General features: G+C 41.3%; 1 protein-coding gene across 1 annotated transcript; it reads right to left on the bottom strand.

Moving 5' to 3' along the window:
- Positions 1–54,101: 54,101 nt before the first annotated feature.
- On the bottom strand, positions 54,102–207,004 carry LOC136144256 (ATP-binding cassette sub-family C member 4-like). The gene is given in 33 exon segments (XM_065902002.1): positions 54,102–57,278; positions 57,280–57,336; positions 62,157–62,291; positions 80,271–80,376; positions 80,793–80,965; positions 84,342–84,431; positions 100,373–100,528; positions 103,468–103,656; positions 104,742–104,842; positions 109,529–109,639; positions 110,790–110,909; positions 115,126–115,276; positions 128,935–129,014; positions 133,503–133,649; positions 141,564–141,658; positions 142,353–142,390; positions 143,128–143,268; positions 144,602–144,799; positions 148,078–148,174; positions 159,782–159,868; positions 160,084–160,178; positions 166,367–166,558; positions 168,121–168,210; positions 170,321–170,422; positions 175,818–176,067; positions 177,631–177,756; positions 178,044–178,207; positions 179,261–179,287; positions 179,289–179,351; positions 183,213–183,437; positions 200,585–200,705; positions 201,251–201,361; positions 206,827–207,004. Coding segments are annotated over 33 exon segments (3,969 nt in total). The 5' UTR covers positions 206,901–207,004; the 3' UTR covers positions 54,102–57,221.
- Between the last annotated feature and the right edge of the window lie 37,498 nt (positions 207,005–244,502).

Genomic DNA, 244,502 nt, shown 5'->3' with positions numbered 1-244,502 from the left:
CTATTTATTAAACACCTACTATTCCAGGAGCTAGGGATACATAAGTGAACAGGAAGAGTGGTATAAAGCAGAGTCTCAGTGACATCAAGTCCCTAGGGCTCCTGAGGCTAACAGGATCCCTCCTTGGACAGTGTGACCTGCTGGAGCAGAAGCTGTCACTTTCCAGCTCATGTCCACGGACTCTTGTCCAGGACTAAGGAGCTCACTGCTTATCTGCAGCTCTCCACTTAGGTCCTCTTTCTAGCTATGGAAATACACTGGAGCCATATGCAACGCAAGCAAAAAACCTTGGATTTAACCCTTAATCAGTGATGGATGAGGAGTGCGTAGATAACCAATGCCCTTACCTGTGGGTTGGAATAATTCTGTCTACCAGGGTGACCCCAGAAGGAGCCCAGTTACAAAAGCAGTAACTTTCTTGCTGACACACATTTTATTGATTTCCTTCCCTTGTTTATCTCACTTCTCCACTCCCCACATGTGTTTTCCTAGGATTACTTCTAAAATAAACCACTTTCACTCAAATGTTTGCCTCAAAGTCTGTGACTGGGGAATTGAAACTATGAAACCTATGAGGAACATTATTCCAAGTATTGAAAACTATATCCACTCCCTCCTCGAACCCTTTTTAATATTATGAAAACCCTTTTTAATATTATAAACCTTGGGTTTATAATATTAATGCAGTAGCACTATTCACATGACAATTTTGAGGTCTTGAAATGCCTCTGGTCCAAACTGAGGTATGCTTTAACTGTACAATACATATTAATGCAGTAGCACTATTCACATGACAATTTTCAGGTCTTGAAATGCATCTGGTCCAAACTGAGGTATGCTTTAACTGTACAATACAACACGGATTTCAAAGACGGCGTAGAACTCTTTTGTCTCAATGATTTTTTACATTTATTACATGTTGATATAGTATTTTTGACACATTGGTTTAAAAATATCTTACTAATATTATTTGTCCCTTTTAACTTCTTCACATGGCTACTACCAATTTAAATTTACAGATGTGGTTTACTATATATTTCTGTGGATAGCACGGCTGTAACCAGTGGAAAGGCTTTAGCACCAAAAATTTCTCTCCCACTCAAGAAAGCAAATAAGTAAGGGTCATGTTAGTATACAAATTTCAAATATGATTTAATTCATGGAAAGAAGTCACACTCACATTTCAGAACTTTGTTGTTAGTGATGAGTTCTCATGTCACTTCCCACTGGCCCTTAGTCATATCTGCATCATTTCACTATCATATAGAGCTGGGAGGTAAAAAAATTAAGCAAAACTTCTCAATTCAGGTCAATGGTTTCCCTGGGGGCTCAGTGGTAAAGAATCTGTTTGCCAATCAGGAGACCCAGGTTCAATCCCTGGGTCAGGAAGATCCCCTGGAGAAGGAAATGGCAACCCACTCCAGTATTCTTGCCTGGGAAATCCCATGGACAGAGGGGTCTGGCAGGCAGGTCCATGCGATCACAAAAAGGATGACTGAGTGACTAAACAACAACATTGAGATATTATAATAATACTGAGAGCTGCAATTATTTTGTTTTCAGTCTTTTGGAAAACTAGTTCATTACTGAGATAAGTTGTCCAGAAACTGCAAGAGTTGATAAGGGTATCCTTAGAAAATAATATACTTAAAAAGATGAAAACTCTGCTTTCATTAGGCTCACAATCTAGAAAAGGAATAGGTAGAAAGGAAATTGCAGCAAAATAATACAAATAATATAAACATATATTCATTCTCACCTATTAAATTAGCAACACTCTTTAAAAATCAGAACACCCCAGGCTAATGAAAAGTGTGACAGGCAGTGTAATCTACTATTGGTAAACTATAAATTAGAAAAGCCTTTTCAGAACATAATTGGACTATCTATTAAGAGCCTTAAAAATGTTCATCTTCTTTGACTCAATAGGATTTTTACTTACAAGATGATAAAGGAAAAAAGTCATTTATAGAAAACTATTTATGCACAATTTCATTTATATACAAATGTTTCTCAGAGCAGTGGTTATTATTAAATTGTAATAGGATTTAGAAATATCTTAACTTCTAAGTTTAGCAATAGCAACATGATTGAACAAATTATGAATTATTTTTAAACAAGTGCTTTTGAACATCTACCATACATCTACCCTTCAAAGCACTGGGAATCAACAGCCTACAAGATATGTAAGGTTTATCTGCTCACAGTGTTTACAGAAGTAGTGGTAGATAGATGGTAAAAAAGTAAATGGATGAACAAGATAATATCAGGTTTGATGAGGAATATGAAGAACAGGAAGTGAGAGTGACTGGAGATGGCTGACAAGCCCTGATTTAAATTGGATCATGAAGAAAGCTGCTCAGAGGAGAAACTTAGCCAAAACCAGGGAGTCAGTCTTCTGCAAACCTGGGAGCCAAAAAAAAAAAGGTAAAAAAAAAAAAAAGATTTAAAAAAATCCATGGTATTGGATAAGATAACTTAGGTGAGTGTAGATTTAAAAAAAGAAAAAAGGAAAGGGAGACCTGCTCTTGCATCTGTCAGAGGAGGCAAACTGCCACCCCCGAGACTGGGGAGGCCCACGGTGAAGAGAGGAAGCTGAGGCTTCCTCAGGGTGAAACCACCATGAGAACCTGCTCTTAGGGAGGAAACCAGAGCCATAACTGACAAACTGCGGGAGGCTCATTGTGAACAATCTGAGAGTAAAAACTCCAGGGGACCCAGTCATAGGCGGACTCACAATATTGTGAGATTTACCTCCAGGAGCTTCACCAGGATCCTACAGGAAATGCCAGGGAAAATCACCTCAGCCTTCCTGCTGGGAGTGGGGTGATACAGGGTAGCCAATTTGAAATAGACCAGAACACTCAGTCCTCTTAAAAAGCCTTGCCTAGAGGAAAACTGGTTAACCAGAGTCTAACCCTCTAGGGTATTCTTTTTTCTTCTTTTTTCTGCCCACCTAAATCCTATCAGTCCCTTCAAGGACTGAAGAGAAGTGAAGTGAAATGGCTCAGTCGTGTCCGACTCTTTTCGACCCGTGGACCCACCAGGCTTCTCCCTCCATGGGATTCTCCAGGCAAGAATACTGGAGTGGGTTGCCATTTCCTTCTGCAGGGGATCTTCCTGACCCAGGGATCGAACCCAGGTCTCCTGCATTGCAGGCAGACGCTTTAACCTCTGAGCCACCAGGGAAGCCCCTCCAGGGTATTAACTGAGCCCAACTGATCTGGGGGAAGGGAAACACCCAGCCCCAGCTGGCTCAAGCCATTCTGTCCCACAAAAGGCAGGGGGTGGGGGAGAGAAAAATTAGAAACACTTGTGAGGTTCATGGTCCAGAGGCACAGGCTCACTGAAGGGCTAGACCTAATCATGGGATCCGCCCACCCTCACACCTCACCTCCTCACTACTAAAGCCCGATTAAAGCAGCACCTTTAATCCAGTACATCATATCTACATTTCAAGAAAAACTTACAAGGCATGCAAAAAAGCAAAAGGAAAATATTTGTGAAGAAATAAAGTATCATCAGAACCAGACATGGCAGGGACGTTGGAGAAATCAGATGAGGAATTCAAAAGCAACTATGGCTTTCCTGGTGGCTCAGTGGTAAAGGTTCTGTCTGCCAACGCAGGAGACCTGGGTTTGATCCCTGGGTCAGGAAGATCCCCTGGAGAAGGAAATGGCAACCCACTCCAGTATTCTTGCTTGGGAAATTTTATGGACTGAGGAGCCTGGCGGGCTACAGTCCATGGGGCCACAAAAGAGTCGAACACTATGGAGAGACTAAACAACAGTGATAATAATATGATTAATATGCTAAGGGCTCTAATGAATAAAGTATACAGCATATAAAAACAGATGGGCAATAGAATCAGAAAGATGGAGATTCTAAGAAAGAACCAAGAGGAAACGCTAGAGATAAAAAGCAGTGTAACAGAAAGGAGGGAAAAAAAAAACAAACCTACAACTAGGCTTAATATTATCAAATTAAAGAAAAACATTTTGGCTATAGAGGAATAAAGATAAGAATTATATCCAATTCTCCTCAGAAACCAAGCAAATATGGAGAGAGTAGAGTGAAAAAATTTTAAGTGTTGTGAGAAAAAATCACCAACTTAAGAATTCTGTAATTTGTGAAATGATTGTTCAAAAGTGAAGGAAAAATGAATACTTCCTCAGACAAACAAAAATTGGGAAAGGAGTACAAAAAGGCTGTATATTGTCTTCCTGTTTATTTAACTTATATGCAGACTACATCATGCAAAATCCCAGACTGTATAAAACACAAACTGGAATCAAGATTGCCAGGAGAAATATCAATAACCTCAGATACACATGATGCCTGGTATGCTACAGTCCACACGGTCGCAGAGTCGGATGATTGAGTGACTGAACTGAACTAAACTAAACTGGTGCAGATGATACCACTCTAGTGGCACAAAGCAAAGAGGAACTAGAGTTTCTTGATAAGAGTGAAAGACAAGAGTGAAAAAGCTGGCTTGAAACTCAACATTCAAAGAGCTAAGATCATGGTATCTGGTCCCATGACTTCATGGTAAATAGATGGGGAAAAAGTGGAAGCAGTGACAGATTTTATTTTCTTGGGCTCCAAAATCACTGTGGATGGTGACTGCAGCTATAGTATTAAGAGACACCTGCTGTTTGCAAGGAAAGCTATGACAAACCTAATAAAATCTAAGGGGAAGGTGTAGAAATTCTGGAGATGGATACACAACAACGTGACTATAATTAATGCCACAGAGCAGTGCACTTAAAAAATGGTTAAAAAGGTCTGTTTTACATTATGTATACTTTACTGTGTAGAGGAGAGGAAAATTCCTCTTTCTTTTACACTTTTAGGCTCTCTGGATAGAGCCTTGGAAATTCAAATGATGTAAGACAGATGAACAAGATAAATACAGTTTATTAACCTGTGCAGCATGCACACTTATGGAAAGATCTTCTATCATTTACAGATTGCTACTGTTGTACTTGGACAGTTTTGCAAAAGTGCTTCATGTTCAAGAAGATTCATAGAAAGGGCTTTTGATAAAGATATGTTTCTGATAAATTTCAGACTGTGCTGGTCAACTTTGTAAGAAATTTTATAAATCTAGCAGAAAGCCTGATGGCTTCATAAAATTGTTAACAAAAAGGATTAGTTGCTCAGTGAACTGGTGAATATGGTTATAATTTTTATGGTTTTTGTCTAAAATATTTGTTTGCATTTTCCAGATATAATGAGACCCTTCCCTTCAAGATAATTATGACTCACAACAATTTGGAAAATTAGACCTTTGTAAGTAGAACTAAAACATGCCTTTTCTTTCTAGCTGATCCCTCCAAAAATTGCAAACTCTTAGGTTCCCAGCAGATATATCAGATAAAGAAGAAAGGCCACCTCCTAAGAGTGACAACTCTTCCACCTCCAGTTGATAACTGTATTCCCTCAACGAAGTTTCTTATCTGTAAAGTGGGTACTAAAAAGTAGTATCAGTTTCATGGAGTTATTATTGATGTGAAAGTGCCTACTGCAGCTCCTAGCACAGAAGAGATATTCAATAAGTGGAAACTATTATGGAAAGATATTTTATCAGAATATTAAATTGACTGTCCCTTGCTATGGTGTGAATGTTTGTGTAAAAGGAATGAAAATGGAATTCTTGAGATTACAGCTTAAAAGGTACTGGTGCTGGTATAAAGAGCACAGTTGGCAAAAAAAAAAAACAGCCAACCAAGATTTCCTCCACAGAAGAGAGATCAAACCCCAAGTCAGAGGAGAGCAAACGTCTGGAAATGAGAGGCAGAGAGCTGGAGAGGCCTGACCCTGGTGATCACCATCCCCAAAGTAGGGGGTATACAGGATATGATAGAAACCCCTTCAAGTATGGCTTGTCCCTTACCTCCTGCTAGAAGCCAGCAGAGTTAGCAGCTTTGTAGAGACTCCCTGGAGAAGGCAATGGCACCCCACTCAAGTACTCTTGCCTAGAAAATCCCATGGATGGAGGAGCCTGGTAGGCTGCAGTCCATGGGGTCGCTATGATTCGGACACGAATGAGCGACTTCTCTTTCCCTTTTCACTTTCATGCATTGGAGAAGGAAATGGCAACCCACTCCAATGTTCTTGCCTGGAGAATCCCAGGGATGGGGGAGCCTGGTGGGCTTCCATCTATGGAGCCACACAGAGTCGGACACGACTGGAGTGACTTAGCAGCAGCAGCAGCAGCAGCAGAGGAGACTCCCGTGCCATAAATCTGTGTTACGAGTGAAGTAGAAAATCCTGATTTCCCACTTGGGGTCTGGAAGATTCAGAAAGTGGGAGGCAGCAGGATTATGGAGTCTGGAGCCAGGATGAAAGAATGCCATAGAGGGTTATGAAGCGTGTGCTGTCTAGCTAGGGAGCAGATGAGAAGCAGTTACATCCTTCTTTAAAATCCCATGAAGTGAAGTGAAGTGAAGTGAAAGTCATTCAGTCATGTCCAACTCTCTGTGACCCAATGGACTACACAGTCCATGGAATTCTCCAGGCCAGAATATTGGAGTGGGTAGTCTTTCGATTTTCTAGGGGATCTTTACAACCCAGGGATCGAACCAAGGTCTCCTGCATTGAGGGGGGATTCTTTACCAGCTGAGCTATCAGGGAAGCCCTAAAATCCCTTAGCAAAGTAGATTTTAAAAACAAAGCAAATTAAAAAAGCAAAATCTACTGGGAAAACAGAAACCAGACTTTGCCAGAGTTTAAGAGACACTAGGAAAATAAATAAGAATTCTTCATAAATACAGGTCAAACTTTACAATCAGGTTAGATCTCTAATCTCTACCCTTCATTCTCCAGGTTACCAGTGTGGTGCAGGAAAAGGAATTCTCATGTCCTGTGAGCCCTGAGACTAGCTGTCCAGTGAGGATCCTTGGCTTATGCAGGCAAGAATACAAGAGCGAGCTGAAGTAAAGTGAAAATGAATTGATTCAGGGAGATACACACTCCACAGACAGAATGTCAACTTTCTCAGAAGGCAAGAGTGCCCCCAAAGTAAGGGGTTGTGAGTTTTTATGGGTTGGGGAATTTCACAGGATAGCGAGTGGGAGGAATATTCTTGTTATTCTGAGGAAGGCACTGGGAGTGTCAGGAACTGGGTCACTGCACATTTTTTGGCCTTTTATGGTCAGCCTTGGAACCATCACAGCGCCTGTCATGGTGTGAGGGGAATGAGTTTTAGTGTTTTAATGAAGATGTAATGAGTTAGAGGTCAGTGACCAGATCATACTCAACACCATCTTCATTGTAGCTGGTTTGAGCCAGTTTTTGTGGGATCCTGTTTTTCTTAATATCTGTGCTCCTGTCCTCATTCTGTTAACAATTGTGTCCCCTCCTTCCTGTCTCACAAGCATAGACGCAGTTTCCATAGTGATGAGGCCATCTTAGCCCCTTACCCAGGAACCCAGACCTGGTTCTCTTGCACACTGATACCTAGGCCCTTCCCTTTCCTATGTAAACAATACCCAGTTGTCTTCCTCAAATGAAGGGCACCAAGGACTTCCTCTAACTTCAGGAGCGAGATTAAACCCTGACCAAGAAAGAGTTACTTTGTGGGTAAAAAAAGCAACAAAACAAACAAAATTGATTATTTCTTCTGGCTTAGGGAAGAAATTGGTCTCTTTCTCTTCCTTGGATCATCACCACAAGTAACAAAGGAAACAGTCATTAAAGGTAAGTTGTTGCCCTTAACATTCCAGGAGGCCAGGTGCTGATGAAACAGTCACTAGCAAAGCCTGCAATTCCCTGGAGTAAAAGTAGAAGCTGGGGCTTCCCAGGTGACTCCTAAAGCACCCACCTACCAATACGGAGGCACAGGAGATGCGGGTTTGATGCCTGGTTGGGAAGATGCCCTGGAGAAAGAAATGACAACCCACTCCAGTACTCTTGCCCAGGAAATCCCATGGGCGGAGGAGCATGGTGGGCTACAGTCTATGCGGTCACGAAAGAGTTGGACACGACTGAGCAACTAAACAACAGAAAGTAGAATCTGGGTCATAAAATAAAAATCTAACCTTTTTTCTTTCCCTTTGTGCTGAGCTGACTTTCACTTGCTCACAGGTCACCTCCTGCAGAAGCCTTGCATTCTTGGCCCTTCAGAGAAGATCCCTGGGGAGACATGGCTCCAATGACACCTCACCGCAGAGGGCCGTGAGGGGAGACGCTGCTCCCGGGGCCGGCATTCAAGATGGCGGCCAGGGGGCCGCGGGCAGAGACGATGCACCTGGCACTGTGATCAGGGCGCGTAGCTACACAGCTGGGCCCGGACACCTGAGAACCCCGCCCCTCTCCACTCGCAAGAACCACAAGCAGCAGCCCCGGGAGGGCTTTTAGGGGAGAGCGTGTGCTCCAGAGCAAGTTCTATTGGAACAAGCCACACCTGGCCAAGGAGGCTTGTTGGGGTCTGACGTGTGAGGGTGGGTAACAGAAGAGGAAGAAATGCAACCCCCTTCTGCTCAATAAGAGTGTGTTTCTCCTGTTGCTTCAGTCGTGTCAGACTCTGTGCGGCCCCATAGTCGGCAGCCCACCAGGCTACCCCTTCCCTGGAATTCTCCAGGCAAGAACACTGGATAGATGGTGGCGATAACCCTATATGCAAAACAGAAAAAGAGACACAGAAGTACAGAACAGACTTTTGAACTCTGGGGGAGAACGTGAGGGTGGGATGTTTTGAAAGTACAGCATGTATATTATCTATGGTGAAACGGACCACCAGCCCAGGTGGGATACATGATTCAGGTGCTCGGGCCTGGTGCACTGGGAGGACCCTGAGGAGTCGGGTGGGGAGGGAGGTGGGAGGGGGGATCGGGATGGGGAATACGTGTAACTATATGGCTGATTCATGTCAATGTATGACAAAACCCACTGAAATGTTGTAAAGTGATTGGCCTCCAACTAATAAAATAATATTAAAAAAAAAAAAAAAAAAAGAACACTGGAGTGGGTTGCCATTGCCTTCTCCATGTGATTCTCCGAGAGACCTAGATAAGGGAGGAAAAGCAGACTACTTAAGAAAATCATTACTTAATACCGTTGTAGTTTGTATCATTCCCTTTAAAAGTTATGTTTTTTCTTAGAAACCTGTGCCTCTCCTCCTGATAGAAACCAGGTGAGGCTTACATACCTTCCTGTTGTATCAGGTCAAAGACTTAAAGAACCAGACTCTCAGGAGCCTCTCAGAGTGGGATTCTTGAGGGAAATCTGTTGTCTGGGTGACCCAGGCTCACACTAGACCCAGAAACCAAAAGCATCCTCTCCTTCAGATGCCCCCACCCTTCCTGACCTGAGCCCCAAGAAATGCCCCGTCATGCTAAACTGAGGATTTAAACTCAAGATTTGGTGACTGGCCAGGGAATGGACCTGATTCAAGTGATGAGACCTTCATGCTGATGGGGTTTTCCCATGAGGATGGGTCTCCTACAGGAGGCAGGTAGAGATTCATGTGAACAGAGTGAAAGGGGGCCCTCAGTGAAAAACCAGGTTCAAGAAGGATGGTGTTGCCCTGGGGAGTTCCCCCAAAAGAAAGAAAGAGTAGTCGCTTAGCTATTTCTGACTCTCTGTGACCCCATAAATTGTAGCCCGCCAGGCTCCTCTGTCTATGGAAATCTCTAGGCAGGAGTACTGGAGTGGATTGCTATTACCTTTTCCATGGGCTCTTCCCACTCAGGGATTGAACCTGGGTCTTCCACATCGCAGGCAGATTCTTTACTATCTGAGCCACAAGGGAAGCCCAGTCTCAATTCTTTAAGTGATTTCCCCTTTATAATATGGGAAAAGATAAGTTGTGGAAAACTTTAGCTATTTCCCGGCTTACTGAAATACATACTGACCCTTTTAAACATATTCCGGTTCTTGAGTTAACTAAGTGAGACCATCCCTGCCCAGAGCAGGGCTGCAGTTCCAGGGAGGCTGATGGACAGGATGGTGAGATGGGGAAGGGGAACAGTCTCCCCACCTCCACTCACTGACCTACTGGGGAGAGAGCGTCATCCTGTCAAGTGGACTGTGACTCAGAAACTCAGGTCCTGAGAGCAGTCCTGGGAAGGGGACAGAGCAGGAGGTGAGGGGGGAATCCCCCACAGTAGCAGGGAGCGCTCCTTCCTGCACGGTCAGGAACAGCAGGGAGAATGAATCTGCTGTCACTACATTAGCCACCTCAGACATCAGTGGCCTAAAGCAGTGGTCACTTTTCCATTACTCAGTACAGTTGTGAGGCTGATGAGGCAGGGTTGTTGCTGGCTTCCTGGGCTCACTCACAGACTTGCCCACACCTGGGAGCCCCACTGGCACTGGGTGTCCAGACGGGCCTCACTTCCACTGTGGGCTGGGCTGGGATGGCAGGAGGACCTGGGGTGGCCTGGTTTCTCTCCCCACGTGGCCTCTCATCTCAGGCTGCTGACCGCTCGGGGGTCAGGGAGGGAGTCTGTAATGGAGTCATCTTCTAGATGAGGTCTTCTAAAGGATTAGAAGGCAACAGTGAGCAGGGAAAAGGGGGAGAGGCTGGTGAGAGAGCAGAAATTGACTTAGAATAACATGTGCCAAGACCCTGTGTAGGGGGAAGAAGTATGACACTTTCTAGAAAAATAGGAATAAAGTTAGTTTGTTACTGCAAGTAATATAAGAAAAGAGGAGAGGTGAGTGTCAGGTCATGCAAGTTCAAGGAGCTAAGGAGTTTTTTTGTTTGTTTGTTTTTAATCTTAATACTTAGAGTGGGAAACCATTGAAAAGTTTTAAGCAATGGGGTGACATGATCTGATGTTCTCTTTAAAGAAAGAGCATGATTATGCATTTCAGGTTTTACAGGGGGACTAGAGCAGGCTTTCTCACCTTAGCACTGTTGACATTTGGACCAGACAGGTCTTTGTTGGTGAGGGGACCTGTACATTGCAGGATGTGTCGCAGCATCCCCAACCTCTATCCACTGGATGCAGCAGTCACCTTCACCCTCAGTCATGACAACCAAAAGTGTGTCCAGACATTGTTGGTGAGATATCCTCTGGGAAGCCAGTTCCTGGTTGAGAACCACTGAGCTGGAATGAATGCAGGTTTTCCTCTGATTTCCAGGAGAGAAATACTCCTCACCTGGCTTGCGTGGTGGAGGTGGAGCTGAGATGAGCAGATGGGCTAGCAGAGACCAGGAGATGAACTCAACAGTATTTGGGTGGGCAGACCTATCATGATTATCCAGTTCTCAATCCTCTGCTTCCCTCCTTCAACATTCCACCTTCTCTGAAGAAAGAATCTGGTCTTGTGTTGGGGATACTCATAGTTGGGTGGCCAAAGAGTAGTATGTGGAACTTAAAGTTCTCTTTCACCCTGTTGTAGTTTGTTGATGCAACACTCATATAGTGTCAAAGTCTGATCAAGGAATTGATTTCTCACATAGGGTCAAAGTTTGATCAAGGAACTGGTTAAAAATCAGCAAGGCAGGGCAAAAAAAAAAACAACAAAAAACAAAAGTTAAACAACAACAACAAAAGGGATTTCCCTGGCGGTCCAGTGGTTAATAAGACAATACGCTCCCGATGCAGGAGGTACAGGCTTAATCTTATTTTCCTTGGTCAGGGAACAAAGAGCCCCCTGCCACACAGTGTGACATAAAAAAGAAAAAAAAAAAAAAGGAAAGAAGGCAGGTTAGTCCCAGGATTGTTTGTACTTGTTTTACTTTTGACTGTGCTGGTCTTTCGGTCTTTGTTGCTTTCATGCAGCTTTCTCTAGTTGGGGAGAGCAGGGACTACACTTCATTGTGGTGTGTGGGCTTCTCTTTGCGGTGACTTCCCTTGTGTGGAGCACGGGCTCTAGGCATGCAGGCTTCAGTAGCTGCAGCACAGGCACTTGATAGTTGTGGCACACAGGCTTAGATGTTCCACAGCATGTGGAGTCTTCCGAGACCAGGGATCGAACCTGTGTCCCCTGCATTGGCAGGCAGATTCTTATTCACTATGCCACCAGAGAACTCGTCCCAGGCTTATTTTTGAGTGAGGGAAGTCTAGAGTTCTGGAGAACAAACCGAGATGTGAGGGCAATGGCGAGAGGGCTCTGGAATGAACCTGCATGAGGTACTGATAGCAAACCTTAGAAATCTGTCTGCGGAGGCAACCATGTTCTTTTTAAATATAATTGTGCCCTCATTCCCTTGGTTTTTCATCTTCTTATTCAGTCACTTAGTCGTGTCCAGCTCTTTGCGACCTTATGAACTGTAGCACACAGACTCCTCTGTCCTCCACTGTCTCCTGGAATTTGCTCAAATTCATGTCCATTTAGTAGGTGAAGCTATTTAACCATCTCATCCTCTACCACCCCCTTCTCCTTTTGCCTTCAGTCTGTCCCAGAATCAGAGTCTTTTCCAATGAGATGGCTCTTTGCATTAGGTGGCCATGTTATTGAAGTTTTAGCAACAGTCCTTCCAGTGAATATTCAGGGTTGATTTCCTATAGGATTGACTGGTTTGATATCCTTGCTATCCAAGGGACTCTCAAGATTCTTCAGACCACAATTCAAAAGCATCAGTTTCTTGGCCCTCAGCCTTCTTTATGCTCCAATTCTCACATGGATACACGACTATGGGAAAAACCAGAACTTTGACTATATGGACCTTTGTCGGCAATGTAATGTCTGCCATTTAATACACTATATAGCTTTGTGATACCTTTTCTACCAAGGAGCAAGTGTCTTTTAAATTCATAACTGCAATCACCATCTGCACTGGTTTTGGAGCCCAAGAAAATAAAATATGTTACTGCTTTCACTTTTTCCTTTCTTATTTGCTATGAAGTAATGGAATCATATACCATAATCTTAGTTTTTCTTCATGTTGAGTTGCAAGTCAGCTTTTTCACTCTCCTCTTTCACCCGCATCAAGAGGTTCTTTATTTTCTCTTCACTTTCTGCCATTAGAGTGGTATCATCCACATATCTGAGGGTGTTGATACTTCTGCTGGAAATCTTGATTCCAGCTTGTAATTCATCCAGCCAGACATTCCGCATGATGTACTCTGTGTTGAAAATAAATAAGCAGGGTGACAATATACAGCCTTGATGTACTCCTTTTCCAATTTTGAACCAATTAGTTGTTCCACATCTGGCTCTGTTGCTTCTTAACTCACATACAGATTTCTTTTTACATAATGAATAATAGTTCTCTCTCCTGTGCCTGTCTATTAAGGAAGTATCATGAGAAATGGTGAGTTCCCAACCCTAAAACACTGGGAATTCCTCTGATCAAAGACCCTGTCCTTAGTTCTTATTTGTTCATATCCTATCGTGGCAAGTAGGTGTTTAAACTTTTTATTATGAAAATTTTCAAACATATCCAAAGGTAGAATAGCACAATGAACTTCCACGAAACAAGCTTCAACAGTTATTCACATGTTATCCATCTCATTTCATTAAACTCTTCTCTTTTGCAGTAGTGCCACAAGTATTTAGTACAACTCCCAGATACATATTTCACCCACTGATGCTCCAGGACACATTTCTAAGAGCTAAATACACACCTGAGAAAGATGAACACATTACCATCATCCCTTTACTAATCATCAATATATATGTGTGTGTGTGGATATATATACTCACTCTCAGAACAGTATCTCAAGAGCAAATTAAGAAACTGACAGATGCCTGATAAAATGTTAATGCTAGGATTTCAGTACAGTTTTCTTCAGATCCGTCAGCCTTTATAAGCATACACATTTAATTCAACAATACAATCCTTTATGTGTTGAACCCAAGAGGTTGTTCCAATGATCACCGCTTCTTTTTATATTTTTTAAATTAAATTTATTTATTTTAATTGGATGCTAATTACTTTACAACATTGTATTGGTTTTGCCATACACTGACATGAATCCACCACCAGTGTACATGTGTTCCCCATCCTGGACCCCCTCCCACCTCCCTCCCCATCCCATCCCTCTGGGTCTTTCTAAAGCATCACAAGCCATTGCTTTAATACTGCACTTGGGCTTCTTTGCTGGCTCAGTAGGTGAAGGATCCACCTGCAATGCAGGAGACTGGGTGCAATCCCTGGGTTGGGAAGATCCCTGGAGAAGGGAAAGGCTACCCACTCCGGTACTCTAGCCTAGAGAATTCCATGGACTATACCCATGGAGTAGCAAAGAGTTGGACACAACTCAGTGACTTTCACTTTCTTTCACACTTTCTTTTGGAGAAGGAAATGGCAACCCACTCCAGTGTTCTTGTCTGGAGTAGCCCATGGACGGAGGAGACTGGTAGGTTACAGTCCACAGGGTCGCAAAGAGTTGGACACGACTGAGCGACTTCACTTTCACTTTCTTAGGAATTTTACATGGGGGCAGTTTATGGAATGATTTATTTCTTCACTTTGAAACAATAGATAAAGAGCTTCGGTCTTATCTTGATACCACTCCTTTTCTTTTGTCAATATTATGCAATAAGCTAATGAGATAATTTTCCACCCAACAACTGGAGCCAGATAATAAACATGAGTTTGAGGACTTCCCTGTGGTTGAGATGGTAAAGAATCTGCCTTCAATGTGGGAGACCTGGGCTTGATCCCTGGGATTAGGAAGATCCCTTGGAAAAGGGAATGACTACCCACTCCCATATTCTTTCCTGGAGAATCCATGGACAGAGAAACCTGGCAGGCTACAGTTCATGGGTTCACAAAGAGTAGGACATGACTGAGCCACTAATACTTTTACTTTCACTTTGAGGAGAGGTAGGAACATACGAAAGACCTGGAGTGTTGGCAAGGGCTACCGGTGACACGGAGGTCACGGGCCAACAAATGTAAATTTTCCCCCCTGTCACAGTTGTGGGGGACCTGGTTCTGGTGAAAATGCTGTGATGTGTGCCTTTGCTGTGTGTTAAGTGCCACACACCCTAGTTTAAAAGTGAGATAAGAAACTAAGCAACACCTCAGACCCTCCTGCCTTTTCCATCCTCCCGGTTCTTCCCTTGTTCTCCTGAGTGAAGTCACTCAACTATCAAGGGATAAGCTTTTAAACAAAGGAGAAGATGGCTTAAGAAAGATTTAAGCTCTGAGACAGAATTCTGGGAAGCCTTGCATGAATATGAGAGGAAATCCAAGGGCAAGTCCAAGGGCAGAGGGAATGGAAGGGAGGAGGTGCTGGGGGCAGGCAGGGGGAGCACTGGCTAAGGGACCAGAGGACACTCACTCATCTCACCTCCTCCCCACCTCAGTCACGGGCTCACTCAGCAGTCAGGGGGCTGGGGATGGAGACACGACAAGTCTTCTCCTACCCTCAGCTCTGCTCTTCTGGGGGAAGGGAGTGAAGAGTTCTCAGAGGTTGAAGGATAGGACTCAGTGATAACCAGTCCTTCTTTCCCTGGGAGTAGATGAGAGATTTGGACACTGCAAAATGTGTGATGTCCCTATTTAAGCGGCTTGTTTGGGGGTGCAGAGTAGCAACCATTTATACAAAGAGACACAACAACACATATTCCCCTCCAGTTGAGTTTCCATTCACAGCCTTGACCTCAGAGCCTCAGCATATCAGAGAACCAGCCAGAGTGAGCCCTCAGGGAATCTCTCCATGGCACGTTCATCCTGGGAGCCTCTTTCACACACACAGGACAGGTTTTGTGCAAATCACTGCAACTGGCTGTTGGCCATGCTCTTCCTGAACTTCCCAGTTCTTTTCTCCCTTCTCCCTCCAACAGTCTTCTATCTAAATCATGCAGGTGTCCTTACTCTGATAACCTCCCCCTGAACACCTGAAGTTTATTAGCCACTAAGTCCTAAGTCCAAGAGGAAAAGAGAAGCAAGTGGACTCATTCAAGACTTGGAAAGTTATTCACCTACTGCGTGGGTGCTTTCAAAGTCAGCCACCAAATACTGAGCCCTCCTGTGCCCAGGCTCCCAGACAGGTGCTGGGGTCCCTGGAGGAGACACAGCTGCCGCTCTTCCCGGCTGAAGGACAGGAGAAATGAGCCAACACAGGAGAGTCAGGAGAGGGGTACAGGGTAGGGGGAGCTTATCTCAGGGAGAAAGTCCTGATGGGCAAAGCGATGTTTCACTTGTGACCTGAGAGGAGAGTAAGAGTGAGTCAATAAAAGGTTGGGGTGGGGAAGATTGCTTGGCAGAAAAACATGGGTCCAAAAGTCCAGAGCAAAGGAGAGGTTAGTGGATTTGAGAAACTAAAACAGTTAAGACAGATTGGAGTTCAGGCTAGAGTGAGAGAAAGTCTGGAGACAAAGCAGGAGAAGAGGCAGGACTCAGGTGGTGAAGGCCTGTCCCTTGGGACAGACTAGAGTTACTCCCACTTCTTCCTGTGGACACAGTCTTCTGTCCTAAAGGAGTCCTTCCCCAACTTCTTACACACCCCGTTAGGGTTTTTCACTGAGTACTTAAAATCCAACCTTCCTCAGCACCTACTAGAGCAGGCCTGGGACTAGACCTGGAGGAAAACAGTGATAACACTCAATCCTCCTAATAAAAAGGCCATGTAATTATGTTCTATTTGAAACACCAAATATTAAACACAACAAATCTATCTAGGACATAGGAGGAAAAAATTAAAGACTAAAAAAAAACATTAAAAAACCCATATAATCAATTCCTTTCAGTTCAGTCAGTCAGTCGTGTCTGACTCTTTGCGACCCCATAGACTGCAGCATGCCAGGCCTCCCTGTCCATCACCAGCTCCCGGAGCTTACTCAAATTCATGCCCATTGAGTCGGTGATGCCATCCAACCATCTCATCCTCTGTCATCCCCTTCTCCTCCTGCCTTCAATCTTCCCCAGCATCAGGGTCTTTTCCAATGAGTCAGTTCTTTGCATCGGATGGCCAAAGTATTGGAGTTTCAGCTTCAGCATCAGTCCTTCCAAAGAATATTCAGGACTGACGTCCTTTAGGATGGACTGGTTAGATATCCTTGCAGTCCAAGGGACTCTCAAGAGTCTTCTCCAACACCACAGTTCAAAAGCATCAATTCTTCGGTTTCAGGTTTTTTTTAAACTCTCACATTCATACATGACTAGTGGAAAAACCATAACTTTGACTAGTTGGACCTTTGCTGGCAAAGTAATAGCTCTGCTTTTTAATATGCTAAGTTGGTCATAGCTTTTCTTCCAAGAAGCAAGCATCTTTCAATTTCATGGCTGCAGTCACCAGCTGCAGTGATTCTGAAACGGTAAAATAAAGTCTCTCACTGTTTACATTGTTTCCCTATTTGCCATGAAGTGATGGGACCAGATGCCATGATCTTAGTTACTAAATTTTAAATGAGTGTCACACATATCACTAGAGATAAAATCAAAACTCTAAAGAAGTAGGGTTCTAGTACCCTTGACAAAAATTTTTAAAAGGGAGGTATTATTGGCATATACCATTAGTTTCAGGATTAGTACAGAATGGTTTGACATTTGCATATACTGCAAAATGATCACCACAATAAACCTGGTTGATATTGGTGACTAGATAGTTACAAATTTGTGTGTGTGATAAGAACTCTGAAGATCTATTCTCTTAGGGGTAGATCTTAAAAGTTCTTATCTTCCACTGCAGGGGGCACAGGTTCAGTGCATGGTCAGGGAAATAAGCTCCCAAAGGCCAGACCACCAAAAAAAAAGAGAGAGAGAGAGAGATCTATTGTTTTAGCAACTTTCAAACATACAACACAGTGTGATTAACTAAACTCACTGTGCTGTACATTACATCCCCAGGTCTTACATAAATAACTTTTGACCATCTTCCTCAATTTTGCCCACTGTGCACCCCCACTTCTGGTAACCAACAATCTTTGTATCTATGAGTTTAGTTTTGGTGGCTTTGGTTTGTTTTTGATAAAATGTCATAATGTACAGAGTGCAGATGAGAAGCCTGGCATCATGATCATAGTGGAGCCTGACTGCACCGACCATGGTGCTGAGAACCCAGGACTCCCTGGGCATTGATGGAGTTAATCCTCCAGACACTCCTGAGAACTTCATGTATGTTAACAACACCCTAGAGATTCTCACCACAGTTGTTCACTTACTCGTCCAACTGTCATTGGTGAGCTTTCCCTGTGTGTGCTCGGGTCTGTGTACACACTGTGGACAGTATATGGGGAAGGAGCCAGTGGGAGAAGAGGCAGGACAGGAAAGAGCTGGAACCAGCTGCTCTCCCCGTGGGCAGGGAAGGCAGACAGCAGCCGGAACAGCCTGCAAAGGATCCCAAAGGCACCTGCGCAGACAGAGGCTGCTCTCCTCCAGACCCTGCATGTGGGGCCACACCAGCAGGGGGCAACATGTGGCAGCTTCCTACTGATGGGGACCCTTGGCCCCCTTGGTCCTCCTGAGTCTGAAACTGCATGTTGACAGTGTCCCCAGGGGACCAGCAGACACATTCAAATATGGAAAGTGCTGGTCCCAATTACAGACAGACACGTGAACAGATGGAGAAAAAGTGTGACAAGTTAGGAAGGCTTCCTGGAGGATGTCTCCAGCAATGAAGATCAGTCCAGTTCAGTCACTCAGCTGTGTCCAACTCTTTGCCACCCGATGGACTTCAGCAAAACAGGCTTCCCTGTCCATCACCAACTCCTGAAGCTTGCTCAAACTCATGTCCATCGAGTTGGTGTTGCCATCCAACCATCTCATCCTCTGCCATCCCCTTCTCCTCCTGCCTTCAATCTTTCCCAGCAACATGGTCTTTTCCAATGAGTCAGTTCTTCACATTAGATGGCCAAAGTTTGGAGCTTCAGCAGCAGTCCTTCCATGAATATTCAGGACTGATTTCCTTTAGGATTAACTGGGGTGATCTCTTTGCAGTCCAAGGGACTCTCAAGAGTCTTCTCCAACACCACAGTTCAAAAGCATCAATTCTTCAGCGCTCAGCTTTCTTTATGGTACAACTCTTACATCCATACACGACTACTGGAAAAAACATTGCTTTGACTAGATGGACTTTGTTGGCAAAGTAATGTGTCTGCTTTTTAATATGCTGTCTAAGTTGGTCATAACTTTTCTTACAAGAAGCAAGCATTTTTTAATTTCATAGCTGCAGGCACCATCTGCTGTGATATTGAAGCCCCCCAAAATAAAGTCTCTCACTGTTTCCATTGTTTCTCCATCTATTTGCCTTGAAGTGATGGGATCAGATGCCATGATCTTTGATTTTTGACTGTTGAGTTTTAAGACAGCTTTTTCAATCTCCTCGTTTACTTTCAAGAGGATTTAGTTCCTCTTTGCTTTCTGCTAAAAGAGTGATGTTATCTGCATATCTGAGGTTATTGATATTTCTCCTGGCAATCTTTATTCCAGCTTGTGCTCTTCCAGCCCAGCATTTAGTATGATGTATTCTATATATAAGTTAAATAAGCAGGGTGACAATATACAGCCTTGATGTACTCTTTTCCCAATTTCGTAGCAGTCCACTGTTCCATGTCCCGTTCTAACTGTTGCTTCTTGACCTGCACACAGATTTCTCAGGAGGCAGATTAGTGGTCTTGTATTCCCATCTCTTGAAGGATTTTCCAGTTTTTGTGATTCACACAGTCAAAGGCTTTAGCATAGTCAATAAAACAGAAGTAGACGTTTTTCTGGAAGTCTCTTGATCCAGTGGATGTTGGCATTTTGATCTCTGGTTCCTCTGCCTTTTCTAAATCCAGCTTGAACATCTGGAAGTTCTCAGTTCACATACTGATGAATCCTCACCTGGAGAATGTTGACCATTAATTTGCCAGCATGTGAGATGAGTGCAATTGTGCAGTAGTCTGAACATTATTTGACATTGCCCTTCTTTCGGTATTGGAATGAAAACTCACCTTTTCCAGGTCTGTGGACATTGCTGAGTTTTCCAAATTTGCTGGCATATTGAGTGCAGCATTTTCTCAGCATCATCTTTTAGGATTTGAAAGAGCTCAACTGGGATTACATTATCTCTACTAGCTTTGTTCATAGTGATGCTTCCTAAAGTCCACCTGACTTCACATTTCAGGATGTCTGGCTCTAGGTGAGTGATCACACCATCATGGTTATCTGGGTCATTAAGATCTTTTTTCCATAATTCTGTCCTTTCTTGCCACCTTTTATTAATATCTTCTGCTTCTGTTAAGTCCATTCTGTTTGTGTGCTTTATTGTGTCCATCTTTGCACGAAATATTCCCTTTAATTTTCTTGAAGAGATCCCTACTCTTGCCCATTCTATTGTTTTCTTCTATTTCTTTGCATTGACCGGTTATGCATGCTTTCTTATCTCTCCTTGCTGTTCTTTGGAATTCTACGTTCAGATGGGTATATCCTTCCTTTCCTCCTTTGCCTTTAGTTTCTCTTCTTTTATCAGCTAATTTTAAGGCCTCCTCAGACTACCATTTTGTCTTTTTTGCATTTCTTCTTCTTGGGGATGATTTTGATCACAGCCTTCTGTACAGTGTTACGGACCTCCATCCATAGTTCATCAGGCAGTCTGTCTATCAGATCTAGTCCCTTAAATCTATTTCTCACTTTCACTGTATAATTGTAAGGGATTTGATTTAGGTCATACCTGAATGGTCTAGTGGTTTTCCCTAGTTTCTTCCATTTAAGTCTGAATTTTGCAACAAGGAACTCATGATCTGAACCACGGTCAGCTCCTGGTCTTATTTTTGCTGACTATATAGAGCTTCTCCATGCTTGGCTGAAAAGAATATAATCAGTGGTTTCATGGTTGACCATCTGGTGATGTCCATATGTACAGTCGTCTTTTGTGTTTTTGGAAGTGGGTGTTTGCTATGACCAGTGCGTTCTCTTGGCAAAACTCTGTTAGCCCTTGCCCTGCTTCGTTTCGTACTCCAAGACAAAGTTTGCCTGTTACTCCCAGTATCTCTTGACTTCCTACTTTTGCATTCCATTCCTCTCTGATGAAAAGGACATCTTCTTTTGGTGTTAGTTCTAGAAGGTCTTGTAGGTCTTCATAGAACCATTCAACTTCAGCTTCTTCAGCATTACTGGTCAGGGCATAGACTTGGATTAGTCTGATATTGAGTGGTTTGTCTTGGAAACAAACAGAGATCATTCTGTCATTTTTTAAATTACTACACCCAAATTCTGCATTTTGAACTCTAGTTGACTATGAGGGCTACTCCATTTCTTCTAAGGAATTCTTGCCCACAGTAATAGAAGTAATGGTCATCTGAATTAAATTCAGTCATTCTGGTCTATTTTAGTCCACTGATTCCTAAAATGTCGATGTTCACCCTTGCCATCTCCTGTTTGACCACTTCCAGTTTACCTTGTTTCATGGACCTAACATTCCAGGTTCCTATGCAATATTGTTCTTTACAGAATCAGACTTTACTCTCATCACCAGTCACATCCATAACTGGGCATTGTTTTCTCTTTGGCTCTGTCTCTATATTTTTTCTGGAGTTATTTCTACACTCTTCTCCAGTAGCATATTGAGCAACTACCAATCTGGGGAGTTCATCTTTCAGTGTCATATTTTTTGTCTTTTCATACAGTTCATGGGGTTCCCAAGGCAAGTATACTGAAGTGGTTTGCCATTCCCTTCTCCAGTGGACCAGGTTTTGTCAGAAATGTGAATGAAAGCAGCAAAGCAGCTGCTATTTGGGAAGAAATGAGATCTTTTGTCTCAGTTGGCTGCAGGATGGAATCACCTGTGGGGTTTTATTAAGAAAAATGTTGACTCCTGCCTCCCCTCCCCGAGATTCTGATTTACTAACATGAGTACTCAGCATTGGGATTTTATAGAGTTCCCCTGGTGATTTGAATTTGCAGCCAAGTTTACAAACCACCGGCCTTTGTCATATTGAGAATATAAAGGACTGTGCCTGGAGGAGATAACTGAATATACAGGGATCAGGTGATTCCACAGGAGCAGGAGTGTGCATTTCTATGTGTGGAGGGTAGGGTGAATGAGGGTGAGGCAAAGCTAGAGGCCCCACCCCTCTTGCCTGCTGTGAGGCCTTCCTGGACCCTCATTCCATGGCCTTTCCAGCCTCCTCACCTGGGATTCCTGGATTCTGCTGCCCCCTGGTGGTGATTTTCAGTATGGTACAGCTGTCCCTGGAGATTTCATTCAAACCCAGCCTTAGCTCTTCGCAAACTTGTGAGCAGGATTCCTTTGCTGGGAAGGAAATCCTGGGAAGCATACACAAGAACCAGCTCGGCAGTAACCTTAGGAGTCGCTCGTGCACAGGGAAGCTCAGGGAGCTGTAGGTCACTGGCCAAGCGTGGGTCTGGCACATGCCTGTGACTGGGGCCTTCCTGTGCCTGCGGTTTAAGGAAATTGGTCTTATCAGCCAGTGATAAGTGCCTATGATATCAAGCATCAGCTGACAGATGCAGCTTCTGAGCCCAGGCAGGTAGGACCGCACAGTCTATCCCTGCTCCTCCTGTGACCTGACAGGACCTGGAGTTCTCCCCCGTCCAAAGACCTGCTCAGCGGCTTCAGCCTGACTTCCCAGGTGGGTCCGTGTGGTCCCTTCAGGAGTCCACAGCCCATTTGCTCCTATTGCCCTTGACTCTAGTCCTTCCTTCTGCAGGGTAGCCCCCGAGAGCCCCACGGTTGGCAGGAGGACACCCTTGCCTCATTCTGGCAGCTTCTTCCTGCAGCCGGCTCCCAGGGGTTGGGTCAGGCCAGGTTGTGAGGAGAATCATAAGAGAAGCAGGAAGGGATTGAGCTCCTGATAAGCACCTTCCTGTGACCTGGGACCTCCCTCTCTCTACCTGACAATTCTGGCCACTTGTGGCAGCTCCCCTCTATGTTCCTCTCCCTCCACACCCGCCCCATTACAAGTGCTCCTGTAGCTCTGCTGTGGATCAGAGTCACCAGGAGAGGGTTCAGAATGCAGAGTCCTAGGCTCCATTCCCAAAGATCTGATCCAGGAGGTCACACGGTGGGGCCTGGGAATTTGAATTTTTATCAAACATCCCAGTGGATTGGGGGATTGGGATGCAGGGGTTCCTGTGAACACTCTGAGAAACGTTTAATAGACCTACCACTCACATCTGTGGGCCCTGGGTCAAGAGTACAAATGAAGGCCATAGTGTATTTTTCAATATTTAGAAGTTATAAATCAGTCATACGAAACTGCCAAGTACACCTTCCTAGCTATTAATACCTGGCAGACAGGGGTTCTGAACACTGAGCTCCAAGCCAGAAGGCAGGACAGCAGAGGGAGTGGCCGCCCCAGCCCCCAGCCCTCCCCCCGCTCTCCCCACCTCTGGCTCTGACCCTCTTTGTGCTCTGAGGAATCTGCTGCTCAAGCAAGAGCACCCCCAGCCTTCAAGTCCAAGCTCAGGCCACCCTCTTCCCGCCCCATAAACAGCTGTATCTTGACCACCTGTCTGGCTGGGACATGGGCCCCAGGAGGGAGGTGGGCACTGGCGCTGGGAGCAGGGATGCTAGGGTCCAGGTGCTCAGAGCATGGCCTGGAGGGGGCGGGGCTCCAGGTGGCCACACCCCCTGGTCCTCTCTGGCTGCCTGCACCTGGGGGAGGTGCAACCTCAGGAGGACTGAGCAGGGCCTCTAAACCAGCGCTTCTGAAACTGTACTATGAGCAGGACTCACCTGGGACCTGGAGATTCTGAGTCAGTGGGTCTGGGGTGGAGACAAGATTCCGTGTCCTAACTGCCTCCCAGGCAAGCCGATGCTGCTGGTCCACAGGCCACACTTAGAACAGCAGAGCTCTGGGACAGGGTGGGCAGAGTTTTCCTGTAAAGGACCAGAAAGTACATTTCCAGACTTTGTAGGTCTTATGGTTTCTGCTCAGGAAAACATCTACTTCTGCTTCATTGACTATGCTAAAGCCTTTGACTCTAGATCACAACAAACTGGAAAACTTAAAGACCACCTTACCTGTCTCCTGAGAAACCTGTACGCAGGTTAAGAAGCAACAGTTAGAACTGGACATGGAACAACCACCTTGGTCAAAGTTGGGAAAGGAGTATGACCTGTATATTGTCACCTTGCTAATTTAACTGATATGAAAAAGAATTATGTATATGTATAACTGAATCAGTGCTGCACAGCAGAAATTAAGACACTATTGTAAATCAACGATACTTAAATTTTTAAAGAAACACGCTCAAAAAGTCAAGGCTGTCAGTAGGTTCACTATTAATACTATTTACTCTGGTTACTTGCTTAGCCAGGTACTTGCCAGATTTTTCCACTTTGAAAATGCAGTTCTTCCCTAAAGAATTAATCTGAGATGATACTTTGAGTCCATGAAAATTCTGTGTCTCCCCCAACCCATGAACATTCACCATATATTCAGACAATGATGAATTTTGTCTGAATTTATTTATGACAAGAATGTCTGCTATATGGTATTTTTCTGTCAATCTGTATACTTTTGTGAGTTGACCTTCGACTGCAGAAAAAAAGGGCTTTCTCTTCCTATCTATTTTAAGTCTTATAGGAATCACTATAAATTCATGGATTTTTAAAAATTTTTTAGTGTTGTAAAATGTAGGGTTTAAAAGCCCTCAGTCCTCTGTTTACCATTATTTACTTATGACATTTCTAATGTGATAAAAACTCCATCTCAGAGACTCATTTTTTGTCCAGATAATCTGAAAATTTTAATTTTAAAAATGTTTATCCTGTAATGTCCTCCAGAATTAAATATGATAAGCTTTTGGATCAAACACTGGTGTGGAATACCCTATTGGGTATATATTGGGAATACACCTATTGGGATGGATACTTGTGAGCATGTTTGCTGAGTGAAAGAGTGAATTTAGTCAGGACTATCCAATGTAAGCTTCTTGTAGAACATTCCTAGTGTATCTAAGTCTTAACCTTAGTTCTTATTAAAAAAAATCACACAGTCCCAGTTTGACGCCTAAGGCAAGTCAGATGGGCCTGGAGCACAGATGGAGGTCTCACAGGGCTGGGGCATGCGATTCCTTCTAATAATGTTATTTTTTAGGTCTAAATTAAAATAAATATATATTTCTCCCAGTTTTCAACACATATTGCTGTTTTAGTTTTTGGAAAAAAGAAACACTTTCCTTAGACCATTAGGTTTAAAAAGCAAAAGTTAATCCACATTCTTTCTGTTTTTAAAGGAAAATTAACAGCTTACACTTAAAACCTTGTGTTTAAAAAAATTCTGAAGCTTTTAAAGTGGCCTGTTGTGCTTCCAGGGACCTTCTTCAACATTAGGACCATGCTGCTGATTCAATAATAGAATTGGTAAAATATATGCACAATTGTTTTTAGACTTGATTAAAAAAAAAAAAAAAAAACCTTTAAACTTGAACAGGAATTTAATTATTTCTAACTTTTTAATGCTATTAAAAACCTTGATAATGTATAGTAGGGCCTTTTGAAAAGTTGTGTGGTCTAATTTTAAGATAAATATGATGGTAACAATTAATAAAGAGGATGGTACTGGAAAGGGTAGTACTGATTGACAGCTAATCACATATCCAGCAGTGTTCAAACACATTGAACATACCAGCATTGTTTCTCACCTGTCTGGGATTAAATATCAGTTTTATTTTTCATTTTCACCCCATTGCAACCTAATCAATGATCCACTATGCACAGCTAGGGTGCAGCTCAGCCACGAACCCCTCCCCCACCCCGCAAGTGCAACACTCACACTGGTCCCCGGGATGTTCCAGATCCCACCCATCCTGAGGGCGGATGTCACAGCAATACAGATGGTTTTGAGTTTCTAGCTTTCTTGAATTTCCTGACTTATTTCTAACCGGATTACAAACAGGTCAGGGACTGACACTAGTGCACAGACCACACTGTGTCACTGTCCTAGTTAATCTTGGCAGCAGCCCTCTGAGAATCACACTATCCCCACCTCAACTTTCAGACAAAGACACTGAAGCACAGTGGGCTTCCCAACCTTAAGAGCCCACACTTAGCAGGTAGCAGAACTTGTGTCCAAACCCAGTCAGTGCCCAGAGGAGCCAGGATTTGTCCCTGACTCCAGAGCTTGTGCTTCTCCCCATGTACTTGTGTCGTTTTAACTACATGTGGAGGAGGAACAGTTTGGCACAGTTTCAAGTCTTTTTCTCACTTAGTTTAGTGAGAAAATCGACCGTGTGTGAACACGAACAGTCAGGGCAGGCCACATGCACAACAGAAAGAACAGGCCCCTTGTTTAAAAATAAAGTATCTCAAGATGGTGACAACAGACACGAACCAAGTATGGTTCAGTTTAGCACAAGAGGTGCTCAGGGTAACACACAAATCCGAGTTACCTAGGATGATGACTGATCTTCATGTAACTTCCTAGAAGAGGTGACAACTGGGTTGACCCTGGAGAATGAGGATATCTCCCATACGTGGACCTTCTCCTCTATTTTTTAGAACAGAGGGTATTCAGGAGAATCACTGAGTCATCATTTTGACTTAAACATTAGTCATCAAGATTCTCCCCCATAGTACACCCTCATCACCTACCTCTGGAGCTGTGATACATGCCTGGGGGGACATGGAGACGTGCTGTCCTGACCTCCCTTCAGGGACTTGTTGTCCAGCAGCTGTAAGTGCTGCCAGTGGGCAACCTTAAGCCACCAGCCCCTCCAGGAGCAGCCTGTGTGCAGTGATCCATCCGGGTGGAGGTTTAAAGGCCTGGTCATTGGATGTGTCAGGACATCGCTAAGGGCCATCGTCACTCCAAACTCCCATGGGGTCAGCTCAGGCCGTCTGGCCAGTGATCCAGCTTGATCCTTCCCTCTGCCTTACCCTGTTTCTTCCCTCCTGATTCCACAGTGTTGACCCCAAGGGCAACCCTGATACACATCCCAGCACTAAACTCCATCCGAGTCTGCATCCCAGAAAACCAGCTGCAACACGTATCAGAAAACATTCCAGTATTTGGGGAGGATTTTTATTGAAAATTACTGGTTACACATGTACTTCTAACATTTAAAAAAAAAACCCAATAAAATACAAAATGGTAGAAACAAGGACCTTTAGTGTGAATGTGGCTACCTTTGGTTTAAAATTCACAATCTAATGTTGTCTGACCAAATGAAATTAAGTTATATATTAATAACAATAGATAACTATATTATATGTTGAACCATATGAAAGTGCCATTTTATAGCTTATAAAAGAACTGAATGTTTGCAGTTCCACATGGTTCAATCTAAAAGAAAAAAATCCATTAACATTTGAAATTTAGAGAATATTATACTTATAATAACCCATGGGTAAAAGATGTAGTTAATGAATTAAATTAGGAATTAGAAAATACATAGTACTATGGCTATTGATGGTGGTGAGTCCCAAAACTTGCAGGTTGCAGCTCAAGTGAATCTTAGGGGAAAAGTTAGCTTTATATACTTATATTAGAAAAATGATGACATTACTAATCTCTTTTTAATTTATGAATTTAGAGCAAAACCCTCAAAGTTAAAGAAAAATTGAAGGAAAGAGAGAATGATATGATGAACTAGGGGAAAAAAAGAGCATCAATCAAGCAAAAAGCTGATTCTTTGATAACAGGAAAAAGTGATGCAAGTTTATTCATAAAAAAGAAGGCTAAAAGAAAGCCATTAAAAAGCCAAAAGAACACAGTTAGAGATGCTACAGAGATTAAACATATAAGATATTGTGAATAAATATATGTCAGTCAAACTTAAAACTCACAGGAAACAGATTCCTCCTAGAAAAATGGAACTTACCAAAATGACTCTGCAGAAATAACACACTGAATAGGAAAAACATAATTACCAAAAGTTACCCAATGTGGCTTCACAATACTGTGAATGTGATTAATGCCACTGGATTGTGTGACTAAAAATGGTTATATGGTAAATTTTATGTTATATATACTTTACCACAGTTTGTAATGTAAAAAAATAAAATAAAATAAAATCCTTTATCTAGAAAACAGTCTAGCACATATCTGTCCTTCATTAGCAAATCCCCTAGAAGGGCTTCTGTTTTGAGAAAGCATATTTTCTCTTCCTTCTCTTTTAGAACATATTATAATATTGTCCTTCTGTATTTAACCATATATCTATTTTTTTTTGTTTGTTTTTATTACTTAAACTATAGTATATTATTTGTTTTTCCTGTCAGTTTTCTCTGTAGTATTTTAGCCAGAGGTCTTTTGGTGGAAAAATGGATCCTAGTCATGTTAAAGGAAGTGGTGACACAAAACAATAAACTCACACAGTCTTCAAGTAAACAGAATCCCTGATGTAATTGCAAAGTTATATTTCATTCTGGAAACAGTAAAAAAAAAATCTGTGACAACTTTGTCTCAAATCTTAGAAAATGAGTTCAGCTCTGGAATCTCTCAAGACACAAAACCTGGGAGACAGCTTTTATTGGTGGCCTGCACCTCTGATTTGGATAAGAAAGCAAGAAATACAACACTTAAATAAACATAATATATCATTTTTCAAGAACTTGAAGTCATTGAGTGAGGTTAGACAACAATCTTATAATGTGTAAATATTTGTTGCTGGTGTGAAAAAAGTAGAATATAGTTTATGCAGTGCAAAACCTATTGGAAAAAAGCCTTTGGAATAGACATGAACTCATGGTAGAATGACAGTGTTGACTTAAAAATTGTTAAGGCTGAGTGAGGGCTGTTCACTGGAAACATTCATAACCACACAGTCACTGTGAGTAATATCTGTCTGTGTCCTTTTGAAGTACACCTGAGGGAGAAAAAGACAAAAACAACATGTTTAAAGTTTTAGTCCTCCTCCTAAGGCAACACATTTCTAGGTTTCCTTCTTCATGTGAAGCAATCATATCACTATTGGAGGCACAGTTTTAAAAAAACCAGGGCTATATTTATTCTATGGAGGAAGTAGCCCCATTAAAACCCTCAGTGGGCCTGGGTTTAATACCAAATAACCTGTAGATCTCTGAGATTGCTGGTCATGCTGATTCACAGATATGCTTTATCACTACAGTAAACTGATAAGCAAAATCATTTTATTCCCTGAAATAAATTTAAAACAGGGTAACAGAGAGGATAGGAAAACTTGCATCTGAACAGGGTTTGCCATTTTCACACATAAAAGGAGCACAACAGATTTGTATGTTAGTATAAGGTTGTTATCTTTCTATTTTATAAACTCTATTTTATAAACTCTGGCATAAAACTCCATTTTATGCCAGGCACTGAAACACTGGCATATGTGTATGAAATATCCTGGTGTTCAATTTATGCGGCAAAGAAGTTATAGGGCCTAAAGAAATGTGACCTGTGGCTAGTGGGTCCCAAGAATGAAAAGAGAATCAAACGCTTTAACAATGACTCAACCAAGAGACTTCTCTAAAATCTAAGCTGATACCCAATAATAGGACAGATCTCTGCCAGATCTTTGAGCTCTTGAATTCTACCAAATTCTAGCTGAACTGGAAGAGATATAGGTTTTCTCAGTGTATAATCAGAACACAAAGGAAATGAAGTGCTGTGAAGTTCCACAATCATCAGGTTTCAGTAGCTGTATTGTATCTCGGTTTCTTACAGATGCACATAACAAAATAAAATAATGTCAGGGCTTGTGAAACCTTATCTCTGGACATGTTTGGGCAAAAAATGACTTCAAGTGTAACTCTTTTCCTCAAAGAAGAATGTGAAAAGTTTCATTTGAGTCTTTAAAACAGAAAATGTATCCTCTATCAGAGGCTGACTCATGTCAAACTGGGATGCTTAGACATTTGATTCCAGATCTCTTTTATAAAACTTGCCTACAAATGCATTTGTGGGTGCTGTAAGCAAAGTTATCATGAGAAAGAATGAAATTCACACAACCAGAAAAGCACTAGGACACCTACCTTCATAGTAAGTGCACTTTCTTATTCTCTTGTTGCTAACATAACTTGCTCTGCATATGAAATGCTATACATTTAAATGTCACTTAAGGTGAAAAATAAACCCTCCAAGAATGCTTGGGCCCACTGGCTGAAATCTGAGGCTATTTCCACTGTAACGGAAGCACTTAAAAAAAAAGCCTTTGGTGGATAGGGGGGAGGTTAATTGCATATCATCACCCTCCTCCATTTTATTAAGCTAGACATATTTTGTAATTATATATTTAAGTACTCTTTTGGTGAAACTAAAAACAATTAAAGGAACAAAAGAAAATTCATTTCATTTTCTACTGTTCAATATTCTTTCCAAAATCATCTGGTTCTTTTCTCTATAGCCCTTCTCAATACAATTTTTTATAAAGAAAATATTATTTTTTAGCAAATTTTAACTGAAAAAGACTTTGTTTCATGGTCTGAAATACCTGAACTGAATACTGAAAAGGATATTCAGCAGTTGGGGACTCCTGATTTAGAGTCTCTAAAGTGACCTAGGAGAACTATGGGTATATTTGTTTTATTATTGGGAGGCAAGGTTTCTACCTACAGCCTTTTACAAAACGATCCCATTTTTATACCGTAAAACACTCTATATTCTCAAAGCCCTTAAGCATGTGCTCCCTCATCTGATCCCTGTGATAAGCGTGAAGAAGACAGCAGGGCTGTAGTCCTGCTCTACACACAGGTGAGGACCTGAGGGTCAAAGGCCCTGGGGGACACAAGGCCACGTGGATGCTAAGTACCTGCTCCATCTATCCAACTGGACCAGGCTCCTAGAGCTAGGATATGAGAATTTTATGACTGCTGGGCTGTATTAGCTGATTTCATGGATAGACAAAATGACACCTCTGTTATACACTGGGAACAAAGAAACTTCAAATAACCTCAACCTGATCTGCTTCATCACAGAACAGAATGGATGGCAGGCATTTATTCTTGGAGCTGAACCATGTCCCCTCTGAAAGGCTGTTGCTGAACCACAAAAGACTTCATGATTCTTGGCCTCCAGAGGAGAAGAATTCAATTTGGGGCCAGTGATGAGGCTTGATCTTCAGAGCTTTTGTGTAATAAAGTTTTATTAAAGTATAAAAGAGATAGAGAAAGCTTCTGACATAGACATCAGAAGGGGGCAGAAACAGTGCCCCCAGCTAGTCTTTAGGTGGATGTCATATAGCTACTAGTAGTAGTAGTGTTAGTCGCTCAGTCGTGTCCAACTCCTTGTGACCCCATGGACTGTGGCCTGCCAGGCTTCTCTGTCCATGGGATTCTCCAGGCAAGAATACTGGAGTGGATTGCCATTCCTTTCTCCAGAGGATCTTTCCAACCCATGGATCTAGCCCAGGCCTCCTGCATAGCAGGCAGATTCCTTACCATCTGAGTTACAGGGAAGATCCATATAGCTACTAGCAGCATGCTAATTAGAGACAGGAAATATCTCAAAACTCAGAGATTGGCACCAGGCCCATCACATACAACTTGTATTTTGAGATAACATTGGCACAAGGTGAGTTGTCCCTGGCCATAAAATGATTGACATGAATCTGGAAGAAAGGCAGTTTTCTAAGTAAATACAGTCTCATTGACATAGCTTAAGAGAACGTTTGCATGAGTAAAACAATTTGGTCAAGTCAATTCTGAGTTTTAGGAGGAACCCACTTGAAGACTAGAGTCTGGGGTAAATACATAGTTCATTAACATAGATTAAGACAAACATTTCCATAAGAAAAATGTATTGGTCAGCTCAAGGTTTGAGAAAAGTTTAGTTCAGGTGAGACCAGGTATCCTCATGGCAACACAGAATTTTAAAAGAAAATTCTTTTAAAATGTGTATCAGTTCAGTCGCTCAGTCCTGTCCTATTCTTTGCATGCTATGGACTGTAGCATGCCAGGCGTCCCTGCCATCACCAACTCCCAGAGCTTACTCAAACCCATGTCCTTTGAGTCGCTGAAGCCATCCACCATCTCATCCTCTGCCATCCCCTTCTCCTTCTGCCTTCAATCATTCCCAGCATCAGGGCTTTTTTAAATGGGTCAGACCTTCGCATCAGGAGGCCAAAATATTGGAGTTTCACCTTCAGCATCAGTCCTTCCAATGAATATTCAGGACTGATTTCCTTTAGGATTGACTGGTTGGATCTCCTTGCTGTCCAAGTGACTCTCAAGAGCCTTCTCCAACACCACAGTTCAAAAGCATCAATTCTTCAGTGCTCAGCTTTCTTTATGGTCCAACTCTCACATCCATACACGACTACTGGAAAAACCATAGCTTTGACTAGACGGACCTTTGCTGGCAAAGAAATGCCTCTGCTTTTTAATATGCTGTATAGGTTGGTCATAATTTTTCTTTCAAGGAGCAAGCGTCTTTTAATTTTATGGCTGCAGTCACCATCTGCAATGATTTTGGAGCCCCCCAAAATAAAGCCTGTCATTGTTTCCATTGTTTCCCCATCTATTTGCCATAAAATGATGGAACCAGATGCCATGATCTTAGTTTTCTGAATGTTGAGCTTTAAGCCAACTTTTTAGCTTTCCTCTTTCAGTTTCATCAAGAGGCTCTTTAGTTCTTCACTCTCTGCCATAAGGGTGCTGTCATCTGCATATCTGAAGTTATTGATATTTCTCCCAGCAATCTTGATTCCAGCTTGTACTTCATCCAGTTGTGTTTCTCATGATGTACTCTGCATATAAGTTAAATAAGCAGGGTGACAATATACAGCCTTGACGTACTCCTTTACTGATTTGGAACCAGCCTGTTGTTCCATGTCCAGTTTTTACTGTTGCTTCCTGACCTGCATATGGATGTCTCAGGAGGCAGGTCAGGTGGTCTGGTATTCCCATTACCTGAAGGATTTTCCACAGTTTGTTGTGATCCACAGAGTCAAAGGCTTTGGCATAGTCAGTAAAGTAGAAGTAAATGTTTTCCTGGAACTCTCTTGCTTTATCAATTATCCAACAGATGTTGGCAATTTGATCTCTGGTTTCTCTGGCTTTTCTAAATCGAACTGCTTAAGCATTTGTGAGTTCACAGTTCACATACTGTTGAAGTCTGGCTTGGAGAATTTTGAGCATTTCTTTGCTTGCGTGTGAGAAGAGTGCAACTGTGCTATAGTTTGAACATTCTTTGCTATTGCCTTTCTTTGGGGTTGGAATGAAAACTGACCTTTTCCAGTCCTGTGGCCACTGCTGAGTTTTCCAAATTTGCTGGCATATTGAGTACAACACTTTCACAGCATCATCTTTTAGGATTTGAAATAGCTCAACTGGCATTCCATCACCTCTCCTAGCTTTGTTTGTAGTGATACTCCCTAAGACCCACTTGACTTTGCATTCCAGGATATCTGGCTCTAGGTGAGTGATCACACCACTGTGATTACCTGGGTCATGAATTTCTTTTTGTGTAGTTCTTCTGTGTATTCTTGCCATCTCTTCTTAATATCTTCTACTTCTGTTAGGTCCATACAATTTCTATCCTTTATAGTACCCGTCTTTGCATGAAATGTTCCCTTGGTATGTTAATTTTCTTGAAGAGATCTCTAGTCTTTCCCATTCTATTGTTTTCCTCTATTTCTTTGCATTGACCATTGAAGAAGGCTTTCTTATCTCTCCTTGCTGTCTTTTGGAACTCTGCATGCAAATGGGTATATCTTTCCTTTTCTTCTTTGCCTTTAGCTTCTCTTCTTTTCTCAGCTGTTTGGAAGGCCTCCTCAGACAATCATTATATCTTTTTGCATTTCTTTTTCTCCAGATATAAATTTGTATAGAGAAGGGGAAAAAATATAACACTAATAGTTTGTTTCCTCATGCAGCTTAAGAGAGACATAAAAAATGTCTGACACTTGCAGTCTACTCCCTCCATTTGGAAACCTCTGTTCTTCCTGCCTGTTACCCTTTCACCTTCAATTTTACATGTTGAGGTCCTAATCCCCAAGTACGACAGAATGTGACTATATTTGGAGACAGCATCTTTAAAGAGGCAATAAAGTTAAAATGAAATCATACAGGTGGGTCCTAATCTAACAAACTGGAGTTCTCACAAGAAGAGACCAGGACACAGGCTCACACAGAGGGAAGAGCATGTGAGACTCAGAGAGAAGATGGTGTCTACAAGACAAGGAGTGAGACCTCAGAGGAAACCAACCCTGCTGACACTTGACCTCAGACTTCCAACCTCCAGGCCTGTGAGGATATAAGTTTCTGCTGTTTAAGTCACCTACTCTTTGGTTTTTGTATGGCAGTCCTAGCAAACTACTGCTCCCTTTACCTTTATGTATCTAAAAGGGACTTTCTCTATTTCATGGATCATCCAAAAAGGGTCAGTCTGACAGTGATCAGCTCACCTGAGCTAGGAGTTCAAGAAAATGTGATGTGGAAGCACCTTCTCCCAGATGTTGGGTTTTCTTTTCAGATGAATGAATTCTCTTCTATTGGAATGAAAACCTTGTGAGTTAGGCTAATGCTCTCAGTGTTATAGCTCTGAACAATACATTGATATCTGATGCTTGTACATTCAAAAAACTGATTATCTGACAGTTAATCCTCCTAAAAGGATGCAAAGTATGCAGAAATAATGTCAAGATGGGATGAGAATTAAGAAATGTATTTCTTTCTGTAGAGGTGACCTGAACCAGTGGCAGGACTGAAATCCAAGAGTGAGGTTCTGCCACCCTGTGAACTTCAGTGACTGGCCCTACCTTGGCTACCACGTGACAGGAGCAATGTTCTCAGGCTCGAAACAGAACGCAGTAACTAGGACAGCACCCAGCCTCCCTCAGCAACTTCCCCTCTGTGCTTCCTGGACCAGCTCTGTGACCTTGGGTGAGCCCTGGACCCACTCTCCTCATCCATGACATGGGATAAAAATGGACTATCAGGAGAGTAAGTGAAATCATACATGTGAGAACTGTATTAAATAAATTATAAAGGACTACACAAATGTAACTTATTATTAATGCTGTTAGAGTAGGTGCAGGATTACTAGACCAGGAATCACAAGATTTCTAATTCTATGACCTATGTCTGCTTCAATATGTATGTTACACTTGATTTAAAATATTTACTGAATGAACAAATTTATAACTCTGTGAGTACTGCAAACTAGCGTAACACCAGTTATATACATAGGGCCACCATCCTTTAAAGCATCTTAGTTTCCTCACTTGTACAAAGAGAGGGTTGAATCCTATTATCTTATTATCTAGACCAATCTAAAATTCTGTGTTCTATTTCTCATTACCCAATGTCATGATAATATAGTTTTAAAATGAAGAATTTGACATACAGGTGGGAACACCTCTTTTTGATGTGAAATGATTAAGGTCAAAAAAGCAAAAGGGTTTGGGAGATTCCTAGCTCTTGAGGTCTCAGGAGGGATGGTCTGACTGGGAGACACTCTAGTGGATAAAAGCACTCTGTGAATTTCAGGCATAAAAAACATACAAACAAAAAAACAGAGTTCTTTGTTTAGCTTCTCAACATTTGCACACAATGTAAGTACTTATGAAAAGTTTAGAACACAGACTTCCTTTTCCTTAAACCTAAGCACAAACCCAAACTTTGCCAACTCTTCAGCCAGCTCTGGCACCCAAGAAGTCTACCCAATGAGCAGCGGAAGGTCCTGCTCTGCACTTCCTCATTTCTATAGAGGACTGAGGGGAGACAGTGAGGAACTCAGGCCACATTTTAGATAAACCTTTCATATAGAAGTATTTAAGACACAGGGACATATTTTCTTTAAGACATTTAAAATATTACACAAATAATCTTATTCTATTTACAAATGAAAATTTGGGAGAGGCAGAAAAGAAGGAAGAATGGAAAATACATCCATAATTTAACATCCAGAGATACATTTTCGATGGGGAAGCCACATCCCACCCTGAGCCATGCATGTTAAGGGGCAAGAACACCAGACCTTCCTTCCCTCCATCTATCTTTCCATCAACCCCAATCCCACTCCCACCTGGTTCCAGAAAGACTTACAGATGGCTGCATGACAGTGGCTACGTCTCCTAAACCAGCCCTTGGTCACCACTGCACCTCTGTTAGGAAGACACCACGTGACCCGGATGTTCCTCACTGAGCACCTTCCTTACACCACACACAGTGCTTAGTGCCTCCCACACCTCATCTCTGAGAAAGTGCTCTGTGACCTTCAGCACCACTCAGACTACAGTGTGAAGGTATTGTGAGCTCTTGATTTGTCCTGATGACAATTTCATCTTCTAGAAGGTAGAGGAAGCATGGGGGACAAATGGACCTAATTCTAAACAACAAAGAATTAGGGAGAAAGTGATAATGTCAGGTAAGAGTTTTCTTTATAGATTACAAAACAGAAGAGACCTACACCTTTCTCTGGAAGATCTTCCTAGAATCAAAATATTCCAAGATTTTTCCCCTTAAACTCTCAAATTTCCTGGATATTTCTCAACAGAACTTGTATCACAAATATACTGAGCACCAATCAGAATGAATGTAGAGGGTCTGGAAAATGAAAGTGTTCAGTGCTCCATGAGAATCTCAACTCAGAGTCCAAACATGCGGAAAGTCGAATCCAAAATCTCTGTCCCAGGCACAAGTGTGTGCACTCAGAAGGGTGCACACATCCCGACCCCACCCCCAGCACTGCTGCAGATTCTTAGCAGACCAGCCTTCAACCTGCCACATTTTGTTAAGACCCAGTCATGAAGCTTCCTCTCTGGTGGCTTCTAATTGAAAAGAGCACAGAGTGCTTGTTCCCAGACCCTTGGTGGAGATGAAGAATGAACCCTGGAGGCGAATTTTAATTACAGCTTCTGGCAGCAGGCTCACCTATTCTGCCCTTTTGGTGAGGACAGCAGCCTCTTCCTCACCCAATTGTTGCACCATCTTGTAAAATAGGCTGTTTCTATCTTGCAGCAAAATATACGGCAAACTACATTCTTTCCGTGTCCCTGAATCCAAAACCTGTTAACAACAGAAAGAAACCCATTAGCACACAATATCTCCTAGTAACATAACTCAGACAATATTTCAAAAAGAGACAAGTCATGGAGAATTTGGGTAGTAGAACTGGTGGTATTTAAATGGTTTGATTACTGTTTTACTAGGTAGACAAAAGCCTAGCTCGACCTTTCATTATTATATGGTTATACAAAAGGAAGAAAATGAAAATTTTAGAATATGATTACTGGAACTGAACAGTCTGTAGCATCTTATATTCTTCCCAGGGCATCTGGGGTTGTTATCATTAGTTAGAGCTCAGACTCTGAGCTCTGAAGGTTATTTATACAGATACACAGAGTTGGCAAATATCTTGATTCAAGGAAATCAAAGTCAATTTATCTAAAAAGTAGGTTAACATCAGACAAACCAGAAGGCTGTGACCTGACAGCAAATTTTCAAGTTGGTTTGATAGAATCTGAGAAATATTTGGGGAAAAAAAGAAGATGCTTCTGGAATTTCTTTAGGGTTCTGGATTACCATCAGCTGCTAAGAGGGGCTGAATCCTTTATCTGAGAGGTTAAGATGCTTCTTGATGTTGGTTGTGGTTGTAGCTTATTACTCTGAGAGTGAAAGGCTGGCAAAAGGAGCTGCTACATAGCAACATTAGTAGAATGACTCTGCACACACAAAAAATCTGTAGAAATCCAATTTTCTCCTTGGATAAGATCAAAGAAGCAATTCAGAAATTGAGCTTGTAATTCTAGTGATCATGGGCCATACAGCACATGGAGGCAGCCGAATCTGAATTGCCTAGGACCTGAATCTCTCTTCACAAATTACATTTCTATGCTTCTTTTTCTTTCTTAAGCTGCCTTCCTTTCAGCCCTTTTACTGCTCATTAATAGATCTGCTGGGCTACACACGTAGCTCAGCTGGTAAATAATCCATCTGAAATGCAGGAGATCCTGGTTCATTCCTGGGTGGGGCAGTTCCCCTGGAGGAGGGATAGGATTCCTTGCTGGGACTCAGCCCTTGGCTGCAGAAAGGTGCCCGCGACTCTAGGCAAGGGCCTGGCAGGGGAATGTCAGGGCTCAGGCGGAGCGCTTACCAGAAGAACAGGTGCCAAGTTCACCTCCTGCAGTGGGTTGGGTTTCGCCTCCGAGGACACTGGCTCCATTTTGCCGGCCAGGATGAGCTCCTGGAAGCTCCAGTGAGGCGGCTGGAGATCCGGCTGCCACGTAGGTCGGCTCTGTAGAAGCCAGAGAGCCACTTGCGTCCACGAGTAGGGCTCTGGGCAGGGTGGGGGGCACCCTCAGTCTCCGCCTTCTCTGGCCACACAGCCTCCCCAGGCCACCTGGGGGCGCCAGCTAAGGGCCATGGCCTGAGACCTGGGAGACAGAGTTGGGCTCCAGGTGCTGGGCTACTTGATTACGAAAGTAAAACGTCAGTGGCTCTGTCCTCTGACTCTTAGCTACCCTATGCACTGTAGCCCACCAGGCTCCTCTGTCCATGGAATTCTTCAGGCAAGGATACTAGAGTGGGTTGCCATGCATGATTAAGAAGGGGCAAGCAAAGCTATCAGGAGCCATAGGCAGGTGTAAGGCAAGGCCTCCAGCGCAGTTAATGGAGGCAAGTAGGCAGAATGTCCAGCACACTGGGTCCAGAGCCCAATTGCACACATACTGGCACCTGGCTGCAAATTCTGCCAAGTGCTTCATCTGATCCCAGGCACCCATCCAGAAGATGGAGAAGGAACTGAGACATTAACTGCCACTGCTACTCAGAAATGCCCTCTGGGTTGAAAGGAAGACTAGGAAAAAGCTGGTGGAAGGCAACCCACCCTCTGTTCGCCCTACCCTCATCAGTATCAAACAGGGGCACTATGAGAGGTTCCTCAGCTGTGACCGGAAGGACCCTACGGAGGCTTCAGAGGACAGATTCTGCAGCATACTCCCCTCCACTCCCCCCAACCTCCCCCCTCCCACATACAGTCTCTCTAATGTCTGCTGTCGTTTGTATTGATGAGAAAGCTTTAGTCTCCCAGGGCACAAAGGCTAGCTTAGGAATTAATGATCAAATAATGTGAATACACGGTAACAAAAAATTACAGAAAACAATGTCTAATCCACATTTCTGAGGTTTTTTTTGGCAGGTACTGAACACCCCACTAGATGAAATAAGTTAACTGCATGTTGACCATGAACACATAGCCCCTGACCGGCTAGAACCTGAGGACTGATTACCTTAACTCCTGCAACACAGCTATGTTACCTCATCGAAAACCACTCAGAGAATTGTTCAGGAGCTAATCATGTACGCTAAACCTCTCTCCCTCATCTTGCCTTTAAACACCTTCCCTTGAATTTTATCAAGGAGTTCAAGTTCTTTGAGCATGAGCTGCCGGTACTCCTTGTTTGGCCCTTGCAATAAATCATCCTCTGCTTCAATCTCTGGTTTCAGCTTTTTTGGACTCACTGTGCATTGGTCAGGCTCAAAAACTTGGGTTGGACAACAAAATCTGTGGCAAGCTTCTGAACTTGGACAATAGCAGGGTTCAACACAGATTATGTTTGTAGTGTTTAAGACATCATGTGTGCTAAGTTGCTTTAGTTGTGTCTGACCTTTAACAACCCTATGGACTGTAGCCTGCCAGGCTCCTCTGTCCATGGGGTTCTCCAGGCAAGAATACTGGAGTGGGTTGCCATTTCATTCTCCAGGGCATCTTCCCAATCCTGGGATGAAACCTGTGTCTGTTATGTCTCCTGCATTGGCAGGCAGGTTCTTTACCACTGGAGCCACCTGGGAAGCCCATTTAAGACATAAAGAAAGGTGATAAAAAAAATTAGAACACAAATGATTTTGGAAGATGAATAAACACTGTCACTGGGAGCAGGTTTTTGGCATCTCATATGCTGCATTATGCGGGGAACTTCTGTGAGTCTTTTACTGCTCTCTTTATACTGGGAAAGGGGAATATGAGGAAAGAGAGACTGCCTTATGATTTCTTTCGCCATATGCTCAGAGCCTAGACAAATAACAGTAACATATGTTGCAGAACACAGGTTGCACATATTTCTGTGGAATGTTCCTTTCTTTTAACAAAGCCCTAGTCAAGAAGGCAATATCATCCCTATTTTATGGATGAGAAAAATGAGGCTCAAGGACAACACTTCTTCAAGATCTTTGAATCAGTAAATGATGAATCCTGATTTGGACTCAAGTCCAATTCCAGCATGATCTGTCTTACTGGTGGGTGGACACTGTGTCTGAAAACTACCTTGAGTACACTGTTTGAATGAATGAATGACTATAGGACTGAATGAACAAAATCTTGAACTCCCTCTTGTCTTTAGTTATTTATGTGGCCGTCTTACCCACTGAGTAACTTCTCTTTCATTCCTCACAAGTTGAAGAAAGATCAATAGCTGTGGTGCTTGTAACAGGAACACTTTATTACTCTGATAATTTCCCATGTAGCTTGGCTAAAATGGTATTAATAATGGCTTTAACTTCAGTTATTCAAGATGAACAACTGTTGAACTGGTGTACAGCAGTGTGGCTGCAACTGACAATATTGTACTATGTACTTTTAATTTGCTAGAAAAATAATTCTTGGGTGTTCTCAATATAAAAAAGAGGAAAGAAAAAATGGCTAAGGTGGAAAATGATGGCTGTGTTTATTTGCTTGGCTGTGGTGAATAATTCACAATGTCTATCAAGTAATCCGGTTGTACATCTTAAATCATAAGTTTTTGATTGCCAGTTATACCACAGTAAGGTTGGAGAAGAAATGGATTTTAAAGAAAGCCATAATATATTCAAACCTTTTTTATAAATCATTTTATAAAAATGGCAAAATTTAATAATTTTTAATTGATGGGCATAATGGGGGGTTTATTGTGCCATCTTATTGATATTCCACACGTGTTTAAAGTTTCTGTTGTGAAAAGAAAGAATTAGAGCTGAAATTTTCTTTCTTTCTTTTTTTTTTTTTTGTTATCTGCCTTTCTGGTATTAGTTCTTTCTCAGATAAAGAATTCTACAACCTACATAGTCAGTCCTCACCTGATTTACTCTTTAATATTCTGTACATTTTCCAGGACTGTAAATTCTCAGCTACTAGCTCTACTTCAAAGGTGAAGAAATTTCTTGCTGAAGTTGGAAGTCTGGTGATTTTCCTTGTCAGGCTACCCCAGACTGTACTCTCCAGTCCCCACAACTATCTCAAGACTATAATTAGCCATCTCTAAACTGCCAAATATGCTCCTTTCCTTCAACATCAGCTGTCTTTTTTTTTCTAACTAAGATGTTTTTAAACTTAGCATTCTTTTATGCACATTAACTAATAGGATATTTCAAAGAGATATTGAGAACCAGTATTGAATTGTACAGACACGACTAAATATGAAGCTGGGGAACCAGAGACCTAGATGCTTTTCACATTAGCTAACTGATCTCAGATCAACAATGGGAAATCCTTACTCTTTCTACTTCCTGCAGGATTACTGTGAGCCACAAAACTTGTGAATGTACTTTGTGAAAACTAAAACCTAAGGTAACATATTAATACAAATAAAAAACTTTTTTTTTTTTTCATTCATTGAACACATGTTTAGTGAATTCCTTCTAAGAGCATGACCACTAGACCACACACAGAGCTTACAAACATGAGGGAAATGTCATAAGAGCTTTATCTGCACATGTTTACTGATCTAAAATGGTTGAGTACTATAACTAAAAAGACAATAGCAAGTGTTGGAGAAGATGTAGAGAGATTGGAATCCTCATACTAGCTGGCAGGACTGGTATGTGGTACAGTTCCAAAGTTACCAAATAACCCAGCTATTCTACTCCTAGATAGATGAATGAAACACATGTCCACATGAAAACTTACATACAAATGTCATAGTAGCACTATTTACAAAAGCCAAAAAGTGTGTTGGAGAGGGGGGAACCAAGTTACATCAAATGATGAATGAATAAATAAAAAGTGGTTTTATGTGCAATAGAATATTACTTTTCAAATATACTGATTCCTGCTACAACATAGATGAACACTGAATACATTATGCTGAAATAATGAAGCCAGTCATGGACTCTAGTGAGGATGATGAGATAACATCTAAGGAGAGATCCAGTCTTTTTGGAACTGATGATTCATTCCCAGGCAAATCTCAGGGACACATGATGCAAATTTGTAACAGTGCAAACTGTTAGGTTTGTCAAAATTTTTGTTCATTTCCCCCCCCCCCCATGTGATGGTTCTAATAGTGCTTAGTTGTCTTTAACTCCATTCAAAACAATTTTCTTAAATTGAATTATGACAGCTGTAATATCAGCATGCATTTAAAAATCCTTATCAAAATTGCTGAATTTCTGTGCAGCCAGTTTAATATTGAAGGTGGATGAGAAAAAGCAACATTTCCAGCATATTATGCTTTACTATTTCAGGGAAGATAAAACCACAACTGAAATTTAAAAAAAAATTGTTCAGTATATAGAGAAGGTCTTGTGACTGATTCAACATTTCAAAAGTGATTTAAGAAGCTTCATGCAAAGATTTCTCACTGGACTATGCTCCACAGTGAGTAGACCAGTTCAAATTGATAGCGATCAAATCAAGACATTAATTAAGAACAATCAACATTATACCACACAGGAGATAGCCAATATACTTAAAATATCCAAATCAAGAATTGAAAATCATTTGCACCAGCTTTGTTATATTCATCTCTTTGATGTTTGGATTCCACATAATAGAAAAAGACTTCTTGACTATGTTTCCGCATGCAATTCTCTACTTAAACATAATGAAAATGTTCCATTTTTAAAAAAAAAAAAAATTGTGACAAATGATGAAAAGTGGATACTGTATAAAAATATGGGATGGAAGAGGTCATGGGGCAAGTGAAATGAATCAACACCTACAACAGTCTTCATCCAAAGAAGGTGTATAGGGTCAGATTGGAAGGGAGTCCTCTAGTATGAGCTCCTTCTGAAAAACTAAATGATTATTTCCAACAAGCACTGCTCCAAGTTAGACTACTTGAAAGCAGCACTCGAAAATAAATGTCTAGAACTAGGCAAAGAAAATGCAAAATCTTCCATCAGGGTACCACAAGACTACATGTTTCTTTGATGAACAGGCAAAAGCTGTTAGAGTGTGGCTGGGAAGTTCTGATTCATCAATGCCTATTTACCAGGCATTGCATCTTTCGACTTCCATTTATTTTGGTTAAAAAAATGTTAATTCCCTGGAAGACTGCAAAAGGCACCTGGAACAGATCTTTGCTCAAAGAGATAAGTCGTTTTGGGAGGATGGACTTATGAAGTTGCCTCAAAAATTGCAGAAGGTAATGAGTATCATGCACTGTCATCCATCTCTGCCTCTCATTCAACTGAACTGCCTATGGTTTCATTTCCATAAAAAAGTAACATCTTTTAATTGTAATGGTGCTTGTTTGTTTTCCACTTTCCTGCACTCTTTAAAATAAATAGAAGGAAAATTAATATGTTAATATTAAAAAAGCAATTAATGCAAAGATATAGTGAGCATGAAACAGACCAAAGGAGATAACTCCTTAGTACATATATTCCAAACAGATTATATAAAGTGTTGACATTTTCCCATAGTCATGTCAGAATTTTCATTAGAGAAATAAAATATATAGAAAAAACCAAAAGGAGAGAAGGAGAGAGAAGCCAAAAACTGAGCCCTGAGACCCTCCAACATTTGCAGGTAGAGACCCACTTGAACAGACTGAAATGGGAGAGAAGGGCTTCCCAGGTGGCTCAATAGTAAAGAGTCTACTTTTCAATGCTGGAGACATGGATTCAGTCCCTGGGTTGGGAAGATCCCATGGAAAAACGAATGGCTACCCATTCCAGTATTCTTGCCTGGAGAATTCCCATGGACAGAGGAGCCTGGCAGGCTGCAGTCCACGGGGTCACAAAGAGTCAGACACGACTGAGTGACTGAGCCTGCATGCACATGCAGTCATAGAAGTGCAGAAAAAGCTAGAGCCTAGGCTTCCGAGATGCTGTTAAGTTAAGACAGAAAAGTAAAAATTGGATTTGGCAAATGGAGGGTTTTGGTAACTTATTAAAAGCAGTATTTTGAAGAGAGAGACAGAAACCCTGTAAAATGTGTTGAGCAGAGAACCATGTACAAAGGCTTGGAGACATTGATTGAACAAAACTCTTGTGAGAAATTTTGCTGTGAGGAGGACCAGATACTAGAGTAAGAAATAACTGCGGAAGTGTAACCCTTGGAGAGGCACACATGCACAGTTCTATAGCCAGCTTTAATAACATGGCTGAGTTGCCGTTGTCAGTGTCTCCCCATAAGCCCTGCTCCTTTCTATTTCACACTAGCCTGACATCCTGCAACTCTGCCTGAGTGTTCTCTCTGCCCCAGAGTCAATTTTACTGAAGTACAAGGCAGCACACGAGTTCCAGGAAATTTAACGGCTACTTCTGCCCTCCTCCCTCAACAGCCTTCAGTCAACAGACAGGAGCTGATGTATGCCAACTCACTCATCCAGGGAAGGTACTCTTGAGGTTTGTGCTCCACTGTCTCCTAAAGTACCCCTGCAGAATTACGCTCCAGTAGCCCATCCTGGCAACATGCTTGATGATACATCCATTATGCCTTCATTAGCTTTCTTGTCTCACTTCCCAATTCCATTTTGACTGTTTCCTGAGACCATCTCCCAAATAATCTATTATATTCAAATCATTAAAGTTTAGTTTTAGGAGACCCAAATGAAGACAACAAAAAAATATTCATATAATGACATGAAACCATTATTCCATTTTGCACAAGAATGCATGGAAAAAGAAACATTTGAAGAATGTATTCCAAAATGATAACAATGATTATCTATTTCTGCATTGTGAGATTATGGGTGGTTAAAAATCAAAACAAATTTTACTTTTCCCCAGGAAAAGAAGGAATTTGGGTTTGTTTTCTTGTTTTGGTACTATAAGTACTATATAAGTACAACATACAGATTAATAAAGGTTTTCTGAATTTCAAAAGGTAGCCTTACAAGAACGAAAACTGTTATTAAATACTAAATAAAATCATGGCTGCTGCTAGTTTTCTAGCAACACAAATGAAGTGCTGATGTTCATATGAAAAACACACCAAAACCCCAACTTTCAAAGGAATTTAGAATCAGTCTAGAAGTATACCTCAGGCTGAAGGTTATGTTTTATAAGGCAATTATTTTACAAAATATGATATTTTTCATTCAATAACAATAGCTACCATTTACTGAATGTGTAACTATACCCTTTTATCATCTCACTAAATCCTTGCAACACTGTTATACAGTATATATTACTATTACCTTTTTACAGATAATAAAGTTTGGAGAAAATAAAGTGAACTCTCCAACATTTGGAAAAAACCCACAAGGTTTGAACCCAGATATTGGTCCCAAAGCCCATGAATTTTCTGTTGCTTTAGGCTGTCAACTTCAGTTATTACTTTAGAGTCACCAACAGAAAGTAAAGAAGTGATCATTGCATCAACATGTCTGACATACTTGGTGCAATACGTACTTGGAGGATACATGTGTGTAAGGCCACTTTGCTGGGGCAAATGGTTGCATCAGAGCAAGTTGAAGTGGGGTCATCAGAGTCATGCTGGGTAGAATGATTGGAACTCTGTGCTCTCCAAACCATGGAACCATGGCCAGTATGATCACAACAGCATAAAAGTCAGCATTTACAGCAGAGACACGCATTTTTAAAAAATTGTCCAGGCCAAGAAAACACAATTGTAAAGTATATCCAAGCTTAAAGGGCTAAAAATGGCACTGATTACATAATAACATACTGTAGAATAAATTTTTGATCAGAGTTAGATTCTTCAGTCACAGTTTACATGAGAACAGCTCTTACTTACCCATCTACCAGTAGTATTTGCTGAGTATCTCTTGGATGCCAGTCACTCACTATTTTATTAACCAGTAAAATGTAAACTAATCTTTAGGAGAAAAGGAAGAAAGAATCCTGTTAGTTCAATGAAAATGCTTTCAAAAAAATGAGCTATGAGTTATAATTGTCTGATCTGCACTGGACCACAGGCTTTTAAAGCAGGTGGAGAAGGACTATTTCCTTGGACTCAAGTGTCCACTCAACACCCTGCCCACAGGAATCTTTGAGAGCACACGCCTGGTGAATGATGAGGGTATCACATTGCACCAGAAATAAGAGGGTGCTATAACCTTTGAAAACATTTAACGTGGCTCAAAAAATTTCTCTTTCTGGACCAAAATAGAGACCACTTCTCCCATTGCCTGAGATACCTGGAGCTAGTGGTTCACACTGGTCAGTGGAGATGAGCATAAATGGCAGGGACAAAGCCAGCCAGGCAGTTTAGAGCAGGGTCCCCAAACTCTTGGCCTTGGACTGACTGGTAACTTCTGTCAGATTAGTGGTAGCATTAGATTAGAAATAAAGAGCACAATAAATGCAATGTGCTTGAATTATCCCAAAACCATCCTCCCGCCAACCCCCAGTCCATGGAAAAATTGTCTTCTATGAAATTGGTCCCTGGTGCCAAAAATGTTGAGGACTTCTGATTTAGATGACAACCCTAGACTCCCTAGTGTCTATTCTACTGCTAGGTTGGTCCTGGAGGAATCCTGTTGTGATAAGAGAGGGAAAGATCACAGCACATTCTTTTCCTTGCATGAAGGACAGTTGCTTAGGAGCTGATGCACAGAGAAAACTGCCCAAGTAAGAAGTAAAGTGTTCGTTCAGTTATTCCTCAAATAAATAAAAAAATAAATTTAAATGTGCTAATAAAGGAATATCAGTACAAGAGGGAAATAAGTAACTTCAGCTTCTTTTTTTTCCACATATGACACACAACTGAACATATATGAAGAAAATAAATACAAACAAAAATATTATTTTTGAAATGAATAAACAAAATGTGGTATAAGCATGTAATAGAGTATCTTTCCACCTTAAAAAGGAAGGAAATTCTGACACATGCTGCAGCATGGATTAACTATGAAGGCTGTGATATTGTGATTTATAAATACAAATATATCTAGTCTTTTGGGACTTCCCTGCTGGTCCAGTGGCTAAGACTCTGTGTTCCCAATACAGGGGACCCAGAGTCAATCCCTTGTCAGGGAACCAGAACCCACATGATGCAATTAAGAGTTTACATGCCACAACTAAACACCCTGCATCACACAAAAAGGATCTAAGGTCCCACACACCACAACTAAGACCCAATGCAGCCAAATAAATAAGTAAATATTAAAAGAAAAAAAAAAAAGAAATATATTTGGTCTTCATGATGTTCTGGTACAGAGATCCTAAAACCCTTAGGAGTCCTAAGAGTGATAAGGTGTCTTTTGTCAATTATAACAAGCCCCTTTCAACCATACCTGAGTTTTTGTGAATGACTCTGTTTGTCAAGGAAACCAAACACTTGATTAAAGGATGGAACTTTCAACCCCACTCTACTCCCCACATAGAGAGAGGAGAGGGACTGGAAGCTGAGTTCAATCACCAATGGTCAATGGGCTTTAATTATCCTTGTGTAGGTATGCTTCTATGAAGCCTAAATTAAAACAAAACAAACAAACAAAAAACAAACAAAAAAAACCCCACTAGGATGTGATTCAGAGAGATTCCAGGTTGCTGGACATTTGAAGGTGCTGGGAGGGTGACTCAACTGGAGATAGCTTGGAAGCCCCATACCCTTTTCCCCCATACTTTGCTCTCTCCATCTCTTCCATCTGGCTTTTCCTAAGTTGAATCCTTTTATAACAGAGAGAGAGTGAGAGTTTGTGTGTGTGTTTGTGTGTGTGCGTTTTCAGTCGTGTTCAACTCTTTTGACCCTATAGACTGTAGCCCGCTATGCTCCTCTGTCCATGACATTTTCCAGGCAAGAATGCTGGATTGGGTTGCCATTTCCTACTCCGGGGGATCTTCCCAACCCAGGAATCAAATCCACGTCTCTTGCATTTTGTGCATTGGCAGGCCGGTTTTTACCCCTGCACCACCTGAGAAGACCTTATAATAAACTAATAACCAACTAAGCAAACTGCTTTTCTGACTTGTAAGTGTCTGCAAGGTGAGAGACAGTTTCAATCCCTGGGTTGGGATGATCCCCTGGAGAAGCGAAAGGCCACACACTCCAGTACTCTGACCTGGAGAATTTCATGGACTGTATAGTCTATGGGGTCACAAAGAATCAGACAGAAATGGGTGACTTTCATTATTTTTACTGTGATCTAGAAAACTACCAAGCCCAAGGAGTGGCTTTTATGACCAGTTGGTAAGAAGCACAGGTAACCACCTGGACTCACATGCTTCTGAAGTCGGGAAGGAGGGGCAGTGTTATGGGACTGAATCCTTAACCTACAAGGTCTGACATTAACTCCAAGTACGTTGTGTCAGAATTGACTTAAATGGTAGGACACAGTTATATCTGGAGAGTCAGAGAACTGGTTATTATGGGGGAAAGCCCACACACTTGGTGTCCAGAGGTATTGAGTCACTGAAAGACAAATATTGTGGGAGCCCAAGGCAGGTGGGCACAGCCCCTCACTCACCCCCAGGGATGCAGGCCTTGAGTGGATTTCCTGACTGGCTCTGAGCTCCACGCCACTAAGGCCTCAGGTTGAGAGATCCTTGAATCTTCCTAGACCAAAAGCTGGTACAAAACAAAACACTTGGTGGATTGGCAAGATGGCAGATTTGAAGGACATGTACTTTGCTCATCTTCTGCGAGAGCACCAAAGTAGCAACTATCTATTTGAACAACCATCTACAGGAGGACATTGGAACCCACCAAAAAAAAAAAAAAAAAAAAAAAAAAAAATCCCACATGCAAGGACAAAGAGAAGCTGCAACAAGCTTGTAGGAGGGTAGCAATCACGATAAAATCAAATCTTATAACTCCTGGGTGGACAATTCACAAACTGGAGAAAAATGATGCCAAAAAGAAGTTCTTGCACCATTGTGAAGGTTCTAGGCCCCGCATTAGGCTTCCCAACCTGAGATTCTGGCAAAGGGACTCAGAATCCTAATCCTCAGGGAATCTGTCCATGAAGGCCAATGGGATTTGATTATAGAACTTCCACAGGATTGGGGGAAACAGAGTCTTGGAAGGCACAAACAAAACATTGTGTGCATCAGGATCCAGGGGAAAGGATCAGTGACCCCAAAGGCGATTGAGCCAGACCTACCTGTAAGCATTGATGGTCTCCTGAAGAGGCATGGGTCAGCAGTGGCCCACTGTGGAGATGGAGGCACTGTCGGCAGGAGTCCGGAAAAATGTGTCTTGGCCTAAGTCCTCTTGGATGTCACCATTAGCCCTACTGTAGAGCTTCACTGGTAGGTCAGACAGTAAAGAATCTGCCTATGACGTGGGAGACCTGGGTTCAATCCCTGGGTCAGAAAGAACCCTTGGAGAAGAGAACAGCTATCCACTCCAGTATTCTTGCCTGGAGAATTCCATGGACTGAGGAGCCTGGTAGGCTACAGCCCATGGGGTCACAAAGAGTTGGACACCACTGTGCAACTAACACTTTCACTACTTTTTTGGGGACTTCCCTGGTGGCTCAGACAATAAAGAATATGCCTGAAATGTAGGAGACCCAGGTTCAATCCCTGGGTTGAGCAGATCCCCTGGAGAAGGGAACAGCTAACCACATCAGTACTCTTGCCTAGAGAATCCCATGGACAGAAGACCCTGTTGGGCTACAGTTCATGGGGTCACAAAGAGTCAGACATGACTGAATGACTAACACTTTCACTTTTGGAGCCTGCAGACTCCAGGACTGGGTCACCTCAAGCCAAACAACTGACAGGGAGGGAGTGCAGTCCAATCTGTCAGCAGACAACTGGATTAAAGTTTTACTGAGCATGGCCCGAAACACCAGAGAAAGATCTAGTTTCCCCCCACAACCAGTCCTTCCCATAAGGAAGCTTGCATAAGCCTCTTATTCTCACCCACCAGAGGGCAGACAGAAGAAACAAGAGCCGTAATCCCACAGCCTTCAGAAGGAATACCACAATCACAGAAAGCTAACCAAAATGAAAAGAAATAGGATTATGTCCCAGATGAAGGAATAAGCTAAATCTCCAGGAAAAAAAAACAACAAAACAAAACAAAACAAAAACAAACAAGCAAAAAAAAAAAAAAAATCTAAGAAGTAGAAATAGGCAACCTTCCAGAAAATGAATTCAGAACAATGATAGTGAAGATGATCCAGGATCTCAGGAAAAGAATGGGGAAGAAGTAAGGAATATTTACCAAAGACATAGACGAACTAGAAGAACAGAGATGAACCATACACTAGAATGAATCAATAGCAATATAATTTAGGCAGAAGAACAGATAAGTGACCTGCAAGACAGAATGGTGGAAGACAAATACTGTGATTCCAGTTATATGAGGTGCCTAGAGTAGTCAAATTCATAGAGACACTGAGTAAAATGGTATTTGTCAGGGGGAAAGGGGAGGGTGGAGAGTTGTTTAACAGATGTGCATTCATGCTAAGTCACTTCAGTCATGTCCAACTCTATGCAACCCCCTAGACTGTAGCCCATCAGGCTACAGTGGATACAGTTTCAGGTGGAAGATGAAAAAGTTCTGGAGATGGATGGTGGTGATGGTTGCACAACAACGTGAATATCATTAATACCACAGAAGTCACTCAGTTGTGTCCAACGCTTTGCAACCCCATGGACTGTACCATGGAATTCTCCAAGCCAGAATACTGGAGTGGGTAGTCTTTCTCTTCTCCAGGGGATCTTCCCAACCCAGGGATTGAACACAGGTATCCCGCATTGTGGGCAAAGTCTTTATCAGCTGAGCCACAAGGGAAGCCCAATACCACAGAAGAGAACATTTAAAAATGGTTAAAATCATTCACTTCATATTATGCATATGCTACCATGTAGGAAAGGGAGAAATTTTCTTTATCTTTTACCCTTCTAGGCTCTCTGGATGGGACCTTGGAAATTCAATTGATATAAGACTGATAAACAACAGAAAATAGTATATTAACATGTGCAGCATGCACACATATGGGGAAAATCTTTTATCATCTTTTATAGTTATTGTTTTATAGTTTTTGCAAACGTGCTTTATCTTCAAGTAGACTCAAAGGAAGGGCTTTTGACAAATACAAGTTTCTGATAAATTTCAGATTATGCTGCTAAACTAGGTAAGAAATTAGAGTCCTAATGGAAAACCTAATGCCTTCATAAAAGTGTTGACAAAGAGGATTATTGCTGAGTGAACTGTGGGTGTGGTTGTAATTTTTATGTATTTATCTAAAATATCACTTGTTTTAGCTTATGTTATCCAGATAGACGCTTGTTCCTTGGAAGAAAAGCTATGACCAACCTAGACAGCATATTAAAAAGCAGATACATTACTTTGCCAATAAAAGCCTGTCAGGGCTATGGTTTTTCTAGTAGTCATGTACGGATGTGAGTGTTGGACTATAAAGAAAGCTGAGCACTGAAGCTTTTGATTGATGCTATTGGAGAAGACTCTTGTGAGTCCCTCGGACTGTAAGGAGATCTGACCAGTCAATCCTAAAGGAATCCAGTCTTGAATATTCACTGGAAGGACTGATGCTGAAGCTGAAGCTCCAATGCTTTGGCCACCTGATGGGAAGAACTGACTCATTGGAGAAGATACTGATGCTGGGAAAGATTGAAGGCAGGAGGAGAAGGGGATGACAGTGGATGAGATGGTTGGATGGCATCACCAACTTGATGGACATGAGTTTGAGCAAACTCTGCGAGTGGTGATGGATAGGGAATCCTGGCGTGCTGCAGTTGATGGGGTCACAAAGAGTTGGACATGACTGAGTGACTAAACTGAACTGAAACTTGAACAGGAATTGAACTCTTTCTAAATTTTAAATGCTATTTAAAACACTGATAATGTATAGTATTGCCTTTTTTTTTTTTTTTTTTTAGTATTGCCTTTTGAAAGCTGATATGGCCTCATTTTAAACATAATTATGATGTTAAGTGCTGGAGAGGGTAGTACTGATTGACAACTAATCACATATCCAGCATTGTTCAAAAGCAGTGTTTCTCAACTGTCTGGGATTAAATATCAGTTTTAATTTTACATTTTCAGCCCATTGCAACTTAGTAACTGACCCACTGCACAGCTAGTGTGCACCTCTCCCTTCAAGTGCAACACTCACATTGGTCTCTGGGCTGTTCAGGATCACATCCATCCTAAGTGTGGATGTCACAGCAATAGCTGATGGCTCTGAGTTTCTAGTTTTCTTGAGTTTCCTGTGCTTACTTCTAACCTGGTTAAAAACAGTTCATGGACTGGCACTAGTGCACAGACCACACAGTGAGTGTCACTGTCATAGTTAATCTTTGCAACAACCCTCTGTGAATCATACTATCCCATGTCAACTTTCAGACAAAGACACTGAAGCACAGTGAACTTCCCGACCTTAAGAGCCCATGGTAAACAGGATCAGAATTTGTATCCAAACCCAGTCAACAAGGCCCAGATCCAGTATTTGTCCCTGAAGGGTGACTTCAGAGCTTGTTCTCCTCCCTGGAAGCTTATGTCATTTTAACATGTGAAGGAAGAACAGTCTGGTTGAGGCCATCAGATGAGGACCTCCTCAAATACAACTTTACAGTCTACAAAGCTCCTTCATCCACACTCATCTTGCTCTCCTCTCCTGGTGGTTCGGAATCACCAAAGTCAGTGATTCCACCCTGTGTCTCTGGATGATCTTGGTCCATCCATCATCCCAATCAAAGAACTCCAAGCACAGGAATCATATCCATCTTCTGGATGAAGAAGATGTGATTCGGAGGTTAAGATACTTACCCAAGCATGTAACTAAGGCTACATGACTGTAGGGTGTCCATAGTGCATTTTGTCAAGGATGATGCCAGTTTATTTCCCTGGCACTCTGGCTGGTTACTGCTTTCCTTTCACTCTCAAGTATCCCATTCTGTAAATACATTTTGGACACCCACATTGCTAGTGAGAGCAGAGAAAGACCTGACAGGCAGATCAGTGTGACTGACTCTAAAACCAGGGCTTTCTGTTATCCCGGGCTACTTCTTAGACTTCCAAAATCACAAAGTTGACAAGGAAGTTTTGTTCTCAGTCATCATTTATTCAATCAGCAAACATTTACTGAGTGCCCCCTATGTGACAGACACTGTGCTGAAAGATGAAATTAAAAAGTGAATAGAGCACAGTTCCAAGTCTTTTTCTCACTTGGTTTAGTGAGAAAACAGACCATATGAATAAAGAAAGCTGAGCGAAGAAGAATTGATGCTTTTGAAATGTGGTGTTGGAGAAGGCTCTTGAGAATCCCTTGAACTGCAAGGAGATCCAACCGGTCCATCCTAAAGGAGATCAGTCCTGGGTGTTCATTGGAAGGACTGAGGTTGAAGCTGAAACTCCAATACTTTGGTCATTTGATGTGAAGAGCTGACTTACTGGAAAAGTCCCTGATTCTGGGAAAGATTGAGGGCAGGAGGAGAAGGGGATGACAGAGGATGAGATGGTTGGATGGCATCACCAACTCAATGGACATGGGTTTGGGTGGGCTCTGGGAGTTGGTAACGGACAGGGAGGCCTGATGTGCTGCAGTTCATGGGGTCGCAAAGAGTTGGACACAACTGAGCAACTGAACTGTACTGAGACCATATGAATATTCATAGTCAGGGCAGGCTGCATAGTTTACATAACTTGTGTGATCTTTCCTTCTGTCCTATCTTGTTTCTTCCCTCCTGATTCCACAGTGTTGATTCCAAGGGCACCCCTGATAAACATCCCAGCACTAAACTCAATCTGAGTCTGCATTCCAGAGATCAGCCTGCAATATGTATCAGAAAACATTCCAATACTCAGGTAGGACTTTTATTTGAAAATTACTGGTTACACATGTTAATTAAAACATTTTAAACCCCCCAAATAAAATACAAAATGGTGGAAATGGTGGAAACAAGGACTTTTTGTGTGAATATCATTCAGTTCAGTTCAGTCACTCAGTCGTGTCCAACTCTTTGCGACCCCATGAATCACAGCACACCTGGCCTCCTTGTCCATCACCAACTCCCAGAGTTTACTCAAACTCATGTCCATCGAGTCGATGATGCTATCCAGCCATCTCATCCTCTGTTGTCCCCTTCTCCTCCTGCCCCCAATCCCTCCCAGCATTAGGGTCTTTTCCAATGAGTCAACTCTTTGCATGAGGTGGCCAAAGTATTGGAGTTTCAGCTTCAGAACCAGTCCTTCCAATGAACACCCAGGACTGATCTCCTTTAGGATGGACCGGTTGGATCTCCTTGCGGTTCAAGGGATTCTCAAGAGTCTTCTCCAACACCACAGTTGAAAAGAATTTGGACTTTCTTCACAGTCCAAATCTCACATCCATACATGACCACTGGAAAAACCATAGCCTTGACTAGACAGACCCTTGTTGGCAAAGTAATGTCTCTGCTTTTTAATATGCTATCTGGGTTGGTCATAACTTTCCTGCCTAGGAGTAAGCATCTTTTAATTTCATGGTTGCAATCACTATCTGCAGTGATTTTGGAGACCCCCAAAAATAAAGTCTGACACTGATTCCACTGTTTCCCCATCTATTTGCCATAAAGTGATGGGACCAGATGCCATGATTTTAGTTTTCTGAATGTTGAGCTTTAAAGCCAACTTTTTCAGTCTCCTCTTTCACTTTCATCAAGAGGCTTTTTAGTTCCTCTTCACTCTCTGCCATAAGGGTGGTGTCATCTGCATATTTGAGGTTGTTGATATTTCTCCCGGAAATCTTGATTCGAGCTTGTGCTTCTTCCAGCCCAGCGTTTCTCATGATGTACTCTGCATATGGGTTAAATAACCACGTGACAACATACAGCCTTGATGTACTCCTTTTCCTATTTGGAACCAGTCTGTTGGTCCATGTCCAGTTCTACCTGTTGCTTCCTGACCTGCATATAGGTTTCTCAAGAGGTAGGTCTGGTGGTCTGGTATTCCCATCTCTTTCAGATATTTCCACAGTTTATTGTGGTCCACACAGTCAAAGGCTTTGGCATAGTCAATAAAGCAGAAATAGATGTTTTTCTAGAACTCTTTTGTTTTTTCAATGACCCAGCGGATATTGGCAATTTGATCTCTGGTTCCTCTGCCTTTTCTAAAACAAGTTTGAACATCTGGAAGTTCACAGTTCACATAACGCTGAAGACTGGATTGGAGAATTTTGAGCATTACTTTACTAGCGTGTGAGATGAGTGCAATTGTGCAGTAGTTTGAGCATTCTTTGGGATTGCCTTTCTTTGGGATTGGAATGAAAACTGTCCTTTTCTAGTCCTGTGGCCACTGCTGAGTTTTCCAAATTTGCTGGCATATTGAGTGCAGCACTTTCACAACATCATCTTTCAGGATTTGAAATAGCTCAACTGGAATTCCGTCACCTCCACTAGCTTTGTTTGTAGCGATGCTTTCTATGGATTCACATTCCAGGATGTCTGGCTCTAGGTGAGTGATCACACCATCATGATAATCTAGGTCATGAAGATCTTTTTTGTACAGTTCTTCTGTGTATTCGTGCCACGTCTTCTTAATATCTTCTGCTTCTGTTAGGTCCATAGCATTTCTGTCCTTTATCAAACCCATCCTTGCATGAAATGTTCCCTTGGTATCTCTAATTTTCTTGAAGAGATCTCTAGTCTTTCCCATTCTGTTGTTTTCCTCTAATTCTTTGCATTGATTGCTGAGGAAGCCTTTCTTATCTCTCCTTGCTATTCTTTGGATCTCTGCATTCAAATAGGAATATCTTTCCTTTTCTCCTTTTCTTTTTGCTTCTCTTCTTTTCACAGCTATTTGTAAGGCCACCTCAGACAACCATTTTGCCTTTTTGCATTTCTTTTCCATGAGGATGGTCTTAATCCACAACCTTATGTTGTCTGACCAAAATGAAATTAAGTTATATATTAATGAAAGAAAACTATTATGTTTAAATACATGAAAGTGCCATTTTATATAAAAGGCTGAATGTTTGCAGTTTCACATGTTCAATCTAATAGAAAAAAGCCATTAGCATTTGAAATTTAGAGAACTTTGTACTTATGAATAACTCATGGGTAAAAGATATAGTTAATGAATTAAATTAGGAATTAGAAAATACATAATACTTTGGCTAGTGGTTGGTGGTATCAAAATTTGTAGGTTGTAGCTAAAGTGGAACACAGAAAAATTGTCAGCTTTATATACTTATGTTAGAAAAATAATGACCTTGTTAATCTGTTTCCAATTTAAGAATTTACAGAAAAAAATATCAAAATAAAGGAAAAGTTGAAAGAAAGAATGATATGATGAACTAGAAAGAAAAACAGAGTATCAATCAAGCAATAATTTGATTCTTTGAAAATAGGAAATAGTTATACAGATTATTCATAAAAAAAGAGAAGCCACAAAGAAAATTAAAAGGCCAAAAGAATAGAGAGATGCTGCAGAGATTAAACATATAAGATATTGTGAATAAATGCCAATCAAGCTCAAAACTCACAGGAAACAGATCCACTTGTAGAAAAGTGAAACTTACCAAAATGACTCTGCAGAAATAACACACTGAATAGGAAGCACATAATTACCAAAAGTTACCCAGACAATGATGGCTGCACAACACTGTCAGTGTGGTTAACGCCGAATTGTATGATTAAAAATGGTTATATGGCAAATTTTGTTATATATATTTTACCACAATTTTTTTTAATGTAAAAAAATAAAATCCTCTATCTAGCAGACAGTCTAGAACATGTCTGTCTTTCATTAGCAAATCTCCTAGAGGGGTTCCTAGTTTGATAAAGCATATTTTCTCTTTCTTCTCTTTTAGAGGGCTTCCCCAATGGCTCGGCAGTAAAGAATCTGCCAGCAATGCAGAGGACACAGCAGATGAATGTATAATATTGCCCTTCTGTATTTTAACCACATGTTTTTTGGAGGGTGACATCTCTTTCTTCTATAATGTCACTTAAACTTCATGTACTGTATGTTTTTCCCATTATTTTTCTCTATAGTATTTTAACCAGAGGTCTTTCAGTGGAAAATAGATCGTAGTTCTGTTAAAGGAAGTGGTGACACAAAATGGCAACTTCACACAATCTTTAAGAATCTGTAATATAATTAGAAAGTACTATGTAATTCTGGGAACAGTTTAAAAAAAAACTGTGAGAACTTTGTCTTAAATCTTAGAAAATGAGTTTGGCTCCAGAGTCTCTCAAGACACAAAACCTGGGAGACAGCTTTTATTGGTGGCCTGCACCTCTGATTTGGATTAAAAAAAATACTATAACACATAAATAAACACAATAAATCCTTTTGCAAGAGCTTGAAATCACTGAGAAAAATTATAGATTAATATCTTGTAATAAGTCAATATCTGTTGTTGGTGTAAAAAAAGAACAGCATAATTTACGCAGTGCAGAAACCGATTGGAACAATGCCTTTGTAATAGACATGAGCTCATGGTAGAATCACAGAGTTGACTCAAAAGTTGTGAAGGCTGACGGTTGTGCATTGGACATTCATAATATCCATAATCACATGGTCACTGTGAGTGATATCTGGTTATTCGCTTTCAGAGTGCACCTGAGGAGGGGAAAGACAAAAACCACATGTTTATGAGTTTTAAAGTTCTTCTCCTAAGGCACCACATTCTTAGGTCCACCACTTGCTTCATGTGAAGCAAATCATATCACTACTAGAGGCACAATAGGAAAAACCAGGAGTGTATTTATTCTATGGAGGAAGAAGCCCCATTAAAACCTTCATTGGGGCTGGACATAATGCCAAACAACCTGTAGATACACTTGAGTTCTGATCATTCTGATTCACAAATATATTTTTAAGACTAGAGTAAATTGATACGTAAAATCATTTTACTAACTCAAAACCTGGAGAGAAATTAAAAACAAGCTAACAAAGAAGCTGGGAAATCTATTAAGAGTGCCTGACCAAGGGTTTCTCATCTTCACATATAAAATGAGCACAACAAAGTTGGATGTTAATATCAGGGTGTAATCCCTGTATTTTATAAACTCTGATTGACAACCATCGAAAATAAGAAGTAGGAAATGGAGAAAGCATGATACTATGTTCTTGCCTAAAGAATCCCATGGACAAAGGAGCCGGGTGGGCTACAGTCCATGGGGTCCCAAAGGGTCGGACACGACTGAGCGACTAACACACACACGTAGTCATTAAGAAGAATGAGATAACCATATGCGTTGATAAAATCTGAGATACAACATTAAGTGAAAAAAAAGAGAAAGAACAGTTATTTTCATTCGTGCTTAGAAACAGGAAGTTTCTTCCTGATACACAGAACATCTCAACAGAACAGTCAACAGTGGTGCTGGGGCTCCACCTTGTGGGGGAGCTGTGTGATGACAGGAGTAGAGAGTGATTTACTTCTTGTTCATAAATATTAAAAAAGCATTTAAAAAAGTTTTTAAACTTTGTAGCATTAGATAAGCCATGTGTTTTAAAATATATTATTATAAATACATTTTAATTGTTTAGAGCAGTGATCCCCAACCTTTTTGGCACCAGGGACCCAGTTTCTGGAAGACACTTTTTCCACAGACAGGGCAAGAGGAGGGTCAGGTGTAAAGTGAGCAATGGGGGCAGCAGCTGAAGCTTTGCTCCTTTGCACACCACTCACCTCCTGCCATGTGGCCCAGTCCCTAACAGCCCACGGCCCATACCAGTCTGGCCCGGGAGATGGGGGCCCCTGATTTAGAGTCTCTAAAGCTACATAGAACTATGGGTATATTTTTTATTATTCGAAGGCAAGTCTTCTGTCTACAGTCTTTTAAAAATGATCCCACTTTTATACTGTAAAACGCTCTATGTTCTCAAAGCCCTTAAGCATCTGCTCTCTCATCTGATCCCTGTAATAAGTGTGAAGAAGCCGGCAGGGCTGTAATCCCTGCTCTACACACAGGTGAGGACCTGAGGCTCAGAGACCTTGGGGGACATAAGGCCACCTGGATGCTAAGTGCCTCCTCCATCTATTCAAATGGGTCCAGGCTCCTAGAGAAAGGATATGAGGATTTTATAAATTCTGGGCTGTATTAGGTGATTTCATGACTAGACAAAATGACACCTGTTACACACTGGGAACAAAGAAACTTCATAAATCCTCAACCAGATCTGCTTCGTCACAGAACAGAATAGATGACAGGCATTCATTCATTGAGCTGAACTGTGTCCCCTCCAATTTTACATGTTGAAGTCCTAAACACCACAGTACCTCAGAATGTGACAGTTTGGAGACAGTATCTTTAAAGAGGCAATAAAGTTAAAATGAAGTCATACAGGTGGGTCCCAATCTAACAGACTGGAATTCTTTTGTTGTTGTTGTTGTTTTGTTTTTTGGCATCCTTATAAGAAGAGATCAGGACACAGGCTCACACAGAGGGAAAAGCATGTGAGACACAGAGAGAAGACGGCATCTCTAAGCCAAGGAGAGAGACCTCAGAGGAACCAATCCTACCGACATCTTGACCTCAGACTTCCAGCCTCCAGGGCTGTGAGGAAATAAGTTAGTGTCGTTTAAGCCGCCTGCTCTGTGGTCTTTGTATGGCAGTCCTAGCAAACTAACGCCCCCTTCAGCTTTATGTATCTAAAAGGTACTTTCTCTGCTATTTCATCAATCAGGGTCAATCAGACAGTGATCAACTCACCTGAACTATTTGTTCAAGAAAATGTCATGTGGAAGCACCTTCTCCCAGATGTTGATTTTTCTCTTCAGATGAATGAATTCTGTTCTATTAGAGTGAAAACCTTGTGGCTTAGCCTAATCATCTGGTGGTACAGCTCTGAACAAGGCATTGATATCTGTCACTTGCAAATTTAAAAAAAGTGATAAACTGACAGTTTATCCTCCTAAGAGGATGCAGAGTATGCAGAAATAATTTCAAGATGGGATGAGAATCAAGAACTGCATTTCTTTCTGTAGAGATGACCTGAGCCAGTGGCAGGACTTGAAATCTAAGAGTGAGTGTGAACTTGAGTGTGAACTTGAGTAACCATCCCACCTTGGCGACCATGTGAAAGGAACAGTGTTCTCAGACTCGACACAGAACACAGAAACTAGGACTGCACTCTGCCTTCCCATAAATTCCCCCGCTGTGCTCCCTGGACCAGCTCTGTGACTTTGGGTGAACCCTGGACCCAATCTCTTCATCCATGACGTGGGATATAAAAGGGCAGTAATAAGGATTAAGTGAAATCATACATGTGAGAGCTGTGTAAAATAAGTGATAAAGAACTACACAAATGTAACTTACCATTAATATTGTTAGAATAGGTGCAGGATTCCTAGGCCAGTAATCACAAGATTTCTCATTCTTTGACCTATGTCTGCTTCTTTATGTGACACTTCATTTAAAACATATACTTAAAGAACAGATTTCTAATTCTGCATCTGCTGCAAACTAGCTTAACACCAGTTATATACACAGGACCACATTCCTTCTAAGAGGACTTAGTTTCCTCACCTGTAAAATGAGGATGTTGAGTCCTAGTATCTTATCTGGACTTATCTAAACTTCTGAGATCAATTTCTCATTACTCAATGTCTTGATCATACATAAGGATAATTTAGTTTTTAAATGAACACTTAGACACATAGGTGGGGACACCTCTCCTTGATGTGTAATGCCTAAGTTCAAAACAACAAAAGGGTTTGTAAGAGTCCTGACTGCTTCGTGACTAGGTTATATGGGAATCATAAATGATTATTGGGTCTCAGGAGGGAAACTCTGACTGGGAGACACTCTAGTAGATGAAAGCACTCTGTGAATTTTAGGCACAAAAAATACAGAGCTCCATGTTCAGCTTCTCAACATTTGCATACAGTTCAGTACTGACAAAAAGCCATCTCCTACTCTATGAACAGTGGAAGGTACTGCTGTGCATTTCCTCATTTCTAAGGAGAATTGAGATGAAACAGTGACAAAGGACTTTAGGCCACACTTTATGGTAAGTCTTTCATACAGAAATACTGTTAGGTACTGAGGCATGTTTTCTTTAACAGATATTTTAAATATTACACAAGTAACTTTATTGTACTTACAAATGAAAATCTGGGAAAGGCAGAAAAGTATGAAGAAGGTAAAATGCATCCATGATTTCATACCCAGAGATACATTTTCAGTGGGGAAGCTTCACCACATACAGCTGGATAACTCATCCCACTCTGAACCACACATCTCAAGCGGCAAGGCCACCACACCTTCCCTCTCACCTTCTATCTTCTCATCAGTGTCAATCCCACCTTGTTCCAGAATGAATTACAGGTGGCTGCATGACAATGGATGGAGAAGGCAATGGCACCCCACTCCAGTACTCTTGCCTGGAAAATCCCATGAACAGAGGAGCCTGGTAGGCTGCAGTTCATGAGGTCGCTAAGAGTTGGACACAACTGAGCGACTTCACTTTCACTTTTCACTTTCATGAGCTGGAGAAGGAAATGGCAACCTACTCCAGTGTTCTTGCCTGGAAAATCCCAGGGATGGGGGAGTCTGGTGGGCTGCCGTCTATGGGGTCGCACAGAGTTGGATACGACTGAAGTGACTTAGCAGCAGCAGTAGCAGCATGACAATGGAAAGTCCCTTAAACTAGACCTCAGTTGTCACATCTGTACAAGAACTACCACCTCACCTTTGTTAGAAAGACACCACGTGACTGAAGGTCGCTCACTGAGCACCTTCCTCACCATGTACAGTGTTTTGTGCTTTCACACACCTCATCTTCAAGCCCCATTTAGAGGACAGTGTTAAGGTTTGTGAATTCCTGATTCATCCTGATGACAATCTACCTTCTTCTGGAAGGTAAAGGCAGCAGTGGTGGGGAGGGGGTAATTGAATAAAATTCTAAACAACAAAGAATTAGGGATTAAGTGACAGTATCATGTAGGAGTTTTCTTACAGCTTAGAAACAGAAGCAACTTATTCCTTCCCTGGTAAATCTTCATAGACTCAAAATATTCCAAAATTTTTTCCCTTAAACTATCAAATTTCATGGATGTTCCTGACAGCACTTGCATCACAAATGTGCTGAGGACCGATCAAAATGAAACGCCAAGGGTCTGCAAAATGAGAGTGTTCTGTGTGCTAAGGGAATCTGAACTTAGGGTCCAAGTGTGGTGAGTCCTATCTGAAATCTGTCTCAGGCGCAGGTGTGCGTGTGCACAGAAGAGCACACTCATCCTACCCCCCACCCCCACCACTGCTGCAGATTCTCAGCAGACCTGACTTCAACCCACCACGTGTTGTTAAGACCCACTCATGAAGCTTAGTCTCTGGAGGTTTATGATTGGAAAGAGCACAGAGATCCCGGGTGGAGATTTTGAAGAGAGAACCTGGAGACAAACTAATTACAAAGTCCTGCAGCAGACTCACCTGTGTTACCCTTTCAATGAGGGCAGAGGCCTCTGCCTCATCCAGTTTTTGCACCATCTTGTAAAACAGGCTATGTGTATTTTGCAGCAAATCATATGGCTGGCTATATTCTTTCCATCTCCCTGAATCCAAAACCTGTTAATCAACAGAAAGAAACCAATTAGCACCAATGTCTCACAGTAACATATTATGTATGTGTGTCTGTGTGTTAAGTCATTTCAGTCATGTTCAACTCTTTGAACCCTATGGACTGTAGCCTGCTATGCTCCTCTGTCCATGGGATTCTCCAGGCAAGAATACTGAGTGGATTGTCATTTCCTCCTCCAAGGGATCTTTCCGACCCAGGGATTGGGTCCTGCATTGGCAGGTGGATTCTTTACCATGAGCACCAAATGTTTCACAGTAACACATTATAACCTGGACAATATTTCAGAAATGGGCAGGACAGGGAGAGCAGGGAGAATTTATTTGGGTGTTAGAACTGGCTGGTGTTTAAATGGTTTCATTACCCTGTTTTACTAGGCAGACAAAGGTCTAACCTGATCTTTTATTATTATAAGGTTATAGGAAAGGAAGAAAATGAAAGTTTTACACTATGATTACTGGCACTCAGCAGTATGTAGCATCTTATATTGTTTTCAGGGCATTTGGGATTGTTATCATTAGTTAGTGCTTTTAGCTGTCAGACTCTGAGCTTTGAGGGATATTTATACAGACACAGAGAGTTGGCAAATATCTGGATTCAAGGAATCAAAGTCAATTTATCTAAAAAGCAGGTTGATATCAGACAAACCAGATGACAGTGACCTGACAGCAAATTGTCAAGTTGGTTTGACAGAATCTGAGCAATATATGGGGAAAAAAAGAAGATGCTTCTGAAATTTCTTTAGGGTTCTGGAATACCATCAGCTGCTAAGAGGGGCTGAATCCTTTATCTGAGAGATTAAGATGTTTCTTGAAGTTGGCTGTGGTTGTAGTTTATTATTCTGAGAGTGAAAAGCTGGCAAAAGGAGCTGCTACATAGCAGTTTTAGTAGGATTGCTCTGCATAAAAACAATCTCTAGAAATCCAATTTTCTCCTTGGATAAGATCAAAGAATCAATTAAGAAAGTGAGCTTGTAATTCTCGTGATCATGAACCACACAGCACATGGAGGCAGCCCAATCTGAACTGCCTAGGACCTGAATCTGTTTTCACAAATTATCTTTCTCTGTTCCTTTTTTCTTTCTTTCTTAAGCTGCCTTCCTTTCAGCCCTTTTATTGCTCATTAATAGATCTGCTGGGCTACCTGGGTAGCTCAGCTGGTAAATAATCCACCTGCAAAGCAGGAGACCCCAGTTCAATCCCTGGATGGAGAAGTTCCCCTGGAGAAAGGATAGGCTACCCACTCCAGTGTTCTTGGGTTTCCCTGGTGGCTCAGATAGTAAAGAATCCACCTGTAATATGGGAGACCTGGGTTCGATCCCTGCATTGGGAGGATCCCCTGGAGGATAGCATGGTAACCCACTCCAGTGTTCTTGCCTGGAGAATCCCATGGACAGGAGAGTCTGGCCACAGTCCATGGGGTCGCAAAGAGCTGGACATTGAGTGACTAAGCATAATAGGTCTCTGCTTACTGACTAAACACAAGGAAGTGAAGTGGAAGTCGTTCAGTCAAGTCTGACTCTTTGCACCCCATGGACTGTACAGTCCATAGAATGTTCCAGCCCAGAATACTGGACTAAGCATAACAGATCTGCTAATTGTAAACTCCAAGACAGAGGAAGGGGCTCGCAACTCTTCCTTTCTACTTCTTAGTGACTTTGGTTAATGATTGTTTTTGGGTGGGTGAGGGCATGTCTGAAACAATTTGCTCAAATGATATAACTATAAAAACAGTTCTGATGTTAAGTAGTACTTTGTTCTTCATTTAAAGTAAATGTATCTTTAAGAGAATACGCTGAAACTCTAAACAAGACACAGGTCGCTTTTCCACATCTAGGTATTACAGTTAAATCCATTCTTTGTAATTAATTAGAAATATTTATTAAGTCTCATAAAGTCCATTTTTCTGTTAATCTTTTGTTTACTCCTGTGGATCATTGCTAAGGGCAGCTCTCTCAAAAGAGCCTAAGAATAACAGAATCTGTCACATCCACATAATAATTTATATCTTCTGTTACTTGACCAACTCAGATGCTTTGAATGTATAATTTTACTAAAGTATAACATGAGAGAACATAACTACTCATTCTGATGTTGAGGAATAAAAAGTACAGTTTTAAAACATGAGTCTCCAAATACCCATGGTCAATGAATCTATGAAAGAGTTGTCAAGAATATACAACGGAGAAGACAGTCTCTTTAGTAAATAGTACTGGGTTAGCTGGACACGTGGAATGTTAGATCCATGAATCAAGGCAAGTTAGAAGTGGTCAAATAGGAGATGGCAAGAATGAACATTGACATTTTAGGAATCAGTAAACTAAAATGGACTGGAATAGGTGAATTTAACTCAGACAACCATTATATCTACTACTGTGGGGAAGAATCCCTTAGAAGAAATGGAGTAGCCCCCATAGTCAACAAAAGAGTCTGAAATGTAGTACTTGGATGCAATCTAAAAAACGACAGACTGATCTCTGTTCTTTTTCAAGGCAAACCATTCAATATCAAAGTAATCCAAGTCTATTCTCCAACCAGCAATGCTGAAGAAGCTGAAGTTGAACAGTTCTATGAAAACCTACAAGACCTTCTAGAACTAACACCCAAAAAAGATGTCCTTTTCATTATAGGAAAGTAGAAATTCAAGAGATACCTGGAATAAGAGGCAAATTTGGCCTTGGAGTACAAAATGAAGCAGGGAAAAGACTAAAAGAGTTTTGCCAAGAGAACACACTGGTCATAGAAAACACCCTCTTCCTACAACACAAGAGAAGACTCTACATGTGGACATCACCAGATGGTCAACAGTGAAATCAGATGGATTATATTCTTTTCAGCCAAACACGAAGAAGCACTATACAGTCAGCAAAAACAAGGCCAGGAGCTGACTGTGGCTCAGATCATATACTGCTTATTGCAAAATTCAGACTTAAGTTGAAGATAGTAGGGAAAACCACTACACCATTCAGGTATGACCTAAATCAAATCCCTTATGATTATATGGTGGAAGTGACAGAGATTCAAGGGATTAGATCTGATAGACAGAGTGCCTGAAGAACTATGGATGGAGGTTCCTGACACTGTACAGGAGGCAGAGATCAAGACCATACCCAAGAAAAAGAAATGCAAAAACGCAAAATAGTTGTCTGAGGAGGCTTTACAAATAGCTGCGAAAAGAAGAGAAGCAAAGGGCAAAGGAGAAAAGGAAAGATATACCCATCTGAATGCAAAGCTCCAAAGAATAGAAAAGAGAGATAAGAAAACCTTCCTCAGTGATCAATGCAAAGAAATAGAGGAAAACAATAGAAGGGGAAAGCCTAGAAATGTCTTCAAGAAAATCAAAGATAACAAGGGAACATTTCATGCAAAGATGGGTACAATAAAGGACAGAAATGGTATGGACCTAAGAGAAGCAGAAGATATTAAGAAGAGGTGGTAAGAATACACAGAAGAACTATATAAAAAAGATATTCATGACACAGATTACCATGATAGTGTGACTCACCTAGAGCCAGATATCCTGGAATGTGAAGTCAAGTGTGCCTTAGGAAGCATCACTATGAACAAAGCTAGTGGAGGTGATGGAATTCCAGTTGAACTAATTCAAATCCTAAAAGATGATGCTGTGAAAGTGCTTCACTCAATATACCAACAAATTTGGAAAACTCAGCAGGATTGGAAAAAGTCATTTTTCATTCCAATCCCAAAGAAAGGCAATGCCAAAGAATGTTCAAACTACCACACAATTGCACACATATCACATGCAAGCAAAGTAATGCTCAAAATTCTCCAAGCCAAGCTTCAACAGTATGTGAATTATGAAACTCCAGATGTTCAAGCTGGATTTAGAAAAGGCAGAGGAACCAGAGATCAAATTGCCAACATCCGTTGGATCATCAAAAAAGCAATAGAGTTCCAGAAAAACATCTATTTGTGCTTTATTGACTACACCATGGATCACAACAAACTGCAGAAAATTCTTAAGAGATGGGAATACCAGACCACCTTACCTGCCTCCTGAGAAACCTGTATGCTGGTCAGGAAGCAACAGTTAGAATTGAACATGGAACAACAGACTGGTTCCAAATTGAGAAAGGAGTATGTCATGGCTGTATACTCTCACCCTGCTTATTTAACTTATATGCAGAGTACATCATGAGAAACGCTGGGCTGGATGAAGCCCAAGCTGGAATCAAGATTGCCAGGAGAAATATCAATAACCTCAGATATGCAGAAAGCAGAGAAGAGCTTTCTGCCTTTATGGCAGAAAGCAAAGAAGAACTCTTGATGAGAGTGAAAAAGTTGGCTTAGGACTCAACATTCAGAAAACTAAGATCATGGCCTCTGGTCCCATCACTTCATGGCAAATAGATGGGGAAACAGTGACAGAGTTTATTTTTGGGGGCTCCAAAATCACTGAATATGGTGACTGCAGTCATGAAATTAAAAGATGCTTGCTCCTTTGAAGAAAAGTTATGAACAACCTAGACAGCATATTAAAAAGCAGAAATATTACCTTGCTGACAAAGGTCTGTCTAGTCAAACCTATGGTTTTCCAGGAATCATATATGGATATGAGAGTTGGACCATAAAGAAAACTGAGCACCAAAGAATTGATGCTTTCAAACTGTGGTGTTGGAGAAGACTCTTGAGAGTCCTTTGTACTGCAAGGAGATCCAACCAGTCCATCATAAAGGAGATCAGTCCTGGGTGTTCATTGGAAGGACTGACGCTAAAGCTGAAACTCCAATACTTCGGCCACCTGAGGTGAAGAACTGATTCATTGGAAGAGACCCTGATGTTGGGAAAGACTGAAGCAGGAGGAGAAGGGGACGACAGAGGATGAGATGGTTGGATGGCATCACTGACTTGATGGACATGAGTTTAAGTAACCTCTGGGAGCTGGTGATGGACAGAGAAGCCTGGTATGCTTCAGTCCACGGTGTTGCAAAGAGTCAGATAAGACTGAGTGACTGAACTGAACTGGACACCTATTTGGAAATAAATGAAATTGGAATACACTAATTTTTTTGTATATGTACAACCATAGAAAATAAACCACATACAAAAATAAACTCAAAATGGTGTAAAGACCTCATATAAGACTGGATACAATAAAACTAGAGGAAAACACAAAACACTCTTTGACATGAATCACAACAATATCTTCTTAGTCTCCCAAAGCAAAGGGAAAAAAGCAAAAGTAGCAAATGGGACCTAATCAAACTTAGAATTTTTTGAACAGCAAAGAACACCAACCAAATGAAGAGACAACACCTAAGGAATGAGATAAAGTATTTACAAATGATGTGACTGACAGGAGGTTATTATCTAAAATATACAAACACCTCATATAACTCAATATCAATAAACCAATAACACAATCAAAAAATGGACAGAAGACCTAAATAGACATTTCTCCAAAGAAAACATACAGAAAAACAACAAGCACATGAAAAGATGCTCCACATCACTAATTTTCAGAGAAATGCTAATCAAAATCATAATGAAGTACCACCTCACATGGGTCAGAACAGCCATTATTATCAAGTCTACAAATAACAAATGTTAGATAGGGTGAGAAGAAAAGGATACACCTTTGACACTATTGGTGGGAATATAACTAGGTGCAGTCATGATGGAAAACAGTATGGAGATTTCTGAAAAAACTGAAAATAGAGCTACCATATCATCTAACAATCTCACTACTGGGCATGTATCTAGAAAAGACAAAAACCCTAATTCAAAAAGATACATACACCCCAACATTCACAGCAGCAGCACTTAAAATAGCCAAAATATGGAAACAACCTAATTGCTAATCAACAGATGACTGGTTTAAGAAAATCACACACACACACACATATGCACTATGGAATATTTCTCAGACCATAATAAATGATGAAATATTGCCATCCACACCAACATGGGTGAACCTAGAGAATATCATACTAAGTGAAGTAAATCAGACAGAGAAAGACAAATATGATATCATTTATATGTGGAACCTAGACAATAATACAAATGAATCTACATATAAAATAGACTCACAGACACAGAAAATAAACTCACGGTTACCAAAGAGGTAAGGAGGGGGCATATAAATTGGGACTATGGGGCCAATAGATACAAACTACCATAAATGAAACAGATGATCAAAATAGACTTAATGTATAACACAGGGAAATATATCCAATATTTTGTAATTATCTATAATGGAAAATATTCTGAAAAAATATATACATATTTAGGTGAATCATTTTGCTATAAATCTGAAACTAACAAAATACTCTCAATCAACTATATTTCATGTTTACAAACAGGAGTAACACATGGCCAAAACACATTTAAGGAACACTTAAATAAGTTTTCATTAATTTCTGAATTGATTCATCAAACATTTATTGTACATTTAAGTGCCCTGATGACATTTTGCTAGATTCTGTGGAAGATGAAAACACATAAGTCACAGACCCTGCTCCTACGGAGCCTGTACTGAGAGAAGAGAGAAGAAAACCTCAAGTCTATCATGCAGGAAAAAAAGCACAACAAGAAGGGTGTAGTAACAGAAGAGATGACTTCTGACCAGAGGTTCTAAGCATGAGCTTCAAGGAGGAGAGAGGGCAATGAACTAGGTGTTGAAGAAAGGACAGGTGTGAACATGCAGAAACAAAGGTGGATGGGTGGACAGTGGTGATTCCAGACACAGGGACTATCACGGGCCAAGTGGACTGAAGTGAGCCTGGCAGCTCCTTAAGGGCAGGGTTATAGTTTTCCTTGTTCACTGCTGCATCTCAGGGCTCTGGATTATACATGATAAGTAACAGGCACACAGTACATGCCAGCTGAAAGTTCAATACAAATGAAACTAAATTCAGGGCGTGACTGGGTGAGCGCCCAATGGTGTGGTTTGTCAGGACTACAGGGTGAGATCAAGGGGAGAACGAGTCCAGCTGGCATGGGAACAGCTAAGGCAAGGGACACAGGGATGATAGGATGAGGGATGTGGACCTGGAAGACCACATGCCTCAGGTGGATGGCTGAGGACAAGAGGGAGAGTGGGAGGGGAAATGAGGGTGGGTCAAACCAGGGCTGAGGATGGAGGCTTCAAACTCGTTTATGTCAAATACTGGAAAAGATAAAGAAGAAAAGATAGTCACAGAGGAAGGGGAATTGAGAGGAACAGGAGTGCAGTAAAGCCATAGATATTCCAGGTAGCTGTCCTGCACACTACAGGCCAATATCACTGATGAACATAGATGCAAAAATCCTTAACAAAATTCTAGCAAACAGAATCCAACAACATATTAAAAAAATCATACACCATGACCAAGTGGGCTTTATCCCAGGAATGCAAGGATTCTTTAATATCCGCAAATCGATCAACGTAATACACCACATTAACAAATTGGAAGATAAAAACCATATGATTATCTCAATAGATGCAGAGAAAGCCTTTGACAAAATTCAACACTCATTTATGATTAAAACTCTCCAGAAAGCAGGAATAGAAGGAACATACCTCAACATAATAAAAGCTATATATGACAAACCCATAGCAAGCATCACCCTCAATGGTGAAAAATTGAAAGCATTTCCTCTGAAATCAGGAACAAGACAAGGATGCCCACTCTCACCACTACTATTCAACATAGTGCTGGAAATTTTGGCCACAGCAATCAGAGCAGAAAAAGACGTAAAAGGAATCCAGATAGGAAAAGAAGAAGTGAAACTCTCGCTGTTTGCAGATGACATGATCCTCTACATAGAAAGCCCTAAAGACTCTTCCAGAAAATTACTAGAGCTAATCAATGAATATAGTAAAGTTGCAGGATATAAAATTAACACACAGAAATCCCTTGCATTCCTATATACTAACAATGAAAAAACAGAAAGAGAAATTAAGGAAACAATACCATTCACCCTTGCAACAAAAAGAATAAAATACTTAGGAGTATATCTACCTAAAGAAACAAAAGACCTATACATAGAAAACTATAAAACACTGATGAAAGAAATCAAAGAGGACACAAACAGATGGAGAAACATACCGTGTTCATGGATTGGAAGAATCAATATTGTCAAAATGGCTATTCTACCCAAAGCAATCTATAGATTTAATGCAATCCCTATCAAGTTACCAACGGTATTTTTCACAGAACTAGAACAAATAATTTCACAATTTGTATGGAAATACAAAAAACCTCGAATAGCCAAAGTAATCTTGAGAAAGAAGAATGGAACTGGAGGAATCAACCTGCCTGACTTCAGACTCTACTACAAAGCCACAGTCATCAAGACAGTATGGTACTGGCACAAAGACAGAAATAGAGATCAATGGAACAGAATAGAAAGCCCAGAGATAAATCCACGAACCTATGGACACCTTATCTTTGACAAAGGAGGCAAGGATATACAATGGAAAAAAGACAATCTCTTTAACAAGTGGTGCTGGGAAAACTGGTCAACCACTTGTAAAAGAATGAAACTAGAGCACTTTCTAACACCATACACAAAAATAAACTCAAAATGGATTAAAGATCTAAATGTAAGACCAGAAACTATAAAACTCCTAGAGGAGAACATAGGCAAAACACTCTCTGACATAAACCACAGCAAGATCTTCTATGACCCACCTCCCAGAATATTGGAAATAAAAGCAAAAATAAACAAATGGGACCTAATGAAACTTAAAAGCTTTTGCACAACAAAGGAAACTATAAGTAAGGTGAAAAGACAGCCCTCAGATTGGGAGAAAATAATAGCAAATGAAGAAACAGACAAAGGATTAATCTCAAAAATATACAAGCAACTCCTGAAGCTCAATTCCAGAAAAATAAATGACCCAATCAAAAAATGGGCCAAAGAACTAAACAGACATTTCTCCAAAGAAGACATACAGATGGCTAACAAACACATGAAAAGATGCTCCACATCACTCATTATCAGAGAAATGCAAATCAAAACCACAATGAGGTACCATTACACTCCAGTCAGGATGGCTGCTATCCAAAAGTCTACAAGCAATAAATGCTGGAGAGGGTGTGGAGAAAGGGGAACCCTCTTACACTGTTGGTGGGAATGCAAACTAGTACAGCCATTATGGAAAACAGTGTGGAGATTTCTTAAAAAACTGGAAATAGAACTGCCATATGACCCAGCAATACCACTTCTGGGCATACACACTGAGGAATCCAGATCTGAAAGAGACACGTGCACCCCAATGTTCATCGCAGCACTGTTTATAATAGCCAGGACATGGAAGCAACCTAGATGCCCATCAGCAGATGAATGGATAAGGAAGCTGTGGTACATATACACCATGGAATATTACTCAGCCGTTAAAAAGAATTCATTTGAATCAGTTCTAATGAGATGGATGAAACTGGAGCCCATTATACAGAGTGAAGTAAGCCAGAAAGATAAAGAACATTACAGTATACTAACACATATATACGGAATTTAGAAAGATGGTAACGATGGCCCTATATGCAGGGCAGAAGAAGAGACGCAGAAGTACAGAACAGACTTTTGAACTCTGTGGGAGAAGGGGAGGGTGGGATGTTTCGAAAGAACAGCATGTATATTATCTGTGGTGAAACAGACCACCAGCCCAGGTGGGAGGCATGAGTCAAGTGCTCAGGCCTGTTGGGCTGGGAAGATCCAGAGGAATCGGGTGGAGAGGGAGGTGGGATGGGAGACCGGGATGGGGAATTCGTGTAATTCTATGGCTGATTCATATCAATGTATGACAAAACCCACTGAAAAATAAAAATTAAAAAAAAAAAAAAAAAAGATTAAATGGAGCCACTGCAAGGTAATCCGATTAGTTTTCACTGGCAGGATGCCATCACTGATAATGGAGTGGCTGCAGGGAAAGGCGGGGGCTGGAGAGGCTGGAAGAAAAGCCTAATAAGAAAGAGATGACAGAGACAGTTTTCAATATGGTGACAAACATTAAAGGGCGATCCCATGAGGGACAAATAGACTGGGGAGGTGAAGATCTGAGTATTAGACCTCTGTTTTTGACTGCCAGGTGACACAGGGACAGTTGTCCAACCTTGGAAGTTAGATCCCTAATTAAATGGGTTCTTCTGATTTTCTCAGCAGCTGGACCCTGTGGCAGGCATTAACTCAAAACTTTTTCTTAGGTCTTGAAATAAGAAGTCATTCTTCTTGTCCATGGAATAATGAAGGCCGGATCATAGGGACCTTCATAATTGCTCTACCAAATCTGCTGCTTTTGCGTGTAAGCATCACCTTCATAAAGTATTTCTTTTCCATTATTGCATTCTCAACTTTCACATTAGTTATCTTTTCTCTAAAAACTTGAATGAAAACACTTGGCATGTTTTTGAAGGAGGTTTCTCTTCTGAAATGTTATAACTATATCCATGCAGGCTTATGAAAGAAAAATTCCATGAAGGTAAAAAACAGAATTTAAGTAAAACTCTAGCTAGGTGTGAGCTGTTTTGTGCTTTTCAGGTGGATATATTACAACAGTTTCTGGTTTTGATTTCTCTGGGAAAAATTATACTTAGAAGAGGTTTGAGTTGAGGAAAAGAGGTAAAGAATATGCATAATATTGTTTTCAATATTATGTTTTCAAATAGAAGAGGTAGAATTTGGGATTCCTGGTCCTGGTTTTGATCCTGCATCGTTCATTTCCAAAGAATAACTGCAGACAATGAAAACGTTGAACACACACAACAACACTGTTTGGGCAAGTGCAGATTTTCATGCCCCCTTTGCTCATGCTTCTAGGGAGAATGCAGGTGATATGAAGACTGGAGTGTTAGAGATGGGAGGGAAAAACTGGGCTATTGACTTAGAGAAAACAGGTCATAAGCACCCAGCAAATCCTAAAAACCATAGGAAGGACCCACCTTTTGATGCAGAGACAGTGGTGAGTCTTAGGAGACAGAGGATTTCTAATTTATCTGTCTTGCTCCACTGTTTTGGAGCAAAAAGGATGATTAAATCAGTTGTCATTATGACTCCATTATGTTTAGTAAAATTTAAATTAAGAGAACATCTTTGTAAAACAGAATTCTGAAACATTAATGGTGTTTAAAGAACCAAAGCTGGTAAATCCTTTTGAAGAGTCAACATATAAACAAACCTATTAACTAAGCCAGTTGTTACCCAACAAGTCTTTTGCTTAATTTACTTACAGTAAACAAAAACATTTCAAATAGCTGAGAAAAGAAGAGAAGCCAAAGACAAAGGAGAAAAGGAAAGCTATGTCCATCTAAATGCACAGTTTCAAAGAACAGCAAGGAGAGATAAAGCCTTCCTAAGTGAACAATGCAAAGAAATAGTGGAAAACAATAGAATGGGAAAGACTAGGGATCTCTTCAAGAAAATTAGAGATTCCAAGGGAACATTTCCTGCAAACATGGGCACAATGAAGGAGAGAAATGGTATGGACCTAACAGAAGCAGAGATACTAAGAAGAGATGGCAAGAATACACAGAAGAACTGTACAAAAAAGATCTTTATGACCCAGATAACACGATGGTGTGATCACTCACCTAGAGCCAAACATCCTGGAGTGTAAAGTCAAATGGGCCTTAAGAAGTGTCACTACGAACAAAGCTAGCGGAGGTGATGGAATACTAGCTGAGCTATTTCAAATCCTGAAAGATAGTGCTGTGAAAGTGCTACACTCAATATGCCAGCAAATTTGGAAAACTCAGCAGTGGCCACAGGACTGGAAAAGGTCAGTTTTCATTCTAATCCCAAAGAAAGGCAATGACAATGAATGCTCAAACTACCATACAATTGCACTCATGTCACATGCTAACAAAATAATGCTCAAAACCTTTCAAGTTAGGTTTCAATAGCATGTGAAACAAGAACTTCCAGATGTACAAGCTAAATTTAGAAAAGGCAGAGGGACCAGAGATCAATTGCCAACATCTGTTGGATCACAGAAAAAGCAAGAGAATTCCAGAAAAATATCTACTTCTGCTTCATTGACTACGCTAAAGCTTTTCACTGTGAGGATCACAATAAACTGTGGAAAATTCTTAGAGATGGGAATACCAGACCACCTTACCTGCCTCCTGAGAAACCTGTAGGCAGGACAAGAAGCCATAGTTAGAACTGGACATCGAACAACAGACTAGTTCAAAATTGGGAAAGGAGTACACCACGGCTGTATATTGTCACCCTACTTATTTAAGTTTTATGCCAAGTACATCATGTGAAATGCCAGCCTGGAAGAATCACAAGCTGGAATCAAGACTGCCAGGAAGAATATCAACAACTTCAGATATTCTGATAACACTACTCTTAGGGCAGAAAGTGAAGAGGAACTAAAGAGCCTCCTGATGAAGGCTAAAGAGGAGAGTGAATTAGGTGGCTTAAAATTCAACATTCAGAACACTAAGATTATGGCATCCAGTCCCATCACTTCATGGCAAATAGATGGGGAAACATGGAAACAGTGAGAGAGTTTATTTTCTTGGCTCCAAGTCACTGCAGAAGGTGACTGTAGCCTTAAAATTAAAAGACGCTTGCTCCTTGGAAGAAAAGCTTTGACACACCTAGATAGTGTATTGAAAAGCAGAGACATTAATTTGTCAACAAAGATCCATCTAGTCTAAGCTTTTGTTTTCCAGTAGTCATGAATGGATGCAGAGTTGGACCATAAAGAAGGCTGAGTGCTGAAGAACTGAGGCTTTCAAACTGTAGTGCTGGAGAAGAGTCTTGAGAGTCCCTTGGGCTGTAAGGAGATCAAAACAGTCAATCCTAAAGGAAATCAACCCTGGATATTCATTGGAAGGACTGATGCTGAAGCTGAAGCCCCAATACTTTGTCCACCTGATGTGAAGAGCTGAGTCATTAGAAAAGACTCTGATGCTGGGAAAGATTGGAGGCAGGAGGTATAGAAGACGACACAGGGTGAGATGGTTGGATGACATCACTGACTCAATGGACGTGAGTTTGAGCAAGCTCTAGAAGATGGTGAAGGACAGGGAAGCCTAGTGTGCTGCAGTTCATGGGGTCCCCAGGAGCTGGACATGACTGAGCAACTGAACAACAACAACAACAAAAAATACCCATCTGTCTTAGTGCATATATATTCACCAGTGCAACAAAATGTATTTGTTACAAGAAATGGTAACCCACTCCAGTATTCTTGCCTGGAAAATCCCCATGGTCAGATCAGCCTGACAGGCTATAGTCCATGGGGTGGCACAAAAGTCAGACATGACTTAGCAACTAACAGCACCTTCAGCACCTATAATCGCGGGACTTCACGGTAACAACCCTGTCGGTTATGCCCTTCATCAGCATCTGTCATTTCCCAGCCCCTCCCTCAGGTTGGGTGCCTATCCTCTGTAGCATCGGTTTTTGCAGCAGGTTGACTCATCTCATGTCCACATTAAAGCTTTCAGAACAGACAGTCACCTGCTTTCCAGAAAGGAAAGAGGTACAGGGATCCCTTGGAGATATTTCAGGTTCAGTTCCACAACACCAGAATGTTAATGAATATCACAATAAAGTCAGCTATACAAAATTTCTGGTTTCCCAGGGTGTATAAAAGTTATGTTTAGACTACACTGTAGCCTTGCAAGTGTGCAGTAGCATTATTCCTGAGAAAGCAATGTACAGACCTTTAATTTAAAAAATAAATTATTGCTCTTGGGTGTACCTATGGGTGATTCTGTTGATGTTTGACAGAAAACAACATTCTGTAAAGCAATCATCCTTCAATTAACAAAATAAATTAAGAAAAATATTAATAATAAAAATTAATTGCTAAAAAATACTAACCATCATTGGAGACTTAGCAAGTAACACTGAAGATCACCAATCACAGATCACCATAACAAATGTAATGATAGTGAAAACCTTTGACATATTGTGAGGATTACCAAAGGATGACACAGACATGGAGTGAGCAAATGCTGTTGGGAAAATGGTACCTGTAGACTTTCTCAACTTGCTTGACAAACCATTAATTTGTAAAAAAAAAAAAAAAAAAAAAAAAAGCAAGAAAACCACTATCTGGGAACTTCCATAAAACAAGATATGCCTGTATTTCTAAAGCAAGCAATAAAGAAACTGATTCAAAAATCAAAGGTTTGAAAAAGAACATTATTTGTTATTTGTGATGATTTGCTGAATTGAAAACCAATCAGTAATCAGCTCTAGAACAAAATATAAGGTTTACACTTGGGGTGGATGGAGCACAGACAATCCCTAACTCTGAAGCTGGGGGATGCATGTCTCTTAGTCCCCTAAAGTCTAATCCTGCTGTTCCTATAAGAGGAGTCAGCAATCACAACCAGCTCCAACCAAGATGTAAACAAATGGCTGAGTTTACATCTTCTGGTGGGACCTCCCTCTGACATCACTGATGACCTCAATCAGGGAGCCCAAAACTGAAGGTCTCCCAAGACAGGAGTGGGAAGGGTCCCTCTTCAGTGAAAGACAAGGTCATCATGGAAAACAAGTCCAGTCATTGTGACTGGCTTCAAAGAAAACCCTTCCATTTCCCTTCTCCCTCCATCTTCCCCATTCACCCAGATGCTCAGTCTCCACACTCAGACACCAGCATCGACTCCTCTCTCCCCCCTCAGATCCCACGTTGAATCCATTGCTTGGCCCCACCTTCTCATCTCCCCCAAATCCAAGTGTCTCACCACTTCTACTACAGGCACCTTAGTCTCAGCCAAGAGAGGGCAAAGCTGCAAGAGAGGGGGAACACTGCATTTGGAGAATTGAAGACCATCAGTGTGGCTTTGGCTGTGCAGGAAGGAGGGAAAAGAGTGGGGGAAAAACCTGGAAAGGTGGGGAGGGACCAGGCTGTAAATTTCTTTGTTAAACCACGTTAAAGATTTGTTCAAAGACACTGACCAATTGAGAAAAATTTGAGGTTACAGAATTTTACCAGGAGATAGGCTTCCCTGGTGGCTCTGATGGTAAAGAATCTGCCTGCAATGTGGGACACCCGGGTTCAGTCTCTGGGTTGTGAAGATCCCGTGGAGAAGGGAATGGTAACCCACTCTAGTATTCTAGTTTTCTTGCCTGGAAAATCTCATGGACAAAGGAGCCTTGTGAGCGACAGTTCATAGGGTTGCAAATAGTCGGACACAACTGAGCAAGTAACACACACGAGTAAGTAAAGCATTAAATAAATTGAACACACTTTGATAACAGCAACAAAGCTGATTGGTTAGGGGGATACAGACGTTCACATCTGTGAATCAGGTGTTGAGGGATAAGACTGAGAACTAACCAGCAGAGAGGCTTTCCAAATTCTGTCCTTCCTCACTGTTTCCCTAACCGATCACACATTTCAAGGTGACAGTATTTCTAAGAATTAGATAATAAAAATAATCTGTTACTATTAATGCTGGAATACCAAAAACCAAAAATAAAACCTCAGGGTACCTTTAGGAACAAATAATTTATTTGAACAGACTCATAATTGAGCTGGAGATCAAGCCATCTTTCTGCAGCTGCCCCTAAAGCCTGAGAAAGGGCTTGAAACAGGTAAATTTTATAGCATCACTTATTTATTATGGAAGAAGGATGCTTTGGGAGACAGCCTTCAAAATATACAGTGCTAAGAGGTAAGAACAGCAAAGCAACAAGGAAAAAGTAGAAATGAAAGGCTACTTTTCCAATTAGCATTCAATAATACAAAGTGAGGGTCTAAGAATACCAGGTACTAAAATATTTCTGGAATTTGAGCTACTGTCCTGTAGTCTTGGAATTTACCCCAGTCCCTCATCAAAGTTTGCAGGTGGAGTTGGCTTCCTACTGAGCTGCTCTAGACCAGTCAGACAACTGGCTACACTACTGGAGCCTAGAGCATCCCTGTGGTTGGGGATGCCCCACTCCTATTGTCGGACTCCTTGGAGCTCACGTCTCTGTATGTCCAGCTCGGCGAGTGAGACTACAGGCACTGCCTCAATGCTGAAGGCCTGATATCTACTCAATGTCCCCAGTGATGATCCATCTGACAATGCATGTGAAGTTGGGAGGGAGGGGTGATATTCCAGAAACTGTCCAAGAAGTCAAAAGAGACCGTTCCATTATAAGACATAAGGTAGTTTGGATGTTACTGCCTGTTTATTATTGATTATTATCTATTTTGTGTGGACCATCAAAATACCTAAATATATTTTGCATTCTTTTGGGACTGATTTCCCTTGTAGCTCAGACAGTAAAGAATCTGTCTGCAATGCAGGAGACCTGGGTTCAATCCCTGAATTGGGAAGATTCCCTGGAGAAGGGAATGGCTACCCACTCCAGGATTCTTGCTTGGAGAATCCCATGGACAGAGGAGCCTATAGTCCATGGGTTTGCAAAAAGTCGAACATGACTGAGTGACAAACACACTTTTGGGATTATATGCAGCCAGAGGTTTTCCTTTGAGCCATGTGTTCTATATCATTTTATAAAGCCACAGTCTAACATTTACTGAAACTCAGCAAACAGCAGAGGGAAACAACAAAGAAAGAAGATGAAAAGAGATAAGGGATAGAGGGAGGAAAGAAAAGAAGATAAGGAGGGAAATAATAAATTACTGAGAGGAAAGAGCCAATCAAATCTGAAGGGAAAATACTAGACAGATACCAGAGACCAAAGCTTGGAGCCTACCGCTTGTGCAGTGCCCGGATCTACTGTGTAAAAAACTTATTGGTTGTTTATCTAGTCTCTCAGCCTTGATTTGCCTTCCTTTTTAAACTCTCACCTGTGACGCACAGGTTTACTCTCTACAAGTCACATTTCAGAGGCTCTTTGGCAAGCTGGCGTTTTCTTAGGTTTTGCCAGTAAGTAGGCACTAGAGGGAGACTGAAAGTGGGACAGAGTCAATGTTCTGTTTGATTTGGCTGTACGGAGAAGGCAATGGCAGCCCACTCCAGTTCTCTTGCCTGGAAAATCCCATGGATGGAGGAGCCTGGTAGGCTGCAGTCCATGGGGTCTCGAAGAGTCGGACATGACTGAGCGACTTCACTTTCACTTTTCACTTTTATGCATTGGAGAAGGAAATGGCAACCCACTCCAGTGTTCTTGCCTGGAGATTCCCAGGGATGGGGTCCCACAGAGTCGGACATGACTGAAGTGACTTAGCAGCAGTCACCTCAGCAGGGGGACATGACTCCAGCTCCGAACTTCTATTAGCACATGGAGAAATAGCCCCATCCTGCTTCCTCAGCACATATGACCAGCAACCAGGTAGTGACCTCTCCTTGGAGGATTGAGCACCAGCTGTAGGGCCTCTCTTCTGAGTTCTTAGGTCTGGAGATCTGTCCTAGGACATGGTCTGCTAAGTCGCTTCAGTCGTGTTCGACTCGGCGTGATCCCATAGATGGCAGTTCACCAGGCTCCACCATCCCTGGGATTCTCTAGGCAAGAACACTGGAGTGGGTTGCCATTTCCTTCTCCACTGTGACATGGTAGCTGCTTCCCAAAATCATTACCCCAGTGCTTCCTTTCTTTTTTCTAGCCTCTAATTCTTATGTAGGAAATTTCCCATATTAAATCCTTTCAGCTGAAATGCTGTTTTTCTCACAAGGCCCTTTCTTCTCATGGAATTCCTTCTGACAGCAAGACCTGAAAAATTCTGCAACCTTAGTCAACAATTTCCTGGCAATCTAAACGAGAGGTCAATTTTTTGTATAAGGAAATCAAAGACTGTGACACAGTGAAAATGACTGTGTTCCGCCCTCTTGAAATACAGAGCTATAACTTGGGTTTGGAATATTTTCAAGGCTGGACATCTTAAAAAATGACAATTCAAATATAAGAATATTATTTGAAAATGTAAGGTTATTGGATATATTATTTAATAGCACATTTTGAAAGTAAAGTTAAATACTTGAGTTATCTTCAGGAATGAGAGGAGAAAATTAAATCACTGGAGGCTTCTATCAAGTTTTACAAGGAAGGATCACTTGAAAAACTGAATATAAATGGAAACAACCGATATGGTAAGGGTCTTACCGATATCAATTCACAGTGAATAACGGTGCTCAACCTGTGTGTGATGGTTAGCACAGTGCACTCAGCAAATTTCTCATGGATTTTTTTTTGTATTAATTCATCTGTTCTGGAATCAGAGAAATTTATATACTTCAGTGAAGACAGGAAAAGCAGACTAAAGAGTTAAAAATTAAAAATCAATACTTTAACATAGAATCTTGTTCCTAAAATCTAAGTATAAAAAGTCTATTTAGAAATTTACCATTTTTCATAGAAAGATGGAAAATAGTCTTTCCTTGAAATTGCTTGAAACTATTAGGAGCTGGATTTAGGAATCCAGCTCTCTTAGGAAGCCTCATAACAACATTAATAGTATATAACTGTCTTGGTTTTTTCCTTTGTTTTCCTTGTTTGTGATTAATACTATTAAAAGATATTTGTGGGCCAAAGAGAACATGGAAACTTTCCTAAGCATCACTAAATGTTTTCCATTTACCACATTTACAATTTGGATTCCAGGTTTCATGGACTTCAGCTCCATACCTTGGATCCACATTGGACGTGGCTTTGTCAAGAATCAATATCTGATTTTCTCTGAGAATAGCCATGGCAAGGCACACTAGTTGTCTCTGTCCAACACTCAAGTTCAATCCTGATTCTGCTAATTCAGTATCCATTTTACCAGGAAGACTGTGGATGGTTTCTTTAAGTTGTACCTGTGGATACAGAAAGAACATTTCCCTAAATAACCTGCTGCTGAAGTAGACAAAATCTCTTAGACATTAGAGCTTTGAAGTCCTCCCAACTTCTTGTGTATCTTGTATGTATAGCCAGGTGATGGAAAGAGCTGTTTCCAATTAGTGTTCACTGAGAAAGATGGTGGTAGAGTCAAGTCAGGACAGAAAGATCTCAATGTCCCCCCGTCCCTGCCATAGACCATCCACAAACAACCCCCACCTAGGACTTAGTTGAGAAAGTCTCTCAAAAATTGAAGCTATTTCTCTCAATGTGGCTTAAACAGAAAATCTAAAGGGATCTTTATGGTTGAATCAACTTTACCAAAGTACATTTTGCATAGGAGTTGGTACACTAAAAGGAAACTTAAAAAAAACACAGAAAGTTTTGTTCTCTAAAGATATAATCTTATTAATTTTATAAAATTTTTGCAATGTTTAAAATAATACAAATTTAAACAATGGAAAACTCCACCTAATACATTAGTAATTCTGGAATCTTTCCCATGTTTAATCTGATAAATGATGAACCCGTCAAGTGCATTTTCTTCAATATCATAAATGTCTTGCAGTGAATGAAAACTCACAAGAAACAAGATACAATATTACATCTTATCTCCCCCACAATATGAATATAGGTGATGTTTATATTAATCTATCTTCAAAAAATAATATTCATAAGGTTAAATAAACCTTTAACCATCAAATATAATCTGAAAATACACTTGGTGGTAAGGGTCAGTTCAATGAATTCTAGAGAAATACAATGGAGCAAGAAGCAAACTCAGGCTGTACTTGAAGTTAAAGAACAAAGAAGAAATACACTTCAAATTAAGAAACCAACAGATTGATGGCCAAAATGTTATTTGACACACTACAATGTCAGACAACAAAACACCAAGGGTGAATGAGTAGCATTTTTGTGATATTCTAAATGCTGGAGCACTTCCATGAATGTGATCCTGAACTGTGCTCCTGATGGAGTCCAATCCCTAGAAAGCAGAATTCTGAGTTAGGATTAAATACGGCATTGGTATTTAGTGACAGCATAAAAGGCGTACAAACTCTAAAGGGTAAGATTTGGACTGTGGTGCAAGTGGTTGGTCTTTGTTAAGACTGACATCCTGTGTTTGAAGAAATAATCTCACACTTACTCCTGAGTTGAATGACATCATATAACTAATCTGTTTTTTTTTTTTCCCTTCTCCTTCAGGTTGTCCATATCTGCTTCATGATAAATAAGATTTGTAAGGGGAAATGTTTTTCACAAAATACTGTTTTCTGAGACTCTCTATTTATTTATGAATCAGGGATGGTTATGAGAATAATATGAATATCAAGGCCCTCTGTAGTGTAATCATAAAATCAAGTTATAAAGTATTCGAATGGAAGAAAAAGACAACGGAGACAGTAGAAAATAATAATCAGAAATTACAACTTAAGAATCTGAACAGATTAGATGATAGTGTAATATTACTATTTTATTTCTTAATTGAGATAATTGTGTTAGATTATGCAAGAGAATGTCCTTAAAAAGTATAGAGACTGTATCTCTTGATGACTGTGATAGACCCAAAATCTGAAACAAGGCCTATCTAAGAAGTTCTCAGAGACAGTTTTTGGCTGTGTAAAGGCAGAAGTCAATCTCATCTTGTGACATATCTGTTCCTATAAATTAGAAAGTAAATCCATACACTATTATTATGTATAAAAGGATTATATTCTTATAACAATTAACTGGCTCCAGAATATCACAACATCACACTGTAAACTGTGGAAAGCACATAAAAAGTTTTAATTTAAGGAAAACAGAGCAAATAATACTATTCAAAACTATATATCTCAATATAGACTACTTCAGATCATTTTTGAGGTTGGGTAAATAATAGAATATCGCAAAACAGAAAGATAATTAACTGAATTTATAAGGTACCCTATTTCTATCATCATTACCATTTTTAAAGTAACCCACTGTGTAGTATTTCTAGTAGGTGCCAATGCCTCTCACAGGAGGTTAATACAGATGTCAGATGGTTCCCATATTTCATGGAACCTTCTTACTTTTGAAAAAGAAAGGTTGGTGAGGGTCGGAAGGAGACAGAGAAATGCAGTCAACAGATGGGGAAGAGCTTTTACTAGAGCAGGACCAGCAGTAGAGGAAGTTTACCTAATACAAGGCCCTGGGAAATGGACATGTGAGCTGTCCCACAGCCAGGACTGAACCATGTGTTCCTGATACACAGGTGCTAATGCCCAGATTTCTGTATCTTGATTTCCTATGTGATGACACCTACTTGTGTCCTAACAGAGATACTATCAATGCTAGATTTGCGTAACACAAAATTTTTTAAAGAAATAAGCCATACTTCTCTGAAAAGTAGAGATTAACCAAACATCTAGTACCTATTTATTAAGTGCTACTTTTTAAAAGCAAAAGACTGAGCTAGGTCCTACGAGAAATTAGAAGTCTGTCTATGGTTTAGAAGTCTAGAGTTTCTGCCATCAGTAGAATCAATTTGCAAAACGAGGGCTAATACACAAAATAACTAGTATTAAAATATACAAACCAACAGCAACTTAATAGTCAAAATTTTTTCATGCAAGGGTGAGGAAGTTCAATGAAGTAGAGCAAGGGAAAACCTGACACAAACAACAGAAAATATTCTAGAAATTAGCCTATCCACATAAAAACTAAGCCAAAACTCCAGGATTCCGTTACTTGCATTCATGCTGCATCATTAAAATGATATAATCATCAATAAGTAATCGTCATCACATTTCAACTATATAATTTACCTCTATAAACACTTTCTTATGAAACTTCATAGCATTTTATTGGTATGATCTTGTTTATCTTTCAGTTAATAATGAAAAACTATCATTTCCACTTAGATATCCCCAATGGCTAGAGGAATAAAATGAACATTGGAGGGTAATTAGGATAATTAATTTACTAGGTCACTAATAGCATTTGATCCCACAGTTTTAATGTCTAGTTTAGTGTTCTTGCCTGGAAAATCCCATGGATGGAGGAACCCGGAAGGCTACAGTCCATGGGGTCGCAAAGAGTCAGACACGACTGAGCAACTTTACTTTCTTTAGTGCTCTGCTAAGGACAAAATAATGTATCTAGTTCCTTGGGGGTTCTATAGAAGAAGTTAAAATGAAAACATGAGGCATTATATTGTTGGCTTTCTTTATCAATACACACATTTTAAGTGCACCCATCTCATCACTGTTCTCCTAGAAAGTAAACAAAGTTAGCTAAAATGATAAGCTTCCCTTAATTACCTGCAATGCTACAAATGTACACACACAGATACTGATACTAACAAGTTAATTACATTACATAAATTACCTCTTCCAAGACATTCCACAGTTCTTTATCCGAATACTTATTAAAGGGATCCAGATTTTTCCTCACTGTTCCAGTGAATAAAACAGGTTCCTAAATACCACAAAATAGTGAATGTTATTACCATAATCTCTTTTCATTTTAAACCAACGTTTATAGAAAAGAATGAAAATATAAAATATCAAAATTCTCTGCAATTACTAACAATAAAGTTGCAAATGTATGTTTACAAAACAGTATCTCTAAAGTAATTTCCCACTGTATGAAGTGTGCTACAAAATATCCTCTGGACTATTAAACACTAAAAGAAGAAAGTGTTGAGAAGTATTTTCATCCTAAGGAAAAAAAAAACCGAAGAAGAGGAAGGAAAACTTAAAAAAAAATTTTTTTTTGCCATTCTGGTAACAAATATCTGCTTAAACACATACACAAACTGAGGATATAACTACATGAGAAACTTTACATCAAGATTTATATAAATTAACTGTCAATCCTGGCGTGATACTAGGAAATAGCAAGACTATGATTAGCTGAATTTTGTGCCTCAAAGCAAAATTCTTAAATTTTTTCACATTTGCACTGAAGAATAAAGTAGGCTATTTTCTATGCTAGTCAAACAGCCTTCTGGGATGGGGACTCTCTCCACATGCATGAATGGAACATCCCTACACGTGCTAAGAGAATGTCAGCTCCAAGGGCCTGAAGCTCCTCTGTCCTTGGAGAGATCTCTGATTCTGCACCAGGTGATCCCCATGTTCTCTCACCTGTGCGTCAGAATGACCTGCCTCACATCATTACTAACTGCAATGTCAGGATGACCTGAAACCCATTGTGACATGAGCCAGGCTAAAATTATTTTCATTTAAATAGCTCTTCCGATTCATCTGCATCAGGAGGAGCCACAAGTAAATCATTCTGGAAATATATGCCTTTCTGGGTTTCAAGAGAGAATCTTGTACATAAGCTCATGTAGGCCATTTACATTTTCTACTGGAAGGCTCTAATAAGCCAGGCCACAGAATATGAGCAGCAGAGACGAGCCCATTAGGCTCCTTCCAGTGAAGGGGGCAGAAAAAGGGGAGGCACACATGTGGGAACAAGAGCAGACCTGACTCTTCCACAACTGCCCGGAACTGCTTGGAATCCCCACATTCAAATCCCGCCTGGCCTTGGGGGCTGGACTTGCCTCCTCCCTTCACAAAAGCCTGAGAAGAAAGATGAAGAAGACAGGCATTTCTTTTCTCCAGCCATGAAGAAAAATGACACTCAGAGAGCCTCCTGTACCTTCTTTCCTTATTATCTTAAAGTCTGGTGAGAGAGAAATGGATGCAGAAGACACAGGGCATGTCACCAAAAAAGATATATCCCTAAACAAAATCTAAATTTCAAAAGACATTATAAAGGGAGTTTCATTTGCACAAAGTTAACTAAGTGGCCAACATTCCCCCAAGCATTGACAATCACTGGTCACAGGACGTTTCAAAATGATTATTGTATTGAACTGAAAAATACTGAGACTCAAATTTTTTTTTTTGGACTTTCATTCATTTTATTTATTTATTTTTCCATTTATTTTTATTAGTTGGAGGCTAATTACTTTACAATATTGTAGTGCTTTTTGCCATACATTGACATGAAACAGCCGTGGATTTACATGTAATCCCCATCCCGATCCCCCCTCCCACCTCCCTCTCCACCTGATCCCTCTGGGTCTTCCCAGTGCACCAGGCCCGAGCACTTGTCTCATGCATCCTACCTGGGCTGGTGATCTGTTTCACCCTTGATAATATACATGTTTCGATACTGTTCTCTCACAACATCCCACCCTCACCTTCTCCCACAGAGTCCAAAAGTCTGTCCTGTACATCTGTGTCTGTTTTTCTGTTCTGCATATAGGGTTAACATTACCATCTTTCTAAATTCCATATGTATGTGTTATTATACTGTATTGGTCTTTATCTTTCTGGCTTACTTCACTCTGTATAATGGGCTCCAGTTTCATCCATCTCATTAGAACTGATTCAAATGCATTCTTTCTAATGGCTGAGTAATATCCCATGGTGTATATATACCACAGCTTCCTTATCCATTCATCTGCTGATGGACATCTAGGTTGCTTCCATGTCCTGGCTATTATTAACAGTGCTGCGATGAACACTGGGGTGCACGTGTGAGACCCAAATTTAAAGTCTCCCTTAAAACTCTGAAATTTAGGATCAAAGACTACCCAAGTATCTAAGCAATGGTAAGAGTTCCTTGTCAGTGGACTAATAATTATTTTACTTCAGATTAAAAAAAAAATTCTTACTTTTTGTAATTATCAACTCTAAGTTTCCAACAAGCCAGGCTATTTCTCTCCATTTAGCTGTCTTCATGAGGTTTACACAAATGACGTGACCAGACAAGGGGAGGCTGGTCCCCAGTATTCCTCCCTTTCCTCTGACTCTCCTCCACCTCTGGGCCCCAAAATGAAGGAGGGACTTTTGAAGGACTAGTGTTCGAGGAGATTTGTTGTTCAGTCACTCAGTCATGCCTGACTGCAACCCCATGGACTGCAGCACTCCAGGATTCCCTGTCCTTTGCTATCAGAGTTTTCTCAAATTCGTAAGGGGGTGGAAAGAGGCCAGGTTAATAAGCCAGCTTGGAGCCCAACTGGGAGAAGAGAGCTGGGGTCTCTTTGCTTATAACAATGACAAGAATGTTTCTTCTTAGCTCATCACAGGTTATGTGACCTGAATAGTTTTTCCTTCATAGAGCAAATTTACATCCTGTAAGAGGATGTAAGGTTTGAAGTGTCCACCTGGTTTTCAAAGTACACTCTACAAAGACAATACCTGAACTATTCTACAAAAAAAAAAAAAAAGCCAAAAAACAAAAAACTACTTTGATTTAGAAGACAGACCTTCCTTCCTTGAGCAATGAAAGGGTTCACAGTATTAGCATACTTGGGAAGAGTGGTTCTGGTGGTTTAGGAGTCACAGGGCCTCCATTTAACGTTCAACCACCATTTATTGTTGGCAGATTTTTTTGATGACCATTCTGACCGGTGAGAGGTGATACCTTATTGCAGTTTTGACTTGCATTTCTCCGATAATGAATGATGTTGAGCATCTTTTCCTGTATCACTGTTGGTGGCAATGCAAATACATTTTTATTTTTTAATTTATTTTTGGGCGTTCTGGATCTTCGTTGCTGCATGTGCTTTTCTTTAGCTGCAGAAAGCAGGGAGTATTCTCTAGTTGAAATGTGCAGGGTTCTCACTGCAGGGGCTTCTTTTGCTGCAGAGCACAAGCTCTAGGAACATGGGCTTCAGCAGTTGCAACTCCTGGGCTTGGAAGTTGCGGGGCACAGTCTCTAGAGCATAGGCACAATAGTTGTGGGGCACAAGCTTAGTTGCTCCGTGGCATGTGGGATCTTCCCAAATCAGGGATCAAACCCATATCTCCTGCACTGACAGGCAGATTCTTTACCACTAAGCCACCAGGAAAGCCCTGTGAATGTAAATTGATACAGCCACTATGGAGAACAGTATGGTGGTGGTGGTTGTTTAGTCACTAAGTGGTGTCCGACTCTTGCGATCCCATGGACTGTAGCCCCGCCAGGCTCCTCTGTCCACGGGATTCTCCAGGCAAGAATACTGGAGTGGGTTGCCATCTTCTCCAAGAGAACAGTATGAAGATTCCTTACAAATATAGGAATAAAACTACCATATGACCCAACAATGCCACTACTGGGCATATATCCTAAGAAAATCCTAATTCAAAAAGACACATGCACCCTAATGTTCATAGCAGCACTATTTACAATAGCCAGGCTATGGAAACAACCTAGGTTTCAGGTGGACAGATGAATGGATAAAGAAGTTGTGATACCTATATACAACGGAATATTATTACTCAGTTACAAAAAGGAATGAGTTCTAGTGAGCTCTAGTGAACTTACCTCAGTTCTTGTAAGTCTAGAGCCTGTTACACCAAGTAAAGTAAGTCAGAAAGAGAAAAACAAATGTTGTATTAATTACTGCATATGTTGCATAATTGATGCATATAAGCCATAATAATTAATGTATTAATTAATCCATATACGTGAAGTCCAGAAAAATGATATGATGAACCTATTTGCAGAACAGGAACAGAGACACAGACATAGAGAACAGACCTGTGGATACACAGAAGAGGAAGGTGAGGGTGGGAAAAATTGAGAGAGTAGTATTAACATGTATACTACCATGTATAAAATAGCCAGTGGGAAACAACTATTTAGTGCAGGGAACTCGACTCAAAGCTCTATGATGACCTAGAGAGACGGGATGGTGGGATGGGGGAGGGAGGCTCAAGAAGGAGGGGATATATGTGTATATATGGCTGATACAGGATTGAGGGCAGGAGGAGAAGGGGGTGACAGAGGATGAGATGGTTGGACGGCACCACTGATTCAATGGACCTGAATTTGGGCAAATTCTGGGAGATGATGAGGGACAGACAGGCCTAGCGTGGTGCAGTCTGTGGGGTCACAAAGAGTTGGACAAGACTTGGCGACTGAACGACAACGAAAAGGACAGCTTGGCTGATACCTGGTGTTGTACAGCAGAAACAAACACAATGTTGTAAAGCAATTATCCTCCAATTAAAAATAAGTTTAAACAGAGAATCTGAAAAAGAGCATACATATAACTGAATCTCTTTGCTGTATACCTGAGACTAACACAATATTGTAAGTCAATTAAACTTCAATTTAAAAAGAAGAGTTAGATGCTTTATTTATACAAGCAATCTTCAACTTTTTCATGTAGTTTAATATTTCTAAAGTTTGAATGGTGGAGGAGTGTTTTCATGTAATTATTCATCTTTATAAGCTGTAGATGCTTTTAAATGACTTAAATTCAATTTTTAATGGGTGGGCACTAGTTATGAGAGTTCAAAATTTAGAAATCTTTACATGGCAGTAATTTTTGCTTACATGTTACTATAATAAATCTATGTGAGTATGAAAAAAAGTTCAGTCACTTGTTTCATAATCAGGGCTCTCTCTATTGTTACCTTCCTCACCTTCTTCCCTACAGGAAACTCCTTGAAGGGGATGAAACCTTCCAAACTCTGGGGGACTAATGTGACATTTTTTGCAAAAAGAGGAGCCCTCACTTCTGAGTCGCTGATCAGCAACACCAGCTGTTTCATGCTGAGCTTTAATCAGACACCTCAAACACTGTGTAGGCCTTAAGGAGGTTCTGCTAATTATCACCAATCCACTGCTGATTGTCATAAAAAGAAAAAAAAAAAATAAGTTTAAGCATTTCCTATTGCAATAAGGGTCCCCACTTAAGTCTATGCTGTCAGTCTAAAAGGACATATTGGATAATTATGAGTGTTCATTTAGCAGTATTAATGGAAGAACATATTTTAGTAAGTAAGAATATTTCTCTGCTATGATGTGCTAAATATATGACATGCTAAAACTTCAATACTTTGGCCATCTGATACAAAAAACCAACTCATTGGAAAAGACCCTGATGCTGGAAAAGATTGAAGGCAAGAGGAGAAGGGGACAGCAGAGAACGAAGACAGGTAGAAAGCATCACCACCTCAATGGACATGAACTTGAGCAAACTCCAGGAGACAGCAAAAGACAGGGGAGCCTGGCAAGCGGCAGTTCATGGGGTCGCAAAGAATCAGACATGACTTAGTGACTGAACAACAACAAAAGCAACAACATTTCAATTAAAAGTTGAATGAAAAGAATGATTTATTACAACATTAACTGACTGGACCTACATTTTTCTTTAAAGTCAGCAGGCAATTTGTGAACAATGTCTGTTTTAATATGTCATTGTGTTTCATGGGTGGCATTCATTTCGGTTTCTACTCACTCTACTTTCATCACTTGCCAAATAAGAAACCATTATATTATCTTCGAAAGGTAATAAAAGTGCTGACAAACACATACTGCAAGGGCAGATAAGGTTCAAATGAATGACCTTTATTTCTGATAGATACTTATTATTTAAAGTACCTACCTCCAATCATGAATTTAGTAAACTAATCTGATAAATAAGGGTTGTAAAAATATTTGTAAGAGACTTCCCTGTTGGTACAGTAGCTAAGAATCCACCTGCCTGTGCAGGGGACACAGGTTCGATCCCTGGTCTGGGAAGGTTCCACATACTGTGGAGCAACTAAGCTGGTGCGCTACAGGTACTGAATCCATGCTCTGGAGCCCTCGAGCCACAACTACAGAGCCTGCATGCTTCAACTACTGAAGCCCACTTGCCTAGAGCCTGTGCTCTGCAACGAGAGAAGCCACTGTAATGAGAAGCCTGTGCACCACAACCAAGAGTAGCCCCCACACACTGCAAACTACAGAAAGTCAGCTCAAAGCAACAAAGACCCAGGGCAGCCAAATAAATAAATAAAATTCTTAAATGTCTGTAGGCAGAACACTTTTGGAGAAGGCAACGGCACCCCACACCAGTACTCTTGCCTGGAAAAATCACATGGACAGAGGAGCCTGGTAGGCTGCAGTCCATGTGGTCGCTAAGAGTCAGACACGACTGAGCGACTTCACTTTCACTTTTCACTTTCATGCATTGGAGAAGGAAATGGCAACCCACTCCAGTGTTCTTGCCTGGAGAATCCAAGGGATGGGGGAGCCTGGTGGGCTGCCGTCTACGCGGTCGCACAAAGTCGGACATGACTGAAGAGACTTAGGAGCAGCAGCAGCAGGCAGAACACTTTAATGTAGAGATTTATGGCAGGATGTACAATCTATGTGTAAATAAACGCTAAATTTATTGGCCCATGTATACTTTTTCTGAAGGTACACAACTAAACCTCACTTAATAAAGCTTAGCTGGCACAGCAGAGTTAGGGGGAAAATACTCTTATTCAGTGTAATATTTTAAATAGAGCATTAGTTTCAAAACTGTCATTCATCATGGTTTAAAGTTCATACTTTCAAAATTTAATCCTAGAATGCCATATTCCGTTGTAATTTTTTCCTTTGTTACTTAACATAAATTCATATTAGGTGTGTGACCCAACAATGGACACTCTGAATCAGCATTTACTGTAGTAAACCTATCATCCCTTGGCACAACTGCAAGACTGGAAACTGCAATCTTAGTGGACCTTTTAAGTCTGCTGCTGGAAGACAAGACCTTTGTTACCTTACAAAGAAATCCTACTCAGTAACCTTCAGAGGCCTAAAACTCCCCGAGATGAAGGTAAAACCATACAAGTGGTTAAAAACAAACCAGATAAAGCACAATATTTTGCCCTAATCCTTTCAGTCCCAAACTAGTAATCTGCCTTCCACTATAGTATATCCTTACAGAAGCTACTGCTGCTGATTCCAAAGAGCTACATTCTCATTTCTAATCTGAGGATCTTTCTTAAGGGGAAGCTTATCTCCCTGTTTTAAGAATAAGAAAACCACCTGAAGTCACTTTTAATCTTGGTTTCCATTTTTTTTTTTTAACCTGTAATGTCTGAATGAAACATGAACAGTATGAAAAGGCAAAATGATATGATAGTAAAAGAGGAGCTCCCCAGGTTGCTAGGTGCCCAATATGCTACTGGAGATCAGTGGAGAAATAACTCCAGAAAGAATGAAGAGATGGAGTCAAAGCAAAAATAATACCCAGTTGTGGATGTGACTAGTGATAGAAGCAAGGTCTGATGTTGTAAAGAGCAATATTGCATAGGATCCTTGTAAGTTAGGTCCATGAATCAAGGCAAATTGGAAGTGGTCAAACAGGAGATGGCAAGAGTGAACATTGACATACTAGGAATCAGCGAAATAAAATGGACTGGAATGGGTGAATTTAACTCAGATGGCCACTATATCTACTACTGTGGGTAGGAATCCCTTAGAAAAAATAGAGTAGCCATCATGGTCAACAAAAGAGTCCAAAATGCAGGACTTGGATGCAATCTCAAAAATGACCGTCTCTGTTCATTTTAAAGGCAAACCATTCAATATCATGGTAATCCAAGCCAATGCCCCAACTTCCGCTTCTTCAGAGTAATGCTGAAGAAGCGGAAGTTGAACACATCTATGAAGACTTACAAGATCTTCTAGAACTAACACCCCCAAAAGATGTCCTTTTCATTATAGGGGACTAGAATGCAAAAGTAGGAAGTCAAGAAACACCTGGAGTAACAGGTAGATTTGTCCTTGGAGTACAGAATGAATCAGGGCAAAGGCTAATAGAGTTTTGCCAAGAGAAGGCACTGGTCATAGCAAACATCCTCTTCCAACAACACAAGAGAAGACTCTACACATGGACATCACCAGATGGTCAACACCAAAATCAGATTGATTATATTCTTTGCAGCCAAAGATGGAGAAGCTCGATACAGTCAGCAAAAACAAGACTGGGAGCTGACTGTGGCTCAGATCATGAACTCCTTATTGCCAAATTCAGACTGAAATTGAAGAAAGTAGTGAAAACCTCTAGATCATTCAGGTGTGACCTAAATCAAATCCCTTATGACTATGCAGTGGAAGTGACAAATAGATTTAAGGGACTAGATCTAATAGAGTGCCTGATGAACTGTGGACGGAGATCTGTGACATTGTACAGGAGACAGGAATCAAGACCATTCCCATGGAAAAGAAATGCAAAAGAGCAAAATGGCTGTCTGAGGAGGCCTTACAAATAACTTTGAAAAGAAGAGAAATGAAAAGCAAGGGAGAAAAGGAAAGATATAAGCATCTGAATGCAGAGTTCCAAAGAACAGCAAGGAGAGATAAGAAAGCCTTCTTCAGTGATCAATGCAAAGAAATAGAGGAACACAACATAATGGGAAAGACTAGAGATCTGTTCAAGAAAATTAGATACCTAGGGAACATTTCATGCAAAGATGGGCTCAATAAAGGACAGAAATGGCATGGACCTAACCGAAGCAGAAGATACTAAGAAGAGGTGGCAAGAATACACAGAACTCTGCAAAAAAGATCTTCATGACCCAGATAATCACGATGGTGTGATCACTCACCTAGAGCCAGACATCCTGGAATGTGAAGTCAAGTGGGCCTTAGAAAGCATCACAATGAACAAAGCTAGTGGAGGTGATGGGATTCCAGTTGAGCTATTTCAAATCCTGAAGGATGATGCTGTGCAAGTGCTTCACACAATATGCCAGCAAATTTGGAAAACTGAGCAGTGGCCACAGGACTGGAAAAGGTCAGCCAACATCTGCTGGATCATTGAAAAAGCAAGAGAGTTCCAGGAAAACATCTACTTCTGCTTTACTGACATGCCAAAGCCTTTGACTGTGTGGATCACAATATACTGTGGAAAATTCTGAAAGAGATGGGAATACCAGACCACCTGACCTGCCTCTTGAGAAACCTATATGCAGGTCAGGAAGTAACAGTTAGAACTGGACATGGAACAATAGACTGGTACCAAATAGGAAAAGGAGTAAGTCAAGGCTATATATCGTCCCCCTGCTTATTTAACTTATATGCAGAGTACATCATGTGAAATGCTGAGCTGGAGGAAGCACAAGCTGGAATCAATATTGCCAGGAGAAATATCAATAACCTCAGAAATGCAGATGATACCACCCTTATGGCAGAAAGTGAAGAGGAACTAAAGTGGAGGAGGAGAGTGGAAAAAGTTGGCTTAAAGCTCAACATTCAGAAAACCGATCTCATGGCATCTTGTCCCATCACTTCATGGGAAATAGATGGGGAAACAGTGGAAACAGTGTCAGACTTTATTTTGGGGGTCTCCAAAATCACTGCAGATGGTGATTTCAGCCATGAAATTAAAAGACACTTACTTCTTGGAAGGAAAGTTATGACCAACCTAGACAGCATATTAAAAAGCAGAGACATTACTTTGCCAACAAAGGTCCATCTAGTCAAGGCTATGGTTTTTCCAGTGGTCATGTATGGATGTATGAGTTGGACTGTGAAGAAGGCTGAACGCCAAAGAATTGATGCTTTTGAACTGTGGTGTTGGGAAAGACTCTTGAGAGTCCCTTGTACTGCAAGGAGTTCCAACTAGTCCATCCTAAAGGAGATCAGTCCTGGGTGTTCATTGAAAGGACTGATGTTGAAGCTGAAACTCCAATACTTTGGCCACTTCATTCAAAGAGTTGACTCATTGGAAAAGACCCTGATGCTGGGAGGGATTGAGGGCAGGAGGAGAAGGATGAGATGGCTGGATCGCATCAACAACTCCATGGAGATGAGTTTGAGTAAACGCTGGGTGTTGGTGATGGACAGGGAGGCCTGGCGTGCTGCAATTTATGGGGTCGCAAAGAGTCAGACACGACTGAGCGACTGAACTGAACTGAACTGAATGTCTGAATCATCAGACTGAATGTCTGATCATCATCCATATTCAGAAGAAAAAGACACTGTTTGCCAACAAAGGAAGAAGAATTTAAGTCATGTAAAGTCCTGTTTCAAGGGCTACATGGAGCAGTTTCAAGGGATTTAATGAAGAATTCAGGGTAAGAAACAAAGGGCTGACTGCATTAGGCTAGAATCCAGTTATATTTCCTTACTAGTATTCTCCCTCTCAGTTTTGTTCTCAACAAGAAAAAAAAAGTGGGGGGTAGGGGTAGGGGTGGGGAGAAAATCAGGTAATCAGGGAATCAGGGAGATGTCTTAGAGAGAGAGTTCTGGTTCACCATTCAACCTATTGAGGTAAACGCAGGGGACAGAAATACCAAAAGAGCACAGTGGGCTGTTTAAAAAACACTTAGCTTTTGCTTTTTTTTTTTTAAGCCTATAAAATATTTAAAAATGAATCTGTTTAAACATGAGAAAGATGATGACTGCTGATCTGTACCAACACTTGGGCTGTAATAATAAATACTGAATTTGCATGGAATCCCTCTTCATCTGAAAACAATTTATTTGTGCCACTATCATAAGGGGTTCTAAGTTTAGAGAATCATCCAAAGGTTTTAAAATCTGTTTTTCAAGATCTCTTCAGATAAGCAGGCTTTGTTGTTGTTGTTGTTCAGTCACTAAACTGTGTCCTACCCTTTTGCAATGCTATGGACTGTAGCCCACCAGGTTCCTCTGTCCATGGAATTTTCCAGGCAAGAATACTAGAGTGGGTTGCCATTTCCTTCTCTAGGGGATTTTCCCAACCCAGGGATCAAACCCATGTCTCCTGCACTAGCAGTGAGATTCTTTACCACCAAGCCACCAGAGCAACTATACTTCAATTTAAAAAAATAAATAGACACACAGAAAACTTGTATCCAAGTTTGTACCCCTTACTTGGCAAAAGGCATAAGCTCCCAGAACCTCAGTTTTTAAATTTGTCAGGTAAGGATAACAACCAAAGTATGAGAATTAAGCAAGAAATGGTAAGAAAAGAGGTTAAAATGTGTTAGTTCAGTTCAGTTCAGTTGCTCAGTTGTGTCCGACTTTTTGCAACCCCATGGACTGCAGCATCCCAGACCTCCCTGTCCATCATCAACTCCCAGGGTTTACCCAAACTGATGTCCATTGAGTCAGTGATGCCATCCAACCATCTCATCTTCTGTTGTCCCCTTTCTCCTCCTGCCTTCAATCTTTCCCAGCATTAGGATCTTTTCTAATGAGTCCGTTCTTCACATCAGGTGGCCAAAGTACTGGAGTTTCAGCATCAGTCCTTCCAATGAATATTCAGGACTGATCTCCTTTAGGATGGACTGGTTGGATCTCCTTGCAGTCCAAGGGACTCTCAAGTGTTTTCTCCAACACCACAGTTCAAAAGCATCAATTCTTTGGTGTTCAGCTTTCTTCATAGTCCAACTTTCACATCCATACATGACTCCTGGAAAAATCACAGCCTTGACTAGATGGACCTTTGTTGGCAAAGTAATGTCTCTGCTTTTTAATATGCTGTCTAGGTTGGTCATAACTTCTCTTCCAAGGAGTAAGCGTCTTTTAATTTCATGGCTGCACTCATCATCTGCAGTGATTTTGGAGCCCCCCAAAATAAAGTCTGTCACTGTTTCCACTGTTTCCCCACCTATTTACCATGAAGTGAGGATGCCACAAATGTTGGGAATTATTATTAATACTTGTGTAACTTGTCAGAGCCTAAAACAAGCACTGCTTTTTCGTTTCAGTAGTGTCCAACTCTATGTGACCCCATAGACGGAAGCCCACCAGGTTCCCCGTCCCTGGGATTCTCCAGGCAAGAATATAGGAGTGGGTTGCCATTTCCTTCTCCAAAACAAGCACTAGAGGAACAGAAATGAAAGATTCAGGCTCTATCCTCTAGGAGAGGATAAAAATAGTCAAGAATGTGGGGAGAGCTAAGAAAAAATAAAAATGCCAGAGGCCTTAATGATGGACTGGAAAGTATGAGTGTGTATCCGGCAGTGGTCAGGAAAAAAGCTGATGGGAGGGGAGCCAGAAATCAAAATACTAAGAAAAAACAAACAAACAAACAAAAAAACCAAAACAATATTCTCTCTTCTTGCTCTTGGTAGAAAACATTAGATATACTACTCTGCTATGCTTTTCCACAAAATTCCTACTGTGGTTATTTGTTGTTTTGGTTTGATTTGGTTTGTGCTTTACTCTTTGTCTCAAATGGTAAAGAATCTGCCTGCATTGCAGGAGACCAGGGTTCATTCCCTGGGCCTGGAAAATCCCCTGAAGAAGGAAATGGCTACCCGCTTCAGTATTTTTGCCTGGAGAATTTCAGGGACAGAGGAGCCTTGCGGGCTGCAGTCCCTGGGGTCACTAAGAATCAGACACAACTGAACAACTAACACTCTTTAAATTTATATAAACAATTTGGTTTATATTGTAAACAATAAATATAAAGAAAATCACCAGGGACCATGACAACATAAATAGAAATTAAAGAGCAAAGTCATTCCAGAATGTGTTACTCTTTTTACTTATGTAGACTAATACCCAAAAGGCCAGGGCTCCAATCTATAGGAATAGCAATAGTTACTATTGACTGAGCTTTCCCAAAAACCAAGCATGGGCCACGAATGTTTCCTCACCAGTTACATCTTCACAACAAATTTGTGCAGCAGTAATTTGCACATCTGGTTTAAGGATGGGGACGCTGAAACTTAAAAGTCGAGTGACTTCATCAAAGTCCCACAGCTGTATGAGGCAGGGCAGGGATAAAACTGTGAGTCACACTGACGCTTGGTCTACACTCTTAAACATTCTACCCCTGCCTGCCTCCTGAATGATTTCCTGGGAAGTTCTCTCCAAATTCTCTCTCTTTAATCAATCAACATTGCACCATGGAGACAAACAGATATAAAGCAGAAAAATAAATATTTGATGATCATTAACAACATGGATAGAAAGTTTAGCACTGTTTTATAAGCATGTTCTCTAGAGTGTGTATATAATTAAAAGTGAAATCAGTCATGTCCGATTTGGACTGTAGCCGCACAGGCTCCTCTGTCCATGGAATACTCCAAGCAAGAATATTAGAGTGGGAAGCTATTTCCTTCTTCAGGGTATCTTACCGGCCCAGGGATCGAATCCAGGTCTCCTGCATTGCAGGCAGATTCTTTACTGTCTGAACGACCAGAGAAGCCCATAGAACATGCTCAAAAGTAGGGTGGAAACTTATGGAACAGAACCAAAACCTGGTGATGAGGGATGTTTAGTCGTTGCTCAGATGTATTTCCAAACATTACCAACAGAGCCAAGATCATCTACCATTACTTCTTTATTTATAGAGTTCTTTTATGTATATTGCCACACAACCTTTTCCATTAAAAATGATGTGGAGCACATTTCTAAATCCTTTCATCCAATGATACAAAAGGATTTTACAGACACACCCATTCTTTCTGCAAACTAATCTCATTTGGCACATTTCAAAATATAAAACTTGGTAATCTAAACTTATTCATTTTCTACTATAACAACTAAGTTATGAATCCAATAGCCAGTGGGAATCTTTAAATACAGGCATCTTACATGCTAAAAAGTTCTTTCCATTTTTTCCTGAAAAGGATACCTTTGGAAAAAAAATTAATTATGGTAAAATATTAACACACAGAAAATTTACTAGCATAACCATTTTTAAGTACACAGTTCAATGGTATTAAATACATTCACACTGTTGTGCATCTGGATCACCACCATCCAGTCACAGAATTCCTTTCATTTTGCAAAACTGAAACTCTGTACCCATTAAACAACAACGCCCCATTCCTTGCTCCTGGCAGCGCATGGCAGCCATCACTCTACTTCCCATCTCCATGAGTTGACTACTCTAGGTACTTCATATTGGTAGAATCATACAGTATTTGTCATTTGTGACTGGCTTATTTCATTAGCAAAATGTCCTCAAGGTTCATCTGTGTTTTAGCATGTGTCAGAATTTCATTTTTAAAGGCTGAATAGTACTTCAATGGTATGTACATGTACTAGATTTTGCTAATCCATCCATCTGTCAGTGGACCCTTGGGTCCCTCAACCCTTGGGCTATTAAGAATAATTCTGCTATGAACATGTAACTCTTCAAGACTTCTTCAAGTACCTCTTCAAGACCTTTCTTTCAATTCTTTTGGGCTGAAATCCTAAAGGAGAATTGCTAGATCATATGATAATTCTATTTTTAAATCTTTTGAGCAACCACCAATTTTTTTTCCACAGTGGCTGCACCATTTTACATTCCTATCAACAATGAACAGGAATCTAATTTCTCTACAACCTTGCCAACACTTGTCAATTTTTTTCTTTCTTTTTTGATAGTAGACATCTTAAGGGGTGTGAGGTGTAATCTCACTGTAGTCTGAAAAGAATATCTTGATTTCAAAAGTACTTATACTAATTCCAGGTATTATAGAGGACAGTGGTAGGTAGCAAAAGTTGTACTCAGTCATAAGCCTCAAATCCACACTCTCCCTCCCTTTGGCTATCATATTATATATGCTTCCTAATAAACAGGCATTTCAGAGCTCATTATACCCACATACCAGGAAGCACATTTGCCTGGTTCATTTTTCTCCTTTCCTGTCTGTGTTTCTCATCTCCTCTGATGTCTGTGTTTTCCTGAGCTTCTCTGGATGATTGTACAGTACTAAAAAAAACCCAAAAAACTCAAAATAAAAAATTGGTAAGTCTGTCAAAGCAAAGGGCAGGATGGAAGATGAGGACACAGGGCCTATGTTGCCCTTGGCTATGTACCTGGAGGACAGTAATTGCTCAGTAAATACTCATGGAATTATGTTGAGTGGATGAACCACAAGGAAAGACAGGCACTTCTACTGTGCATATAACCCAGTCTCCAGAACAATCTCTGAAAGACATACTTTAAGAAACAGAAAAAAAGAAAACAGACTCAGAGCCCAGGAAGAGATGGCCAATTCAATCCTCTATCCTCACAGCATCTATGTATTGGGTCTATGTGAAGCACTTCACACTCACTCACCTATTTTGTCCTCACAACAGCTCCAGGGATTTGTACTGCTAGCTGCCTTGTAAGAGAGAAAACTGAGATGCACAGAGATGGAATTCTGAGTTCCATACTCTTCCTTAGTTTTCTGTGCTGACTCCCTGGTGAAAGTTACTTACTAATAGCCAAATTGTAAAAGTCTCCCCAAAGCATCTATATACCCTGAAATTCTCAAAGCCCCACAGTTTCACAAAACACCCTCCAGGGAGATAGTCACCTTTGAAAAGATGTCCTTGTTTCCAGAGCAAAATTCCATCTGTAAGACACTTAAAATTTGTGTTTCCCTAAAGGAATCTCTCCAGTGCTAAACAAACTATTAATCCTTTTGTTCTCAGAATTATGTGGTTATCAGTGAATAAAACCATGAAACCTGAGGAAGTCTAAGTCCAGAAATCTATCTCAGTAAGTTCTTAAATCACATGCAAACAAAACTAATGAATGAACAAAGAAACAAAACCTGGTATCTGATGAAAGTGTCTGTTGAAAATACCTGCTGCTAAAAATATGCTCTATCGAGGGGAAAAGGATCAATCATTTCATGTAATTTGAAAAAAAATAATCAAATTAAAAGCAAGTAAACTTGGGTGCCTTATAAAAAGAACATGTGAGAATGTTCTAATGTGCATACCTGAGGTGCAACTGACATTTTCTCCCGTAAACGGTAAAGTCCAATCCTGGCTGTCAAGATGTCATCAATCCAAATGCCACCTTCAGGTTCTGACAATCTAAAAAGTGCAGCGATGAGGGAGGTTTTTCCAGCTCCTGTCCTTCCCACAATGCCAAGCTGTAAAGAGATTCAGGAGAGATTAAGAATCAACAGGACGCAACAAACCTGAGAGAAATTCTGATTGTTGAAGATGAATTTTAAAAGTTCTATATAAACAGTAGTATATAAGTTTCTTAGTCATGGCACCGTTGACATTATGGGCCAGATAATTCCTTGTTGAGGGATGGAGGGCTATACTGTATGTTGTAGGATGTTGGTAGTAACCATGAACTCTACCCACTAGATACCAGAAGCACTCTCCAAATTTGGGCAACCAAAAATTTCAGACATTGACAGCTGTTCCCTGGTTGAGACACCCACTGGTTCCAAGAAGTTAAAGATGACAATCTGCTGGCAGTGAAAATCCAGCAATCTCCTAAATGGTCCATAAGAAGTCAACTTTTAAATTAGCTTTATTCCTACTGCCCAAGTAATTTCACCTTGAGAATTATGTGGCTAACTTTACAGAGATGTCAACAAGTCAAGTACGAATTATTATACACAAACAAGTACTCACTTTCTCAGGGGTGTATTACTTAAGATAAATTATTCTTTGGTAGAAAAACTAAATCGCTTCATGATACTAAATATCTTAACTATGATCTATCTTGAAAGGAAACATCTTAAAATTATAAAATGCAGATCTCAGTGTTAAAAGATAGTGGCTAGTAGATGAAATGCACGTAATGAGATCAATGTCAACATAAACAACATTTGCTGTTTATATGGAATATTTCATCAGAGCACTTCAAAAGGCATTTTATTAACAAATTAACACTTGCAATTTCACTTTGGAAAGATACATGTCAAGTGTCATACTAGTCATTAAAACCAAAGCAGAGAGAAATTAAGTGCACCAACAATAAGATTGGGGCTTCCCTGGTGGCTCAGCGGTAAACAATCCACCAGCCAGTGCAGGAGACTCGGATTCGATCCCAGGATCGGAAAGAACCCCTGGAGAAGGGAATGGCAACCCACTCCAGGACTCTTGCCTGGAGATTTCAATGGGCAGAGGAGCCCCAGAAGGCTACAGTCCATGCAGTCACAAAAGAGTCAGACACAACTTAGCAACTATACAACAACAAATACAACAATACCATTAAAGAATCAATATAACATAGGTAAAATGCTGGTGAGGAATAAAACTGCATTCAAATATGTATGCAGAAATTAGCCTTTTGCTACCAATGAGCTTGCCCAACTGCAAATTCCCTGAAGGAAGCTTCCCAAGAAATGATTTCATTTCTATCTAGGAATCTGGAATTGATGAGGGTGTAAAGGCATGCTTTCCATCATTTGTAAATTAATTCAGCCAAAATTTAAAAGTCATGGCTTTAAATAGAGAAGAGCAAAATATTCCTGAGTACTATAATCAGAATGCTGGGAACTTTTCATATTCTATCATTTGAATACCTCTAAAGTTTCAAAACTTAGCCTGTAAAATCAATCATGCCATTTCAAAAAAGACCTTATCTTTATAGAGATTAAATGTTAGAAAAGTGGTTTAGCTAATTTTATCTTACAAAGATAACACAATGTCTATAAAACATTTTATAATTTTATAATTTTTTATAATTTTATAATTTAAAATGGACATGAGTTTGAGTAATCTTCAGGAGTTGGTGATGGACAGGGAGGCCTGTGTGCTGCAGTCCATTGGGTCACAAAGAGTTGGACATGACTGAGCTACTGAACTGAATATTTTAGTAAGGATTTAGTTGCTTTTAAGTTTGGGCTGCTATGAACACAGGTGTACTGTAAATGTTACCTTTATATACATAAGGCACTATAATATATTAAGATTATATAAGGCACTGAGGAAGAATTGAGGATCTCACAGAGGCAGATACTTTAGTCAATCAGAAAATTAGGAGACTTTTACCAGCCAGATGACAAGGGGAAGGGTCTCTGAGATAGAGGGGCAGCGTGCACACTGGAAGTGGGAGGAGGCAGTGCTTTGGGAGAACCTACATACAACCCGCATGCAGCAGTGTGCATAAGTCAGGACATATACTGGCTGGAGAGGTAGGTGGGGGAGAGCTTCCTACCACCTTATCTGTTCTGGTTTCATCTCTTCTTTAAGACTCTACCCTGAAAAAAAAAAAAAAAAAAGACTCTACCCTGGTCCAGGCCAAGGGCCTCAAGCTAAGTGTAAAAAGAACATCACTAGCAGACATGGATGCTGGCAGGACCAGGTCACAAACCTCTCTGCTGCCTTCCATGTGCATTTCCCCTGTTCCCTTCGATTTGCTTTCAGCAACTTTGAGGGAGTCTCTGGGCCCTGACTCTATCGGGGGCTCTGGTTCCTCACTACTGACTGATCATGATTCTGAGCTCTTCTCTGGTGACTACATGCTCACCCCACAGACCCTGTGGGAGTGGACATAGGGCTGCACTATGCTTCCAGAAGCAACTCACCCAGGCCAGTAAGGATCAGATCTGTGCTAAAGAAAGGATCAGTCTCTCAGGGTAGGGCAGGGGGAAGGCAGCCAAGTGTGGGTGAGTGGAAGAAAAGTCTACGGAAAGGGCCAAGGGACAGAGGAGGAGGTTACAACCGGAGGACACCACGGTAGGAGGAGGAGATTTCAGAAATACAAAGATGGCAGGATGGAAAGAAAGGTGACATTGGAGAGTTAGGGACAGAGAGCCAGGGCTGGTTCCCAGAATTCAAATATAAAAATCAGGTGAAACCCAAGACACTATTGTGTTTTGGGTCAGGTTAAGTTCTAGCTCTGGGGCCCAGGACCATCAGTCACCGTGAGGGAGCTCACGATACAGGGAAAGAAATACTGGGATCCCCATTCCATGATCAGTTTCCAAGAGAAATTCACCTGCAATATCACTGATCTAATCTGCTTTCATAGAGGAATGAGGAGTCCCCATAACACAAGTAAGCTAAGAACAAAGACAGTGCTAAATCTAGCTAGATTTTAAAGAGGCAAATGGCTTAAACAAACCTTTTGTCTTGAGCCAATGCGTGCTCTCAGGTCCTTCAGTATCAGAGGCCCATGTGAACTGTACCCGAAGTTACTCTTAAGAAAGGCAATCTTCCCTCCATGGGGCCAGGATGGTGGCACATGCACTTGTTCCAAGGGCACTTCTTTATCATGATCTGTATATTCAATAACCCTTTCTACTGAAACCATCTGAAACACATATGCCATCACATCAGTTAGTATCAGAGGATCTTATTTATGGATGTTCAGAGACTATAAATGAAATGTTCTGCTTTTATGTATTTATACCTACTTTTACATGGTTAAGAATATCTCAGGTTTTAATGCCACAAAGGATAGAAGTGAAAGTTTGATATAGTCTTTGATGCTTTGCAAACTTGTTTATCATCTTGTAACACTTTCACTTACAGCTATTTCCTTCAACACGTATTAAAAGTGAAAGGATTAGAAAAATGAATGGTAAGATTTTATTGATCCACTTTCCATACTTGAATTAAAAACAAGAGAATATTGTCACAGAAAAGAATATTTATGGACAGCAATCAGTAATGTATGGCTACAGAAGGGCCACATGTTATAGATAACAGAACTGAATGGTCATCAAACCTTCATTTAATTATTAATCACTTACTACTCTATTAGAAGAGAGAAATGGAAGATTTCATTTCTGTTGTTTTCCTCACTTTAGGAGACAATGCAAATATTTGAAAAGTGCATAACTTACATATTGACTAAGGCATCTTAAACATCCATACCTCCATACTTTTGAGAGCACATTCTGAGAGGGAGCTTATCCTACCAGAAAGAAGAGCTGCCAGCAAATTCAGGTGTTCAACACACACAAGAATAAACACTAAAATGGGGGAGGGGTGATGGAGGAACATATTAATTAAATAAACTTCAAAGCACTGATTTTTTTTTCTTTTACCAAAAATGAGGACTTACCCATTAAGAAACAAGGTTAAGCAAGCCGCTAAGAAATTAGCTTATATTCTCTCTAGGATTTCAGAACTTCCCTCCTATAGAGACATTTATTATACTTGAGGACAGTTTGTGATGAACATAAAACCTTCCGACATGCATACATAAGACTGAGAAAAGATGTTAATATTTTATTTTACATTAATTTAAGCAGATAGAGGAGAAAGTAAAAAAAAAAACCTTTGTTAACTATGATGTAAAAATAATAGTTTTCTATTTTACAGAAGAATTGCTTTATGCCATTTAACAGCAAGGAGACCTGAAAAGGCTAAGAATGGAAAGATAAACATCACCATATTCTCCACTTCAGCACTTTGCCTGACACACCACTGGAACATCCCCGTGAGTGTGACAGTGAGTGACAGCACCATGCCAACCTGCCCAAGATCCAAAGCTAGTGAGGAAGAAAAGGAATCAAGTCAGTCTACTTCCTCCTGTAGCTCCTTCTGTCACTTTATGAATAAGACTGCTTTATTTTTATGATTTTTATTGGAGTTCATATACAAAGTTCATATACATATATATACATATATATATATAGTTCATATACAAATATATATACATATACATATACAAATATATATACATATATACATATATACATATATATACATATATATATATATAGTTCATATACAAAGTTGTGTTAGTTTCAGGTGTACAGTAAAGTTAATTAGCCATACATATACATATAATCCAGGCTCTCCTGGTAGCTCAACTGGTAAACCATCCACCCACAATACAGGAGACTCCAGTTCGATTCCCTAGTCGGGAAGATCCCCGGGAGAAGGGATGGGCTACCCACGACAGTATTCTAGGGCTTCCCTAGTGACTCAGATGGTAAAGAATCTGCCTGCAATGTGGGAGACCTGGGTTCAATCCTTGGGTTGGGAAGACCCCCTAGAGGAGGGCATGGAAACCCACTCCAGTATTCTTGCCTGGAGAATCCCCATGGACAGAGGAGCCTGTTGGGCTACAGTCCATGGGGTTGCAAAGAGTCGGATAGGATTGAGCAACTAAGCACAGCACAGCATACATATAATCCACTCTTTTTAAAGATTTTACCCATTTATGTCATTACCGAGTATTTAAATAGAGTTCCCTGTGCTATACAGTAGGTCGTTTTTAGTTATCTATTTTATATAGTAGTGAGAGACCTCCTTTATTATATTTAAATCATTTACATGTAATGATAGTATTACTCATAATATTACTTCTGTTGCGTGAGACAGTAAACAAATAGTAAGACAGTAAAAAGCCAGTGAGACAGTAATACAGTAAAAAGACATATTATGAGGGACTTCTCTGATGGTCCAATAGCTAAGACTCTGAGCTCTCATTGCAGGGGTCTTGGGTTCAGTCCCTGGTCAGGGAACTAGACTCCACATGCCACAACTAAGAATTCACATGCTACAACTAAAGTCCTTCATGTCACAACTAAGACTGAAGATCCCACGTGTCCCAACTAAGACCAAGTACAGTCAAATAAATAAGTAATTTTTCTAAAATATTATGAACTTAGAATTAATAAAGTTGTTGTTCAGTTGCTCAGTCATGTCTATTTGCGACCCCATAGACTGTAACACGCCAGGTCCCTGTCCATCACCAGCTCCCAGAGCTTGCTCAAACTCATGTCCTTTGAGCCGGTGATGTGATCCAACCATCTCATCCTCTGTAGTCCCTTTCTCCTCCTGCCTTTAATCTTTCCCAGCATCAAGATCTTTTCTAACGAGTCAGGTTTTCGCATCAGGTGACCAAAGTATGGGAGCTACAGCTTCAGCATCAATCCTTCCAATGAATATTCAGGACTGATTTCCTTTAGGATGGTTGATCTCCTTGCAGTCCAAGCAACTCTCGAGTCTTCTCTAACACCACAGTTCAAAAGCATCAGTCCTTTGGTCCTCAGCATTCTTTATGGTTCACCTTATACATGACTACTGGAAAAACCATAGATTTGACTAGACAGACCTTTTTCAGCAAAGTAATTTCTCTGCTTTTTAATATGCTGTCTAGGGTTGTCATAGCTTTTCTTCGAAGGAGCAAGTGTCTTTTAATTTAATGGCTGAAGTCATCATCTGCAGTGATTTTGGAGCCCCAAAATATGAAGTCAGTCACTGTTTCCACTGCTTCCCCATCGATTTGCCATGAAGTCCATCCTAAAGGAGATCAGTCCTGGGTGTTCATTGGAAGGATTGATGTTGAAGCTAAACTCTAATATTTTGGCCACCTGATGAGAAGAGCTGACTCATTTGAAAAGACCCTGATGCTGGGGAAGATTGAGGGCAGGAGGAGAAGGGGACAAGAGGATGAGATGGTTGGATGGCATCACTGACTCAATGGACATGGGTTTGGGTAGACTCTAGCAGTTGGTGATGGACAGGGAGGCCTGACGTGCTGTGGTTCATGAGGTCACAAAGAGTCGGACACGACTGACTGACTGAACTGAATTGAACTGAACTAGGACCAGATGCTATGATCTTTGTTTTTTGAATGTTGAGTTTTAAGTCAGCTTTTTCACTCTCCTCAAAAGGCCTTCACTTTCATGAAAAGGCTCTATAGTTCCTCTTCATTTTCTGCCATAAGGGTGGTGTCATCTGCATATCTGAAGTTACTGATATTTCTCCCTGCTATCTTGATTCCCGTTTATGCCTCAATCATACATTTCCCATGATGAACTCTGCATATAAGTTAAATAAGCAGGAGGACATTATACAGCCTTGACATGCTCCTTTCCCAATTGCTAACCAGTCTGTTTTTCCATATCCAGTCCTAACTGTTGCTTCTTGACCTGCACACAGGTTTCACAGGAGGCAGGTACGGTAGTCTGATATTCTTATCTCTTTAAGAACTTTCCAGTTTGTTCTGATCCACAGTCAAAGGCTTTAACGTAGTCAATGAAGCAGAAGTAGATGTTTTTCTGGAACTCTCTTGCTTTTTCAATGATCCAACGGATGTTGGCAGTTTGTTCTCTGGTTCCTCTGCCTTTTCTAAATACAGTCTGAACATCTGGATTCACTCGGTTCACATTCTGTTGAAGCCTAGCTTGGAGAATTTTGAGTATTACTTTGCTATCGTGTGAGATGAGTGCAATTATGTGGTAGTTTGAACATTCTTTGGGATTGGAATGAAAACTGACCTTTCCCAGTCCTGTGGCCACTGCTTAGTTTTCCAAATTTGCTGGCATTTGAGGGAAGCACTTTCACAGCATCACTGTTTAGGATTGAAATAGCTCAGCTAGAATTCATCACCTCCACTAGCTTTGTTGATAGTAATGCTTCCTAAGGCCCACCTGACTTCACAGGCCAGGATGTCTGGCTCTAGGTGAGTAATCACATCACCGTGATTATCTGGGTCATGAAGATCTTTTTTTTAATATATTTCTTCTTTGTATTCTTGCCACCTCTTCTTAATATCTTCTGCTTCTGTTAGGTCTGTACTATTTCTGTCCTTTATTGTGCCCATCTTTGCATGAAATGTTCCCTTGGTATCTCTAATTTTCTTGAAGAGATTGCTAGTGTTTCTCATTCTGTTGTTTTCCTCTATTTGTTTGCACTGATCACTTAGGAAGGCTTTCTTATCTCTCCTTGCTATTCTTTGGAACTCTGCATTCAGATGCTTATATCTTTCCTTTTCTGCTTTGCCTTTAACATCTCTTCTTTTCTCAGCTAATTGTAAGGCCTCCTCAGACAACCATTTTACCTTGTTGCTTTTCTTTTACTTGGGGATGGTTTTGTTCACCACCTCCTGTACAGTGTTACAAAGCTCTGTCCATAGTTCTTCAGGCACTCTATCATATCTAAACCCTTGAATCTATTTGTCACTTCTACTGTATGATCGTAAGAGATTTGATTTAGGTCATACCTGAATAGCCTAGTGGTTTTTCCTACTTTCTTCAATTTAAGTCTGAATTTGGCAATAAGGAGTTCATGATCTGAACAACAGTCAGCTCCCAGTCTTGATTTTGCTGACTTCAAATTCATGTCCATTGAGTCAGTGATGCTGTATAACCATATCATCCTCTGCCACCCTCTTCTCCTCTGGTCTTCAGTCTTTCCCAGCATCAGGGTCTTTTCAAATGAGTCAGTTCTCATCAGGTGGTCAAAGCATTGGAGTTTCAGCTTCAGCATCAGTCCTTCCAATGAGTATTCAGGAATGCTTTCTTTTAGGATTGACTGGCCTGATTTCCTTGCAGTCCAAGGGACTCTCAAGAGTCTTCTCCAACAACACAGTTCAACACAGTTCATCTTTATGGTCCAACAAGATGATTCAGGCTCTGGATACTCCTGAAACCTCAGTCACCTCACTCTGGGAAACGTTAACTAGCTCCCCATGGTGGAAAACTATCTTAATCATAATAATTCTAATTGTTCTTTTTTTACTGTTTATTTCCTGCATCTGTAACTGTGTAATTGGATTTGTTTCTAACCATCTGAAAGCTTTTAAGTTACAAAAAGTCTTCCAGGCTCCTATGAGTGCCACAGCCTCCTCCAACTATTACTTGGGGCACCTAGACAGTGTAAATCAACTATACCCCAATAAAACTTAAAAAAAAAGAATGATCCGTGCGAGCCAAAGCAGGGTCCCAAGGCACCACAGGTCTGCTGGAGCAGGCAATTCATACCTGGTCTTTGCTCCTAAAGATTCCAAAAGCCAAAAAGAAAAATTCTTTTCTAATTATTTGAAGTATTAATTAAAATTAAAATTACTAAAAAAAAGATACATGCACCCCAATGTTCATGGGACATAGGGAAAATAATTTTTAAAGGGTGGATATATGTATAACAGATTCACCTGGCAGTACACCTGAAGCTAACAAAACACCATAAATCAACCACATGCCAACCAAAAATTTTTAAAGGGGTCTCAACAAGTACCTCCTGTAAATAAATAAATGGAAAAAAGGACACAAATGACTTCACATGGACCACATTGCATACACGTGGACTCATATGCTGCAAACACTTTAATACAATTCATTACAACCAAAGACTCTATATTAGACAAGATGGCAAGGGTTTTAATAACTGCAAACAAAGCTATAAACCATAAATATACCACAAATATTCACATCTGTACTTACTTTCTACCAGAGTCAGGGCCCCAAAGGCAACAACAGTGACAAAGATGGCACAGATGACATCTAGATACACAGCGAGCCATCGGGATGTCGTCAAAAGCAGGAACCAAGCCTCTGGATTTGTGACGTAATAAGCATAGTACATAAACAGAAAAACCATGTTAGCTGTTTCTCATTAGGGAGAGCATTTTTCTCAGTTGAGCATTTTACACAAGATAGAGTAGCAAAGTTACACACCCAAAGAAACTAAAGATTCCAGAAAACTAGGTTCTAACACAAGACAACATATGGGACACACAGAAATCAGTCCAGGAAGCATGCACTGAAAACTTCAACCCACAGGTCATCAACAGAAATAAGATCACAAGAAGGAAGATGGAAAATTGTCTCATCGGTGCATTTCCTGCAGTGCTGGGCCTCAGCGTGAAGATCATCCTCTCACAGGCCTGACTGTTTCCAGCTCTCTGACAGCAGACAGAACAGCTCATACTGATTCCAGCACCTTCTGCCCTCACTACAGGGTCCTCCTGTATTTATTCTTAGGAACCAGCGTCTGTATGACCATTAGCTAAAAGGATCTGCATGTGGCTTTCAATTACCACTTTATCTTCAAAATACAATAATGATTGGAAAGTTTGGCCAGGATTTTATAGACTTAGAGGAAATTCTGAACTTTCTACCTAGGAAAAAACTTCACTGATACAAAGCATAATCAAGTGGGTAGCAAATCAGGAAATTACTTTCCTCAATCACATCTGCTACCCTCCACATCTGCCCTGAAAAAAGATGGCAAACCACAGCCTGGGGGTCAAGAACAGCCACCCATCCGGTTCTGAAAATGAAGTTTTATTGAAACACAGCTACAGCCATTTTCTGATGTACTGTCTTTGCCTGTCATTGTGCTACAACAGCAAAGGTGAGTAGTTGCAACAGACACAGTATAGCACTCAAAGCCTACAATATTTTCTATCTAGATCTTTGCAAAAAAAAAAAAAGTTTGCTGACTCTTGCCCTAAAGAGACAGAAGTCCACAGGGCAAAGTAATGAAAGGACAATGCAAGCCAGTCAGGGGAGAAAAGCAGGGGGTGATGGGGAAGAGGGGAGCACAGAGGAGATGCTAAGAGGAAGGGGTGGGGGAGGCGGGTGTGAGGGAGACATGGGGAGGCACAGAGAGAGGGCCTGGCCAGTCAGGCCACCTGAGGAGGTCAGCCCTCAAAAAGCAGCACACCCCATCCTTAGGAAAAATCTCCAGAAACTTACAGACCTGAGTGCAAATCCTGGTGTGAGTCAAAGAGCTCCTGAAATTTCTGTTCAGCTTTGTACGCCCGGATGGTCCAGAGTCCCCGGAGAGAAGATGCTAAGAGGGAAAACACCGGGCTCCGTGCTGGAGAAGCAGAAACAGACACACGACAGAGAAAGTCAGGGAGGCTGGAGGCGAGGAAACCACTGCCTCCTGGGCTCTGTGGTCACACATCCTGCCCAAGGGAATCCTTCATGTGACCCTCAACTCCTGCTCACCCCAAGCTTCACTTTAATGACCTGGGAAGGAGAGATTCTCTTTGAAACTACCTTTGATCAAATTCAAATCACAGCTAGATTTAGATTAAGAAATTCTTTACTGGTCCTTTCATCAAGGTCTTCTCAAACACGCCTCCCTCCAAATTCTTCTGGCATCTCACCAGGTGGAAACTCTTCACAATTTTTAAATAATATATTGAAGATTTACAACAATGTTAGTTTTAGGTATATAGTACAGTCATTCAGTTATTATTTTTTCCTGATTATATCCCCTTATAGGTTATTATACTGAATAAAACTCCTGTGCTTTATAGTAATCCTTGTTGTTTTTTATTTTACATATTAATAGCAGTGTGTCTATTAATCTCATACTTCTAAGTTGTTCCTCCCTATCCCCTTTGGTAACCAAAAGTTTGTTTTCTATGTCTCTGAGTCTAATTCCATTTTGCATACCGATTCATTTGTATTATTTTTAGATTCCATGTATAAGTGATATCATATTTGTCTTTCTTTGACTGACTTTACTAAGAATAATATTCTCTAGATCCATCCATGTTGCTGCAAATGCAATATTTCATTCTTTTCCATGGGTGAGTAATTACTGTTCACTAATTTTTGAATCAGTAGCATTCTAAAATTTAATCCTCATTAAAATCCTCACCACCCTGAATTTTGATGAACTACCTGTGTGTTTTCTCCTCCTTAGATGAGTAACCTAAGGGCTGTATAAGTGTCAGTGCATCCCCCACCCTGGACCAGACCCAGACCTAGGACAGGGAGAGACGAGTAAGGGAGCGGACAGTCTGCCATCTCCGCCATTCAGGGACTCTCCCCGCACCTGCGCCAGGAGCCTCTGTGTGATCACGGAGCACCCGGTACTACACTGCCCTTGTGCCCACAGGACCAGGCAGACAAACAGTCTTTGAATAGTCTTGACTTCCACTCCAGGAACCTGATAGATGTTTTCACAACTGCCCTGCTGGATCTCTGAACTGTGACATGATCTAACATTTCCCCTTTGTACTCTGTTCATGCAAAGAGCTGAAAATGACTTGGTGGTGCCTTTGATCACCCGTCGTGTACCTGTGTTCTCATTCCAGCATCCACACTGCTCTCTCTTTACTCTATTGACTAACTTTTTAGCTTCCTATAACTGTTGTTTATAAGAGCAACATAAACTCAGATGGAGCTCATGCTCCAAATAATAAAGGTGAGGGACTCTGTTCAGGGCTTTTCTTCAGTCTAGCAGGTGTCCCAATCCACCCCCAGAACTCAGTCTGGAAGCGGGGTGCTCACAGGGATGACGCAGGTGTATTTCAGGGCCCATCACCCTGTCAGAAGGATGGCGAGAGTCCAGCTCCAGAGAGCACAGAAAACTCACTAGAACCAGGCTCTTGTTTCCTGAGCAAATGTTGTGATATCAACACTATTCATCACAGGCAAAGTTTCTGAGCAGGAAGCAGATGTGGCTCTTCACCCAGGGAGAGTCCTGGAGTGAACTCATCACTTTGGCCTCCCTCTCCTGCTTTCCTCGTCAGGAGATCAAAGTGCAGCTAATTCTTTCCAGCAGGGATGGAGGGTGGGGTAGACTTTAGAAATCAGCTGTCATCTCAGCCTTGAACCCAGGGAACCAAAACCCCATCACCTTCCTCACTTCATGCCCAAGAGTTACAGGCTGGGGGAATCTGGACCCATGAAAAGCCATCCCGTTTCTCTCAAATCCCATTTAGGGCTGAGCAGGATGCCAGGATGAGTGAATTGCAGGGTCTACAAAGAAAATTAGCTAGAATAAGGGAGAGGGGATGTAAGGCTCTGGTGTTATGTTGCCCAAAGTAACATCTTTTTCCCACAAGCACTGAGCCCACAAGTCCTGAAGCAGATTATGTCACAACCATGGCATCAACCCACAGTCACAGACACATTTAACCCTACAGTTCACATAACTGATGTCTGTGTTTCCACAACCCTGAGGACACTTGGGGACACACCGCACCAGGATTGCAGATCTTCTCTGGCAAGTGGACCCCAGGCTGATAGTCCTGCTGACAGGTTATCATTCAAGCTATGTGAGATCTTCTAGTTGTGAGTAATTTCTTGATTCTCTCATGTTCAAGTTTCCAGTGCCTTTGGTCATGGCCAGCAAGTACTTTACAAGCATCGATTCAAGAAATCCTCATGAGAACTCCAGAGACTGAGGGATTAAGAGCATTTACGGTCCAAGATTAACTATTTCAACCCACCTAAGGGGTGGATCTGGGTGTGAGATTCAACTGTTTCTTATTCCCAAGGTTGTGCTTTTAATCACAACAGCAGTAGAGTCTCACATGGAGAATAATCAGGGTGAAGTATGCCCATGTGTGATAATGAGCATTTTTCTCCAGACTTTGTTATTTATATTCAGAAAACACTCAGTTAACACCCAATAGCCTTCTGTTACTGCACATCTTATTAAGCACCTGAGGTTGAACCAACTTTTTTTTTTTTTTACCACTGAGCCACCTGGGAAGTCATAAAATATACTATCAGTTACTATTTAGAGAAAACAGCAGTGTTACTATTTATGGCACAGACCCACCACTTACAGAGAGACTACAAACAGTTCTAATCAACTGGCCACCACACGTTGTTATCTGGGGTGTGAAAGACAGAGAACCTGGATTGAATTTATTGTCTAGCTTATCACAGCCTACTAGGGTGCAAGAAAATCCAAATATTCCACAGGTGCTAAAGTACTCAGACTCTCCAGATCAAATACTGAGAAAATCCTGTACTACTTCTTAAAAAAACCCTCAGGAGGTGCCCTTCTCTCCACTTCCATATGGATGGGAAATTTCCCCTCCTCAGGCAAATATCTCTGTCAAGTGTTTATAACTTTTAAAAAATATATAACAATTCTACTTTCATTATTATTTTTAATAGTGATGAACTATGTGATTAATAATGAGATAAATTCAATTATTTCACCATCTGTGACTACCTGTAGAATGATTAATCATAAAATGTGTTTACATTATTCTTTTTTTTTTTTTTTTTTTTTTGCTGCACCTTGCAGGTTCTTAGTTCCCCAACCAGGGATTGCAGCTGTGCCCCAGCAATGAAAGCACAGAGTCATACCCACAGGACCACAAGGGAAGTCACTGTTCCCCATTATTCTGCAACTAAGAAGCTGATGGAGTAATAAACTAAATGTACATTGAACAGATCCCCCTCCTGTGTCCTCCTAAGAGATTCTTTTCAGCATTGTTTATATGAATGACTTTGAGGAAGGCGGGACCATAAACAATGTGGAATCACCCCCAAATACTAGTAATGATAAAGAGCAAACCTGAAAATAACAGGACTTATCTTTTCAACAGGGCTTACCTGGTGGCTCAGACAGTAAAGAAGCCACCTGCAATGGAGGAGACCTGGGTTCAACCCCTGGGTCAAGAACATCCTCTGGAGAAGGGAATGGCTACCCACCCTAGTATTTCTGCCTGGAAAATTCTATGGACAGAGGAGCCTGGTGGGCTGAAGTCCATGGGGTCGCAAAAAGTTGGACACGACTGAGTGACTAACATATATCTTTTAAATACATTTAACAACTGCAACTTACTTGAACATGTGAAAAAAATGTATTTTTCAAATCTATCACTTCTGACACATATTTCCTGAGGTCTCCTTTCCTCTTCCTAATCATTTCCTTTCCTTGTTATTTCTGGTAACTTTAGGAGAAGAAAAAAAATCTCTATTTTCCTTCTACATTAGTTTCAACATGATGAAATATTTTTAAGAAAAGTATTTATAGAGCGGATACTCTGTGTTAGGAAGTGTGTCATGAACAAGACAAAAACAGTCCCTGTCCTTGTGCTCACATCCATCCTCTTTGTGCTAAAATGCAAAACTGCAGCTGACCTGCCATCAGTTCCATTTGCCTTAAGGACCACACTGACTCACAGTGGCCAACACATTCAATTACCTAATGTTGACTTGGTGAGAAATTCCAGAAGACAAAATATGCAGAATTCCAGAGGCCTGGTGAATTACGGCATAAATGGAGCCATTCTACATAGCCATCCCAACCTGAGAGCCCTGGTACTCACTTGTACATTTCAGGCGTTTCACATCTCGTGATGTCCTAAAGAAATACCACTGGAGGACGAAGAAAATTATGCCAAGGGGAATCACAGGTATAGCAATCCAAGGAATCTCAGCCACCATCACTCCCAGCACACCAATCACAAGCAGAAATGTCTGAAATAGTGAAAACAGACACAGAGGCCTCCTTATGAAGGATCTTTTTCAAAGATAAACTGTAACAGTTTTTTCTGTTGGGATCAAACTCCTTTCCTTGAAAAGACTTGTTGGAACATCAGGGACTGCTTTCCCTTCCAAAGAAGTAAAATTATAAGTGGTCCTCATGATATTTAGTATATGTGCCAAACACGATAATAAGAACTTTTTAGGTATCAGCTCTTGTGATAAACTCAGTAGCCCTATGAGGCAGGCATTACTAGTTTTAACAAATGAGAATATTTGAAGTTCAGAGAGTAGGAGTTGAATCCCAAACTATCAGGAGTCAGCAGGTATTATTCGAAAGATGAGGGAGCAGGTATCACAGGAGAGGAATCCAGATGTCTCAGCTATGCATGGAGGGATAAAGAAGTGGTTAATTACAAATTCAGTGTCCAGAAAAGTAGGACAAGACAAAACTTAAATGTTGACCTCTGAAAGTAGAGATTCCTCTTTCTAGATTTTCTATCCATAGTTAATATTTACTGAGTATTGACTGTGTACAGGGCTATACCTTCAAAACTTCACATGTATTAACTCATTAATCCTCACAATAGCTCTGTCTAGTAAAAGCATTACTCAGGGAGAGGAAATCAGCTTGATGGACACTGAAAAGCCTCAGTCATGAAGTCATGAAGCTGGGAAGCCCATGTCATGAGCCTTTATGACATATTTAAACTTGCCCCCAATATACAGCCATCTTTCTATCATTATACTAAATATTTAAAATGCCCAAGGCTAATGATTTTAACAACAGCAGATCCCATTTACCAAGTATTTACTCTATGTAAGGCACTGTGCTAAGAGTTCCATGAACATTCTCTTAATCATCACATTATCCCGTGAGGTGATTTTATCTTGGGAAATGATCTTGGTCTAAAACAACAGCAGGTAGAATAGAAAATGAAATCACTGGTTGACATTGATTTAAGTATCCATCTTTAGCAGGAAAAGTATGATACCCTTGCTTTTCAGCATCAAGCAATAAGAATGCAATCAACACTTAGTGTCTACCTGCTATACAGTGGGGTGGGGGGCAGGGGATGTGCAGATTCAGTCTGGACAAAGGCCTCCAAAGTTTGTGATCTCAGGAGGAGACAAATCCATAGTGATCTGCTCAAGGCTGAGAAGCTGGGAAAACACAGGGAATAATTCAGGAACATTTTTAGACAATTCTAAGAAGAGACTTATAGCTGAATTTTACAGACTGGTTTAACAAACAGAAAGAGTGGCAAGAATAATCCGCAGGCAGCAATTACAGTTGATGGAAATTTTGACCAAAAATGAGCTGGGGTGAGAAGGCTGAGATGCTTGTGTGGGTTGACACTGGTTGGTCTGTGTCCTCTCTGCACCAGCACCTGTATCCCATGCTCAACACCCCAGGGCCTCCCCACCTTGTTACCCAGGGCAGCTGGCCCAGGTGTGACTCTGAGGGATGGGTTATGGGGGTAATGTCTGTATCACAGAGACTCGGGTTATCATTTCACTCCTCTTCCTGATCGGTTTTCTCAGAGGATCTTCACAACCATGTTGTGAATGATAAAAGCAAAAACTTCATTTCTATTTACAGATATGACATAAAGATGGGATGGTAAGTGGTTGTCCTGTTTTCCCAGGAAGGACAGCAGGTCAAGGAGAGAGACAGGAATGGTTTATATCCAGGGAAGTCCAAAGCCACAGCTGCAGGCAGGAGGAGCCTGGAAGGAGGAGAAAACATCCAGAACTGTGACTCTGTGTCCAGGAGCTCTTGGGAACCAAACTTTATTATCTGGATGGAGACTCTTGTGCTTTTCCTGTTTCTCCCACACCTGCCGTGGTATCAAAGTAAAACCCAGAGTGAAGAGGATGGGATTCTGAAGGAACACATTCCAGTCATAAGTGAAGAAAGATAAGCCTGACTGACCACTCTCCTATTAGACCTACAGATGAACAACTGCTTACAGCCACTGCATTAAGTATGCATTCCACCAGCTACAACTTTCACGCTTATGGTGGCGGGGGATGGAGGGGGCAGTCCTACCAGCTTCTTCTGTGTCTAGTCTTAAGTCACTTGGCTTGCCATTGCTGGTTGTCAAAAAACCTGCTAAAATGCCAATAAAAATCCAAATTACAGCTTTTTTAGCAGACTCACATCATTTGATGGGTAACATTCATCAGTTTCAATAATCTGGCTCTCCCCAGGAGAGCCTGTTAAGACTAAACCCAGTCTGGCAGATAATCTGGGAAGCAGAGTTAAAATAAAAATGAAGGACTCCACAGGAACTGAGTTAATGCATTTTCCTCAGATACTCATTGAAGACCTATTATTAATGCTTTCAGAGCTCCAAAGTTATCTCATGTCCTTCAGATTTCATGCCCCTAAATTCTGAAGTAATTCAAACAGGATGTCTCTAACATCTACTTGTAGGTAATAGTATATCGACTCTCATTGTGGATTGAATATTATATATATATATATAAACAGTGTATGGATTTACAATTATATGTATACACATTTGTGAAGCTTTTATTGCCAGCTATCTCAAGTCCTTTATAGAAGTTGGCAGAAGGTGAAAATAGTATCTAAGCAAAAAGTCATTTGAGAGAGCAGTTCTCCTGGGTTCCCTTACTCTACTGCTCTCTGCCCGGGTATCCTTTCCCAATAAAATTTCTTGTGCTGCTCTTTGTCAGCACGTGTCTCCTTGGACAATTCATTTCCGAGTGTTACACCAAAGCCCACTTTCCTGCCCTCGAAGGGTCCCCCTTCCTGCAACAAATGGTGACTATGGTGGGGTCTCTTCTTTGCTGTGATTGACATCCTGGCCACTCGGGATACTCAGGAACCAGCTTGCCTGCCGATGGACTAGACCTAGCGGCCACAACTGGGACTCTTTCGTCCCTTGTCTTCTCCTGACACAGACAACTGGTCAGAATGCCCCGACCAGGTAAAGAACAGGAAAATTTACTGACATTTCTCCCCTTTCTTCTCTCTTTCCTCTCCTTAACCCTTCCTATCCTACCCCTTTTTTTCTAGTACCCCTGTCCTGGATGTAGGAATCTGGTCGAAGGGCCTCAGCCTGAGCTGAGGATTGAAGGCTGATAACCTCCTCTTGGCAGAGAACTCGAATTTTGGTTCTGTTCTGTCTGTTCTGGTTTCTGGTAGGGCCGAGTTCCAGTTCTCCTTTCTCTGGAGGCCAAGGGTAAAGTCCCATAATGCCTGTGTATCTGCAGGTGGCAGGAGACGTCTGTAAGGCCACCCCTTTCGCCCCCCTCTCCTGACTACTTCTCCCTCCTCTTTCAACCTTGCTTCCTTTCCTCCCCTTGAAATCTCTGAAGACCTGAGATATTTTCATTTACTCTGTTAGTACTTGGATCTGAAGTTCTGTGTCTCTATAGGAGGTTTTCTGAGAGACTGTAATCTTATATGTAAGGGAGAGTCTGATTAGGACTGACAAGTCTATGTGTGTGTTTTATACTCTGTGTTCTGTGTTGTGATTTGTGATGGCCATTTTGCTTTGCGTGGCCACCATTTGGTTTAGACCTGCAGCCACTGTGTTAGAACTTGATTTTCATTCCCTGTGTCTTGACATCAGGGCTCTCAGAAACACTTATCTAGACCATCTTCAACTTCTGAAACTGAGGAAAAGTGGGAATAAGCTTTTAAAAATTTTATTTATTCAAACTGTAATTTATAAGTTAGTGAATTTTATATTGTAATATCTAATTCATGACTAAGTTTAGAAAATGAAGCTAGATCTTGTCTTGTGTCTATCTGAATATGTGTATGTCTTAGTATGTCTGTCTCTGGATAATATTTTTGAGATTAATTTGTAAATGAGCTCTATTTAATTGGCTTAAAGAAAAGTAAGCACTTACAAATCAAATAATTCTAAATTAAACAATGAATTCCAATTTCATATGAACTGGGAAATATCCAGTATTAAATTAATATCTGGTAACATAGACATGTCTTTAGAACCATCAATAAGTATAAATACTTCTGTTGTACTTAGGTATACTAGAGGTAAAAAAGACTGTTTTCTGTTACAAATTTATCAACAAGAAATGCACCTGATTGTGGAAAATATTTTAGGGAAACTAAGATGTGTTTTCAGTAGAAGAAGGTACGAAAAAAATTACTGAAAAGAGTTATGCATGATCAGGATTTTCTAAAACTGGATTATCATCAGTTGGATAAATGGATTTTCTTAGGAATGACACAGCCATAGGAAAATTGGTTAGAGCCAACTATGCCCAAATGGCGGAGTTGACTTTCACTCAACCATGAGCCTGCATATATATGCCCATCGCGGCGTATCAACAAGCTAAGTGATAGACCCATCAGCCTTGACTAAATGTAACAGAATGTTCTAAACCCTTTTGACTGATTTCTTTGACAAAACTTCCTAAATTGAATTCTGTTGAAGTTCCTTTGTCCTCTAGCTAACTTTGACTTGCTTCAGAGGGCCCCTGAAACATCTCAAAGAGAGATATTAAACTAATTGCATTTATTTGGTTGGTTAACTTACATGGGAAATATTATAAAATAAGTAATAAATCCTATCAAGTTGTAATGTATGGTAAATATTCAGTTAAGTTCAGTTCAGTCTTTCAGTCATGTCCAACTCTTTGCGACCCCATGGACTGCAGCACGCCAGGCCTCCTTGTCTATCACTTACTCCCAGAGCTTGCTCCAATTAATGGCCATTGAGTTCGTGATGCCATCCAAACATCTCATCTTCTGTCATCCCCTTCTCCTCCTGCCTTCAGTCTTTCCCAGAATCAGGATATTTAGCAATGAGTCAGTTCTTTGCATCAGGTGGCCAAAGTATTGGGGTTTCAGCTTCAACATCAGTCCTTCCAAAGAATAGTCAGGGCTGACTTCTTTTAGGATAGACTGGTTGGATTTTCTTGCAGTCCTAGGGACTCTCAAGAGTCTTCTCTAACACCACAGTTCAAAAGCATCAGTTCTTCAGTGCTCAGCTTTCTTTATAGTCCCAACTCTCACATCCACACATGACTACTGGAAAAACCATAGCTTCGACTAGACGGACCTTTATCGGCAAAGTAATGTCTCTGCTTTTTAATATGTTGTCTAGGTTGGTCATAACTTTTATTCCAAGGAGTAAGCATCTTTTAATTTCATGGCTGCAGTCACCATCTGCAGTGATTTTGGAGCCCCCCAAATTAAAGTCTGTCACTGTTTCCATTGTTTCCCCATCTATTTGCCATGAAATGATGGGACCAGATGCCATGATCTTGGTTTTCTAAATGCTGAGCTTTAAGCCAACTTTTTCACTCTCCTCTTTCACTTTGATCAAGAGGCTCTTTTGTTCTTCTTCACTTTCTGCCATAAGGGTGGTGTCATCTGCATATCTGAGGTTATTGATATTTCTCCGCAATCTTGATTCCAGCTTGTGCTTCCTCCAGCCCAGCATTTCTCATGATGTACTCTGCATATAAGTTAAATAAGCAGGGTTACAATATATAGCCTTAACATACTCCTTTCCCAATTTGCAAACAGTCTGCTGTTCCATGTCCAGTTCTGTTGCCTCTTGACCTGCATACATATATCTCAGGGGGCAGGTAAGGTGGCCTGGTATTCCCATCTCTTTCAGAATTTTCCACAGTTTATTGTGATCCATACAGTCAAAGGTTTTGGCATAATCAATAAAGCAGAAGTAGACTTTGTTCTGGAATTCTCTTGCTTTTTCTACGATCCAACAGATGTTGACAATTTGAGTTCTGGTTCCTCTGCCTTCTTGAAATCCAGCTTGAACATCTGGAACTTCACGGTTCACATACTATTGAAGCCTGGCTTGTAGAATTTTGAGCATTACTTTAATAGTGTGTGGGATGAGTGCAACTGTATCACAGTTTGAACATTCTTTGTCATTGCCTTTCTTTGGGACTGGAATGAAAACTGACATTTTCTAGTCCTGTGGCCACTGCTGAGTTATTCAAACTTCCTGGCATATTGAGTGCAGTACTATGCCAGTATCATCTTTTAGGATTTGAAATAGCTCAACAAATTCCATTACCTTCACTATCTTTGTTTGTAGTGATGTTTCCTAAGGCCCACTTGACTTCACATTCCAGGATGTCTAACTCTAGGTGAGTGACCATACCATCATGGTTATCTGGGTCATGAAGATCTTTTTTGTATAGTTCTTCTGTGTATTCTTACCACCTCTTCTTAGCACTGTGTCTACCAGGTCTAATCCCTTAAATCTATTCATCACCTCCATTGTATAACCATAAGGGATTTGGTTAGGTCAAACCTGAATGGCCTAGTGGTTTCTCCTACTCTCTTCAATTTAAGCCTGAATTTTGCAATAAGGAGCTCACGATCCGAGTCATAGTCAGCTCCAGGTGTTGTTTTGGCTGACTGTATAGCGGCTCTCCATCTTCAGTTGAAAAGGACATAATCTGATTTCAGTATTGATCATTTAGTGATGCCCATGGTTCGAATTGTCCCTTGTGTTGCCAGAGAGCATGTTCGCTATGACCAGTGTATTCTCTTGACAAAACTCTGTTAGCCTTTGCCCTGCTTCATTTTGTACTGTAAAGGCCAAACCTGCCTGTGACTCCATGTATCTCTTGATTTTCTACTTTTGCATTCCAAGTCCCTGTGATGAAAAGGACATCTTTTTTGGTATTAGTTCTAGAAGGTGTTGTAGGTCTTCATAGAACTGGTCAACCTCAGGTTCTTTGGCATAAGTAGCTGGGGCACACACTTGGATTACTGTGATGTTGAATCGTTTGCCTTGGGAATGAACTGAGATCATTCTGTCATTTTTGAGTTTGCACCCGAGCACTGCATTTCAGACTCTTGTTGACTATGAGAGCTACTCCATTCCTTCTAAGGGATTCTTGCCTACAGAAATAGATACAATGGTCATCTGAGTTAAATTCACCAATTCCCTTCCATTTTAGTTCACTGATTCCTAAGATGTCAGTGTTCACTCTTGCCATCTCCTTTTTGATCACATCCAATTACCTTGATTCTTGGACCTAACATTCCAGGTCCCCATGCTATACTGTTCTTTATAGCATTGGACTTTACTTTCACCAACAGACTCACCCACAATTGAGCATCATTTCCACTTTGGCCCAGTCACTTCTTTCTTTCTGGAGCTATTAGTAATTGCCCTCAGCTCTTCCCCAGTAGCATACTGGATACTTTCTAATCTGGAGGGCTCATCTTCCAGTGTCATACCTTTTTGCGTTTTCATACTGTTCATGGGGTTCTCATGGCAAGAATACTGGAGTGGTTTGTCGTCTCCTCCTCCAGTGGACCACATTTTGTCAGAACTCTTCATGATGATGTGTCCAGCTTCGGCGGCCCTGCATGGCATGGCTTGTAGCTCCATTGAGTTACACAAGCCCCTTTACCACAATATGGCTAGTGATCCATGAAGTGGGAAAGAACACAAAGAGTCAGTTATTTAAGCTCAGCCAAGCTGCTGATTTTTTGTTGCTGTTCTAGGTGCTGTTATTTTCTTTTCCTGAATGAGGAGTGTGTGAGGAAGAAAGGTTTTTGCAATTGAGTTTTCCCCAGTAAATTACAGCATTTTGCTGAGGGCAGCTGTGTGCATCTTCTCATGCTCAAAGCAGTCCCAATTTTTTGAAATTTAATTAAGTGATTTTTCTGGTATTTTTTATTTATTTTTAATTGAAGGATAATTAAAATGCTTAAATCTAACTTCCACATCTTACTTTTATTTCACTCGTTTTACTAGTAGGAAGACTTCTAGGAGGAGATTATTTCAATGAAAATAACTGTACATAATTGAGACTCCTTACTCAGTGTTATATGGGACTTTGGAAAACTGTATGAAACTTACATTAATTTGAAATATTCAGTGCCCAATAGTCAGTTTTGAAAACAACTGATTTTTATTCTGTGAGACTACACAAGAAAGTGTCCATTAAATTTTTCAAGAATTACAAACCTAGAATCTCTGTAATACGAACTGATGAGATGGTGTTTATGGGCCTGGAAACTATGTGTGACAATAACTTTAATTCAACATCATGCCAGTGTCACAAGACAATTTTTCTCATTTAAAAACATATGGTGTTTTAAAAATAACTACCCATTACTTAGTGCTCAACATGCATTTAGATGTTATGCAAAGAATAATATTAAAACAGCTTCATTTTGCCTTCCCACAACATATATGGAGTTAGTATTATTTTCTCTATTTTACTGAGAGGAGACTGGCCTTGTGGGGCAGAGACAGGAAGAGGGAGAGCTGGGATTCGAGCTTGGAAAGGGAGACTGCAGGGCTCCCCACTGCACCTTAAAGCTGTTGCCATCGTAAATGATTATCAGGTGGAATCACACTATATAAATTGGTTTTTTATGCCACTTTCCCTTCATCCTTTTTGAAATAGTGAACAGCTCCAATCTGCCCAACAACTATAATGTGACTGAACAGGCAACATATCTGGTATCTGTAAGACTCAGTGTACAGGATGGTGCACAAACTCATGATCACCCTGTGTTGGGATATGGTCTCTGAATGACATTGTCTGAGTAGATGTTCTGTCCTGAAGTGTAGACCCACTTACTCAGAACCCAGGGTTTTCTTTAGCCACACTTGGTATCACTATTACAAAATATTAAATAAATTATCTGAGCTATCATTTATGGAAATGAGAAGGAATTAAAAGAGGAAAAGTATATGAAATAGACTCTGTAGAAGTAACATAAATGATCAAGAATCATCTAAGGTTTATCATATATACCAAGAAGAAGCAGAATCATCAAAAATGAGTTTGAAAACACTCAGCACGAACTAACTCCTTTAAAACAAAACTGAACAACCCCCTTCCAGCCCCTTCCCTTCCCCCCTCTCAGCTGGGGATAGAAAGACTGGTTCCCACACAGGAACCAGCAGTACCTCCAGCCCCACCATCCACAGCAGCAGCCTTTCCTTATCATCTGGGATCAAAGATCACCTCCTAGAAGCTCCGCCACCTCCCGGACCAGGCTCCCTAACTGCCTCCAGCCTCCACATCCAGTTTGCCTTCCAGGACTTCCTCCACAGAGCTCCCACAATTAGGATTCCAAAGCTATCAAGGGGTGAATCTCTGGATGTCTTCCTTCCCTGGGGGACTGGAGGAGACCCATGAGGGGACCCTGACTCACCCCTTTGAGTCACCCCTGTACCTCATGGCCTCAATTTGTTTGTTGAAGGGAAGGATGGAAGAGAGGGAAAAACCACGAACCATTGCTCATACTCCCCTCCCAGAAACTAAAATCTCAAACAACCAGCAACACCTCCTTAGCTCCTACATTCCAGATGGGTCTCTCTTCTGATTCATTCAAATTCCTTCCAGCCTATCTTCACCTCAACTCCCTCCATGCCTCCTGGATTTGCAGTCCTTTGCTCTTTAACTCCTCCCATCTGAAATCTGTTCCTCAGGTCACCAGATACCTACTGATTCCAAATCAACCAACAACTTTCCATGAACTCACCTTCTCGTTTGCACTGAACAAACCTGTCCTTCCTCGGGTCTGTACCACATCTCCTTCTCTCGTCCTTGCTGTTCACCATGTGTCTTTTGTACTACCATTCTCTCTCTGCTTTCTCTCTGAATATCAAGGCTTCCATAAGCTTCTGATCTTAGGTCCTAAAATGTTTCCCTTTCTCTGGGCAATGTTGTTATCTTCACAGATTCAACTACTGCCTGCTCAGTGAAGAAAATACAGGCGCCATGCTCAGCCCAGGTCTCTCTCTCAAAGAGCAGACTCTTACTTCTAATGAACTACAGGATGCCTCCACTTCAAGATAACTGAACTACAAGTGGTAAAAGAGGGACTGGAAAACAGCTAGACTAGAATTTTCTCTCCTCTTCAATGAGAATATTCCCTGCTGAAGTCAGGTAGCATCTATATGTCACCTAAAAATATGCTATGAATTCTGATTATGACAACTAACTAACCATATTCTAAGCACACACTCGAAAACCTACCTTGGCCTAGCTTGCTATAGCAAAGAAACAGAACCTTTCACAAAATCCCTTCAAAGTAATTCACAATCACTGTCAAAATGTGACATTGTTTTAGGAAAAAATTGTTTCTGGGGATAAATTATGTAACCAAATCCAACACGGCACATTTATAAAATAAGTTTGCAAAAGAGAAAGAAAAATAAACATCTTTGCAATAAAAGTTCTCTGCCTCTGAGTCTCAGTTTAGTTTTCATTGGTAACAGTGGAATCCTTGTCCACAGGCTACGCTGTCTGCAGGCAAATGTTCACTGCAGCATTTCTATGTGCAGCTTTTGATACATGCACTTCATTTCCAAAATTAACACTTAGAAAAAGTAAATTCCCCACAGCTTAATCACTGAAAAGGAGACAGAATTAAATAAGAAAAAAAAACACTCCATATGAACAACAATACTGAATGTGGGGATAAGATCTAAGATGACTCAGCATCATTCCTTAAAACCTCAAGTTCACAGACAGAGGCTGGATAGAAGGTATTCCTGTAGGTCTTTCTCTCACTGTCTTTTTTTTTTTTTTTTTTTTTTTTAAGATTAAGGCTGAGCAATCAACTTGTGAAAAGAAAACATGCCTACAAAAATGAAGGACATTTCCTGAGATGATTTTCACCTAGAGATCTCTTCAAGAAAATTAGAGATACCAAAGGAACATTTCATGCAAAGATGGGCAAAATAAAGGACAGAAATGGTATGGACCTAACAGAAGCAGAAGATATTAAGAAGAGGTGGCAAGAATACACAGAAGAACTATATAAAAAAAGATCTTCATGACCCAGATAACCATGATGGTGCAATCACTCAGTTAGAGCCACACACTGCTTTGCATAGCTTTTGTCAGGGAACCCTGCCCCTCCGCCTGAATGCTAAACTAAAGTGGCTTTTCTCAGCTCACAGGGAGACAATCTGATTCACCACCTGTGAATGGCTGCAGAAAAGAAAAAAAAATAAACGAATCTCCTCCTAATTTGCAAGATAAATTGCCTTTAAACTTTATTTCCTCACCTCCTCTCCTCTATGTTCTGTCAAAGAACCTGGCATCTGGACCCCAATAAGATGATTATTTTGAGACATTAGTCTGCCATCTTAGACTGCCAAGCTTCCAAATAAAGTTGCTATTCAGATAATCAGGATGGTGTGATCACTGGCCTAGAGCCAGACATTCTGGAATGCAAAGTAAAGTGGACCTTAAGAAGCATCACTACAAACAAAGCTAGTGGAGGTGATGGGATTTCAGCTGAGCTATTTCAACTCCTAAAAGATGATGCTGTGAAAGTGTTGCACTCAAAATGCCAAAAAATTTGGAAAACTCAGCAGTGGCCACAGGACTGGAAAAGGTCAGTTTTCATTTCAATCCCAAAGAAAGGCAATGCCAAAGAATGCTCAAACTACCACACAGTTGATCTCATGTCACACGCTAGCAAAGTAATGCTCAAAATTCTCCAAGCCAGACTTCAACATGAAGTACGTGAACCATGAACTTCCAGATGTTCAAGCTGGATTTAGAAAAGGCAGAAGAACCAGAGATCAAATTGCCAACATATGCTGGATCATCAAAAAAAAAAGAGAGTTCCAGAAAAACATCTACTTCTGCTTTATTGACTATGCCAAAGCCTTTGACTGTGTGGATCACAACAAACTGTACAAAATTCTTAAGGAGATGGGAATACCAGGCCACTTAACCTGCCTCCTGAGAATCTGTATGCAGGTCAAGAAGCAACAGTTAGAACTGGACTTGGAACAACCGGCTTTTTCCAAATAAGGAAAGGAGTACGTCAAGGCTGTATACTGTCACGTCAAGACTGTATACTGTCACTCTGCTTATTTAACTTGTATGTAGAGTACATCATGAGAAATGCTGGGTTAGATGAATCACAAGCTGGAATCAAGATTGCCAGAAATATCAATAACCTCAGATATGCAGATGACACCACCCTTATGGCAGAAAGTGAAGAACTAAAGACCTCTTGATGAAAGTGAAAGAAGAGAGTGAAAAAGTTGGCTGAAAACTCCACATTCAGAAAACTAAGATCATGGCATCTGGTCCCATTGCTTCATGGCAAATAGATGGGGAAACAGTGGCTGACTTTATTTGTTTGGGCTCCAAAATCACTGCAGATGGTGATTACAGCCATTAAATTAAAAGACACTCCTTGGAAGGAAAGTTATGATCAACCAAGACTATATTAAAAAGCAGAGACATTACTTTGTCAACAAAGGGCCATCTAGTCAAGGCTATGGTTTTTCCAGTAGTCATCTATGGATGTGAAAGCCAGACTATAAAGAAAGCTGAGCACAGAAGAACTGATGCTTTTGAAGTGTGGTGTCGGAGAAGACTCTTGAGAGTCCCTTGGACTGCAAGGCAGATCAAACCTGTCCATCCTAAAGGAGATCAGTCCTGGGTGTTCACTGGAAGGACTGATGTTGAAGCTGAAACTCCAATACTTTGGCCACCTGTTGCGAAGTTGAGTCATTTGAAAAGACCCTGATGCTGGGAAAGATTGAGGGATAGAGGAGAAGGGGACAACAGAGGATGAAATGGTTGGATGGCATCACCGACTCAATGGACATGAGTTTGGGTAAACTCCAGGAGTTGGTGATGGACAGGCAGGCCTGGCATGCTTTGGTTCATGGGGTCGCACAAAATCAGACACAACTGAGCAACTGAACTGAACTGAACTGATTGCCCTTCTTGGACTTCCCAGGTGGCTCAATGGTAAGAATCTGCCTGCAATGCAGGAGATGCAGGAGACACGAGTTTGATCTCTGGGTCAGAAATATCCCCTGGACAAGGAAATGGCAACCCACTCCAGTATTCTTGCCTGAAAAATCCCATGAATTGAGGAGCCTGGTTGGCTGCAGTCCATGGGGTCACAAAAGCATCAGACACAACTTAGCAACTAAATAACATTGTTCTTGTTAAAGTATTATTTTCACTTTATTTTTAGCCAACCTTTTCTTTCTAAGTAACCACACCTGGATTTATCCAAATAAAATAGGGCAACAAATACTTGTCTCCTGTGGGAATACAATACAGCATGCTCGTGCTTAATTGTGTCCAACTCTGCAGCCCCATGGACTATAGCCTGCCAGGCTCCTCCGGCCATGGAATTTTCTCAGCAAGAATACTGAAGTGCGTTGCCATTTCCTTCTCCAGGGCATCCTCCCAACCGAGATATCAAATCCACATCTCCTGCATCTCCTGCATTGGCAGCTGAATTCTTTACCACTGAGACACCTGGGAAGCCCAACACAGCGCATAATTTTGTCAGTCTAGGCTATCTTTCCATGAGTGGTATTATTTCTATATTATGAAATGTGCTCACAGTAAAGGGAATCCACACCAGATACCTGGAAGGCAGAGGGAGAACCACTTACCCAGCATGTGGCTGTTTCAGACCAACTTTGACCTGACTGTGTAGACACTCCTGCCCCAGTGGTTACTCATGTTAACTCACCCTCCCAATCAGAACCGTACCTCTTTCTCACAAACACAGCCTTTACCGAGGATAAGAGGACACACTGCCAGGCTGAAAGGCCCACCCTCAGCCCCTTGTGAAAAATCCTTGAGAAACAGGCACTCTGCTCTTCCCTGTGAGAACTCTGACAGGACTGTTACATTACCTGGATGAAATCAAGAAATATCAGGGGCAGTAAGTCATCCATATGCTCAATGTCTTTGGAGAAACGATTCAAAATTCTTCCTGCAAGAACAGGATACAAGAAATTACTCATTTCCTCAGATAGGAGCTTTAAGAGAAATAATTCATGAACAAATAAAAACAATAGTTTTAAAGATTATGTATTTTGGGTCTTCCCTGGTGGTACAGAGTCTCCAGTGCAGGGGACATGGGTTCAACCCCTGGTCCAGGAAGATTCCACATGCCACAGAGCCTGTGCAGCACAACTGCTGAAGATCATGTGCCTAGAGCCTGATCTCTGCAACAGCAAAAGCCACCACAATGAGAAGCCAAGTCACTGCAATGAACAGTAACCCTTGCTTGCTGTAACTAGAGTAAGCCCAAATGCAACAACAAAGACCCAATGCAACTAAAAATAAATAAATAAATCTTTTAAAAAATAAAGTATATGTATTAAATATTTAATATATTGGGCTTCCCTAGGGACTCAGTGCTAAAGAATCTGCTTGCCTAAGCAGGAGACATAAGAGACAGGGGTTCAATCCCTGGGTCAGGAAGATCCCTGGAGGAGGAAATGGTAACCCACTCCAGTGTTCTTGCCTGGGAAATCCCATGGACAGAGGAGCCTGGCAGGCTATAGTCCATGGGAATATAAAAGAGTCAGACACCACTTAGTGGTAAAACAACAACAAAGTTAATATATTACAAATTCATATGAAATAAGCCAATGTCAGTGACAAAAAGAAAGATAAAATAGGATGATACCTAAAGAGAAACAAAAACACCACCAAATGGCAGTAGGTGGGGAAGTGAAACTGAGCCCTGATTTTTAAAAGAATTGGGGAATCTTGTGGCAGTATCAGGAAGGATTGGTGGATTTGAGAATGCTCTCTCCTTTTAGAGCCATCCCATATAAGGCTCACTCCAAGTGCTAAATCGGTAAATGAACAATTGCAAAATACCTAAGTTAATCCTAATTGTCACAACAATTTTGCTTTAATTATCAAGATTAATTTTGCCAAGTGATACTTTCTAAATAAACATAATTATAACCTCTTTGTAATTTTTTTCCCAGATGGCTCACAGCATCTCACATTTTGGGAAATTTTGGATTGTGGCCATTTCTAAGTCGTGAGTTTACTACTGGCTTAATAAGTCGCTGTTTTCAGAGGTGTACCAGGTGTGACAAGCACATACTTACAAATAAGCATCTAAGAAGACCACAGGGATGTAGGCAGGAAAACAGAAATATTACTAAATGACTAAGAATCACTTATCATTGATTTTATTTGCCTTCTCAGAATCCACAATAATAGTATATCCTTAAGGAATCAGGATAGATTATGGGAATTTCCAGTAAATAACTGGCATAAACTAAAAATGTCACCTGTCACATCAGTAAACAAAGGATGCTGCAGCCATCAGGTCTCTGCAGCCACCCCTGCAAGGGTGGTGCACCCTGAGGAAACTCAGGATGAGAAAGAACAGGACACTGGCCCCAGACAGGGGAGGTGCAAATCAAAGGAACTGTAGCAGGGAGGAGCCAATTTTGACTCCATGCTGGATCTGTTTCTTTGACCACTGCTAGTCATTGCTTTGGTCAGGGAACCCTGCCCCTCTGCCTGAATGTTAAACAAAAATGGCTTTTTTCAACTCACAGGGAGACAATCTGACTCTCACCACCTGTGAATGGCTGCAGAAAAGAAAAAAATGAACAAATACCCTCTTATTGTGCAAGATAAATGGCCTTTTGACTTTACTTCCTCGCCTCCTCTCGTCTCTGTTCTATAAAAGAACAAAGCATCCAGATTCCAATGAGATGGTTATTTTGAGACATCAGTCTGCCATCTTCTAAGTCTGTCATGTTCCCAAATAAAGTCATTTTTCTTTGCCTTAGCATGTCATCTGTAAGACATCAGCGTTGTGAGGAAAGCAGAGCGAGCTTGAACTTGGTAACAAGTAACACCACTCTATGTGGTTCTCTCTTCATGCCATCACATACCAGAAACAAAGACACCATAAACAATCTATCACAAATTCTACATTTGAAAATAAACAAAGGAAAGAGTTCAATTTAATATACTACTAAAAGAGTAAATAACCGATGCCCCTAAACCTTAGGGCCTATCTTCACAGTACTTATTTGGGCTTCTATTTTCTTGAAGGGATGAAGCTCTAATAATAGACACAGGAGGGGGAGACAAGATACACACTGTGTATGCCTGCTGTTCTAGGATTAGTGACCTTAAAGATTTAAACTTGGTTCCAAATCCTTGAATAATAAATCAGCATCTGGAGAAGCCAACAGGTCATCAAGAGCCTGGTTAACAGTGGTCACAAGCATTCAAGAGGCTGTGATAAGAGAAATAATAACTGATAACTGATAACAGTCCCACTTGATGCTCCCAAATTTACAACTGCAGTTTCCCCATTAGCAGGAAAAGTAGAGTGACTTCACAGCCATAATAGCTGTCAGGATGCATTTAACAGGAGGCTTCCTGTGTGCTGTTTTGGATCTGTCAGAAAACCTTTGGCCCTTCTTAATTTCTGAATATTCAGGAATTAAGAGAAGAGGCACGCCTTTCCCAGGGATGAGGAATCCAGGCATTTCCTTTGTTAGTTTCTCATTATGGTGATAAGTACCCTCTTTTCTCTTTAATAGGGATCGCGTTGTGTTTTGTAAGTCTGGAATTTTAATCGTTATCTTTGCTGAGAATAACTACCTTGTAAGACAGCATATATGCGCACACCATGTTGATTAAAACACCTTTGCTCTATCAGAGCTTTGGTCCCTGTGTCTTTCTTTCTTTCTTTCTTTCCTTCTTTCTCTCTTTCAGGCTAATTCCTTAGAGCGCAGAGGCCCGCTGAGCTCACTTTCTTGCCTGGGCTTCTAAGACCCTCTCAAGAAGGTGCACTGTGCCTTCACCCACTGAGAGGGTGCCTGGTGCCTATGTGCAGTGGCACGAACTCTAAAAACAGAGCTTTATTGGCTCTCTGCATAAACCAGGGGATGTCAGCCTCTTTCCCTCTCTTACTTTCTTATCATTGACTCTGGACCACGAAGTTCCAGTCCATATAAGGACCAACAATACCAATGACTTCCAATTAGTTCCTCACTCCAGCTTCATAATAAGATGAGATTGTGTGGGCCTCTCCAGTTTACTGTGTGCTCCTCACAGTGTCTGGACTAAAGAACATGTATTGAATAAATGTGCACAAGATGCTGCCCTAAACAGTCTTATTTAATCCTCACAACAGTCTTGTGAAACAGAAAAGGCAGCAGTTAATCCCACTAGGACAGGAAGTTCCCAGACACCATGTTGACATCCTCACTTAGGTTCATTAGGTGCTGATCCTGTGCTAAGTGCTGTCAATATATTAACCTGCTTAATGCTCACATCAAGATATTGGTAAGCATATGAATAGTGTCCTCATTTTATAGGTAAGGAAATTGAGACACAGAGAAATTAAATAACTAACATGTAAGTATTAAATTAACTATAACTGGCTACTACTATTAGTAACTAACTCCAGAACCGAACCCAGAAAGTTGGCTCCAGAGTCCATACTTATAACCATGACAACATCCTGCCTGGAGATTTGCTTGCCCAGTCATATCCACCTACTTTGGCCTTGATCACACAGCTAGTTGATGACCAGGCCAAGGCTATTACTGTCCTCCCTCCAGTTACATCCCTACCTCAACAGGTCCTGTCAATCATGACCTGCAAAAACAAAGCCACCCTGGGCCTCAGCAGAAGTCTAACCAACTGAGCAGAGTGGGCATGTGTGCTGATGAACTAATTCTTCATAGGAACCCAGGTCAGGAGGCTACCTTCCAAAGCAAGACAGGTTGAAGGCCTCTCTTGTTGAAGGGTGGAGGAAGCAACCATTGGGAAACCTTCAGGTACACTCATATTTAATAATGAAGATCCACCTGCTAGGTACCACAGACATGTTTAATGTAATCAAAAGTCTATTGTAAAACTAGACAGTTGATTTTATTGAAGAGGATGCTTACGTTTCACTGATCTTGTATTTTAATTAATTTTACATTGCCATTTAGGTAAAACTCAAAATATGAGCACATGTCAGAGCTCTGTGGTCCCAGAAATGGATGGTCTGTGAAAGAAAGAAACACACAGTCTGTCTTCTGTAGAGACATCCCTGGAAGGTGGTCCTTCCTAGTTAGCTTAATATTATGAAACACAGCCAACGTTCTAACAACCAGTCAAAAACATTTCAACACATTTTCATCATTTGTTGGGTATTTCCTATGCCACATAACAAATGGACTCCTAAGTCATCCTGCAAAGTAAACATTCATATATTTTTACAGATATGCATAAATTGGAATAAAGGCTTATATGCTCCTATATTCAGATTTTCTCTGGTAGGAAAAATTATTAGTGAAGCTTTTCATAGAAAAAGAATAAACATACACAGTGATTTTCTTCCAAGCATCTCTTCCATTTTCAAATATGAAAATGTAAATAGGCATGTAAGGTGTTAACAAGACATATTCACCAAGAAATTTGGTGTCTGACTTACCTATTGGATGTCTATGGAAGAACAATACTGGAGCTCTTAAAATGGTCTCCAACATTTTGTTGTGCAAAGTTTGTGAAGAATTAACTAGGATGTAGAATATCAACAGAGACCGTGTGATGCCAAAAAGGACAGTAGACACAGTTAACCCTGAAATAAAGAAACATCACTCAGCACAAGATCTCTGTCTTATCCTTAACCATGCTAAAGCATGGCAGGCAGTTTAAAAAGGTACTGGGTATTTTATTCTATAAATAAAATTTGCATAGAGATTTACATAAATACAGAATAAAACACACACACACACGCATATACAAAGTAGATTCTGTAAGATTTTAATGCTTTCAAAAATACATTTATAAAGAAAAATATAAAAATCACTGTTTTCCTCCCACTAAATAGAAACAACATGGTGGGGGGGAATCATGTGTAAACTACAGGTTCATTCTAATCTTGCCTAATTCAATGACAAGTTCGAATAAAACTTGTAAGACAGATAATTATACAACTAGCTGACCTTCCTTTCTCCACATTTCAAATCTCATTATTTACAAGATGTCCCATAATCTGAAAGTAAGGTATGCTTTGGTAAAAATGAAAGTGTTAGTTGCTCAGTCAAGTCACACTCTTTGCAACCCCATGGACTGTAGCCCCCAGGCTGTTCTAACCATGGAATTTTCCAGGCAAGAATACTGGAGTGGGTTGCCATTCCCTTCTCCAATGCTTTGCTACCAGCACATGAATTAACAGGGAAAAGGAGAAATGATCTACCATTTCCTTGTAATTTACAAGGAAATTTACTTTCATGTAAAGTAGCTTTTTAAGAACCTACTATATAACACAGGAAACTCTACTTAATTCTCTGTGGTGACCTAATTGGGAAGTAAATCCAAAAAGAGGATATATGTTCAATGGTTCACTTGGCTGTACAACAGAAACTAACACAACATTGGAAAGCAAGTACAATAAAAAGTAATAAAAATTTAAAATATTAAAAATAAAGTAGCTACTTCTATGCCCAAGTAGCTATAAAGAGCATGAAAAGACCATGTTAAGTTGCAAGTGGACAATCTCTTAAATAATTGAACTGCAAGAAACTACAAATTATATTTTGACATGAGATAATCTTAACAAGATAATCTAAACTAATCCCTCACTATTTAATAGAAGTCCAAAGCATTTATAAATAAATATAATCATTTAAATTTATGTATTATCAATGATGTAAATCAGCACTACTATGCATATAAAAACTAAAATAGCCCTCCAAACATGTCTTCAACTCACAATGCTATATTGAGTGGAGATACCCTGAGCAATATATATTCCATCAAGTACTTTTTCCATTCAGCTACAACATCAGTGTTACTTAAATACTGAAAGCTGCTTAAATTCCTGAATTCCACTAACAGGCATTTGCCTTAGCCCACAATCCTAAATGAATGTGGAACAGAATCCCTTCCTTCTTCTTTATGCCCTCATTGTCCACCAATTCAGAAGGTAAAAAGCTGGTAGGTTCAAACTTATTATCAAGTGATTAATAAAATAAATACCATTTTGAGTTTATTTTTGTGTATGGTGTTAGAAAGCGTTCCAGTTTCATTCTTTTACAAGTGGTTGACCAGTTTTCCCAGCACCACTTGTTAAAGAGGTTGTCTTTTTTCCATTGTATATTCTTGCCTCCTTTGTCAAAGATAAGGTGTCCATAGGTTCGTGGATTTATCTCTGGGCTTTCTATTTTGTTCCACTGATCTATATTTCTGTCTTTGTGCCAGTACCATACTGTCTTAATGACTGTGGCTTTGCAGTAGAGCCTGAAGTCAGGCTGGTTGATTCCTCCAATTCCATTCTTCTTTCTCAAGATTACTTTGGCTATTCGAGGTTTTTTGTATTTCCATACAAATTGTGAAATTATTTGTTCTAGTTCTGTGAAGAATACCATTGGTAGCTTGATAGGGATTCCATTGAATCTATAGATTGCTTTGGGTCATATACTCATATTCACAATATTGATTCTTCCAATCCATGAACACAGTATGTTTCTCCATCTATTTGTGTCCTCTTTGATTTCTTTCATCAGTGTTTTATAGTTTTCTATGTATAGGTCTTTTGTTTCTTTAGGTAGATATACTCCTAAGTATTTTATTATTTTTGTTGCAATGGTGAATGGTATTGTTTCCTTAATTTCTCTTTCTGTTTTTTCATTGTTAGTGTATAGGAATGCAAGGCATTTCTGTGTGTTAATTTCATATCCTGCAACTTTACTATATTCATTGATTAGCTCTAGTAATTTTCTGGTAGTCTTTAGGGTTTTCGATGTAGAGGATCATGTCATAACGAATGGATAAGAAAGCTGTGGTACATATACACAATGGAATATTACTCAGCCATTAAAAAGAATGCATTTGAATCAGTTCTAATGAGATGGATAAAACTGGAGCCCATTATACAGAGTGAAACAAGGCAGAAAGATAAAGACCAATACAGTATACTAACACATATATATGGAATTTAGAAAGATGGTAATGATAACCCCATATGCAAGATAGAAAAAGAGACACAGATGTACAGAACAGACTTTTGGACTCTATGAGAGAAGGCGAGGGTGGGATGATCTGAGAGAACAGCATCAAAACATGTATATTATCAAGTGTGAAACAGATCACCAATCCAGGTTGGATGCATGAGACAAGTGCTCAGGGCTGGTACACTGGGATGACTCAGAGGGATGGGATGGGGAGGGAGGTGGGAGGGGGGTTCAGGATGGGGAACACATGTAAATCCATGGCTGATTCATGTCAGTGTATGGCAAAAACCACTACAATATTGTAAAGTAATTAGCCTCCAACTAATAAAAATAACTGGGAAGAAAGATAAATAAATAAATAAAATAAATAAATAAATAAACCACTGGAAATGACAAAAAATAAAAATAAAATAAAAACCAAATTTCAATGAGTGGATTTCTACATAACTTACTTTTTGCAGAAAGCTTTTACAAGCATTTCCTGTGAGGAGATTTTAATTTTTACTCATTAAAAAAAAATTATTGGGGTATAGTTACTTTACAATGTTGTGTTAGTTTCTGCTGTTCAACAAAGTAAATCAGCTATATGCATACATATATCCCTTCCCTCTTGGACCTCCCTTCCCCCTATCCCTCCCCTCTAGGTCATCACAGAGCACTGAGCTGAGCACCTGTGCTATACAGTATCTTCCCCCTAGCTGTCTGTTTCACACATGGTAGTGTGTATGTGTCAGTCCTAATCTTTCAATTCCTTACCTCCCCATTCCCGCTCTGTGTCCAAACATCTATTCTTTACAACTACGACTCTAGTCATCCCCTGCAAATAGGATCATCTGTACCATTTTTCTTGATTCCATGTTGCTGTTGTTGTTTGTTCAGTCACCAAGTCATGTCTAACACTTCGTAACCCCATTGACTGCAGCATGCCAGGCTTCCCTGTCCCTCACCATCTCCCAGTGCTTGCCCAAGTTCATGAATTGGTGATGCCATCCAACCAGCTCATCCTCTGTCACCCTCTTGTCCTTCTGCCTTCAACCTTTCCCAGCATCAGGGTCTTTTCCAGTGAGTCAGCTGCTTGCATCAGGAGTCCAAAGTATTGGATCTTCAGCTTTAGCATCAGTACTTCCAGTGAGTATTTGGGGTTGATTTCTTTTAAGTGACTGGTTTGATCTCCCTGCTGTCCAAGGGACTCTAAATCTCAAGTCTTCTCTAGCACCAGAGTTCTAAAGCATCAATTCTTCAGTGTTCAGCCTTCTTTATTGTCCAGTTCTCATAGCCATGCAAGACTACTCAAAAGAACATAGCCTTGAGTATACAGACCTTTGTCAGCAAAGTGATGTCTCTGCTTTTTAATACACTGTCAAGGTTTGTCATAGCTTTCCTGACAAGAAGCAACTGTCTTCTAATTCCATGGCTGCAGTCACAATCTACAGTGATTTTAGAGCCCAAGAAGAGGGAATCTGTCACTGCTCCCATATTTTCCCCTTCTGTTTGCATGAAGTGATGGGACTAGATGCATGATCTTAGTTGAATTTTTTTAAATATTCAGTTTTATGTTGATTTTTTCACTCTCCTTCTTCATCCTTATCAAGAGGCTCTTTAGTTCCTTTTTGCTTTCTGCCATTAGAGTGCTATCACCCACATATCTGAGGCTGATATTATCTAGCAATCTTGATTCTAGCTTGTAAACCATCCACCCCGGCATTTCACAAGATGTGCTCTGTGTATAAGTTAAATAAATGGGGTGACAATAAACAACCTCGTTGTACTCCTTTCTCAATCCTGAACCAATCAGTTATTCCATACAGGGTTCTAACTGTTGCTTCATGATCTGCATACACGTTTCTCAGGAGACAGGTAAGATGGTCTGGTATTCCAATCTCTTTAAGAGTTTTCCATAGTTTGTTATGATAAACACAGTCAAAGGCTATAGCTTAGTTACTGAAATAGAGGTAGATGTTTTTCTGGAATCCCCTCACTTTCTCTATGATCCAGCAAATGTTGGCAATTTGATCTCTGGTTCCTCTACCTTTTCTAAACCCAGCTTGAATATCTGGACGTTCTCAGTTCACATAATGCTGAAACATAGCTTGAAGGATTTTGAGCATAATGTTACTCTGTTCATCACAGCACTGTTTATACTAGCCAGGTCATGGAAGCAACCTAGATGCCCATCAGCAGACCAATGGATAAGGAAGCTGTGGTACATATACACCATGGAATATTACTCAGCTGTTAAAAAGAATTCATTTGAATCAGTTCTAATAAGATGGATGAAACTGGAGCCCATTATATAGAGTGAAGTAAGCCAGAAAGATAAAGACCATTACAGCATACTAACACAAATATATGGAATTTAGAAAGATGGTAATGATGACCCTATATGCAAAACAGAAAAAGAGACACAGATGTACAGAACAGACTTTTCAACATTCTTTAGTACTGCCCTTCTTGGGAATTTGGGTAAGGATTGACCTCTTCCAGTCCAGTGGCCACAGTTGGGTTTTCCAAATTTGCTGACCTATTGAGTGCAGCATTTTAATAGCACTTTAAATCTTTTAGTATTTTAAATAGATCTGTTGGAATTCCATCACCTCTACTAGTTTTATATGCAGCAGTGCTTCCTAAGGCTCACTTGACTTCGCACTCCAGAACGTCTGTCTCTGAGTGAGAAACGACATGATTGTGGTTATCCAGGTCATTAAGACTTTTATTGTATAGTTCTTCTGTGTATTCTTTCCATCCCTTCTTGATTGCTTCTGCTTCAATTAGGTCTTTACCATTTCTGTTCTTTATTGTGCCCATCTTCGGATGAAATGTTCCTTTGATATTTCCAATTTTCTTGAAGATATCTCTAGCCTTACCCTTTCTGTTGCTTTCCTCTATTTTTTGTATTGTCCATTGAAGAAGGGTTTCCAGTCTCTCCTTGCTATTCTTTGAACTATGCATTTAGTTCTAGAAGGTCTTCTAGGTCTTCATAGAACTGATCAACTTTAGCTTCTTTGGCGTCAGTAGTTGGGACTTGGGATTATTGAGATGCTGAATGGTTTGCCTTGGAAATGAACTTAGATCATTCTGTTGTTTTTAAGGTTGCACCCAAGAACTGCATTTTGGACTTTTGTTGATTATGAGGGCTATTCCATTTCTTCTAAGTGATTCTTGCCCACAGTAGTAGATATAATGGTCATCTGAATTAAATTCACCCATTTCAGTCCATTTTAGTTTACTGATTCCTAAGATGTCTATGTTTACTCTTAACATCTCCTGCTTGACCACATCCAATTTTCCTTGATTCATGGACCTAACATTCCAGGTTCCTATGCAATACTGTTTTTTATAGCATCCGATTTTACTTTTACCAACAGACACATCCACAACTGAGCATCGTTTCCAGTTTGACCCAGCCACTTCATTCTGTCTGGCGCTATTAGTAGTTGTCTTCTGCTCTTCCCCAGTAGCTTAATGGACACCTTCTGACCTGGGGGCTAATCTTTTGGTGTTATATCTTTTTGCCTTTTTATGCAGTTCATGGGTTTCTCATGGCTAGTACACTAGAGTGGTTTTCCATTCTCTCCTCCAGTGGATTATATTTTGTCAGAACTCTCCACTATGATCCATCCATCTTCGGTGGCCCTACATGGCACAGCTCATAGCTCCATTGACTTACGCAAACCCCTTCACCATGATAAAGCAGTGATCAGTGAAGAGGCTAGATTCCATATGTATGCATTAGTACAAGTAATTTTTCTGTTTTTCTCTTTCTGACATATTTTACTTTGTATGACAGACTCTAGGTCCATCCACATCTCACAAATGACCCAATTTCATTCCTTTCTGTGGATAAGTAATATTCCAGTGTACATGCGTGTTAGTCGCTCACTCATGTCTAATTCTTTGTAACCCCATAGACAATAGCCTGCCAGGCTCCTCTTTCCATGGAATTCTCCAAGCATGAATGCTGGAGTGGGTTGCCACTCCCTTATCCAGGGTTTCCTCCTGATCCAGGGATGAAACTCAGGTCTCCAGCATTGCAGGCATATTCTTTAAACAAGTCTGTCTATTTTTTTTTTTTAAAACAAGTCTGTTTATTTCAGGCATATTCTTTACCATTTGAGCTACCCAGAGAGCTCCCCTCCCCTGATTCAGTGTCTATATGTACCACAAATGAGGTGAAAAGACAGCCCTGAAAATGGGAGAAAATAATTACAAAATAAGTAACTGACCAGGGATTAATCTCCACAATATACAAACAGTTCATCCAGCTTAATATATAAAAAAAAATAAACTCAATCAAAAAATGGGCAGAAGACCTATATAGACCTTTCTCCAAAGAAGACATACAGATGGTCAAGAGGCACATGAAAAGATGCTCGATGTCGTTATTTGAGAAATGCAGATCAAAATTCTAATAAAGTATTACCTCACACAAGTCAGAATGCCTCATCAAAAAATATACAAACAATAAATGCTAGAGAAGGTGTGGAAAAAGGGAACCTATTTGCACGGTTAGTAGGAATGTAATTTGCTACAGTCACTATGGAGAACAATATGGAAGTTCCTTAAGAAACTGAAAATAGAACCATCATACGACCCAGCAATCCCACTACTGGGCATATACCCTGAGAAAACCATAATTCAAAAAGACACATGCACCCCAATATTCATAGCAACACTATTTACAAAAGCTAGGACATGGAAGCAACTTAAATGTCCATCAACAGATGAATGGATAAAGAAAGCATTTAACATTTTTGTTAAAGACATCCTTTAAATAGTATGTAATTCTATGCTATATATATTCTAAATATTCTTGTGAATAGAGAGAGTCATATTAATAGTTAATATTGCTGGCAAGCCAAATTTTGAATTAATCACACAGCTGGGGAGGAGGTAACACTGTGATCTCAGGGTAAGAAAGAGAAGGAGACCTAATTCCAGACACTGGACTTCCCCTGCTTAGCTTCTCAAGTTATGAGTGAAGCCCAGGAGATGAGCAGTGTGGAAAGGGGAGCTTGGCATACCTGGGAGGGAGTAATGCTTTCACCTGGGGCCCACGCTGCTAGAGGATTTCATCCAAGATCAATAAAAGCTAGGGTTTATTCAGACAGAATTGGAACAACCTGAACCACAGGGTAGGGATTCATTTCTATTCCCCTTCCCCATCCATATAATGATATAAGATTTAGCTAAAGCACCTATTAGAATACACAGTAGCTACATATTTCCAGTGGCTGATTTTCTCAATATGCAATCCTGGCTTAACTACCAAAATCCAGTATGGAACAATTTAAGAGTCTTCATGCAACTTTTTTTCTTCTGCTGCTGCTGTTGCTAAGTCGATTCAGTCGTGTCCGATTCTGTGCGACTCCTAGTAGATCTTTAAAATGATTATGTTAATTAATTCACAGAGTAAATGCAATTCAGATACTTAATTTATTAAGACATTACTGAATTACTCTGAAAGCCCTTGTTGCTCACACAGACTCATTGTAAGCACCTTAAACTCTGGTATTCTAGAGCAGATGACTCAACTTTACCTGAATAAACTCCAAAGCACCAGTTCAGAACAAATACTACATCTTCATCTTCTTTTAAATATCCCCCCAAATATAGGTCACTTTTTACATTCGCCCTATGGAACAGAAAATTTAAAATATTACACTATAGATATGCATAGACTTTACACAGATATCACAAAAAAAATTATCTCAATTCAAGAAATGTACATTATGCTGGAAAGTGTTTCCGAGTTTGAAAGACCCTGTGTGTATCTCCCTTTTAAAAATCTGAATCACGACTTTCAGTTTTCAAAATTATCTGTGAAGACAAAGTTAGAAAATGAACTTATGGTTGCCAAGGGGAAGGCTAGTTAGAGAGTTTGGATGTTCAGGCGCAAATGGCTAGATTTAAAGCAGGTAACCAACAAGGACTTATTGTATAACACATGGAACTCTGCTGAATGTTATGTGGCAGATGGGAGGGAAGTTTGGGGGAGAATGGATACATGTATATGTATGGCTGCATCCCTTCGCTATTCAGAAGAAACTATCACACCATTGTTGATCGGCCATTTCCCAAAACAATATTAAAAGTTCAAAAAATTTTTTAAAAAATTGTCTGTGAAGAAGTTGCTAAAGGGAGGGACATGGGGAGAGACCACGAAGGGATCACACACCACCCGCAGGAACTTTCATTTTTGTTCAGGGAAACTACGTGAGGCTCAGAAGCGGAGGCTGAACTCGCCCCATCTCTCCCCCTGAATCTGTGGGAAAGTGAGGGGCCGTGTAGATTTCACAGCGCTTTGGGTCAGACCAGGAATCACTCACCAGTATGCAAGCCACGAGTCCTGCAGGGTGTAGGCGACCTGGAGCAGGAAACACAGTCACTCAGACACTGACGTCACTGAGCCTCAGCCCACTCACAGGATGGGGGAGGGGAAGGCTCCAGGACACGGAGGTGGTCCTTCCGGTTCAGGTCTGTGCCAAGCCCCTCACCCCGATGACCACAGCTCAGGGGAGGGCATGCTGCATTTTAAACTCTTTAAAAGATATCCCCTTTTCCCCAGAAGACTTTGGTCCCCAAATATAATGTACTTCAGTGCAAACCCAAGTGGACTCCAAAGTCAGTAATAACAAAACAAATGTTGGGATTTTTCAAAGCAAAAGGCATGACAGGTACAGTGATGGTCAGTTCTGGGTGTCAGCTTGGCTGGGCCAGTCTCCAGTGATTCAACTAAATACCCATCTAGATGTTGCTCTGAAGGTACTTTGTGGATGTGGCTCACATTCATCATCAGAACTTAAGTAGAGGAGATCACTCTCAATACTGTGGTTGCCTCATCTAGTCAGTCAAAGGCCCTTAGAGCAAAACCTGAGACATCCTGGAGGAGGAAGAAATCCTGCCTCAAGACATCAGGGTCAGCTCCTGTCTGAGATTTCAGTCTGCAGGCCTGCCTTTCCGATTTCACATTCACCAAGCTAGGCCCACAACTGCATGAGCCACGTCTTTGAGATAAATCTCTAAATACAAATATTTAAAAAGAATTATAAAATACAATATAAATAGCTGAGTGCACAAATCAAAATAAACACCCTTACATACCTGAGCTGCGATGTTTATTAGAATAAGGAAGATGATGACAGGCCAGTGAGCACTAGCTGTGAAGTAATTCTTATAGGCCTTAAAACCAACGTTTCCTTCCAAATGGTCCTCTAGAGGTAGTACAACCTGTATATTCTCAGTCTAAAAGGGAAAAATGACAGTGAGAGATGAAATTTTAAAAAATGAACCCCAAATTTCAAGAGTTCAACAAAGTCCTCCTCTGGAAAGCTGTGGGAAACAGACACATCTCATACACTGGCAGGAGTGCAGAATGGTCCATCTCCCACGGAGAAGGGTGTGGGAATATCTGGCCAAATCACATATCTGTTTACCCCTGGACCTAGCCATCCCACTCATAGGGATCCATGAAAAATAATCAAACATCATTCACATGAGGTTATTCACTGTTGGGGAGCTTTGCTTAAAATAGAACATGACTCTCAACACACACACAACAAAATCAATTAATGTATAGATGCAGAACCTTCCTCTAAAATAACACACAAAATGATATGGAGTTAATGTATCCCTCCAGATGACTTGTGTTATTCAATGATAGAAACATAAAACATACTTGGGGCTCAAAATACAAGCCAAATATAGTAAACTGAGTTCACAGAGAGTTACAGTAAATAGGAGTTTATATAACACGTTGCAAGCATATGACCTGAATCTATTTGGTTCCTAAATTTCAGAGAGTGATTCCTGAGTTTAGAAAGTGAATGGCTGATCTGAATACTTATCAGAATCATTCCAGGCTCCTGGGTTTGGATATCAAGGAATATCTATGTATATTTTTAAGGGGGATCTAGTGCATTTCTGTCTGGAGGACTTAGAATGCATTATAGAGTCACAGAAGCCTAGTGTATCCTCGGCTCTTTCCTGGCCACTGGGATTCAAGGTCGATAAGATGTGGTTCTAGGTTTTGATGGGTAAAAAAGGAGGATGGGAACTAACACCAAAATGTCTCCATGTGGCAGGTCCTTCACACACGTTACCTCTGGCCTATCACAAACCATCTGACACAGAGGCAAAATAATACCATCAGTCACATGAGTGCTAGAACATTCCAACATAGAGGAAAAGTAGATGATTTAACATGACTCAACAGGACTCAGTCTAAGGGGGTCTTCACATTAAGCCTCGGGATGCCTAAGGGAAGCCAGAGGCCACCAGCATGAGTAGGATGTAAATATGGCAAACTGAAGAGTCCTCAATCAGTGTGAGCCACATTCACTCAGAAATTCATTGCAGTGCACCAGTACTGATCTCCATAAGAGTCTCCATCCTATACTCAAAGGGGAACCCCGAGCAGGCTTGATTCCTTCATGCTCTTCTATCAATTCAATGGAACAAGACTTTGGGAATCTTAGGGTCTACTTTGGGACAAATGAAGATGTCATGAGCAGGCTGAAGGTCCATGAGACCACCAAGAGCAGACAGACCCAAGCACACTGCAGGATGAGAAACTCACTTCTTGGTCTTCTGGAGCTGCATCTTTCAACGAGGGTCTGGGAGATTGGAGAGACTGAACCAAAGACTCAGAGTTCACAGTGGGAGTTCCTGGCACTGGAGATGCTTCAGACTGCTCATTCCCCTTTTCAAAAGGGGAAAAAATATCTATCCCGGATTTTAGGAACTCAGAGTAAGTTCCTCTTTCCACCACTATCCCCTAAAATAAAAAAGTTGAGAGGAATTAATTTATATCTGATAATATTAAACCAACCTAAATACTAATCAATAAAAACTATTTGATCTTAAATTAACATTTTTGAAAAAAATGATCCCTGGTTCTAGAATTCTTGTTGAGAACTCTAGTTCAGTCAGCTCAGTACAGAACTGATCATTGGGTTCTCTGCCAAGTCCCTGTGTTAGGTGCTGGGGGATATGAAAGAAACGTGTGCTCATGTGTTAAAAATGGAGGCCGTTGACATGACTACCCTGGGCACTTAGGGAAGGAGGAAGTACAGAGGGTGGTGGGAGGACCAGCACAGTCTTTTTAGATAACATGGGAATTGAGAGAAGCCCCATGTGACAATTCCAGGAAAGAAATTTAAACTTAACCCAGAGGTGGGGACCAGCACATCTGCATGTAGGTAAGAGTCACTCATTAAATCTTCATTCCCCACTGTCACTGTCACACTATCATGTGCCCGGCTGAGATAACAGGAACCAGCCCTGGACAGAAAATCCATGAGAGGCATCTTCATGGTCTACAACTGCCCCCACACACTCAGCAAGTTCCCAACTGAAAATTCAATATTCCCCCTTTTAAAGTAATTAAACAAGGAGGCCATGGGACTGGAGTGACCCTAAAGCCTTGGCAGTCTGTGCCCACAAACCAAAACCTAAGCCAGAATCCACGCACTCAGATCCGAGAAAATACTTAGGAACAACCAACCACATGTAGCCAACTAGGCTTCCCCAAAACAGGCAACTGCTTAAGCTACAGTCAATCAAATAATTTTCTTTGAACACATGTGACACATCCTTGCAGAGTTTCCCTCCCTTACAAAGTTATATAAAATAATGTGTACATGTTTCACTATTTTCTGACCCCATGAAACCAGACTCAGCTGATTCACCTAGTAGCAAATAAAACAGGGAAAAAAAAATCTCAGGATGCAAAACACATCAAATCAGAACAGCTGAGGTTAAGGCAGCTCAGGTGGAGGGAGATGGCCCAGGATCCTCGCTGGGACCCCTCTCACCCTCTCCCCTGAGATGGTCCACTGGGCGAAATGCAGGGAAGCCTTTGGGTACCATCTGATACTGCAGAATTAGAAAATTAAGCAGGATATATCAGGTCTTGTTCCACTTGGGTGGCAAAATTCACACAGCTCTTTAATGAAATCACCACTCACCCCATCAGATCAGTAATATGCACAATGAAATGACTGGTAGTACAAAGACAGCAATTTCACTCAAACTCATTGACAATTCCGGGGAGATGAAAGGGCAGCCATCCCCCATCTGCTGTGAACAGAGGGACCAAACAAACAGCAAAGATGAACCCCAACTCATGCTGGGGTGCTCACCAGGGGGCAAATAGCTGCTTTGTGAGTACTAAAATTGGGTGTAGTCTCCTCAAAGGAAGCAATAAGGTGACCCCAAAACATCTAGGGACTGGCTAAATAGGTTATTCTCCTGCCCACTGATCCTGTGCTCATAATACTGTCAACACCCGGGTTTACAGACTAGAATCGCCCCCTTTGCACATGAAATCAACTGCTCTCAAGCTTGAGAAACCTTAGCCCCTCCCCCCATTCCTAGAGGAGTGGAGAGGAGTTAACACATGGAACTGCTTCTAGAGAGGCAGGGGTTCTGTATTTTAATAATCTTTCTTGGAGCAAAGATTCATTTCAAAACTCAGGGATCTGACCAAGGGCCTGTGGAGCAGTCAGAGGTTAACAACAAAGGTGCTGAGACCCAGAGGTAAATGAGCCAAGGAATGAAGCATCAAATGACCACCAAGTCTGAAAACTTCTCACTAATCTCCATCCCACCCCTGGTCATGCTAGGAGTTGTGGGTTGGATGGTGCCCCCTCCTCAAAAAGATGTGTTCAAACATGACAGCTGTGAACATGATCTTATTTGTATACAGAGTCTTTGGAGATGTAATTCAGTTAAGATAAGATTGCAGTGGAGCAGGATGACCCTAAAGCCAGTAACACTGATGTTGCTATGAGAACAGAAGAGACCCATACTGACACAGGGACAACGGCCATGTGACATCAGAGGCAGAGACCACAGTGCTGCAACTGGAAGCCAAGAAACACCAAGGAAGGCTGGTGAACACCAGAGGCTGGAGGGAAGGATTCTCCCCTGGAGCCTCAAGGGAGAGCATGGCCCTGCCAGCACCTGGATTTGGAACTTGTAGCTTCCAGAACAGGGAGATCATAAATTTCTATTGTTTTAAGTCACCCAGCTTGCGGTACTTGGTTATGGCAACTCTAGAAACTGATACTCTAGCCTGAGCCCACACTTCTGTCTTCTCAGCTTTACTAAGACTCCTAACTGCTTCTGTTGTCACCCATCCATTGACCATTGGAGAAATAGCTTAACTCCCACATCAGACCTCATCCCTCTTCCGTTCTGGACCATCCAAGACTTCCATCCCACTTCCGGTCCCCTGACCACTACCTGGAGACCAGCTCACTCCCATTCCCCTGCTCACTCTCCTCAGACACGCTGGTCTTCCTGCTGCTTCTCCAACCTGCCAGGTCAGCTCCTTCCTCAAGACCCTCTGCCTCAGACCCCCTCCCCCTAGGTGACTGTGTGGCCCCCACCTTCATGTCACTCAGACCCCGTGAGGCACCAGCTCCTCAGGGAGGCCAGCATGTCACCTTCTTTGTCACATCCTCCCCATAAGAACAGGAGCCCCATGAAGGCAGGGCCTTGTCCTCCTGCCACACAGGCTCCCACATATATCGAGCACATAGAGACCTGGGCAGGGAGACCAGCAACTGGAGACACCAGCAGAGAGGGCATCTCTGACCCGGGTACTTGGATACCCAACCTCACTTCTGGTGCTAATGGAAGATGCTCTTCAAGCAAACTATGTGTGACAATCACCTGGATACCAACAGATCTTAGAATCTCTAAGTAATACACTTTGACTTAAGTCATGGAAGAGGAAAATAAAAAGTTCTAAATAAAACTGTATCATTATCTTTAACAAATTTCATTAGGACAGTGATGATTCAATAACCCTGTGGTTGCACTTTTATACACTTTCGGGTTTATATGGCTTAGAGTGTAATAGTGACATTTCTACAGGGCTTTAGGTTCATCCTCCAAGGCATGAATACCAGCTCTGAGAAGAAGGAGGCAAAAAATTGAGGGAGAAGAATGCGTTTACCATGAACCCAGGAGAGTGACCTGTGGGGAGTTCTGTCCTTCAACATACCTGAGTGCTAGCAATTCCACAGACTTCTAGAAATTACTTACATCTTTCAATATCAGAATCTGACTTGCATCTTTTAGGTGTTGCAACTGATGAGTGACTAAAATTGTGATCTTCTCCTTCAAGGCCTGATGAATACACCTACAAATGTAAAAGGCACAGTAAGCAAAAGCACATTCATGGAATGCCTCAAACTGAAAACTTTTATTTTGAAAACAGTGAGACAAAGACCATACAGCAGTTAAAGATCTTTAGTTTAAATGCCAAATCAATAATAAAAATTAAATAAAGTCAATTAATCCAAATAGATCTTAAATTTATTAGCAACAAATTTGAATCTAGTGCTACAAAAATTTATTAAAACCTGTCCAGTGAAGGAGGCCCTAACAGTTAAGTCTTTTCCACTAAAACTCAGCTTAACAATTATTTGCATGTTTCGTCCTATTATTTGGGTGTTACGTCCAAGATGAATCAACCCAAAGTTTTAAGATGTTTTCTTCCTAACATCCCATTATTGCATTACAGATGCAGTAATACAAATAATTACAATGAAGTGATCAGTTGATGGCTTTGAATTTTTCGTAAATAATGTTTTTATCCAAATCACTAGAAAAATACACTATTTTCCAAGTTTTAAAAATTTTCAAGTCATGTCATAGAAAGGCTTGAGTCAGCAACCAGTTCTATAACAGTTATTCTTATATAAAGGCCATGCTAATTCTATAATCCCACATATAATCCTATATAAGGGCTGTATTAAGAGGGAACACATCCCTTGGTGAAGGCGATACAAATAAGAGAGGCAGAGTCCCCACCTCCATTCATTCAATCAGCAGAGGTTTGTTGAGGAAGCCAGGCACTGTCCGAAGTGCCGAGGACCCACCCAAGGTCAAGATGGAAGACAATACTCTGCACCATGCAGAGGACACACTTAACAAGTATAGAAAATGAGCTATTCGGCTGTGACCTGTGCTCTGTAGGTAAAACAAGGGTACCTGATATCTTAGATGTGGAGACTCGGGAGCCCTGAGAATATCTGAGGAAACATCCTGGAAGAAGGCACAGCAGGTACAGGATTCCTGGGACAGAACATGCTGGACGGAGACACCTTCCCGCATTCATAGTTTACGGGTGGCAGGGGGACTCATAAATGGCCAAGTGCACCTACTTAGGGCTGTGGGCAGACAGAGGGCACGGGCGCCCCCTGGAGGAGCAGGAGGGGATGGCAGGTCCCGTCTTCCACCTTCCTTCTGTGCCCTGGCGCACTGCTCCCTCGCTCTGGACAGAGGGCCCAGTATGTACAGACAGAGGGGGTGTGAAAGGACCCCCACAGAGCCAGCACAGCTGGACACCGAGTGGGTATGGGGACGAGCTGGAAAGGCTGATGGGGGCAGACGGCAAAGAATCCTGTTTGTCTGAGGACCTGGAGCTGCATCCTGAATGTGTGTCTTTTGCTGGGGTGGGGGCCGGGGGGTGGGGGGGGTGGTGTCTGTGAAGGGCTGAAACAGGAGACTGAGCTGTGTAGACAGCAGCATGGGAATCTGATCAGGACAGACCCCAAGACCTGATGATGCAGGAGGCAGCGGTCTAGTGATGTGGGGCTGAACCAGGATGAGATCCATGGCTGGACACAGGTGAGACTGCATCAGTTCATCTAAGGCCCTCACCTTCTGTAGCTGAAAGAATCCACTGTGTTCACAGCATAAAGCTGTAAAAGTCATGAACCTCAATGACCTTGGATATAAATTCATGATTAAGGAAAACAGCAGGAAGAAGTGTGGCTCATTCACTTTTAATACAAAACTCTCCCCATGGCTAAGTTTACACATGACCACCATATCTCACAGCATATGGTTCCATCCTATTCTCTAACTTGAAAGCACTCTCTAGGGTGCAGAGAAAAGGGAACCCTCTTACACTATTGGTGGGAATGCAAACTAGTACAGCCATTATGGAGAAGAGTGTGGAGATCCCTTAAACAACTGGAAATCAAACTGCCATATGACCCAGCAATCCCACTGCTGGGCATACACACCGAGGAAACCAGAATTGAGAGACATGTGTACCCCAGTGTTCATTGCAGCACTGTTTACAATAGCCAGGACATGGAAGCAACCTAGATGTCCATAGGCAGACGAATGGATAAGAAAGCTGTGGTACTTACACACAATGGAATATTACTCAACACATATATACGGAATTTAGAAAGATGGTAATGATGGCCCTATATGCAGGGCAGAAGAAGAGACGCAGAAGTACAGAACATACTTTTGAACTCTGTGGGAAAAGGTGAGGGTGGGATGTTTCGAAAGAACAGCCTGTATCTTATCTGTGGTGAAACAGACCACCAGCCCAGGTGGGATGCATGAGTCAAGTGCTCGGGCCTGGTGGGCTGGGAAGACCCAGAGGAATCGGGTGGAGAGGGAGGTGGGATGGGGGACCGGGATGGGGAATACGTATAACTCTATGGCTGATTCATATCAATGTATGACAAAACCCACTGGAAAAAAAAAAAAAAAAAAAAAAAAAGAATGCATTTGAGTCAGTTCTAATGAGGTGGATAAAACTGGAGCCTATTATACAGAGTGAAGTAAGTCAGAAAGAAAAACACCAATACAGTATATTAACACATATATATGGAATTTAGAAAGATGGTAACAATGACCCTATATGTGAGATAGCAAAAGAGACACAGATGTAAAGAACAGTAATTTGGACTCTGGGAGAAGGTGAGGGTGGGATGATTTGAGAGAATAGCATTGAAACATGTATATTATTATATGTGAAAGAGATTGCCAGTCTAGGTGTGATGCATGAGACAGGGTGCTCAGGGCTGGTGCACCGGGATGACCCTGAGGGATGGGATGGGGAGGGAGATGGGAGGGAGGTTCAGGATGGGGCACACATGTACACCCTTGGCTGATTCAGGTCAATGTATGGCAAAAACCACTACAATACTGTAAAGTAATTAGCCTCCAATTAAAATAAATCAATTAATTTAAAAATTAAAAAAGCACTCTCCAGTTGCTGCTGAGTGGTTTCCTAAATTGCTTTCATGCTCTCTGCTTTACGTTTCCCTAGAGAACGTGTGGTTCTGATTACAAACAACAGTCTTAAGCTTGCTTCTATCAAGTATATATCCAAAGTGGTGCACCCAAAATATTGAAGAAGATTTTATAAATATCTCCTGTGTTTGAGAAAGAACTCAGAGGAACTTTTCTGATTAGCACACTGTACTTGGCACCAAAATGCCTTACTCTCCCTTCCTTGTGACATGGATGCAATGACTGGCAGAATCTCTTCCTGCCCTGATGGAGAACTTGTGCAGATGCTCACAGGATGGGGTAACACACATTTGTGAGCTCAGGGTGGGGTGCTGGGAACAGGGAGGCTGAGATACTCATGACGCCAGGTGGGTGGAGGTGGGGAATCCTTATCACAGCACTAGCTCCTGTCACTGAACTCATGACAAGACACAAGGCACTTCTCTAAGGGAAAATTCATCAAGCCATGAATGGGAGAGGTTGGGAAAGGAAGGTCAGATCAGAGAGGGGGAGACCATATCATGTGTCATCTGTGCTATTCTCTTGTGTTCTCAAAGATTCAGTGCTACTATGCAGGTTTGTGTGTATGTGTTTTACAATATACCTAACATGAAATTTACTGTTCCTGCAATTTTAAGCACATAGCCCAGTGGTATTATGTATATTCACATTATTGTGCAGCCATCACCACCTTCCATCTCCACAACTTTTTCATCACCCCAACACTAAGCACGTTTTATACACGGGCAGGTTCCACCAGTCTAACAACCCCTGCTTAGTAGACGTGGATCCCAGTTCCTAGTGTCCAGAGCCCAGAGCTCCTCACAGGCCTTCCCCTCACACTTGCTGACCCTGATAAAGTCTCTACTTTGCTATTCTGGACCTGCTATAAATCAATCATGTCCCCTCAGATTCACAAGTTGTCACCTTAGTCATCAGTACCTTAGAATTTGGTGTCATGGACTTTAAAGAGATAATCATTACCCTTAATTATACTGGACCTAATCTAATCTGACTGGTGTGCTTAGATGAAGAGGAGACTAAGACATAAGGACAGAGACACAGGCATGTAAATCAATGAGGTTAGAACACACCCCCCACAATGCACAAAAATAAACTATAAATGGGTTAAAGACTTAATCACAAGACATGATGCTATGAAACTCCTAGTAGAGATTACAGGCAAAACATTTTCTGATATAAATTATACCAATGTTTTCTTAGGTCAGTCTCCTAAGGCAATAGACATATAAGCAAAAATATACAAACGGAGGCTTCCCTGGTGACTCAGTAGCAAAGAATCCACCCTCCAGTGCATGAGGCATGGAATCCCTCCCTGGTCCAGGAAGGGCCCACAGGCGCAAAGCAACTCAGCCCCTGCAGCACAGCTACTGCACCTGCGCTCTGGAGACCAAGAACTGCAGCTACTGAGCCCGCGCACCAGAGTCGGGCTCTGCAACCAGAGGAGCCGTTGCCATGAGAGGTCCATGCATCACAGCTAGAGAGCAGCCCCTGCCCGCTGCAACTAGAGAAAACCCTCACAGCAACGAAAACCTTCACAGTCATAAATAAATAACATTTTTAATTAAAAAATAAATAAACAATGGGACCTAATCAAACTTACAAACATTTGCACAGCAAAGGGAACCATAAACACAATGAAGAGACAACCTACAGGTGGGAGAAAATATTTGCAAATGATGAGACAACAAGGGTTTAATTTCCAAAATATAAAAACAGCTCACACAATTCAACAACAACAAAAAAATCCAATCAAAAAATGGTTAAAAGAACTAAATAGACATTTCTCCAAAGGACACATACAGATGGCCAACAGACACAAGAAAAGAAGTTTACCACTGTGAATTATTAGAGAAATGCAAATCAAAACTACAATGAGGTATCTCCTCACATAAGCTTCAATGGCCATCATTAAAGTAACAATGGCTGAAAGGATGTGGAGTAAAGGGAACCCTCCTACTCTGCTGGTGGGAATATAAATTGCTGCAGGCACTGTTGAAAATAGAATAGAGGTTCCTCAGAAAACTAAAAATAGAATTACTTTATAATCCAGTAATCCCACTCCTGGGCATATATCTGGATTAAACTATAAATCAAAAAGAGACATGCACTCCTATGTTCAGAGCAGCATCATTCACAATAGCAAAATATGGAAACAATCTAAATGTCCATCAACAGATGAGGAGATAAAGAAGATGTGGCACATATAGACAATATAATACTACTCAGCCATAAAAAAAAAAAAAGAAAGAAAGAATGCCATTTACAGAAACATGGATGGACCTGGAGATTCTCATACTAAGTGAAGTAACTCAGAAGGAGAAAGTCAAATATCATATCACTTATATGTGGAATCTAAACTATGGAAAAATGAACCTATTTACAAAAGAGAAATAGACTCAGATATAGTGAACAGACCTGTGGTTGCATAGGTGGAAGGACGTGGTGGGGAGGGATGGACTGGGAATTTGAGGTTAGCAGATGCAAACTATTATGTGTAGAATGGATAAACAACAAGGTCCTATAGTATAGCACAGGGAGCTATATTCAATACCCTGAGATAAACCATTATGGAAAAGAATATATATTTGTGCATACCTGAGTCACTTTGCTGTACAAAAAAATTAACACAATGTAGTAAATCAACTATATTTCAATAAAAATTTTTCAAAAAAAAAAAAAAAAAATAGGGCCGAGACACAGGGGTGCATGTAAACAGATGGAAGACCATGCGAGGACACAGCGAGATGGGTGCAGTCAGAAGCCAAGGAGAGAGGTCTCAGGAGAAACCAGACCTGCCCGTATCTTAAACCTGTAGCCTCAGAACTGTGAGAAATTTAATTTCTATTCTTTAAGCACCCCCATCTGTGACAATTTTGCTATAGACTGAATGTTTTTGTCGTCAAAAATCATACATTGAGACCTAATCCCCACTGTGCTGGTATTAGGAGGTGGGGCCATGGGGAGGTGATCAGGTCATGAGGGTGGAGCTGCATGAAAAGGATGAGTGTCCTTATAAAAGGGACCCACACGGCTCTCTCACCCCTTCCTCACATCCACTTGAGGACACAGGAATCTGGCCCTCACCAGACAGTGAATCTGCCAGCACATTCACCTTGGACTTTCCCAGCCTCCAGAACCATGAGAGACAAATTTGTGCTATTTATAAGCCATCCAGGCTCTGGTCTCCTGTGAGAGCAGCTTGAATGGACACAACCCTAGAAACTAACACAGATGTGACAGAGAATTTCCAAACAGCTTCTCTCTGCCAAACACCCGCCTCCTCCAGGTGAGGATGTGCCTGCTGTTCTCCTCACAGCCCTGCTTCCTCTTCCCTCCACACCTGTGCTTCTACTCAGCAAAGAACCAGGGCCTCTTCTCAGCCTCCACACACCTGCCCAACCTGCAGGCCCCAGGGTACTTCCCACCCAACCCCGGGCACAGGGAGCTTTCCAACTCCAGTGAAAGCTTCTAGATGCCACTTCCACTTTCATTTAGCACTTCCTATACTGTATCTATTTTTATTTATTTATTTTTATTTTTTATTTTTCAGTGGGCTTTGTCATACATTGATATGAATCAGCCATAGAGTTACATGTATTCCCCACCCCGATCCCCCATCCCACCTCCCTCTCCACCCGATTCCTCTGGGTCTTCCCAACCCACCAGGCCCGAGCACTTGACTCATGCATGCCACCTGGGCTGGTGGTCTGTTTCACCACAGATAATATACATGCTGTTCTTTCGAAACATCCCACCCTCACCTTCTCCCACAGAGTTCATAAGTCTGTTCTGTACTTCTGCGTCTCTTCTTCTGCCCTGCATATAGGGCCATCGTTACCATCTTTCTAAATTCCATATATATGTGTTAGTATACTGTAATGGTCTTTATCTTTCTGGCTTACTTCACTCTGCTCCAGTTTCATCCATCTCATTAGAACTGATTCAAATGAATTATTTTTAACGGCGGAGTAATATTCCATGGTGTATATGTACCACAGCTTCCTTATCCATTGGTCTGCTGATGGGCATCTAGGTTGCTTCCATGTCCTGGCTATTATAAACAGTGCTGTGATGAATATTGGGGTGCACGTGTCTCTTTCAGATCTGGATTCCTCAGTGTGTATGCCCAGAAGTGGGATTGCTGGGTCATATGGCAGTTCTAGTTCCAGTTTTTTAAGGAATCTCCACACTGTTCTCCATAGTGGCTATACTAGTTTGCATTCCCACCAACAGTGTAAGAGGGTTCCCTTTTCTCCACACCCTCTCCAGCATTTATTGCTTGTAGACTTTTGGATAGCAGCCATCCTGACTGGCGTGTAATGGTACCTCATTGTGGTTTTGATTTGCATTTCTCTGATAATGAGTGATGTTGAGCATCTTTTCATGTGTTTGTTAGCTATCTGTATGTCTTCTTTGGAGAAATGTCTGTTTAGTTCTTTGGCCCATCTTTTGATTGGGTCATTTATTTTTCTGGAATTGAGCTTCAGGAGTTGCTTGTATATTTTTGAGATTAATCCTTTGTCTGTTTCCTCACTTGCTATTATTTTCTCCCAATCTGAGGGCTGTCTTTTCACCTTACTTATAGTTTACTTTGTTTTGCAAAAGCTTTTAATTTTCATTAGGTCCCATTTGTTTATTTTTGCTTTTATTTCCAATATTCTGGGAGGTGGGTCATAGAAGATCTTGCTGTGGTTTATGTCAGAGAGTGTTTTGCCTATGTTCTCCTCTGGGAGTTTTATAGTTTCTGGTCTTACATTTAGATCTTTAATCCATTTTGAGTTTATTTTTGTGTATGGTGTTAGAAAGTGTTCTAGTTTCATTCTTTTACAAGTGGTTGACCAGTTTTCCCAGCACCACTTGTTAAAGAGATTGTCTTTTTTCCATTGTATATCCTTGCCTCCTTTGTCAAAGATAAGGTGTCCATAGGTTCGTGGATTTATCTCTGGGCTTTCTATTCTGTTCCATTGATCTTTATTTCTGTCTTTGTGCCAGTACCATACTGTCTTGATGACTGTGGCTTTGTAGTAGAGTCTGAAGTCAGGCAGGTTGATTCCTCCAGTTCCATTCTTCTTTCTCAAGATTACTTTGGCTATTCGAGGTTTTTTGTATTTCCATACAAATTGTGAAATTATTTGTTCTAGTTCTGTGAAAAATACCGTTGGTAACTTGATAGGGATTGCATTAAATCTATAGATTGCTTTGGGTAGAATAGCCATTTTGACAATATTGATTCTTCCAATCCATGAACACGGTATGTTTCTCCATCTGTTTGTGTCCTCTTTGATTTCTTTCATCAGTGTTTTATAGTTTTCTATGTATAGGTCTTTTGTTTCTTTAGGTAGATATACTCCTAAGTATTTTATTCTTTTTGTTGCAATGGTGAATGGTATTGTTTCCTTAATTTCTCTTTCTGTTTTTTCATTGTTAGTATATAGGAATGCAAGGGATTTCTGTGTGTTAATTTTATATCCTGCAACTTTACTATATTCATTGATTAGCTCTAGTAATTTTCTGGAAGAGTCTTTAGGGTTTTCTATGTAGAGGATCATGTCATCTGCAAACAGCGAGAGTTTCACTTCTTCTTTTCCTATCTGGATTCCTTTTACATCTTTTTCTGCTCTGATTGCTGTGGCCAAAACTTCCAACACTATGTTGAATAGTAGTGGTGAGAGTGGGCATCCTTGTCTTGTTCCTGATTTCAGAGGAAATGCTTTCAATTTTTCACCATTGAGGGTGATACTGTATCTAAACCTCTAAACTTTGACTCTGCTGATCTTTTCCCAGGCATCTGTCTTAACAAGCTCCACATTGAGACAGGTTCCTCAGAGGAAGGAACGAGAGCTGAACAACATCAGTGCAGTTCAGTTCAGTCACTCAGTTGTGTCTGACTCTTTGCGACCCCATGGACTGCAGCACGCCAGGCCACTCTATCCATCACCAACTCCTGGAGTTTAGTCAAACTCATGTCCATTGAGTCAGTGATGCAATCCAACCATCTCATTCTCTGTCATCCCCTTCTCCCGCCTTTAATCTTTCCCAGCATCAGGATCTTTTCAAATGAGTCAGTTCTTCGCATCAGGAGGCCAAAAAATTGGAGTTTCAGCTTCAGCATCAGTCCTTCCAATGAATATTCAGGACTGATCTCCTTTAGGATGGACTGGTTGGATCTCCTTGTAGTCCAAGGGACTCTCAAGAGTTTTCTCCAACACCACAGTTCAAAAGCATCAATTCTTCAGTGCTCAGCTTTCTTTATAGTTCAACTCTCACATCCATACATGACTACTGGAAAAATCATAGCCTTGACTGGATGGACCTTTGTTGACAAAGTAATGTCTCTGCTTTTTAATATACTGTCTAGGTTGGTCATAACTTTTCTCCCAAGGAGTAAACATCTTTTAATTTCATGACCGCAGTCACCATCTGCAGTGATTTAGGAGGTCAAAAAAATAAATAAATAAAGTTTATCACTGTTTCCACTCTTTCCTCATCTATTTGCCATGAAGTGGTAGGACCAGATGCCATGATCTTAGTCTTCTGAGTGTTGATATTTAAGTCAACTTTTTCACTCTCCTCTTTCACTTTGATCAAGAGGCTCTTTAGTTCTTCTTCACTTTCTGCCATAAGGGTGGTATCATTTGCATATATGAAGTTATTGATATTTCTCCTGGCAATCTTGATTCCACCTTGTGCTTCATCCAGCCCAGTGTTTCTCATGATGTACTCTGCATATAAGTTAAATAAGCACGGTGACAATATACAGCCTTGAAGTACTCCTTTTCCTGTTTGGAATCAGTCTGTTGTTCCATGTTCAGTTCTAACTGTTGCTTTCTGAACTGCATACAGATTTTTCAAGAGGCAGGTCAGGTGGCCTGGTATGCCCATCTCTTTCAGAATTTTCCACAGTTTATTGTGATCCACACAGTCAAAGTCTTTGGCATAGTTAATAAAGCAGAAAGATGTTTTTCTGGCACTCTCTTGCTATTTCGATGATCCAGCAGATGTTGACAATTTGATCTCTGGTTCCTCTGCCTTTTCTAAAACCAGCTCAAACATCCTGAAGTTCATGGTTCATATACTGTTGAAGTCTGGCTTTGAGAATTTTGAGCATTAATTTACTAGCACGTGAGATGAGTGGTAGTTTGAACATTCTTTGGCATTGCCTTTCACTGGGATTGGAATTAAAATTGACCTTTTCCAGTCCTGTGGCACTGCTGAGTTTTCCAAATTTGCTGGCATATTGAGTACAGCACTTTCAGACCATCATCTTTTAGGATTTGAAATAGCTCAACTGGAATCCCACCACCTCCACTAGCTTTGTTCATAGTGATGCTTCCTAAGGCCCACTTGATTTCACATTCCAGAATGTCTGGCTCTATGTGAGTGATCAGACCATCCTAGTCTCCCTTATTCTGCCCAGCGTGGGTCCTTCCCCTCTCCCAGCTCACCATCCTCCTTTTAAACTAAGAGGTTTTTACAGTGACAACTGTAAGGGCATTGATCTCAGTGCACACAGCAGGGGTGTTAATAAGCGCAGCTGGAAGGGATGGTTGCCTTTAGTAAGGTGAACAACACCAAGATAACTAACCATGGAGGAGAAGTGGAGGCTGTTTTAGGAAAAAAACAAGTTCGCAAGGCTTTCAAAAAGGTCAGTCTAGACTCCGTAAGAGGCCTCAGTCAGTGTGTGTTAGGACACATTATACATAGAAAAGCATCAGAGTTGTTCTACTTTAGTCACTGTGTAGCCAACCAAGAGCCACTGGCAAGTTATAAATTCCAGAAGCAGGAATGAGAGGCAAGACTCAAGCCAGATTATAGTTGACCCTACATTGTAAGTCTAAGTATTAATTCCACTAAGCATCCATGAAGCAATTTGAAATAACTGAAATCATACTCAGATGTGGAGTAAATGAGTCTCAAATTCTAGACTTTATGGGTTTCCCTGGTAACTCAGATGGTAAAGAATCTGCCTGCAATGCAAGAGACCAAGGTTTGATTCCTGGGTCAGGAAGATCTCCTGGAGAAACGAATGGCAACCTATTCCAGTATTCTTGCCTGGAGAATTCCATGGACAGAGGAGCCTGGTAGGCTACAGTCTATGGGGTTGCAAAGAATCGGAAATGACTGAGCAACTAACACACACACAGACTTAAAGAACTTTATTTTGAAAGTGATAGAATAACAAGCATAAACCATCAGGCCTTTCCATGGAAGCCCTATGACAGCACCAAAAACTTCACTTCTAATGTGTCTTAAAAAAATGATGGAGGAAAAGAGTTGGCAGCCAAGCAGCAGGTTATGGAGGCTCACTCTCTGATTAAAAAACCCTACATCATCTTTCTTATCTCTGAGGTCTGGATCCATCCACAGTGTCTGGATCCATCAACTGCAAGTAGTAGGGGGAAATCTACCATCGATCCCTCACTCCCTAAAGCACTGACCCCACTGTCCTCCACTCACTGGAAACACCTGCTGTATTTCCTGTCCTGACCTCATCATGATACAGGATTTCTCTTTTGTGGAGGGAAGGGATGGGGGAGAGGGACACCAGGGCAGAGCGAGCTGAGTCTCCTGAAGCACCGAGATGAGTCTCCTGAAGCACAAAGGCTTTCCTGAGTTCTTTTCCTGTTCTCTACAGGGTTCCTGGAAAGCAGAGATGATAGAAAACACGGAGCAAACTCACTGTTCAAACAAGTGCCTGCTGACTCCTGCATCCACTGCGTTGAGCGGATCATCCAGGAGGTAGATGTCTGCGTCCTGATACACGGCTCTAGAAAATGTAGAGATGTCAGAAGACACTTCACACTCCCTGGGTCTCAGCCCTGAATCACAACAATGTGAAACAACTCCATGTTCATTCCAAGAGTCCATGGAAACAGCCAAGTCCCTGCTTCACACAGGCCCACCTGGTGAGCGGGGTCTGTATGCTCACATCCACTAGGAGCCGTGGAGGAGGGGCAGGATGGCAACTGAAATCCCATTTACCTTGCAAGGCATATTAGAGCTTTCTGGCCTTCACTCAGGGGGGTTCCTCTGTCTCCTATCTCAGTTAGATCTCCATCCTCCAAAAGCTGAAAATCCTATAGAGAGATAGGAAAGGGGGAAGAGAAAAAGATATAAAATGTGTTCTACTACCATCTTACACTCCTAGCATTAGTTCCTCATACAAGTATTTGATCAACATGAATGCATGTTCAGCTGCTAAGTCATGTTTAACTCTTTCCAATCCCATGGACTGTAGTCCATCAGGCTCCTCTGTTCATGGGATTCTCCAGGAAAGAATACTGGAGTGGGTTGCCATTTCCTCCTGCAGGAGATCTTTCCTACCCAGGGATTGAATCCGTGTCTCCTGCATTGGCAGGTGGATTCTTTACCTCGAGCCACCTGGGACACCACAGCAATGGGTAAATGTCAGATTTCAGTTCAGTTCAGTTCAGTCTCTCAGTCGTGTCCGACCCTGCGACCCCATGAATCGCAGCACACCAGGCCTCCCTGTCCATCACCAACTCCCGGAGTTTACTCAAACCCATGTCCATCGGGTTGGTGATGCCATCCAACCATCTCATCTTCTGTCATCCCCTTGTCCTCCTGCCCCCAATCCGTCCCAGCATCAGGGTCTTTTCCAATGAGTCAACTCTTCGCATAAGGTGGCCAAAGTACTGGAGTTTCAGCTTCAGCATCAGTCCTTCCAATGAACACCCAGGACTGATCTCCTTTAGGATGGACTGGTTGGATCTCCTTGCAGTCCAAGGGACTCTCAAGAGTCTTCTCCAACACCATAGTTCAAAAGCAAATGTCAGATTTACTAAACTGTAAATTTGAACATAAAAAAAGAAACCTCTCAGTGTTTTTAAATTTGTTTTCATTCTGTAGTTTTTGACAGCATCTATGCATTTGACCATTTTAACAGATATTTATTGAGGATCTGCTATATACGAATTGATTGTAATTTGCTGTTGGTGACTGACCTCTATTTTCTCATCAAGCCAACAGTGGGACCCTGTTCACAGTGTGAATCATAACATGCAAAGCACGTGACCACAGTAGAAGAGACTCCATCATAACCCTCACTGACAGCCACAAAGACACGTAGACACACAGGTTCTCTGCTCACTCAAAACTAAATGGAGGTGCATCAGGTAAAAGGCAGCAATTGCTCTGTTGTGATAATTTATAATTACTTCATCTTCTTTTTCTTGAGCTCAGAAATTAATACCATCTCTTGCCTTTGGTTGTCATTTAAAAAATGAGCTGTGTTAAGTTCTCAGCCTCACACACACACAGAATTGCATGGCCTCTCTTTCACTGTTGACAGTTCTTGCAAACTGTTCTGCTTAGTTTTTATGCTTTGATTTTATGTTGTTCAAATAGTTTTCTTCTTAAAATAGCACAACGATGTAACACAGCAATCTTAACCACATTCTAGAAAAGGCACTTACATCCTCTCTCTCCAGGACATAGGAAACTATCTATGAGTCTGTTAGTAATACTTCAGGTGTGTTGTTGACTCTGCAAATTATTTAAGAACAAGCCACCAATGGGAAAACCATTTTGGAGGATTTCAAGTAAAACCAAGTCAAGCTGATTTCTCAGCCACTATTTTCTGATCAGATTAAAGGGGAAAAGCCTGCGCTGAGCATATATTACAGTTCCTTACACTAACAGGAAGGTATTCTTATTCATGTTTGTTATCTTTAAGTTAAATTTAACCAATTCTCACTGAATAGCAGGCACCCAACCTAGAGGTAAACTAGGAAATGGCACTGCTGGTTTGATGCCATCCATCTAGAAACACATCAAGGGCCCTTCAGTGATGGTGGAGATAACACTAGAAACACCACAGAGCAGACTGCTGAAATGGTTAATGTGGGCTGGATCCCAGAGACAAGAAGCAGGAGCCCTGCCTTCCTTTCCAGCTTTTCTTCCATGTGGAATTGCCCCTCCTCTCACATCCTGTCAATATCCTGCCCATCATCCTTCTAGGCTCAGCCCACACACACTCTCCTATGAAACCATCCTGGACTCATCTCTTCCTGCTGGGTTCCTAAGGCTCTGTTTACATCTCTCATCTCTCATGAAGGACCCATCTTATTCTGCTCCATCATACGTACACATGCACACAGCTTCTCTCAGCTCCTGGGGGGTAAGATCTGTGCTGGACCCTGATGCTGATTATCTCTAAACCTCACAACAAGCTGCACAGCAAGGACTGGCCCCATTTCACAGATGAGGAAACTGAAACTAAGTGGGGTCACATCATTGATCTGAGTACAGTCAGCTGTTAAACAGAAGAGCTGGATTCAGAACCAAGCTCATCTCAGTTCAGAGCCTCCTGCCCTTTCACATCATGCTGGCCAGATAGTGAAAGAAGAGTATATTTGAAAGGAAGATAGTATTAAAGTAACTCAAGACTTGAAGGCCTCTATACCTATTCATGTAAGTATCAATAAACTTATTATCCTATGATTGTCAAGGCAATCTGAAAAATATGACCAAGTAAGTGATCTATGTGGAAAAATATTAAACTAGAATTTATCAATTTGATACCTTTAAATATGTGTTTACTAAATATTTGCAAAAGCCTTAAAGATAACATATAGACAAATGTTATATACTATATTGCTTATATTATGGTAACAGAATATTGTCATCGTACATTTATATAATGTCCTATGTGTAGAGCACCTATAAAAATATACAAATATTAACTCAAACAATGGAAACTAAATTCTCAGATACCTTCTTTCTTACATGTCACATTTTATGGACATAATTTTACCAGAAACTGGCTGAGCTTATAAATAAGAATTAATTTATTTTCAAAATCATTCTAATAATACTTGCAGAGTACTTGCTATGTCCCTTGCAATCAGCTGCTTTAAAATCATGACCACATTTCATCCTCAAAACCACCTCATGAGGTTGATAGTCTTATTAATTCTCCATTTTACAGATGAAATAACAGGCTTGTAAAGATCAATCAGCCAAAACCAAACACCTGGTCAATAGAGCAACTAAGACTCAATTCCTGAGCCTTCTGACTCCTAGACCTTGGAGTTGAGGTCATCAGCCTGAATCAACACTGCCAGTGTGATTATCTCCCTGTTTTGTTACAGAAAAACTTTCAGCTCAATGAACTTAAACAATTACTTCAATCAGATCTAGTGTAATACATCTAGTTGTTACTAACATATGCTATATAAAAATGTTGCTTTTAGAAAGATGGTGATGACTATCCTACATGCAGGGAAGCAGAGGAGACTGATGTAAAGAACAGACTTTTGGACTCAGTGGGAGAAGGCACAGGTGGGATGATTTGAGAGAATAGCATGGAAACATGTACAGTACCATACATAAAATAGATGACCAGTGCAAGTTTGATGCATGAAGCAGGGCACCCAAAGTCAGTACTTTGGGACAACCCAGAGGGATAGGGTGGGTAGAGAAGTGGGAGTGGGGGGTTCAGGACTGGGGGGGACACATGTATACCCGTGGTTGATTCATGTTGATGTTTGGCAAAATCATCACAATATTGTAATTATCCTCCAATTTAAAAAATATATTAATTTAAAAAATTGTTGCTTTTTTATGTTTTTTCCTTCAGGATTTGGGGGAGGTAGGAGTAGGGAGAATAGTAAGGAGAAATCTTTATTATATTTATATGGATGGATGGAGAGAAAATACTTAGAACACTAACAATAGCCACAATTTACTGAAACCCTGGCTTGTTTACACTTCACAGGTATTTTCTGTAGCCTTTAGAGTAACCCCACCCCTCCCCCATTTAACAAGAAAGGAAACTGAGACAAACATGTGGAGTCACTACCCAGGACTGTTCTCTCCAAAGGCCAAGCCTTTTCTACCAGACATGCCATCTCTGTGTCTACGGCCAGACTACCTCCAGGACACCACTATTTCATGTGATTGTCTTATGTCCATCCACTAATATCTGGAATCCAAAAGGAGATAAGCAGAGGCTCTCTTAACTTACTAAGTAGTTCCCAGGTGTCATAAAGACCATGCTGATCTCTTGCTAATCAGAGTCATAGATGACATTTCAGAGCAGCAACAAAACCTCCTGGAAACCGTCTGATCCAAAGTCCTCATTTTGCTGCAGAAACATCAGAGGTCCAGGCAGGTAACAGGACATGTCCAGAGTGACAGCGGGCAAGTGATGAAGCTGGGGCCAGAGCTCTCCTCTCTGATACTTCTCCACGCTGGACCTCCCTTCCTGCCAAGGAAGGAATGGACCCCAACTCCATGTCCCAACTGCACCGTCCATGTTTACAAACATCACATCGTGTTCAGAAGAAGTGCTATGCGGCTCAGTCCTGCAGAGCCCCTTTCTACAGAGTCTATGTTGCACACGTGCCCAGGGTGGGTGAAGCCCCAGGACATTGCCCACATTATTGGTCCAGTCACCCCACAAGGCTCCAGCAAAGTACCAGCTCCCCGGATCTGATCTTGAGTTGTAAATGTAGAGACGAGGTGTCTCATCGCTCCAGGCCTCAGTTTTACTAACTATAAAATGAGGATGGGAACATCAAAGATGCTCATAAAGAATGAATAACTCATAAATCTAATTTTTGTGTATGCATGTGAACATGTGAGAGACAGAAAAATGCTTTGCACACGGACTCTGAATAAATGGAAGCTACTGTTCTCATTGTTCTACATTTGCTTTCCCTTCTTTTCTTACATGGCATCTACACCATTTAACAAAAATCTATCTCATTCCTGCTAATTTGACACCATTTCCACAAACATACAATCACCCATGAATAAGAACCCAGAAGAAAGAAACAAGCCCATTAAACAAACAACTCTGTCCACATCATTTTAAAATGCCACTCACCTGATACAGGGCTTCCCAGGTACTGCTAGTGGTGAAGAACCCACCTGCCAATGCAGGAGACATAAGAGATGTGGGTTCAATCCCTGGGTTGGGAAGGTCCCCTGGAGAAGGGCAGGGCAACCCACTCCAGTATTCTTGCCAGTAGAATTCAACGGACAGATGAGCCTGGTGGGCTATCGTCCATGGGGCCGCAGAGCTGGACACGACTGAAGTGACTTAGCATACACACACACGTGCGCCTGATACAACCTAAGATGTTCAAGCCATTGATCCAGGAGAATTACTATTTCCTCACAAAGCAGGTCTGGGGCCTTCAACACTGCACCTTTGAAAATCTGTCTCTGTGTTTTCCTCTCAGTACAAAATAACAGTCAGATGTCCAGACTGCACTGAACAGACCCCAGGGGAAGACCTTTAATGCTATTATTCACTGACTTTTACAACCCGAGAGAGTAACATAGTATTTAACATTATTTACCCTTTTTCCTTTCTTTTTGCCAAATTGTATTCTCCTATCAGTTTAGTTCTCATCATTTATTCACTAATCTTATTTAAATCCCAAGGTACAGGTATACCTTTCATCTTACCATTTTCTGTGAAATTCAATGCTGTTTCTGAAAATAATATCCCTCAGTGAAATGATGCAGTATTAAAAATTTTTTTTAAGTAGTCTGGTTTACTTAAATAATAAATTAAAAGTCAAAAATGAAGTGGAGAGAGAAACTCATAGACTGAAAGGGACCAAGGAGGCATTAACCAAGTGCGGAGAGCAGACCTTATGTGGATTCCAACAATGGTGCAGGAGATTTCTCAGTGAAATGATTAACAACATGTAAACACAGACTAGCAGGTGGGTGATATTCAGGAATTTGAGGTATTTTTCAGGTGAAATAAAGTAGTGATTTATTTTTCCCCAAAGCTTTCCTATGGAGAAAACTAATGAAATGTTTACAGACAAATTAATTTGAGGTCTAGGATTTGCTCCACAATACTCTGGGGGTGGGGCTGGCAGAGGGCAGGGGTAGAGATGCAGCAAGACTGGCTACCAGTTGATCCTAGCTGAAGCTGAGGGTGGTTCATTATACATGAAGCTGAGCGTGGTTCATTATACCTTGCTCTCTGTAAATTTTTGTAACTTTCCATTAGAAATAGTTGAAAGTGAATGAAACTTCACAGAGTGAAAAAACCCGCCCTGCAGATAATGTATTCTGAGAGTGTCATTATCCCAAAAGCATTAAAACGGCAGCATATGTAAATATGCCTGCATTATTTACCAAGAAGATCTGCTTAAATATTAAGCAACATTCAAAAACTCCATTTTTTAAAAAGAATTTTTAACAAAACTTGTAGATTAAAATCAACACTGTCATCATTTGAAATTCAAGTGTATGCAACTCAGAAGTCATTACTCACCTCTTCCAAAGCACAGGCCTTAATAACTTTTTCATAGCTGTCTTCTTCATATTTCTTCCCAAATAAAATGTTACTCCTCACAGTTCCTGGAAACACCCAGGGCTGCTGAGAAACATACGCGATCCTCCCTCACACACTGACCTTCCCCTGACCCGGGGGCAGCTCCCCCAGCAGGGCACGTAACAGTGATGACTGAAACAGAGGAGAACCCACACATGTGAACAGGAAGCACTCAGGATGGAACAGGCTGAGCAACACAGTCGGCTCCACCCTGGTGCTTGATACACAATAGAACATTTTCATTTAGAACAGGATAAAGTATAGCCCTTGCAGTTGACACACAAAAAAATTGAAAATAACACTAATGGTCAATGAAAATAATGACTGACAAGGAATATATTAATAGTATAAACAATCTACTCTGCCCAAATATCCACCAAATGAAATTCTACTCAGCAAAGAATACTTAAGAATGTTTAACATCCCTCTCTAGCTGAGCCTGGCAGGATGTGTATTTTCTGTATCTGATGTTTAGTGCATTTGTTCCTGCATCTGGTATCCTTTACTTAACAAACACTTGTTTAAAATCTATGAGTGAAGAATATATCCAAAGATGATTAATTGAAAGAACTGAGAAGTGAGTTGTGTCTGCAGAGCAAAGTCCATCATAGAGGAAATTAGCACCCTTTCATATACACATCCCACATTTTAAAAAATAATTTTATTTATTTATTTTTAGTTCTTTTATTTTTTTTTTCATTTTTTTTTACAATGCTGTGTTGGTTTCTGCCATACCACAATTCTAATTTTATTTATTTTTGCTTGTGCTGGGTCTTCATTGCAGTGCACAGATTTTCTTGTTGAGGAGTACAGGCTCTAATGCACAGGCTTCAGCAGTTGCAGCCCATGGGCTCAGTAGTTACAGCTCCCAGGCTCTAGAACACAGGCCTAACAGTCATGGTGCACAGGCTTAGTTGCTCCACAACCCGTGAAATCTTCCTGGACCAGGACCCAAACCTGTGTCTCCTGCATTGGCAGGTGGATTCTTTTACCACTGAGCCACCAGGGAAGCCCACATCCCACATTAGATTTCTGTATTTTGTTGTTTCAGACCAAGTGCACGTGCACATTTCCTTTCAATCTTCAACATCACACAGATGTGAGATGTGGTGTGTATCCATACCATCAGAGCTCTCATCACATTGGGCTAAAATAACCTGCCTGCATATCTGTCTCACTCCAGAACCTGGTTGCCTCTGAAAGGCAGAGAGTCAGAGTCTTGCTCATATCCATACCTTTAGCTCTAGCACGTGGAGAACATTCACTACACGTGCACTGACAGGATCACATCAAATCACAGGAGGAAATGCTCAAAGCTTCCAGGAAGAGCCTTTACTACCTCCAGACTTCTTGGAAGGGCCACTAAGATGAAAAGAAGTCCCCATTGTCTCTGTCTATCCTGAACAGTTGTCACTTAAATAATTTCTTTCACTGAGACATCCAAATTCCCCACAAGCAGTTTTTAACTGGGCAAAGTGAAGCACCAAGAAGAAAAAGATAGTGTGCATTTATCCAGATTTATTTGGCCACGAAACCTTCTCATAAAATGAATGTTCCATGGAACACACCTAGAGGAACACTGTTCTAGACACACTCAATTCAAACTGAGTCACACTCAGCTCTGGGTTCCACTCTGAGAATTTAACAGGGGCTGTGGTGTTGCATTAAATCTGACAAAAGACATCACAACTTACCTTTCCTGCACCCACAGGTCCGACTACAGCTAACAGTTCACCAGGCCTGACAGAAAAGGAAAGGCCTTGTAGGGTTGGAGTCTCTGATGTCTACAAATTAAAGTTTATAAAAATGTACCCATTTCAATAAAGTAACACAAACTGATTTACAAAGTAGAAAAGATAGCAATAATAAACATAATTGATATGCAAAATATAACCCACATTTTTCTCTTTCCTATTTTAAGACACTAAGTCCTGAAGGTTCTTTGGGGATTTGAGGCAGCTTTAGCTGACTTTAAAAAGGTTCCTTCTTTTACTAGATTCCCATATGGACAGAGGAATGTTTCATCTACAGCCCAACAGGGCTCATTTCACATGCTAGCAAAGTAATGCTCAAAATTCCTCAAGTTAGGCTTCAGCAGCACATGAACTGAGAACTTCCAGATGTACAAGCTAGAATTAGAAAAGGTAGAGGAACCAGAGGTCAAATTGCTGGCACCTGTTGGTCACAGAAAAAGCAAGGTAATTCCAGAAAAAAACATCTACTTCTGCTTCATTGACTAAAGCCTTTGACTGTGTGGATCACAACAAACTGTAGAAAATTCTTAAAGAGATGGGAAGACCAGACCGTGTTACCCAAAACCTGAGAAACCTGTATGCAGGTCAAGAAGCAACAGTTAGAACTGAACATGTAACAATGGATTAGTTCAAAATCAGGAAAGGAGTATGTCAAAGCTGTATATGGTCACCCTGCTTATTAACTTTTATGCAGACTACATGATGCAAAATACCCAGAGAGATAAATCACAAAATGGAACCTAGAATTCTGACAGAATATCAACAATTGTCTCAAACATGCAGATGATACCACTCTAATGGCAGAAAGTGAAGAGGAACTAAAGAGCCTCTTGACGAAGGCTGAAAGAGGAGAGTGAAAAAGGTGGCTTAAAACTCAACATTCAAAAATCTAAAATCATGGCATCTGTTCCCATCACTTCATGGCAAATAGAAAGGGAGAAAGTGGAAACAGTGGCAAATTTTATTTTCTTGTGCTCCAAAATCACTTCAGACAGCAATTGCAGCCATGAAATTCAAAGATGCTTGCTCCTTGGAAGAACAGCTATGACAAAACTATATTGTGTATTAAAAAGCAGAGATATTACTTTGCCGATAAAGGTTCACATAGTCAAAGCTATGGTTTTTACAGTAGTCATGTATGGATGTGAGAGTTGGATCATAAAGAAGACCAAATGCTGAACAATTGATGCTTTTGAATTGTGGTGTTGGAGAAGGCGCTTGAGAGTCACTTGGACAGTAAGGAGATTAAACAAATAAATCCTAAAAGAAATCAATCTTGCATAGTCATTGGAAGGACTGATGCTGAAGCTGAAGCTCCAGTACTTTGGCCATCTGATGTGAAGAGCCAACTCATTGGAAAAGACCCTGATGTTGGGAAAGATTGAGCAGGAGGAGAAGGGGATGACAGAGGATGAGATGGTTGGATGGCATCACCAACTGAATGGACATGAGTTTGACCAAGCTCAGGAGATGGTGGAAGGACAGGAAAGTCTGGTGTGCTGTGGTCCATAGAGTCACAAAGAGTTGGACACGACTGAGCAACTGAACAAAAACAACAGAAATACTGGGGCGGGTATCCATTCCCATGGACAGAAGGGCCTGGTGGGCTACAGTCCATGGGGTCACAAAGACTCAGACACAACTGAAGAGACTGACCCTTAACAATTCAGCCCAAAATGTTAGATCTGGGTTTTAAAGAAAAGATGTATTTGTGCTGTATATCTTTTGTTTAAGGTGATCCTATTGTATAGCACAGGGAATTATATTTTTATAATTATTTTTATAATTTAATATAAAATTTATAATTTTATACTTATTTTAATAATTATATTTATATAATCTATAATAAAACAATGAACAATAGAAATTAAAAGAATAATTTGTGTACTTTAAGTTCAACACCTGCTAATACACTGAAAGCTCTCTTGAAAATGAAAAAAAGAGCAACATGTCTAATGCCTCAGGCTGATTTTACACTTAATCTCTATTGATTGCAAACCTTATTCCTATTCTGAGAATTTTTATAACATATTCTCAGTAAATGAGAAAGTCACATTTTACGGTATATGTAAAATCTCAAAATCTTCTAGTAAATCTATGTCTCTTAGCAGGCACAATTTTGGAATGGAATGTTTCTTACCTTTTCCCAAGAAGCTGTAAAAACTTGCACATCCACGATCATTTCACCATCCGATGGCAGCTGAGGGTAGCACTGTGATATCTCATCAAGTAACAGAAAGTTCTACAGAAAAAGGCAAAACAGATTTTTTTTTTTACTGCAAGAACAAAGCACAAGCAAAAGAACTGCTTCCACAAATTTTCAATAAAAACTTTGATACTTATCATTTATACCTACCTATCATTTTACAACTATATTTTATTAGGTCTTGGTTCATATGAGAAATATTAAATAGTACATAGTACGTGACATACTATTATTATAGTATATGTCCATCTAAATATACAATATAGTATAGCATACATATAATATTGAATATACATACATATATATAGCAGGTCTGCATGTGTGTGTGTGGGTTCATGTATAAAACAAATGGTTCCTGGCCATGAGCCTATCTTTATTACTTTCTCAACAAGTGTACTGGTTCCTCTCTAAGAAGAAAATATGGCTTCACACTCCAACACATGTAAAAGCTGGACAATTTTATTGCTTTACTTGTGCTACCAACAATGAACAGGTGAGCTGGTAGGAAATTATTTCATAAATATTAACTGAATCCCACCATGTGCCAAGCACCATGCGACACTGCTAGAACAGAGAGGAAGGCCCTCCCCAGGCGTCAGGAAGCAGGTGGCACAGGACAGGCTGGGACACAAGACCAACGACAGAGACGCTGAGTGCAAACCCTGCACACAATGCTTTCTCCCTCGTGTGTGTCAAATCCATATTACTGCTTGTCATCATTCTAAAAAGAAAATGCTCTTAAGTTTCTATGCCTTAAAAAATATTTTATAAGCATCTTTTCACAAGCACCGTCTCTTCTCCTTACTCGGTGCCCTCTCTCCTCCACAGCAGGAATGGCCACACCTACCACTTGTTATCTTCTACACCACTTGGCAAAGCAGCTGAATAAGTTAATCGATGCAAAGTAGCTGAGTAAGACAAGGTTTTATAAACTGCTACAAAGCTGACAAACACATACAAGAAAACTCCCTCTTGCCTTCCAAATGCTAGACATAATTCAATGAGAAAAGCTAGAGGGGTAGAGATATTAACACACAACTTATACCACTTCCACTCCCCAAAGTCCCGAAAACTGTGAACCTGGGGCAGAGACTGCTGGCTGTCCTCGAAATCTGCTCTCATTCTTCTGAGGTAACAGACCCTTGATTTTAGCTGCACATGGCAGCCTGGAAGGAGGCCCTCTGTCTCTAGACGCCTGAACAGATAGGAGCAGCCATGTGACTAAATCCAGGTCAGTGGAGAGTGACAGCAACTAGGACCTTCCTCCACCCCAAGGTCTGGGCCTTGGGGGCTGCCAGCTGGGTCAAGGTCACATGTGGTGGGGTAACAAGAGAGAAAGAGTCTGGGTCTCTAACACCACAGAGATGGACTGGTTGGATTGCCTTGCAGTCCAAGGGACTCTCAAGAGTCTTCTCCAATACCACAGCTCAAAAGCCGCAATTCTTCAGCACTCAGCTTTCTTCATAGTCCAACTCTCACATCCATACATGACTATTGGAAAAACCATAGCTTTGATTAGACAGACCTTTGCTGGTAAAGGAATATCTCTGCTTCTTAATGATTGCTGTAAATGTAATCAATTAAAGTGAGATCACAGTGGAGTAGGGTGGGTCCTGGATCCAGTAAGACTGGAGTCCTCATGAGAAATGCAGAGACAGATTTACACACAAAAAAGAGTTTATCTGATAATGGAGACAGAGGCTGGAGTGACAGCAGTTACAAGCCAAGGAATGCCAAGTTTTGCGTGCAACCACTCGAAGCTAACAGAGGCAATAAAGGATGCTCCCATATCACATTCAAAGGGATCCTGACCCTGCTAACACCTTAATTTTAGACTCCTATCCTCCAGGACTGTGAAACAATGTACTCCTGTGGTTTTAAGCCATGCGGTTTGTGGTACTTCATATCAGCAGCCCCAGGAAACCCATACAGAGCCTCACAAGGATTCTTGCATGAGAGAAAAACAAATGACCCCTGTAAGCAGCTTTAACATGAGTACCTCTGGGACCCACAGGCAAACCAAATCCTAACCCATATGGGGGGAAACTGAAACAAGCATGTGAGGATGTTTGAGAAAGAAAACAACACATAAATAGTAATCTACTATCTTAAACATCTTGACACCCCACCTATCGTGCCTCAGAGTCATAAATGTGATTTCAACCTTCTACTTAAAATGAAGAACTGGTCAAAGTCAGTTCAGTTCAGTCGCTCAGTCGTGTCCGACTCTGTGCGACCCCATGAACCACAGTACGCCAGGCCTCCCTGTCCATCACCAGCTCCCAGAGTCCACCCAAGCCCATATCCGTTGTGTCAGTGATGCCATCCAACCATCTCATCCTCTGTCATCCCCTTCTCCTCTTGCCCTCAATCTTTCCCAGCATCAGGGTCTTTTCAAATGAGTCAGCTCTCTGCATCAGGTGGCCAAAGTATTGGAGTTTCAGCTTCAACATTAAACTGGTCAAAACTGAATGTGAAAAACGTTTTACAGGAAAAGAAAGATGTGATCCTTGCATTTCTCTCAAAGACCTGCTGGTGGGAGGTGTGGTTCATTCATGCCCTCCTCCTCTCATCCAAATTCATTGACAACCTAGCACTGGGCAAGGTGACTCCTACCTTCCCTGAGCCTGAGTCCAGAAGGACACAGGATGGATGGACGGTGGTCTGAGGACACATTGGCAGGCTTTCAACCACCATAGCCTGAGTTCTCTTTCCACACCATCTCCCACATTGTCAGCCAGGCACCAGCTCTCATCTGTTCTGAAACAGTTCATCTCTCTACTGATTCTCTTTTCCCCTTGAAACATCATAATTTAGAATCTCATTCACCATTAGTCATCTCAATAATGCAGCTTTTCTTTTTCTGAGTCTTTCTGCAACATCACTGACCCTACACCAAGACAACTCCCTCCTGATCTCCTTACAGCCCCGCTGAGAGTGTCCACAAGCTTAACACCCCCCAGTGACCCAAAGCACCTAAGTCCACACTCCACAGGTGGCCTCTGCCTGGACACCCTGAGTATTACCCCATCCATCCTTCCAGCCCTTCTTAAATACTAGCCATATTGAAATTAGCTCAGCACATCCCCAGCTGGCACTGCCCTTCCTACTTCTGAATCCCTAGAAGGATAGTAAGTCATGTAGAGAGGAGACACTACATCATTTGTGCACTTATACAGTCCCAATTCCAACTAAGATCGAGTTTTGCACAGTCAGCCCATCGTAGGCATCAGTTAAAAGAAGGAGCAGACTGTACAGTTGTTCAAATCAGTTCAACCACTGACTGCATAGATACAGCCTTACACAGTCTAAGCGAACACAGCAACAAGCAAAAGGTTATGAGACAGGCTGGGCCCCAGGATCCTTTATAGGAACGTTTGCACCTGAACAAACGTCTCTTTGAGCAATAAAATACAAAGAAACCATAAGGGACTAAACATAACTGCATGCATGCAAAGGCAATTTCAAACAGTAAGACATAAAAACACCACAAGCCAACTGCCCTTTCTGAGCTGCTGGGAGCAAAGCAGGGAACTGTGTATGATCTTGGCACACAGCACCTACAAGATGGTGGGCAGACCACATAAGTCACCCCTGTGGTTCAAACCACCAAGCCTCCCCTACCCTCACCCCACTTAAGGAACCAGCCTGCCCATCTCAAAAAGTCAATGGGGCATCAGTTTCTTGTTTTCATATTTTGTGCTGCAGCACAAGCCTCAAAAAGCCTTGTTTGAATTTATCATCTGGCCTATTATCAATTTCTATTGATTAAAAAGACCAAGGACCCTAGAGGGTAATGTATATGTTATATATTCAGTCTGGACAGAATCAAATACAGTTTCAACTTGAGTATGTAACCAAGATATCAATACTGAGTGTGTGTATATTAGAATAGAAATCCCTCACTTTCAAACAAAAAAGAAAGAAAAGGAAAATTATGCCCTAAATGAAGAATTCAATTTATTGAGCACTTGTCCACATATAATAGTGCTGAGGGGAACAGATGTCAGTCTTCCAAGGGTTAAATGAGACCCCATTCTACACATGATCAGCTCCTAAAAGCATCAGAAGTGCTGGCTGGATTTTCTTCCAGGACTCAGTCTGATGAAAGAGCTGAAATTAAATGGCCATTAGCCAGGAAGTACAGACCCAGAACAGGTTACGCAGGAAAGTATAAACGTCAGAACTACAGCCAAAAAGACTGACTTCCCAGTGGCTGGTAATGGAAAACCTAAAGCTGCTTTGTGAACAATATTACCTCAGAGACATATTTGACTGGATGTAAAAATCACTGAAGACTTAGTGCTTTGAAGTTTAGATCTTTTGCCATCCTATTGGAGTCATTCAGTGCCAAGACTATGGGTCCCCCTTCCTCTCTTAGAGAAAAATAGAGCCTTCTTGGGCCTATGAGGTCATAATAAATCATTCATTTTCACAGAGCCAATTTAATCTTCATTTTAAACAGAAATACTTGAGTACCTACTGTGTGCAAGGCCCTTGTCTTCATGATAAAAATTATTTACCCCTGACTAGAGACAGTTTATGGAGAAGGCAGTGGCACCCCTCTCCAGTACTCTTGCCTGGAAAATCCCATGGACGGAGGAGCCTGGTAGGCTGCAGTCCATGGGGTCGCGAAGAGTCAGACACAACTGAACGACTTCACTTTCATTTTTCACTTTCATGCATTAGAGAAGGAAATGGCAATCCACTCCAGTGTTCTTACCTGGAGAATCCCAAGGACGGCAGAGCCTGGTGGGCTGCCATCTATGGAGTCGCACAGAATCAGACACGACTGAAGCGACTTAGCAGCAGCAGCAGCACCAGAGAGTTTATAAAGGAGACAGTAGGTATGGTGGGAGTCATAGGTTTGAAAGGCAGGGGCAGCTAGAGACAGGCTTCGACACTAAGCAAGATAAGGAAGGAACAAACATACAGATCAGACATCAACAGGGAAATGTCTGTGGAGCAAAGAATCTAGTTATAAAGACAGAGAACTAAGTGAAGCTGAGGCCAATCTTCCTGCCCAGGGAACAGGACTTCTCAGCAAGTTCCTCCCCTCCCGGCCCAGAGAGGAATCCTATTCACCCTGGTACTGTGCACAGTTGCTGCCTAGTCATTCCAGGTAGCACAGGAGATGCAATCTGTTTGTGACTCCTGCTTTCAGACATTTTAATTGTCCTGCAGCCATCACTGAACGTCAAGAGCCTGTAAAGCTTTATTTATACTACTGCCCCAAATGAGCATGGACCTTATGATACTTTTTAACACACCTTACCTAAGAAAAGAGGGAAATACATACATTTTGGAAAGACTGCCAGCTTGGCAGTGAAAGAGTTAAATCTCACCTAACCAGTACACAATGACACCACATAAAAGGAGGTATTTTAGGTAAAATCCACCTATAACTTTAAAAAGTTATTTTTTAGTAAACCTTGATTCTTTGGATGCTGATGATGGCCTCTGACACCTTCTCAACGGCCAGGGGGAAGTAGAGGGTGCTCGAAAACCGCAGAGCCTCGAACAGCATCACCACCACAAATACTTGACTGCCTGTGATCAGGTTGTCATGGAGCTCATTGGCGATGAAGGTAACAAAAATCATGATTTTGCTCACAGCAAAAAATGATGTCAAATTCATGCCCCTAAGATAGGAACTTCTCAGAATCTTGGAAATTTCCTTCCTGTAAAAGAGAGTAGAACATAGGTTTTATAAGAAACATCAACACACAAGACACGGATTCAGTGCCACGTGTGAGGGGTCCCTTTCTAGGGAGTGGACACAGATAAAGATAAACCATCCCTCACCTCATGGAGACACTACACAGTGCACACTTGGGGTTCCCTGACACCAGGATCACACACTGCATCACCACTTCAATCTTTCAAGTGAAAGGAGGCTTAATGTCACACTTTCAAACATTCTGCGTCAGTCGACTGGGTTTGAACATTCATTCAACAAACATTCATAATCACAAGTCCTGGGCCAGGCTCCTCACAGAAAGACAGAGCCTGTCCCCTCCAGGGGCTCATGAATGTGTTGGAGAAGAGAATTAGCAATCACAAAACTGGGAGACAATAGACAGAGACAGTCAGCACAGCTCCCAAGGGGGCCCAGAGCAGAGGTGTGCAACTCGGAGCAATGGAGTCAGGGCAAGTTATACACACACGTGGACCCTGAGAAGCTGAGCTGGAGTCAGTCAGGCTTGGTGGAGGCCAGAGTAGAAGGAAGAAGAGAGTGTATTCCCAGCAGAGGGAGAGGCCCCACAAAGGTGCAAAGTCAGAGGTTACAAGATGGGGTCAGAAAAATGCTCATCAGATATTTAAATGAAGGATAGAGAAACATTCTACAAACATGAAGCAAAACAAAAGGAACAGTATTTTCATAGCTCCATTTGAAATTAATAATTGTGATTCATGAGCTTTCCCGGTGGTAAAGAATCTGCCTACAATGCAGGAGACATGAGTTCAATCCCTGGGTTGTGCAGATCCCCTGGAGGAGGAAATGGCAACTCACTCTAGTATTTCTGCCTAGGAAATTCCATGGACAGAGGAGCCTGGTGGACTATAGTACATGGGGTCACAAACAGTTGGGCACGAACAAGCAACTAAGCGTGACAATGACGAAGAACAGTGATTCATATAGTTCGGCTCGATGTAAGTACACACAGTCTGTATAATCTCCCTTTTGTACTCCATCAACATAAATTACAATTTTAGTTTGAATGTCATTGTCTCAAATGCTAAATATCTTAAAAGCATTGCTCATTAGGATTTGAGGTATTAAGAACTACTTAGAATTTCATTTCTATACAAGTAAGAAGCATATATATTATCTATGGTGAAACAAATCACCAGCCCAGGTGGGATGCATGAGTCAAGTGCTCGGGCCTGGTGGGCTGGGAAGACCCAGAGGAATCGGGTGGAGAGGGAGGTGGGAGGGGGGATCGGGATGGGGAATACGTGTAACTCTATGGCAGATTCATATCAATGTATGACAAAACCCACTGAAAAATAAAAAAATAATAAAAATTAAAAAAAAAAGAAGCATATATATTTTTTCCTTTGAGAAGATGGTAAATGGAAGAGTAGGTTAAATGATGTCTCCACTATTCTACTGAACCCTCCTGCAACATGTGGGGGACGCAGTGAATAGTAAGTTTTTAAGCTCACCTTTATATATATATATATATATATATATATATATATATATATATATATATATATAATATATATCACACACTTACCTTCTCAATCTGGTAATAAGATCTATAAATGACTTTTCCCAAACATTCATTTTTATTGTTCTGATGCCAGTTATTACTTCACTCATGGTCCTGATCCTGTCGTCTGTGAGAGCTGAGGTCTTACTCCTGAGGAGACAGACATAAAAATTGAGCCTCAGTGACCACAGCTCAACTTTCCTTAGCAGCAGCAGCAGGAGTGGGCACGGGGACGTGGCTAGGAATCAAAAGATTCTCTACAGCGCTTTTGCACTTAGAACACAGGCAGGTCCTACTCAAAGTACAAACAGAGAAAAAGGTTTCAATTAGGAAGTCAAACATTCAGCACATTTCAAGAAGTAACTTGGAGAACGTGCAGCATCAGCTAGGAATAAAACCTACATATTATCAGTTTTTAAAACCAGTGTTTCTCTTACCGGAGTGATGAAAACAACGTCCCAAAGTAGCTTTGCAAAAGCAGAAGAATAATGAGAACTGCCATCCCAGCAAGACATGACATTCCTATTTTTATCCAGAGCAGGGTGGTCACTACAATAACCTGCAGTGGCCCAACCCACAGATAGTGCAAGAACATCATTACCTTAAAAGAGAGAGACAAAGGTTTCTTAGGACTGCATACAATAAAACCAGTGAGGACACAGTGCAAAAACAATCTACTCTGAAGGAACAGACAGGAACCTAAACAGCAGTGATCTCATTGGGTTTTAAAGCTGCTGAAGCAGAAATTCAAGTGTCCACCCCAGATGATGTCATTCAGGGGCAGCACAGGGCTGGCTTCAGGGATGTCCCAGGAGAATAAGACCAGCAGCACTGAAGGAAGATGTGGATTTTGTCCACAACACAGATGAGCTCAGGGCTTCCCCAAATGCTCTCTGTCCTAGAATTTAGATCCCATCTCCTCTGGGGAACCATGGCATCCCAGGAAAACCTATATTATGGTACCCACAACTTTATATAGTAATTACTCGTGTATTTAGCTCCTGATGGGCTGTGGCTTCTATAGGGCAAAAACTAAGCTTTGCTCATCCCTGAAAGGAAGCAGGGACCTAATTTCATGTTTGATGAATGAATACCTGGAAGAGAAGTATCTAGTGCAACACAGATCTGACCGACAGCCACAATGCCCTGGGTAATGTGATCTATGCATAAGGTCAGTGGAAAAAAGATTGTGCAGGGGATGGTAGAGAGGAGATTGTGTCTTCCTGGGGACCACACACTTGGCATTATTCTTCACAGGCTCCCTATGCAGCAGGCACTGAACAGGGTGCAGGGGAAAGAACAATTCCTTCCACCAGGCCTTCATCATCCAGAGGAGGAGGAAGACAGTTCAGTAACACCCACACCACATGCCAAGAAGCGTCACTCCAGGAGGACCCCTAGGGACCCTAACCAAGCTGGGCAAGAACACTGCTGGCTGTTTATTATTAGAAAAACAAAACCTGCATTTACAGAACAACACATATAATTACATTTAAGTTGCACACAGAGAAATGAAAGTTGGATAAATTCAACCTTTGTCTTACATCCTCAATGGAATCCTGGCCAACACCAAACCCTGGCACCTGGCATCCCAATAAGCTGAACCCAGTGAGAAGAACAGGAAATGGAAGAGGATCCCTCGGGGGCAGCTTACCTGGTCAAACCTGCTCACATCGTTGGACCAGCAGGTTGACTATCTGGCCTGTGGTGGTCTTCCCCATGGCCGAGCTACTCAGGCGAAGGGCCTGAAATGAGAGAGGGAGACAGAGATCTGGATTCCTAAGGTGATACCAAGTCATCTCAGAACATAACACAATGGAGCATGTGTTCTGGGGTCCTGAGTGGTGTCAGCAGGAGCAGGATGACCCCTGACAGCGGGGCTCTAGGGACCCCTGTTCACCCTCTAACTCCTCAGTGTGGCGGCAGCCCTGCCCGCAAGGATGGCAAAGGGAGGAGCAGGAGGTAGAAGCAAAATCCCCGCCCAGTTTCAGCGAACTTGGACCTGTCTGAAGGGTAAAGGGTGTAGGTTAACACTTAAGAGAAAACTAAGTAATTTTGAGCCAAATTAGATGAGAGCGGAGAGGCTGATTTAAGGAAGGAAATTTGGAGACTTGGACTATAGATCTGGACTCAATCTTTAATTCTGTGGGTGACAATATTTAAACACCTCAGGCTTAGTTTGTTCATTCTGAAATGAGCAAGTATAATGTTCAAAACACTGTTCCTGTGAGGAAACTGTTCTTAATGCCAGTCTGCTGACTTACAAAAACCACAACCCATGTAGCACAATCCCTTTATTTAGAAAGAAAAATGCCCTAGAGATCTGAGAAAACTGAAGAGACACCAGGAGCTGCTTCAACAGACCACCAACCAGAGCTACTGATCCAGACACAATGTCATACTTTATAAAAATGTTTCATTTACTCCTCAAGTTAAGGAAGAAAACCAATGATCAAGTGAGAATGTCTAGTGATATAACCACAATAGAAGAGAATATGGAAGTTCCTCAAAAATCAAACATGAAATTATCATACAATACAGAAATTATACTACTAAGGATATACTCAAGAAAAAGTAAAAACACAAACTTGAACAGACAATTTGTACACTCATATTCAGAGGAGCTATATTCACAATAGCTAAAAGGTGGAAACAACTGTTCATTAACAGATGAGAGAATACACAGAATGTTGTATATACCTATAATGTAATATCATTCTGTCTTAAAAAGGAATTAAATTCTGCACCTGCTACAACATGGATGAACCTTGCAGATATTGTGCTACAGGACATAAGCTACACACACACAAAATGACAAACACTGTATGATTTCACTTAACAGAGGTACCTAAAATAGCCACATTCACAGAGAGAAGAAGAACGGTGCTGGGTAAGGGGACAGGGTTGGGGAGTTAGTGTTTAATGGGTGCAGAGGTTCAGTTTGGGAAAAACAAAAAGTTTCAGAGAAGAAATATGGTGATGGCCACAAACAATGTGAATATACCTAATGTCACTAAATGCTGCATTGACAAGGAGTGAACATGGGACACTATGCAGTGTATATTTCCCCACAATAAAAAAAAAAAGATCAATGATCAAAAGCCAAGAGTAACTTTACCAAATTTGTGGCAATATATTAATAAATAAATGACAAGTCATTTTTATTTATGATACCTCCCACAGGATCATTCAAAATTCCGCTGAAAAGAGCATGAAAATGCTGAATGGGCCATGTTAGGAGTGGCAGATGTGCAGCCTTAGAGATCCCCTGGAGACCTGCCCCAGCCTGGAACCCATGGGGTAGACAAACTATAGCTACGAGCTTAGTAGCCACTCCATTTCTAACACTCGACCTGGTTTCTTCCCAGGACCAAGGATCAGGAGGTGGGGCCCAAGATGAACCACAAATGTTCAGAGGGGCCTTTCAGAGCTGCTCTGTAGCACCAGCTTTTGCACCCTAAGCAATCAGTCCACCTGTAACCTGAAAAGAAGTGTCTTGTTTCTGCAACAGCAGGACTCTAGATGCAAGGCTGTGCACAAGGAAATTTGTCTTTCCCATGTTTCTGAAATTTCAGATTAGGTCAATGGTGTAATCCCCACAATTTCTGACTTCATATAGGAACCATCTTTTGGGTATAATTAAGCCAGCAAATGAACATCTCGGGAGATGGTTACATTCACATAAGCCAACATGCCAAGTCAGATTACATTTCCAAAAGGCAAGATTTCAAGGTGTTAGAGGGAAGAGGAAGAAAAACAGGTGGACAATGGCTCACCTGTGCAGCAAAGAATGAGCTTTGACTAAACCATCACCTCACACCTAACTTAAAGTTTTCACAAAGCAGTCCTGGTAAAATTTTATAATTATTATCAGAGTTACAGAGAAGGAAATGGCAGCCCACTCCAGTATTCTTGCCTGGAGAAACCCATGGGCAGAGGAGCCTGGCAGGCTACGGTCCATGGGGTCACAATGTGTCGGACACAACTGAGCAACTATCACTCACATGACAGTTAAGCATGATCTGAAAAGACAAACATTTAGCCAATTGGTGGGGAAACATGAGTATCCATCTCCTAAATGGTTAAAGATGCAACAGAATAACAAAGATGATGATAAATAGCAATGAAGACCCTGACTGGAATGTGTGGGCACTGCTGGGATTTCCACATCACCCAGAAGGAAACCAACTCAGATGCTGCTGCCAAACAAGACAGTAGATGCCATGTCTCCAGGTTCACACAGTCCCGAAATGTAAACGACTCTGCTCAAGGAAAGATGAGATGACATCTCACTTTCTGCTGACAGAAGTATTCTGAAGAAATGGAAGTTCTAGATAAGTAACAACCAGGTAAAAGAAGCAATATTTTCAATTTAAGCTGTTTGGTTTTATCTTTCAATGAGGGCTGTTTATTAATAAAAATTGTATATGTATAAGGTTACCACATGATGTTTTTATATAAATACACATTGGGAAATGATTACTATAGTAAAACCACTTAAAGTATCCACTACCTAATATAGTTATCCTATTTTACATGTGTGGGGAGAACATTTAAGATCTACTCTCTTGGAAAATTTCAAGGCTACAATACAGTCAAATAAGGATTTTTTTTTTTTTTTAAAGCAAACAGTCTGAGGCAAAGAGGTATCCAAGATCAAATTTAAACAGAACCCTTCAGTTCTTGACACACATATCTGTGGCAATACCTTTGTAAAGATACCTGAAATCTTTATTCTTTTTGTACTAGTTTAGACCAGGGTAAACTGTGAAATAATTTCATGGCATTCCTCAATACAAAATCGCTGAACACATTAAATCAGTTCTAATTAAAAGTGCTATTATGCATACTAAAGATAAAAGGAAATATTGTATTAAAGTAGCTTAAATGAAGAGCAACAAATTCTCTCTAGAATGAATGAAACAGTGTAAAATTTCAAGTTTTATCTCAAAAACCCTACTATTTTCTTAAATATCATTAACAACAATCACATCCATAGAATATAGTGAGTGAGTCTGTATTTGGCATGAATTCTCTTTATATTTTCTCTAATTAACATAACTATACTGAATATAATTAGATGGGTCTTTTAAAATTATAATCATTCCCTTTCTCAAACACATTCTCTGCTTCTAGATATAGTTTTATGGATCCAGTCTCCTAAGTTCTCTTTTAAATAAATATCTGATGTAAATTAAGGTTTTAATGAACAACAACAAAAAATTTCTATAAATAGCACAATGGGATTTAGGCATGAAAACACTGAAAATCAGCTTGATATGTTTGATGCTTATTTTTAAATATTAATTTAATATTTTAAAAATATAATTTAATATTAATTTAATACTACAAATTTAGTGGGTATTATGCAACAGCCTATGGCTAAAAGTTATCAAGGGCAGCCCTCACGTGATCTCAAAAGAAAATTTTTTATTTATTGGTAAAGTTTGTTTCAACAACAACAAACTTGGCTTGATGCAAATAGCAAACTTCTCTAGAAAGGTGTAAACAATCCCAGTTATGTAATTTTTAGTTTACAGAGAACTTTCCCTAAATGTCCCTGAGGATTCAGGGGAGGTTACACTGTGGTACCAAGTGACACTTACCTTGCGGTAGATCATATGGCACACGGCTACTCTCAGCCTCATCCCCATACGCTGAATGTGATAGAAGTACACGTGGTGTAGAACGGCCCACAGGAGCACGCAGGCACTGAGTGCTGCCGCGTAGCGGTAGGCTTCATGCAAAGCGGCAGAATCAGTGGGATGGTAGTTTTCAACATAACTAATCATTTTCCCCAAAAATATAGGTTGAACTACTCTGGTGCCTTCCTAAAAGAAAGGAAAAAAGTCTTAAATAGAAATGTCAGTTTTTCTTAATACAAGATTTACTTTTAGCATCAGCATGTTAAAAATACATTTTGACAAAATGCTACATTCATGGCTAATTTAAAAGAAAAACATGCAGATCCACTATCTCCTATAAGAAAGCAGGCAACAGTTTTAAACTTACAGCAAAGATAGTAAGTAAAGCCTTACTACCTTATGCCTGATACACTGTGGATACTCAGTATAAATATCACAACCAGTGCCACTTGTATTGGCACAATACAAGTGAGCATTAAGATGAATAAGGAAAAAGGTGGCAGAAGAAGAGGAAGACATCTGCTTCTGTATGAATTAACCTGCTGGCAGCCTACCCCTGTCCCCTGGGCGCTCAATGTCCCAGCCCAACAGAAAGTCAACCTGGTTCACATATGGGAGACACACTTTCATCACCTTCTTCATGAATCTTTATGAACTGAGACCCTGGCACAAACACCCACTCTTTTCCATCCCAAACTCCACATGTCTATAGATCAAGAGAAAGGAAACCAGCTTCAGCTGGAACACCACAAAGAAACCGGGCTTGGCAGCTCTGCAGGCTCTCAGCTCCCGGGAGCACTGCCTCACTATGTCTCTACCCTCTAAAAGTTGGAATGTTCCTTGGACTAAAAAACTAAACATGGTGGAGGCCAAGCTAAAAAATCATGTCTTCCGCGGCCATTCACTGCACTTGGTAGTTTGGAAGAAATGTTCCAAATCATCTCTTCCCCAAGGCTAAAACCAATTGACACAAGGTGCACTGAGGCTTCCACCCTGAGTAAGACTTAGGGAAAGCAAGTTTCTTTCCCAAAGAAAAAGGCAAAGAAACAGCAACACCTACCTACCCTTCCAAACAGCCACTCCACCCCACAACCTACTTCCTCTCTCTAGTCACCCCTTGAAGGTCTCCTTTTCCCCAGGTTCCCTTCCATCAACATCAAGGAAAATCACTCAATGAATCCAAGTTACCTAAAGTAAACATTTCCAGCCTCAACATCATTTCCTCCAAAGACTTCACAAAAGACAAAATGTTAAAAGTTTGAAAGTCTTTCAGAAACAGGGCCTTTTCTTTTTGGCAATCCCGCCTTACTAACATAGACAGGATAGCCAACTGACAGGTTTGCTTTGATAGCTCTCTTCTATCTGTCTGAAGCTGAGGAACCCACATACAAGAGGAAGGGAAGGAGAATCCATAACACCAAACAACAAAAACACTAAGCATTTTCTTAGCCAACTAGTGCCTGATCAGGATATTTATCAACAGATGTCCCCACCCCTCATATGGGTTTCTCATTAAACCTCACCATTCCTGTCTTGTTCTACACACATGCACACATACATGCACACACATACACGTTCACAGGCTGCACCAACTGCCTCTCCTTCCATGAAGTCAGGGAAATTTTCATCTACTATAGAGAATAAAGAGAACACTATTCAGCTGAAGAAGTATAAGTAACATAATCAGACCACAGCAAAATGATCAGTTCTGATACATTTCCACAGTGTCCTGTCATCCATCCCAAGAGGCATAGAGACCTCTTGGAAGAGTCCCTCATATAGAAGATTGTCAAACACACTGTTTATAGAGTTTCCTGAGATGGAAACGTGGAGGCTCACACAGAGAAGCAGACATGTCAAACTGTGCACACGGGCAGTCCCAGTCCTGGTGTCGCCAAGGGCAGTCCAGTGCTGCAGCCACAAAGCACCAGAAGCCCAGCAGTAACACCCGACATCCCCAAATTCCTGAAATTTATGCTTCTCTTTGGGAATCACTGTTGCCTTTTACTCAGCTCTCCACTTGAGCCTAACATCCTTGTAATTACAGGAGAAATAAGAGTAATACCACTCACCAAATAGAATATGGTTAAGTGCAACAAATCCAGTAAAAAGGCGTAAATAAAGGCAGATCAACCACCTAAACATATCTGGTTTTTTTCACTGTTTTTTTTTTTTTTCATTTAATAACCCGGTTGTGGGACTTCCCTGGTGGTCTGATGGCTAAGATTCCACATTCCCAATGCAACAGACCTGGGTTAGATCCCTAGTCAGGGAACTACATCCCACATGTGGTAACTAAGACCCAGCACAGACAAATAAATAAATATTAAAAAAAAAAACAGTTTAGCAAAAAGCCTCATTAAGGTATAATGCCAGTTCAGGGCCCATACCTTCCACTCATCTGTCAATTCTTTTTTTTTCCTTAATAATGATTTTTCTTTCTTTGTAATAGAAATTTTCAAAAAGACAACAAAGGTTTTCGGTCATGACCTGTTACTTTGATCTGATGTAATTTGGGAGGAAAGTCATTTGTTATTCTTAAGCACTATTTTCAGACTTCCTCCAATGGCTCAATGGTAAGGAATTCATCTCAGTGCAGGAGACACAGGAGATGCAGGTTTGATCCCTAAGTTGGGAAGATCCTCTAGAGGAGGAAATGGCAACCCACTCCAGTATTCTTGCCTGGAGAATCCCAAGGACAGAGGAGCCTGGCGGGCTACAGTCCTTGGGGTCACAGAGAATCAGACACAACTGAGTGACTGAGTACAAATGCATAAGTTTTCCTCTAGCAAGGGACAGTAACGGTGATTCAGAAAAGTGACGAAAAGTATAATATACAAGGAATCTCCATTCTGGCATAGGTTGCAACTATTGAAAACAGAAAATTGATATTATACTCCATACGAAAAATAACAGCAAGCAAATAACAATTTTCCAGTAATTTCTCTCTCAAAAAAAAAAAATAGAAAGCAAAATAGTGAATAGCACAAAATTGTGAAAACAAAACCCCAAAGTACATATAGAGAATAAGAATACACATATTAAATATGATTCTTGCAAGCTTCCAGAACACATAGGGCAGAAGTGACTATGGCCCTCAAAGGTACACTGAGTAAATCAGTACCCTCCACGCACAAGGAAAGGTTAGAGATGAAGAGTCATTTAACAGGACAGCTGGCAGCAGCATTTGTAATCTGTGAATATTTCCATTTCTGGCATTTGGTAAAACTGGCTGATGCAAACCGGTAAAAGATTTTCCGGCTACCAGAAGATTAGCTCCTACATATGGTCAATGCTCTGTTCCAAGTATTAACTCTAAATCAAATAATGGTGTGAATCCCAAGGAAAGGTCCAATTTCAGAAGACTCTGTTTATCTTGGAGAATCTCTCAGAGGCAACGAGTGGCTGTGGCTGGGGACACAGACACTGGTAGCAGTATTCCCAGGACCTAACTCCAACACGTGTACACTGGTGTGAGCACACACCACCAAGGAATTCTCTCATCTGTACATTCCTGATTCTCACCTTCAACTAATAAGAGATAAAACAACTGAGAAAATATTATCAACCATGCTGCTGCTGCTGCTAAGTCACTTCAGTCATGTCCGACTCTGTGTGACCCATAGACGGCAGCCCACCAGGCTCCCCAGTCCCTGGGATTCTCCAGGCAAGAACACTGGAGTGGGTTGCCATTTCCTTCTCCAGTGCATGAAAGTGAAAAGTGAAAGTGAAGTCGCTCAGTCATGTCTGACTCTTAGCGACCCCATGGAATGCAGCCTACCAAGCTCCTCCGTCCATGGGATTTTCCAGGCAAGAGTACTGGAGTCGGGTGCCATTGCCTTCTCCTATCAACCATGAAACTAACCAAATTAAAACATTCTTGATAAGCAGAAACAAGGTCAAACACTGCCCCCTTAAACCCTTCCTCTTTGACATCAATCTATGACCATATGTATATTCTTTCCACAAACCAATTGAGCATATAGTTTTATTCTTTCACAAGAATTCTTCACAAACCTGAAATCATAAAGGATCTTTAAAAGAGCTGAAGTTAATATCACCACATCCATTATTCAGGATTATCTGAGAGTCTGAGTCTCTGAGACAGGCATTTTATTTTGGGCATACAATGTGGCATGCAGAATCTTAGTTCCCTGATCAGGGATCAAAAACCTTGGCATCTACTATGGAGAACAGTGTGGAGATTCCTTAAAAAACTGGAAATAGAATTTCCATATGACCCAGCAATATCACTGTTGCATATACACACTGAGGAAGCCAGAATTGAAAGAGACACATGTACCCCAATGTTCATTACAGCACTGTTTACAATAGCTAGACATGGAAGCAACCTAGATGTCCATTGGCAGTTGAATGGATAAGGAAGTTGTGGTATATATACACAATGGAATATTACTCAGCTATAAAAAAGAATGCATTTGTGTCAGTTCTAATGAGGTGGATGAAACTGGAAACTATTATAGAGTGAAGAAAGTCAGAAAGAAAAATACCAGTACAGTATATTAATGCATATATATGGAATTTAGAAAGACAGTAATGATAACCCTATATGCAAGACAGCAAAAGACATACAGATGTAAAGAAGAGACTTTTGGACTAGTGGGAGAAGGTGAGGGTGGGACGATATGAGAGAATAGCACTGAAACATATACATTACAATATATAAAACAGATGACCAGTGCAAGTTTGATGCATGAAGCAGAGCACTCAAAGCTGGTGCTCTGGGACAAGCCAGAGTGATGGGGTAGGGAGGAAGGCAGGAGGGCTAGGAGGGGGGTTCTAGATGGGGGAACACATGTACACCCATGGCTGATTCATGTCGATGTTTGGCAAAACCACCACAATATTGTAAAGCAATATGTCTCCAATTAAAATAAATAAGTTAGTTAAAAAAAAAAAAAAAAAGGAAAAAACAACCCTGGCATCTGCATTGGGGACATGGAGTCTTAACCAGTAGACTGCCAGGGAAGCTCGAGGTAGACATTTATTGAGAGAGTCCTTGGTACTCAGGCCCATGAAAGCACCTGACATTGGGTCCCACCTTTTGCTTCTTGGGGTAACTTCTTGCACAGTTAGTTTAGATGCTAGAACTTCTGAGTGGGTAGAATTCTTTCTCCATGTTAATTCACTTGAAACATTTCTCATGAAACTTCCCCATATCTCAGTCATGGGAAAAAAAACACAAAAAAGAAACAAGCTATCAAAGTTTTACCAAACATTTGAGTGACACATACAAGCAGAAAAGAGTGGGCTTGTAGGAAAAAATGAATAGAATCTTTAGGACTGGGTGAAAGGTGACAAAAAGTAGAGTTGAGAAAAATCCAAAGATAAGGAGGAAAAGCAGTGAATCTGCAGATATCATAACCATCAGGATTCTAGACATACTAGCCTTCACTCGTCTCTTACACAGTGGTCTTCATCCTGACCGCACCTTAGCATCACCTGGGAGGGGATAAGTGCACTCTGACACCCAAGGCCCAGCCTCCAGAAACTGGTTTAGGTTCAACTGATTAGGGTAGAGAAGATTCCTCTCCCTGTAGATTCTGGATGCGGAAACTAACCCCGTATAAGTACCTGCTAACCTACACTCTTGCACTGTCATGGCATCTGAGCCTGGAATAGCCACAGACCTGATCTGCAGGAATAACAAGGAATTATAGTGATCCCAAAGACTTTTTACCAGAGTTCCATTGAACATTTCATGCTTCCAGAAAAGTCCAGAGATTACAGTATTGAAACTGAAAATGTTCATTCTGCACAGAAAAATAAAATGTTCAGAAAAAAACTATATTTAAGAAACATTAATAAAAAGATGAGTCAGAATTAGCCTGGAAAGTTATCTATAAAAGGAAAAGGAGAATTAGAATAGAGCTAACAATGTTATCAGACTTCTTTAAGTAGTCTTTTCTTGATTTTGGAATCATTAAAACATTATACAGAATTATAATTATAAAATAACTAAATTTTAAAAATGCAATTCCTAAAATTTTAAAGTAAAATTACATAAAAGTACCTAAATATACACACCCATCCTGTTGGTTTGCAGAGCCATATAAAAAAGAACTAACAAATGTGATTTGAAACAAAATAACCTGAAAACACATTCTCTGCGTGATACATCCACATGAACACAGTATGAACTCCAAATGAAAATAAAAATATTAAATTGCTTTCAGAAGTCACTTTAAAAGGTACAACAAATGAATAATTATGCTGATATCATTGAGAATTGGGCTTAGACATTGGACAAAGAGAATCGATGATGGGAGAAAAGAGACATGCAAGCACAATAACAATAAACTGTGGAAAATTCTGAAAGAGATGAGAATACCAGACCACCAGACCTGACTCATGAGAAACCTGTATGCAGGTCAGGAAGCAACAGTTAGAACTGGACATGGAACAACAAATTGGTTCCAAATAGGAAAAGGAGTATGTCATGGTTGTATATTGTCACCCTGCTTATTTAACTTATATGCAGAGTAAATCATGAGAAACGTTAAGCTAGAGGAAGCACAAGCTATAATCAAGATTGCTGGGGGAAATATCAATAAACTCAAATATGCAGATGACACCACTCTTATGGCAGAAAGTGAAGAACAACTAAAGAGCCTTTTGATTAAAGTGATAGAGGAGAGTTAAAAAGTTGGCTTAAAGCTCAACATCCAGAAGACAAAGATTACGGTATTCGGTCCCATCACTTCATGGCAAATAGATGGGGAAACAGTGGAAACAGTGGCTGACTTTATTTTTGGGGCTCCAAAATCACTGCAGATGGTGATTACAGCCATGAAATTAAAAGACACTCCTTGGAAGAAAGTTATGACCAACCTAGACAGCATATTAAAATGCAGAGACATTACTTTGTCAACAAAGGTCTATCTAGACAAGGCTATGGTTTTTCCAGTGGTCATGTATGGATGTGAGAGTTAGACTATAAAGAAAGCTGAGTGCTGAAGAATTGATGCTTTTGAACTGTGGTGTTAGAGAAGACTCTTGAGAGTCCCTTGGACTGCAAGGAGTTCCAACCAGTCCATCCTAAAGGAGATCAGTCCTGGGTGTTCATTGGAAGGACTGATGTTGAAGCTTAAACTCCAATACTTTGGCCACGTGATGCAAAGAGCTGATTCATTTAAAAAGACCCTGATGCTGGGAAAGATTGAGGGTAGGAGGAGAAGGGGATGACGGAGGATGAGAGGGTTGAATGGCATCACCGACTCAATGGACATGAGTTTGGATACACTCCAGGAGTTGGTGATGGATAGGGAGGCCTGGCATTCTGCAGTTCATGTGGCCACAAAGAGTTGGACATGATTGAGTGACTGAACTGATCTGAAGCACAATAAGATGAAGTAAAAACACTAGTGTCCTCATCTGAATTGGATTGGAACATCCAATATAAACATCCAATGGAACATCCACATAAACATATTTGTTTACCTTAAAAAATGTATTCTAACTTTGTCTAATGAAAAAGCCAAGAAAAACAATCAGGAGCAGTAAGCTCCTCTAGCAACCAGACTGTAGTCTATAAATACCATTTCACACTAAAAGAAGACAGGGTTGATTGGAGAAATGGATGACTCCAGGGCTGAGCAAATGCTGTACAAAATGAGATAAAAACATCCTGTCATACCAGAAACCAAAAAGCAAAACAAAAAATAACATTAAAAAAAAAAAAAAAAAAAAAAAAAAAAAAAAACAACTAGCAAAGACTTCTAGAGATGTGCAAAATACTTAGGACCCAACCTGAATAGACTCCCACTGCCCAAAGATGGCCAAAGGTTGGCACAAGCATAACAAATGAAATGGACTGAAGCAGATCAGAAATGCTGAAATCCATGAGCTCAAACTGACATTCACAAAACCAAACCAAACAAACAATAAAAACTCACTAGCCCCAGAGGAAAACCAACTTATCATTTTGAAAACGGGTTTTAAAAAGTAAAAAAATCATTTTATCCTGCTCTCCCTATAAATACTATATTTCAGGGTTAATCAAAGAGCTTAGAACATCCCCATTTTGCAACCCTTAATGAATTAATGGACTTTGAGAAAGGATCATGAATAGCTCCTAACAATACACACACACCTATACCACCACCTCCAAAAGATGTTATGTACCTCATAAGGGAGATATACAACCCTACCTCCTACATAGACAAAAGGGGTGAAGAAAATCCAAAGGAGTTACATCAAACTTCTAGACCTAACACCAACCTAAGGTGCCAGAGGAACATGTTAATTGACACAGGGGGAAAAGTGATCAGCCAAATCCAGGCTGTGGGAATCTCTACAGGACAAACAACCTAGAGGCACGGGGTGGAGGGGAACAGAAAAGCAATCTGTATAACCTATGTCAGCCAAAAGTACCTTATTTAACACTGCTTCTGACAGCAAGAGGGGAACAAGACAACTGTGAGCACTGGCTAGATATTGATGACATTGAAGTTAATATTTATGCATCATAATAACAATGTTTATGCTAAATATGTCTAGTGGGAGAAGATTCCACATCTTTTAAAGATACATACTAAAATATTTATGGATAAAAACAATATGATGTCTTGGAACTGCTTTAAAATAATCTTGGGAAGTGAAAGTGAGTTTCAGATGAATCAAAACTGCTCATTATAGCAATTATTGAAGCTGACTTAGGGTGACATAGGGGCTTATTTCCCTTTACCCTTCTGAGTTCTTAGCTGAGGATCCCTATAATAAATGACAGAATAACAGAAGAAAATCAAACAGAACTTTATTAACATGTATATCTCTGAAACACATGCGAAATAGCAAGAAGAGTTGAGGTTGTGGGAGGAGAGGAAGCCTCAGGACATGATGCAGAGAGTGCTGGTCTAGGAATCAGAAAGCTGTGCTTCAGAAACCAGGTTGGCCACCTGCAAGTCACAAGATTCTAAGCCCATCAAGTATCCTCCTACATCTCCAGGTCCTTATCTATGGAAATCCCCACCTTGCCTCCCTCGGAGGAATCCTGGGACAACTAAATGAGCTGCAACAGCTCAAAGTGCTCTGAAATCATTTCAACATTTTTATTAACAGAAGTCCAGGGCAGAGACTTACTCTATTCATAATGGCAGAGGCTGGTTTCGCAAAGGGCTTGGAAAATTCATTGCTGCTTACAGGTGATCATAGTAGAACAAGAACTCCTGAGAAAAATCATGTGTAAAAGTCAAATTTTCCACCCTGTAATTAAAGTTTCACTTCTAAGCAGATTGCTAAAATTTTTAACCATTATGAATGCAGTCTTTTAAAAAAGAGACACCTACCACCCTGACTACTTAAAGAAAATGGATTGAGGGGAGTGAAGTGAACAAATGAAATAGGTAAGGAAACTTAAGAGGTACAAACACCAATTTATCAAATAAATAAAAGGAGATTGGGAGAAAAGATAAATAAATAAAATCTTTAAAAATAAATCACAAGATTGTAATATATAACATAGGAAATATACTCAATAATACTGGAATAACTTTTTATGGTGACAGTTGGTACTAAAATTATTATATACTGTATCAAATATTAAATCACTAATGATGTATACCAGAAACTAATAAAATATTATAAGCCAATCATACTTCAATTTTAAAAACTCTTTTAATTTTCCAATAAAAACTTACATATACTTAGAAAAAGAAAAGAAAAATGGATTGGAAATCATCACCCTCATTTATAACTCAAGGTCATCACTGTGGATATTACTAACACCTAATGGCTAACGCGATGCTCTCAGGAACCAGCAGGGCGCACACAGCAGGTCTGCTCTGCAGGTCCCTATCTCCTTGGCTCAGTGCCCCCTCCTCCTCTCCCTGCTGTGTGGTCCTCAGTGGTTGCTCTCAGCCCACAGTATCTTTGCCATCAGCAGCCACTCCTCAGCCTCCTGGGTTGAGCAAAGTGAGGGACACATGGAAGAAAGGGTTGGGAAATAAAGGCAAAGTCCACTGCAGCTCTCAGGGAACCAGCCATGAGTCCAGGCACAGAGCCCACTGTGGGATGCAGAGGATTCAGTTTACTTCTTGCCCATCAGCTGAGTTCCAAAGTGAAGGTTTACACACACATGGGCTTCCCACAGCCTTCACCTGGACCAGAGACCACCAGCAAAAGTGGCTTCAGGCAAAGGCCAAGTGACCAGACAAGGCTGGGCCACTTCTTAGGGTCTTAGGAAGGAGACGTAACCCCTGGCCACACCTCCCCTCTCAGGGGAAGGTTTTGGGTGAACCCACTCTAGCTCTCTGAGGTCATCCCACTTACACATCAGCAAGCGGAGACCTCACCTCTCAGAGAGAAGCCCTGATGACCTGGGGAGGTGGTCTCTGTGACTCAGGCCCAGGCAGAGACTTCAGGCTCCTCCTCTCCACCCTGAGGGCCCCGGGACGGCAGACCCGTCCTCCCCTCCTGCAGTACCTATGGAGGTGCACACAGGGGCCAGGGTGCTGGGAACTCTCTGCCTGTTCTGTTCTAATTAGGGGTGACCTGCAAGGGCTCCACAGCCTGGTACCTGTTTCTCTGAGTAGTAGAGATACTCCTCACTTCTCATAGGACAGAGGTTTTCATATCTCAAAATCCTAAAACCTAAAAGCCTCACCCAGGACTGGCATCACCCTGCTTTTTCCCACCGGTGCTGCCAGGAGTACCTGGGAGGCCCGGCTCGTGCTGTGAGTGGAAAGAGCACACTGCTTGGGATCATGGATGATCGACAGGGCGTTCTGTGAACCCAAGGAATTAAAGAGGGCTGGAGGTCACCAAGGAAACACATCTGTGTTTTAGAGACTTCTGGATTGAGTTTACATTTTCCACTGTCTAAAATACAAAGACCAACAAGCAGTACAGATAGATCACAACATGGGAAGTTGCTTCATAAAAGCAATTATTTAACTAAGTAGCACTGCTACTAGTACTAGCAGTACTACTACACAGATGAACACTTACATTTATGGTCCTCTACTCCCCACTTCTCCACCATGACCACTCAACAACCAATATCCTAAAAGAGAGGCCAGAGCTCTACCACTTGCACCTTATGCAGCCCCCAGGGACCTTTCTGGACCCTCAGGTGGCTCAGATGGTAAACTGTCTGCCTCTAATGCAGGAAACCTGGGTTTGATCCCCGGGTCAGGAAGATCCCCTGGAGAAGGAAACAGCAACCCACTCCAGTATTCTTGCCTGGAGAATTCCATGGGCAGAGGAGCCTGGCGGGCTACAGTCTATGGGGTAGTAAAGAGGCGGACACAAATGAGCAACTAACACTTTCACTTTTGGCAGGATGTATTCCAGGGGCTGGACAACTTTGAAACCAACACTCCCAGCACCACAGTGGGGCAGATTTGCTCTCAGGAAGAACCCCAGATCCTGCGGCCTCTCCCTCTATGTCTGCTTCTCCCATGAGCTGCCACAGCCAAGACCCAGGACTCATATTAGGATGTGATCCATCCAAGGCTTAGTGACCCCATCCAAGGAGCCAACAGCCCAGGACAGCAAGAAAAACAGGCAGCTCAGTTCAAAACCAGACACATGGGCTAAGGTTTGAGACCCACTTGACTTTAGGCTTCTTTAGCATCTGGTACCCAAGAGAAACTAGAGAACCAGGGACAGCAGAGAAAGACCTGCTCCAGGATATGATCCAACATTAAACCCTGAGGCCACTCATCCAACCAGGCACCTGGCATGAGTCACAGGCAGACACCGAGGCCCCAGGGTTTCCTGATAAACAGAATTCATGAGAGCTCTGCTGTGTGAGGTCAGGAAATTCTGCACAAACAGGCCACACCAGCTTGCCACCTGTGTATTTCAGAGACTTACTGTGACTATGTGGAAATACCATCACTGGGACAGCTACGCACAGGACAAAGAAGGACTAGGACAGCCTGAAGGGCTCCTGCTCCCTCTCCCACCCCATATCCTTCACAAGGCACTGCAGCATCTAGGTGGTCAGTGCCCTCTCAAAAGTGGCACTCTGCCCCACACACCTGTCCACCCTCTGGCACAATGCCCAATCCACTTCTATCATCAGTAAGAACTCCATCTCCCAGAAGCATCCAGTCACCTGTGAGCTGATAGATTCTCTGGTCTCTCCAGTTGTGTGAGTCATATTTCACCTACCCAGCTGCCCACCGCCCATAGGTCCTTCAGTACAGCACAGCCTTTAAACAAGAGCCACGCCGCCCACCTGTAAACCACCTGGCCCACCCACCTCACCCCAACACAATGGAATGAAAACAGCTCACACCTTCTCCACCTAAAACACCCCTTTCACAGCAACTGCATCTTCCATCCCTCTTGCTCTCACACACTCACAGGCCTCCCATATCCCTAAGGCAGCAATAAGGTACCATGGAGACCACGAGCCACCCGGGGGGTCTGCAGCAGACCTCCAGCAGGCTCAGCCAGAACAAGGGGCTGCCGGCACTGTGTCCCCAGGTGAACTGTCCTCTGGGGGGTCTTGACCCAGGATCTTCAGGGTCATAGAGGTCACTGACCACACAACTTTCTGCCTTTAATTTTCCCTGCCCATCCCCTCCTCCACCCTCTGCCAATGCCAGGCTACCAGGACCCCCTTCAACCAGCAAAACACCCCCACAGCCAAGACGGAAACCAGCATGGAGGGTGCACAGAATTCATGCTGAAGTTGAAGCTCCTCCGCAGGGGTCTGGCCTGGATGACTTGGCCTATGGGGAGGGGGCACCCTAGGGAAGGATGTGCCAGGGATATCCCAGGGAAGAGCTCTCGGGAGCTCTGGCAGCTCCAGCCCAGATTTGCAAGGCCCCAGGTTCTGTTCCACAGAAAGGGGATGATCCTTTCTTAGAAAGCACTGATCAGATGTGACCTGGAAAAGCCAACAATTACTTGCTGAGCACCTGTAAAATGTTTTACATTATTCTGGACTCAACTCCAAGTCGTGTCCAGCTGTTTGCAACTCCCTGGACTGGAGCGTGCCAGGCTCCTCTGTCCATGGAATTCTCCAGGAAAGAATACTGGAGTGGACTGCCATTTCCTTCTCCAGGGTATCTTCCTGACCCAGGGATTGAACATGGGTCTCCTGCATTGCAGGCAGATTCTTCTGAGCACCAGGGAAGCCTACTATTAAGAGACATTTCTAAGTATAAGGACAGGTCAATTTAAAAAGTATCAGCAGATACATGTTTGACTTTATCTTACAATCTATAGGCAAAACATTAGAATATGTAATGAATCCATACACCTTTTCCAAAGGAATACCCAAGACAGAAGGAGCAATAAAGTTATAAATGACAGTCATCAATCAGATGAAATAATTGTGATGAAGCTTGTCTCTCTCAAAGAGATGGGGACTGGGCAAGTGGTCAGGAAAGAAATACAACGTGCTTTTAACTTAGTATGAGATATAATGTTCAGTTCCATGTTGTTGAACATAGTTCTGTTGTTGCCACATAAATCCTTTACTTCAAATTACTGTCCAAATGCTTTATTAAAACTCCACTTCTGGCCTTTGTTTACATTTGTTGCCATATTCTCATCTCTGTCCTCTGACTTCCTCCAAACCACAGGACCCATATTCCCTGAGGTTGTAAGATATTCTTTTGGTCCAGGATCACTCAGCATTTATACTCAGCACCAAGAACATCCTAACATGATATAAAATACCTTTCCTTTCCAGTGCTATCTTTCCATTACACCTCCGAGGAGTGGCTGCTGTGGGGTGCAGGAGGGCTGAGAGGAGCTACTCCACATTCAAGGTCAGGAGGGGCAGTTGTGAGAAGATACCCCTCGTCCAAGGTAAGGAGCAGAAGCTGCGCTTTGCTGGAGCAGCCATGAAGAGATAACCCATGTCCAAGGTAAGAGAAACCCAAGTAAGATGGTAGGTGTTGCAAGAGGGCATCAGAGGGCAGACACACTAAAACCATAATCACAGAAAACTAGCCAATCTGATCACAGGACCACAGTCGTGTCTAATTCAATGAAACTAAGCCATGAATGTGTGGGGCTACCCAATACGGTCAGGTCATGGTGGAGAGGTCTGACAGAATGTGGCCCACTGGAGAAGAGAACGGCAAACCACTTCAGTATTCTTGCCTTGAGAACCCCATGAACAGTATGAGAAGGCAAAATGACAGGATACTGAAAGAGGAACTCCCCAGGTCAGTAGGTGCCCAATATGCTACTGGAGATCAGTGAAAAAATAACTCCAGAAAGAAGGAAGGGATGGAGCCAAAGCAAAAACAATACCCAGTTGTGGATGGGACTGGTGATAGAAGCAAAGTCTGATGCTGTAAAGAGCAAAATTGCATAGAAACCTGGAATGTTAGGTCCATGAATCAAGGCAAATTGGAAGTGGTCGAAGAGTGAATGTCGACAATCTATGAATCAGCGAACTAAAATGGACTGGAATGGGTGAATTTAACTCATATGAGCATTATATCTACTACTGTGGGCAGGAATCCCTTAGAAGAAATGGAGTAGCCATCATAGTCAACAAAAGAGTCCGAAATACAGTACTTGGATGCAATCTCAAAAACAACAGAATGATCTTCTTCATTTTAAAGGCAAACCATTCAACATCACAGTAATCCAAGCCTATGCCCCAACCAGTAATGCTGAAGAAGCTGAAGTCGAATGGTTCTATGAAGACCTACAAGACCTTTTAGAACTAACACCTGAAAAAGATGTCCTTTTCATTATAGAGGACTGGAATGCAAAAGTAGGAAGTCAAGAAACACCTGGAGTAACAGGCAAATTTGGCCTTGGAGTATGGAATAAAGCAGGGCAAAGGCTAATAGAATTTTGCCAAGAGAATGCACTGGTCATAGCAAACACCCTCTTCCAACAACACAAGAGAAGACTCTACACATGAACATCACGAGATGGTCAACACCAAAATCAGATTGATTATATTCTTTGCAGCCAAAGATGGAGAATCTCTATACAGTCAGCAAAAACAAGACTGGGAGCTGACTGTGGCTCAGGTCATGAACTTCTTATTGCCAAATTCAGACTGAAATTGAAGAAAGTGGAGAAAACCACTAGACCACGCAGGTATGATGTAAATCAAATCCCTTATGACTATACAATGGAAGTGAGAAATAGATTTAAGGGACTAGATCTGATAGAGAGCCTGATGAACTATGGACGGAGGTTCGTGACACTACAACAGACAGGGATCAAGACCATCCCCATGGAAAAGAAACGAAAATGCAAAATGGTTGTCTGAGGAGGCCTTACAAATAGCTGTGAAAAGAAGAGAAGCGAAAAACAAAGGAGAAAAGGAAAGATACTCCCACTTGAATGCAGAGTTCCTAAGAATAGCAAGGAGAGATAAGAAAGCCTTCCTCAGTGATCAATGCAAAGAAATAGAGGAAAACAATAGAATGGGAAAGACTGGAGATCTCTTCAAGAAAATTAGAGATATCAAGGGAAAATTTCAGGCAAAGATGGGTTCGATAAATGACAGAAATGGTATGGACCTAACAGAAAAAGAAGATATTAAGAAGAGGTGGCAAGAATACACAGAAGAACTGTACAAAAAAAGATCTTCACGACCCAGATAATCACAATGGTGTGATCACTCACCTAAAGCCAGACATCCTGGAATGTGAAGTCAAGTGGGCCTTAGGAAGCATCACTACGAACAAAGGTAGTGGATGTGATGGAATTCCAGTTGAGCTATTTCAAATCCTGAAAGATGTTGCTGTGAAAGTGCTGCACTCAGTATGCCAACAAACTTGGAAAACTCAGCTGTGGCCACAGGACTCGGAAAGGTCAGTTTTCATTCCAATCCCAAAGAAAGGAAATGCCAAAGAACGCTCAAACTACTGCACAATTGTACTCATCTCACATGCTAGTAAAGTAATGCTCAAAATTCTCCAAGCCAGGCTTCAGCAATATGTGAACTGTGAACTTCCAGATATTCAAGCTGGGTTTAGAAAAGGCAGAGGAACCAGAGATTAAATTGTCAATATTCGCTGGATCATCAAAAAAAGAGTTCCAGAAAAACATCTGTTTCTGATTTATTGACTATGCCAAAGCCTTCGACTATGTGGATCACAATAAACTGTGAAAAATTCTGAAAGAGATGGGAATACCAGAATACCTGACCTGCCTCTTGAGAAACCTGTATGCAGGTCAGGAAGCAACAGTTAGACCTGGACATGGAACAACAGACTGGTTCTGAATAGGAAAAGGAGTACATCAAGGCTGTATATTGTCACCCTGCTTATTTAACTTATATGCAGAGTGCATCATGAGAAACACTGGGCTGGAAGAAGCACAAGCTGGAATCAAGATTGCCAGGAGAAATACCAATAACCTCAGATATGCAGATGACACCACCCTTAGGGCAGAGAGTGAAGAGGACCTAAAAAGCCTCATGATGAAAGTGAAAGAGGAGAGTTAAAAAGTTGGCTTAAATCTTAACATTCAGAAATCTAAGATCATTGCATCTGGTCCCATCACCTCATGGGAAATAAATGGGGACACAGTGGAATCAGTGTCAGACTTTATTTTTGGGGGCTCCAAAATCACTGCAGAGTGACTGCAGCCATGAAATTAAAAGACACTTACTCCTTGGAAGGAAAGTAATGACCAACCTAGATAGCATATTAAAAAGCAAAGACATTACTTGCCAACAAAGGTCTGTCTGGTCAAGGTCATGGTTTTTCCAGTGGTCATGTATGGATGTGAGAGTTGGACTGTGAAGAAAACTGAGCCCTGAAAATTTAATGCTTTTGAACTGTGGTGTTGGAGAAGACTCTTGAGAATCCCTTGGACTGCAAGGAGATCCAACCAGTCCATCCTGACGGAGGTAAGTCCTGGGTGTTCACTGGAAGGACTGATGCTAAAGCTCAAACTCCAGTCCTGTGGCCACCTCACGTGAAGAGTTGACTATTGGAAAAGACCCTGATGCCGGGAGGGATTGGGAGCAGGAGGAGAAGGGGATGATGGAGGATGAGATGGCTGGATGGTATCACAGACTCAATGGACATGAGTTTGATTAGACTCCAGGAGCTGGTGATGGACAGGGAGGCCTGGCATGCTGCGATTCATGGGGTCGCAAAGAGTCAGACATGACTGAGTAATTGAACTGAGCCACTGAACTGACTGACTGACTAATGTTTTAATCAATTAAGAAAAATAGTAATCCCCAGAGTTCAAGCCCTTTAAGCACCTGTCTGTTCTAAAGAGAAATGCAACTGCTGATCTACCTCATGATTCCTCGATGAGATTTACCCTTAAACCCCTGTCCTCTCCCCACCTCAGTCCATCCATCTCAGGACTGACCCATGTACACTGAAAAGCAAAGCGCTATATGTAAAAGCTTTTACCTCAAGAAATGTTAACATTCCCAAAACTAAGTAGGATTTCCCGTAACACTTTACGATTGCTTTCACTAAAGAAGGTTCCCGCGCATCTTTCTGGGCTCTCAACACTTCTTGATCCCAGTACCTGTGGAGAGAAACAAAGCACCGTGAAGACCAGCCCTGCCATAGAAAACAGGGGAGGGGACAGAGCAGAAGATGAGCCTTCACTACAGGGCGCTCTGAGGGGCCCCATAGACGCTGGCTAACTGTTCGCAGGGCTCCTGGAAGATGAGCAGTGCAGACACTGAAGCACCAGGAAAAGCACCAGATCAGGTCTTCAGAGAAAAGTCCCAGATTATAGAAACAAGTTCCTGCTAAGCTTTGCTGAACTCACAGGTCATGAGCAGCTCAGAAGGGCAGACACTGTCCTCCAGGGACCCCACCTCTGGGGCCAGAGCTCAGCCTCCAGGGCCATGGCTGTGGGCTCCCTCCACATCCATTCACACGGGGAACACAGGCTCCCCCAGCCTCCAAAGTGGGCTAAGCCTGGGGTCAGCATGAAGGGGTGAGGGTTCAGTGTCAGGGAAGGAGGCTCAGAAGACCCCAGAGGAAGGCAGAGCTTTGCCCACACCTCTAGCCCCACGTGGAAGTTCTCACACTCCCTCCCCTTCTCCCTCCTGCCGTGCTCACCCTTGCAGCTCTTCTCCAAGATGCTGGGAGCGATCTTCTGGAAGCACCGAGTACATGTCATTTGCTTCTAATTTCCGTTTGTGACCAATTTTAAACAAGGGGTTTAGCCACCTGTTAAAAATTAAAAAGACAGTGACATATATCCAAATTACACATCTTTGTCTAATTAGAATCCTACATTCATGGACATTGTTTTAAAAGAAGTCTACATTTTAAATATACAAAGATGCAGGGAGAAAATTAGACACATGCTTACAAACACATAAACACATATATCAGGGTGTCAGTAAGTCACTTTGGCTTACACACACTATAACTTAACTAAAATACTCTGTTTGTGGTCTACTGAACATACATTGTACATCTACTTTAATTATTAAGAAAAATACATTTAAAAATCAAAATAAAGTTACCTTGGTTCGGGAGCACAGAATAGAGCTGAATGGCCATTGTGGATAAGGCCGTAGATACATTCCTATATTACCAAGCACTTACATTTTCTGAACTGCATCAGACTCAAGGATTTTGCCGTTGTTGTTTAGTGGCTAAGTCATGTCTGACTGGTTTTGTGACCCCATGGATTGCGGCCCTCCCAGCTCCTCTGTCCATGGGATTTCCCAGTCAAGGATACTGCAGTTGCCATTTCCTTCTCCAGGGGATCTTCTTGGCTCAGGAACCTGTGTCTCCTGCACTGGCAGATGGATTCTTTACCACTGAGCCACCAGGGAAGCCTATCAGACTCAAGAATGCCTCAGTCATATTCACATAAGACCAAACTTGTGGTCTCAAGACCTCCTTAGTTCAGCTAATAACACAAAGGAAGTTTTACAGGGGATCACATTACAATACAACACACTGAGTCCAACAGGCTCTGGACCCTGATCTCCTTACAGCCCCGTCAGGCTCCCCTCACGTGAGCCTCTTTCTGACCCCGACCTTCTGAAGATGTCCTAAAGATGAGTAACATATTTCCAACTAAAATTCATACATTGATTTTTCTTACAGTTCTCCCTATAATTAAAGCAGAAATTGCTAGACAGTGTAAGATTTACTTTAATTTCAATTTTTAATTCCTTTTTTAGTTTCAATTTTTCTCTTCTCAAGTAAGCATCTTACTCTTTGTTCCAATTTCCAGTCATTCAGAGGAATGCCTCCCTGGTCTGGAAGGTCATAAAGCATTCAGACACAGAACAAGACAATCATTAACTGCTGTCCAGTTTATCAAGGGAAAAAAAAAAAATCTAACTCCAAGAAGACCATTAGATCGTAAAACATACATTTGGTCCCTACATGATGGTCTGGGGTCTTGAGAAAGGGTCGAGGGATGGCGTTGCAATGTCTAGAGAAACTGAGAACCTGAGGGATCCAAGAAAGCCATAAAATTGACAAACTGGACATTGTGATGTTTGCATTAATTGGTCAAAGATGACTTCTATTAGTCATGAGTCAACCAAAAATGTACAAATACTAGTAAAGATATAAAACTGCTATAATCCTTGACTTTTGAGGGTCCTTCACCCCCTCTCAGAGTCTATGCTGAGGACTTTGTATCTCTATCTTCTAAAATAAACTTTGCCTCTGTGTTTGCCAGTTCCCGGAATTCATTCTTTGGCTCTGTGAACAGAACTCAGGTTTCATGTTTCATTATCACTTCTTGGCAGATTAATTTCTTCTGAAATGTAACAAAAGACTTTCATAAGGGCTGAAATTTTACTGACTGTGGGGTCTGCCACCTTCAAGCCTCGGTCAGGGAATAAATACAGCCCCCTAAACTTCCAGGAAACTCCACTAACAGCTGACAAAATCACCAACCTACAGTTCAGTTCCTTCATGCCCAGGTTTCTGCCAAGGGACATCAAGGTTACCCCCACTGCCACCCCACCCCAGCAAAGGCATATGTGTTAGTCAAATCCCTGTTTTCTTGGGGCCCAATCAATCTTTCTGACGAGCCTTCCACCTCCAGGCATGGCTGACTCTAGATACAGACCATGCCCAAGGGCTCTGGGAACAGGATCATACCAGACCTGGAGGGGTCTGGTCTATGGAGGCAGTATCCTGGATGGAAGGGCGCCACCATTAGTCTAAACATGACTCAAAAAAACCCAAAGACAGTGCGCCCCTGAGGGTCCTCAAGACCCCTGGGGCAAGTACCACCCACGTTGGGCCATCAACTGTCTCCAAGAAAACTCTACTAGTGGATATTGGGCTATACAAGGCGCACATCCCAATCCAGGTCACATTCAGATTTTAATTACACTCACCCCACCTCCCATCTAACTGGAGCCATTCATCTAGTCAGGAGGAAGCTGGACTGGACTGGTAATAGAAAGAGTTGTCGATCCTGTAGCATCCTTGTTGAGCCTAGAGGGAGAAGCAATTTATAAAGCCAAAACTATTAAAAAAAAAAAAAAAAAAAAAAAGCACTCAAACATTGGCCTGGGCTACTAAAGAACCTGGCTCTAACTTTAGAAAGATGAAATCTTCACTGGGCCTCTGGTCCGCATGACACTGGACCACTGCTAGCTTCTGATTACCTGCTGGCTGATCAAGGAGGAGTTTGTGCCCTTGTAACAATTTCCTGTTGTTTCTATGTTAACGTGAGTGGTCAAATAGAAGACAGTGCAACCTGACTGTTAGAGAAGGCTGTTTGCAGACAGAGAAGGATGAATATCATGACATCACTTATATGTGGAATGTAAGTAAAGGCTACAAATGAACTCTTTACAAAATAGACTTAGAGTCTCAGATGTAAGAAAAAAATAAACCTATGGTTACCAGGGGGTGAGAGGAGGGACAAATTGGGACACTGGGATTGACGTACACACACTATAATATATAAAACAGATAACTAAGAAGGACCTACTGTACAGCACAGAGAACTCTATTCTATACTTTGTAATGGCCTACATAGGAAAAGAATCTAAAAAAGAGTGTATATTTGTATATGTGTAACAGATTCACTTTGCTGTAGAGCAGAAACTAACACAACATTGTAAATCAACTGTACTCCAATAAAAATTCAATGAAGAGAAAGTCGCTTGATCAAATACTCAGAACAAGAAGGGCCCTGACTGAACAAATTTGGGTGGGATAGTATCAAAAGGGCAATCTCAGCTTCCTGGGCTTCTGCCATTCTTAGGACCCCTTACAATTATTCTCCTTCTCCTGCTCTTTGCTCTATGTATCCCCAACTGCATCATTAGTTTTATCCAGTCTTTACCCAGGTGTGAGAAATTGGGACTTCAGGCAGGTGACAATCATATCTATTTTAGCTATCCACTCCAGTATTCTTCCCTGGAGAATCCCATGGAGAGAGGAGCCTGGCAGGCTACAGTCCATGAGGTCACAAAGAGTTGGACACAACTGAGTGACTAACTCTTTCCTGTTCACTTCCTGCTTTTATCTGAATCTCAGGCTCAAAGGGGGAAGTTACAGAGAAAAATAAAAACTGGTTAGAAATAGTTAAGCCCAAAATTGGAAAGGAAATGGCAACCCACTCCAGTACTCTTGCCTGGGGAATTCCACGGACAGAGGACCTGGTGGGTTACATTCCACGGGATCGCAAAGAGTTGGACACGACTGTGCACAAGGCAGGAGACCAATCTGGTGACATACGTTACATGTACAAGGAACACCGTCTTCAGAGCCAGCCTGCTTGACTTGGGATCCTGCTCCATTACTTACTGGCTGTGTGGCGGTAAGCAACCTACTCAACCTCTCTGCTTCAGTGCCTTCAAGTATAAAATAAGAGGTAATAGTGCCTTTCCCCCCAGCAGGAAAACTGGAAATGGGTGCTTAACCAAATCAATGAAAAGTCCTCACCTTCCCATTTCACATTTTGAAAATTCACAAACAGAAGGTGTTTAGAAAGTTCCTTGCCCTGCCTGAAGTTAAGGAAAATTTTTCCTACTTTATTATTATTTATAGTAACCATACTCATATTCCTTCTTCTAGGCCCCTTTTTCCTTAAGGGCCACCAAATGGCCAAGAGATGAAGTTACACACATTGAATACACCACCATCAAAACAAGCATAGGAGCTCCCAACCCTTGGAGATCCCCTGGGCTGTCCCATAAAACAAGGAAATACTAGAATTGGGGGTGGGGGGGGAAGATAAATGGGTTAGGGTCCAGAAATAAAACAACTAGTAATCATCCAAGTGTGATTAAAGCCCAAAGTTTCAGGACCACACAGTTAGTGGTCCCAGCTACCACATGGAACAGTTCAGTTAAGAGCTTCAACTCTCTGAGCTCTTTTTCATCTGTGTGTTTCCTCTGGGCTCAGGGACCCTTCAGTGGTTTCAGGAACAAATGACTCCTGGGCAGGACCACCTGCATCAAGACCATGCACTGCTTCCCTGAAGGCTAGAAATTGGGAAAGACCTCTCAGGCTTCAGAGACTCTATCTCCAGAGTGGTCTTCAAAGATGTAAGTGGAGATATTCAAAATAAGGAAAGGGGCTGGTCAAATACATCCTCCAATCCTGGCTGTGTGTCCGAGGCAAAAGCAAAACGTGTTCAAGAAGTGTTCCCAATCATTAAATAAAAAACCTTTCATCTTTTACCCACGTGAAATTTGCCACAACTAGGAACCAGGTCATAGAGTGAGAGCCACACAGGGAGAAACGGAGAGGGAAAGAAACACAGGGTCACAGACCTGGGGGCAGAGGGGACCCAGGGCAGCTGGAACACACTGCCACACAGGGCATGTGGGAAAAGGCGGGGACATTACTGAAAGATGGCAAAGAAGGTGGAGCACTGAAGGACTGATGCCTTCGAACTGTGGCGCTGGAGAAGACTTCTGAGAGTGCCTTGGACTGCAAGGAGATCAAACCAGTCAGTCTTAAAGGAAATCAACCATGAATATTCTTTGGAAGGACTGATGCTGAAGCTGAAACGCCAATATTTTGGTTATATGATGCAAACAGATGACTCACTGGAAAACGGTCTGATGCTGGGAAAGATTAAGGGCAGAAGAGGGTGTCAGAGAATGAGATATATAGATGACATCACATCACGGGTGCAATGGACATGAACTTGGGCAAACTCCGGAGACGGTGAGGGACAGAGACCGGCAGTGCTGCCATCACGGGGTTGCAAAGAGTGGGACACGACTGAACAACTGAACAACAATGGTCTAAGGCACTAATTAGATGAAGGAAGCTGTTCATAAGCTGCTTGGTTGGGGCTGGGGACGGGGTAGGGGGTGGGGTGTGACGCTTCAGTTCAGAACTGGGAATTCCTGAGCAGTTCAGGGGAAGCCGGGAAGAGTAGAGGCGGGGTGCTCAGTGCATTTCCCACTGGGCTGGGATTCCCCATGGCAGCCTTCCCGCTTCCTGCTCTCTGGGTCTGGAGGGGCTGCCGGCAGCAAGGCACGGAGACCCTGTACCTCCGCCACCAGGTCCCCGGGTCCCCTCCCCACCCCTGCTCCCCACTTCCTTGCCCAGTCGTGCCCCGCCTCCCCAGGGGGCAGGGGGCAGCAGGACAGCGTTGGGAGGGTCCACACTCGTTTCCGAAAGAAAGTCGCGGCAGCGGAGGGCGCCGCGACTGCAGCGTATCACGGCCGGGGGGCGCTCACCAGAAGAACAGGCGCGAGCAGAGGTTCGCCTTCTGCAGAGGGTTGGGCTTCACCTCCGGGTGCCGCGGCGGCATCGTGCCGGCCGGGGCGGGCGTGGAGCGGCGCTGCGCTGCTCTGGCCTGAGTGAGGCTCCCGCTGCTCCTGGAGGCGACGGCAGGGAAGTTGGCGATCAGTCCGCCTTCGGGCCGGAGAACCACAGGCTTCTGGGGGTGGAGCACCCACAGCCCGCCAGGTCTCCGCCTCCCGGGACTGCACAACCTCCCGGGTCGCCTCCCGGTCACCGACTCTGCGCTGCTGTCACCGCTCTGAGAGAAGTAGGGCCGTGTGGGGGGCTGCAGGACGAAGAGGCAGTCAGGCCAAAGCTTCCAGGAGCCGCATGCGAGTGGGAGGCAAGGCCACCGGCTCTTTGGTGGAGCAGGGTAGAGAGGACAGCACGAACAAACCAGCTGCAAGGATCCCACCTGGCTGCAAACTCTGCTGAAACTCCTGTTCTGAGCCCAGGCACTCCCCCAGAGGCGAAGAGGGGAGGCTCAGGCTCTGCCCTCCTCTGCTGCTCCGAAGCTCCCCATGGGCTGCAGGGACGGCCTGGAGAAAGATGGTGGAAGGCATGAACAGCCCACGTGAGATGTTCTGTGGCATCTCACACGTTGCATTGTGAGGGAACCTCTGTGAGCTTTTTGCTGCCCTTCTAGATTGGGAAAGGGGACTCTGGGGGGAGAGAAACTACCTCCTAATTTCTTTCATCATGCTTTCAAAACTTAGATAAGTAACAGTGACATATATCACAAAATACATTTCTGGGGACCTTACTTCAATTTCAACTCTAACAATGTCCTGTTCAGGAAGGTATTGTCCCTATCCTACAGATGAGAAAGGTGAGGCTCAAGGACAGCACTTGTCCAAGGTCTTGGACCCACGTTTGGGGTTCAGCATGGTTGTCTCACTGGTAGACAGACAATGTGTGTGAAAAGTGCCTAGAATATGCTGTGTGAATGAATGAATGAATGACTGCAGGACTGAATGAACAAAATCTTGGGCTCCTATTCATAAGTGTTTAGTTACCAGCTCAACAGTTTCTCTTCCCTTCTACTCTAAATGAAGAAAGATAAAAATTTATGTACCCACAAGATCACCATATTATTCTTTAATAATTTCTCATATACCTTGGCTAAAATTGGTATTATTAATGATGGCTTTTAGCTTCAGTTATGCAAGATGAAAAGGTAAGTTCTAGAAAACTGGTGTACAGCAATGTGATAATATTGCTGTGTACTTTTAATTTGCTTAAAGAGTAGTAGCTCTCAACATAAAAAAGAAAATAAAATGGCAAAAGTGTGAAGTGATGGACATGTTGATTGGCTTGGTTGTGATAGCTTACAGCGAATGGTGTCAAATTTGTGATCTCTGAAGTAGAAGATTTAGCTTTGGGACCAGGGAACAGGCTTGATCACTGAAGAGCTTTTGTGCTGCAGAGTTTTAGTAAACTATGAAAAAGGACAGAGAAATCTTCTGACGTAGACATCAGAAGGGGGACAGGGGGCAGGAGATGGAGAGTGCCCCCACTAGGTAGTCTTACCAGGCCTTATATATTTTACCAGACCCACTCCCACAACATACATTTGAAGATAACAGGAGTAATCAGAAGGTTCTCAAGAAGGAGAAACATGTCCTGGAGCAAGCTACATTGTTATTTGACTACCACAAAGCAATGTAGGAAAAAAGTTTGTCTTTTTCTCCTTGAGAGCCCCAGACCCCTTTCTCCTTCTCAGGGACCCTGGACTTCTTATCAACCTACCTAGGAAGTGACTCTCTCATTTGTGATGAATATTTCACAATGTGTATGTAAATCAAATCAACATGTTGACCATCTAAATATATATACTATTTGTCAATTATACCTTAATGCCAGAGGGGAGATTGATTTTAAAGAAACCTTTAATGTATTCAGACTTTTTTTTTAATGAGTCAAACTTATAAGAATGGCAAGGTGTTGATAATTTTGTATTGATGGGCATGATGAGAATTTGTTACACTATTTTCTTGATATTTCATTCAAGTTTGAAAATTTCTGTTGCAAAAAAGAAGAATGATTAGAGCTGAAAATTGTAATTTTTCAATTACCTACCTTTCTTGTGTCAGTTCTCTCTCAGATAATGCAATCCACAATGTATGGTACCAGACTTGTCCTGATTTACAGTTCTCTTTTACATTCCCTACATTTTCCAGTGCTGTAAACACTCAGCAACTAGTTCTACTTCAAAAATGAAGGAATTGGTTGCTACAGTTGGAAGTCTAGTGACTTCCTTGGCAGACTGCCCCAGACTGTTCTGTCGGGTCCCCACAACTATCTCAGGACCATAATTAGCCATCTCCAAACTGACAGATACATTCAGTCCCTTTAGCTTCTGCTGTCTATTTTTTCTTTCTTTTTTTTTTTTTTTAAACTAAGATCTTTTGAAACTTCTTAGCATCCTCTTCTGGACATAAAAACCTTGAATGTGATCTAATTCATTAAAAGAAATCATCCTCACATTTCAGAACTTTGTTACTAGTAATGAATTACTTGTGTCACTTCCCACTGGCTCTCAGACATACTTGCATTATGACACTTTTACAGAGAATTCTGGTATAAAAACTTAAACAAAACTCCTTATTTTCTTTCAATATATTCGATTTGATCTTCCTTTAAGATGTTGTAATAATAATGGAATTGAGTTATTTTGTTTTCAGTTCATTGGAAACACTTGTCCATTACTGAGATGAGTTGTCCAGAAACTGTTAAGAGTTGATAAAGATGTCCTCGGAAAAGAATATACCTAAAAAATTGAAATTCCTATTTTCATTAGGCTCACAATCTAGAAAAAGAATAGGTAAAAAGGAAATTTCAGCAAAAGAATAAAAAATAATAAAATAACACAAACACATTCATTCTTACCCTGTTAAATTAAGGATGTTTCATGATGCTACTGGTGCTGACTGTCATGCAGTTTCACACTTCAAATGTTTTTCAGCCAAATACAGAGGCCTAATAGATTAAAAAAAATAAAGAAAAACAACAGAAAAACCAGAATACCCCATCCTAATGAAGGCAAAGTCTGATAGGCACTGTAGTATATTATTGGCAAAATATAAATTAGAATAGTTTTTTTCAGAAATTAATCTAACAATATTTATTATTAAGAGCCTTAAAAATGTTCATTCTTTGCGACTCAATAAAATTTCCACTTTGAAGATGAAGAAGATAAAAAGTCAGCTATAAACAGTACAAATACTCAAACAGTAAAAAATCTGCCTGCATTGCAGGAAACCCAGATTCAATTCCTGGATTGGGAAGGTCCCACAGAGAAGGAAATGGCAACCCACTCCAGGAAGTACACTTGCCTGAAGAATTCCATGGACAGAGCAAATTAGCAGGGTGTAGTTCATGGGGTCACAAAGACTAGAACATGACTGAGCGACTAACTTTCACTTTCATGTTTCTCAGAGCAGTGCTTACTATAAAATTAGAATTTAGAAACATCCTAACTTCTAAGTTCAGCAAAAGCAAAATGACTAAATAAATCATGAATCATTTTTAGAGAAGTGCTTTAGATTTCCCTGACTGTAGAGTTGATAAGAATCCAGGTGCCAATGCAGGGGACACAGGTTCAACCCCTAGTCCAGGAAGATCCCACATGCCCCCAAGGGGCAACTAAGCCCAAGCACCACAACTTACTGAAGCCTTTGTGCTTAGAGCCCATGCTCCACAATAAGAGAAGTCACTGCAATGAAAAGACTGTTCAGTTCAGTCGCTTAGTCGTATTCAACTTTTTGTGACCTCATGGACTGCAACATGCCAGGCTTTCCTGTCCTTCACCAACTCTCAGAGCTTGCTCAAACTCATGCCCATTGACTTGGTGATGCCATCCAACCATCTCACCCTCTGTTCCCCTTCTCCTCCCGCCTTCAATCTTTCCCAGCATCAGGGTCTTTTCCAATGAGTCAGTTCTTCACATCAGGTGGCCAAAGTATTGGAGTTTTAGCTTCAGCATCAGTCCTTCCAGTGAATATTCAGGACTGATTTTCATTAGGATTGACTGGTTTGATCTCCTTGCAGTCCTGGGGACTCTGAAGAGTCCTCTCCAGCACCACAATTCAAAAACATCAATTCTTTGGCACTCAGGTTTCTTTATGGTTCAGTTCTCACATCCATACATGACTACTGGTAAAACCACAGCTTTGACTAGACAGACCTTTGTCAGCAAAGTAATGTCTCTGCTTCTTAATATGCTGTCTAGGTTTGTCAGAGCTTTTCCACCAAGGAGCAAGAATCTCTTAATTTTATGGCTGCATCACCATCTGCAGTGATTTTGTAGCCCAAGAAAATTAATTCTGTCAGTGTTTCCATTGTTTTCCTATCTATTTGCCATGAAGTGATGGGACCAGATGCCATGATCTTAGATTTTTGAACACTGAACATTAAGCCAGCTTTTTCATTTTCCTCTTTCACTTTCACCAACAGGCTCTTTAGTTCCTCTTCACTTTCTGCCTTAAGTGTGGTGTCATCTGCATATCTGAGGTTATTGATATTTCTCCCGGCAATCTTGATTCCAGCTTGTGCTTCAGCCAACCCAGCATTTCACATGATGTACTCTGCATAGAAGTTAAATAAGCAGGGTGACAATATCCAGCCTTGACATACTCCTTTGCCAATTTGGAACTAGTCCATTGTTCCATGTCTGGTTCTAACTGTTGCTTCTTGACCTGCATACAGATTTCTCAAGGGATAGATAAGGTGGTCTGGTATTCCTATCTCTTGAAGAATTTTGAATAGAATCTTGTGATCCACACAGTCAAAGACTTTGGCATAGTCAAGAAAGCAGAAGTAGATGTTTTTCTGGTATTCTCTTGATTTTTCTTTGATCCAGTGGATGTTGGCAATTTCATCACTGGTTCCTCTGCCTTTTTAAAATCAGACTTGAACCTCTATAACTTTTCAGTTCATGTACTGTTGAAGTCTACCTTGGAGAATTTTGAGAATTACTTTGCTGAGTGAGGCCCCAGAGAAGCCTTCTGAGGGCTGCAGCTCCAGCACATATCTGATTGCAGCCTCATGAGGGACCCTGAGCGAGATCACCCAGCGAAGCTGCTCCCAGATTAATGACCTTCAGAAATTCTGCAAGATTTGGACTATCCAGGAGTCTCTGGCAGAGGCGTGAGTTGACAGTGTCCTGCTACTGGGTCAGGGACACTGAATGCAACAGAGTGTGCACAAGTCCTTTTGAAGGAGGTCACCATTATCTTCATTACCCCCCACCATAGTTTGGCCTTAAGTCAAACAACAGAGAGAGAACATGGCCCGCCCATCAACAGAAAATTGTATTAAAGATTTACTGAGCATGGCCCCACCCATTAGAACAAGACCCAGTTTCCCTCATGGTCAATTTCTCTCATCAGGAAGCTTCCATAAGCCTCTTATCCTTCTCCATCAGAGAGCAGACAGAAGGAAAACCACAATCACAGAAAACTAACCAAACTGATCACATGGATCATAGCCTTATCTAACTCAATGAAACTATGAGCCATGCCATGTAGGGCCAGCCAAGACGGACGGGTCATGGTGGAGGGTTCTGATAAAACATGGTCCACTGGAGAAGGGAATGGCAAACCACTTCAGTACTCTTGCCTTGGGAACCCTGTGAACAGTATGAAAAGCCCATGCACTGCAACAAACAGTAGCACCCACTCACCACAACTAGAGAAAACCCAGGCAACAACAAAGACCTAGAACAACAACAGCAAAAATGGTATTGAATGCTTTGAACAATGACCAAAACGGGAGATCTTAAAAAAGTTGGATCCTAAGAGTGTACTGATGAAAGCAACAAAGGAGTTGTGAGGTATTCTGGCAAAGAAGCTATTAGGCTCGGCCTGCCATTCCCATTCCTTCATTTCCCTTTCATGGAAAAACATGTTGTGTATCACCTGTCAATGCAGAATCAGCCTGCTGTATGTTGATTTGTATATTGACCTATCTTTACTGCACTGACAACTAATACCTTTTACTGACTCAACTGTAGGTTCTTTCTGGATTCCTAACATTTGACTATGACTGAGCTTTGGTAACTAAAGTTGTTGTTCTTTTTTACTTTGTAGTAGGTTTTTTTGGATTCTGCCTGGTGATGGCATTTTACTATTGACCAGATTCTACCACACAGAGGAATCGAGATTAAAGTGATGGTTTTTTGTTTTTTGGGTTTTTTTTTTTTTTTTTTTTTTGGTTTTGTTTGTTTTACTGCCTGCAGTGGGTTTCTCTGGATTCTGTGTGGTGACAATATTTTACTATTGACAACAATCTAACAGATGGAAGATTGATAAGTCGATAAGTCAATAAGCTTTAGAAATGAATCAACTGGGAAAGAGCAACTGGTCTTTGGTTCAAAGCTGGCAGTTTTGATCAGAGAGCCTGAGGTGCCACCTCTTCAAATGACCTGATCTGTAAGGATACATGTCATGTAGCCACACAAAGTTCAGAATCAAATTATGTAGTATAGCTTGTATCCCATGAGAGATACCATTCTGTCTAAATTGAGACCAAATTCTGGACTAAAAGTTTTGATACCTTTATGTGTATATCACTTATTGTTCAGCAACAGTGGAGAGACATAAGTTTCTACTCATTAATCAAAACAGCTAGGGAGGCTATTTCTAGCACACATCTAGATGTCTTATTGGGTCATAATCTTTACTCTGCTAACCTCAAAATAATTTTCTTATTTAAAATTTAGAATTTCACCCAGCAAATGACTATCAAGCATTACCATTCATCTCTATCAGTCATCTTGTTTCCATAAAACAATCATCTCTGTATTGTAATGGCCCTTCTTTGTAGATCCATTTAGGTGTTTTATTACATTTTCCTCCACTGTTTAAAAAAAAATGGAAGATGGAAAGAATCGATATGCTAATATTAAAAACAATGCAATTAGTATAAATATGGAGAGACAATGAAATGAAAGAAAGGAGGTGTCTCTTCAGGCTGGTTTGGATGCATATTTGAAGTAAGCTGACTCATTATGTATTTCATTTTTAAGGAAGAGAAACCATTTTTAAAAAATCTATGAAATATTTAGGGCAGCTTTATTCATAACTGCCAACATTTGAACCAATCACAATATCCTTCAACAGGAGAATGAACAAACTGGTTCATCCAGGCAATGGGGTACTACTCAGCGCTAAACACAAATGAGCTACCAACACATGAAACAACATGGAGGAAACTTAAATGCTCATTACTAAGTGAAAGTATCAGTCTGAAAAGGCTACATTCTATATGATTCTAACTATATGACTAAAAAGCAAAACTATGGATCAGTAAAGGATCAGTGTTGCCAGAGGGTGGAGGTGGGATGAGAGATGTGTAGTTGGAGCACAGGGGATTTTTAGGGCAATGAAAATACGCTGCATATACCACAATGATGAGAATGTTGTTATACATTTGTCTAAACCCATGGAATGCATGACACCAAGAGTGAACCATGATGTAAACTATGGATTTGGGGTGACTGATGTGTCTCTATAGATTCATCAGATGTAGCAAATCTTTCACTCTATATTGAGAGTGGGGAGGCTATGGGGTGTGGGGGCAGGGGAGAGAAAGAAATCTCTGTCTGCCCCACCTTTGTTCAGTTCAGTTTAGTCACTCAGTCGTGTCCAACTCTTTGCAACCCCATGAATCGCAGCACACCAGGCTTCCCTGTCCATCACCAACTACTGGAGTCTACCCAAACACATGTCCATTGGTGATGCCATCCAGCCATCTCATCCTCTGTTATCCCCTTCTCTTCCTGCCCCCAACCCCTCCCAGCATCAGGATCTTTTCCAATAAGTCAACTCTTCCCATGAGGTGGCCAAAGTACTGGAGTTTCAGCTTCAACATCAGTCCTTCCAATGAACACCCAGGACTGATCTCCTTTAGGATGGACTGGTTGGATCTCCTTGCAGTCCAAGGGACTCTCAAGAGTCTTCTCAAACACCATAGTTCAAAAGCATCAATTTTTTGGTGCTCAGCTTTCTTCACAGTCCAGCTCTTACATTCATACATGACCACTGGAAAAACAATAGCCTTGATCAGATGCACCTTTGTTGGCAAAGTGATGTCTCTGCTTTTTAATATGCTATCTAGGTTGGTCATAACTTTCCTTCCAAGGAGTAAGCGTCTTTTAATTTCACGGCTGCAGTCACAATCTGCAGTGATTTTGGAGCCTCCCAAAATAAAGTCTGGCACTGTTTCCACTGTCTCCCCATCTATTTCCCATGAGGTGATGGGACCAGATGCCATGATCTTAGTTTTCTGGATGTTAAGCTTTAAGTCAACTTTTTCACTCTTGTCTTTCACTTTCATCACTCTCTGCCATAAGGGTGGTGTCATCTGCATATCTGAGGTTATTGATATTTCTCCCGGCAATCTTGATTCCAGCTTGTGCTTCATCCAGCCCAGCATTTCTCATGATGTACTCTGCATATAATTTACATAAGCAGGGTGACAATATACAGCCTTGATGTACTCTTTTTCCTATTTGGAACCAGTCTGTTGCCCCACCGTACCTCCCCCAGAAAGAAAAATCTATGAAATGCTTGAGAGACACTGATGATGATTATACATTCAAAAGATGAAGTGTTGGAACTTTCCTGGTGGCCCAGTGGTTAAGAATCTGCCTGCCAATGCAGGAGACATGGGTTCTATCCCTGCCCTCAGGAGGTACCACAGGCTGTGTAACCCGCACTCTAGAGCCTGTGCTCTGCAACTGCTGAGCTCACAAACCATAACACCTGAAGCATGTGTGCCCTAGAACCTGTGCTCCACAAGAAGAGAAGCCACTGCTATGAGAAGCCCATGTACCAAAATGAAGAGTAGCCCTGCTCACCGCAAGTAGAGAAAGCCCATGCATAGCAACAAAGACCCAGCATGGCAAAAATTAAAATAAATAAATAACAATTTTTAAAAATGAAGTGTTAGAATAGGGAAAATGAAAAATTTAAAGTTATAGATTGAGATTCATATTAAAATGTCCCATTTATCCCGTATGGTATTTCTTACACTTATAAATCACATGATAACTTTCTTCAATTTAATCAAGAAAATAAAAACAATTTACCTTTTCTCTTGTCAATTTTTAAAAATAACTTATAAAACACTACCAGAGTTATAATCTCCTTCCCATCCCTTGCAAATCAAATCTTTTTTGCTTCATTAAATTTTCTGCTTATTAAATATAATTTCAGTTAAGAGAAATAGAATTTGAGGTAAGAAATACATTTATAAAATTTGTATTACATATTAATACTTAATCTATATTTTGAATACTCATAAAACATTCAGAGGTTAAAAAGCTGAAGTATTCTTTCTAAACGTATAGAACTTTAGAATTCTTTGTTTTCTGAGAAGAGATTTCCAATGATTCCTTTTATATAGTCTACTTTCAATTGTAATGTCAGGGAACTTGGGGTATAAAAGTGGCAAATTGCATCTGAATGAAATGTATTTTCTACCCTCACCAAGCATACAACTTATACTGTGTGTGCAATTCCCATTCTTAAGAGTCACACCTTTGTGTGAAGACTTTCATTATGTGTGGACAACAGAAAAAAGTCCATCATGTGTCAATATTAAAACAAAAGTATTGACTTTTTATGGACATTTTCTCTAAAATGTATTGCTGATGTCCCTCCCTCACAGAGTTTGCAGAACATAATGACAAACATTATTAACTATTTGATATCATTACCAGCAGTAATAATTATGTCAGTTAGTGCAATACTCTTAGAGGCTAATGAAACATAGGTATAGGTGTTTACAGCTTTATTATATATACAGATTATATATATACTTACTAACAACAATTTAACTTTTAAAATTTCACATCTATTTTTTCTATATTTTTATTTCTTCTCTTTTCTGATAATACTTTACTTTTTACTACTTTTAAATTAGCTTGTAAAGTAAGATTTAATAGGCTTCTTGATGAAAGTGAAAGAGGAGAGTGAAAAAGTTGGCTTAAAGTTCAACATTTAGAAAATTAAGATCATGGCATCTGGTCCCATCACTTCATGGCAAATAGATGGGGAGACAGTGGAAACAGTGCCAGACTTTATTTTTGGGGGCTCCAAAATCACTGCAGATGATGATTGCAGCCATGAAATTAAAAGACGCTTACTCCTTGGAAGGAAAGTTATGACCAACCTAGACAGCATAGTAAAAAGCAGAGACATTACTTTGCCAACAAAGGTCCGTCTAGTCGAGGCTATTGTTTTTCCAGTGGTCATGTATGGATGTGAGAGTTGGACTGTGAAGAAAGCTGAGCACCGAAGAATTGATTCTTTTGAACTGTGGTGTTTGAGAAGACTCTTGAGAGTCCCTTGGACTACAAGGAGATCCAACCAGTCCATCCTAAAGGAGATCAGTCCTGGGTGTTCATTGGAAGGACTGATGTTGAAGCTGAAACTCCAATACTTTGGCCACTTCATGCAAAGTGTTGATTCATTGGAGGAGACCCTGATGCTGGGAGGGATTGGAGGCAGGAGGAGAAGGGGATAACAGAGGATGAGATGGCTGGATGGCATCACCGATTCGATGGACATGAGTCTGAGTAAACTCTGGGAGTTTGTGATGGACAGGAAGGCCTGGCATGCTGTGATTCATGGGGTCACAAAGAGTCAGACACAACTGAGCAACTGAACTGATCTGAAAGTAAGGAGGACCTGAAGATCTCTGCTAGGAAAATTATGAGTTTGTAGATATAATTTTGGCAACTTAGGTGCCTCTTGGTGTCAGTTGTCTTCTGTGAGACTGAAATTACCCAAAGATGACAGCTGGAAAAAGGAATGTTACCAGAAGGTGCTTTGGTTTACTAATGGCTTTATGAAAGTGAAGGTGAAAAGTGAAAGTCACTCAGTTATGTCAGACTCTTTGCAACCACATAGACTATACAGTTCATGGAATTCTCCAGGCCAGAATACTGGAGTGGGTGGCCTTTCCCTTCTCCAGGAAATCTTCCCAACCAAGGGATTAAACCCAGGTCTCCCACATTGCAGGCAGATTCTTTACCAGCTGAGCCACCAGGGAAGCCCATGGATTTATGAGAGTGAAGTCGCTCAGTCGTATCTGATTCTTTGCGACCCCATAGACTGTAGCTTACCAGTATTCTCCGTCCATGGGATTTTCTGTCTATGGGATTTTCCAGGCAAGAGTACTGGAGTGGGTTGCCATTTCCTTCTCCAGGGGATCTTCCCAACCCAGGAATCGAACCTGGGTCTCTAGCATTGTAGGCAGAAGCTTTACCATCTGAGCCACAAGGGAAGCTTTATAAGTGTTCCTAAATGATTAGTAAATTTTCTCTCCTCTTGACATGAAACAGTTTAAGAATGCTAAAAATACTCCCTAATTTTATTTTTTAAATGTAAATGATTTCCAAATGGATTACATATAAAGTATTCACACTTTTCTGTAGTTATTTAAGGATTTTCATTAAAGAATAAGATATAAGAAACCAATGAAAGAGAAAGAGGGAGAGAGACTCCCAAGACTGAGCCCTGAGACCGTCCGGATTCACAGGTAGAGACTCACCCAGGAGACTGAGGAGGGAGAGAATGTGCAGTCACAGAAGCGCAGGAGAAGCTGGAGCCCGCGCCTCTGAGATGCTGGTAAGTTGAAGACAGAAGAGTACCGATTGGATTTGGCAAAGACAGGGGTTTGGGTGACTTAGGAAAAGCACCACTTAAAGAGAAAGAGATGAAGCCTTTTAAAGATGTGTTGAGTAGAGAATTGTGTGTGAAGCTGTGGAAAAGTTGTTGTACACAACTCCTGTGAGAAATTTTGCTGTGAGGAGGAACAGAAAATAGGAAAAGAAGTAACTGCAGGACTATAACCCTTGAGGAGGCACTCACCCACACTGTGAACTGTTCAATAGCCAGTCTAAAAATAGACTTTGAGTAAAATAGGTGAGCCGATGTTGTCAGTATCTGCCCTGGTGCCTTCCATGTCACCCTAGCCTGGCTTCCTGCAACTCTGCCTGAGGGCTTTGTCTGCCACCAGAGTCAGCTCTGCTAAAGCACAAGGCAGCCAGGAGTGCTGGGGAATTTAATGTCTTCCTTTGCTCTCCTCCCCCTGCCGCCTTCAGTCAACAGACAGACAGGAGCTGGTGTATAAATACCCCAACTCATGCACTCAGGGACGTTAACCTGAGGTTTGTGCTCCACACTGCCTCCTACAGTTTCCCAGCAGGATTATGTCCCAGTGACCCAGCCTGGAACATACCTGATAACACATCCTGTGTGGCCCTCTCTCCCTTTCTTGTCTCACTTCCCCACTCCATTGCCAGTGTTTCCTGGGACCCCCTCCCAAATAACCTATTGCATTCAAATTCTAATCCTAGATTTCAGCTTCAGGGAACCCAAACTAAAACAACAGAAAATATTCATGCAATGACATGAAACCATTATACCAATTTTGCCCAAGAACGCATGAAACAAGAAACATTAAAAGAAAATATTTCAAGATGACAACAATGATAATTTCTCTATTGTGGGATTATTGGTGATTAAAAAAAACAAACAAAAAACAAACCTGTTTTTCCTCAAGAAAAGAAATCAGGTTTTATTTTTGTAAAGACGTACTATAGTTACAACATATAGATTAATAGAGATTTTGTGAATTTCAGAAGGTGGTCTTAAAAGAACAAAGAAAGGGAAAGAAAAAAGGAAAACCACTCAGTGTCCAACTCTTTGCAACTCCATGGGCTGTAGCCCGCCGGGCTCCTCTGTCCATGGAATTTCCAAGGCAAGAATACTGGAGTGGGTTGCCATTTCCTTCTCCAGGGGATCTTCCTAACCCAGGGATCAAACCCGGGTATCCCGCATTGCAGGCAGACGCTTTACCATCTGAGCCACCAGGGAAGCCCTAAAAGAACAAAAAGTATTTTTAAAGAAAATATGGCTGCTGCTAAATTTCTCAGCAGTGCATAGCAAATGAAACACCAATATTCATATGAAAAACACACCAATGACTATTGTTACAGGTACCATTTATCAAATGTGTAACAATACCCTATATCATCTCACAAATCCTTGAAATACTACTGTAAGGTATGTATTATTCTTATCTTTTTACATATAATATAGTTGAGACAACAATGAAGTGAATTCTCCCAAATGGGGGAAGATTTGAACCCAGATATTGGTCCCAACACCCATGAACTTCCTGGCACTTTGGGTTGCCTCTCTCTGTACCTTCAAATATTATTTTAGAGTCACCAACAGAAAGTCAAAGAGTAATCACTGCATCAACATTTCTGATGTGCTTGATGCAATTTAGAACTAGGAGGATAAATATATATAAACACACTTTCTGGGGAAAATGGCTTCTTCAGAGCAAGCTGAAGTGTGGTCACCAGAGTCATGTTGGAAAGAACAATTAGAACACTGTGCTGTCAAACCCTGGAGGCAAGGACAGTACATCACAATGGTGAAAAAAATCAAACTGTACCACAGAGAGGTGGATTTTTTAAAACTATGAGGCCAAGAAAGCACAATACTAAAGTATATCTGAGCTTAAAAGACTAAAAATGGCACATATTACATAATGACATGCTGTAGAATAAATTTTTGGACAGAATTAGTTTCTTTGGTCACACTTTACACAAGAAGAGCTCTTACTTATTTCTCAGCTGTATTTGCTTGACTATCTACTAGACACCAGTCACTCACTACTTTATTTACAAGGTAAAATGCAGAATAATCTTTAAGAGAAAAAGGAGAAAGAAGCCTGTTAGTTTCTATTTTTAGCTTATTAAAAATGAGCTAAGAGTTATAATTGCTGGATCTGCACTGGTTCACAATGCCTGGACCATAGGCTTCTTAAAGCAGGTGCAGAAGGACCACTCCCTGGGACTCGAATGCCCACTTAACGCCCTACCCACAGGAAGTCTTAGAACATACATGCCTGGTGAATGACGAGGATACCCACACCCCACCAGAAAGAGGAGGGCACTGCAACCTCTAAAAACATTTACTGTGACTCAAAAAGTTTCTCTGTCTCTCAGGACCAAAGGGAGAACTATGCTTCCCCCACTGCCTGAGATACACAGGGCCAGTGGCCAATACTGGTCAGCAGAGGTAAGCATAAATGACAGGGACAATGTCAGCCAGACTACTTAGATGACGGCCCCAAACTCCCTAGTGTCTGTTCTACTCCTAGGTTGCTCCTGGAGCAATCCTGTTTTGATAAGAGAGGGAAAGAGGTAACACCAAAGCACATTCTTCTCGGGGCATGAAGGTAGTTACCCAGCAACTGATGCATAGAGAAAAGTATATAAGCAAGAAGTAAAATTCTGGTTTCTTTATCTCTCAAATAAATAAATAAGTTTAAGTGAACTAATACGTGCACATCAGTATAAGAGGAAAATCAGTAACTTCAGATTTTTTCCCATATATGAAAACCATCTGAATGAAGAAAATAGATGCACTCAAAAGTGTTGTTTTTGAAAGTGTTTCTGAAAGAAGCCTTTCACTTCTCCAGGGGATCTTTCCCAACCCAGGGATTGAACCCAGGTCTCGTGGATTGCAGGTGGATTCTTTACCAACTGAGCTATCAAGGAAGCCCTCCTGAAACAAAGTATGATATAAACATACAATGAAATATGATATAAACCTACAATGAAATATCACTCAGCCTTAAAACTGCAGGAAATTCTGACACGTGCTGCAGCATGGATGAACCTTGAAGAGTGTGATGCTGTGACTTATAATTAGAAATATATTTGGTCTTCAAGCTCTTCCTGGCTCAGAGCTCCTGAAACACTTCGGAGAAATAAAAGTGATGAGGTGTCTTTTATCATGACAAGCCCCTTTCAGCCCCACCTGAGTTTTTGAATGACTGCTTCTCAGTCAAACCAAATGCCTGATTAAAGGAATGAACTTTCAGCCCAACCCTCCATTTCCAGGGAGGAGAGGGACTTGGAACAGTTCAACCACCAATGGCCAATGCTTTAATCAACCTTGCCTAAGTTAATTCTATGCTTCTATGAAGCCTCAATAAAAACTCAGTAGAATGGGGATCACAGAGCTTCCTGGCTGATGAACATGTGCAGGTGCTTGGAGGGCGATTCTCCTGGAGAGGCCTGGAAGACCCAGCTCTTCCCCCTACCTTGCTCTGCATCTCTTCCATCTGGCTGTTCCAGAGTTGAATCTTTTTATAATAAACTAGTGGTCTAGTTGAGTAACTGTTTTCCTGAGCTGTAAGTCACTCTAGAAAATTACCAAACCCTAGGAGGGGGTTATAGGAACCCTGGTTTATGATCAGTCCGTAAGAAGAACAGGTAACCACCTGGACTCAAGGCTGGCTCTGAAGTTGAGAAGGGACAGTCTTGTGGGACCGAGTCCTTAACCTAAGATGAGGTCTGACACTAACTTCAGGTAGGCTGTATCAGAATTGACTTAAATTGTAGGACACAGTAATGCCTGGGGATTTGGAGAATTAGTATGGGGAAAATACCCACACTTGGTGTCCAGAAGTACTGCGTCACCAAAAGACAAATACTGTGACTCCAGTTATGTGAGGTGCCTAGACTAAGACTAATGAAATTCATGGAGACACAAAGTAGATTGGTGTTTGCTGGGGGGAGGGAGGGAGGGGAGTGTTTAATGAACACAGTACTTCAGGTGGAAGATGAAAAGGTTCTGGAGATGGATGGTTGCACAACAATGTGAATATAATTAACGTCCACAATAGTATATTTAAAAATGATTAAAATGGTTCATTCTATGTTATATATCTATTACTGTGGGCAGGAATTCCCAGGAACTGAATGGAATGATCTCTGTTCATTTCCAAGGCAAACTATTCAATATCATGGTAATTCAAGTCTATGCTCTGACCAGTAATGCTGAAGAAACTGAAGTTGAACAGTTCTATGAAGACCTATAAGACCTTCTAGAACTAACACCTGAAAAAGATGTCCTTTTCCTTATAGAGGACTGGAATGCAAAAGTAGGAAGTCAAGAAACACCTGGAGTAACAGGCAAATCTGGCCTTGGAGTACGGAGTGAAGCAGGGCAAAAGCTAATAGAGTTCTGCCAAGAGAACATATTGATCATAGCAAACACCCTCTTCCAACAACAGAAGAGAAGACTCTACACATGAACATCACCAGATGGTCAGCACCAAAATCAGATTGATTATATTCTTTGCAGCCAAAGATGGAGAAGCTCTATACAGTCAGCAAAAACAAGACTGGGAGCTGACTGTGGCTCGGGTCATGAACTCCTTATTAGCAAATTCAGACTGAAATTGAAGAAAGTGGAGAAAACCACTAGACCTTTCAGCTATGACCTAAATCAAATCCCTTATGACTATACAGTGGAAGTGAGAAATAGATTTAAGGAACTAGATCTGATAGACAGAGTGCTTGATGAACTATGGATGGAGGTTCATGACATTGTACAGGAGATAGGAATCAAGACCATACCCAAGAAAAAGAAATGCAGAAGAGCAAAATGGTTGTCTGAGGAGGCCTTACAAATAGCTGTGAAAAGAAGAGAAGTGAAAAGCAAAGGAGAAAAGGAAAGATATTCCCATTTCAATGCAGAGTTCCTAAGAATAGCAAGGAGAGATAAGAAAGCCTTCCTCAGCGATCAATGCAAAGAAATAGAGGAAAACAATAGAATGGGAAAGACTAGAGATCTCTTCAAGAAAATTAGAGATACCAAGGGAACATTTCAAGCAAAAATGGGCTAAATAAAGGAGAGAAATGGTAGGGACCTAACAGAAGCAGAAGATATTAAGAAGTGGTGGCAAGAATACACAGAAGAACTGTACAAAAAAGATCTTCACGACCCAGATAATCACGGTGGTGTGATCACTCACCTAGAGCCAGACATCCTGGAATGTGAAGTCAAGTGGGCCTTAGGAAGCATCACTATGAACAAAGCTAGTGAAGGTGATGGAATTCAGTTGGGCTATTTCAAATCCTGAAAGATGTTGCTGTGAAAGTGCTGCACTCAATATGCCAGCAGATATGGAAAACTCACCTGTGGCCACAGGACTGGGAAAGGTCAGTTTTCATTTCAATCCTAAAGAAAGGCAGTGCCAAAGAATGCTCAAACTACTGCACAATTGCACTCATCTCACACGCTAGTAAATTAATGCTCAAAATTCTCCAAGCCAGGCTTCAGCAATACGTGAACCTAGAACTTTCAGATGTTCAAGCTGGTTTTCGAAAAGGCAGAGGAACCAGAGATCAAATTGCCAACATCCGATTGATCATCAAAAAAGCAAGAGAGTTCCAGAAAAACATCTATTTCTGTTTTATTGACTATGCCAAAGCCTTTGACTGTGTGGATCACAATAAACTGTGGAAAATTCTTAACTGATGTTATATATATTTTACCACGTAAGAGAAGAGAAAATTCCTTTCTGTTTTACTCTTCTAGGCTCTCTGGCTGAGGCCTTGGAAACTCAGTTGATGTAAGACAGATGAACAAGAGAAAAACAGTTTATTAACCTGCAGAGCATGCACAGTAGGGGAAAAGTCTTTTGTCATTTATAGATAGTTGTTTCTGTACTCAGATGTGTTTGTAAAAGTGCTTCATTTCTAAGAATATTCATAGGAAGGACTTTTGACAAGTAGAAATTTCTGATAAGTTTCAAACCACAAGCTAAACTTTATAAGGAATTATGGAGTCCAGAGGGAAAACCCAAAGTCTTCATAAAACCATTAACAAAAAGGAGTAGTTGCTGAGTGACCTGGTGAATATGGTCATACTTTTGGTTGTTTTTTCTTCTGAAATACTACTGCTTTAAGTTTGTGTTCTCCAGACATGAGGAAACCTTTTCCCTCAAGCTAATTATGACTCATAACAATTTGGAAAATTATACCTTTGTAAGTAGAGTTAAAACACTTTTTCTTTTCTTTCTACATGATCACTCCAAAAGTTGGAAACTCTTCAGGTTCCCAGAAGCTGTATTAGATAAATAAGGAAGGCCACCTCCTAACAGGGGCAACTCTTCCACCTATGGTTGAATGGCACATGGCACATGTTCTTTAAACTCAGTTTCTCATCTGTAAAATGGGTACTAAAAGTAACATACTGGACTTCCCTGGTAGTCCAGTGGTTAAGAATCTACCTTCGAAGGGGACCTGGGTTGGACTCCTGGTCAGGAAAGTAAGATCTCACATGCCAGTTGAGCAACTAAATCTGCGTGCTACAACTACTGACCCTGCCCACTCCATATAAGAGAGTCCATGCAACCCAATGAAAGAGCTTCCAAGACACAACATCCTGAGTGCCACAACTAAGACCCAGCAAAGCCAAAATAAAAAAGGAATATCTATTTCATGGAGTTACTGTTTATGTGAAAGTGCTTGTTGCCATCTCTGGCACAGAGGAAATGTTCAATAAGTGGAAGCTATTATGGCAAGATATTTTATCAGAATATTAATTGCCCTTGCTATAGTATGAATGTTTGTGATAAAGGAATGAAAATGAAAATCTTGAGGTTATAGCTTAAAGGCCACTGGTGCTGGCATAAAGGGCACAGTTTGCAAGAAAACTTAGCCAACCAATATTTCCTCCACAGAAGAGAGATTAAAATGCAAGTCAGAGGAGAGCAAAGGGTTGGTAACAAGAGGCAGAGAGTTGGTGATCCCTATCCCAAATGGTCACCATCCTCAACTTCCTGGGCAAGGACAAAGCAGGGGGAACACAGGATATGATACAACCCCTCCAAGTATGGCTGGTGCCTTACCTCCTGCTAGAAGCCAGGTGAGTTACCAGCTTTGTAGAGGAGATCCCTGGCCATCAGCTTGAGATATGAATTAAAGAGAAAATTCATATTTTCCTGACTCATCTGGGGTCTGGAAAATTCAGGAAGGGGGAGGCAGCAGGCTTAAGGAGTTTGTGAGCCAGGATGAGAGAATGCCACAGAGGGAGATGTAGCGTGTGGTGTCAGCTGCGGAGCAGATGAGAACCAGTTATGTCTTCCTTTAAAATCCCACAGTAGAGTTGATTTTAAAAACAAAATACATTTGCCCAGGAAAGTGGAAACTAGACTTTGCTAAAGTTTAAGAAACAACACTAGGAAGATAAATAACTTTTCCTAAATCTAGATCATCTGCTTTATAATCAGGTTAGATCTATTGTCCCTATTCTTCATCCTCCATGTTACAAGCAGTGCAGGAGAAGGAAATATCTATTCCTGGGAGGTGTGAAAGTACCTGGGACCAGCTTCCAAGTGAGGGTGCTTGGCTTCCTGTAGGAAAGAACTGAAGAATGAGCTGAAGCAGGCTGAAAATGAACTTATTCAGGGAGACATACGCTCCATAGTCAGAATGTGGACTTTCTCAGAAGATGAGAGGGGCCAGGGCACAGAGTTGTTAGTTGTCATGACTGGGTAATTGAATTCAACAACAAGTGGGAGGAATATTATTGTTACTCCAGGCAAGGGACAGGGATTTTCAAGAACTGAACCACTGGACACTTTTGAAACAGAGTAGGACCCTATGGTCCTTGCCCCTCATGTCCTCTGCCTGCCTTTTGTCTGTGGGAAAACTTCAGCCAAAGAATAAGTTTAATCAGAGAAGTGAGAATATGCATAAACAAGGAAAACAGTCAAAGGAGACCAGTAATAATAATGTAGTCATTAAGCATAGCCAAGGACCTTTTAATTCATTCTCAAGGGCTATAGATAATATTCTGAGCCATATCCTGTGGGCTGTCTTATAGGTACTGAAACCTCCACCAGGTAAAAGAACTACATAATGACCGGATGGTAGCCATGATGTCATCTGCCACAATTCTGAGAACTGACCTCGAGAAATGGGAACAAACCAACCATGGAACTGAAGATTAATTGTACCTAAAACAATCAAGATGACACTGGTCAGACCACCAATGACCCATTTCAAGATGACTGTCAGCGCTGACTGTACTGTTGCTACACGTAGCCCTCTCTGTCTATAAAATCTCTTGTTCACTGATTGTTAAGGGAAGGGGAGTCAGCGTTTGGACAAGCATCTACCCTCCCCCCAACACACACACTGGCATCCAAAAAAAGCAAATGCTCCTTCCCACCAATCTGGCCTCTTTATCGGCTTTTGAGTGGTGAGCAGACGGGCCCCCCCTTCACATTTTGACCTTCTATGGTCAGCCTTGGAACTATCACAGCAGCTGTCATGGTGAGAGGGGAGTGAATTTTAGTGTTACAATGAAGGTGTAATGAGTTAGAAGTCAGAGACCAGACCATACTTAAAACCATCTTGATTTTAGCTGGTTCAAGCCAGTTTTTGTGGGATCCTGTTTATCTCAATATCTGTGTCCACTTCCTTCCTTCCTATCTCACAAGCATAGTACACTGTTTCCATATTAACGAGGCCATCTTAGACTGTCATCTGGGAGTCCAGACCTGGTTCTCTGTGCACCCTGATGCCTAGGTCCTTCCCTTTCCTATTTAATCAATTCTAGGTTGTCTTTTTTGAATGAAGGGACTGGCATCCAAAAGGACTCCAACCTATTTCAGAGCACTGCCATGCCCCAGTCAAGAGCAAGTTCCTCATGGGCAAAAAAACAACAAAATAAAATTGATTGTATCAATACCTTCCCTTTGTGGATCATTAGGCATAGGGGAGAAATCTGTCTCTTTCTCTTCATCAAGATTATCTCCATAGGTAACAAAGGAAACAGTTATTAAAGGTAAAGTGGGGCCCTTAATATTCTGTGAGACTGGGCTGTGATGAAACAGTCACCAACAAAGCCTGTCAACAATTCCCTGGAAGTAAAAGTAGAATTTGGTAATAAAGTATTACCTTTTTTCTCTCCCTTTGTGCTGAGTCTTGTTTCACTTGCTCACAGGACGCCTTGTGCAGAAGCCGGCCCTTCAGACGAGACTCCCTGGTGTGAAATGGCTGTGCTGACACCTCAGCTCTGAGGGCCATGTGCAGAGCCTCTGCACCCAGCACTGTGATTCAAGGGGCCGTGTGGAGAGATGCTGAGCCAGCACTATGACCTGGAGCCACGGGCAGCACAGCTGAGCCTGTCCTGTGAGAACCCACCCATCCCCCAGCTGACAGGAATCACACTCAACAGTCCCAGGGGTGCCTTTAGGGGAAAGTGTGTCCTCTAGAGCACATTCTGTTGGGATAGGGCCACACCTGACAGGGTCTCCCCAGGTGGCTCAGCGATAAAGAACCCGCCTGCCAATGCAGGAGACTCATGTTGATCCCTGGGTCAGGCAGATCCCCTGGAGCTGAAAACGGCAACCTGCTCCAATATTCTTGCCTGGGAAATCCCACTACATAGGGGCCTGGAGGGTTGCAGTCCACAGGGCTGAGAAGAGACAAGATTGAGTACCTGAGCACACCCCTGGCAGAAGGAATCACCTGGCCTTTGGGGGCTGACTGGGGAGGGTCAGTAACAAAATAGGAAGAAATCAAACCATCTTTGGTTTTCCTGGTGGCTCAGATGGTAAAGAATCTGCCTGCAATGATGCAGACTGAGGTTTGATCCCTGGGTTGGGAATATTCCCTGGAGAAGGGGAAGTCTACCCTCTCCAGTATTCTTCCCTAGAGGATTCCATGGACTTCTGGTGGGCTGTATAGTTCGTAGAGTCACAAAGAGTCAGACACAATGGAGCGACTTTCACGTGTTCACACTTTCTAGCAATGAAAGCAGCTGCCATTTGGGAAGAAATGAGATCGTTTGCCTTCAACAGTGGTTCTCACTTGGCTGCAGGGTGGAATCACCTGTGTGGTTTTAAAATGTGTTGACTCCTGCCTCCCCTCCTCCGAGATTCTGATTTAACTGAGATGAGCTTCAGCACTGGACTTTTACAGAACTCCCCTGAAGCCAAGTTTACAAAGCACTGGCCTTTGCCATACTGAGGATATAAAGAACTGTACCTGGACGAGGAAGCAGAGTAAACAGATAGAGTGATTCTGCAGCAGCAGGAGTGTGCGTTTCTGTGTCTAGGGTGTAGATGAGGTGGGTGAGATGAAGGCCTGTGACCCCTCTTGCCCCCTGTGAGGCCTTCCTGGCCCCTCTTTTCATGGCCTTTCCACGCAGCTCATCTGGACACCTGGATTCCGCTGCCCCCCTGGTGGTGATTTTCAGTATGGCACAGTTGTCCCTGGAGGTTACACACAAGGGCCATTTTATTTTTATTTATTATTTTTTTAAATTTTTATTTTTCAGTGGGTTTTCATTTTAAATTCAGCACAGCTCTTTGAGCACCTCACCCACCTCATCTACACCCTGTACAGAGAAAGACACACTCCAGCTCCTGCAGAATCACTCTGTCTCTTTGCCTCCTCATCCAGGTACAGTTCTTTATATCCTCAGTATGTGCTTAGTTCATCACAACCCTATGAGCTTGCTGGGAGGGAAATCCTGGCAACTGTACAGGATGAGCAGTTTGGCAGTAACTTCAGGGGTTGCTCCTGCGCAGGGAAGCTCAGGGAGCTCCAGGCCACTGGCCAAGCACAGGTCTGGCACACGCCTGTGACTGGAGCCTTCCTGTGCCTGGGGTTTGAGAGGTGTGTGTGTGTGTGTGTGTGTGTGTGTGTGTGTGTGTGTGTGTGTGTGTGTGTGTGTGTGTGTGTGTGTGTGTGTGTGTGTGTGTGTGTGTGTGTGTGTGTGTGTGTGTGTGTGTGTGTGTGTGTGTGTGTGTGTGTGTGTGTGTGCGCGCGCGCTCAGTCATGAGGACTCTTTGGGACCCCTTGGACAGAAGATGGGATTTTTTTTCCCAGGCAGGAATCCTGCAGTGGGTTGCCATTTCCTCCTCCAGGGGCTCTTCCCTTACCTGCATCTCTTAGGTGTCCTGCTTTGGCAGGCAGATAGTTTACTACTACCGCCCCCTGGGGGTTTGAGGAAATTGTTCTTATCTTCCAGTGACAGGTGCTTCCCAGGTTCAGTGGTAAAGAGTCCGCCTGCCAACGCAGGAGACGTGGGTTTGATCCCTGGGTCCAGAAGACCCCCTGGAGGAAGAAATTGCAACCCGCTCCAGTATTCTTGTCTGGAGAATCCCATGGACAGAGGAGCCTGGCGGGCTACAATCACAAGGTTGCAAAGGGTCGCACATGACTCAGGACAGCCAGTGACAAGTGCCTATGATACTGAGCACCCGGAAGTGCAGAGATGTAAGGTAATGGGCATCCCAATAAGCAGCAGTCGCCCCTCATTCTGCTCTGTGTGGCAGGATGTGTTTTGACTTAATTATCACGTTTAATTTTAATGCAAGCTCAGAAGGTATTAGGATCCCCATCTTACAGACAAGGAAGAAACCCACAAAGCTTAAAGACGTTGATTAATGTCACTCTACTCCTGACTGACAGATGCAGCCTCTGTCCCAGCTCCTCCTGTGCCCTGGCAGGACCAGGAGGTCTCCCTGCCCAAAGATCTGCTCAGCGGCTTCAGCCTGACCCCCGGGGTGGGTCCGTGTAGTCCCTCCAGGCGCCCACAGCCCCTTTGCTCCTATTGCCCCTGACTCGGGTCCTTCCTTCTGCAGAGCAGACCCCGAGAGCCCCACGGTCGGCAGGAGACACCCTTGCCCCATTCTGGCAGCTTCTCCCTGCAGCCAGCTCCCGAAGGTGGGGTCAGGCCAGGTTGTGAGGAGAATCATGAGAGAAGCAGGAAGGTGTGAGCTTGTGGTCAGCACCTTCCTCTGACCTGGGACCTCCTTCTCTTCTCCTGATGCTTCTTGCCACTCAAGTCATACACTCTTCAAGCCCCCCACCCCCATTAAAAATACTTCTGTAGCTCTGCTGTGGATCAGAGTCACCAGGGGAGGGGTCAGAATGCAGATTCCTAGACTCCAGCCCTGAAGATTCTTATTCAGTGGGTCACACAAATGGGACCTGGGAATTTGAATTTTGATCAAACAGCCCAGTGGATTGGGATGCAGGGGCTCCTCTGAACACACTTTGAGAAGCATTTAACAGATCTGCCACTCACATCTGTAAGTCCCAGATCAAGAATGAAGCCCATCCGATATGTTTAAATATTTAAAAGTTATAAATCAAGCTAGCACACTATCAAATACACCTTTGTAACCACCTGGCAGGCTGGGATTCCTGGACCCTGGAGTTTGGAGCCAGAAGGCAAGATAGCAGAGGGAGGAGCCGATCCCTCCCCCTGCTCTCCCCACCTCTGGCTCTGACCCTCTTTGTGCCCTGAGGAATCTGCTGCTCAAGCAAGAGCACTCCCAGTCTTCAAGTCCAAGCTCAGGTCACGCTCTTCCCACACATAAACAACTGTATCTTGATTACCTGTCGGGCTGCAAGATGGACCCCAGGAAGGAGGCGGGCACTGGCACAGGGAGCAGGGATTCTGGGGCCCAGGTGCTCAGAGCACGGTCTGGAGGGGGAGGGGCTCCACGTGGCCATGCCCCCTGGTCATCTCTGCGTGCCCCTGGGGAGGATGCAACTACAGGAGGACGGAGCAGGGCCTCTAAACCAGCGCTTCTCTAACTGTAGCATGAACAGAACTCACCTAGGACCCGGAGATTCTGAGGCAGTTGGTTTGGGATAGAGACAAGATTCCTCCCAGGCCAGCAGATGCTGCTGGTCCACAGGCCTTGCTTAGAACAGCAGAGCCCCAGGGCAGGGTGGGCAGAGTTTTCCTGTAAAGGGCCAGAAAGTGTATTTTCAGGCTTTGCGGACCTTATGGTCTCTGCTCAGAAAAACATCTAAAGACTTTGTGTGAATCACAACAAACTGGAAAACAAGGAGATGGGAGTACCAGACCACCTTACTTGTCTTCTGAGGAACCTGTATACAGGTACAGAAGCAACAGTTAGAACCGGACATGGAACAACTGCCTGGGTCAAAATTGGGAAAGGAGTATGACAAGGCTGTATATTGTCACCCTGATTTAATTTATATGCAAAAGAATGTATGTATCTGTATAACTGAATCACTGCTGTATAGCAGAAATTAACACAACATGGTAAGTCAACTATACTTAAATGAAGTTTTAAAGAAACAAGAAAAAAAAGCTAAGGGTGACATTAGGTTCATTATTAGTAATGTTTACTCTGGTTACTTGCTTAGCCTGGTGTTTGCCAGGTTTTTCCACTTTAAAAATATAATTCTTCCCTAAAGAATTAGAGAAGATATTTTGAGTCCATGAAAATGCCATGTCTCCCTCAGCCCCCAAACATTCACTGTATATTCAGCCAATGATGAAATTTGCCTAAATTATTTATGACAATTATGGCTGTCATATGGTACTTTTCTGTCAATCTGTTTAGATTTGTGAGTTGGTATTCTACTGCCAAAAAAAAGAAAGATTTCCCTTCCTCCTATCTGTTTTCTGTCTTATCGGAATCAATATAAACACACGGATTTTTAAAAATTTTTATTGTTGTGAAATGTAGGATTTAAAAACCCTCAATCCTCTGTTTATCATTACTGACAACATTTCTAATACAATTTAAACTACATCTAAGAGACTCATTCTTTGTCTAGGTAGTCTGCAAAATGTAATTTTAAAAATGTTTTTCACATAATGTTCTCCAGAATTAAATATGATTAGATTTTGGATCAAACACAGGTTTGGAATACCCCAAGCTTCCACCTATTGGGATGGATACTTGTGAGCATGGTTGCTGAGTGAAACAGTGAATATAGTCAGAACCATCCAGTGTAAACTTCGTGTAAAACATTCTTAGTGTGTCCTAGCCTTGGTTCTTCTTAAAACACACACACACAATCCCCATTTGACTCCTAAAGCAAATCAGATGGAGTCTCATAAAGATGGAGGTCTCACAGTACTGAGCATGTTATTCCTTCTTGTAATGTTGGTTTTTTAGGTTTAAATTCAAATAAATATATATTTATGCCAGTTTTCCACACATTGCTGTTTTAGTTTTTGGAAAAAAAAATTCCTTAGAACATTGGGTTTAAAAAACAAAAGCTCAGTTAATCCCTATTCTTTCTGTTTTTTAAGGAAAATTAATAGCTCACACATAATGGGTTTTAAAGTGGCCTATTGTGTTTCCAGTTACCTTCCTCAACTTTAGGACCATGTTGCTGATTCAAGAATAACATCAGTATAAATACATGCACAGTATTGGCTTTAGACTAGGGGGAAAAAAAGCAAACCTAAACTTAAACAGAAATTTGATTATTTCTAACTTTTAAATGCTATTAAAAATGATAATGAATAGTGGGGCCTTTTGAAAGACATATGGTCTCATTTTAAGCATAAATATGATGGTAATTTCTGCTTTATTGACTATGCCAAAGCCCTGACTGTGTGGATCACAATAAACTGTGGAACACTCTGAAAGAAATGGGAATAGCAGACCACCTGACCTGGCTCTTGCAAAACCTGTATACAGGTCAGGAAGCAACAGTTAGAACTGGACATGGAACAACAGACTGGTTCCAAATAGGAAAAGGTACGTCAAGGCTGTATATTGTCACCCACTTATTTAACTTATATGCAGAGTACATCATGAGAAATGCTGGGCTGGAGGAAGCATAAGTTGGAATCAAGATAGCCGGGAGAAATATCAATAACTTCAGATAATGCAGATGACACCACCCTTATGATAGAAAGTGAAGAACTAAAGAGCCTCTTGATGAAAGTGAAAGAAGAAAGTGAAAAAGTTGGTTTAAAGCTCAACATTCAGAAAACTAAGATCATGACACCCAGTCCCATCACTTCATGGGGAATAGATGGGGAAACAGTGGAAACTGGCTGACTTTATTTTTGGGACTCCAAAATCACTGCAGATGGTGATTGCAGCCATGAAATTAAAAGACACTTGCTTACTCCTTGGAAGGAAAGTTATGACCAACCTAGACAGCATATTAAAAAGCAGAGACATTACTTTGTCAACAAAGGTCCATCTAGTCAAGGCTATGGTTTTCCCAGTGGTCATGTATAGATGTGAGAGTTGGACTATAAAGAAAGCTGAGCACCAAAGAATTGATGCTTTTGAAGTGTGGTGTTGGAGAAGACTTGAGAGTCCCTTGGACTGCAAGGAGATCCAACCAGTCCTTCCTAAAGGAGATCAGTCCTGGGTGTTCATTGGAAGGACTGATGTTGAAGCTGAAACTCCAATACTTTGGCCACCTGATGCAAACAGCTGACTCATTTAAAAAGGTTCTAATGTTGGAAAAGATTGAGGGCAGGAGGAGAAGGGGATGACAGAGGATGAGATGGTTGAATAGCATCACCAACACAATGGACGTGAGTTTGGGTAGGCTCTGGGAGGTGATGATGGACAGGGAGGTCTGGCTTGCTGCAGTTCATGGGTTCACAAAGATTTGGACAAGACTAAGTGACTGAACTGAACTGAACAATTAATAAAGAGGGTAGTGCTGGAGAAGGTAGTAGTGATTGACAGCTAATCACATATCCAGCATTGTTCAAAGGCAGTGTTTCTCACCTGTTTGGGATTAAATATCAGTTTTATTTAATTTTACATTTTCAGTTCATTTTGATCTAATCACTGATCCACTGTGCACGGCTAGTGTGCAGCTCACCATGTGCTGCTCTCCCTGCAAGTGCAACACTCACGCTGGTCTCTGGACTATTCAGGATCCCACCCATCCTGAGTGTGGATGTCACAGCAATAGCTGATGGCTCTGAGTTTCTAGCTTTCTTGAGTTTCCTGTATGTACTTCTAACCTGGTTACAAACAGTTTACTTACTGGCACTAGTGCACAGACCACATTGGGAGTGTCACTGTCATAGTAATCTTTGCAACAACCCTCTGAGAATCGTACTATCCCCACCTCAACTTTCAGACAAAGACACTGAAGCACAGTGGGCTTCCCAACCTTGAAAGCCCAGGATTAGCAGACAGCAGAACTCGTATCCAAACCCAATTAGTGTCCAGAGGAGCCAGTATTTGTCCCTGGCAGGCTGACTCCAGAGCTTGTGCTCCTTTCCTGTGTCCGTGTCATTTTTACGACATGTGAAGGAGGGACAGTTTGGTTTAGCCCATCAGATGAGGACCTCCTCAATTACACCTTCTACAGTCTACAAACCTTCTTCATCCATGCCCATTTTGCTCTTCTTTCTTGGTGATAAAGAATCACCAAGGTGAGTGATTCCACCCTGTGTCTTTGGATGCTCTGGGTCCATCCATTATGCCAACCAAAGCAATGGTTCAAGAGCAGGCACTATATTCATTTTCCCGACAAAGAAGCAGACATTCAGAGGTTAAGATACTCTCCCAAGCATGAAACTAAGTCTATATGGCTGTAGGGTGTCCAGAGCCCATTTTATCAAGGATGGTGCCAGTTTATTTCCCTGGAATCTTGGCTAATTATCAGTTTTCCATCACTCTCAAGTATCCCACTATGAACAGTACATTCTTTGGACACCAACACTGCTGATGAGTAGCAGAAAGCAGAGAAAGACCTGACAGGTAGATCAGTGTGACTGACTCCAAAACCAGGGTTTTCTGTTATCCCAGGCTATATCTTAGAATTTCAAGATTATAAAGTTATAAAGGAAGGTTTGTTCTCGGTCGTCATTTATTCATTCAACAAACACTTACTGAGCACCCCCTACATGATGGACACTGCGCTGGAAGAAGTAATTAAAAAGTGGATAGGGCACAATTCCAGGTCTTTTTCTCACTTGATTTAATGAGAAAACAGACCATGTGTGAACACTCACAGTCAGGGTGGGCTACATCCTTTACAGGTCCCAGGGCACAATGGAAAGAACAGACCCCTTATTTACAAATGAAGTGTCTCAGGATGGTGACAACAGGACACTAACCAAGTATGGTTCAGTTTAACAAATGAGAGGTGCTCAGGGTCCTACAGAAATACGAGTTACCTAGGATGATGACTGATCTTTAGGTGACTTCCCAGAAGAGGTGACAACTGGGCTGGCCCTGGAGAATGAGGATATCCCCCTTTACATGGACCTTCTCCTCTGGTTTTTAGACCAGAGGGTATTGAGGAGAATCACTAAATCACCATTTTGACATCAGTTATCTAGAGTTACCCCCACAGTACACCCTCATCACGTACCTCTGGAGCTGTGATACATGCCCAGGGGGGACATGGAGACGTGCTGTCCTGACCTCCCTTCAAGGACTCATTGTCCAGCTGCTGGAAGTGCTGCCAGTGGGCAACCTTAAACCACCAGCCCCTCTGGGGGCAGCCTGTGTGCAATGACCCATCCAGGGGGAGGTATGACAGCCTGGCCAGTGGACATGTCAGGACAACCCTGGAGGGTCATAGTCACTCCAGACCCCCATGGAGTCAGCTCAGGTCGTCTGGCCAGTGTTGCAGCTTGATTTTTCCCTCTGCCTTACCCTGTTTATTCCCTCCTGATTCCACAGTGTTGACTCCAAGGGCACCCCTGATACACATCCCAGCACTAAACTCCATCCGAGTCTGCATCCCAGCGAACCAGCCTGCAACACGTATCAGAAAACATTCCAGTACTCTGGGAAGATGTTTATTTGAAAATTACTGGCTATGTACATATTTTAACATTATAAAACCCCCAAATAAAATACAAAATGGTAGAGATAAGGACTTTTTGTGTGAGTGTGGTTACCTTTGGTTTAAAACCCAAAATCTAATATTGTCTGACCAAAATGAAATTGTTATATATTAATAACAATATAAAAGAAAACTATGCTTAACAATATGAAAGTGCCATTTTATAGTTTATAAAAAGAATGAATGCTAGCAGTTCCACAAGTTTCAATCTAATAGAAAAAAATCCATTAGCATTTGAAATTTAGAAAACATTATACTTATGAATAACCCATGGGTAAATTATATAGTTAATGAATTAAATTAGGAATTAGAAAGACTATTCATTGGTAGTAAGTATAAAAACTTGTAGGTTGCAGCTAAAGTGGATCTCAGAAAAAAGTGTCAGCTTCATATATTAGAAAAATAATGACATTATTAATGTTTCCAATTTAGGAATTTAGACAAAAAATCTCAAAGTAAAAGAAAAGTTGAAGGAAAGAAAGAATGAGGTGATGAACTAGAAAAAAAAAAAGAGAGCTTCAATCAAGCAAAAGGTTGATTCTTTGAAAATAGGAAAAAGTTATGCAAGATTATTAATTTAAAAGAGAAGACTCAATGTATGGCAAAAACCACTACAATATTGTAATTAGCTTCCATTTAAAATAAATAAATTAAAAAAAGAGAAGACTCACAGAAAATTAAAAAGCCAAAAGAACAGAGATGCTGAAGAGATTAAGCATATAAGATACTGTGAATAAATGTGTGCCAATCAAGCTCAAAACTCACAGGAAACAGATCCACTTCTAGAAAAATGAAACGTACCAGAATGACTTTGCAGAAATAACAAACTTTACCAAAAGTTACCTAGACAATGATGGATTTACAATCTTGTAAATGTGATTAACACCACTGAATTGTATCATTAAATGGTTATAGGGAAATTTTTATGTTATATATACATATTTTATCACTTTTTTTAAATGCAAAAAACATTTAAGTCCTGTATCTAGAATATAGTCTAGCACATGCCTGTCCTTCATTAGCAAACCCAGGAACGGTTCCAATTTTGAGAAAGCATATTTTCTTCTCCTTCTCCTTTAGAGGGCTTACCCAATGACTCACTGGTAAAGAATCTGCCTGCAATGCAGGGGACACAGGAGATGAACATGTAATATTGTCCTATATTTTAACCATTTTTTTTTTGGAGGGCAACACCTCTCTTTCCTATAATGTCACTTAAACTACATGTATTGTATATTTTTCCTATTAGTTTTCTCTGTAGTATTTTTTTTCTTTCATTACAATTTTTTTTAATTTTTTTTATTAGTTTGAGGCTAATTACTTCACAACATTTCAATGGGTTTTGTCATACATTGATATGAATCAGCCATAGATTTACACATATTCCCCATTCCGATCCCCCCTCCCACCTCCCTTTCCACCCGATTCCTCTGGGTCTCTGTAGTATTTTAACCAGACGTCTTTGAGTGGAAAAATGGATCGTAGTTCTATAAAGGAAGTAGTGACACAAAACAGCAACTTCATACTGTCTTCAGGTAAACAGAATCCCTGATATAATTGGAAAGAATATGTAATTCTGGAAACTGTAAAAAAAAAAAAAAAAAAAAAAATCTGTGACAACTTTGTCTCAAATCTTAGAAAATAAGTTTGGCTCTGGAGTCTCTCAAGACACAAAATCCGGATGACGGCTTTTATTGGTGGCTTGCACTCTGATTTGGATAAGAAAGAAAATATTATAACATATAAATAAAGACAAGAAATCCTTTTACAAGAGCTTGAAATCACTGAGTGAAGTTGGAGGAAAAAAATCATAGAAAAAATAAACATCTTATAATATGTAAATATTTGTTGCTGGTGTAAAAAAAGTACAATATAATTTATGCAGTGCAAAAACCTATTGGAAAAATGTCTTTGGGATAGACAGGAACTCATGGTAGAATCAGAGTTGACTCAAAAATTGTTAAGGCTGACGGCTGTCCACTGGACATTCATAACATTCATAAAACCACACGGTCACTGTGAGTGATATCTGGTTATTTCCTTCAAAGTGCACCTGAGGGGTGGGGGAGGCAAAAACAACATGTTTAAGAGTTTTAAAGTCCTTCTCCTAAGGCAGCACATTTCTAGGTCCACTTCTTCATATGAAGCAAATCATATCACTACTGGAGACACAATTTTTAAAAAATGGGTATATTTATTCTACAGAGGAAGTAGTCCCATTAGAGCCCTCAGTGGGGCTGGACTTAATGCCAAACAACCTGTAGATCCACTAGAGTTCTGATCATTCTAATTAACAAATATGTTTTATCACTAGAGCAAATTGATAAGTAAAATCATTTTACTAACTCAAAGCCTGGAGATAAATTAAACACAGGATGACAAAGAGGCTGGGAAATCTATTAAAACTGTCTGCCCAAGGGTTTCTCATTTTCAGACATAATATAAGCACAACAAATTTGGATGTTAGCATCAGGTTGTAATCCTGTTTTATAAACTCTGCTTGACAAGTATTGGAAATAAGGAATAGGAAATGGAGAAAGTGTAACACTATGTAGCCATTAAAAGCAATGAGACAACTATATGCATTGATATAATCTGAGATATAACATTAGCTGAAAAAAGGAAAACAACAACAACAACAACAAAAAAGTAAATCCATGGCTGATTCATGTCAATGTATGGCAAAAACCACTACAATACTATAAAGTAATTAGCCTCCAACTAATACAAATAAATGGGGAAAAAAACCCAGCTATCATCTGTGCTTAAAAACAGGAAGACCACATGTTCACAAGTTCTTCCTGATACACAGAACAGTCAATAGGACAGTCAACAGTGGTGCTGGGGCTCCACCTGGGCAGGATCTGTGTGATGACAGGAGTGGAGGGTGATTTACTTTCTGTTCATAAATTCTTAAAAAAGTATTTTTAAAAGATTTATGGCTGAGTAATATTCCACTGTGTATATGCTGGGGGCTGGTGCACTGGGATGACCCAGAGGGATGGGATGGGGAGGGAGGTGGGAGGGGGGTTCAGGATGAGGAACACATGTAGATCTATGACTGATTCATGTCAATGTATGGCAAAAACCACTACAATATTGTAAAGTAATTAGCCTCCAACTAATAAAAATAAATGAAAAAAAAAGAATGAGAGAAAAAAGTATTTTTAAAAGATTTAAAATTTTGCAGCAGTAGATGTATGATTTGTTTTAAAACTTATTATTAAAAATACCTTTTAATTATTTACAGCAGCAGCCCCCAACCTTTTTGGCACCAGGGACCCAGTTTCATGGAAGATAAGTTGTCCACAGACAGGACAGGGGTGGGAGAGGAGGAGGTTCAGGTGTAACGTGACTGATGGGGAGCAACAGATGAAGCTTTGTTCACCAGCCCACCACTCACCTCCTGTTGTGCGGCCCAGTTCCTAACAGCCCATGGTACAAGTCTGTTGTCCAGCATTGGAGACCCCTGATTTAGAGTCTCTGAGGCTACTTAGAAGAACTATGGTTATATTTTGTTTTATTATTTGGAGGCAAGGCTTCTGACTACAGCCTTTAAAATCCTCTCCTTTTTAAATTTTATTTTATTTTAATTGAAGGATAATTGCTTTACAGAATAGTGCTGGTTTCTGCCAAACATTAACATGAATCAGCCTTAGGTATACATATGGCCCCCCCCCACCCCCTTGAACCTCCCTCCTACCTCCCTTCCCATCTCACCTCTCTAGGTTGCTACAGAGACCATGTTTGAGTTCCCTGAGTCACATAGCAAATTCCCATTGGCTATCTATTTCACATTCAGTAATGTAAGTTTCCATGTTACTTTCTCCATACATCCCAGTCTCTCCTTCCTCCCCCAACATCCCAGTCTCTCCTTCCTCCCCCAACCCCAACAAGGTCTATAATCTGTTCTCTATGTCTGTGTCTCCATTGATGCCCTGCAAATAATTAAATCAGTACCATCTTTCTAGACTTCATATATACATGTTAGTATATGATACTTGTTTTTCTCTTCCTGATTTACTTCACTCTGTATAATAGGCTCTAGGTTCATCCACCTCATTAGAACTGACTCAAATGTGCTCCTTTTTATGGCTGAGTAATATCCCATTGTGTAAATAAATGTACCACAGATTCTTTATCCATTCATCTGTCAATGGACATTTAGGTTACTTTCATGTTCTAGCTATTGTAGATAGTGCTGCTACAACATTGGGGTACATGTGTCCTTTTCAATTCTGGTTTCCTCAAGGTATATGCCTAGGAGTAGGATTCTTAGGTCATTTGGTTGTTTTATTCCTAGTTTTTTCATGAATCTCCATACTGTCTTTCATAGTGGCTGTATCAATTTACATTCCCACTAATAGTGCAAGAGGGTTCCCTTTTCTCTCCAGCATTTACTGTTTGTAGACTTTTTGATGATGGCCATTCTGACTGGTGTGAGGTGGTATCTCACTGTAGTTGTGATTTCCATTTCTCTAATTACAAGCGATATTGAGCATCTTTTCATGTCTTTGTTAGCCATCTGTATGTCTTCTTCGGATAAGTGTATGCTTATGTTTTTCTCCCACTTTTTGATTAGGTTGTTTGTTTTTCTGGAACTGACTTGCATGGAAGTGTGTAAGTGTTAGTCTCTCAGTCGTGTCTGACTCTTTGCAACCCCATGGGCTGTAGCTCTCCAGGATCCTCTGTCCATGGGAATCTCTAGGCAAGAATACTGAAGTGGGTTGCCATTTTCTACTTCAGGAGATCTTCCTGACCCAGGGATCGAAATTGGGTCTTGCACATTGTAGGATTCTCCCACATTGCAGGCAGATTCTTTACTGTCTGAGTCACTAGGGAAGACTTGCATGAGCTGCTTATATATTTTGGAAATTAATCCTTTGTCATTGTTTCATTTGCTATTATTTTCTCCCATTCTGAGGCGGAAAAATGACCCCACTTTTATACTGTAAAATGCTTTCTATTCTCAAAGCACTTAAGCATCTACTCTCTCATCTGATCCCTGTAATGAGTGTGAAGAAGCCGGCAGGGCTGTAATCCCTGTTCTACATACAGGTGAGGACCTGAGGCTCAGAGACCTTGGGGGACACAAGGCCACATGGATTCTAAATGCTTCCTCCATCAATTCAAACTAGTCCAGGCTCATAGAACTAGGATATTAGAATTTTGTAACTTCTGGACTATACTAAGTGACTTCATGAATAGACAAAAAGACACCTTTGTTACACACTGGGAGCAAAGAAACTTCAAAAAACTTCAACCAGGTCTGCTTCATCACAGAACAGAATGAATGATGGGCATTTATTCTTTGTTTGAATTGAATTGTGCACCCTTCAATTTTATATGTTGAATTTCTAAACCTGCCAGTACCTCAAAATGTGACTGCATTTGCATACAGGGTCTTTAAAAAGGCAAAAAAAAAAAAAAAAAAAAAAGTGAAGTCAAACAGGTGGGTCCTAATATAATAGACTGGAGTTCTTACAAGAAGAGAAGATCAGGACACAGGTACAAGCAGAGGGAAGGCCATGTGAAGACACAGAGAGAGGACAGCATCTCCAAACCAAGAAGAGAGACCTCAGAGGAAACCAACCTACTGACACCTTGACCTCAGACGTCCATCCTCCAGGGCTGTGAGGAAGTAAATTTCGGTTGTTTAAGTCATTTCTCTGTGGTATTTTGTATGGCAGTCCTAGCAAACTAATTCCCCTTCAGATCTGTGTATCTGAAAGGTATTTTCTCTGCTATTTCATGGATCATCCAAAAGGGTCAATCAGACAGTGATTCAGCTCCCCTGCACTATGTGTTTTAAAAAAAAATGTGACTTGGAAGCACCTCTTTTCAGCTGTTGGGTTTTCTTTTCAGATGAATGAATTCTGCTCTATTAGAGTTAAAAGCTTGTTGACTAATGCTCTTGGTGTTACAGCTCTAAACAATGCATTGACATCTGATGCTTGCACATCCAGAAAACCGATAATCGGACAGCTTACCTAAGAGGATGCAGAGGATGCAGAAATAATGTCAGGAAGATATTCTAGTGGGATGAGGATCAAGAAATGTATTTCTTTCCTTAGAGGTGACCTGACCCAGCGGCAGGACTGGAATCTAATAGTGAGGTTCTGCCACTCTGTGAACTTGGATGATGGCCCCATCTTGGCTACCACATGAAAGAAGCAGTGTTCTCAGACTTGACACAGAACACAGTACCTAGGGTGGCCCTCAGCCTCCCCCAGCAATTGCCCCTCTGTGCTCCCTGGACCAGTTTTGTGACCTTAGGTGAGCCCTGGACCCACTCTCCTCATCCATGACATGGATAAAAATGGACCATCATGCAATTACATGAAATCATACATGTGAGAACAATGTAAAATAAATTACAGAGAACTTCACAAATGTAACTTACCCTGAATATTATTAGAGTAGGTGCAGGATTACTAGACCAGGAAGCACAAGATTTCTAATTCTATGACCCATGTCTGTTTTTATATGTATGTTACACTTGATTTAAAACATTCAATGAAAGAAAAGATTTTTAATTCTGCATTTGCTGCAAACTAACTTAACACCAGTTATATACATAGGGCGACCTTTCTTCTAAGGAGCTTTAGTTTCATCACCTATAAAATGAGGTTGTTGAAATCTATCATTTTATGTTATCTGGACCTATCAGAAGTTCTGTGATCTACTTCTCACTACTCAATGTCTTGATAATACATAATGATAACATAGTGTTTAAGTGAAGACTTTGACACAGGTGGGCACACTTCTTTCTGATGCGAAATGCCTAAGGTGGAAAGACCAAAATGCTTTGGGAGATTCCTGGCTGCTTTGTGATTTTGCCACACAGAAAATCACAAATGCTTGTCAAGTCTTCAATGACTGGCAGACAATGTAGTGAATGGAAGTGCTTTGTGAATTTAAGGCATTGAAAAAATATAGGGTGATGTATGACTCAGATGATAAAGAATCTATCCACAATGTGGGAGATCAGAGTTAAATCCCTGGGTTGGGAAGATCCCCTGGAGAAGGGAATGGCAACCCACTCCAGTATTCTTGCCTGGAAAATTCCATGGACAGAGGGGACTGGCAAGCTACAGACAATGGTGTTGCAGAGTCAAACACGAGTTGAGCAACTAACACACACATGCTATACTTGCATACAATATAAGTACTTGTGAAAAATTCAGAACACAGATTTCCTTGTCCCTAAGCCTAAGTATAAACTCTAACTCTGCCACCTCTTCAGCAAGCTCTGTGACCCAGGAAGTCTCCTACACTATGAGCAGTGGAAGGTACTGCTCTGCATTTCCTCATTTCTAAGGAGGGCTGAGATGAGACAGTGATGAATTAAGGCCACATTTTAGATAAATGTTTCATATAGAAGTACTTAAGATACTGGGACATGTTTTCTTTAAGACATTTAAAATATTACACTAGTAATCTTACACTACTTACAAGTGAAAATCTGGGAAATGCACAAAAGTATGAACAGAAAATATACCCATAATTTAATACTCAGAGCTAAGTTTTCCATGGGGAAGTCTCACCACAGGAAACTGGAAGCCTCATCCCCCCTCAAACCACACTTGTCAAGGGTCAAGAACACCAGAACTTCCTTCCCTCCATCTTCCCATCAACTCTATTCTCACTCCCACCTTGTTCCAGAAAGACTTACAGATGGCAGTATGACAATATCTAAGTCTCCTAAACTAGACCTCAGTTACCATCTCACCCTTGTTTGGAAGATGTCACATGACCTGAATGTTACCCATGGAGCCCCTTCCTCACACCATATGCACAGAGCTTACTGCTTCACACACCTCATATCTGAGAAAGTGCTTTGTAAACCTTCAGGCACCATTCAGACTACAGTGTGCGTTCTTGATTTGTCCTGATGACAGTTTCATCCTCTAGAAGGTAAAGGAAGTCTGGGGGTGGGGCATGGCAAATAGACCCAATTCTAAACAACAAAGAATTAGGGAGAAGGACAGTATCATGTAGAAGTTTTCTTCACAGATTAGAAAACAGAAGAGACCTACACCTTTCCCTGGAAGATCTTCCTAGAGTCAAAATATTCCAAAAAATTTTCCCCTAAACTCTCAAATTCCCTGGATATTCCTTGACAGAAGTTGTATCACAAATATACTGAGCACAAACCAAAATGAATGT

This window comes from Muntiacus reevesi, chromosome 11, assembly GCF_963930625.1.
Source record: "Muntiacus reevesi chromosome 11, mMunRee1.1, whole genome shotgun sequence".
NCBI lineage: Eukaryota > Metazoa > Chordata > Mammalia > Artiodactyla > Cervidae > Muntiacus > Muntiacus reevesi.
Note: the sequence above shows the minus strand (reverse complement) of the source record. Positions and strands in the feature narration are given on the sequence as shown.